The sequence below is a fragment of the Pseudophryne corroboree genome, chromosome 6, assembly GCF_028390025.1.
Source record: "Pseudophryne corroboree isolate aPseCor3 chromosome 6, aPseCor3.hap2, whole genome shotgun sequence".
Lineage (NCBI taxonomy): Eukaryota > Metazoa > Chordata > Amphibia > Anura > Myobatrachidae > Pseudophryne > Pseudophryne corroboree.
In genome coordinates this window covers 49,283,262-49,507,109 of record NC_086449.1, presented here as the reverse complement: position 1 = coordinate 49,507,109, position 223,848 = coordinate 49,283,262, and the positions used below count along the sequence as shown (strand labels likewise).

The 223,848-nt window shown below is 48.8% G+C and overlaps 1 pseudogene; it reads left to right on the top strand.

Moving 5' to 3' along the window:
* Positions 1-42,560: 42,560 nt before the first annotated feature.
* Positions 42,561-158,108, top strand: LOC134934235 (zinc finger protein 271-like; annotated as a pseudogene).
* Positions 158,109-223,848: the final 65,740 nt, after the last annotated feature.

Below are 223,848 nucleotides of genomic sequence, written 5' to 3'. Positions count from 1 at the left end.
CCAGGTTCCAGTTCCTGTCTCCAGCATCCACAAAGAGACCCGCACCTGCTTTCCATCCTACGGTGCAGCCTGACTCTACAGTCCTCCGTGGCTGTCCAGTTTCCAGCTATCTACTATCTGCTTCCAGCAGCCAGCTTTCAACTGATTCCAGCTTCTACAAAACACTGGTGCTGATCCAGCGGATCCTATCTTACCAGCAGTATCCACTACCACCGGTAATCATCTATCAGCTATTCTGTTTCTACGCTCACTAGCATCTCACATCATTCACTCTCTGTTCATCACCTGGCTGGTCCCATCCAGCATCCGCTCCGTGACTTTAGTACCTGGCTGATTCCATTTAGCTTTCACTCTGTGTTTCATCACCTGGCTGATTCCACTCAGCATCCACTCCGTGTCTTACCTCCTGGCTGGTTCCATCCAGCTGATACAGCAGCATACTCAAGTTACAGATTCACCTGTTACAACTACTGGCATGTTCCTCTGCTATCTCCACTACTACAACCAGGCCTGGTAAGGTGATTCAATCAAAGGACTTTTACATCTGTTCTATACCTACCAGTGCTCTGAGATACCTCCTATGGTTATGTGATCCAGGAACTGTGTTATTTGCCACTGTCTTTGATTTACTTTGAATGCTGCTTGTCATTTCACGGAGTCTGTTAAATAAACTTTTATTTTGAATTTTAAACTGGTTGTCATGGTCACACCTTCGGGTAATCAATCTGCACTTACATGTCCAGGGGTCTGATTAAACCTCCCAGGTTTAATTTCATCTCGGCCCCTACAACTGAGGCTTCCTCCCATCAGCCTAAACCCTCAGTTGTGACACAAAAGACTGGAGCACCACCAAAAATACCTGAACCTGCCCTGCCATCATCTGAAGGAAGAGGTGGTAACGAGGTGGAATTCAACCCTCTATATGCTTCAGAGGATGGAGGAGCAGCAAAAGGCCATTCAAGCCTATACATCTGGCCACGATATAGGCAAAGGAGGTGGAATGCACCTGTCTCAAGCGCAGTGGAGAATGATTTCAACGTTGTGCAAGGTTCTGCAACCCTTTGAACTTGCCACACGTGAAGTCAGTTCAGACACTGCCAGCCTGAGTCAGGTCATTCCCCTCATCAGGCTTTTGCAGAAGAAGCTGGAGACATTGAAGGAGGAGCTAAAACCAAGCGATTCCGCTAGGCATGTGGGACTTGTGGATGGAGCCCTTCATTCGCTTAACCAGGATTCACGGGTGGTCAATCTGTTGAAATCAGAGCACTACATTTTGGCCACCGTGCTCGATCCTAGATTTAAAACCTACGTTGGATCTCTCTTTCCGGCAGACACAAGTCTGCAGGGGTTCAAAGACCTGCTGGTGAGAAAATTGTCAAGTCAAGCGGAATGTGACCCGTCAACAGCTCCTCCTTCACATTCTCCCGCAACTGGGGGTGCGAGGAAAAGGCTAAGAATTCCGAGCCCACCCGCTGGCGGTGATGCAGGGCAGTCTGGAGCGAGTGCTGACATCTGGTCCGGACCTGCCAACGATTACTGACATGTCGTCTACTGTCACTGCATATGATTCTCTCACCATTGAAAGAATGGTGGAGGATTTATATGAGTGACCGCATCCAAGTAGGCACGTCAGACAGTCCGTACGTATACTGGCAGGAAAAAGAGGCAATTTGGAGGCCCTTGCAGAAACTGGCTTTATTCTACCAAAGTTGCCCTCCCTCCAGTGTGTACTCCGAAAGAGTGTTTAGTGCAGCCGCGCACCTTGTCAGCAATCGGCGTACGAGGTTACTTCCAGAAAATGTGGAGAAGATGTTCATTAAAATTAATTATAATCAATTCCTCCGTGGAGACATTGACCAGCAGCAATTGCCTCCAGAAAGTACACGGGGACCTGAGATGGTGGATTCCAGTGGGGACGAATTAATAATCTGTGAGGAGGGGGATGTACACAGTGAAAGGGGTGATGAATCGGACGATGATGATGAGGTGGACATCTTGCCTCTGTAGAGCCAGTTTGTGCAAGGAGAGATTGATTGCTTCTTTTTTGGTGGGGGCCCAAACCAACCAGTCATTTCAGTCACAGTCGTGTGGCAGACCCTGTCGCTGAAATGATAGGTTCGTTAAAGTGTGCATGTCCTGTTTATACAACATAAGGGTGGGTGGGAGGGCCCAAGGACAATTCCATCTTGCACCTCTTTTTTCTTTCATTTTTCTTTGCATCATGTGCTGTTTGGGGAGTATTTTTTTGAAGGGCCATCCTGCGTGACACTGCAGTGTCACTCCTAGATGGGCCAGGTGTTTGTGTCACCCACTTGTGTCGCTTAGCTTAGCCATCCAGCGACCTTGGTGCAAATTTTAGGACTAAAAATAATAGTGTGAGGTGTTCAGAATAGACTGAAAATGAGTGGAAATTATGGTTATTGAGGTTAATAAAACTATGGGATCAAAATGACCCCCAAATTCTATGATTTAAGCAGTTTTTTAGGGTTTTTTGAAAAAACACCCGAATCCAAAACACACCCGAATCCAACAAAAAAATTTCGCTGAGGTTTTGCCAAAACGCGTCCGAACCCAAAACACGGCCGCGGAACCGAACCCAAAACTAAAACAGAAAACCCGAAAAATTTCCGGTGCACATCACTAATATATATATTAATAAATATATATATATTCCTCCAAATCAGTCGGCACTCACTTGCAATACACCATCCCCCGGTGCCTGAGTCCTTGTGTACATAAATCTCCAAAATCGGTACAAACGGCACTCACAGGGTTTTAAATGCATAAATATGCTAGTCCATTTATTGTGACGTTTCGGAGCTGTTAGCTCCTTCTTCAAGACAACACCAAGCAAAAATAACATACAAACACTTACCCTCTAAAATACCTGGTGAATCAGCGCCGCACGCCGCGCCTGGCCGCACGTGAGATTCGGATCCTCTCCAGATGACATGCTTCCGGGCGGGTGCTTCCGGTCGTTGTCATAGGGACAGCACGGCTTGCGTTCCAGCCCAGGAGTTGCCATGGATACCCGGTCTCCAGCGTCCGTCAGCGCGATGTACAAGCAGCTGAAAAACATTTAAAACACCACTATTAGCCCATTAGCAACAATATTAAAACAAAAACACCAGCATGGGGAGAACATTAATCATAAATACATATATGTTATTGTAAATATAGTGTCACTCATCGTAGATTAATTAGACACTCCAGGACAAATAATTGCACCTAATGCACCCCTGTTACTGGCTAGAGCCTGATAAGCACCATAACGTAATTCCCTTTGGCATAAAATCTTGTGCACAATGTATAGAATAACGATTGTCTACATTATACTATTCCAATTGATTTTTTCATTGAGGCCAAGCGGAGCCATGGTATTCAACCTGAACATCCACCTGGCCTCACACAATAACAATGCTTTGCTACGATCACCAGGGCCGGCTCCGGGGTTTTGAGCGCCCCGGGCAGGCGATGGGGGCGTGGCTTCATACAGGGGGCGTTGTCACTTAAGCCCCCTGTACAGTAGTAGCGCCGATGAAAGATGTGCGGTGCACGATGACGTCATCGCGTCCCGCACAGCAAAGGTCCTCTCCACGAAGGGGAACTAGACGCTTTGTGTCTAGTTCCCTTCGTGGAGAGGACCTTTGCTGTGCAGTGCGCGATGACGTCATCGCGCACCGCACAGTAAACGTCCTCTCCACGAAGGGAAACTAGACGCTACGCGTCTAGTTACCTTCGCGGCGGGGGACAGCGGCGGCGGGCAGTGGGGGGCGCACGGCACATCAGCAGCGGATCTTGCCGTGGTGCGGCGCCCTCCGGATGGCGCCGGCGCCCTCCGGAAGGCGGCGCCCCGGGCAAAAGTCCTGCTTGCCCGTGGCAAGATCCGCTCCTGACGATCACCCCCCCGCAAAGATTCAGGGACATGATCGATCATGAAGTAACGCAATTCTGATAGTAGGTGACCCTTCTTTTTAAAATGCCTGGCAACCGGTTGGTCAATTGATTTACCTGATAATGATAGATCAATGCTGGAGCGATGGAGAGCCATACGTTCCCTGAAGCTACGGGTAGCTTCAGGGAACGTATGGCATGAGAAAACGTTTGACATTCGCCATGTAATGACGTGCAAGAGCACGCATGTGGTGTATATAGTTGTCTGTCCCTGTGGTTTATACTACGTGGGACAGACTACCCGTAGCTTCAGGGAACGTATGGCTCTCCATCGCTCCAGCATTGATCTATCATTATCAGGTAAATCAATTGACCAACCGGTTGCCAGGCATTTTAAAAAGAAAAATGTATTTATTTACCTGGTGCTCTCCTCAGTGTGGTGTCTTACTCGGCCACGTACCCCGCGTGTGCATGTGGCTGGCTCTGCGTATCATGTGTATAACATAGGGCAGCGTCCCTGTTGTATAATAACACTGCACATTATACATATACAGTATATAGAGGTCAGACCTCCATGGGTCAGAATTTATTTTTTTAATGCCCATTCCACAGACGCTTAATCGAATTGAGAGCTGGGGAAATCTGAGGCCAAGGTAACACTTTGAACTCCTCTCATGTTCCTCAAACCATTCCTGAACATTTTTGCAGTGCGGCAGGGTGCATTATCCTCCGTGAAGATGTCACTGCCATCAGAGAATACCATTACCATGAATGGGTGTACGTGGTCTGCAACAATGTCTAGGTAGTTGGTACGAGTCAAAGTAACATCTGCATGAATGGCAGGACACAAGGTTTGTCCACAGAACATTGCCCAGAGCATCACACTGCCCCTGCCAGCTTTTCTTCTTCTTCCCATAGTGCATTCTGGTGCCATCTCTTCCCCAGGGTAATGAAGCACATGCACACACCCATCCACATGATTTACAAGAAAATGTGATTCATCAGTCCAGGACATCTTCCATTGCTGGTCAGTGGTGGCCAGGGATCAGCATGGGCACTTTGACCGGTGTGCGGCTATGCAGCCCCACAGCCCCATACACATCAAGCTGTGATGCCCTGTGTGTACTTACACTTTTCTATCATAGCCAGTATTACCTTATTTAACATTTTATTCCACAGGACCAGATGGGCTAGTCTTTGCTCTCCTTGCACATCAGTGAGCCTTGGGCACCCATGACCACAGGACTAGATTAAGGGTGGGGCGACAGGGGCTGTCATTCCGGGGGGCCCTCACACATAGAGAGCCGCCACACACTGCCCCCGGACCCCAGCCACTACTACTAAATAAGGACCGGAGTACAGCATCTAGCTGTCTCTGCTCATTTAGCTCTGTTTTTCAGAGACAGTCTTGTCTCCGTCTCTGCACCCACCATGAGCCACCTGCTCCTCTCACATGGCCACTTATCCAAGCTCCTGTGTGACAGTAATCTGCTCTCCACCCTGCTGGGCTCATCATCCATTGTTCTGAGATGCAGCACCCTGGGGATACGTGTTCCCGGTGAGACTTGTGCACACTCCTCCTCTCCTTCAGCTGTGTGTGGGCTTCCGGTAACTACACCGCTCCATCACCAGCAGCAATGTGTCCACCACCCAATCCCCTGTGTGTCTGCATTCACTCCAAATACTTCTTATTTATCTATACCAGCAGCAACCAGTCCTCATTGTTTCCCAAGGCTGTGGTGGTTCTGTAATGCAGGTTATTGAGAACAGTGTAAAGCGCAGGATTATGTCTGGAGACCGGACAGGCATTTGGTCACTGACCCACCATATACACAAATATATAATAAATATGCATACATCACAAGTTTGGTGGAAACAAATAGAGGCTTTCTCTCTCTCTCTCTCTCTCTATATCTATATTAGTATGATCCCTTAGTGCGCTCTTAGTGTACACTACTGAGGTCTTTATGTACTTTGTTGGTTGGTTTCTAAATTAACTAACATAGATACTGTAATATTTCCAAATAAGGGGGCAAGCTTCACCACAGAGCGGATCCTTTGCCGATAGGAATCAAATGTAGATAAAAAAAAAAGATTATATTGGATTCCCATGCATGCAGACCTATAGGACAACTGCTGGAAAACAAAAGGGATTTATTTACCCTAAGCTCATAAGTGGATCCTTCCTTTTGTGCTTCACAGATATTTTGAAAAATTGCGGAAATATCAACCTAATGAGGCAAGATAAATAAACAATATATCTACATTTTGGAGAAGAATATAATTCACTAATAATCATACTATCATGTAGGGTGGCCTATAATAAGGAACCCGATCAAATGCCATCATAGTTTGGGAATCTTCTTCCTCAAGTTTTCCAACCCTGTTTTTAATAAATAAATAAAAATTTTCAGCACAATTTGGTCCAATTAAAACTAATTTCCTTTATGAATTATACAGCAATTCCAAATTAAATAGAGAGCTGTTATTTAGAAAACACCCCTGAAGAAGTCGATATAGATGAAACGCATTGGGTGAAAGCTCTTTAATATCGTTTTATATATATTTCTTACATTTACAATGCTGAAACATACAATTGTATCTTCAATGTAAAATTAAAGTTTCATTATCAATTCATTTTAAATTTAAAGCTTATAATAAAAAGATATATGTGATTTTAATATGGGTGTTTATATGTGTAAGGTCATCCTCTCTTTATAAAATAGCCGTCAAAAATTATCTAACTATATCAGTTTACTAACTATATCAGTTTATAAAATAAGTGCGCTCCACAGAGATATTCATATATATATATATATATATATATATATATATATATAATATAATATTACAGTTGTGCTCATAAGTTTACATACCCTAGTATAATTTGTGATTTTCTGGCCATTTGTCTGAGAATATGAATGATAACTCACAAACTAGTCTTTCACTCATGGTTAGTGGTTGGATGAAGCCATTTATTTTCAAACAACTGTGTTTACTCTTTTTAAATCATAAGGACAACTAGTGATAAGCGGATTCGGGTTTACTCGGTTCTCAAAACGGCATCTTATTGGCTTACGGATGTCACGTGTTTTGGATGGCCAATAAGATGCCGTTTTGAGAACCGAGTAAAACTGAATCCGCTCATCACTAATGACAACAGAAACTACCCAAATGACCCTGATCAAAAGTTTACAGTTCTTAATACCGTGTTTTGCTCCCTTTAACATCAATGACAGCTTGAAGTCTTTTGTGATAGTTGTGGATGAGGCTCTATATTTTCTCAGATGGTAAAGCTGCCCATTCTTCTTGGCAAAAAGCCTCCAGTTCCTGTAAATTCTTGGACTGTCTTGCATTAATTGCACGTTTGAGAACTCCTCAGAGTGGCTCAATGATGTTGAGGTCAGGAGACAGAGAGGGCCACTCCAGAACCTTCACTTTATTCTGCTGTAGCCAATGACAGGTCGACTTGGCCTTGTGTTTTGGATCATTGTCATGTTGAAATGTCCAAGTACATCCCATGCAGCAGCTTCCGGGCTGATGAGTGCAAATTTTCCTCCAGTATTTTCTGATAACATGCTGCATTCATTTTGCCATCAATTTTGACCAAGTTTCCAGTGCCTTTGTAGCTCACACATCCCCAAAACATCAGTGATCCACCTCAGTGTTTCATAGTAGGAATGGTCTTCCTTTCATCACAGGCCTTGTTGACTCAATTTTTTTGTCTCATCACTCCAAATGACTTTATTCCAGAAGTTTTGAGGCTTGTCTCTGTGCTGTTTGGAGTATTGTAAGTGGGATGCTTTGTGGCATTTGTGTAGTAATGGCTTTCTTCTGGCGACTCGACCATGCAGCCCATTTATCTTCAAATGCCTCCTTATTGTGCATCTTGAAACAACCACACCACTTTTTTTTTTTTTCAGAGAGTCCTGTATTTCAGCTGAAGTTATTTATGGATTTTTCTTTGCATCCCAAACAATTTTCCTGGCAGTTGTGGCTGAAATTTTTGTTGATCTACCTGACCGTGATTTGGTTTCCACAGAATCCCTCATTTTCCACTTCTTAATTAGAGTTTGAACATTGCTGATTGGCATTCTCGATTGCTTGGATATCTTTTTATATCCCTTTCTTGTTTTATACAGTTCAATTACCTTTTCCCGCTTCAGTCGATATCATCAGGTTTATTGTCGACGTTTCGATCCTGCAATTAGGATCTTTATCAAGACAAGCTTCCGTGTACAGAAAATTATTTTAAAGCATCACATATTGATTGCTACAAAAATATACAAAATAAAGACCATGGCCCTCATTCCGAGTTGTTCGCTCGCTAGCCGCTTTTCACAGCAGTACACGCGCTAAGCCGCCGCCCTCTGGGAGTGTATCTTAGCATAGCAGAATTGCGAATTAAGTATTCGCAATATTGTGAAAAGATTATTCGTTTCTGAGTAGCTCGAGATTTACTCTTCCAGTGCGATCAGTTCAGTGCTTGTCGTTCCTGGTTTGACGTCACAAACACACCCAGCGTTCGCCCAGACACTCCCCCATTTCTTCAGTCACTCCCGCGTTTTTCCCAGAAACGGACGCATTTTTTCACACACTCCCATAAAACGTCCAGTTTCCGCCCAGAAACACCCACTTCCTATCAATCACACAACGATCACTAGAGCGGAGAAAAAAACCTCGTAATGCCGTGAGTAAAATACCAAACTTCTTAGCAAATTTACTTGGCACAGTCGCAGTGCGAACATTGCGCATGCGCAGTTTACGAAAAAATCGCTGCGATGCGATGAAAAAGAACGAGTGAACAACTCGGAATGAGGGCCCAAATACACAGACAAAAACATAAATGCACAAACAGACTCCCAGGTCCCAAGAACTATTCAACTAGGGTGAATTAACCCCCAGTAAATATAGATTATACGGTTTTAACAGTAACACATCTCAAACCAGGTTCACCGTGAGTTAGGTAAAAACCATATGGATGAAACACAATGGGCTTCTATATAATGATAAGCTACAACCATCCTAAAACACATTACAGTGTAACCACTAAACGCAAACACCATGGTGACAATATGTTAACACAGTCATCCACTTACTCTACCGAATCAATATGTTATATTCAGACAGTATCATGGCTGTGCGGCATAACATCCAAAATTCATATGACAATTCTGTAGTAATAAATCAAGAAATGTGGCTGGTGAGCAAAAAGACATACACCACTCAACCCTCAGGGGTGTACAGAGAGTGTAACTCACACTGTAGTAAATTAACTCTCAGCCATTGAATAAATCAGACAAATGAAGTCATCTCTGTTGATAAAGTAACATAAATAAATGTAACAATCAAACTGAAACAAATGTTAATGGAATGTATCACCAAAGAGCAGCTCAGTACTTACCAACAGGTGTCTAGTCTAACACATGGTACCTCTACAGCCACACAGCAAACAAGCATGTGTGGTGACCTTAAATACCCCCGGACCGGAAGTGGGCTGTGTATATGGAAAAAGAAACCTACTCCATATACACGCATCACATTCAAAAGTACCAAAAGTAACTAAGCCTGTAAACTTGCATAAACAAAAGGATAAACCCCAGGGACGATGTACGTCCCTGATACAGCAGGTCGCGGTGTTCGTGGAGCGCACTGCGTTCCACCTCCTGGAAACCGGAAGTCCAGGGCGCTACGGAGGTCACACGGAGAAGTGCGGCACAAGTAACATAAAGAAGATAAGAAGAGGTGCGCTGGCAGTGTCAACAAAGCAGGGATAGCTAAACCGCAACACCGCTGTAGATAAGTCATAAAAAATATAATAATAATAACAAAAGCCAACTATGAGCGGGGACACAACAATAAAAATAATGCGTTCCAAAACCCAGAAGCCAGAAACGCAATGCGTTCCAAACGCTATAATGTAGGGACCAACGCTCAGGTACCTGGTGGACAAGGATAAAAAGAAGTGATATAACATAATAGTTATACATACAGAATATGGATAAACCACTGCTCCCAGGCTAATTATTAAACAACCTTACCAAATAGATACTGACTGTTAACATTAGGACCATGGAGTGCATATCGGACTATCGGTGACTTAGATCTGAGATAGACAAAGTTTTTTTAGTCAATAATGGGACCTAGGAGTATCTGTATGAAGATAAGAATATAAAAAAATATGAATAAAAAATAACACATAATATATACATAATATACAGTAACAAATAAGACACAGCACAATGTATTGCACCTATACATCTATTAAGGCCTATGCAATACTATACAATAGATTGAACATGCCTCAATTGTAAATAGTTTATCAGATAAAACATAGATGTCAGATTGATAATAGTAGGCTTTAATCAATTGTAGATAAAGATAATAACTCATGCGGTGCCTCCTTAGTAGTCTATATACACGTGGTCCGTACCAATACACTGTAGTTGGACTAGAGGTAGATTAATCATATTACCACCCCCTACGCGCTATAAGGGTTATTCTCTTTGTATAATATATATATATATATATATATATATATATATATATATATATATATTTTTTTTTTAACAGAAAGTAGTCGCGCAATCCAACAACGAAGTCTTTGAAGTATATGTCAGTCCATATGTATTACTGCAGTAATCCTCCTTTAGGAGTAAAACCGTACTCCTCAGCACATGTGGAAAAGAGAATAATGGAGGGCGCAATGGTGAGTATAAAATCACAAGTAATTTACTGGCATCATAATCACTCACATACATTGAAAGTATAAAATAACCAGCGCGATGTCGATCATCAGTGTAGACTCCGGATACCCACACCGATGAACCCCGTCGCTCTCCGGATACCAACAGCCGCTAAATCCTTCTAGCCGCACGGACTCAATTCACGGACCACACGCGCCGACAATTCAAACGCTGGATCCAAGTACCTCGTCCTGCTGGCCATGCCCAGCGCGTTTCGTCACAAGACTTCGTCAGGGGGTGTGGCTAACAACGGTGTCCCATACAATTTATAGCACAGCAGTATAATTGATCTTGAGCAGCACAAATAGTTAAAATACATCTGCACATTGAAAAATTAACATCAAAAAGCTTTTTAAAACACACATGTGATACAAGTTAACAATAAAAATATATATTGTTAAAAATACATAAAAATTACATACAAATAACTGAGATAAGATGATACTAATTAAACATATATACCCATTAAACATTTGGCTGCACCTAACGGATATACCCTACCCCTCTACATGATTTTAATTCAACCTTATATGGAAAACTAAGTATTAGATAATATCTTATGCTCATAATATTAATTACTGTCCGATTAAACATTCATTAGGCTATACTACTAGTAAACCAAAACAATCAGATTAATTGATAAATTAAAGCATCTCCATCCTTATTGCTTTGACACCATTATAAACCCAAACACAAAGGAGCCAATGGCCCGACTACAATGCGTCAGTCAATAATGTCTCCGCAACGAGTTTTTTAATGCAGAAAAGGGCTAATGTCATAATTTTCATTCAGCCCATAAGGGCTAATGGTATTAAGTGTATGTATCCAATACATTTCTCTTTTTCCTAATAATTTAGAGACATCACCTCCCCTATCATCTAATTTTACATGCTCAATTGCCTTAAAAGAAAAATTACTAAGCAGACCCCCATTGCAATTAAAAAAATGTTGAGGTACACTGTGTTATGCACACCAGTGCCTGCAGGAAAGTACTGGTGTCAGAACTGTTATGCACTCCAGTGTCTGCAGGAATGTACTGGTGTTTGAACTGTTATGCAAAACAAATGGACTCACAGACAATCTGGGGAATATGACATAACGTACACAGAAGGTGATAGGGTAACAAAATACACACAAAGTGAACAGAGAAGCCCAGAGGCTAAGGAACTGGGTATCTCCCTTGTATTAGAACTGCTCAGATAGAAAAAGCAAGATGTTGTGTTTTAATACGTAGAGAACCCGAAATGCTGTTGCTAAGGGCAACAGCAAAACCCTAAAGGGTTACCAACGGGTGTGGCAGTAAACTCCTTGGTCAGAGATGGAATGATAGACACAAGGAGAGTCTCCACAATCCTATTTCTCACTTGCAGTGCACAGGTTTTAGCTTACTGCCACTAAACTGACCCCTGACACCTAGCACAGTGAGACAGGATTAGACAGGCAAGTCTTAGAATACAGCCGCAAACTTGCTAAGTTCACAGAGTAGTAACAGAACTCCAGCAAGCTAAACGACTGACTCCAGTCTTACTGCTAGGTCTGGATTGGCAGAGTGTAATACCAAATCCCCAGGCCTATTTGCAGTAAGCAACAAACAAATACAAAGCTACACAGTACTGGCTAACTTTCATGAACTGACTAACCAACAAAGATTCAGCAGCATCTGCTTACTCTGAAAAGAGGCCTTATAAAGCAGGTGCTGTCCACGCCCCACTCAGACCTCACAGACTATGAGCACAAAAACCAGCACCGGATCCCCTGCCGTGCACAGAGCCTATAACCACTGCACAGCAAAAGACCCGAACCGGAGTATCAGCTGCGCTCAGGTTACTCCACTAGCACTTGTCTCCCGGTTGCCATGATGACGTGGCAGCACAGGGCAGGAGACCCTAACACACTGTGATCTTTCAGTTTATTAACAATACTCCTAGTATGCTCGAGTATGCAAATCTTTAATTGCCTTTTAGTTTTCCCTACGTATCTTGCACCGCAAGAGCACTCTAAAAGATAAATTACAGAAGTAGTCTGGCAATTCATGAAACTTTTTATTTCCCAAGATTTTAATTTAGCAGTGTCCCAAATTTTCTTCCTATCTTTATCCATCAATGGACAAACCTTACAATGATTGCATGGGTAACAACCAGTTGTTCTAGTTTTGCTTAACCATGTTTCACCTGGTATGGAACTTAAATTACTTGGAGCTAATGAGTTTTTTAGAGATCTTGCCCTCCTAAAAACTACTTGTGGATCTTTAGGTAACAGATCTTTAAGAATAGGATCAAGTGTTAAAATACCCCAATGTTTTTTCAATTTTTTTTTTATATCATTACTTTTAGTATTGTAAGTCGTAATGAAAGGCATAAACATGGAATCTTGTATATTGCTTTTCTCTTTATACACCAATAATTGTTTCCTGTCATGACCATCAGCTTTTTCTTTACACCTAGTAACCAGTCCAGCTGGATATTGTTTCTCTAAAAACCTTTTTTCATAAAGTGCAGCTTGCTCATTAAATTTATCCTGTTCTACATGTTACGATTCCTGTACTCCAGACTGGAGAAGATCTTATGGCAGGGATCTGAGTACAGGAACAATATACAGGTTGTGGGAGCTGGAGAGCCTAGTAACCCCTGGCGCCCTAACTCCGTTGTCTCGCCCGTGTTATCAGAAATCCCCTGCGAGACTATGGTTGCTTGAGCCCATGGCAGCCGCGTTCGAAGGGCGGATTATGTCTGCCCAACCCCGATGCCCCCGCAGGTCTTAATGGGAGACAAGGGGAAGTCCGAGACAGGGTGATAACAAGGGGCCCTCTGACTAAGCAACCAAGCCAGGGGTTACAAGCTAACTTAACTAAATCAAAAGGTATGTGCGGACTAGCCGCCAGGGAAAAGGACAACCAAAGATCCACTGATCCGACACTCCTATCCGGCACCGCTGGACACCAGAGTGGATCTTGTGGAAGCGGAATCCTCCGCAAAGCTCCAGAACGCAATATAAACAAAATAATAAATTATAGCGGACAAGCCGCAACACACGGCTGCGCCGCGACTCACGAACACCACCAGATGTTAACGGTGCTCGGTCAGACTCCAGGAACAGATGGTAACTTCCGAGTACTGGATCACTGAGAACAGGAACAAACGGATAGACCGGGACTGGGAACTCTCTCTGCAGCAGACACAGGCAAACAGGAAGCTATCACCGGCGTCCGTGAGAAGTCAAAAGGGAGCCTATAACTGTGAGCTCCCCAATCAGGAGCCAGACTGGTAATTACACTAAATGCCGTGCAGCTGCATGCTGCACGGCCAGCACACCCAGATTTGATTACAACAGACCCAGCAACGGGGAACGCGGCCCGAACGTGGCGTCCCCGTTGCTAAGGTCTCGAGCGGCTGCGTGCGCCCGGCGTCAGCGTTGCCAGGGAGCCGGCGGCTGTACGCGCCCGGCGTCCCTGGTTGCTAGGCGCCGGGCCGCACGGCCGCGCGGACCCCGGCGCCTAACACTACACAGTTCCTCTTAAGCCTCAAAAATTGTGAATATGGTATATTCATCACCCACTTTTTGAGGTGACAGCTCTTAAAATGTACATAATTGTTGCTATCAACCTTCTTAACATATATATAGGTATTAATACTTTTCCCAGGGGTCCAATCTGTTGAATCAATAACTAAATCTAAAAACTCAATTCTACTTTTCTGATAATTTGATGTAAAGTTCAAATTATAACGATTATTATTAAGAAAAGCCATAAATCTATTAAAATCACTCTCGGTCCCCTTCCAAATAATCAATATATCATCTATATACCTATAGAAACTATGTATAAAATCTGAAAATGGGTTATTATGAAAAATCACTTCTGATTCCCATTTTCCTAAATAAAGATTGGCGAAGCTCGGGGCATAAGGGGTCCCCATCGCACAGCCGGTTAAAAACCCCTTACGCCCCGACATCGCGCTGGTTATTTTATACTTTGAATGTACGTGAGTGATTATGATGCCAGTAAATTACTTGTGATTTTATACTCACCATTGGATTGCGCGACTACTTTCTGTATAAAAATAAAAAAATTATATATATATATATATATATATATATATATATACATACATACATACATACATACATACATACATACATACATACATACATACATAATAACCCTTATAGCGCGCTTCAAAGAGCGGCACTTCGCGGTGGGAACAGAAACAATGTAGACAAAAGATATAACCCGGAGGGCGCTAAGACATCAAATGACCATTGTCCATATAGTTTTATGGTTTCCGATGTCTAAATGCTTTCAGACATATTTTAATTGGACTTGATTAAAATCCCAGCCTGGAACGAATGATCCTTGTTGACATACATAGCTTTATGTACCTCCTGATCCCCTGAGACGTGTTTGACCAGTGGTTTTAATAGGAACTATAATTCCTCCCTTTGTCAGAATAATTACAACTTTGGGAGCGTGTAGTTCACAAATTTAACTGGGTCAGTGAAGTTTTTACTTCTTGTTCGCCATTATCGGCAATACTTTCCTTACCCTAGGCATTATTATTCGTTGCCCATTGTCATTATAGTTAGGCAGGTGGAATTTATAAGTATCCACCGTATGGTACACTTTTAGATCAAATATACCCCTGAGGAAGTCCTGTTAAAAGGACGAAATGCGTAGGGTTTTAAATAAGGTAATTAGGATATCCAGTATACATTGTAGGGTCCCCACCACTGAGCTCACATCCTGGGGTGGTTGGTGGCACTCATGTTTACACCTGTTTTGATGTAACCTGGTTGTTCCCATAATACACCTTGTATAATGTAAAGACTAATATACATTATATATTTTATGTTGGATGTTACAAATAAACATCGGAATTTTATTAATCAAAGGTTATTTTGGGTGTCTACATTGTTTTTGTTGAGAGGGTATCTTGCAGGTGAAATACCTGGCTGAGTACAATCAAGCATCGGATCTCAAACATTCCAGGCTGGGATTTTAATAAAGTCCAATTCAAATACGTCTGAAAGCATTTAGACATTGGAAACCATGAAACTATAAGGACTTTTATATTGACATTGGGCATTTGATGTTTCAGCACCCTCCGGGTTATATCTTTTATGTGTGTGTGTGTGTGTGTGTGTGTGTGTGTCATCCACTGGTGTTACCCTCTCTTTGGTGTCACCCTCACCCTGTCACCTACTGCTTTCACTCACCCATTGCGGCCACCCTCATCTTGTCTCCCTCTTCCTGTCACCCTCTCCCTAGTGTCACCATTCTTACTGTCACCCTGAGATGCAAATTAGCGTCGGGGGGCCAGGGAGCTAATGGCGGTGATTTTGAATGCCATTGGCGGGGGCAGCGGCCATTAGTGGTGGCGGTAGTGAGCATTGGCTTGTGGGCAGTTGTGGGCATCGGCAGGTCTTGGCGGACATTATGGCTGCAGTGCCTCACCAGCCACTGACCTCACTGCACGCCACTGCTCTCCATGTTATCACTCTCCAAAACTGCCCCTATATATGATAGAGGATGACCATATATAGCATACCCTATATATGAAAGAGGATGATCATATATATCTTACCCTATATATGAAAAAGGATGATCATATATATCTGACCCTATAAATGATAGAGGATGACCATATACTGTATATCAGCCCCTATATATGATAGAGGATGATCATATATATATCTGCCCCTATGATAGAGGATAACCATATACAGTGGGGCAAAAAAAGTATTTTGACAGCCTCCGATTGTGCAAGTTGACCCACTTAAAAAGATGAGAGAGGTCTGTAATTTTCATCATAGGTACACTTCAACTGTGAGAGACAGAATCTGGAAAAAAACACTAGGAAATCACATTGTATGATTTTTAAACAATTTATTTGTATATTCTTGCAGAAAATAAATATTTGGACAATCAAAAAGTTTAACTCAATTATTTGTAATATAACCTCTGTTGGCAATTACAGAGGTCAAACATTTCCTGTAGTTCTTGACCAGGTTTGCACACACTGTAGCAGGTATTATGGCCCACTCTTCCATGCAGATCTTCTCTAGATCTGTCATGTTTTGGGGCTGTCGCCGGGCAACAGAGACTTTCAACTCCCTCCACAGATTTTCTAGGGATCCGGTCTGAAGATCGACAGTGGCTAGGTCGACAATGTTTAGGTCGACCACTATAGGTCGACAGTCACTAGGTCGACATGGATGGAAGGTCGACAGGGTTTCTAGGTCGACAAGTCTAAAGGTCGACATGAGGTTGTTGTTTTTTTCATACTTTAACGATCCATGTGGACTACGATTGGAACGGTAAAGTGTGCTGAGCGAAGCGGCAGCGGAGCGAAGGCACCATGCCCGAAGCATGGCGAGCAAAGCGGTGCGCTAATTTGGGATCCCGGTCACTTTACGGAGAAAACGACACAAAAAAAAAAAACTCATGTCGACCTAGAAACCCTGTCGACCTTCCATCCATGTCGAGCTAGTGACTGTCGACCTATAGTGGTCGACCTAAACATTGTCGACCTTGGCACTGTCGATAAAATGAACCACACCCGATTTTCTATTGGGTTGAGGTCTGGAGACTGGCTAGGCCACTCCAGGATCTTAAAATGCTTCTTACAGAGCCACTCCTTAGTTGCCCCGTCGGTGTGTTTGGGGTCATTGTCATGCTGGAAGACCCATCCACGTTCCATCTTCAATGCTCTTACTGAGGGAAGGAGGCTTTTGCCCAAAATCTCACGATACATGGCCCAAATCCTCTTCTTAATACGGATCAGTCGTCCTGTCCCCTTTTCAGAAAAGCAGCCCCAAAGCATGATGTTTCCACCCCCATGCTTCACAGTGGGTATGGTGTTCTTGGGATGCCATTCATCACAGCGAGTGGAGTTTATACCAAAAAGTTTGATTTTGCTCTCATCTGACCACATTACATTCTCCCAATCCTCCTCTGGATCATCCAGATGGTCACTGGTAATCTTTAGACGGGCCTGGACATGTGCTGGCTTAAGCAGGGGGACCTTTCGGGCGCTGTAGGATTTCAATCCATGACGACGTAGTTTGTTACTAATGGTAACCTTTCTGACTGTGGTCCCAGCTCTCTTTAGGTCATTGACCAGGTCCCCCCGTGTAGTTCTGGGCTGATTCCTCACCATTCTCAAGATCATTGATACCCCACAAGGTGAGATCTTGCATAGAGCCCCAGGTCGAGGGAGATTGTCAGTGATCTTGTATTTCTTCCATTTTTTTTATAATTGCGCCAACAGTTGATCTCTTCTCACCATGCTGCTTGCTTATTGTCAAGTAGCTCATCCCAGCCTTGTGCAGCTCTACAATTTTGTCTCTGGTGTCCTTAGACAGCTCTCTGGTCTTGGTAGCAGTCTGACTGAGGGTGTAGACAGGTGTCTTTTATACAGATAACCAGTTCAAACAGGTGCCATTAATACAGGTAATGAGTGGAGGATAGAAGAGCTTCTTAAAGAAGAAGTAACAGGTCTGTGAGAGCCAGAAATCTTGCTGCTTGGTAGGTGTCCAAATATTTATTTTCCTCAAGAATATACAAGTAAATTGTATAAAAATCATACAATGTGATTTCCTGTTTTTTTTCTTCTTCAGATTCTGTCTCTCACAGTTGAAGTGTACCTATGATGGACATTACAGACCTCTCTCATCTTTTTAAGTGGGTCAACTTGCACAATCAGTGGCTGTCCAAATACTTTTTTTTTCCACTGTGTGTATGTATATGTATATGTACAGTGGGCTATTCCCTCATTATATTGTGATAAATTAAGCAGGTAAAAGGTCTGGAGTAGATTCCAGGTGTGACATTTCCATTTGGAATCTGTTGCTGTTGACTCTAAATATGAGATCCAAAGAGCTGCCACGATCAGTGAAGCAAGCCATCATTAGGCTGAAAAATCAAAACAAACCTATCAGAGAGACAGCAAAAACATTAGGTGTGGCCAAATCAACTGTTTGGAAGATTCTTAAAAAGAAAGAATGCACCGGAGAGCTCAGCAACGCCAAAAGCCCCGAAAGACCATGGAAAACAACTATGGTGGATGACAGAAGAATTATTTCCCTGGTGAAGAAAAACCCCTTCACAACAGTTGCCCAGGTCAAGAACACTCTCCAGGAGGTAGGTGTGTCAAAGTCAACAATCAAGAGAATACTTCACAAGAGTGAATATAGAGGGTTCACCACAAGATGTAAACCATTGGTGAGCAACAAAAACAGGAAGTCCCGATTAGAGTTTGCCAAACAACATCTAAAAAAGCCTTTACAGTTCTGGAACAGAATCCTATGGACAGATGAGACAAATATCAACTTGTACCAGAGTGATGGGAAGAGAAGAGTATGGAGAAGGAAAGGAACTGCTCATGATCCAAAACATACCAACTCATCAGTGAAGCATGGTGTTGGTAGTGTCATGGCGTGGGCATGTATGGCTGCCAATGGAACTGGTTCCCTTGTATTTATTGATAATGTGACTGCTGACAAAAGCAGCAGGATGAATTCTGAAGTGTTTCGGGCAATATTATCTGCTCACATTCAGTCAAATGCTACAGAACTCATTGGACAGTGCTTCACAGTGCAGATGGGCAATGACCCGATGCATACTGCGAAAACAACCAAAGCGTTTTTTTAAGACAAATAAGTGGAATGTTGTGCAATGGCCAAGTCAATCACCTGACCTGTACTGAGCATGCAATTCACTTGAGGAAGACAAAACTGAAGGAAAAATGAACAAGCAGGAACTGAAGACATTTGCAGTAGAGGCCTGGCAGAGTATCACCAGGGATGAAACCCAGCGTCTGGTGATGTCTATGCATTCCACACTTCATGCTGTAATTAACGTCAAAGGATTTGCAACAAAGTATTAAAGTGAAAGTTTGATTTAGGATTGTTTAGTTTGTCCCATTACTATTGGTCCCTTAAAAAGTGGGAGGCACATGTAGAAACTGTTGTAATTCCTACACCGTTCACCTGATTTGGATGTAAATACCCTCAAATTAAAGCGGAAAGTCTGCAGTTAAAGCACATCTTGTTTGTTTTGTTTCAAATCCATTGTGGTGGTTGATAATGTCAAATATTACCTTTAAACATAAAGCTATATACTAATACAGCGGAGCCGCTATGGCCGCTAGACCACGTGCTACGCACTTTGTACGCTATTTGCGTACAGAGTCCTGCACGTGGTACGCACTTGGCGTACACACGCTGCGCTGAGTGTACAAAATACACACAGCAGGCGCACACACAGTCGATAACCTTTAAACCTTGTTAATAAAACACAGTAAGAATATGCTTATACTCTAAACCTCAGTATTGATAATACTGCAATGATGTAACGCTTAAAACCTTTAACAATGTGTATGCTGTTTGAGCGATTAAGACGCTAAGAGAGCCCTTTGCAGGAAAGTGAAAACACAAGATCGGGTTTGGTTAAAACCACAGCAGCTCTAACACCGCCGTGGATTATTCAGAGTAAAAAGGGGAAAACAGTACAAATTATACACTACAAACTAACAGGGAAATCTAAACAGAATAACAGAGAATAATCGCTACAGAGAATATACATACGTGGGGAATCTTTCGCAAGCGCGACCTGGAGTCCAGTCCTCAGCTGTTCAGGTAGAAAGCCTTTAGAGACATGAGGTTGGCCAGGCAACAGTGGTCTTTATATACACAACATACATTCACAATACAATGGTCCCTGTAATCTCATTGTTCATTGGACACAGGAATGTGTCTCTACATTACAGGAAAGGTCATAGGTGGATTTGAACAGGTGGGCTGTGTTTTTCCCCAACTGCTCTGGTGGGAGGTATCCTCAGGATTCCCGCCGCATGTGTAATTTACAGCAATGCAGTTAATGTTCATAATCTACTTCTGTACATAACTATACGCAGGAGCGAGCGATCCTTTCCTTACTAACATCGGAATGTTACCCTTAAAATATCCTATAGCTGGATACTAGACACCACCTTTCAACCTTTATCTGACCCTTCCTATCATGCAAAGAGGAATCTGTCCAGGAACAGTTTAAACTAAACATACTTGCTGACATGGTCAAGGGGAATATTTACTATAAAATGCACTATGTGGGTTAAATATGCTCTGATCGAGTTGCACTCTACACCAGGCTTTTTCAACCAGTGTGCCATGGCACACTAGTGTGCCGCGACCAGTTGCAAGGTGTGCCACGGAGCCAGAGCAGCTTCCTGCACCTTCAGAGTGAACGGTTGGCCCAGGCTCTTCTTAGAGGATCAGTCGTGCTCCGGCCATGACCTATGCCTTGAAAACGGTGTGATATCATAGGTCACAGCCACCGCATCTCACCACCCAGCCAGCCCACCCACCTGCAAACACATCTTCCAGTTCCCGCCTGCGTACACAGCTTTCCTTGCCCACCCACATCCACACCTGCCCGACTGCCCACTGCTCAGTATTCGCAGAACTCCACTATGAACAACCCCAGCCACTGAGGGACAGGGAGGAGGACAGCTGATAATATTTGTTATTTTATTTCTCCTGTGGGGAACAATAGTATTTATGTGGGGAGAATAAGAATTTATAGATTTATGGGGGGGAACAATGTGAATAATTCATGTGGGGAGCAATAGGATTTATGTGGGGAGCAACATGATTTATGTGGGGAGCAATGTGATTGTTTTTTCTGTGTAGGCCAATGTATGTGTGGATTTTTATTTTATTTTTATTTTTTAACTGTGAGGGCCAATGTGTGAGTTTTGTTTTTTTTCTGTGGGGAACCGATGGTGTGCCTTGGCAATTTTAAAATATTGTTCGGTGTGCCGCGAGTAAAAATAGGTTGAAAATCACTGCTCTACACGCTCACAAACTCTACCATAAATGCGCATACCACACGCCAAGGCGCATGGCCGTGGAAGCTCCGTTACGCAAAGTGCGGATATGCGTACGCACGGCAGAGCGAGTGCACACGCAGCGGGCATGTGCATGGGGTTAGTACAAAAGGATATGCATCATGATATTTTTCGACTTTGACATGTGCCCTCATTGCGAGTTGTTCGCTCTGTAAATTTTTTCGCATCGCATCGATTTTCCGCTTAGTGCGCATGCGCAATGTTCGCACTGCGACTGTGCCAAGTAAATTTGCTATGCAGTTAGGAATTTTACTCACGTTTTTTTCTTCGTTCTGGTGATCGTAATGTGATTGACAGGAAGTGGGTGTTTCTGGGCGGAAACAGGCCGTTTTATGGGTGTGTGCGAAAAAACGCTCTGGGCGAACGCTGGGTGTGTTTGTGACGTCAAACCAGGAACGATAAGCACTGAACTGATCGCAGATGCCGAGTAAGTCTGGAGGTATTCAGAAACTGCTAAGAGGTGTGTAATCGCAATTTTGAGAATCTTTTGTTCGCAATTTTAAGAAGCTAAGATTCACTCCCAGTAGGCGGCGGCTTAGCGTGTGCAGTGCTGCTAAAATCGGCTTGCGAGCGAACAACTCGGAATGAGGGCCATGGTGTATCAAGCCCAATATATGAGAAATATGACAATGTCCCAATATTTATGGACCTGACTGTGTGTGTGTATGTGTGTAAGTATGTATGTATATGTAAAAAAAGAAGGTAATCTCTACTGGTATTAGCGCCAAGATATTATATATACAAATATAATCACGTTACGTTCCTTTGTGAGAATGTGCTCTTCTTTCGGATTCTTCTTACTCCCCAACTTCAGTCTAGATGATACAGTCTCAGACGATTATGTGGAAGGAGAACAGATGAAGAAAGCAATTTGTAATATTGTTTCATCTAATATTTCTTTAGATTCAAGTGTTCCCCTTTTATCAAGACCAGATACACAAGGAAAAAGGTAGATCTATGGGTGAGGAGCGTACCCCAACTCACAGTAAAGCCAGAAGCTGGTGCCCATAAGGGGTTTCTTTAATTATCTTGACCTCGTTTTGTGAGCCTTCCACCAAAGACTATTTGGAAATGAGTGTACCTAACTCACTTTTAAAGATAGATACGTAAAACACATAAAGGTATCTTTTCCACAGAAATATCTTATGCTTACCACACTCAAGAGAATAATCACAGAGATACTCCTGGGTTTCTTTTATATCCAACGTCCTCAAGCTCTTATAACTTCCAATATAGATGTAATATCATTAGAAGTATAGATGTATCAGTCTCAGCGGTTATGTAGAAGGGGAATAAATAAAGAGAACAATGTGTAATATTGTTTGACCTATTATTCCCTTATATTCAAACGGTCCCCTTTATATGGCCCAAACGAAAGGGGAAAGAGGTAGATTAATGGGTGAGGAGCGTACCCCAAGTCACAATGAAACCAACAGTAGGTGCCTATAGGGGTTTCTTTAAACTTCTTCACCTCCTATTTTGTGGACCTTCCACCAAAAGATATTAAAACAGTGCGCACCTAATTCATTTTTGAAGCTAGATACGTGTAACACATAAGGGTATCTTTTCCATAACACAATGTCATGCATACCACACTCACAAAAGTAATCGGAAAGATACTCCTATCTGGGTTTCTTTTATATCCAACGTCCTCAAGATATTTGTAACTTTCAATGTAGACGTGATATTATTCAAACTTCCAGGATTGTAAATGTATCAGCCAGTCTTTTTTTATTGTACAAAAACTCCCATAGTTGGGATATTTCACAAAAATACACGCTGATAAAAAAAACATACATAAAAACAGTCTTTTTCATAAAAACCATATATAACAAAAATAAAATACATCCAAGGTAATAAAAAAACAGGAAAAAATACCACCACAACGGAGGAAATCACCGGCAATATAGTTGTTGAACAAATACCTTAGTGTAAATTTCCTGGAGATAAAAAAAAAAAGATTTTACTTACCGGTAAATCTGGTTCTAGTAGTCCGTAGTGGATGCTGGGGACTCCGTAAGGACCATGGGGAATAGAGGGGCTCCGCAGGAGACAGGGCACTCCAAGAAAGAATTAGGACCACTGGTGTGCACTGGCTCCTCCCTCTATGTCCCTCCTCCAGACCTCAGTTAAGGAAACTGTGCCCGGAAGAGCTGACAGTACAAGGAAAGGATTTTGGAATCCAGGGTAAAACTCATACCAGCCACACCAATCACACCGTATAACTCGTGATAAACTTACCCAGTTAACAGTATGAACAACAACAGAGCATCAGACCAACCTGATGCAACCATAACATAACCCTTATGTAAGCAATAACTATATACAAGCATTGCAGAAGAAGTCCGCACTTGGGACGGGCGCCCAGCATCCACTACGGACTACGAGAAATAGATTTACCGCTAAGTAAAATCTTATTTTCTCTAACGTCCTAGTGGATGCTGGGGACTCCGCAAGGACCATGGGGATTATACCAAAGCTCCCAAACAGGCAGGAGAGTGCGGATGACTGCAGCACCGAATGAGCAAACACAAGGTCCTCCTCAGCCAGGGTATCAAACTTGTAGAATTTTGCAAAAGTGTTTGAACCCGACCCAGTAGCTGCTCGGCAAAGCTGTAATGCCGAGACCCCTCGGGCAGCCGCCCAAGAAGAGCCCACCTTCCTTGTGGAATGGGCTTTTACTGATTTTGGAGGCGGCAATCCAGCCGCGAAATGAGCCTGCTGAATCGTGTTACAGATCCAGCGAGCAATAGTTTGCTTTGAAGCAGGAGCACCCAGCTTGTTGGATGCATACAGGATAAACAACTACTCAGTTTTCCTGACTCCAGCCGTTCTGGCTACATAAACCTTCAAAGCCCTGACTACATCTAGTAACTTGGCATCCTCCAAGTCATGAGTAATTCTGCCCTGTCCATATGGAAAACCAGATAGAGGCCTTTATGTGACAAAGCCGCCAATTCTGACACACGCCTAGCTAAAGCCAGCAACATGACCACCTTCCACGTGAGATATTTTAACTCCACGGTTGTAAGTGGCTCAAACCAGTGTGATTTCAGAAAACTCAACACCACGTCAAGATCCCAAGGTGCCACTGGTGGCACAAAAGGGGCTGAATATGCAGCACTCCCTTTACAAACATCTGAACTTCAGTAAGAGAAGCCAGTTCCTTTTGAAAGAAAATGGATAGGGCTGAAATCTGGATCTTAGTGGACCCCAATTTTAAGCCCAAAGTCACTCCCGACTGTAGGAAGTGAAGGAATTCCTCCATAGGGGCATTCCTGGCCTCACACCAAGCAACATATTTTCGCCATATACGGTGATAATGCTTAGCCGTCACGTCCTTCCTAGCCTTTATTAGCGTAGGAATAACCTCATCCGGAATGCCTTTTTCTGCTAGGATCCGGCGTCCAACCGCCATGCCGTCAAACGCAGCCGTGGTAAGTCTTGGAACAGACAGGGCCCCTGTTGCAACAGATCCTGTCTGAGAGGCAGAGGCCCTGGGTCCTCTGTGAGCATTTCTTGCAATTCCGGATACCAAGTCCTCCTTGGCCAAACCGGAACAATGAGTATTGTTCTCACTCCTCTTTTTCTTACGATTCTCAGCACCTTGGGTATGAGAGGAAGAGGAGGAAACACATAAACCGACTGGAACACCCACGGTGTCACTAGTGTGTCCACAGCTATCGCCTGAGGGTCTCTTGACCTGGCGCAATACATTTGTAGCTTTTTGTTGAGGCGGGATGCCATCATGTCCACCTGTGGCAGTTCCCAACGACTTGTAACTGTGTGAAGACTTCTTAATGAAGTCCCCACTCTCCCGGGTAGAGGTTGTGCCTGCTGAGGAAGTCTGCTTCCCAGTTGTCAACTCCCGGAATGAACACTGCTAACAGTGCTTTTACGTGATTCTCTGCCCCGCAAAGAATTCTGGTGACTTCCGCCATCGCCACCCTGCTCCTTGTGCCGCCTTGGCGATTTACATGAGCCACTGCGGTGATATTGTCTGCCTGAATCAGCACCGGTTGGTAGCGAAGCGGAGGCTCCGCTTGACTTAGGGTGTTGTATATGGCCCTTAGTTCCAGGATATTGATGTGCAGACAAGTCTCCTGACTTGACCACAGACCCTGGAAATTTCTTCCCTGTGTGACTGCCCCCCCACCCTCGGAGGCTTGCATCCATGGTCACCAGGACCCAGTCCTGAATGCCGAACCTGCGACCCTCGATAAGGTGAGCACTCTGCAGCCACCACAAAAGAGACACCCTGGCCCTGGGGGATAGGGTGATCAGCCGCTGCATCTGAAGATGCGATCCGGACCACCTGTCCAACAGATCCCACTGAAAGGTCCTCGCATGGAACCTGCCGAAGGGAATGGCTTCGTATGATGCCGCCATCTTTCCCAGGACTCGCGTGCATTGATGCACCGACACCTGTTTTGGTTTTAAGAGGCCTCTGACCAGAGTCACGAGCTCCTGAGTCTTCTCCGCCGGGAGAAAAACCTTCTTCTGGTCTGTGTCCAGAATCATGCCCAAGAAGGGCAGACGCGTCGTAGGAATCAGCTGCGACTTTGGAATATTCAGAATCCAGCCGTGCTGTTGCAACACCTCCCGAGAGTGTGCTACGCTGATCAGCAACTGCTCTCTGGACCTCGCTTTTATGAGGAGATCGTCCAAGTATGGGATAATTGTAACTCCTTGCTTTTGCAGAAGCACCATCCTATCCACAATATTACACATATCCAAAAGGTGTCGCGTTGTCGACGGAGACACCCTCACACACACACACATTTGCTCCATCTCCTTCTTTTACCTCAGACATGTCGACACACACGTACCGACACACCACACACACAGGGGATGCTCTATTTGAAGACAGTTTCCACACAAGGCCCTTTGGAGAGACAGTGAGAGAGTATGCCAGCACACACCCCAGCGCTATATGACTCAGGAATCACACAGTAACGTAGTATTACCCCAGTAGCTGCTGTATATATTGTTTTTACGCTAAATTTATGTGGCCCCCCCCCCCCCTCTCTTTTCACCCTCTTCTATCGTGCTTCTGCAGGGGTGATACTGGGGAGCTTCCTCTCAGCGGAGCTGTGGAGAGAAAATGGCGCTGGTGAGTGCTGAGGAAGAAGCCCCGCCCCCTCAGCGGCGGGCTTCTGTCCCGCGATTTTGTGAAAAATAATGGCGGGGGCTCATGCATATATACAGTGCCCAGCTGTATATATGCTCTATTTTGCCAATAGGTACTCAATTGCTGCACAAACCGCCCCCCCCCCCCCCCTCTGCGCCCTGCACCCTACAGTGACCGGAGTGTGTGGGTTAGTGTGGGAGCAATGGCGCACAGCTGCAGTGCTGTGCGCTACCTCCCCGATTTTGATGTCGTCTTGCTTCACTCGCTGGCTTCTGTCTTCTGGCTCTGCGAGGGGGACGGCGGCGCGGCTCCGGGAACGGACGACCAAGGGTGATTTCCTGTGTTCGATCCCTCTGGAGCTAATGGTGTCCAGTAGCCTAAGAAGCGCAAACTATCCGCAGTTAGTAGGTTTGCTTCTCTCCCCTCAGTCCCACGTAGCAGAGAGTCTGTTGCCAGCAGATCTCTCTGAAAATAAAAAAAATCCTAATAAAATACTTTCTTATTAGCAAGCTCAGGAGAGCTCACTAAAGTGCACCCAGCTCTGACCGGGCACAGATTTTAACTGAGGTCTGGAGGAGGGACATAGAGGGAGGAGCCAGTGCACACCAGTGGTCCTAATTCTTTCTTGGAATGCCCTGTCTCCTGCGAAGCCCGTCTATTCCCCATGGTCCTTACGGAGTCCCCAGCATCCACTAGGACGTTAGAGAAAAGAAGATAAAGTGTCACAGTGTTATATATGGTCTTACATATGGTTTTTATGAAAAAGACTGTTTTTATGTATGTTTTATTTTATCAGCGTGTATCCTTGAAGTTTGAATAATATCACGTTACAAATATCTTGATGACGTTGGATATAAAAGAAAGCCAGATAGGAGTATCCTGGTGTCCTACTTGATGTAGGAGGGGTATATAGGGGAGAGAGCATCAATTAGGTTTAAGTAAATGATTTCTCCAAGTGCCCAACTCTATGCCCAGTGTGTAAGCCATGTCTCCCGGATGGACAAAGAGAAACAGATTTTCTGGAAAGTACATAAGAAAATTCTGATTTTCTTTGTCGTGAACACAAGCACCAAACCTACCCGTGTCTCTTACATAGACATCTATGTGCTCTTATATATACTGGTTGCTCAGGTTACAGATCTTGGAATGCTGCTGTTTCCTCTACACACGCTGCTCAGAATGATTGTAGTGTGTCACATTATCCCCATTTCCATGACTTGTGCAGAGAAAGAGGCAGCATCCTGGTGCATCAGCTGACGGGAGGTATGGCCAGATTTGTAGCATATATCACCTATCTATGCTTTTTACAGGAGGTCAGAATATCATTACATAGATTTTGTATGAAACCCTTTCTCCACACCTCTCCTCCCTTCTCCACTGTCCGCTCACTCCTGTGCATCTCTGACACTGGGGGGAGGGATCAGAGTTCTTACCAAGGGGGGTATCCAATTAGCCTTGATAACACGATCTGAGATCGCAGCTAATGTTATCACACCTATGTCCCAAAAAATCAGGTTATCGCAGCCTGCGCTCTCCTATTTATTACATCTATACTATTCTAAAATGCCAATAATAGGAATAGAATTCTAGCTGGCAATAGCGGAGATTGGAGAAAGTGGGGAATTCTGCCTGTACCCCCAAAAAAGTCAAACTAATATAGGAAAACCTTGTAGAAGTCTATTAGTGGCCATGATAAAAGTTTTTACTGTTATTAAATTGGGTCAAAAAATGCAGAACATTATATAAAAACAGAAGGTGCAGGCGGCACTCGGAGACTTGCGCAATTGTGGTGAAAAACAGCCAGGTGAGTTTATTGAAGTCTACGTTTCGGGGGACTCACCCCCTTCAGGACACGACACACAAGTGTACAACAAAGTGAAACAACTTAAATAGCTTACCCACCAGGACCCCAGCTGCCCCCTCAGTGTCTCAGCGCCGTCCCAGCGCACGAAGCCTGCATTTCCGGTTGCGGCCCTCATCCGGAAGTAGGAAGTGACGTCATCCCGCAGCCGGGACCCGCCTTCGCTGCGGCTGCAGACACAGGGGGACTGGTTACCATGGTAGCAGTGTACACACCACACACTTGGCGCGCATACTGCCCCTTGGACAAAAACATCACATATAAAAAAACATATTTAAAACTTTTGTAAAAAGCTACACAACCATTAATCTTTGTGACAATATAGTGTAAAATCAGCATATAAGACACACATCAGATATCTCTGTGTGTGATAGTTATAAAGTGCAGTCGCTACACCTCAACAAAAAAGAGCACTTTCCGGACGCTGACAACTGAAACCGTCACACACAGCTAACATTGTATGTATCTATCTTTATGTAAATGTATAAATGTACTTATGACCACGTGTCGATTAAATGAAATGAGATTAAATGAAATGTATGTCTACCATGGGCCGCCAGAGTCTGGTTCTCGCAGCCTGTCTCGCCTATAAACTAATTTCATTTCCACAGGTATTATATTGTGTGCCAATTTCATCCCAAGTGTTATACTATAGTTTCTAAAAAAAACAATTCAAGCTCTGGTATTCATTCAAACCCCATAGTTGAATGGTATCTAATTTATGGATTCAGTGGGCCTCGAGTCTTAATCATTTTTCTCTGACGTCCTAGTGGATGCTGGGTACTCCGTAAGGACCATGAGGAATAGACGGGCTCCGCAGGTGACTGGGCACTCTTAAAAGAAAGATTAGGTACTATATCTGGTGTGCACTGGCTCCTCCCTCTATGCCCCTCCTCCAGACCTCAGTTAGAATCTGTGCCCGGCAAGAGCTGGATGCACCTAGTAGGCTCTCCTGAGCTTACTAGAAAAGAAAGTATTTGTTAGTTTTTTTATTTTCAGTGAGATCTGCTGGCAACAGACTCACTGCTACGAGGGACTGAGGGGAGAGAAGCAAACCTACCTGCTTGCAGCTAGCTTGTGCTTCTAAGGCTACTGGACACCATTAGCTCCAGAGGGATCGAACACAGGGCCCGACCTCGATCGTCCGTTCCCGTAGCCGCGCCGCCGTCTCCCTTGCAGAGCCAGAAGACGGAAGAACCAGAAGAAAAACGGCGGCTGAAGACTCCGGTCTTCAATAAGGTAGCGCACAGCACTGCAGCTGTGCGCCATTGCTCCCACAGCACACCACACGCTTCGGTCACTGGTGGGTGCAGGGCGCTGGTGGGGGGATGCCCTGGGCTACAATAAGTATACCTTTTGGCAAATTTGCACATAATACAGTTATAAACTGTATATGTGCCTAATCCCCCGCCATTAACATTATTAAAAAAGCGGGAGAAGTCCGCCGCGGAGGGGGCAGGGCTATCTCCCTCAGCACACCGGCGCCCTTTTCTCTTCACGGCTCCGCTGGAAGGACGCTCCCCAGGCTCTCCCCTGCAGTATACACTACAAGAAGGGTAAAAAAGAGAGGGGGGGGGGGGCACATAAATTTAGGCGCAAAAGGTGATATAAGCAGCTATTGGGGAAAATTCACTCTGTGGTAGTGTAAATCCCTGTGTTATATAGCGCTGTGGTGTGTGCTGGCATACTCTCTCTCTGTCTCCCCAAAGGACTTAGTGGGGTCCTGTCCTCAGTCAGAGCATTCCCTGTGTGTGTGCGGTGTGTCGGTACGGCTGTGTCGACATGTTTGATGAGGCTTACGTGGAGGCGGAACAAGGGTAGAGGGAAAAAGCTGCACCAGACAGCCAGTTCCCAGGAGCAAAAATCCTCCCCTGCTTCCACTAAGTCCACCGCATGACGCTGGGGCTCCACAGGTGGAGCCAGGTGCGCTGGGGGCGCGTCTCCGGAACTTCAGCGACCAGTGGGTTTGCTCACAGGTGGATCTCTGGGTTCTACAAGTGGTATCTCAGGTATACAAGCTGGAGTTCGAGGCGACTCCCCCTCGCCGTTACCTCAAATCTGCCTTGGCGGCAATTCACAAGCTGTACCTTCAGCAGGTGATAATCAAAGTTCCCCTCTTTCAACAGGGATGGGGTTACTATTCCACAATGTTTGTGGTACCGAAACCAGACGGTTCGGTGAGACCCATTCTAAATTTGAAATCCTTGAACACTTATATAAGGAAGTTCAAGTTCAAAATGGAATCGCTCAGGGCGGTTATTGCAAGCCTGGAAGAGGGGGATTTTATGGTGTCGCTGGACATCAAGGATGCTTACCTAAATGCCCTCATTTACCCACCTCACCAGGAGTACCTCAGGTTTGTGGTACAGGACTGTCATTACCAATTCCAGATGTTGCCGTTTGGTCTGTCCACGGCACCGAGGGTGTTTACCAAGGTAATGGCCGAAATTATGATACTCCTTCGAAAGAAGGGAGTTATAATTATCCCGTACTTGGACGATCTCCTTATAAAGGCGAGGTCCAAGGAGCAGTTGTTAGTCAGCGTAGCACTATCTCGGGAAGTGCTACAACAGCACGGCTGGATTCTGAATATCCCAAAGTCGCAGCTGATTCCTACGACGCGTCTGCTGTTCTTGGGCATGATTCTGGATACAGAACAGAGGAAGGTGGTTCTCCCAGAGGAGAAGGCCCAGGAATTATCATCTCTGGTCAGGGACCTCCTGAAACCAAAACAGGTGTTGGTGCATCACTGCACGCGAGTCCTGGGAAAGATGGTAGCTTCTTACAAAGCATTTCCCTAGCAGGTTCCATGCAAGGACCTTTCAGTGGGATCTGTTAGACAGATGGTCCAGATCGCATCTTCAGATGCATCGGTTGATCACCCTGTCCCCGAGGGCCAGGGTGTCTCTGCTGTGGTGGCTGCAGAGTGCTCATCTTCTCGAGGGCTGCATATTTGGCATACAGGACTGGGTCCTGGTGACCACGGATGCAAGCCTCCGAGGTTGGGGGGCAGTCACTCAGGGAAGAAACTTCCAAGGACAGTGGTCGAGTCAGGAGACTTCCCTACACATAAATATTCTGGAACTAATGGCCATTTACAATGCCCTGAGTCAAGCAGAACCCCTGCTTCAAAACCAACCGGTGCTGATTCAGTCGGACAACATCACGGCGGTCGCTCATGTAAACCACCAGGGCGGCACAAGAAGCAGGATGGCAATGGCAGAAGCCACAAGGATTCTTCGATGGGCGGAGAACCACGTGCTAGCACTGTCAGCAGTGTTCATTCCGGGAGTGGACAACTGGGAAGCAGACTTCCTCAGCAGGCACGACCTCCACCCGGGAGAGTGGGGACTTCATCCAGAAGTCTTCAAGCTGATTGTAAATGGTTGGGAAAGGCCACAGGTGGACATGATGGAATCCCGCCGCAACAAAAAGCAAAAAAGATATTGCGCCAGGTCAAGGGACCCTCAGGCGATAGCTGTGGACGCTCTAGTGACACCGTGGGTGTACCAGTCGGTTTATGTGTTCCCTCCTCTTCCTCTCATACCCAAGGTACTGAGGATAATAAGAAAGAGAGGAGTAAGAACTATACTCATCATTCCGGACTGGCCAAGAAGAACTTGGTACCCAAAACTACAAGAAATTATCTCAGAGGACCCATGGCCTCTGCATCTCCGACATGACCTGCTACAGCAGGGGCCCTGTCTGTTCCAATACTTACTGCGGCTGCGTTTGACGGAATGGCGGTTGAACGCCGGATCCTAACGGAAAAGGGCATTCCAGATTAAGTCATTCCTACCCTGATAAAGGCTAGGAAGAATGTGACAGCAAAACATTATCACTGCATATGGCGAAAATATGTTGCTTGGTGTGAGGCCAGGAAGGCCCCAACAGAGGAATTTCAGCTGGGTCGATTTCTGCACTTCCTACAGTCAGGAGTGACTATGGGCCTAAAATTCGGATCCGTTAAATTCCAGATTTTGGCCCTGTCTATTTTCTTTCAAAAAGAACTGGCTTCACTGCCTGAAGTTCAGACGTTTGTTAAGGGAGTGCTGCATATTCAGCCCCCTTTTGTGCCTCCAGTGGCACCTTGGGATCTCAACGTTGTGTTGGATTTCCTAAGATCACATTGGTTTGAGCCACTTAAGACCGTGGAGCTAAAATATCTCACGTGGAAGGTGGTCATGCTGTTGGCCTTAGCTAAGGCCAGGCGTGTGTCAGAATTGGCGGCTTTATCATGTAAAAGCCCATATCTGATTTTCCATATGGATAGGGCAGAATTGAGGACTCGTCCCCAATTTCTTCCTAAGGTGGTATCAGCGTTTCATTTGAACCAACCCATTGTGGTGCCTGCGGCTACTCGGGACTTGGAGGATTCCAAGTTGCTGGACGTAGTCCGGGCCCTGAAAATCTATGTTTGCAGGACGGCTAGAGTCAGAAAAACGGACTCACTATTTATCCTGCAATAAATAGTGGAAAACTGCTCTAATCAAGCTGGTAACAATCCCCAGGTGCTGCGGGAGGGGGTTACTCTAGACAAGAAATACAAAAGGGATTTTTTCCCACGCACTCTGCTGGCTGTTAGTAAGAAGAACTATATACTATGTAATAATAGGAAATTTAGAGCTCTTCGTTACATATGTTTTGCAAAAGATATGATAAGCCTCCAGGCCACTTCACGGCTGCTCTATTACTGGAGGTCCCTAACTAAGCATAGGTCCAGGGCTTGGACCCCACAAAGTCGGCTCAGGCCCGACCACCCCCGAGCATCCCAGCATCCACAGCAGCGCCGGGCAGCCTATACGGAAGGAGAGGGGGATGCTGCAGCGGCGCTTACTACCAATGACATAGCGCTGCTGCGGCTACAGTCCCCATCCCTCCTCCTCCTTCTCACCTCCCCGGCGCTGTAGCTCTCCTCCCTGCACAGCGCGGCTGCGGCACATGGCGCAGACTTAGAGGCGGCATGTAATGAGTCAATTTGACTCATTACATGCCGCTGTTCGTGCGCCCTCAGGGCAACTGCGCTGTGTGCCAAGCCCACTTGGCACAGACGTAGTTACGGCCCTGCCCGTGAGCATGTAGCTGCACGTTGTGCAGCCCAGGCGTTTAAAACAACCCGCTTTATGATTGTGGAAAAGTTGGGCAGCAGAGGGGTTTTTAAAGCCAGTTACATCATTTCTCTATCGTCCTAGTGGATGCTGGGGTTCCTGAAAGGACCATGGGGAATAGCGGCTCCGCAGGAGACAGGGCACAAAAAGTAAAGCTTTTCCGATCAGGTGGTGTGCACTGGCTCCTCCCCCTATGACCCTCCTCCAGACTCCAGTTAGATTTTTGTGCCCGGCCGAGAAGGGTGCAATCTAGGTGGCTCTCCTAAAGAGCTGCTTAGAGAAAGTTTAGCTAGGTTTTTTATGTTACAGTGATTCCTGCTGGCAACAGGATCACTGCAGCGAGGGACTGAGGGGAGAAGGAGTCAACTCACCTGCGTGCAGGATGGATTGGCTTCTTGGCTACTGGACATCAAGCTCCAGAGGGACGATCACAGGTACAGCCTGGATGGTCACCGGAGCCGCGCCGCCGGCCCCCTTGCAGATGCTGAAGACAGAAGAGGTCCAGAATCGGCGGCTGAAGACTCCTGCAGTCTTCTAAAGGTAGCGCACAGCACTGCAGCTGTGCGCCATTTTCCTCTCAGCACACTTCACACGGCAGTCACTGAGGGTGCAGGGCGCTGGGAGGGGGGCGCCCTGGGAGGCAAATGAGTACCTATAAAGGCTAAAAATACCTCACATATAGCCCTAGAGGCTATATGGAGATATTTAACCCCTGCCTGATTTCTCAAAATAGCGGGAGACGAGCCCGCCGGAAAAGGGGCGGGGCCTATCTCCTCAGCACACGGCGCCATTTCCTCTCACAGCTCCGCTGGTCAGGACGGCTCCCAGGTCTCTCCCCTGCACTGCACTACAGAAACAGGGTAAAACAGAGAGGGGGGGCAAATTTATGGCGATATTTTTATATAACAAAGCAGCTATAGGGGAGCACTTATTATAAGGCTATCCCTGATATATATATAGCGCTTTTGGTGTGTGCTGGCAAACTCTCCCTCTGTCTCCCCAAAGGGCTAGTGGGTCCTGTCTTCATTAGGAGCATTCCCTGTGTGTCTGCTGTGTGTCGGTACGTGTGTGTCGACATGTATGAGGACGATATTGGTGTGGAGGCGGAGCAATTGCCAAATATGGGGATGTCACCTCCTAGGGGGTCGACACCAGAATGGATGCCTTTATTTTATGGAACTACGGGATAGTGTCAACACGCTAAAGCAGTCGTTTGACGACATGAGACGGCCGGACAATCAATTAGTGCCTGTCCAGGCGACTCAAACACCGTCAGGGGCTGTGAAACGCCCTTTGCCTCAGTCGGTCGACACAGACCCAGACACAGGCGATGACTCCAGTGGTGACGGTGACGAATCAACCGTATTTTCCAGTAGGGCCACACGTTATATGATTTTGGCAATGAAGGAGGCGTTACATTTAGCTGATACTACAGGTACCACTAAACAGGGTATTATGTGGGGTATGAAAAAACTACCTATAGTTTTTCCTGAATCAGAAGAACTAAATGACGTGTGTAATGAAGCGTGGGTTGCCCCTGATAAAAAGCTGATAATTTCAAAGAAATTATTGGCATTATACCCTTTCCCGCCAGAGGTTAGGGAGCGCTGGGAAACACCTCCTAGGGTGGACAAGGCGCTAACACGCTTATCTAAACAAGTGGCGTTACCCTCTCCTGAGACGGCCGCACTTAAAGATCCATCAGATAGGAGGATGGAAAATATCCAAAAAAGTATATACACACATGCAGGTGTTATACTACGACCAGCTGTAGCAACTGCCTGGATGGGCAGTGCGGGGGTAGTTTGGTCAGAATCCCTGATTGAAAATATTGATACCCTGGACAGGGACAATATTTTACTGTCGTTAGAACAAATAAAGGATGCATTTCTTTATATGCGTGATGCACAGAGGGATATATGCACACTGGCATCACGGGTAAGTGCTATGTCCATTTCGGCCAGAAGAGCTTTATGGACGCGACAGTGGACAGGCGATGCGGATTCAAAACGGCATATGGAAGTTTTGCCGTATAAGGGGGAGGAGTTATTTGGAGTCGGTCTATCAGATTTGGTGGCCACGGCTACAGCCGGGAAATCCACCTTTCTACCTCAAGTCACTCCCCAACAGAAAAAGGCACCGACTTTTCAACCGCAGCCCTTTCGTTCCTTTAAAAATAAGAGAGCAAAGGGCTATTCATATTTGCCACGAGGCAAAGGTCGAGGGAAGAGACAGCAACACGCAGCTCCTTCCCAGGATCAGAAGCCCTCCCCGGCTTCTACAAAAGCCTCAGCATGACGCTGGGGCTTCTCAAGCGGACTCGGGGACGGTGGGCGGTCGTCTCAAAAATTACAGCGCGCAGTGGGCTCACTCGCAAGTAGATCCCTGGATCCTGCAGATAATATCTCAGGGATACAGGTTGGAATTAGAGACAGATCCACCTCGCCGTTTCCTGAGGTCTGCTTTACCAACGTCCCCCTCCGAAAGGGAGACGGTGTTGGAAGCCATTCACAAGCTGTACTCTCAGCAGGTGATAGTCAAGGTACCTCTTCTGCAACAAGGGAAGGGGTATTATTCCACTCTTTTTGTGGTACCGAAGCCGGATGGCTCGGTAAGGCCTATTCTAAATCTGAAGTCCTTGAACCTGTACATAAAGAAGTTCAAGTTCAAAATGGAGTCACTCAGAGCAGTGATAGCGAACCTGGAAGAGGGGGACTTTATGGTATCCTTGGACATCAAGGATGCGTATCTCCACGTTCCAATTTACCCCTCACACCAGGGGTACCTCAGGTTCGTTGTACAAAACTGTCACTATCAGTTTCAGACGCTGCCGTTCGGATTGTCCACGGCACCTCGGATCTTTACAAAGGTAATGGCCGAGATGATGATTCTTCTTCGAAGAAAAGGCGTATTAATTATCCCATACTTGGACGATCTCCTAATAAGGGCGAGGTCCAGAGAACAGCTAGAGATGGGATTAGCACTGTCTCAAGAAGTGCTAAAACAGCACGGGTGGATTCTGAATATTCCAAAATCCCAGTTAATGCCGACAACTCGTCTGCTGTTCCTAGGGATGATTCTGGACACGGTTCAGAAAAAGGTTTTTCTCCCGGAGGAAAAAGCCAAGGAGTTATCCGAGCTTGTCAGGAACCTCCTAAAACCAGGAAAGGTGTCTGTACATCAATGCACAAGAGTCCTGGGAAAAATGGTGGCTTCTTACGAAGCGATTCCATTCGGCAGATTCCACGCAAGAATTTTCCAAAGGGATCTGTTGGACAAATGGTCAGGGTCGCATCTTCAGATGCACCTACGGATAACCCTGTCTCCAAGGACAAGGGTGTCTCTTCTGTGGTGGTTGCAGAGTCCTCATCTATTGGAGGGCCGCAGATTCGGCATACAGGATTGGATCCTGGTGACCACGGACGCCAGCCTGAGAGGCTGGGGAGCAGTCACACAAGGAAGAAACTTCCAGGGAGTATGGACGAGCCTGGAAACGTCTCTTCACATAAACATTCTGGAACTAAGAGCAATATACAATGCTCTAAACCAGGCAGAACCTCTGCTTCAGGGAAAACCGGTATTGATCCAGTCGGACAACATCACGGCAGTCGCCCATGTGAACAGACAGGGCGGCACAAGAAGCAGGAGGGCAATGGCAGAAGCTGCAAGGATTCTTCGCTGGGCAGAGAATCATGTGATAGCACTGTCAGCAGTGTTCATCCCGGGAGTGGACAACTGGGAAGCAGACTTCCTCAGCAGAAACCCGTTGGGAAAGACCAATGGTGGACATGATGGCGTCTCGCCTCAACAAAAAACTGGACAGGTATTGCGCCAGGTCAAGAGATCCGCAGGCAATAGCTGTGGACGCGCTGGTAACGCCTTGAGTGTACCAGTCGGTGTATGTGTTTCCTCCTCTGCCTCTCATACCAAAAGTATTGAGAATTATACGGCAAAGAGGCGTAAGAACGATACTAGTGGTTCCGGATTGGCCAAGGAGGACTTGGTACCCGGAACTTCAAGAGATGATCACGGAAGATCCGTGGCCTCTACCTCTAAGGAGGGACTTGCTTCAGCAGGGTCCCTGTCTGTTTCAAGACTTACCGCGGCTGCGTTTGACGGCATGGCGGTTGAACGCCGGATCCTAAAGGAAAGAGGCATGCCGGAAGAAGTCATTCCTACTTTGATTAAAGCAAGGAAGGAAGTAACCGTGCAACATTATCACCGAATTTGGCGAAAATATGTTGCGTGGTGCGAAGATCGGAGTGCTCCGACGGAGGAATTTCAACTGGGTCGATTCCTACATTTCCTGCAATCAGGATTGTCAATGGGTCTCAAATTGGGATCTATTAAGGTTCAAATTTCGGCCCTGTCGATTTTCTTTCAAAAAGAATTGGCTTCAGTCCCTGAAGTCCAGACCTTTGTTAAGGGAGTGCTGCATATACAGCCTCCTGTGGTGCCTCCAGTGGCACCGTGGGATCTAAATGTGGTTTTGGACTTCCTAAAATCTCATTGGTTTGAACCACTAAAAAAGGTGGATTTGAAATATCTCACATGGAAAGTGACCATGCTTCTAGCCCTGGCTTCTGCCAGGAGAGTGTCAGAATTGGCAGCTTTATCTTACAAAAGCCCATATCTGATTTTCCATTCGGACAGGGCAGAACTGCGGACTCGTCCGCATTTTCTCCCTAAGGTGGTGTCAGCATTTCATCTGAACCAGCCTATTGTAGTGCCTGCGGCTACAAGTGACTTGGAGGACTCCAAGTTACTGGACGTTGTCAGAGCATTAAAAATATATATTGCAAGGACAGCTGGAGTCAGAAAATCTGACTCGTTGTTTATATTGTATGCACCCAACAAGATGGGTGCTCCTGCGTCTAAGCAGACGATTGCTCGTTGGATCTGTAGCACAATCCAACTTGCACATTCTGTGGCAGGCTTGCCACAGCCTAAATCTGTAAAGGCCCACTCCACAAGGAAGGTGGGCTCATCTTGGGCGGCTGCCCGAGGGGTCTCGGCATTACAACTTTGCCGAGCAGCTACGTGGTCAGGGGAGAACACGTTTGTAAAATTTTACAAATTTGATACTCTGGCTAAGGAGGACCTGGAGTTCTCTCATTCGGTGCTGCAGAGTCATCCGCACTCTCCCGCCCGTTTGGGAGCTTTGGTATAATCCCCATGGTCCTTTCAGGAACCCCAGCATCCACTAGGACGATAGAGAAAATAAGATTTTACTTACCGATAAATCTATTTCTCGGAGTCCGTAGTGGATGCTGGGCGCCCATCCCAAGTGCGGATTATCTGCATAAATTGTACATAGTTATTGTTAACTAATTCGGGTTATTGTTGAAGGAAGCCATCTTTCAGAGGCTCCGCTGTTATCATACTGTTAACTGGGTTTAGATCACAAGTTGTACGGTGTGATTGGTGTGGCTGGTATGAGTCTTACCCGGGATTCAAAATCCTCCCTTATTGTGTACGCTCGTCCGGGCACAGTACCTAACTGGAGTCTGGAGGAGGGTCATAGGGGGAGGAGCCAGTGCACACCACCTGATCGGAAAAGCTTTACTTTTTGTGCCCTGTCTCCTGCGGAGCCGCTATTCCCCATGGTCCTTTCAGGAACCCCAGCATCCACTACGGACTCCGAGAAATAGATTTATCGGTAAGTAAAATCTTATTTTTTAAAGACTACATTTTTAATGTTTGCACTCCTGGTATAGCATGGCATGTTCTTACTGCGTTTAAGGGAGGCTAAATTAGGGACAGAGGCTACAATCAGCCACATTTGCTTAATTTGTTTACTTGTTCTCACACTGGCAGTGTTGAATTCATTGACCCACGTCACTTTGTCATCCGTGTGTTTAGTGCCTTCTTTCTGTAGTAGCTCAATTCTGTTTATAGACATCATTTTGGCCCGTGCTTGTTTCAAGATGTTTGGGGGGGTAACCTCTCTGTGAGAATTTCTCAGACATGGCGTTTAACTGAATCTCAAGTTCCTCGGGTTCGCTGGTGATGCTGCGGACCCGAAGAAACTGTGAGTAGGGAAGACCTCTGACCAAAGCTCTGGGGTGAAAGCTGTCATATCGCATCAAAGTGTTGCGGTCAGTGGGTTTGCTGTACAATGAGGTCTGAATATGTCTATTGTGGATTTTGATTTTAATGTCCATGAAGCAAATCTCTGTCATATGTGTAGTCACTGATAACTTGACTGTACTGGGGTACCTGTTGTGATCTTCAATCAGCTTGGCCAATGACAATTCGTCATGGGTCCAAAACAGAAGGAGATCATCTATACAGCGGTAGTAAAGTGAAATGTGCTCTGCAATAGTGGGGTTTTCAAAGAACAATGAACGTTCCACCTCCCATATGTAGGCATTAGCCAGCGACGGGGCCACTGCTGACCCCATCGCACACCCGGTGTTCTGTTTAAAAAACTGCCCATTGAAAAGAAAGTAGTTATGGGTCAAAGTGAATTCAAGCAATGTTACAAATAAATTGACATCGGGCCCCGTGTACAATTGGTTATGAGTGATCAACCGTTTGACTGCTGCTATACCTGCCTGGTGCGGAATGCAGGTATAGAGGCTTGTCACATCTAGTGTGGTGAGTATAGTGCCATCCCGTACCTCCCCAAATGACAACAATTTCCTCAGAAGCACATTTGAATCCTTCAGATGTGTGAACAGGGCTTGTACGCAAGGCTGCAGGTAAGCATCTAAATAGATAGCTATAGGTTCGCACAGCGACCCACTGGCAGAAATGATAGGTTTGCCAGGGGGACGCTGTGCATCCTTGTGTATTTTTGGAATGGCATAAAATATTGGGATAACAGGATGCACACGACAATTTATTGTGGATCTCCTGTGAAATCAAGCCTTCAGACAAGGCATCTGTCAGGATGCTATCTAGTGCGGTTCACTTGCTAATAGACTGTACGTGTCTCTATCTGCTAGAAGGCGGTCACATTCCGAGATATAGTCCTGTGTATCAAGAACCACGATGCCACCCCCTTTGTCCGCTCCCCTGATGATTATATCCTGTCATTCTGTCAGGGAATTAAGGGCAGTCTGTTCATCTCTGGTAAGGTTGTTGAAGACCTGCAGGGGAGGGTTCATTCCGTAAATTCTCCATCATGTGGGTGAATGTCCTGATTGATTAATTTTGTGACACTGGGTCAAACTTGGAAGTTGTTCCTAGTTTACGTATCTGTGGTGGAAGATCCTTCACTGTAGCATGATCCGGTTTTCTCTCAAAGTGTTCCTTTAGTTTCAATGTCCTGTTTAATTTAAAAGTCTCCACTTTGCATTTGAATTTGTCAGGGGCTTTAGTAGGTACATATGCCAGGCCTTTGGACAGGACAGCAATCTCAGCAGGGGATAAACTTGCTGAGGACAAATTGAAGATTAGGTCCGCGTCGACCTGGGGGGTCTTCCTCCCCGCTTGCCGCCTCGACTGGCCGCCCCGTCTGGTGGATTTTTTCGTCTGCCGGACGTGATCGCCCGGGTCTTTACCCCTGAAGGGGTTCCCTGAGAAGAAGCTGTATTGTCTGATATTGACACCTCATCGGTGTCACTGTCCGACGTGCTATACTGCATTCTTTGTGTCCTACGTCTGCGTGGGCCTGTGAATTTTCTTTGTGAAGGAGGTCCCGTGCTGTTAGCCAACCAAGTGTAGACACGGTGTTGTTCGTAATCTGCTTGAATTTTGCGTAACTTGTCTTTCTTATATTTAACCTGCTCAATTCTGTAAGACTCAATTTGATTCTTGAGTTTGTCCAGAAATTTAATAGATTTATCCTCCGTGAGCGAGCTCAGGTGGGCTTCTTCAAATGTCCTCCATTTTTCCCTTGCATCGTTAACTTTGCGAGTGGACGTTATATAAATCAATTTTTTCAGCAAAATTAGTGCTCATTAAATTTGGGGTACATAAAAAAACGGGTATAAGTGTATATTTGGGTAATTTTAGGGGACTAAAAAAAGTGGAAACGGACTGCTTACTCCCACCTGCAAGCCTAGAAACACTTGTCCTACTTATTAAACACCCCAATATACCTGTCTCATACCTTGTACCCCAATTTCCATCACTTTGCATTTTTTGACCCCAAAAATGACGTCATTATTGGCTAATTAAAAATAATTAAAAACTTCAAAGTGCCTCATTAGTCATTCAGGGGGATGTACCAGGGGTTCAGAACCAAATCCCAACATTTTTAGCTTTAAATAGGGATTATGCACTACTTAACAACAGCTCAAAGATGGTGAAGAGAAACCACGATAAACCCTATGGAGACTTATCGCTAATAACTTATCGCCGCTAACAGGATACCAAATGATTGCATTTGTGATAAGTTATCAATATACTGCAGCTAATTGGATACTTCCTAACTGTCATTCTCTGTACTGCACATCTGACTGGAAATGGGAGCCCAAAATTAGGCAACATACATAAAGATACATCATGTTCCTTATACAATATAACACTACAGCTGATTACAATGGTGATCTTCAGGCTATTAAATAACATTTTTGTTTTGTTTATTACAGGTAATTTAAGGAGCTGGAATCCAACTAATAATAGAATACAAGGCTGCAGAGACAATGTGGAAATGAATCTTGTTTCCTGCTTTAGCCAACTAAAGATATAATTTCTTCTTAAGCTTCTGAATGGTTCAAAGAAACTATTTTCATTTTCTGGATAGAAGTTTTTAACTTATACATGATGAGTCTCACAGGAGAGAGACCACATCTGTGCTCTGAGTGTGACAGAAGCTTTACACAAATCATATCTTATCAGACATCAGAGGAGTCACACAGGAGAGAAACCATTTACATGTTCTGATTGCAGCAAGTGTTTTTCCCATAAGTCATCTCTTGTTATTCATCAGAGGAGTCACACAGGAGAAAAACTATTTACATGTTCTGAATGTAGGAAGTGTTTTCCCCAGAAGTCGGAACTTGTTATTCATCAGAGGAGTCACACAGGAGAGAAACTATTTGAATGTTCTGAATGTATGAAGTGTTTTTCCAATAAGTCGTATCTTGTTATACATCAGAGGAGTCACACAGGAGAGAAACCATTTACATGTTCTGAATGCAAGAAGTGTTTTCCCCGGAAGTCAGAGCTTGTTATACATCAGAGGAGTCACACAGGAGAGAAACCATTTGAATGTTCTGAATGTTGGAAGTGTTTTTCCCAGAATTCATTTCTTGTTATACATCAGAGGAGTCACACAGGACAGAAACCATTTACATGTTCTGAATGTAGGAAGTGTTTTTCCCAGAAGTCGCATCTTGTTATACATCAGAGGATTCACACAGGAGAAAAACCATTTACATGTTTTGAATGTAGCAAGTGTTTTTCCCATAAGTCATCTCTTGTTATGCATCAGAGGAGTCACACAGGAGAGAAACCATATACATGTTCTGAATGTAGGAAGTGTTTTTCCAAGAAGTCATTTCTTGCTATACATCAGAGGAGTCACACAGGAGAAAAACCGTTTACATGTTCTGAATGCAGCAAGTGTTTTTCCCATAAGTCAGCGCTTGTTATACATCAGAGGAGTCACACAGGAGAAAAACCATTTACATGTTCTGAATGTAGGAAGTGTTTTTCCCGGAAGTCATATCTTGTTATACATCAGAGGAGTCACACAGGAGAAAAACCATTTACATGTTCTGAATGTAGGAAGTGTTTTTCCCGGAAGTCACATCTTGTTATACATCAGAGGAGTCACACAGGAGAGAAACCATTTACATGTTCTGAATGCAACAAGTGTTTTACTAGAAAGAAAACACTCAGTAATCACATGCGGAGTCACTCTGAGGGCCTGAATGCAGCTTGTGTATCATAAGTAATGTAACTTATCACAACTGTATGAATTAAATGGAGACAATATTTATTTTCTGAATGTGATAAGTGTTTTATATAAATCAGTCTTAATAAAGACAGGAGAGGTCTGACAAGTGGACCTGGAGGTACTTTTTCCCTTGGGACGGTCTCTGTGTTAGGAACTAGAGCTGCAGTATAACAATAGCCAATGACCGTGGGACTGCCATTACTGAGCTCTGTAATATACAGCTGTTCTGCTCATGCAGGTGCTGGGACTAGTAGAGAGTTCCAGCAGCTCCTCTCAGTACTGGGATTCCTTCTCTGACCAGCAGGGCTATGAGTACTGGGTATTTCTACAGGAACAATGTATGCTGCTCTGTTTCACCATATGGGTTATATTTACTAAATATCAGTTTTTCAAAGCCACTGATTCTTACTGTCTATGATCGCTGGATGATAAAGGGCAGTAATAATACATGTAAATTCAGGCTTGTTTTGCTTGTATTTCTATTGCCCTTTAAATCCAGCACACAAATGGAGTGAAAATCTCTGGCTTTAAAAAAACTATGTGTAGTAACTACAGTATACCCGCTACAGGTCTTTCCTCTGGTCTCTTATACCTCCGTATTATTTCTCTAATACCTTTTATATTACTACTATTACTGTTCAGTAAAATGGTGCAAGTAAAACACTGGTCGTCTGTATCTCATAGCAACCAAATGATAACACTTGTTTGTTTGCTGGCACTAGACAGCTAATAGCTGATATCTGGTTGCTATGGGTTACAGCACATGCTTGCTTTCCACATCATGTAAGTAAATAAGTCCCAAGTTGTGCGCATTGGGCCTAATTCAGATCTGATTGCAGCAGCAAAATTGTTAGATAATGGGCAAAACTATGTGCACCGTGGTGGGGGGCAGATATAACGTGCAGAGGGAATTAGATTTGGGTGGTTTATTTGTTTCTGTGCAGGGTATATACTGACTGCTTTATTTTTACACTGCAATTTAGATTTCAGTTTGAATACACCCCACCCAAATCTAACTCCCCCTGCACATGTTACATCTGCCCCCTGCAGTGCACATGGTTGTGTCCATTAGATAACAATGTTGCTGCTGCGATCAGATCTGATTTAGGGCTCCTGTGTACCAGGATAATAGTAAAGTTCCTTCACAATAAATGAAACTAGTATGACAGTAATAATATACACAATACTAACTTTGACATAGGGGGTCATTCAGGCCTGAACGCAGCCGTGCATCTGTACGCAGCGGCTGCATTTGGGTGGTCTGCGCACATGCACTGGCCGCAGTGCACGTGTGACCCAGAGGCAGACCACCATACATACCGGGCAGCCTTGTCCTGTGCTGGGCGGCCCCCAGCATGTGAGGAGATGGACGCAGATCTGGCTGCATATATCTCTGAATCAGGTCCATAGTACTCAGTGATGTAACGCAGACAGATCTGTCCTGTATGTTGACTGAAGGACCATGTACAAATAATGGGCCGGATGTAATGGGCTGCGAGATGGTTTTGACTGGTTTTGCCTTGTAAACATTTGCTGCTTTAAAAAAAACGTTCGAGTTTGGCCGGATCAGAGCTCTGGCCGTCTCCAAGCCATTACATCCACCGACCGCGTATCTGTAATAACCATACATGTTACTAGCAGTTGTCCCCATAACACTCATTGAATAAAATTATTTCATCAGTATTTAATACTTTTGTACATTTCTCATCTACATTTTAGAAGAGAGACCCAGGAGAGATACTTAGGTGATCATGTAACAATGACTATCTGGCACCTCAAAGAATCATTTTATCATTATCTCTTACGTCCTAGAGGATGCTGGGGTCCACATTAGTACCATGGGGAATAGACGGGTCCCTTGGGAGCCATGGGCACTTTAAGAGTGTGGGCTGGCTCCTCCCTCTATGCCCCACCTACCACAGTCAGTTTAGAAAATGTGCCCGTTGGAGCCGGTCACAGCTAGGGGAGCTCCTAGGAGTTTTTTTTTTTAGAATTAGGAACAGGCGACAGCCTCCCTGCTTCGTGGGACTTAAGAAGGGAATAGGAACCAACCCTAGAGGTTAATGTCCCCTATTTCTGCTGACAGGACACTGAGCTCCTGACAGTGATGATCGCTAGCCCCCGAGGCAGCACTGCCGCTACCCCCTAACAGAGCCAGAAGGTCGAGATGGTGAGTATGACGCCGGTGTCCCGATAAGCAGGTCACCGGTGAGAATGGTGGCACAAGGGTGGGAGTACAGCGGTGTAAGTCTGCGCTCCGGAGGGCTCAGAGGTATATGCGTGCGACGCTGTGAGGGGAGCCCTGGGCCAGCGCAATACCCTTTACGCTGGTCCCTATTGCTATCAGGGACTCTGTACTGCTGCTAGCCACCATTACCTCAGGCCAGTATAATCTCCAGAAGTGCAGGAAGACGTGCCATTACAGGGGGCGGAGCTTCTCTTCAGAGCGGATCCAGCACTCACCAGCACCATTTTCTCCCTGCAGATCACAGCTCAAAGACGCTGACAGGGAGCGCTGCCCCTTAACATAACTTCAGCTATCCTGTGCGGTACCAGAGGGTTACAGAGGGGGGAGAGTGTTTATTCACATTTTAGTACTGTATAATCTATTAAGGTTACCCAGTCAGCACCAGGCTTTTATTATATAACTGCCTACTGGGGCACTGTGTGTGCTGGCTCCTTAACTCTGTCTCTCTGAAGGTACTTGGGGGAAACTGTGTCTGACATTTTACTGTGTGTGTGTGTATAGGTTTATATATCTCACATTACCATGTCTAGGGACTCTGTGTCTTGTGCTGCAGAGTGTGTATCTTCTCCAGAGGAGTCTATTCCATGTACTCAGGAATGCAATATACTGTCTCAACCTTCTGAATCCGAACCCCAGTGGGTGGCTTCTATTAAGGGAATGATATCCCAGATTTCATCTAGGATAGCTCATAATGAGACTGAAACACAGGTTTTGAAAAAATCTGTAGAGGTTTTGTTGTATTCTGCTCCCACTACCTCATCCAAATCCCCTGGTATATGCCCCCAAAAAGCGTGCTCTTGCCCAGATATTGCAGGTCGACACGGAAACCGACTCTAATACTGGAGTTGGTGATGAAAATATACTGGGGGGGAGGCATCCCTTGCTAAGGGGCTGCAACTCATAATGGAGGCCATTAGGAACATTTTACACATTACTGACAAGGTACCTGAGCAGGTTGAGGAGGCTTAATTTACAGACAATAAGAAAGCCTCCTTTACCTTCCCTGCATCTAAGGAATTAAATGCATTGTTTGAAAAATCTTGGGAAAACCAAGACACAAAATTCCAGATACCAAAGAGGGTTCTCGTTGCTCCTCCTTTCTCTGAAGAGGACAGGAAAAAGTTGGAAAAACCCTCCTATAGTAGAAGCTTCTGTATCTAGATTGTCTAAAAAGGTGGTTTTACCTGTCCCTGGGTCTACCACTTTGAAAGAGCCGGCAGACCGCAAGATTGAGACTATGCTCAAATCAATATACACAGCTTCAGGCATGGCGTTAAGGCCCACTATTGCCTGTGCATGGATTTCTAAATCCATAGTAAAGTGGTCAGGCACATTATTAGAGGATTTAGATCCTATGGATAGAAGTGACATTAAAATGTTTTAAATCACATACAGGTTTCTGCAGGTTTCCTGGTGGAGGCCATGAAGGACCTGGGTCATCTGAATGCAAGGACATCTTCTATTGCTGTCTTGGCATGCAGGGGACTCTGGCTGCGCCAATGGTCTGCGGATGCGGAATCCAACAAAAGTGTGGAGATCCTACCCTTCGGGGTAAATCCAGAAAACCTACACCAGCAGGTTCCCAGAAACAGAAGCCTGGTTCTGCTTCCTCTAAATCCTCAGCATGATGGTGGAAGAAATTGCAGTCAGGTCTAGGTGTCCTCAGGCCTGGACCCCTGGGTGCAAAATATTGTATCCCAGGGGTACAGACTGGAATTTCAAGAACTCACACCTCACAGATTCTTCAAATCAGGCTTACCAGCTTTGCTGACAGAAAGCGCTATCCTACAGGAAGCCGTTCAAAAATTACAAAGGACAAATGTCATTGTCCCAGTTCCACCTCATCTGGAAAACGGGTTACTATTCAATCCTATTTGTAGTGCCGAAACAGGACGGTTCGGTCAGACCAATATTGAACCTGAAATCTTTAAACCCTTAATGAGGGAATTCAAGTTTAAAATGTAATCTCTGAGAAAGGTGATCTCAGGTCTGGAGGAGGGGTAATTCCTGGTATCCCTAGATATCAAGGATGCATACCTCCATATTCCAATTGGGCCGCCACACCAGCCTTATCTCAAATTTGCACTGTTGGATTGTCACTATCCATTCCAGGCACTGCCATTTGGCCTCTCCATTGCACCGAGGGTATTCACCAAGGTAATGGCAGAAATGATGTTACTCCTCCGCCAGCAGGGAGTGAACATAATTCCATATCTGGACGATCTGCTGATAAAGGCATCTTCCAGGGAGAAGTTGTTGCAGAACATTGCTCTCACAACTCGACTACTCCGGGATCATGGATGGATCCTGAATCTTCCAAAGTCACATTTGGAGCCAACAAGGAGATTGTTTTTCCTAGGGATGATCCTCGACATGGAAGTGCAGAGGGTGTTTCTAACAGTGGATAAAGCATTGGTGATACAATCAATGGTCCGGGACTTCTTGAAGCCTGCCCGGGTAACGGTTCATCAGTAAATTTGCCTTCTGGGTTAGATGGTTGCCTCCTACGAGGCTTTACAGTAAGGTCGATTCATTGCAAGAATCTTCCAGCAGGATCTCCTGGACAGGATCTCACCTGCACATGTATCTGAGGATACATCGTTCGCCGAAAGCCAGGATTTCACTCCTATGGTGGCTACAAATGCCTTGCCTTCTCGAGGGCCGCAGGTTTGGGATTCAGAACTGGATCCTTCTAACCACGGATGCAAGCCTCAGAGGTTGGGGCGCGGTCACCCAAGGGAAAAACTTCCAAGGAAGGTGGTCAAGTCTGGAATCCATACTTCTGATAAACATTCTGGAACTAAGAGCCGTCTACAACGGCCTTCTACTAGCGGCACATCTTCTACAAGATCAGGCCATTCAGGTGCAGTCGGATAATGTAATGACGGTGGCCTACATAAACCAAAAAGGCGGAACGCAGAGCTGCAATGTCAGAGGTAACAAAGATCCTCCTCTGGGCAGAAAGACATGCGATGGAGCTATCAGCGATCTTCATTCTGGGTGTGGACAACTGGGAACCGGACTTCCTCAGCAGACACAATCTCCATCCAGGAGAGTGTGGCCTCCACCCCGAGGTGTTCACAGAGGTGACAAGTCTTTGGGGCGTACCTCAAATCGACATGATGGCCCCCTGCCTCAACAAGAAGCTTTGCAGGTACTGTTCTAGGTCGAGAGACCCACAGGCAGTGGTGGTGGACGCACTGGTGACTCCGTGGATATTCCAGTCGGTGTATATGTCCCCTCCACTTCCGCTCATCCCAGGGATTCTCAAACTTGTAAAAAGAACAAGAGTTCAAGCGATCCTCCTTGCTCCGGATTGGCCAAGGAGAGCTTGGTACGCGGATCTTCTAGAGTTACTGCTGGAAGATCCGAGGCCTCTTACTCTTAGAGAGGACCTTCTGCAACATGGGCCGTTCACTTATCAAGACTTGCCACGGCACGTTTGATGGCATGGAGGTTGAACGCCAGATCTTAGCTCGGAAAGGCATTCCGAACAAGTTTTTTCCTACCCTGATACAGGCTAGGAAAGGAGTAACGTCTTAACATTACCATCGTATTTGGAAAAAGTATGTGTCTTGGTGTGAATCCAAGGAGTTTCCTATGGTGGAGTTTCAACTTAGGAGGTTTCTCCTCTTCCTGCGAGTCGGTGTGGATGTGGGCCTATGTTTGGGCTTCATAAAAGTCCAGATTTCGGCCTTGTCCATTTTCTTCAAGAAACCATTGGCTTCCCTCCTTGAGGTTGAGACTTTTTTGAAAGGGGTCCTGCACATCCAGGCTCCCTTTGTGCCTCCTACGGCACCTTGGGATCTTTCTCGTCAAAGGAAGTCAGACGCTCTTTTTGTCCTTTTATGATCCCAACAAGGTCTGATGTCCTGCTTCTAAGCAGACGATTTCTCGCTGGATCAGGTTTACTATCCAGCATGCTTACTCTACAGCAGGCTTGCCGTGTCCAAAATCTGTTAAGGCCCACTCTACTCGTAAAGTGGGTTCTTCCTGTACGGCTGCCCGGGGTGTCTCGGCTTTACAGCTTTGCCGAGCAGCTACTTGGTCAGGGTCAAACACGTTTGCTACAAGTTCAATACTTTTGCCTCTGAGGACCTTAAGTTTGGTCAACCAGTTTTGCAGGATCCTCCGTGCTCTTCCTCCCATACTGGGAGCTTTGGTACATCCCCATGGTACTAATGTGGACCCCAGCATCCTCTAGGACGTAAGAGAAAATTAGCATTTTAATTACCTACTGGTAAATCCTTTTCTTGTAGTCCGTAGAGGATGCTGGGTGCCCGGCCGGCTCTTCATTCTTCTGCAGTAGTTACTTGGTTCAGCACTGCCTTGTTACTTGGTTAAGTACTGTTGTTCAGCTGTGGCTGAATTATTCAAGCTGGTTAGCTTGTTTTACCTTGTTATGTGTGCGCTGGTGTGAATCTCACCAATATCTGTGTATTTCCTTCTCTCAAAATATGTCCGTCTCCTCGGGCACTAGGAGGAGCATAGAGGGAGGAGCCAGCTCACACTATTAAACTCTTAAAATGCCCATGGCTCCCAGGAGACCCGTCTATACCCCATGGTACTAATGTGGACCCCAGCATCCTCTACGGACTATAAGAAAAGGATTTACAGTAGGTAATTAAAATCCTATTATTACTACTCGGCAAATAAGGTATTTACGTAATTTTATAGCTGTGGATGAAATATAAACACAGGGTCTTCCTGACAATCAATGATTGCTTTGTAGAAGGAATGATACTTCGTATTCCCTGCTCTGCTGCTGTCTTTCCTTGTCTCCTGTCCTCATGAGGAATAACTTGGAGTAAAACAATCCCCCCGCCGCACAGCTTAGCCAGTGTAGGTGGTTATTCAGTAAGGAGTGTAATCACGATCCTCTGTGCAGTTTCCTGATGGGGAACCGGCACATGTGCAGTACCCTTCTGGGCATGTGCAGAACAGGTCCTGCAATCGCATTGCATTAAGTGAATGAACCAGGCAGAGGCTGAAATTACTACTGCTGAAACTGGCATGTGAGGAGCCACCCAGAAAGGGTAAAAGACGCACACTGATTGCACTGATTTGCTCCCACATATTAGCATACACTGCTCTCCCAATCCGAGGAAAATGTTTACTCTGTATTAGATAACACATTTTCTGACGTTTTTGGAAATCAGTGTAATTGATAAACTGTCCATTCTCCCATGCAAATGTCCCTTGGGGCAGATTATACAGCTGTAGGTTTATTTGGACTTTCTCCTTTTATATGTGTTTTGCTGTATGTACTGTATATCCATACTCACCTACTTTTGAAAACTAGAATCAGGGAGATTACAGTAGGACGTGCGGCTCAAATTGCACCGTACCACCGAGGGGGCGTGTCATACTCTGCATAAAAGGGCGTGTCTTTGCTTACGTGCTTGTTGTTGTTGTGAGATATTTCTATATAACATTAGTAGCAATATCTTCTGGGAAGTTTTGCAAGTATTGAAACTAACATTGCTGGCTATAGTACGGGGTTTCTTGTTTGAAATATATATTCACTGTGATATTCTTTTCTTATCACTCAGCACAATACTCATGATAAATACAATATGCAATAAATTCCAAATGCAATTTAACCTTGTGTGAATTCATCCCTAAATTATGATTTTGGTGTATTAAATGTTATTTTATTGTGAACACTGGATTGTCTGCACCTTGTAGGCACTACCTATATTTATTGGATGTGCTGTTTTCCATACCATTACAGCATTAACAGAATCATTACTGACACCAGATAGTCTAATGAACGAAATGTGTTAAACTACTGTTGAATACTGTGACAGGGACAACCTGCTGAAGGCCTAACAGCTATATATATGTACTACGGGATAGTACGTATATTATGCATACACCTAAGAATCACAATATCAAAGGTGATCTACATTCACTAGTATAGTATAAAGCATAAGAGAATCCATTTTGTTTCTAGCTAGATGATACAGCAGATTCATTTGTATTTCATTTGAACTCTATACAAAGTACAATAACAACTTTGTTGGCTAAGTATTGATTCCACATACGCACATCCGAAAAGCTCGTAGTGTCCAGCTTAATTCTTAATATGGACACATAGCTGAAGATCACGAGTATCTTTTAGTTTTCATTGCCAATTGTTCTAATATTGTATAACACTGTATTCCAGATGAATTAACTCATATGGGAGGGTTATAAGAATGGGGCGTAACTGTGTATTATAAAACTCATTGTTTTTACATGTATTTGTTGTTAAAGCATTTTGACCCAGGCTTGAGAGGATGTTCCCTCTCAACCTCTATACGGGCGTGGCCTTTTTAATAAATAATTATTGATTTTGCTAAATCTATTTTCAATTAATTCTTTTACATAAAAACTCAAACAGCAACATGAGGGTTAATTTAATTAACCCTGAAAAAGGTATCCAACAGGTGGGGGCTCCATCAGTGCGAACTCGAATTGGTCCTTTCATCGACTTCTCACAAAGGGTGGAGACGACCAGCCAGACGAGCTGAGGACGGCACCAATCCTAACATCACTACTACGGGCACTGGTGAGTATAAAATATGACATGCTAATATGTTATGCATGGTGCTTTTATACTTACTGGTTACCTGTGTGATGTACTCAGTAATTGCATTACTGATTAGTTGTGCTCAAGTCGGTTGAAGGACCAAGTAGCGAGGAAAAGTAACTCTGGAATGATGATTGACAGATGCTGTTGCATGAAAATAAGAATACTAAAATTAATTCAAAGTTTGTATTTGGGCAGAGAAATAGTGACCTGGGTTTTTCACTCTACGAGTAATTTGAGTAATTGTGTGAATAAATGCTGTGTACCATCTTCACGAGGTCTGAATGAGTTCCAATCTGAATTTGCCGTATTTCGTGCCCTCGTTAACGCTGTGAGCGTCAGATAAGATAGGGGCCAAATTAAGTAAAAGCACATAGACCACCTTCCCCTTTTAGTCAGCTACACATGTGCAAGAAGGGTAAATGAAATAAATAAGGTGATTACTAGAGATGTGCACTTGAAATTTTTCGGGTTTTGGGTTCGGTTCCGCGGCCGTGTTTTGGGTTCGACCGCGTTTTGGCAAAACCTCACCGAATTTTTTTTGTCGGATTCGGGTGTGTTTTGGATTCGGGTGTTTTTTAAAAAAACACTAAAAAACAGCTTAAATCATAGAATTTGGGGGTCATTTTGATCCCAAAGTATTATTGACCTCAAAAACCATAATTTACACTCATTTTCAGTCTATTCTGAATACCTCACACCTCACAATATTATTTTTAGTCCTAAAATTTGCACCTAGGTCGCTGGATGACTAAGCTAAGCGACCCTAGTGGCCGACACAAACACCGGGCCCATCTAGGAGTGGCACTGCAGTGTCACGCAGGATGGCCCTTCCAAAAAACCCTCCCCAAACAGCACATGACGCAAAGAAAAAAAGAGGCGCAATGAGGTAGCTGTGTGAGTAAGATAAGCGACCCTAGTAGCCGACACAAACACCGGGCCCATCTAGGAGTGGCACTGCAGTGTCACGCAGGATGTCCCTTCCAAAAAACCCTCCCCAAACAGCACATGACGCAAAGAAAAAGAGGCGCAATGAGGTAGCTGTGTGAGTAAGATAAGCGACCCTAGTGGCAGACACAAACACCGGGCCCATCTAGGAGTGGCACTGCAGTGTCACGCAGGATGGCCCTTCCAAAAAACCCTCCCCAAACAGCACATGACGCAAAGAAAAAAAGAGGCGCAATGAGGTAGCTGTGTGAGTAAGATAAGGGACCCTAGTGGCCGACACAAACACCGGGCCCATCTAGGAGTGGCACTGCAGTGTCACGCAGGATGGTCCTTCCAAAAAACCCTCCCCAAACAGCATATGACGCAAAGAAAAAAAGAGGCGCAATGAGGTAGCTGTGTGAGTAAGATAAGCGACCCTAGTGGCCGACACAAACACCGGGCCCATCTAGGAGTGGCACTGCAGTGTCACGCAGGATGGCCCTTCCAAAAAACATCCCACAAACAGCACATGACGCAAAGAAAAATTAAAGAAAAAAGAGGTGCAAGATGGAATTGTCCTTGGGCCCTCCCACCCACCCTTATGTTGTATAAACAGGACATGCACACTTTAACCAACCCATCATTTCAGTGACAGGGTCTGCCACACGACTGTGACTGAAATGACGGGTTGGTTTGGACCCCCACCAAAAAAGAAGCAATTAATCTCTCCTTGCACAAACTGGCTCTACAGAGGCAAGATGTCCACCTCATCATCATCCTCCGATATATCACCGTGTACATCCCCCTCCTCACAGATTATCAATTCGTCCCCACTGGAATCCACCATCTCAGCTCCCTGTGTACTTTGTGGAGGCAATTGCTGCTGGTCAATGTCTCCACGGAGGAATTGATTATAATTCATTTTAATGAACATCATCTTCTCCACATTTTCTGGATGTAACCTCGTACGCCGATTGCTGACAAGGTGAGCGGCGGCACTAAACACTCTTTCGGAGTACACACTTGTGGGAGGGCAATTTACGTAGAATAAAGCCAGTTTGTGCAAGGGCCTCCAAATTGCCTCTTTTTCCTGCCAGTATAAGTACGGACTGTGTGACGTGCCTACTTGGATGCGGTCACTCATATAATCCTCCACCATTCTTTCAATGTTGAGAGAATCATATGCAGTGACAGTAGACGACATGTCCGTAATCGTTGTCAGGTCCTTCAGTCCGGACCAGATGTCAGCATCAGCAGTCGCTCCAGACTGCCCTGCATCACCGCCAGCGGGTGGGCTCGGAATTCTGAGCCTTTTCCTCGCACCCCCAGTTGCGGGAGAATGTGAAGGAGGAGATGTTGACAGGTCGCGTTCCGCTTGACTTGACAATTTTCTCACCAGCAGGTCTTTCAACCCCAGCAGATTTGTGTCTGCCGGAAAGAGAGATCCAAGGTAGGCTTTAAATCTAGGATCGAGCACGGTGGCCAAAATGTAGTGCTCTGATTTCAACAGATTGACCACCCGTAAATCCTTGTTAAGCGAATTAAGGGCTCCATCCACAAGTCCCACATGCCTAGCGGAATCGCTCCGTGTTAGCTCCTCCTTCAATGTCTCCAGCTTCTTCTGCAAAAGCCTGATGAGGGGAATGACCTGACTCAGGCTGGCAGTGTCTGAACTGACTTCACGTGTGGCAAGTTCAAAGGGCATCAGAACCTTGCACAACGTTGAAATCATTCTCCACTGCGCTTGAGACAGGTGCATTCCACCTCCTATATCTGCTCAATTGTATAGGCTTGAATGGCCTTTTGCTGCTCCTCCAACCTCTGAAGCATATAGAGGGTTGAATTCCACCTCGTTACCACTTCTTGCTTCAGATGATGGCAGGGCAGGTTCAGGCGTTTTTGGTGTTGCTCCAGTCTTCTGTACGTGGTGCCTGTACGCCGAAAGTGTCCCGCAATTCTTCTGGCCACCGACAGCATCTCTTGCACGCCCCTGTCGTTTTTTAAATAATTCTGCACCACCAAATTCAAGGTATGTGCAAAACATGGGACGTGCTGGAATTTGCCCATATTTAATGCACACACAATATTGCTGGCGTTGTCCGATGCCACAAATCCACAGGAGAGTCCAATTGGGGTAAGCCATTCCGCGATGATCTTCCTCAGTTGCCGTAAGAGGTTTTCAGCTGTGTGCGTATTCTGGAAAGCGGTGATACAAAGCGTAGCCTGCCTAGGAAAGAGTTGGCGTTTGCGAGATGCTGCTACTGGTGCCGCCGCTGCTGTTCTTGCGGCGGGAGTCCATACATCTACCCAGTGGGCTGTCACAGTCATATAGTCCTGACCCTGCCCTGCTCCACTTGTCCACATGTCCGTGGTTAAGTGGACATTGGGTACAGCTGCATTTTTTAGGACACTGGTGACTCTTATTCTGAGGTCTGTGTACATTTTCGGTATCGCCTGTCTAGAGAAATGGAACCTAGATGGTATTTGGTACCGGGGACACAGTACCTCCAACAAGTCTCTAGTTGGCTCTGCAGTAATGATGGATACCGGAACCACGTTTCTCACCACCCAGGATGCCAAGGCCTCAGTTATCCGCTTTGCAGTAGGATGACTGCTGTGATATTTCATCTTCCTCGCAAAGGACTGTTGGACAGTCAATTGCTTGGTGGAAGTAGTAAAAGTGGTCTTACGACTTCCCCTCTGGGATGACCATCGACTCCCAGCAGCAACAACAGCAGTGCCAGCAGCAGTAGGCGTTACACGCAAGGATGCATCGGAGGAATCCCAGGCAGGAGAGGACTCGTCAGAATTGCCAGTGACATGGCCTGCAGGACTATTGGCTTTCCTGGGGAAGGAGGAAATTGACACTGAGGGAGTTGGTGGGGTGGTTTGCGTGAGCTTGGTTACAAGAGGAAGGTATTTACTGGTCAGTGGACTGCTTCCGCTGTCACCCAAAGTTTTTGAACTTGTCACTGACTTATTATGAATGCGCTGCAGGTGACGTATAAGGGAGGATGTTCCGAGGTGGTTAACGTCCTTACCCCTACTTATTACAGCTTGACAAAGGCAACACACGGCTTGACACCTGTTGTCCGCATTTCTGTTGAAATACTTCCACACCGAAGAGCTGATTTTTTTGGTATTTTCACCAGGCATGTCAGTGGCCATATTCCTCCCACGGACAACAGGTGTCTCCCCGGGTGCCTGACTTAAACAAACCACCTCACCATCAGAATCCTCCTGGTCAATTTCCTCCCCAGCGCCAGCAACACCCATATCCTCCTCATCCTGGTGTACTTCAACACTGACATCTTCAATCTGACTATCAGGAACTGGACTGCGGGTGCTCCTTCCAGCACTTGCAGGGGGCGTGCAAATGGTGGAAGGCGCATGCTCTTCACGTCCAGTGTTGGGAAGATCAGGCATCGCAACCGACACAATTGGAGTCGGACTCTCCTTGTGGATTTGGGATTTCGAAGAACGCACAGTTCTTTGCGGTGCTACTGCTTTTGCCAGCTTGAGTCTTTTCATTTTTCTAGCGAGAGGCTGAGTGCTTCCATCCTCATGTGAAGCTGAACCACTAGCCATGAACATAGGCCAGGGCCTCAGCCGTTCCTTGCCACTCCGTGTGGTAAATGGCATATTGGCAAGTTTACGCTTCTCCTCCGACAATTTTATTTTAGGTTTTGGAGTCCTTTTTTTACTGATATTTGGTGTTTTGGATTTGACATGCTCTGTACTATGACATTGGGCATCGGCCTTGGCAGACGACGTTGCTGGCATTTCATCGTCTCGGCCATGACTAGTGGCAGCAGCTTCAGCACGAGGTGGAAGTGGATCTTGATCTTTTTGGAACCTCAACATTTTTGTTCTCCATATTTTAATAGGCACAACTAAAAGGCACCTCAGGTAAACAATGGAGATGGATGGATACTAGTATACTTATGGATGGACTGCCGAGTGCCGACACAGAGGTAGCTACAGCCGTGGACTACCGTACTGTGTCTGCTGCTAATATAGACTGGATGATAATGATATGAAATCAATATATATATGTATGTATATATAATATCACTAGTACTGCAGCCGGACAGGTAGATAATATATTTATTAGGTAATGATGACTGATGACGGACCTGCTGGACACTGTCAGCTCAGCAGCACCGCAGACTGCTACAGTAAGCTACTATACTATAGTAGTATGTACAAAGAAGAAAGAAAAAAAAAACACGGGTAGGTGGTATACAATTATGGATGGACTGCCGAGTGCCGACAGAGGTAGCTACAGCTGTGGACTAACGTACTGTGTCTGCTGCTAATATAGACTGGATGATAATGATATGAAATCAATATATATATGTATGTATATATAATATCACTAGTACTGCAGCCGGACAGGTAGATAATATATTTATTAGGTAATGATGACTGATGACGGACCTGCTGGACACTGTCAGCTCTGCAGCACCGCAGACTGCTACAGTAAGCTACTATACTATAGTAGTATGTACAAAGAAGAAAGAAAAAAAAAAACCACGGGTAGGTGGTATACAATTATGGATGGACTGCCGACACAGAGGTAGCTACAGCCGTGGACTAACGTACTGTGTCTGCTGCTAATATAGACTGGATGATAATGATATGAAATCAATATATATATGTATGTATATATAATATCACTAGTACTGCAGCCGGACAGGTAGATAATATATTTATTAGGTAATGATGACTGATGACGTACCTGCTGGACACTGTCAGCTCAGCAGCACCGCAGACTGCTACAGTAAGCTACTATACTATAGTAGTATGTACAAAGAAGAAAGAAAAAAAAAACCACGGGTAGGTGGTATACAATTATGGATGGACTGCCGAGTGCCGACACAGAGGTAGCTACAGCCGTGGACTAACGTACTGTGTCTGCTGCTAATATAGAGTCTAGACTGGATGATAAATTATTAATAATGAGATGAAATCAATATAATATCACTAGTACTGCAGCCGGACAGGTACTATATATATTTATTATGTAATGACTGATGACGGACCTGCTGGACACTGTCAGGTCAGCAGCACCGCAGACTGCTACAGTAAGCTACTATAGTAGTATGTGTAAAGAAGAATGAAAAAAAAAAAAAAACACGGGTAGGTGGTATACAATATATTATATTATATATATATATATATATATATATATATTAAACTGGTGGTGATTGATTATTAAACTGGTGGTCAGGTCACGTTGCAACTTGCAACTAGTACTCCGAGTCCTAAGCAGACAATCACAAAATATATTATTATACTGGTGGTCAGTGTGGTCACAACAATGGCAGTGTGGCACTGACTCTGGCAGCAAAAGTGTGCACTGTACGTTATATGTACTCCTGAGTCCTGCTCTCAGACTCTAACTGCTCCCCACTGTCAGTGTCTCCCCCACAAGTCAGATAATACAATACACTTACAGTCGTCACACTATCTAATCTATATCACTTCAGCTAGTATAGTAGTATAGTAGTACTCCTCCTAATAATGCTCCCCAAAATTACTACTACTGTGTCTCTCTCGTCTCTACTGTGTATCTCTCTTCTCTAAACGGAGAGGACGCCAGCCACGTCCTCTCCCTATGACTCTCAATGCACGTGTGAAAATGGCGGCGACGCGCGGCTCCTTATATAGAATCCGAGTCTCGCGATAGAATCCGAGCCTCGCGAGAATCCGACAGCGGGATGATGACGTTCGGGCGCGCTCGGGTTAACCGAGCAAGGCGGGAAGATCCGAGTCGCTCGGACCCGTGAAAAAAAACATGAAGTTCGGGCGGGTTCGGATTCAGAGGAACCGAACCCGCTCATCTCTAGTGATTACCCGAGGTTATAGTTGATTATATGTAATTGAGTGTAACTATATTGTAATACTGAGCTAGAAGGAGCTGCTGATTGTTTTAATCATATATGGATTCTGGTAAATAACGGAATCTACGGACTAAAGTCCCAAGTATATTCTGAGTCTGTTTATTAACATTGTTTATTTGTGCACAAAAGAACTGAGCAACTCTAAAGAGGTGTTGTGCTAACCATAACCTAAGTCTGTTTGCTAACATTGTAGTGCACAAAGACACAAGCAACTTGGCATGTAGCTTGGCATTAAATTGACATGGTGCTTTGTGATTGTAGTTTATGATAAGAGGGACTACTGCAGTTTCCCAGTTGACAGACGTGTCGCGTGTGTGAAAGATTGCAGGGATTGCAAATTTTTCAGCGTATGGGAAGGGCAGGGAGGATTAACCCTAAGTGTACATATCATATTATGGAAGAAATATTCCATATATGCATAGAGTTTGTACAGTACTGTGACTAAGAGGTGCATTTCAAGTATGCTATATAATATTGGCCTGATCAACCAATACTAAGCGTATTTTGAAATCTGCAAAACTGTTGAAATCTGCAAGATATTAAAGTCTGCAAACGGGTAAAATTTGCAAACTGATTTTTATTATTTAAATTAGGGGCGTCCAACTTATGAAACTATAAAACTATGGTATTCAACAGGTACCAAAGGAACACGCCCTTGCGCTGGCGAATCTGTGTTTTATGGTGTGTTGTGTGTGGGACATAAAAGTTCAGTGTTTGTTCCGTTCTCAGATCTGTGTCTAATAGAAACCTTCTGTCTGTGATGGTTACAAGTTTTGAAATAAGGTTTATATATATATATGTGGTGAACTGAGGAAACAAGAGTTGATGTCCGTGTTCAAATGGCTTTTGGCAGATCTGTAGTTAAAAATGTGTTCATCTGATGTTTATCTGATGTTAGTATTTAACTATGAAGCAAAGTTTCCCACATGGGTTTAATACGTAAATATTCTTTAATGCAATATATTGTGAGAAGGTCTGCCAGCAAATTAATGGCTGGATGCCATGTGTTGTATTGCAATATAAAGAAGAAAAAAAAAAAAAAAGCCTTCAGTTACCAACGCTGTGTAGCACGGAGAGCTAGGGGGCTGTAACAGCCCAGAAGCGTGCCCCCCTTCCTGCAGCATCCATCATGATGTAGTAATAAAAAGTGTTCAGTGAGCTTTGATTTTTCTTTTCTTTCATCTAATAAGATGGATCACAGAAAGCTGCCAATAATAATTAAAAAAAAAGTGTAGTTATGGGCGCATAACTGTAATCAGGAAAAATCCCAGCAACAGATGTGGGCTAGAGATGTCAGCGCTAACAGCGTTAAAGCTAACAGATCTGCATCTGGCAGACAGTCAAGAAGCACACATGACAGAAAGATACGTGTGGCATCCACTGGCGCTCAAAGTTTAAAGATGAACCCTTAAATATATGGGAATGGGTCAATCCACAAATTTCAATGAACCAAATGATTTGATCTCACAAGATAAAAATATTTATTAAAACAAACTGACATTAAACATGAATAAAGTGCAATCCGTGACTTGGCAGCAGAGGTTTGTTGGAAGTGACCGTGCAATAGATGAATATAAAATCTCTCACCATATAATGGAGCTGCGGTGGGCTAGCTTATGGTAAAGCAATATGGTCCTAGGCTGAAAATAGCCCAGCACCACCGCAGTGAGTTTATTTCAGCATGAAAGTCCTTCAACTGGTATCACTGCTCCTCGTCCAATGAAGTCCTCTGTTCGAATACAACGCGTTTCGGTCACTCTCCTGTGACCTTTTTCAAGTAATGAATGGATTTTTGGGGATTTCATGTGTTTGTCCCTCCATGTGTGGTAACTAGGCAGCTCCTAGTTTTTTATTGCGCAAGAACTGTCTTTTGTATACCCCCTTTTTTTCAGACAGTCAAGAAGACAACGCCCTAAGGCTGCAAACGATACCGATTTCTCTATCTCAGATGTGGGCTATACGGGGGGAGAGTTTTCAAAGCAGCAACTAGAATCATAGGGAAAGATAAAGATATCAGTCTGTAAAGTATATGCTGTAAATCACTACGATTCCAGTATTAACATACTTTTAGGCAATTCTTCAAATTTATTTGGAAGAAACCTAATTTGTAAGGTACAGTGTAAAATATACTGCATCACGGATGAGGTATTTGTACAGCTGCAAAAAGTATAGAGTAGGGACAGATTCAGTTGGATACATAGCATACATATATATATCACTTACCCTGTGTTTTTATGAATGGAGGTAAAGGATATGCTTGCTAAAATCCATGACAAAGTATAGGCATTGATATATTAGATACAGATTGCAAAAGTTCTTGGTGGACTGCACGATATGCAGTAATAAACCAGGTTCCGTAGCCAGAAAGTGTGGGGATATGATTGTATAAAAAAAGGTTATACAGATAATGGGAGTGGTGTTAAGTGAGTTTTCATCCAGACTTGTGTCTGCCGGAAAGAGAGATCCAACGTAGGTTTTAAATCTAGGATCGAGCACGGTGGCCAAAATGTAGTGCTCTGATTTCAACAGATTGACCACACGTGAATCCTGGTTAAGCGAATGAAGGGCTCCATCCACAAGTCCCACATGCCTAGCGGAATCACTGTGTTAGCTCCTCCTTCAATGCCTCCTGCTTCTTCTGCAAAAGCCTGATGAGGGGAATGACCTGACTCAGGCTGGCAGTGTCTGAACTGACTTCACGTGTGGTAAGTTCAAAGGGTTGCAGAACCTTGCACAACGTTGAAATCATTCTCCACTGCGCTTGAGACAGGTGCATTTCACCTCCTTTGCCTATATCGTGGGCAGATGTATAGGCTTGAATGGCCTTTTGCTGCTCCTCCATCCTCTGAAGCATATAGAGGGTTGAATTCCACCTCGTTACCACCTTTTGCTTCAGATGATGGCAGGGCAGGTTCAGGTTTTTTTGGTGGTGCTCCAGTCTTCTGTACGTGGTGCCTGTACGCCAAAACTGGCCCGCAATTCTTCTGGCCACCGACAGCATCTCTTGCACGCCCCTGTCATTTTTTAAATAATTCTACACCACCAAATTCAAGGTATGTGCAAAACATGGGACGTGCTGGAATTTGCCCAAATGTAATGCACGCACAATATTGCTTGCGTTGTCCGATACCACAAATCCCCAGGAGAGTCCAATTGGGGTAAGCCATTCTGTGATGATCTTCCTCAGTTGCCGTAAGAGGTTGTCAGCTGTGTGCGTATTCTGGAAAGCGGTGATACAAAGCGTAGCCTGCCTAGGAACGAGTTGGCAATTGCGAGATGCTGCTACTGGTGCCGCCGCTGCTGTTCTTGCAGCGGGAGGCAATACATCTACCCAGTGGGCTGTCACAGTCATGTAGTCCTGAGTCTGCCCTGCTCCACTTGTCCACATGTCCATGGTTAAGTGGACATTGGGTACAACTGCATTTTTTAGGACACTGGTGAGTCTTTTTCTGACGTCCGTGTACATTCTCGGTATCGCCTGCCTAGAGAAGTGGAACCTAGATGGTATTTGTAAACGGGGGCACACTACCTCAAGAAATTGTCTAGTTCCCTGTGAAATAACATCTGATACTGGACGCACGTCTAACACCAACATAGTTGTCAAGGTCCCAGTTATCCGCTTTGCAACAGGATGACTGCTGTGATATTTCATCTTCCTCGCAAAGGACTGTTGGACAGTCAATTGCTTACTGGAAGTAGTACAAGTGGTCTTCTGACTTCCCCTCTGGGATGACGATCGACTCCCAGCAGCAACAGCAGCAGTAGGCGTTACACTCAAGGATGCATCGGAGGAATCCCAGGCAGGAGAGGACTCGTCAGACTTGCCAGTGACATGGCCTGCAGGACTATTGGCTTTCCTGGGTAAGGAGGAAATTGACACTGAGGGAGTTGGTGGTGTGGTTTGCGCGAGCTTGGTTACAAGAGGAAGGTATTTACTGGTCAGTGGACTGCTTCCGCTGTCGCCCAAAGTCTTTGAACTTGTCACTGACTTATTATGAATGCGCTGCAGGTGACGTATAAGGGAGGATGTTCCGAGGTGGTTAACGTCCTTACCCCTACTTATTACAGCTTGACAAAGGCAACACACGGCTTGACACCAGTTGTCCGCATTTCTGTTGAAATACTTCCACACTGAAGAGCTGATTTTTTTGGTATTTTCACCAGGCATGTCAATGGCCATATTCCTCCCACGGACAACAGGTGTCTCCCTGGGTGCCTGACTTAAACAAACCACCTCACCATCAGAATCCTCCTTGTCAATTTCCTCCCCAGCGCCAGCAACACCCATATCCTCATCCTGGTGTACTTCAACACTGACATCTTCAATTTCACTATCAGGAACTGGACTGCGGGTGCTACTTTCAACACTTGCAGGGGGCGTGCAAATGGTGGAAGGCGCAAGCTCTTCCCGTCCAGTGTTGGGAAGGTCAGGCATCGCAACCGACACAATTGGACTCTCCTTTGGGATTTCGAAGAACGCACAGTTCCTTGCTGTGCTTTTGCCGCAAGTCTTTTCTTTTTTCTAGCGAGAGGACGAGTGCTTCCATCCTCATGTGAAGCTGAACCACTAGCCATGAACATAGGCCAGGGCCTCAGCCGTTCCTTGCCACTCCGTGTCGTAAATGGCATATTGGCACGTTTACGCTTCTCCTCAGACGCTTTTAATTTTTGGGTAATTTTTTTACTGGTCTTTTGTGTTTTGGATTTTACATGCTCTGTACTATGACATTGGGCATCGGCCTTGGCAGACGACGTTGATGGCATTTCATCGTCTCGGCCATGACTAGTGGCAGCAGCTTCAGCACGAGGTGGAAGTGGATCTTGATCTTTCCCTATTTTTTTAACCGCCACATTTTTGTTCTCCATATTTTAATGCGCACAACTAAAAGCCACCACAGGTATACAATGTAGATGGATGGATAGTATAGTATTATATTACTTATGGACGACGAGTGCACTGACGATACTGAGGTAGGTACAGCCGTGGCCTACCGTACTGCTTATATAATATACTGTATATAACGGACCTGGTGGACACTCTCAGCAGACTGCTAAACTAGTATGAAGAAATCAAAACACCACAGGTATACAATGTAGATGGATGGATATACTATAGTATAGTATTATATTACTTATGGACGACGAGTGCACTGACGACACAGAGGTAGGTACAGCCATGGCCTACCGTACTGATTATATAATATACTGTATATAACGGACCTGGTGGTCACTGTCAGCAGACTGCTAAACTAGTATGAAGAAAAAAAAAACACCACAGGTATACAATGTAGATGGATGGATATACTATAGTATTATATTACTTATGGACGACAAGTGCACTGACGACACAGAGGTAGGTACAGCCGTGGCCTACCGTACTGCTTATATATATAATATACTGTATATAACGGACCTGGTGGACACTGTCAGCAGACTGCTAAACTAGTATGAAGAAAAAAAACAACACCACAGGTATACAATGTAGATGGATGGATATACTATAGTATTATATTACTTATGGACGACGAGTGCACTGACGAGACTGAGGTAGGTCCAGCCGTGGCCTACCGTACTGCTTATATATATAATATACTTTTCCCCTTCCTGCAAAGAAGGGGGAACCTCTCGCTCTTTTGTATTTATTGGGCCGAAAGGACTGCATGTGGGTTTTTTTGCCGGTGCAGGCGCAGAGGGCAAAAACGTTGACTTACCTGCAGTAGCCGCCGAGACTAACGCATCCAGACCATTGCCAAATAAGGTCTCACCTTTATATGGGAGAGTCTCCATGTTTCTTTTGGAATCCGCATCCGCGTTCCACTGGCGAATCCACAATGCCTGCCCAGCTGATACCGCCATGGTAGCGGCTTGTGAACTCGAGAGTCCAATATCTTTCATCGCTTCTAGCATGTAGGCGGCAGCATCTTTAATATACCCTAACTTAAGGAGTATCTCATCTTTATCAACCGTGTCAATTTCTGATGACGCGCTGTCTGACCATTTTTCTTTTTTTCCAACATATTTTTATTGAAGCAATATATGTAGTACATACAGAAACATGCATGTTAGAACAGACATACATTAGAAGGGTAAATACGAGATATAACATATCAGATTATCGTTGAGTCTGTGGTCAAAATACAAATGTATCATAAAAATAAAATAAATAAAAAATTAAAAACCCGTGTCCGTGCGCCATTTTCTCCTCCAGCCGTCTCCAGAGCCCAGAATGATAACCAGTTCTAAAGTATAATCGGTGGGTCCCCCCGTAGCCATTCTAGTTAGAAACCAGTCTGTATTGGACTATGACTTATGGAGCTGCATTCTAACCGTTGTTGACAAGTTCGTTATATAGCTCTCCCAAACTTCAAAAAATCTCTGTACCTTAGTATCTTTTTCCAGTAAGATTCCTATCGATTCCATTCTGAAGAGATAAAACAATTTGGCCTTAAATAGTGATAGGGTAGGTGGTTCTCTAGCAATCCATACTTGAAGAATAGCTTTTTTTGGCTGCTATACTGCCAGTAGCAGTTTTCTACTACCCTGAGACGTTGATCCAGTGAGAAAATACCGAAGAGCGCCCATTCTGGATACAATCTCCAATAGTTCACCAGATGAGCCACCAAGTAATTCCTTATATCTATCCAGAACTTTCTAATTATATGGCAGGACCATAGGCAATGATAGAGATCCGCTTGGGGAGCCCCACATTTCCAACATGTATGCATATCAGCAAGTCCTATCAGGTATCGTCTATGGGGCAACAGATATGTTCTGTGTAAAATATTAAGAGACATTTCTTTATAACTAGATGAGGGAAATTATTTACAAGCTATAGCATGAGCCGCAAGTAAGTCAGTTATCTCAATTTCAGGGAGACAATCCTTCCAAGATATAATACCTCCCTGTCCCGTAGAATAGTCCGGGACGTTTCGAAAATGACCATATGCAATCGAAATTGCCTTCTGAACCATAGGGGTTTGTACTAGTATTTTATCGATCGGATTGTCCCAGTCCACAGATGAGAAACACCTGATAGTGGATGAAACATAGTGTTGAGCTAAAAGAAAGCCCACAGGATAGGCCAGCAAAACTGGGTATCTGTTGGTGGCCTCCTGGAATGTGAGCGGCCTCAAGCCTTGCATATCCACCAGATGACCGATCTTGGAAATACCCCCCAACCTCCAGCTATCAAATGGATAGTGTGCCCTAACATAGTATCTGAGGTTGAAAAAAGACAATTGTCCATCGAGTCCAACCTATTTGTAGTCTCCTATGCATGATGATTTGACTAAAATTTCTGACTGATGCTGCTGTCAGCCGTTACATTTTATCCCTATTTATAGTAACTATAATGCATGACTATGCACCATACCCCTGGATATCCTTATCCATTAGGAATTTATCTAACCCATTCTTAAAGGTGTTGACAGATTCCGCCATTACAACTCTCTCGGGCAGGGAATTACAAACATGTATTGTCCTTACCGTGAAAAAGCCTTTACGCCGTATTGTGCGGAATCTCCTCTCCTCTAACCTGAGGGAGTGTCCACGATTCCTCTGTGTTGATCTAACCAAAAACAGGTTCCGCGCAAGCTCTGTGTATTGTCCCATTATATATTTGTAGATGTTGATCATATCCCCTCTTAGTCTCCGTTTTTCCAATGTAAACATGCCTAGTCTTTCAAGCCTTTCCTTGTATTCCATCGTCTCCATGCCCTTAATTAGTTCTGTACCTTTTTAAGCTCCAGGATATGCTTTTTGTAGTACGGTGCACAGAATTGTACACAGTATTCAAGGTGTGGCCTCACTAGTGATTTATATAACGGGAGTATAATACTCTCGTCCCTAGCATCAATACCCCGTTTTATGCATGCTAATATCTTATTAGCCTTCTTTTCTGCAGTCCTACTTTGGGTACTACTGCTTAGCTTGCTATCTATGAGGACACCTAAGTCTTTTTCCAGTACAGAATCCCCTAATTTTACCCCATTTAGTAGGTAGGTGTAATTTTTGTTCTTGTAACCACAGTGCATTACCTTACACTTGTCTGTGTTGAAGCGCATTCTCCATTTGGCTGCCCATGCTTCTAATTTAACTAAGTCATTTTGAAGAGACTCGGCATCCTCCTCTGTATTTATAGCCTTACACAATTTGGTATCATCTGCAAAAATTGACACCATGCTCTCTAGACCTTCTGTTAGGTCGTTAATGAAAATATTGAACAATAGCGGTCCTAATACTGAGCCTTGCGGCACACCACTTAGCACTTCAGTCCAAGTTGAAAAAGATCCATTAACCACAACGCGCTGCCTCCTATTATCTAACCAGTTTTTGACCCAAGTGCATATTGTGCTTCCTAGCCCTGATTCTTGTAGCTTGTAGATAAGTCTTATGTGTGGTACAGTATCGAATGCTTGGCAAAGTCTAAAAAGATTACATCCACGTCTTTACCCTGATCTAGGTTTGCGCTTACTGTTTCATAAAAGCCAAGTAAGTTGGTTTGACAGGATCTGTCCTTCATAAACCCATGTTGATTCCTTTTAATGACCTTATTGGTTTCAAGGAACTTCTGAATACTATCTCTTAGAATACCTTCCAATACTTTCCCCACTATAGATGTAAGACTAACTGGTCTGTAATTACCTGGTTCAGCTTTACTTCCCTTTTTGAATATAGGCACTACTTCCGCTATACGCCAGTCTTTGGGAACCATACCTGATATAACTGAATCCTTAAAGATCAAAGATAGCGGTTTTGCCAGTTCAGAGTGAAGCTCCATTAGAACCCTTGGATGAATACCATCAGGCCCTGGTGATTTATTAATCTTTAAAGGATTTAATCGGTCATAGGTACTTATTTAAGCGAGGAAGTAGTCTATCAGTGTGATATTCTCATTATTGAGATTGTGTGTTAGTCCCTGAATTGGGTCCTCTCGAGTGAATACTGTTGAAAAAAACTAATTTAGTGTGTCCGCTATGTCATTATCATTTTTGCTTAAGACTCCCAACTTGTCTTTTAAAGGGCATATACTCTCCTTCTTTAAGCTCTTGCTATTAATGTATTTAAATAATTTTTTGGGATTCGCTTTGCTTTCCTTTGCTACTAGTTTTTCAGTTTCTACTTTAGCCGCTCTTATTTCTTTTTTGCAAATTTTGTTACATTCCTTATAGTGCTGAAATGACTCTGCTTCCCCGTCAGATTTGTATTTTTTAAATGCTCGCCTTTTCTTGCCCATAAGTTCCTTAATCTTTTTGTTAAGCCACATCGGTTTATGATTTTTATTCCTTTTTTTGCTACTCACAGGAATACATTTGGGTGTATTTTTAGCTAGTAGGAATTTTAGTACCTCCCATTTCTCCGTATTTTTTCCTAAAAACAAACCTTCCCATTCAATATCCCTGAAAAATACCCTCATCTTTTCAAAATTTGCTTTGCTAAAGTTTAAAGTCCTAGTTGAGCCAGTATAGGGCTGTTTGTAGAAACTGATATTGAATGTGACCATATTGTGGTCGCTGTTTCCTATGGGTTCCCTTACTATAATACCTGATACCAAATCCCCATTGTTTGTTAATACCAGGTCTAAGATTGCACTGTACCTAGTTGGTTCTTCAATTAGTTGGACTAAGTAGTTATCATTAAGTGTGTTTAAAAACATATTGCCCCTAGCAGTATCACTCTCTTGGATGTCAGAATTAGCCACGAACAGAAGGTGTAATGATTTGTGGGCATTTAGATTAAGTTTATGTCGCATATCCGTCCACAAAATTCCTTATCTAAGTCAGTGTTCGTGTAATTGTTGTCATTGTGCAACCAGTCATGTAAATATCATAATTGAGCAGCTTGCGAGTACCAAAGAATATTAGGAAAGTTAATTCCCCCGTTCCCCTTAGTTTGCTGTAATTTAATCAATGCTATACGTGGTTTCTTTCCCAACCAAATAAATCGTCTAAAAAGAAAATTAAGACGTTGAACATCTTTTGGCAAAAGCACATGTGGCATGGCTTGAATAAAGTTCATTAGACGGGGGAACGATATCATCCTAATCAAGCTAGCTCTCCCCAGATATGATAAAGGCATAGATTTCCAAGATTCGAGATCTGCTTCAATTTTTTGGATGGAAAAATTTAGGGTATACAGTCGCTCCGGCTTACTTGATATCTGAATCCCCAGATAAGTTAGATGATCTGAGCGCCATTGTAGTGGTAAGCCCCCCATTCCGTCCCTCAAAAATGAACCGCCCCCCAGTCTAAGTGCCACGGATTTCGACGAGTTAACATTAAAACCAGAAACATGTCCGTACGCCTGCAATGTATTGAATATGTGGGTCAAGGAAGTCTCGGGATCTGAAATGTAAAGCAGTAGGTCATCAGCAAATGCTGTAAGCTTGAGTTCCCTGCGACCTATTTGAATTCCATGAAACTGAGTGTCAGATAATAGTAAACGATGGAGGGGATCTATGGCCAGATTGAACAACAGGGGAGACCAGGGGAAACCTTGTCGTGTACCACGATAAATAACAACAGGATCACTAGCATAGCCATTAATTAAGAGGGTAGTGGAAGGGGAGTTATATAAATAACGAATAATATTAATGAAGTCATAGTGGATTAATCTACATTCTAAGACCTTAAACATATGTGGCCAAAGCACTGTGTCGAAGGCCTTAGTAGTGTCCAGACTGCGGAGTATATTCCTGGACTGGGGCGATTGAGCAGAGGCTATAACCGCAGCAACAGCGGGACGAATTCCCTTGACCGAATGCACATTGTGAACAAAGCCAAGCTGGTAATTAGTTAAAGTGTGGGGGAGAATTGTCTGTAGTCGATCTGCCAAGATTTTGGTGAATAGTTTTATATCAGTGTTTAATAACGCAATGGGCCTGTATGAGGTCACCAGTTGCGGATCTTGAGCGGGTTTAGGGATAAAAACAGTGGCCCTCATTCCGAGTTGTTCGCTCTGTAAATTTCTTCGCATCGCAGCGATTTTCCGCTTAGTGCGCATGCGCAATGTTTGCACTGCGCCAAGTAAATTTGCTATGAAGTTAGGTATTTTACTCACAGCTTTTTCTTCGTTCAGGCGATTGTAGTGTGATTGACAGGAAGTGGGTGTTTCTGGGCGGAAACTGGCCGTTTTATGGGTGTGTGCGGAAAAACGCTACCGTTTCTGGGGAAAACGCGGGAGTGGCTGGAGAAACGGAGGAGTGTCTGGGCGAACGCTGGGTGTGTTTGTGACGTCAAACCAGGAACCCACAAGCACTGAACTGATCACAGATGCCGAATAAGTCTGGAGCCACTCTGAAACTGCTAAGAGGTGTGTAATCGCAATTTTGAGAGTCTTTCGTTCGCAATTTTAAGAAGCTCCTAGTAGGCGGCGGCTTAGCGTGTGCAAAGCTGCTAAAAGCAGCTTGCGAGCGAACAACTCGGAATGAGGGCCAGTGTGGGCCATTGTAAAATGGTGAAAGGGGGTACGATTATGTAAAAGGTTGTTAAATAATTCGAGCAGAGTCGGAATCACATGAGGCTGAAAGATTTATAAAACTCATTAGAGAGGCCATCAGGTCCCGGAGAGTTATGCAGTTGGGAGTTTGGATATAGCGGAGACAATAATTCCGATTGTGCACTCGTTATGGGAGTCAATATCATATCAGGAAAAAGCGCTGTATGGGCATTTTCACTGAAGGGGAGATCAAAATATAAGTCGGCGAAATAAGACTCAAAGTGCTTCACAATAGAAGGGGCGTTAGGAAGGAGTTGTCCGGAGTCTCTATGTTTAATAGCAGTTATGAATTTATGAGTCATTTTCTTCCTAGCCATATTTGCTAATAATCAACCAGATTTATTTCCCCATTGATAATACTTATGGGAGGAAAATACCAAGTCAGGCCTCGCTTGCGCTAGCAAATGGTCATTCAATAATTGCTTGGCCTGTAAGTAGAGTTGCAGAGAATCCTCAGTCTGCAGGGTGAGGTGATAATGCAATGCAGCAGTTAACTCCGAATGTAAAGTAGTATAAGTCGCCAGATTTTTCTTTTTCAATCTATGAACGTACTCAATAAGTCTGACCATTTTTCAATAGCGCGACTGACCCACGCGCAGGCAATAGTAGGTCTGAGCAGTGTACCATTGGCAACATGAATGGATTTCAATGTAGTTTCCATCTTACGGTCAGCCGGCTCTTTTAGTGAAGCCGTGCCAGGTGCAAGGAGAATTACCTTCATTGTCAACCTGGGTAGTGCACTGTCTCACACAGGGGGCGATTCCCATTTTTTCCTGTCCTCTGCTGGGAAAGGGTAAGCTATCTGAATCCGCTTAGGAATATGAATTTTTTTCTCAGGAATCACCCACATCCCTGCCAAGAGAGCATTTAGTTCGTGGGAAGGAAGGAACGTGACTTTGGATTTCTTTTTCTTACATAAATAAGCCTTCTCCTGAGGTACAGGCGAGGCTTCTGTAACTTCCAACACGTCCCTTATAGCCACAATCATATAGTGTATATTTTTTGCCAATTTATGATCTATTTGTCTAGAGTCACTATCGTCGACACAAGAATCAGAGTCTGTGTCGGTATCAGTATTCACAAATGGTCTCTTATGTGACCCAGAGGGACCGCCTGCAGAAGGAAGAACGGAGTCCTGAAAAATCACATCTTCCACAGATTTTCTCCAGCATTCAGCCTGAGATTAAGACTTATCTAACCTCCTGTTAATAAGATGCATACTGTCACGTATTTCTTTCACCCATGCGGGCTCTTGGTGTGCCGGCAGCACCACCACATTACAACTCTGTGTCCCTAAAATGCCTTCCTCCGGGGAGGAACTCCATGCCTCAGACATGCCTTACATGTGTACAGCCCACACTCACAGACACACTGGGACTTATAAGGGGACAGACCCACAGCAAAATCTGTCAGAGGGACATAGTATAGGAGCAGCCAGCTCACAACCCCAGTGCCAGTATGTAATGTCTGTGAACACAGAATGCCCACAGACAACAGCGCTTTTACACAGTAATTCACACTAGTAATGCACCACAAAACGCTTTTTGCCCCCCTTATTTGCACCTTGCCAGAAGTAGAGGAAAGGACCAGCGTTGTCTCTGCAGCTGAGGAGAGAGAGAAAATGGCGCTGAGCAGTGTGCTGGCTGCTTGAGGAAGAAGCCCCGCCCCTGCAAATTGCGCATTTTCACTCAGCAAGGTCTGTTGATATTTATACTGGCAGGAGTAGGGCTGTGCCAGCGGCATCTTATGCCCCCTTTGCACCAGTTTAAGGTAATATTTTGCTGCCCAGGGCGCCCCCCCCCCATGCCCTGCAATGCTCTGTGTGTGTGGGTAGCAATGGCACGCTGCGCTCCCGCCAGCAGCGCTGTACCTCAGCCATCACTTTAGTTGCTAGATCTATCTTCTCATACTCACCTGTCTTCTGACTTCTGGCTCTGTGAGGGAGTGACGGCGTGCTGTGGGAGTGAGCATCTGGACACGGCTAGCATTCAGTTCCCTTCAGGAGCTAATGGTGTCCTCTCAGCAAGAAGCAGAGCCATGAAACTTCTGCCCCCTCAGTCCCACGAAGCAGGGAGTCTGTTGCCAGCAGTTCTCCCAAAAAAATAAAAAACCCAACATAAGTCTTTTTCAGAGAAACTCAGTAGAGCTCCTCAGGGTGCATCCAGTCTCCTGGGCATATTTCTAAAACTGAAGTCTGGAGAAGGGGCATAGAGGGAGGAGCCAGTTCACACCCATTGAAAAGTCTTAAGAGTGCCCATGGCTCCTGCTGAACCGTCTATACCCCATGGTCAATAAGTGGACCCCAGCATCCTCTAGGACGTATGAGGAAAGGAGTACCTACAGGGTTTTCTTGGAGTCCAGATCCACAGACCAGGACCGCAGCCATAGAATCCGGTGGGCCAGAATGGACGTAGTAGAAGCCTTGGCCGCCAGAATACCGGCATCATAAGCCGCCTCCTTAACATAATGAGAAGCTGTGACTATATACGACAAGCATTGTCTAGCATGATCAGAAGCATCGGAAGATATTTCAGCTTCCAACTCCTGAGCCCACGCTTCAAAAGCTACTGCAGCCCATGTTGCTGCAATAGTGAGCCGATGCGAAGCACCTGCTAGAGTGTAAATCGCCTTTAAGCAACCCTCTACACGTTTATTCGTTGTTTTTTACAGAGGCTTGACGGTAGTGACAGGTAGAGCAAAGGAGGCCACCATCCGCTCCACATGCGAATCCACCGGCGGGGGTGTCTCCCAATTTTTACTCAGCTCTGGCGCGAGGGGATAGCGAGCCAGCATCTTCTTGTGAGGCGTGAATTTCTTTCCTGGATTTTCCCAAGACTCCTGACGTATGCAAACCGGAGGGGAGTACATATGGGAGACGGGCTGAGGGTGAGGGGTACATGAGAGACAGGCTGTGGGTGAGGGGTACATATGAGAGACGGGCTGCGGGTGAGGGGTACATATGAGAGACGGGCTGCGGGTGAGCGGTACATATGAGAGACGGGCTGCGGGTGAGCGGTACATATGAGAGACGGGCTGCGGGTGAGGGGTACATGAGAGACGGGCTGAGGGTGAGGGGTACATGAGAGACGGGCTGCGGGTGAAGGGTACATATGAGAGACGGGGTGAGGGTGAGGGGTACATATGGGAGTCGGGGTGAGGGGTACATATGAGAGACGGGGTGAGGGGTACATATGAGAGACGGGCTGCGGGTGAGGGGTACATATGGGAGACGGGCTGCGGGTGAGGGGTACATATGAGAGACGGGCTGCGGGTGAGGGGTACATATGAGAGACGGGCTGCGGGTGAGGGGTACATATGAGAGACGGGGTGAGGGTGAGGGGTACATATGAGAGACGGGCTGAGGGTGAGGGGTACATATGGGAGACGGCTGCGGGTGAGGGGTACATATGGGAGACGGGCTGAGGGTGAGGGGTACATATGAGAGACGGGCTGCGGGTGAGGGGTACATATGAGAGACGGGCTGCGGGTGAGGGGTACATATGGGAGACGGGCTGCGGGTGAGGGGTACATATGAGAGACGGGCTGCGGGTGAGGGGTACATACGGGAGACGGGCTGAGGGTGAGGGGTACATATGAGAGACGGGCTGCGGGTGAGGGGTACATATGAGAGACGGGCTGCGGGTGAGAGGTACATATGAGAGACGGGCTGCGGGTGAGGGGTACATATGAGAGACGGGGTGAGGGTGAGGGGTACATATGAGAGACGGGCTGCGGGTGAGGGGTACATATGAGAGACGGGATGCGGGTGAGGGGTACATATGGGAGACGGGCTGCGGGTGAGGAGTACATATGGGAGACGGGCTGCGGGTGAGGAGTACATATGGGAGACGGGCTGCGGGTGAGGGGTACATATGAGAGACGGGTGAGGGGTACATATGAGAGACGGGCTGCGGGTGAGGGGAACATATGAGAGACGGGCTGCGGGTGAGGGGTACATATGAGAGACAGGCTGCGGGTGAGGGGTACATATGAGAGACAGGGTGAGGGGTACATATGAGAGACGGGCTGAGGGTGAGGGGTACATATGGGAGACGGCTGCGGGTGAGGGGTACATATGGGAGACGGGCTGAGGGTGAGGGGTACATATGAGAGACGGGCTGCGGGTGAGAGGTACATATGAGAGACGGGCTGCGAGTGAGGGGTACATATGGGAGACGGGCTGCGGGTGAGGGGTACATATGGGAGACGGGCTAAGGGTGAGGGGTACATATGAGAGACGGGCTGCGGGTGAGGGGTACATACGGGAGACGGGCTGAGGGTGAGGGGTACATATGAGAGACGGGCTGCGGGTGAGGGGTACATATGAGAGACGGGCTGCGGGTGAGAGGTACATATGAGAGACGGGCTGCGGGTGAGGGGTACATATGAGAGACGGGGTGAGGGTGACATATGAGAGACGGGCTGCGGGTGAGGGGTACATATGAGAGACGGGATGCGGGGTACATATGGGAGACGGGCTGCGGGTGAGGAGTACATATGGGAGACGGGCTGCGGGTGAGGAGTACATATGGGAGACGGGCTGCGGGTGAGGGGTACATATGAGAGACGGGCTGCGGGTGAGGGGTACATATGGGAGACGGGCTGCGGGTGAGGGGTACATATGAGAGACGGGCTGCGGGTGAGGGGTACATATGGGAGACGGGCTGCGGGTGAGGGGTACATATGAGAGACGGGCTGCGGGTGAGGGGTACATATGGGAGACGGGCTGCGGGTGAGGAGTACATATGAGAGACGGGCTGCGGGTGAGGGGTACATATGAGAGACGGGGTGAGGGGTACATATGGGAGTCGGGCTGCGGGTGAGGGGTACATATAAGAGACGGGCTGCGGGTGAGGAGTACATATGAGAGACAGGCTGCGGGTGAGGGGTACATGAGAGACGGGGTGAGGGGTACATATGAGAGACGGGCTGCGGGTGAGGGGTACATATGAGAGACGGGCTGCGGGTGAGGGGTACATATGAGAGACGGGCTGCGGGTGAGGGGTACATATGAGAGACGGGCTGCGGGTGAGGGGTACATATGAGAGACGGGGTGAGGGGTACATATGAGAGACGGGCTGCGGGTGAGGGGTACATATGAGAGACGGGGTGCGGGTGAGGGGTACATATGAGAGACGGGGTGCGGGTGAGGGGTACATATGAGAGACGGGGTGAGGGGTACATATGAGAGACGGGGTGAGGGGTACATATGAGAGACGGGCTGCGGGTGAGGGGTACATATGAGAGACGGGCTGCGGGTGAGGGGTACATATGAGAGACGGGGTGAGGGGTACATATGAGAGACGGGCTGCGGGTGAGGGGTACATATGAGAGACTGGGTGCGGGTGAGGGGTACATATGAGAGACGGGGTGCGGGTGAGGGGTACATATGAGAGACGGGGTGAGGGGTACATATGAGAGACGGGGTGAGGGGTACATATGAGAGACGGGCTGCGGGTGAGGGGTACATATGAGAGACGGGGTGAGGGGTACATATGAGAGACGGGCTGCGGGTGAGGGGTACATATGAGAGACGGGGTGAGGGGTACATATGAGAGACGGGGTGAGGGGTACATATGGGAGACGGGCTGCGGGTGAGGGGTACATATGAGAGACGGGGTGAGGGTGAGGGGTACATATGAGAGACGGGCTGCGGGTGAGGGGTACATATGAGAGACGGGCTGCGGGTGAGGGGTACATATGAGAGACGGGGTGAGGGGTACATATGGGAGACAGGCTGCGGGTGAGGGGTACATATGGGAGACAGGCTGCGGGTGAGGGGTACATATGAGACGGGCTGCGGGTGAGAGGTACATATGAGGGCTGCGGGTGAGGGGTACATATGAGAGACGGGGTGAGGGTGAGGGGTACATATGAGAGACGGGTGAGGGGTACATATGAGAGACGGGCTGCGGGTGAGGGGAACATATGAGAGACGGGCTGCGGGTGAGGGGTACATATGAGAGACGGGCTGCGGGTGAGGGGTACATATGAGAGACGGGGTGAGGGTGAGGGGTACATATGAGAGACGGGCTGAGGGTGAGGGGTACATATGGGAGACGGCTGCGGGTGAGGGGTACATATGGGAGACGGGCTGAGGGTGAGGGGTACATATGAGAGACGGGCTGCGGGTGAGGGGTACATATGAGAGACGGGGTGAGGGGTACATATGAGAGACGGGGTGAGGGGTACATATGAGAGACGGGCTGCGGGTGAGGGGTACATATGAGAGACGGGCTGCGGGTGAGGGGTACATATGAGAGACGGGCTGCGGGTGAGGGGTACATATGAGAGACGGGCTGCGGGTGAGGGGTACATATGAGAGACGGGGTGAGGGGTACATATGAGAGACGGGGTGAGGGGTACATATGAGAGACGGGCTGCGGGTGAGGGGTACATATGAGAGACCGGTGCGGGTGAGAGGTACATATGAGAGACGGGGTGAGGGGTACATATGAGAGACGGGCTGCGGGTGAGGGGTACATATGAGAGACGGGCTGCGGGTGAGGGGTACATATGAGAGACGGGGTGCGGGTGAGGGGTACATATGAGAGACGGGGTGAGGGTGAGGGGTACATATGAGAGACGGGGTGAGGGGTACATATGAGAGACGGGGTGAGGGGTACATATGAGAGACGGGCTGCGGGTGAGGGGTACATATGAGAGACGGGGTGAGGGGTACATATGAGAGACGGGGTGAGGGGTACATATGGGAGACGGGCTGCGGGTGAGGGGTACATATGAGAGACGGGGTGAGGGTGAGGGGTACATATGAGAGACGGGCTGCGGGTGAGGGGTACATATGAGAGACGGGCTGCGGGTGAGGGGTACATATGAGAGACGGGCTGCGGGTGAGGGGTACATATGGCAGACGGGCTGCGGGTGAGGGGTACATATGGGAGACGGGCTGCGGGTGAGGGGTACATATGAGAGACGGGCTGCGGGTGAGAGGTACATATGAGAGCTGCGGGTGAGGGGTACATATGAGAGACGGGGTGAGGGGTACATATGAGAGACGGGTGAGGGGTACATATGAGAGACGGGCTGCGGGTGAGGGGAACATATGAGAGACGGGCTGCGGGTGAGGGGTACATATGAGAGACGGGCTGCGGGTGAGGGGTACATATGAGAGACGGGGTGAGGGGTACATATGAGAGACGGGTGAGGATGAGGGGTACATATGAGAGACGGGCTGCGGGTGAGGGGAACATATGAGAGACGGGCTGCGGGTGAGGGGTACATATGAGAGACGGGCTGCGGGTGAGGGGTACATATGGGAGATGGGCTGCGGGTGAGGGGTACATATGAGAGACGGGGTGAGGGGTACATATGAGAGACGGGGTGAGGGGTACATATGAGAGATAGGTTGAGGGGTACATATGGGAGACGGGCTGCGGGTGAGGGGTACATATGAGAGACGGGTTACGGGTGAGGGGTACATATGAGAGACGGGCTGCGGGTGAGGGGTACATATGAGAGACGGGCTGCGGGTGAGGGGTACATATGGGAGACGGGCTGCGGGTGAGGGGTACATATGAGAGACGGGCTGCGGGTGAGGGGTACATATGGGAGACGGGCTGCGGGTGAGGGGTACATATGAGAGACGGGCTTCGGGTGAGGGGTACATATGAGAGACGGGGTGAGGGGTACATATGAGAGACGGGCTGCGGGGTACATATGAGAGACGGGCTGCGGGGTACATATGAGAGACGGGCTGCGGGTGAGGGGTACATATGAGAGATCGGTGCGGGGTACATATGAGAGACGGGGTGAGGGGTACATATGAGAGACGGGCTGCGGGTGAGGGGTACATATGAGAGACGGGCTGCGGGTGAGGGGTACATATGAGAGACGGGGTGCGGGTGAGGGGTACATATGAGAGACAGGGTGAGGGGTACATATGAGACGGGGTGAGGGGTACATATGAGAGACGGGGTGAGGGGTACATATGAGAGACGGGCTGCGGGTGAGGGGTACATATGAGAGACGGGGTGAGGGGTACATATGAGAGACGGGGTGAGGGGTACATATGAGAGACGGGGTGCGGGTGAGGGGTACATATGAGAGACGGGGTGAGGGGTACATATGAGAGACGGGCTGCGGGTGAGGGGTACATATGAGAGACGGGCTGCGGGTGAGGGGTACATATGAGAGACGGGCTGCGGGTGAGGGGTACATATGGGAGACAGGCTGCGGGTGAGGGGTACATATGGGAGACAGGCTGCGGGTGAGGGGTACATATGAGAGACGGGCTGCGGGTGAGAGGTACATATGAGGGCTGCGGGTGAGGGGTACATATGAGAGACGGGGTGAGGGGTACATATGAGAGACGGGTGAGGGTGAGGGGTACATATGAGAGACGGGCTGCGGGTGAGGGGAACATATGAGAGACGGGCTGCGGGTGAGGGGTACATATGAGAGACGGGCTGCGGGTGAGGGGTACATATGAGAGACGGGGTGAGGGGTACATATGAGAGACGGGCTGAGGGTGAGCGGTACATATGGGAGACGAGCTGCGGGTGAGGGGTACATATGGGAGACGGGCTGAGGGTGAGGGGTACATATGAGAGACGGGCTGCGGGTGAGGGGTACATATGAGAGACGGGGTGAGGGGTACATATGAGAGACGGGGTGAGGGGTACATATGAGAGACGGGGTGAGGGGTACATATGAGAGACGGGGTGAGGGGTACATATGAGAGACGGGCTGCGGGTGAGGGGTACATATGAGAGACGGGCTGCGGGTGAGGGGTACATATGAGAGACGGGCTGCGGGTGAGGGGTACATATGAGAGACGGGCTGCGGGTGAGGGGTACATATGAGAGACTGGCTGCGGGTGAGGGGTACATATGAGAGACGGGCTGCGGTGAGGGGTACATATGAGAGACGGGGTGAGGGGTACATATGAGAGACGGGCTGCGGGTGAGGGGTACATATGAGAGACCGGTGCGGGTGAGGGGTACATATGAGAGACGGGGTGAGGGGTACATATGAGAGACGGGCTGCGGGTGAGGGGTACATATGAGAGACGGGGTGAGGGGTACATATGAGAGACGGGGTGAGGGGTACATATGAGAGACGGGGTGCGGGTGAGGGGTACATATGAGAGACGGGGTGAGGGGTACATATGGGAGTCGGGCTGCGGGTGAGGGGTACATATAAGAGACGGGCTGCGGGTGAGGAGTACATATGAGAGACAGGCTGCGGGTGAGGGGTACATATGAGAGACGGGGTGAGGGGTACATATGAGAGACGGGGTGCGGGTGAGGGGTACATATGAGAGACGGGGTGAGGGGTACATATGGGAGTCGGGCTGCGGGTGAGGGGTACATATAAGAGACGGGCTGCGGGTGAGGAGTACATATGAGAGACAGGCTGCGGGTGAGGGGTACATATGAGAGACGGGGTGAGGGTACATATGAGAGACGGGCTGCGGGTGAGGGGTACATATGAGAGACGGGCTGCGGGTGAGGGTACATATGAGAGACGGGCTGCGGGTGAGGGGTACATATGAGAGACGGGCTGCGGGTGAGGGGTACATATGAGAGACGGGGTGAGGGGTACATATGAGAGACGGGCTGCGGGTGAGGGGTACATATGAGAGACGGGGTGCGGGTGAGGGGTACATATGAGAGACGGGGTGCGGGTGAGGGGTACATATGAGAGACGGGGTGAGGGTGAGGGGTACATATGAGAGACGGGGTGAGGGGTACATATGAGAGACGGGCTGCGGGTGAGGGGTACATATGAGAGACGGGCTGCGGGTGAGGGTACATATGAGAGACGGGGTGAGGGGTACATATGAGAGACGGGCTGCGGGTGAGGGGTACATATGAGAGACTGGGTGAGGGGTACATATGAGAGACGGGGTGCGGGTGAGGGGTACATATGAGAGACGGGGTGAGGGTACATATGAGAGACGGGGGTGAGGGGTACATATGAGAGACGGGCTGCGGGTGAGGGGTACATATGAGAGACGGGGTGAGGGGTACATATGAGAGACGGGGTGAGGGGTACATATGAGAGACGGGGTGAGGGGTACATATGAGAGACGGGGTGAGGGGTACATATGGGAGACGGGCTGCGGGTGAGGGGTACATATGAGAGACGGGGTGAGGGTGAGGGGTACATATGAGAGACGGGCTGCGGGTGAGGGGTACATATGAGAGACGGGCTGCGGGTGAGGGGTACATATGAGAGACGGGGGAGGGGTACATATGGGAGACAGGCTGCGGGTGAGGGGTACATATGGGAGACAGGCTGCGGGTGAGGGGTACATATGAGACGGGCTGCGGGTGAGAGGTACATATGAGGGCTGCGGGTGAGGGGTACATATGAGAGACGGGGTGAGGGTGAGGGGTACATATGAGACGGGTGAGGGGTACATATGAGAGACGGGCTGCGGGTGAGGGGAACATATGAGAGACGGGCTGCGGGTGAGGGGTACATATGAGAGACGGGCTGCGGGTGAGGGGTACATATGAGAGACGGGGTGAGGGTGAGGGGTACATATGAGAGACGGGCTGAGGGTGAGGGGTACATATGGGAGACGGCTGCGGGTGAGGGGTACATATGGGAGACGGGCTGAGGGTGAGGGGTACATATGAGAGACGGGCTGCGGTGAGGGGTACATATGAGAGACGGGGTGAGGGGTACATATGAGAGACGGGGTGAGGGGTACATATGAGAGACGGGCTGCGGGTGAGGGGTACATATGAGAGACGGGCTGCGGGTGAGGGGTACATATGAGAGACGGGCTGCGGGTGAGGGGTACATATGAGAGACGGGCTGCGGGTGAGGGGTACATATGAGAGACGGGGTGAGGGGTACATATGAGAGACGGGGTGAGGGGTACATATGAGAGACGGGCTGCGGGTGAGGGGTACATATGAGAGACCGGTGCGGGTGAGAGGTACATATGAGAGACGGGGTGAGGGGTACATATGAGAGACGGGCTGCGGGTGAGGGGTACATATGAGAGACGGGCTGCGGGTGAGGGGTACATATGAGAGACGGGGTGCGGGTGAGGGGTACATATGAGAGACGGGGTGAGGGTGAGGGGTACATATGAGAGACGGGGTGAGGGGTACATATGAGAGACGGGGTGAGGGGTACATATGAGAGACGGGCTGCGGGTGAGGGGTACATATGAGAGACGGGGTGAGGGGTACATATGAGAGACGGGGTGAGGGGTACATATGGGAGACGGGCTGCGGGTGAGGGGGTACATATGAGAGACGGGGTGAGGGTGAGGGGTACATATGAGAGACGGGCTGCGGGTGAGGGGTACATATGAGAGACGGGCTGCGGGTGAGGGGTACATATGAGAGACGGGCTGCGGGTGAGGGGTACATATGGCAGACGGGCTGCGGGTGAGGGGTACATATGGGAGACGGGCTGCGGGTGAGGGGTACATATGAGAGACGGGCTGCGGGTGAGAGGTACATATGAGAGCTGCGGGTGAGGGGTACATATGAGAGACGGGGTGAGGGGTACATATGAGAGACGGGTGAGGGGTACATATGAGAGACGGGCTGCGGGTGAGGGGAACATATGAGAGACGGGCTGCGGGTGAGGGGTACATATGAGAGACGGGCTGCGGGTGAGGGGTACATATGAGAGACGGGGTGAGGGGTACATATGAGAGACGGGTGAGGATGAGGGGTACATATGAGAGACGGGCTGCGGGTGAGGGGAACATATGAGAGACGGGCTGCGGGTGAGGGGTACATATGAGAGACGGGCTGCGGGTGAGGGGTACATATGGGAGATGGGCTGCGGGTGAGGGGTACATATGAGAGACGGGGTGAGGGGTACATATGAGAGACGGGGTGAGGGGTACATATGAGAGATAGGTTGAGGGGTACATATGGGAGACGGGCTGCGGGTGAGGGGTACATATGAGAGACGGGTTACGGGTGAGGGGTACATATGAGAGACGGGCTGCGGGTGAGGGGTACATATGAGAGACGGGCTGCGGGTGAGGGGTACATATGGGAGACGGGCTGCGGGTGAGGGGTACATATGAGAGACGGGCTGCGGGTGAGGGGTACATATGGGAGACGGGCTGCGGGTGAGGGGTACATATGAGAGACGGGCTTCGGGTGAGGGGTACATATGAGAGACGGGGTGAGGGGTACATATGAGAGACGGGCTGCGGGGTACATATGAGAGACGGGCTGCGGGGTACATATGAGAGACGGGCTGCGGGTGAGGGGTACATATGAGAGATCGGTGCGGGGTACATATGAGAGACGGGGTGAGGGGTACATATGAGAGACGGGCTGCGGGTGAGGGGTACATATGAGAGACGGGCTGCGGGTGAGGGGTACATATGAGAGACGGGGTGCGGGTGAGGGGTACATATGAGAGACAGGGTGAGGGGTACATATGAGACGGGGTGAGGGGTACATATGAGAGACGGGGTGAGGGGTACATATGAGAGACGGGCTGCGGGTGAGGGGTACATATGAGAGACGGGGTGAGGGGTACATATGAGAGACGGGGTGAGGGGTACATATGAGAGACGGGGTGCGGGTGAGGGGTACATATGAGAGACGGGGTGAGGGGTACATATGAGAGACGGGCTGCGGGTGAGGGGTACATATGAGAGACGGGCTGCGGGTGAGGGGTACATATGAGAGACGGGCTGCGGGTGAGGGGTACATATGGGAGACAGGCTGCGGGTGAGGGGTACATATGGGAGACAGGCTGCGGGTGAGGGGTACATATGAGAGACGGGCTGCGGGTGAGAGGTACATATGAGGGCTGCGGGTGAGGGGTACATATGAGAGACGGGGTGAGGGGTACATATGAGAGACGGGTGAGGGGTACATATGAGAGACGGGCTGCGGGTGAGGGGAACATATGAGAGACGGGCTGCGGGTGAGGGGTACATATGAGAGACGGGCTGCGGGTGAGGGGTACATATGAGAGACGGGGTGAGGGGTACATATGAGAGACGGGCTGAGGGTGAGCGGTACATATGGGAGACGAGCTGCGGGTGAGGGGTACATATGGGAGACGGGCTGAGGGTGAGGGGTACATATGAGAGACGGGCTGCGGGTGAGGGGTACATATGAGAGACGGGGTGAGGGGTACATATGAGAGACGGGGTGAGGGGTACATATGAGAGACGGGGTGAGGGGTACATATGAGAGACGGGCTGCGGGTGAGGGGTACATATGAGAGACGGGCTGCGGGTGAGGGGTACATATGAGAGACGGGCTGCGGGTGAGGGGTACATATGAGAGACGGGCTGCGGGTGAGGGGTACATATGAGAGACTGGCTGCGGGTGAGGGGTACATATGAGAGACGGGCTGCGGGTGAGGGGTACATATGAGAGACGGGGTGAGGGGTACATATGAGAGACGGGCTGCGGGTGAGGGGTACATATGAGAGACCGGTGCGGGTGAGGGGTACATATGAGAGACGGGGTGAGGGGTACATATGAGAGACGGGCTGCGGGTGAGGGGTACATATGAGAGACGGGCTGCGGGTGAGGGGTACATATGAGAGACGGGGTGCGGGTGACGGGTACATATGAGAGACGAGGTGAGGGGTACATATGAGAGACGGGGTGAGGGGTACATATGAGAGACGGGCTGCGGGTGAGGGGTACATATGAGAGACGGGGTGAGGGGTACATATGAGAGACGGGGTGAGGGGTACATATGGGAGACGGGCTGCGGGTGAGGGGTACATATGAGAGACGGGGTGAGGGTGAGGGGTACATATGAGAGACGGGCTGCGGGTGAGGGGTACATATGAGAGACGGGCTGCGGGTGAGGGGTACATATGAGAGACGGGCTGCGGGTGAGGGGTACATATGGGAGACGGGCTGCGGGTGAGGGGTACATATGGGAGACAGGCTGCGGGTGAGGGGTACATATGAGAGACGGGCTGCGGGTGTGAGAGGTACATATGAGGGCTGCGGGTGAGGGGTACATATGAGAGACGGGGTGAGGGGTACATATGAGAGATGGGTGAGGGGTACATATGAGAGACGGGCTGCGGGTGAGGGGAACATATGAGAGACGGGCTGCGGGTGAGGGGTACATATGAGAGACGGGGTGAGGGTGAGGGGTACATATGAGAGACGGGTGAGGGTGAGGGGTACATATGAGAGACGGGCTGCGGGTGAGGGGAACATATGAGAGACGGGCTGCGGGTGAGGGGTACATATGAGAGACGGGCTGCGGGTGAGGGGTACATATGGGAGATGGGCTGCGGGTGAGGGGTACATATGAGAGACGGGGTGAGGGGTACATATGAGAGACGGGGTGAGGGGTACATATGAGAGATGGGGTGAGGGGTACATATGGGAGACGGGCTGCGGGTGAGGGGTACATATGAGAGACGGGTTACGGGTGAGGGGTACATATGAGAGACGGGCTGCGGGTGAGGGGTACATATGAGAGACGGGCTGCGGGTGAGGGGTACATATGGGAGACGGGCTGCGGGTGAGGGGTACATATGAGAGACGGGCTGCGGGTGAGGGGTACATATGGGAGACGGGCTGCGGGTGAGGGGTACATATGAGAGACGGGGTGAGGGGTACATATGAGAGACGGGGTGAGGGGTACATATGGGAGACGGGCTGCGGGTGAGGGGTACATATGAGAGACGGGGTGAGGGTGAGGGGTACATATGAGAGACGGGCTGCGGGTGAGGGGTACATATGAGAGACGGGCTGCGGGTGAGGGGTACATATGAGAGACGGGCTGCGGGTGAGGGGTACATATGGGAGACGGGCTGCGGGTGAGGGGTACATATGGGAGACAGGCTGCGGGTGAGGGGTACATATGAGAGACGGGCTGCGGGTGAGAGGTACATATGAGGGCTGCGGGTGAGGGGTACATATGAGAGACGGGGTGAGGGTGAGTGGTACATATGAGAGACGGGTGAGGGGTACATATGAGAGACGGGCTGCGGGTGAGGGGAACATATGAGAGACGGGCTGCGGGTGAGGGGTACATATGAGAGACGGGCTGCGGGTGAGGGGTACATATGAGAGACGGGGTGAGGGTGAGGGGTACATATGAGAGACGGGTGAGGGGTACATATGAGAGACGGGCTGCGGGTGAGGGGAACATATGAGAGACGGGCTGCGGGTGAGGGGTACATATGAGAGACGGGCTGCGGGTGAGGGGTACATATGGGAGATGGGCTGCGGGTGAGGGGTACATATGAGAGACGGGGTGAGGGGTACATATGAGAGATGGGGTGAGGGGTACATATGAGAGATGGGGTGAGGGGTACATATGGGAGACGGGCTGCGGGTGAGGGGTACATATGAGAGACGGGTTACGGGTGAGGGGTACATATGAGAGACGGGCTGCGGGTGAGGGGTACATATGAGAGACGGGCTGCGGGTGAGGGGTACATATGGGAGACGGGCTGCGGGTGAGGGGTACATATGAGAGACGGGCTGCGGGTGAGGGGTACATATGGGAGACGGGCTGCGGGTGAGGGGTACATATGAGTGACGGGGTGAGGGGTACATATGAGAGACGGGGGTGAGGGGTACATATGGGAGACGGGCTGCGGGTGAGGGGTACATATGAGAGACGGGGTGAGGGTGAGGGGTACATATGAGAGACGGGCTGCGGGTGAGGGGTACATATGAGAGACGGGCTGCGGGTGAGGGGTACATATGGGAGACGGGCTGCGGGTGAGGGGTACATATGGGAGACAGGCTGCGGGTGAGGGGTACATATGAGAGACGGGCTGCGGGTGAGAGGTACATATGAGGGCTGCGGGTGAGGGGTACATATGAGAGACAGGGTGAGGGGTACATATGAGAGACGGGCTGCGGGTGAGGGGTACATATGAGAGACGGGCTGCGGGTGAGGGGAACATATGAGAGACGGGCTGCGGGTGAGGGGAACATATGAGAGACGGGCTGCGGGTGAGGGGTACATATGAGAGACGGGCTGCGGGTGAGGGGTACATATGAGAGACGGGGTGAGGGGTACATATGGGAGACTGGCTGCGGGTGAGGGGTACATATGGGAGACGGGCTGCGGGTGAGGGGTACATATGAGAGACGGGTGAGGGTGAGGGGTACATATGAGAGACGGGCTGCGGGTGAGGGGTACATATGAGAGACGGGCTGCGGGTGAGGGGTACATATGGGAGATGGGCTGCGGGTGAGGGGTACATATGAGAGACGGGGTGAGGGGTACATATGAGAGACGGGGGTGAGGGGTACATATGAGAGATGGGGTGAGGCGTACATATGGGAGACGGGCTGCGGGTGAGGGGTACATATGAGAGACGGGCTGCGGGTGAGGGGTACATATGAGAGACCGGTGCGGGTGAGAGGTACATATGAGAGACGGGGTGAGGGGTACATATGAGAGACGGGCTGCGGGTGAGGGGTACATATGAGAGACGGGCTGCGGGTGAGGGGTACATATGAGAGACGGGGTGCGGGTGAGGGGTACATATGAGATACGGGGTGAGGGTGAGGGGTACATATGAGAGACGGGGTGAGGGGTACATATGAGAGACGGGGTGAGCGGTACATATGAGAGACGGGCTGCGGGTGAGGGGTACATATGAGAGACGGGGTGAGGGGTACATATGAGAGACGGGGTGAGGGGTACATATGGGAGACGGGCTGCGGGTGAGGGGTACATATGAGAGACGGGCTGCGGGTGAGGGGTACATATGAGAGACGGGCTGCGGGTGAGGGGTACATATGAGAGACGGGCTGCGGGTGAGGGGTACATATGAGAGACGGGCTGCGGGTGAGGGGTACATATGGGAGACGGGCTGCGGGTGAGGGGTACATATGGGAGACGGGCTGCGGGTGAGGGGTACATATGAGAGACGGGCTGCGGGTGAGAGGTACATATGAGGGCTGCGGGTGAGGGGTACATATGAGAGACGGGGTGAGGGTGAGGGGTACATATGAGAGACGGGTGAGGGGTACATATGAGAGACGGGCTGCGGGTGAGGGGAACATATGAGAGACGGGCTGCGGGTGAGGGGTACATATGAGAGACGGGCTGCGGGTGAGGGGTACATATGAGAGACGGGGTGAGGGGTACATATGAGAGACGGGTGAGGATGAGGGGTACATATGAGAGACGGGCTGCGGGTGAGGGGAACATATGAGAGACGGGCTGCGGGTGAGGGGTACATATGAGAGACGGGCTGCGGGTGAGGGGTACATATGGGAGATGGGCTGCGGGTGAGGGGTACATATGAGAGACGGGGTGAGGGGTACATATGAGAGACGGGGTGAGGGGTACATATGAGAGATGGGGTGAGGGGTACATATGGGAGACGGGTTACGGGTGAGGGGTACATATGAGAGACGGGTTACGGGTGAGGGGTACATATGAGAGACGGGCTGCGGGTGAGGGGTACATATGAGAGACGGGCTGCGGGTGAGGGGTACATATGGGAGACGGGCTGCGGGTGAGGGGTACATATGAGAGACGGGCTGCGGGTGAGGGGTACATATGGGAGACGGGCTGCGGGTGAGGGGTACATATGAGAGACGGGCTGCGGGTGAGGGGTACATATGAGAGACGGGGTGAGGGGTACATATGAGAGACGGGCTGCGGGTGAGGGGTACATATGAGAGACGGGCTGCGGGTGAGGGGTACATATGAGAGACCGGTGCGGGGTACATATGAGAGACGGGGTGAGGGGTACATATGAGAGACGGGCTGCGGGTGAGGGGTACATATGAGAGACGGGCTGCGGGTGAGGGGTACATATGAGAGGCGGGTGAGGGGTACATATGAGACGGGGTGAGGGGTACATATGAGAGACGGGGTGAGGGGTACATATGAGAGACGGGCTGCGGGTGAGGGGTACATATGAGAGACGGGGTGAGGGGTACATATGAGAGACGGGGTGAGGGGTACATATGGGAGACGGGCTGCGGGTGAGGGGTACATATGAGAGACGGGGTGAGGGGTACATATGAGAGACGGGCTGCGGGTGAGGGGTACATATGAGAGACGGGCTGCGGGTGAGGGGTACATATGAGAGACGGGCTGCGGGTGAGGGGTACATATTGGAGACAGGCTGCGGGTGACGGGTACATATGGGAGACAGGCTGCGGGTGAGGGGTACATATGAGAGACGGGCTGCGGGTGAGAGGTACATATGAGGGCTGCGGGTGAGGGGTACATATGAGAGACGGGGTGAGGGGTACATATGAGAGACGGGTGAGGGGTACATATGAGAGACGGGCTGCGGGTGAGGGGAACATATGAGAGACGGGCTGCGGGTGAGGGGTACATATGAGAGACGGGCTGCGGGTGAGGGTTACATATGAGAGACGGGGTGAGGGTGAGGGGTACATATGAGAGACGGGCTGAGGGTGAGAGGTACATATGAGAGACGGGGTGAGGGGTACATATGAGAGACGGGCTGCGGGTGAGGGGTACATATGAGAGACGGGCTGCGGGTGAGGGGTACATATGAGAGACGGGGTGCGGGTGAGGGGTACATATGAGAGACGGGGTGAGGGTGAGGGGTACATATGAGAGACGGGGTGAGGGGTACATATGAGAGACGGGTGAGGGGTACATATGAGAGACGGGCTGCGGGTGAGGGGAACATATGAGAGACGGGCTGCGGGTGAGGGGTACATATGAGAGACGGGCTGCGGGTGAGGGTTACATATGAGAGACGGGGTGCGGGTGACGGGTACATATGAGAGACGAGGTGAGGGGTACATATGAGAGACGGGGTGAGGGGTACATATGAGAGACGGGCTGCGGGTGAGGGGTACATATGAGAGACGGGGTGAGGGGTACATATGAGAGACGGGGTGAGGGGTACATATGGGAGACGGGCTGCGGGTGAGGGGTACATATGAGAGACGGGGTGAGGGTGAGGGGTACATATGAGAGACGGGCTGCGGGTGAGGGGTACATATGAGAGACGGGCTGCGGGTGAGGGGTACATATGAGAGACGGGCTGCGGGTGAGGGGTACATATGGGAGACGGGCTGCGGGTGAGGGGTACATATGGGAGACAGGCTGCGGGTGAGGGGTACATATGAGAGACGGGCTGCGGGTGTGAGAGGTACATATGAGGGCTGCGGGTGAGGGGTACATATGAGAGACGGGGTGAGGGTGAGGGGTACATATGAGAGATGGGTGAGGGGTACATATGAGAGACGGGCTGCGGGTGAGGGGAACATATGAGAGACGGGCTGCGGGTGAGGGGTACATATGAGAGACGGGGTGAGGGTGAGGGGTACATATGAGAGACGGGTGAGGGTGAGGGGTACATATGAGAGACGGGTGAGGGTGAGGGGTACATATGAGAGACGGGCTGCGGGTGAGGGGAACATATGAGAGACGGGCTGCGGGTGAGGGGTACATATGAGAGACGGGCTGCGGGTGAGGGGTACATATGGGAGATGGGCTGCGGGTGAGGGGTACATATGAGAGACGGGGTGAGGGGTACATATGAGAGACGGGGTGAGGGGTACATATGAGAGATGGGGTGAGGGGTACATATGGGAGACGGGCTGCGGGTGAGGGGTACATATGAGAGACGGGTTACGGGTGAGGGGTACATATGAGAGACGGGCTGCGGGTGAGGGGTACATATGAGAGACGGGCTGCGGGTGAGGGGTACATATGGGAGACGGGCTGCGGGTGGCTGCGGGTGAGGGGTACATATGAGAGACGGGCTGCGGGTGAGGGGTACATATGGGAGACGGGCTGCGGGTGAGGGGTACATATGAGAGACGGGGTGAGGGGTACATATGAGAGACGGGGTGAGGGGTACATATGGGAGACGGGCTGCGGGTGAGGGGTACATATGAGAGACGGGGTGAGGGTGAGGGGTACATATGAGAGACGGGCTGCGGGTGAGGGGTACATATGAGAGACGGGCTGCGGGTGAGGGGTACATATGAGAGACGGGCTGCGGGTGAGGGGTACATATGGGAGACGGGCTGCGGGTGAGGGGTACATATGGGAGACAGGCTGCGGGTGAGGGGTACATATGAGAGACGGGCTGCGGGTGAGAGGTACATATGAGGGGTGAGGGGTACATATGAGAGACGGGGTGAGGGTGAGTGGTACATATGAGAGACGGGTGAGGGGTACATATGAGAGACGGGCTGCGGGTGAGGGGAACATATGAGAGACGGGCTGCGGGTGAGGGGTACATATGAGAGACGGGCTGCGGGTGAGGGGTACATATGAGAGACGGGGTGAGGGTGAGGGGTACATATGAGAGACGGGTGAGGGTGAGGGGTACATATGAGAGACGGGCTGCGGGTGAGGGGAACATATGAGAGACGGGCTGCGGGTGAGGGGTACATATGAGAGACGGGCTGCGGGTGAGGGGTACATATGAAAGATGGGCTGCGGGTGAGGGGTACATATGAGAGACGGGGTGAGGGGTACATATGAGAGACGGGGTGAGGGGTACATATGAGAGATGGGGTGAGGGGTACATATGGGAGACGGGCTGCGGGTGAGGGGTACATATGAGAGACGGGTTACGGGTGAGGGGTACATATGAGAGACGGGCTGCGGGTGAGGGGTACATATGAGAGACGGGCTGCGGGTGAGGGGTACATATGGGAGACGGGCTGCGGGTGAGGGGTACATATGAGAGACGGGCTGCGGGTGAGGGGTACATATGGGAGACGGGCTGCGGGTGAGGGGTACATATGAGTGACGGGGTGAGGGGTACATATGAGAGACGGGGGAGAGGGGTACATATGGGAGACGGGCTGCGGGTAAGGGGTACATATGAGAGACGGGGTGAGGGTGAGGGGTACATATGAGAGACGGGCTGCGGGTGAGGGGTACATATGAGAGACGGGCTGCGGGTGAGGGGTACATATGGGAGACGGGCTGCGGGTGAGGGGTACATATGGGAGACAGGCTGCGGGTGAGGGGTACATATGAGAGACGGGCTGCGGGTGAGAGGTACATATGAGGGCTGCGGGTGAGGGGTACATATGAGAGACAGGGTGAGGGGTACATATGAGAGACGGGCTGCGGGTGAGGGGTACATATGAGAGACGGGCTGCGGGTGAGGGGAACATATGAGAGACGGGCTGCGGGTGAGGGGAACATATGAGAGACGGGCTGCGGGTGAGGGGTACATATGAGAGACGGGCTGCGGGTGAGGGGTACATATGAGAGACGGGGTGAGGGGTACATATGGGAGACGGGCTGCGGGTGAGGGGTACATATGAGAGACGGGTGAGGGTGAGGGGTACATATGAGAGACGGGCTGCGGGTGAGGGGTACATATGAGAGACGGGCTGCGGGTGAGGGGTACATATGGGAGATGGGCTGCGGGTGAGGGGTACATATGAGAGACGGGGTGAGGGGTACATATGAGAGACGGGGTGAGGGGTACATATGAGAGATGGGGTGAGGGGTACATATGGGAGACGGGCTGCGGGTGAGGGGTACATATGAGAGACGGGCTGCGGGTGAGGGGTACATATGAGAGACCGGTGCGGGTGAGAGGTACATATGAGAGACGGGGTGAGGGGTACATATGAGAGACGGGCTGCGGGTGAGGGGTACATATGAGAGACGGGGTGCGGGTGAGGGGTACATATGAGAGACGGGGTGCGGGTGAGGGGTACATATGAGAGACAGGGTGAGGGGTACATATGAGAGACGGGGTGAGGGGTACATAGGAGAGACGGGGTGAGCGGTACATATGAGAGACGGGCTGCGGGTGAGGGGTACATATGAGAGACGGGGTGAGGGGTACATATGAGAGACGGGGTGAGGGGTACATATGGGAGACGGGCTGCGGGTGAGGGGTACATATGAGAGACGGGCTGCGGGTGAGGGGTACATATGAGAGACGGGCTGCGGGTGAGGGGTACATATGAGAGACGGGCTGCGGGTGAGGGGTACATATGAGAGACGGGCTGCGGGTGAGGGGTACATATGGGAGACGGGCTGCGGGTGAGGGGTACATATGGGAGACGGGCTGCGGGTGAGGGGTACATATGAGAGACGGGCTGCGGGTGAGAGGTACATATGAGGGCTGCGGGTGAGGGGTACATATGAGAGACGGGGTGAGGGGTACATATGAGAGACGGGTGAGGGGTACATATGAGAGACGGGCTGCGGGTGAGGGGAACATATGAGAGACGGGCTGCGGGTGAGGGGTACATATGAGAGACGGGCTGCGGGTGAGGGGTACATATGAGAGACGGGGTGAGGGGTACATATGAGAGATGGGTGAGGATGAGGGGTACATATGAGAGACGGGCTGCGGGTGAGGGGAACATATGAGAGACGGGCTGCGGGTGAGGGGTACATATGAGAGACGGGCTGCGGGTGAGGGGTACATATGGGAGATGGGCTGCGGGTGAGGGGTACATATGAGAGACGGGGTGAGGGGTACATATGAGAGACGGGGTGAGGGGTACATATGAGAGATGGGGTGAGGGGTACATATGGGAGACGGGTTACGGGTGAGGGGTACATATGAGAGACGGGTTACGGGTGAGGGGTACATATGAGAGACGGGCTGCGGGTGAGGGGTACATATGAGAGACGGGCTGCGGGTGAGGGGTACATATGGGAGACGGGCTGCGGGTGAGGGGTACATATGAGAGACGGGCTGCGGGTGAGGGGTACATATGGGAGACGGGCTGCGGGTGAGGGGTACATATAAGAGACGGGCTGCGGGTGAGGGGTACATATGAGAGACGGGGTGAGGGGTACATATGAGAGACGGGCTGCGGGTGAGGGGTACATATGAGAGACCGGTGCGGGGTACATATGAGAGACGGGGTGAGGGGTACATATGAGAGACGGGCTGCGGGTGAGGGGTACATATGAGAGACGGGCTGCGGGTGAGGGGTACATATGAGAGACGGGGTGCGGGTGAGGGGTACATATGAGACGGGGTGAGGGGTACATATGAGAGACGGGGTGAGGGGTACATATGAGAGACGGGCTGCGGGTGAGGGGTACATATGAGAGACGGGGTGAGGGGTACATATGGGAGACGGGCTGCGGGTGAGGGGTACATATGAGAGACGGGGTGAGGGGTACATGAGAGACGGGCTGCGGGTGAGGGGTACATATGAGAGACGGGCTGCGGGTGAGGGGTACATATGAGAGACGGGCTGCGGGTGAGGGGTACATATGGGAGACAGGCTGCGGGTGACGGGTACATATGGGAGACAGGCTGCGGGTGAGGGGTACATATGAGAGACGGGCTGCGGGTGAGAGGTACATATGAGGGCTGCGGGTGAGGGGTACATATGAGAGACGGGGTGAGGGGTACATATGAGAGACGGGTGAGGGGTACATATGAGAGACGGGCTGCGGGTGAGGGGAACATATGAGAGACGGGCTGCGGGTGAGGGGTACATATGAGAGACGGGCTGCGGGTGAGGGTTACATATGAGAGACGGGGTGAGGGTGAGGGGTACATATGAGAGACGGGCTGAGGGTGAGGGGTACATATGGGAGACGGGCTGCGGGTGAGGGGTACATATGGGAGACGGGCTGAGGGTGAGGGGTACATATGAGAGACGGGCTGCGGGTGAGGGGTACATATGAGAGACGGGGTGAGGGATACATATGAGAGACGGGGTGAGGGGTACATATGAGAGACGGGGTGAGGGGTACATATGAGAGACGGGCTGCGGGTGAGGGGTACATATGAGAGACGGGCTGCGGGTGAGGGGTACATATGAGAGACGGGCTGCGGGTGAGGGGTACATATGAGAGACTGGCTGCGGGTGAGGGGTACATATGAGAGACGGGCTGCGGGTGAGGGGTACATATGAGAGACGGGGTGAGGGGTACATATAAGAGACGGGCTGAGGGTGAGGGGTACATATGAGAGACGGGCTGCGGGTGAGGGGTACATATGAGAGACCGGTGCGGGTGAGGGGTACATATGAGAGACGGGGTGAGGGGTACATATGAGAGACGGGCTGCGGGTGAGGGGTACATATGAGAGACGGGCTGCGGGTGAGGGGTACATATGAGAGGCGGGTGAGGGGTACATATGAGAGACGAGGTGAGGGGTACATATGAGAGACGGGGTGAGGGGTACATATGAGAGACGGGGTGAGGGGTACATATGAGAGACGGGCTGCGGGTGAGGGGTACATATGAGAGACGGGGTGAGGGGTACATATGAGAGACGGGGTGAGGGGTACATATGGGAGACGGGCTGCGGGTGAGGGGTACATATGAGAGACGGGGTGAGGGTGAGGGGTACATATGAGAGACGGGCTGCGGGTGAGGGGTACATATGAGAGACGGGCTGCGGGTGAGGGGTACATATGAGAGACGGGCTGCGGGTGAGGGGTACATATGGGAGACGGGCTGCGGGTGAGGGGTACATATGGGAGACAGGCTGCGGGTGAGGGGTACATATGAGAGACGGGCTGCGGGTGTGAGAGGTACATATGAGGGCTGCGGGTGAGGGGTACATATGAGAGACGGGGTGAGGGGTACATATGAGAGACGGGTGAGGGTGAGGGGTACATATGAGAGACGGGCTGCGGGTGAGGGGAACATATGAGAGACGGGCTGCGGGTGAGGGGTACATATGAGAGACGGGGTGAGGGGTACATATGAGAGACGGGTGAGGGGTACATATGAGAGACGGGCTGCGGGTGAGGGGAACATATGAGAGACGGGCTGCGGGTGAGGGGTACATATGAGAGACGGGCTCCGGGTGAGGGGTACATATGGGAGATGGGCTGCGGGTGAGGGGTACATATGAGAGACGGGGTGAGGGGTACATATGAGAGACGGGGTGAGGGGTACATATGAGAGATGGGGTGAGGGGTACATATGGGAGACGGGCTGCGGGTGAGGGGTACATATGAGAGACGGGTTACGGGTGAGGGGTACATATGAGAGACGGGCTGCGGGTGAGGGGTACATATGAGAGACGGGCTGCGGGTGAGGGGTACATATGGGTGACGGGCTGCGGGTGAGGGGTACATATGAGAGACGGGCTGCGGGTGAGGGGTACATATGGGAGACCGGGTGAGGGGTACATATGAGAGACGGGGTGAGGGGTACATATGAGAGACGGGGTGAGGGGTACATATGGGAGACGGGCTGCGGGTGAGGGGTACATATGAGAGACGGGGTGAGGGTGAGGGGTACATATGAGAGACGGGCTGCGGGTGAGGGGTACATATGAGAGACGGGCTGCGGGTGAGGGGTACATATGAGAGACGGGCTGCGGGTGAGGGGTACATATGAGAGACGGGCTGCGGGTGAGGGGTACATATGGGAGACGGGCTGCGGGTGAGGGGTACATATGGGAGACAGGCTGCGGGTGAGGGGTACATATGAGAGACGGGCTGCGGGTGAGAGGTACATATGAGGGCTGCGGGTGAGGGGTACATATGAGAGACGGGGTGAGGGTGAGGGGTACATATGAGAGACGGGTGAGGGTGAGGGGTACATATGAGAGACGGGCTGCGGGTGAGGAGTACATATGAGAGACGGGCTGCGGGTGAGGGGTACATATGAGAGACGGGCTGCGGGTGAGGGGTACATATGAGAGACGGGGTGAGGGGTACATATGAGAGACGGGTGAGGGTGAGGGGTACATATGAGAGACGGGCTGCGGGTGAGGGGAACATATGAGAGACGGGCTGCGGGTGAGGGGTACATATAAGAGACGGGCTGCGGGTGAGGGGTACATATGGGAGATGGGCTGCGGGTAAGGGGTACATATGAGAGACGGGGTGAGGGGTACATATGAGACGGGGTGAGGGGTACATATGAGAGATGGGGTGAGGGGTACATATGGGAGACGGGCTGCGGGTGAGGGGTACATATGAGAGACGGGTTACGGGTGAGGGGTACATATGAGAGACGGGCTGCGGGTGAGGGGTACATATGAGAGACGGGCTGCGGGTGAGGGGTACATATGGGAGACGGGCTGCGGGTGAGGGGTACATATGAGAGACGGGCTGCGGGTGAGGGGTACATATGGGAGACGGGCTGCGGGTGAGGGGTACATATGAGAGACGGGGTGAGGGGTACATATGAGAGACGGGGGTGAGGGGTACATATGGGAGACGGGCTGCGGGTGAGGGGTACATATGAGAGACGGGGTGAGGGTGAGGGGTACATATGAGAGACGGGCTGCGGGTGAGGGGTACATATGAGAGACGGGCTGCGGGTGAGGGGTACATATGGGAGACGGGCTGCGGGTGAGGGGTACATATGGGAGACGGGCTGCGGGTGAGGGGTACATATGAGAGACGGGCTGCGGGTGTGAGAGGTACATATGAGGGCTGCGGGTGAGGGGTACATATGAGAGACGGGGTGAGGGTGAGGGGTACATATGAGAGACGGGTGAGGGTGAGGGGTACATATGAGAGACGGGCTGCGGGTGAGGGGAACATATGAGAGACGGGGTGAGGGTGAGGGGTACATATGAGAGACGGGGTGAGGGTGAGGGGTACATATGAGAGACGGGTGAGGGTGAGGGGTACATAAGAGAGACGGGCTGCGGGTGAGGGGAACATATGAGAGACGGGCTGCGGGTGAGGGGTACATATGAGAGACGGGCTGCGGGTGAGGGGTACATATGAGAGACGGGCTGCGGGTGAGGGGTACATATGAGAGGCGGGTGAGGGGTACATATGAGAGACGAGGTGAGGGGTACATATGAGAGACGGGGTGAGGGGTACATATGAGAGACGGGGTGAGGGGTACATATGAGAGACGGGCTGCGGGTGAGGGGTACATATGAGAGACGGGGTGAGGGGTACATATGAGAGACGGGGTGAGGGGTACATATGGGAGACGGGCTGCGGGTGAGGGGTACATATGAGAGACGGGGTGAGGGTGAGGGGTACATATGAGAGACGGGCTGCGGGTGAGGGGTACATATGAGAGACGGGCTGCGGGTGAGGGGTACATATGAGAGACGGGCTGCGGGTGAGGGGTACATATGGGAGACGGGCTGCGGGTGAGGGGTACATATGGGAGACAGGCTGCGGGTGAGGGGTACATATGAGAGACGGGCTGCGGGTGTGAGAGGTACATATGAGGGCTGCGGGTGAGGGGTACATATGAGAGACGGGGTGAGGGGTACATATGAGAGACGGGTGAGGGTGAGGGGTACATATGAGAGACGGGCTGCGGGTGAGGGGAACATATGAGAGACGGGCTGCGGGTGAGGGGTACATATGAGAGACGGGGTGAGGGGTACATATGAGAGACGGGTGAGGGGTACATATGAGAGACGGGCTGCGGGTGAGGGGAACATATGAGAGACGGGCTGCGGGTGAGGGGTACATATGAGAGACGGGCTCCGGGTGAGGGGTACATATGGGAGATGGGCTGCGGGTGAGGGGTACATATGAGAGACGGGGTGAGGGGTACATATGAGAGACGGGGTGAGGGGTACATATGAGAGATGGGGTGAGGGGTACATATGGGAGACGGGCTGCGGGTGAGGGGTACATATGAGAGACGGGTTACGGGTGAGGGGTACATATGAGAGACGGGCTGCGGGTGAGGGGTACATATGAGAGACGGGCTGCGGGTGAGGGGTACATATGGGTGACGGGCTGCGGGTGAGGGGTACATATGAGAGACGGGCTGCGGGTGAGGGGTACATATGGGAGACCGGGTGAGGGGTACATATGAGAGACGGGGTGAGGGGTACATATGAGAGACGGGGTGAGGGGTACATATGGGAGACGGGCTGCGGGTGAGGGGTACATATGAGAGACGGGGTGAGGGTGAGGGGTACATATGAGAGACGGGCTGCGGGTGAGGGGTACATATGAGAGACGGGGTGAGGGGTACATATGAGACGGGGTGAGGGGTACATATGAGAGATGGGGTGAGGGGTACATATGGGAGACGGGCTGCGGGTGAGGGGTACATATGAGAGACGGGTTACGGGTGAGGGGTACATATGAGAGACGGGCTGCGGGTGAGGGGTACATATGAGAGACGGGCTGCGGGTGAGGGGTACATATGGGAGACGGGCTGCGGGTGAGGGGTACATATGAGAGACGGGCTGCGGGTGAGGGGTACATATGGGAGACGGGCTGCGGGTGAGGGGTACATATGAGAGACGGGGTGAGGGGTACATATGAGAGACGGGGGTGAGGGGTACATATGGGAGACGGGCTGCGGGTGAGGGGTACATATGAGAGACGGGGTGAGGGTGAGGGGTACATATGAGAGACGGGCTGCGGGTGAGGGGTACATATGAGAGACGGGCTGCGGGTGAGGGGTACATATGGGAGACGGGCTGCGGGTGAGGGGTACATATGGGAGACAGGCTGCGGGTGAGGGGTACATATGAGAGACGGGCTGCGGGTGTGAGAGGTACATATGAGGGCTGCGGGTGAGGGGTACATATGAGAGACGGGGTGAGGGTGAGGGGTACATATGAGAGACGGGTGAGGGTGAGGGGTACATATGAGAGACGGGCTGCGGGTGAGGGGAACATATGAGAGACGGGGTGAGGGTGAGGGGTACATATGAGAGACGGGGTGAGGGTGAGGGGTACATATGAGAGACGGGTGAGGGTGAGGGGTACATAAGAGAGACGGGCTGCGGGTGAGGGGAACATATGAGAGACGGGCTGCGGGTGAGGGGTACATATGAGAGACGGGCTGCGGGTGAGGGGTACATATGAGAGACGGGCTGCGGGTGAGGGGTACATATGAGAGGCGGGTGAGGGGTACATATGAGAGACGAGGTGAGGGGTACATATGAGAGACGGGGTGAGGGGTACATATGAGAGACGGGGTGAGGGGTACATATGAGAGACGGGCTGCGGGTGAGGGGTACATATGAGAGACGGGGTGAGGGGTACATATGAGAGACGGGGTGAGGGGTACATATGGGAGACGGGCTGCGGGTGAGGGGTACATATGAGAGACGGGGTGAGGGTGAGGGGTACATATGAGAGACGGGCTGCGGGTGAGGGGTACATATGAGAGACGGGCTGCGGGTGAGGGGTACATATGAGAGACGGGCTGCGGGTGAGGGGTACATATGGGAGACGGGCTGCGGGTGAGGGGTACATATGGGAGACAGGCTGCGGGTGAGGGGTACATATGAGAGACGGGCTGCGGGTGTGAGAGGTACATATGAGGGCTGCGGGTGAGGGGTACATATGAGAGACGGGGTGAGGGGTACATATGAGAGACGGGTGAGGGTGAGGGGTACATATGAGAGACGGGCTGCGGGTGAGGGGAACATATGAGAGACGGGCTGCGGGTGAGGGGTACATATGAGAGACGGGGTGAGGGGTACATATGAGAGACGGGTGAGGGGTACATATGAGAGACGGGCTGCGGGTGAGGGGAACATATGAGAGACGGGCTGCGGGTGAGGGGTACATATGAGAGACGGGCTCCGGGTGAGGGGTACATATGGGAGATGGGCTGCGGGTGAGGGGTACATATGAGAGACGGGGTGAGGGGTACATATGAGAGACGGGGTGAGGGGTACATATGAGAGATGGGGTGAGGGGTACATATGGGAGACGGGCTGCGGGTGAGGGGTACATATGAGAGACGGGTTACGGGTGAGGGGTACATATGAGAGACGGGCTGCGGGTGAGGGGTACATATGAGAGACGGGCTGCGGGTGAGGGGTACATATGGGTGACGGGCTGCGGGTGAGGGGTACATATGAGAGACGGGCTGCGGGTGAGGGGTACATATGGGAGACCGGGTGAGGGGTACATATGAGAGACGGGGTGAGGGGTACATATGAGAGACGGGGTGAGGGGTACATATGGGAGACGGGCTGCGGGTGAGGGGTACATATGAGAGACGGGGTGAGGGTGAGGGGTACATATGAGAGACGGGCTGCGGGTGAGGGGTACATATGAGAGACGGGCTGCGGGTGAGGGGTACATATGAGAGACGGGCTGCGGGTGAGGGGTACATATGAGAGACGGGCTGCGGGTGAGGGGTACATATGGGAGACGGGCTGCGGGTGAGGGGTACATATGGGAGACAGGCTGCGGGTGAGGGGTACATATGAGAGACGGGCTGCGGGTGAGAGGTACATATGAGGGCTGCGGGTGAGGGGTACATATGAGAGACGGGGTGAGGGTGAGGGGTACATATGAGAGACGGGTGAGGGTGAGGGGTACATATGAGAGACGGGCTGCGGGTGAGGAGTACATATGAGAGACGGGCTGCGGGTGAGGGGTACATATGAGAGACGGGCTGCGGGTGAGGGGTACATATGAGAGACGGGGTGAGGGGTACATATGAGAGACGGGTGAGGGTGAGGGGTACATATGAGAGACGGGCTGCGGGTGAGGGGAACATATGAGAGACGGGCTGCGGGTGAGGGGTACATATAAGAGACGGGCTGCGGGTGAGGGGTACATATGGGAGATGGGCTGCGGGTAAGGGGTACATATGAGAGACGGGGTGAGGGGTACATATGAGACGGGGTGAGGGGTACATATGAGAGATGGGGTGAGGGGTACATATGGGAGACGGGCTGCGGGTGAGGGGTACATATGAGAGACGGGTTACGGGTGAGGGGTACATATGAGAGACGGGCTGCGGGTGAGGGGTACATATGAGAGACGGGCTGCGGATGAGGGGTACATATGGGAGACGGGCTGCGGGTGAGGGGTACATATGAGAGACGGGCTGCGGGTGAGGGGTACATATGGGAGACGGGCTGCGGGTGAGGGGTACATATGAGAGACGGGGTGAGGGGTACATATGAGAGACGGGGGTGAGGGGTACATATGGGAGACGGGCTGCGGGTGAGGGGTACATATGAGAGACGGGGTGAGGGTGAGGGGTACATATGAGAGACGGGCTGCGGGTGAGGGGTACATATGAGAGACGGGCTGCGGGTGAGGGGTACATATGGGAGACGGGCTGCGGGTGAGGGGTACATATGGGAGACAGGCTGCGGGTGAGGGGTACATATGAGAGACGGGCTGCGGGTGTGAGAGGTACATATGAGGGCTGCGGGTGAGGGGTACATATGAGAGACGGGGTGAGGGTGAGGGGTACATATGAGAGACGGGTGAGGGTGAGGGGTACATATGAGAGACGGGCTGCGGGTGAGGGGAACATATGAGAGACGGGGTGAGGGTGAGGGGTACATATGAGAGACGGGGTGAGGGTGAGGGGTACATATGAGAGACGGGTGAGGGTGAGGGGTACATAAGAGAGACGGGCTGCGGGTGAGGGGAACATATGAGAGACGGGCTGCGGGTGAGGGGTACATATGAGAGACGGGCTGCGGGTGAGGGGTACATATGGGAGATGGGCTGCGGGTGAGGGGTACATATGAGAGACGGGGTGAGGGGTACATATGAGAGACGGGGTGAGGGGTACATATGAGAGATGGGGTGAGGGGTACATATGGGAGACGGGTTACGGGTGAGGGGTACATATGAGAGACGGGCTGCGGGTGAGGGGTACATATGAGAGACGGGCTGCGGGTGAGGGGTACATATGAGAGACGGGCTGCGGGTGAGGGGTACATATGAGAGACGTGCTGCGTGTGAGGGGTACATATGGGAGACGGGCTGCGGGTGAGGGGTACATATGAGAGACGGGGTGAGGGGTACATATGAGAGACGGGCTGCGGGTGAGGGGTACATATGAGAGACGGGCTGCGGGTGAGGGGTACATATGAGAGACCGGTGCGGGGTACATATGAGAGACGGGGTGAGGGGTACATATGAGAGACGGGCTGCGGGTGAGGGGTACATATGAGAGACGGGCTGCGGGTGAGGGGTACATATGAGAGACGGGGTGCGGGTGAGGGGTACATATGAGACGGGGTGAGGGGTACATATGAGAGACGGGGTGAGGGGTACATATGAGAGACGGGCTGCGGGTGAGGGGTACATATGAGAGACGGGGTGAGGGGTACATATGAGAGACGGGGTGAGGGGTACATATGGGAGACGGGCTGCGGGTGAGGGGTACATATGAGAGACGGGGTGAGGGTGAGGGGTACATATGAGAGACGGGCTGCGGGTGAGGGGTACATATGAGAGACGGGCTGCGGGTGAGGGGTACATATGAGAGACGGGCTGCGGGTGAGGGGTACATATGGGAGACAGGCTGCGGGTGACGGGTACATATGGGAGACAGGCTGCGGGTGAGGGGTACATATGAGAGACGGGCTGCGGGTGAGAGGTACATATGAGGGCTGCGGGTGAGGGGTACATATGAGAGACGGGGTGAGGGGTACATATGAGAGACGGGTGAGGGGTACATATGAGAGACGGGCTGCGGGTGAGGGGAACATATGGGAGACGGGCTGCGGGTGAGGGGTACATATGGGAGACAGGCTGCGGGTGAGGGGTACATATGAGAGACGGGCTGCGGGTGTGAGAGGTACATATGAGGGCTGCGGGTGAGGGGTACATATGAGAGACGGGGTGAGGGTGAGGGGTACATATGAGAGACGGGTGAGGGTGAGGGGTACATATGAGAGACGGGCTGCGGGTGAGGGGAACATATGAGAGACGGGCTGCGGGTGAGGGGTACATATGAGAGACGGGGTGAGGGGTACATATGAGAGACGGGTGAGGGTGAGCGGTACAAATGAGAGACGGGCTGCGGGTGAGGGGAACATATGAGAGACGGGCTGCGGGTGAGGGGTACATATGAGAGACGGGCTGCGGGTGAGGGGTACATATGGGAGATGGGCTGCGGGTGAGGGGTACATATGAGAGACGGGGTGAGGGGTACATATGAGAGACGGGGTGAGGGGTACATATGAGAGATGGGGTGAGGGGTACATATGGGAGACGGGCTGCGGGTGAGGGGTACATATGAGAGACGGGTTACGGGTGAGGGGTACATATGAGAGACGGGCTGCGGGTGAGGGGTACATATGAGAGACGGGCTGCGGGTGAGGGGTACATATGGGTGACGGGCTGCGGGTGAGGGGTACATATGAGAGACGGGCTGCGGGTGAGGGGTACATATGAGAGACGGGCTGCGGGTGAGGGGTACATATGAGAGACGGGCTGCGGGTGAGGGGTACATATGAGAGACGGGCTGCGGGTGAGGGGTACATATGAGAGACGGGCTGCGGGTGAGGGGTACATATGAGAGACGGGCTGCGGGTGAGGGGTACATATGGGAGACGGGCTGCGGGTGAGGGGTACATATGAGAGACGGGCTGCGGGTGAGGGGTACATATGAGAGACGGGCTGCGGGTGAGAGGTACATATGAGGGCTGCGGGTGAGGGGTACATATGAGAGACGGGGTGAGGGTGAGGGGTACATATGAGAGACGGGTGAGGGGTACATATGAGAGACGGGTTGCGGGTGAGGAGTACATATGAGAGACGGGCTGCGGGTGAGGGGTACATATGAGAGACGGGCTGCGGGTGAGGGGTACATATGAGAGACGGGGTGAGGGTGAGGGGTACATATGAGAGACGGGCTGCGGGTGAGGGGTACATATGAGAGACGGGCTGCGGGTGAGGGGAACATATGAGAGACGGGCTGCGGGTGAGGGGTACATATAAGAGACGGGCTGCGGGTGAGGGGTACATATGGGAGATGGGCTGCGGGTGAGGGGTACATATGAGAGACGGGGTGAGGGGTACATATGAGAGATGGGGTGAGGGGTACATATGGGAGACGGGCTGCGGGTGAGGGGTACATATGAGAGACGGGTTACGGGTGAGGGGTACATATGAGAGACGGGCTGCGGGTGAGGGGTACATATGAGAGACGGGCTGCGGGTGAGGGGTACATATGGGAGACGGGCTGCGGGTGAGGGGTACATATGAGAGACGGGCTGCGGGTGAGGGGTACATATGGGAGACGGGCTGCGGGTGAGGGGTACATATGAGAGACGGGGTGAGGGGTACATATGAGAGACGGGGGTGAGGGGTACATATGGGAGACGGGCTGCGGGTGAGGGGTACATATGAGAGACGGGGTGAGGGTGAGGGGTACATATGAGAGACGGGCTGCGGGTGAGGGGTACATATGAGAGACGGGCTGCGGGTGAGGGGTACATATGGGAGACGGGCTGCGGGTGAGGGGTACATATGGGAGACAGGCTGCGGGTGAGGGGTACATATGAGAGACGGGCTGCGGGTGTGAGAGGTACATATGAGGGCTGCGGGTGAGGGGTACATATGAGAGACGGGGTGAGGGTGAGGGGTACATATGAGAGACGGGTGAGGGTGAGGGGTACATATGAGAGACGGGCTGCGGGTGAGGGGAACATATGAGAGACGGGGTGAGGGGTACATATGAGAGACGGGGTGAGGGTGAGGGGTACATATGAGAGACGGGTGAGGGTGAGGGGTACATAAGAGAGACGGGCTGCGGGTGAGGGGAACATATGAGAGACGGGCTGCGGGTGAGGGGTACATATGAGAGACGGGCTGCGGGTGAGGGGTACATATGGGAGATGGGCTGCGGGTGAGGGGTACATATGAGAGACGGGGTGAGGGGTACATATGAGAGACGGGGTGAGGGGTACATATGAGAGATGGGGTGAGGGGTACATATGGGAGACGGGCTGCGGGTGAGGGGTACATATGAGAGACGGGTTACGGGTGAGGGGTACATATGAGAGACGGGCTGCGGGTGAGGGGTACATATGAGAGACGGGCTGCGGGTGAGGGGTACATATGGGTGACGGGCTGCGGGTGAGGGGTACATATGAGAGACGGGCTGCGGGTGAGGGGTACATATGGGAGACGGGCTGCGGGTAAGGGGTACATATGAGAGACGGGGTGAGGGGTACATATGAGAGACGGGGTGAGGGGTACATATGGGAGACGGGCTGCGGGTGAGGGGTACATATGAGAGACGGGGTGAGGGTGAGGGGTACATATGAGAGACGGGCTGCGGGTGAGGGGTACATATGAGAGACGGGCTGCGGGTGAGGGGTACATATGGGAGACGGGCTGCGGGTGAGGGGTACATATGGGAGACAGGCTGCGGGTGAGGGGTACATATGAGAGACGGGCTGCGGGTGAGAGGTACATATGAGGGCTGCGGGTGAGGGGTACATATGAGAGACGGGGTGAGGGTGAGGGGTACATATGAGAGACGGGTGAGGGTGAGGGGTACATATGAGAGACGGGGTGAGGGGTACATATGAGAGACGGGGTGAGGGTGAGGGGTACATATGAGAGACGGGTGAGGGTGAGGGGTACATAAGAGAGACGGGCTGCGGGTGAGGGGAACATATGAGAGACGGGCTGCGGGTGAGGGGTACATATGAGAGACGGGCTGCGGGTGAGGGGTACATATGGGAGATGGGCTGCGGGTGAGGGGTACATATGAGAGACGGGGTGAGGGGTACATATGAGAGACGGGGTGAGGGGTACATATGAGAGATGGGGAGAGGGGTACATATGGGAGACGGGCTGCGGGTGAGGGGTACACATGAGAGACGGGTTACGGGTGAGGGGTACATATGAGAGACGGGCTGCGGGTGAGGGGTACATATGAGAGACGGGCTGCGGGTGAGGGGTACATATGGGTGACGGGCTGCGGGTGAGGGGTACATATGAGAGACGGGCTGCGGGTGAGGGGTACATATGGGAGACGGGCTGCGGGTAAGGGGTACATATGAGAGACGGGGTGAGGGGTACATATGAGAGACGGGGTGAGGGGTACATATGGGAGACGGGCTGCGGGTGAGGGGTACATATGAGAGACGGGGTGAGGGGTACATATGAGAGACGGGCTGCGGGTGAGGGGTACATATGAGAGACGGGCTGCGGGTGAGGGGTACATATGGGAGACGGGCTGCGGGTGAGGGGTACATATGGGAGACAGGCTGCGGGTGAGGGGTACATATGAGAGACGGGCTGCGGGTGAGAGGTACATATGAGGGCTGCGGGTGAGGGGTACATATGAGAGACGGGGTGAGGGGTACATATGAGAGACGGGTGAGGGTGAGGGGTACATATGAGAGACGGGCTGCGGGTGAGGAGTACATATGAGAGACGGGCTGCGGGTGAGGAGTACATATGAGAGACGGGCTGCGGGTGAGGGGTACATATGAGAGACGGGGTGAGGGTGAGGGGTACATATGAGAGACGGGTGAGGGTGAGGGGTACATATGAGAGACGGGCTGCGGGTGAGGGGAACATATGAGAGACGGGCTGCGGGTGAGGGGTACATATGAGAGACGGGCTGCGGGTGAGGGGTACATATGGGAGATGGGCTGCGGGTGAGGGGTACATATGAGAGACGGGGTGAGGGGTACATATGAGACGGGGTGAGGGGTACATATGAGAGATGGGGTGAGGGGTACATATGGGAGACGGGCTGCGGGTGAGGGGTACATATGAGAGACGGGTTACGGGTGAGGGGTACATATGAGAGACGGGCTGCGGGTGAGGGGTACATATGAGAGACGGGCTGCGGGTGAGGGGTACATATGGGAGACGGGCTGCGGGTGAGGGGTACATACGAGAGACGGGCTGCGGGTGAGGGGTACATATGGGAGACGGGCTGCGGGTGAGGGGTACATATGAGAGACGGGGTGAGGGGTACATATGAGAGACGGGGGTGAGGGGTACATATGGGAGACGGGCTGCGGGTGAGGGGTACATATGAGAGACGGGGTGAGGGTGAGGGGTACATATGAGAGACGGGCTGCGGGTGAGGGGTACATATGAGAGACGGGCTGCGGGTGAGGGGTACATATGGGAGACGGGCTGCGGGTGAGGGGTACATATGGGAGACAGGCTGCGGGTGAGGGGTACATATGAGGGCTGCGGGTGAGGGGTACATATGAGAGACGGGGTGAGGGTGAGGGGTACTTATGAGAGACGGGTGAGGGTGAGGGGTACATATGAGAGACGGCTGCGGGTGAGGGGAACATATGAGAGACGGGGTGAGGGGTACATATGAGAGACGGGGTGAGGGTGAGGGGTACATATGAGAGACGGGTGAGGGGTACATAAGAGAGACGGGCTGCGGGTGAGGGGAACATATGAGAGACGGGCTGCGGGTGAGGGGTACATATGAGAGACGGGCTGCGGGTGAGGGGTACATATGGGAGATGGGCTGCGGGTGAGGGGTACATATGAGAGACGGGGTGAGGGGTACATATGAGAGACGGGGTGAGGGGTACATATGAGAGATGGGGTGAGGGGTACATATGGGAGACGGGCTGCGGGTGAGGGGTACATATGAGAGACGGGTTACGGGTGAGGGGTACATATGAGAGACGGGCTGCGGGTGAGGGGTACATATGAGAGACGGGCTGCGGGTGAGGGGTACATATGGGTGACGGGCTGCGGGTGAGGGGTACATATGAGAGACGGGCTGCGGGTGAGGGGTACATATGGGAGACGGGCTGCGGGTGAGGGGTACATATGAGAGACGGGGTGAGGGGTACATATGAGAGACGGGGTGAGGGGTACATATGGGAGACGGGCTGCGGGTGAGGGGTACATATGAGAGACGGGGTGAGGGTGAGGGGTACATATGAGAGACGGGCTGCGGGTGAGGGGTACATATGAGAGACGGGCTGCGGGTGAGGGGTACATATGAGAGACGGGCTGCGGGTGAGGGGTACATATGGGAGACGGGCTGCGGGTGAGGGGTACATATGGGAGACAGGCTGCGGGTGAGGGGTACATATGAGAGACGGGCTGCGGGTGAGAGGTACATATGAGGGCTGCGGGTGAGGGGTACATATGAGAGACGGGGTGAGGGTGAGGGGTACATATGAGAGACGGGTGAGGGTGAGGGGTACATATGAGAGACGGGCTGCGGGTGAGGAGTACATATGAGAGACGGGCTGCGGGTGAGGGGTACATATGAGAGACGGGCTGCGGGTGAGGGGTACATATGAGAGACGGGGTGAGGGTGAGGGGTACATATGAGAGACGGGTGAGGGGTACATATGAGAGACGGGCTGCGGGTGAGGGGAACATATGAGAGACGGGCTGCGGGTGAGGGGTACATATGAGAGACGGGCTGCGGGTGAGGGGTACATATGGGAGATGGGCTGCGGGTGAGGGGTACATATGAGAGACGGGGTGAGGGGTACATATGAGACGGGGTGAGGGGTACATATGAGAGATGGGGTGAGGGGTACATATGGGAGACGGGCTGCGGGTGAGGGGTACATATGAGAGACGGGTTACGGGTGAGGGGTACATATGAGAGACGGGCTGCGGGTGAGGGGTACATATGAGAGACGGGCTGCGGGTGAGGGGTACATATGGGAGACGGGCTGCGGGTGAGGGGTACATATGAGAGACGGGCTGCGGGTGAGGGGTACATATGGGAGACGGGCTGCGGGTGAGGGGTACATATGAGAGACGGGGTGAGGGGTACATATGAGAGACGGGGGTGAGGGGTACATATGGGAGACGGGCTGCGGGTGAGGGGTACATATGAGAGACAGGGTGAGGGTGAGGGGTACATATGAGAGACGGGCTGCGGGTGAGGGGTACATATGAGAGACGGGCTGCGGGTGAGGGGTACATATGGGAGACGGGCTGCGGGTGAGGGGTACATATGGGAGACAGGCTGCGGGTGAGGGGTACATATGAGAGACGGGCTGCGGGTGTGAGAGGTACATATGAGGGCTGCGGGTGAGGGGTACATATGAGAGACGGGGTGAGGGTGAGGGGTACATATGAGAGACGGGTGAGGGGTACATATGAGAGACGGGCTGCGGGTGAGGGGAACATATGAGAGACGGGGTGAGGGTGAGGGGTACATATGAGAGACGGGGTGAGGGGTACATATGAGAGACGGGTGAGGGTGAGGGGTACATAAGAGAGACGGGCTGCGGGTGAGGGGAACATATGAGAGACGGGCTGCGGGTGAGGGGTACATATGAGAGACGGGCTGCGGGTGAGGGGTACATATGGGAGATGGGCTGCGGGTGAGGGGTACATATGAGAGACGGGGTGAGGGGTACATATGAGAGACGGGGTGAGGGGTACATGAGAGATGGGGTGAGGGGTACATATGGGAGACGGGCTGCGGGTGAGGGGTACATATGAGAGACGGGTTACGGGTGAGGGGTACATATGAGAGACGGGCTGCGGGTGAGGGGTACATATGAGAGACGGGCTGCGGGTGAGGGGTACATATGGGTGACGGGCTGCGGGTGAGGGGTACATATGAGAGACGGGCTGCGGGTGAGGGGTACATATGGGAGACGGGCTGCGGGTGAGGGGTACATATGAGAGACGGGGTGAGGGGTACATATGAGAGACGGGGTGAGGGGTACATATGGGAGACGGGCTGCGGGTGAGGGGTACATATGAGAGACGGGGTGAGGGTGAGGGGTACATATGAGAGACGGGCTGCGGGTGAGGGGTACATATGAGAGACGGGCTGCGGGTGAGGGGTACATATGGGAGACGGGCTGCGGGTGAGGGGTACATATGGGAGACAGGCTGCGGGTGAGGGGTACATATGATAGACGGGCTGCGGGTGAGAGGTACATATGATAGACGGGCTGCGGGTGAGAGGTACATATGAGGGCTGTGGGTGAGGGGTACATATGAGAGACGGGGTGAGGGGTACATATGAGAGACGGGTGAGGGGTACATATGAGAGACGGGCTGCGGGTGAGGAGTACATATGAGAGACGGGCTGTGGGTGAGGGGTACATATGAGAGACGGGCTGCGGGTGAGGGGTACATATGAGAGACGGGGTGAGGGTGAGGGGTACATATGACAGACGGGTGAGGGGTACATATGAGAGACGGGCTGCGGGTGAGGGGAACATATGAGAGACGGGCTGCGGGTGAGGGGTACATATGAGAGACGGGCTGCGGGTGAGGGGTACATATGGGAGATGGGCTGCGGGTGAGGGGTACATATGAGAGACGGGGTGAGGGGTACATATGAGAGACGGGGTGAGGGGTACATATGAGAGATGGGGTGAGGGGTACATATGGGAGACGGGCTGCGGGTGAGGGGTACATATGAGAGACGGGTTACGGGTGAGGGGTACATATGAGAGACGGGCTGCGGGTGAGGGGTACATATGAGAGACGGGCTGCGGGTGAGGGGTACATATGGGAGACGGGGTGAGGGGTACATATGAGAGACGGGGTGAGGGGTACATATGAGAGACGGGCTGCGGGTGAGGGGTACATATGAGAGACGGGGTGAGGGGTACATATGAGAGACGGGGTGAGGGGTACATATGGGAGACGGGCTGCGGGTGAGGGGTACATATGAGAGACGGGGTGAGGGTGAGGGGTACATATGAGAGACGGGCTGCGGGTGAGGGGTACATATGAGAGACGGGCTGCGGGTGAGGGGTACATATGAGAGACGGGCTGCGGGTGAGTGGTACATATGGGAGACGGGCTGCGGGTGAGGGGTACATATGGGAGACAGGCTGCGGGTGAGGGGTACATATGAGAGACGGGCTGCGGGTGTGAGAGGTACATATGAGGGCTGCGGGTGAGGGGTACATATGAGAGACGGGGTGAGGGTGAGGGGTACATATGAGAGACGGGTGAGGGGTACATATGAGAGACGGGCTGCGGGTGAGGGGAACATATGAGAGACGGGCTGCGGGTGAGGGGTACATATGAGAGACGGGGTGAGGGTGAGGGGTACATATGAGAGACGGGTGAGGGGTACATATGAGAGACGGGCTGCGGGTGAGGGGAACATATGAGAGACGGGCTGCGGGTGAGGGGTACATATGAGAGACGGGCTGCGGGTGAGGGGTACATATGGGAGATGGGCTGCGGGTGAGGGGTACATATGAGAGACGGGGTGAGGGGTACATATGAGAGACGGGGTGAGGGGTACATATGGGAGACGGGCTGCGGGTGAGGGGTACATATGAGAGACGGGTTACGGGTGAGGGGTACATATGAGAGACGGGCTGCGGGTGAGGGGTACATATGAGAGACGGGCTGCGGGTGAGGGGTACATATGGGTGACGGGCTGCGGGTGAGGGGTACATATGAGAGACGGGCTGCGGGTGAGGGGTACATATGGGAGACGGGCTGCGGGTGAGGGGTACATATGAGAGACGGGGTGAGGGGTACATATGAGAGACGGGGTGAGGGGTACATATGGGAGACGGGCTGCGGGTGAGGGGTACATATGAGAGACGGGGTGAGGGTGAGGGGTACATATGAGAGACGGGCTGCGGGTGAGGGGTACATATGAGAGACGGGCTGCGGGTGAGGGGTACATATGAGAGACGGGCTGCGGGTGAGGGGTACATATGGGAGACGGGCTGCGGGTGAGGGGTACATATGGGAGACAGGCTGCGGGTGAGGGGTACATATGAGAGACGGGCTGCGGGTGAGAGGTACATATGAGGGCTGCGGGTGAGGGGTACATATGAGAGACGGGGTGAGGGTGAGGGGTACATATGAGAGACGGGTGAGGGGTACATATGAGAGACGGGCTGCGGGTGAGGAGTACATATGAGAGACGGGCTGCGGGTGAGGGGTACATATGAGAGACGGGCTGCGGGTGAGGGGTACATATGAGAGACGGGGTGAGGGGTACATATGAGAGACGGGTGAGGGGTACATATGAGAGACGGGCTGCGGGTGAGGGGAACATATGAGAGACGGGCTGCGGGTGAGGGGTACATATGAGAGACGGGCTGCGGGTGAGGGGTACATATGGGAGATGGGCTGCGGGTGAGGGGTACATATGAGAGACGGGGTGAGGGGTACATATGAGAGACGGGGTGAGGGGTACATATGAGAGATGGGGTGAGGGGTACATATGGGAGACGGGCTGCGGGTGAGGGGTACATATGAGAGACGGGTTACGGGTGAGGGGTACATATGAGAGACGGGCTGCGGGTGAGGAGTACATATGAGAGACGGGGTGAGGGTGAGGGGTACATATGAGAGACGGGTGAGGGTGAGGGGTACATATGAGAGACGGGCTGCGGGTGAGGGGAACATATGAGAGACGGGCTGCGGGTGAGGGGTACATATGAGAGACGGGCTGCGGGTGAGGGGTACATATGGGAGATGGGCTGCGGGTGAGGGGTACATATGAGAGACGGGGTGAGGGGTACATATGAGAGACGGGGTGAGGGGTACATATGAGAGATGGGGTGAGGGGTACATATGGGAGACGGGCTGCGGGTGAGGGGTACATATGAGAGACGGGTTACGGGTGAGGGGTACATATGAGAGACGGGCTGCGGGTGAGGGGTACATATGGGAGACGGGCTGCGGGTGAGGGGTACATATGAGAGACGGGCTGCGGGTGAAGAGTACATATGAGAGACGGGCTGCGGGTGAGGGGTACATATGGGAGACGGGCTGCGGGTGAGGGGTACATATGGGAGACGGGCTGCGGGTGAGGGGTACATATGAGAGACGGGCTGCGGGTGATGAGGGGGCGAGTCACGCGGCGCACACAGGGTGTATATAGCACCACATATAGCTGTTTGGGAGATATTGCAATACAACCTGTAACAACATATTTCTAGACAAATTACAAGTACAGACAGTAACACTGACGCACTGCAGGCGGCAGGAGGGGAGTGTGAGGGAATGCGCCAATTCTCCGCAGCAGTTATACAGCATCACGTGGTGACGTCACTAGCAGCCCCGGGGGAGCGATGTCCAGCGTTCTGACTTCTGAGCTACTGAATAGAGAACGACCCACCACGTGATGCCTACTTATCGTTACCGCCTGGTATCCGCCCACCTCCCCTCTGTCCCCGCCCAGGCTCCGCCCCCTTCAAACGTCCCTCACTCCTCCCCATCCCATTTAAGCCAGAACTAAACTCCTCCCCCTTCATAAATTCCCGCCCTCACTCCTCCCCATGCCAGTCTTCCGCCCACTGAGTGACTTTCCCGGCCGGAGCACGGACTCAACACCTGCGGCGACGGGACACGGGAGAGACGGGGACCGGCAGTGAGGTGAGCGCTGTGCCCGGGGTATGAGAGACGCCTGCAGCCGCCATACAAGGTGTGTGGGTGACCTGCTTTCCGCTCAGGTATGGGTGGGGCAGATCCCTGATGTATAATACATAGTGCTCGTTATATGTATATGGCTAGAGTCATACACAGGCATATATATCATGTATATTATATATAGTATGTACAGAGAGGTAGAGCTGTATCCTATCTTGTATAACCATGGGCAGCGTCCACATTAGACATACACACTGTATATATAGAGATAGATGCTATTGGTATATATATCCCAGCGTATCATGTGTATAACCTAGGGCAGCGGCGTATCAAGAGAGGAGGGAACCCGTGTGCAGTCACAGTTTGTGGCCCCTCCTCTCCCGTAACTGGCAGCGCTGTTGGCGATCTGAGCCCTAGAGATACTCTGGCAAAGTGCCAGACTGTATTGCGCAGGCAGAGGCGTAACTAGGGTTATTGGAGCCCAGGGCAAGATCAATACTGGCGCCCCCCCCCAAAAAAAAAAACACAAAAGTAAAGTATGTGCACATGCCACCGGTGTCACTGTATACAAAGATGTCAGGGTGTGTATGTATAGATATAGGTGCAGTGGTTGAACGTCATTTTTGAAGAGGGAACGAAAAAGTGTAGACAGGAATTATGCGCGCGTCAAATGGGCGTGTCCTTCAGTGCAGTAGGACCCCTTATACTATCTAGTACTGGTGCCCCTTTCACATTATAGCACACGGTATGAGCAAAAATCCACATTATAGCACACTGTATGAGCCGAAATTCACATTACCCCACACGGTGTAATGTGTGGGGAGGGACGCAGGGGGGTGTAATGTGTGGGGAGGGAGGCATGGGGGTGTAATGTGTGGGGAGGGAGGCATGGGGGTGTAATGTGTGGGGAGGGAGGCATGGGGGTGTAATGTGTGGGGAGGGAGGCATGGGGGTGTAATGTGTGGGGAGGGAGGCATGGGGGTGTAATGTGTGGGGAGGGAGGCATGGGGGTGTAATGTGTGGGGAGGGAGGCAGGGGGGTGTAATGTGTGGGGAGGGAGGCAGGGGGGTGTAATGTGTGGGGAGGGACGCAGGGGGGTGTAATGTGTGAGGAGGGAGGCGTGTAATGTGTGGGGAGGGAGGCAAGGGGGGTGTAATGTGTGAGGAGGGAGGCGTGTAATGTGTGGGGAGGGAGGCAAGGGGGGTGTAATGTGTGGGGAGGGAGGCAAGGGGGGTGTAATGTGTGGGGAGGGAGGCAAGGGGGGTGTAATGTGTGAGGAGGGAGGCAAGGGGGGTGTAATGTGTGGGGAGGGACGCAGGGGGGGTGTAATGTGTGGGGAGGGACGCAGGGGGGGTGTAATGTGTGGGGAGGGACGCAGGGGGGGTGTAATGTGTGGGGAGGGACGCAAGGGGGTGTAATGTGTGGGGAGGGACGCAGGGGGGTGTAATGTGTGGGGAGGGAGACGGGTTGTAATGTGTGGGGAGGGACGAAGGGGGGTGTAATGTGTGGGGAGGGACGCATGGGGGTGTAATGTGTGGGGAGGGACGCATGGGGGTGTAATGTGTGGGGAGGGACGCATGGGGGTGTAATGTGTGGGGAGGGAGGCAAGGGGCTGTGATGTGTGGGGAGGGACGCAGGGGGGTGTAATGTGTGGGGAGGGAGGCAGGGGGGGTGTAATGTGTGGGGAGGGAGGCAGGGGGGGTGTAATGTGTGGGGAGAGAGGCGGGGGGGTGTAATGTGTGGGGAGGGACGCATGGGGGGTGTAATGTGTGGGGAGAGAGGCGGGGGGGTGTAATGTGTGGGGAGGGACGCATGGGGGTGTAATGTGTGGGGAGGGACGCATGGGGGTGTAATGTGTGGGGAGGGACGCATGGGGGTGTAATGTGTGGGGAGGGAGGCAAGGGGCTGTGATGTGTGGGGAGGGAGGCAGGGGGGTGTAATGTGTGGGGAGGGAGGCAGGGGGGGTGTAATGTGTGGGGAGGGAGGCAGGGGGGGTGTAATGTGTGGGGAGAGAGGCGGGGGGGTGTAATGTGTGGGGAGGGACGCATGGGGGGTGTAATGTGTGGGGAGAGAGGCGGGGGGGTGTAATGTGTGGGGAGGGACGCATGGGGGGTGTAATGTGTGGGGAGGGACGCATGGGGGGTGTAATGTGTGGGGAGGGACGCAGGGGGGGTGTAATGTGTGGGGAGGGACGCAGGGGGGGTGTAATGTGTGGGGAGGGAAGCAGGTGGGGGGTGTAATGTGTGGGGAGGGACGCATGGGGGGTGTAATGTGTGGGGAGGGACGCAGGGGGGGGTGTAATGTGTGGGGAGGGAAGCAGGTGGGGGGTGTAATGTGTGGGGAGGGACGCAGGGGGGGTGTAATGTGTGGGGAGGGACGCAGGGGGGGTGTAATGTGTGGGGAGGACCGAGCTGTTGGGGCAGGGGATACAACAAGCTGGAATAGTCTAATAGACACAAAGCTCTGTTACCATGTGAATGAAGCTCTTTTCCTTTAAGGAGTGCCACTGTGCACATATAGCAAAACACACACAGCAAAACAAATACACACATACACAGCAAAACACACACACTGATATTTACATGTTTGTATGTTTTTTTCACACAACATATTTTGCATGTCTTGCTTTTCCGGCTCAGGCGCGGTAAGTCTCTTCATGGCTGCCGCTGACATTACAGAGCTCCCCCGTGACTCTTCCTCCTCCTTTCTCCCAGCAGGCAGTGCGTGGGCCAGCCAGGCAGCAGAGAAGGTCACCAGGGAAAATGACATCCAGCGGGCAGCGGCACAGAACGAGTTTAAGGGAGATGAAAATGGATTTCATCACCCTTCTCCCTCGCTGGCGCCGGCCCGCATCCAAGCTTCCTTCCGCCACTGACTGACTTGAGTCTCGCCTCCTCCCCGTACCTAGTGGTAGCTGACGGCGGGCTGAGGCGGCAGGCAGCAGAGCGGAACTCCGGCGGCGGTGGGCGCATGGGGCGAGCGGGCCGTGCAGGTGCCCGTGGCGCCCCCCTCTGCTGGGGTTGCCACGGCACCCAGGGCACACGCCCTGCTCGCCCCGTGCTAGTTACGCCTCTGTGCGCAGGTCTCTGAAAAAATTGTGGCGGCCATTGTATTGCATGCTCTGTACACTCACAGTGCTAACAGCGCTGCCGGCTACGGGATTCGGATAGGAGGGGGCGACACACGGACACCAGAATGGTAAGTATAGAAGATGTGTGTAGTGTGGGCACCCTCTGGATCCAGGGGCCTGTGTGCCCCGCACACACTGCACCCATTATAGATACGCCAGTGGCAGCGTCCCTGCTGTATAGTAACACTGCACATTATACAGATACAGTATATAGAGAGAGATATGCTACTGGTATATAGGGGATCGGCATCCCGGTGGTCAGAATGCAGATGCCGCGATTCCGACCACTGAAAATGCAGTAATCCGGCTAACGGGGGCTATATCCACTCGTGGGTGTCCACGACACCCATAGAGCGCCAATAGAACCTGTGGTGAGCGCAGAGGGCTTCGTGGCACTCACTCCCCTGCCGGCATACTGGCAGCTGGGATGCGGGTTGCCAGCATACCATATACAACCTGTATATAGTCCCTGTCGTATCTGTATTCGTTTGGCAGGTCGACCCTAGTTAGGTTGACTGTCACTAGGTCAACCACAATTGATCGACATGGGCATATGGTCGACACATGAAAAGGCCAACATGGCTTTTTTTTCTAAAAATAGTTTTTGATTTCTCATACGTCCTAGAGGATGCTGGGGATGCTTCAAGAACCATGGGGTATAGACTGGATCTGCAGGAGACTCGGGCACTTTAAGACTTTAAAGGGAGTGTGAACTGGCTCCTCCCTCTATGCCCCTCCTCCAGACTCCAGTTAGATTCTGTGCCCAGTGAGACTGGATGCACACTGAGAGGCTCTCCAGAGTTTCTCAGAAAAAATACTTTTTGTTAGGTTTATTATTTTCAAGGAGCACTTCTGGCAACAGGCTCCCTGCATCGTGGGACTGAGGGGAGAGAAGCAGACCTCCTTCTGTGAGTTCAAGGGCTCTGCTTCTTAGGCTACTGCTGGACACCATTAGCTCCAGAGGGTCTGATCGCTAGGTACTCCTAGATGCTCGTTCCCGGAGCCGCGCCGTCACCCCCCTTGGAGCCAGAAGTCAGAAGACGGGTGAGTAAAGAAGATCAGTAGACTTCAGTGACGGCTTGAGGTACCGTGCAGCCTGCCATGCTACCACACACAGCGGCACTTCAGGGTGCAGGGCGCAGGGGGTGCGCCCTGGGCAGCATAAATCCTCTAAAAAAAAAAAAAAAAAGCACTGGCAGAAGTGGCTTACGGTGCCTAGGCACCAAAACTGGACCCCCGCCAGTATAAATATTTAAATAAATAGCGGGACTGAAACGCGCCATTAATGGGCTGTGGCTTAGCCCTCACAGCTCCACTCAGCGCCATTTTCTTCTCGCAAGCAGGCAGAGACGCTGGTCCTGGCCTCCTACACTACTGTACAGTAACAGGGTGCAAAACGGAGGGGGGGGGGGGGGGGGGACGACAGTAATTTGGTGCTGTACTTAATAATAATATTATTCTTATTATTAAAGCGATGGCAGGTCTGAGACATTATTTTGTTTTGTTTCGGTACCGGGATAGGCGCTGGGGTGTGAGCTCGCATAAACTCCCTCTGTGTTTCTCTAACAGGCTTGGCTGTGGGTCTGTCCCCTATAGCCCCAGTGTGGTTGTGGGTGTCGGTACGAGTGTGTCGACATGTCTGAGGCTGAGTGCTCTTCCCAGGAGGAAGCTGGTACGGGGACTGAAGAATGTGGGAGTGACAGTGTCGGCACTGTCGACGGCTGATTGGGTAAATGTGTTAAGTGTTCTGAATTCTAATGTGGCTCGGCTACATAAAAGATAAGATAAATCAGAGTCTCGTGCCCAGACATGGAGACAGTCCATGGAGCTTGCATTGTCACAAGTTCAGATCCCCTCTGGGTCACAGAAACGTGCATTTACCCAGATAGCGGGTACAGGTACCGACACAGACTCTGATTCCAATCCTAAACTGGCTACGAGCATTCAGTACATGATTGTGGCTATCAAAGAGGTGTTGCATATTACGGAAGACCCTACTATTCCTGATACTAGGGTCTGTATGTTTAAAGGAAAGAAACCTGAGGTAACGTTTCTTTCCTCTCATGAACTGAACGCTCTTTTTGAAAAGGCTTGGGAAAACCCTGACAAGAAATTCCAGGTCCCCAAGAGAATTCCGGTGGCATATCCGTTCCCCTCTTGGGACAGGGAAAAGTGGGAGTCAACCCCACGGTGGACAAAGCTCTGTCGCCGCTGTCCAAAAAGGTTGCCCATCCGTCTCCGGACATGGCAGCCCTGAAGGATCCTGCAGATCGTAAGCAGGAAAATAAACTAAAAGCCATTTATGTCACTACGGGTACGCTGCTCAGGCCTGCCGATGCATCGGCATGGGTGAGTAGCGCTATAGAAAAGTGGGCAGATAACTTGTCATCTGAATTATTTACCCTGGACAGGGATAGCATTCTTTTGACGCTGGGTCATATAAGGGATGCTGCAGCCTATCTAAAGGAAGCTGCGAGGGATATTGGCCTTTTGGGATCAAGGGCCAATGCCATGGCAGTCTCGGCTAGAAGGGCATTGTGGATTCATCAATGGAATGCTGATGCTAAGAAGACTAGAGTCTCTACCGTTTAACGGTAGTGTCTTGTTTGGTGACGGCCTTACTGACCTGGTATCTACGGCTACCGCGGGTAAGTCATCACTTTTGCCTTATGTTCCTGCGCAACAAAAGAAAACGCCCCACTATCAGATGCAGTCCTTTCGGTCCAATAAATACAAGAAGGGGCGAGGGTCCTCCTTCCTTGCTACGAGAGGAAGGGGAAAAAGGTCACAGGATGTGGCAAGTTCCCAAGAGCAGAAGTCCTCCCCAGCTTCTACCAAATCCACCGCATGACGTTGGGACTCCTTTGCGGGAGTCCGCACCAGTGGGGGCTCGTCTCCAACTCTTCAGTCAGGTCTGGGTTCACTCAGCCCTGGACCCTTGGATATTAGAAATAGTAGACCAAGGGTACAAATTGGAGTTTCAAGACGTGCCCCCTCACTGATTTTTCAAATCGGCCTTGCCAGCTTCTCTTCCAGAAAGGGAGGTTGTATGCGCGGCAAATACTAAAGCTGTGTCAAAATCAAGTCATTGTCACGGTACCCCTGTCACAACAGGGGGAAGGCTTTTATTAGAGTCTGTTCGTGGTCCCGAAGCCGGATGGCTCAGTCAGACCGATTCTGAACCTAACATCACTCAATTTCTATTTAAAGAAGTTCAAATTCAAGATGGAATCTCTCCGAGCAGTGATCTCCAGTCTGGAGGAAGGTGTTTTCATGGTGTCGGTCGACATAAAGGATGCCTACTTACATGTCCCCATTTATCCTCCACATCAAGCTTACCTGAGGTTTGCGGTTCAGGATTCTCATTACCAATTTCAGACGTTACCGTTTGGTCTGTCCACGGCTCAGAGAATTTTCACCAAGTTTATGGCGGAACTGATGCTTCTCCTGCGCCAGCAGGGTGTCACAATTATCCCGTACTTGGACGATCTCCTCATAAAAGTGAGGTCCAAGGAGCAATTACTGAAAAATGTTGCGCTCTCACTGACTATTCTGCAACAGCATGGTTGGCTCCTAAACTTGCCAAAATCACAACTGGTTCCGACTACACGGCTGTCGTTCTTGGGTATGATTCTGGATACAGAATTACAAAGAGTATTTCTTCCAGAGGAAAAAGCTCTGGAAATACAGAACATGGTGAAACAGATTCTGAAACCGGCAAGAGTGTCGATTTATTCAATGCACTCGGTTGCTAGGTAAGATGGTGGCGGCCTACGAGGCCATGCAGTTTGGCAGGTTCCATGCCAGAGGTCTTTCAGTGGGACCTGTTGGACAAGTGGTCCGGGTCTCACTTGGACTTGAACCGGAAGATAACCCTATCGTCCAGGACCCGAATCTCTCTCCTGTGGTGGCTGCACAGTTCTCACCTCCTAGAGGGACGCAGGTTCGGGATTCAGGATTGGATCCTCGTGACCACGGATGCAAGTCTCCAAGGCTGGGGAGCAGTCACACAGGGAAAAAATTTCCAGGGATAATTGTCAAGCCATGAAGCTTGCCTGCACATAAACATTCTGGAATTAAGGGCCATTCTGCAAGCGGAATATCTTCTTCGCGGTCTGTCCGTCCTGATTCAGTCTGACAACATAACAGCAGTGACGTACGTAAACCGCCGGGGTGGAACAAAGAGCAGAGCGGCAATGGCGGAGGCCACGAAAGTTCTTCGCAGGGCGGAGAAACATGTAAGCGCTCTGTCAGTAGTATTCATTCCGGGAGTAGACGACTGGGAAGCAGACTTCCTCAGCAGACACGGTCTGCATCCAGGAGAGTGGGGTCTTCATCAAGAGGTCTTTGCAGAAGTGACAGGTCGTTGGGGACCAAAGCCCGCCATCAAGGGGGCGGGGCTTCTTCGCTCAGCTCTAATCAGCGCCATTTTCTCCACAGCTTGCTGCAGAGACGCTGCTCCCGGACCCTGCCCTGCTATACACAATTAACAGGGTGCAAAACAAGGGGGGTGGGGGGGGCACAATAAGCTGGTGCTGATCTGATTTATATATAAAAGCGCTTACAGGTCTGAGGTATTGTTAATATTTCAGACTGTGGCGGCGCTGGGTGTGAGCTGGCAAACTCCCTCTCTGTCTCTCCAAAGGACCTCATTGTGGGTCTGTCACCTATAATCCAGTGTGTTTGGGGGTGTCAGTACGTGTGTGTCGACATGTCTACTTGCATGTTCCCATTTGTCCTCCGCATCAAGCTTATCTGAGATTTGCAGTGCAGGATTGTCATTACCAATTTCAGACATTGCCGTTCGGACTCTCCACGGCACCACAGCAAGGAGTCAATATAATTCCTTACCTGGACGATCTCCTGATAAAAGCGAGGTCCAGGGAAAGGTTGGTGCAGAACATTGCACTCTCCCTGACAGTACTTCAACATCACGGTTGGATCATAAATTTTCCAAAGTCACAATTGGAACAGATGACAAGATTGTCCTTTCTGGGGATGATACTAGACACAGAAGTACAGAGGGTATTTCTTCCAGTAGAAAAGGCTCTGGGAATACAGAGAATGGTCAAACAAATTCTGAAACCAACAAGAGTGTCGATTCATCAATGCATTCGGTTGTTGGAAAAGATGGTAGCGGCCTACGAGGCCATACAGTTTGGCCGATTCCATGCCAGAGTATTCCAGTGGGACCTTTTGGACAAGTGGTCCGGATCCCATCTACAAATGCATCAGAGGACAATCCTGTCATCCAAAGCCAGAATTTCGCTCCTGTGGTGGCTACACAATTCTCGCCTCCTAGAGGGACGCATGTTCGGGATTCAAGACTGGATCCTGGTGACACGGATGCAAGTCTCAGAGTCTGGGGAGCAGTCACACAGGGGGAGAGCTTCCAAGGAAGATGGTCAAGTCAAGAAACTTGTCTTCACATAAACGTTCTGAAGTTGATAGCCATTTACAACGGCCTTCTACAAGTGGTGCATCTTCAAGATCAACCCGTACAGATCCAGTCGGACAATGTTACAGCAGTCGCGTACATAAACAGTAAGGGCAGAACAAAAAGCAGAGCGGCAATGGCAGAGGTGTCAAAGATTCTCTTGGCAGAAAAACATGCAATAGCTCTGTCGGCAATTTTCATTCCGGGAGTGGACAACTGGGAAGCAGACTTCCTCAGCAGACACTATCTCCACCCAGGGGAATGGGGCCTCCACCAAGAAGTCTTCACAGAGGTGACAGGTCTTTAGGGAGTTCCTCAAGTAGACATGATGGCATCTCGTCTCAACAAGACGCTTCAGAGATATTATTTCAGGTTGGGAGACCCTCAAGCAATAGCAGTGGACGCACTGGTGACCCAGTGGCTGTTTCGGTCGGTATATGTCTTCCCTCCACTTCCACTCATTCCGAAAGTTCTCAAGCTCATAAGAACTGGCTCATAGAAGGTCCTCTGTCTCTTCCTCTTCGCGACGACCTGCTGCAGCAGGGGCCGTGCGTGTATCAAGACTTACTGCGGCTACGTTTGACGGCATGGCTGTTGAGCGCCGGATCCTAGCGCGAAAGGGTATTCCCAAAGAAGTCATTCCCACTCTTATTCAGGCCAGGAAAGGAGTAACGTCTAAACATTACCACCGTATTTGGAGAAAAACGTGTCTTGGTGTGAAACCAAGAAGGCTCCAACCGAAGAGTTTCAGTTAGGACGTTTTCTCCAGGCAGGTGTAGATGCGGGTCTACGATTGGGTTCAATCAAGGTCCAGATTTCGGCCTTGTCCATTTAATTTCAGAAACAATTGGCCTCCGTTTGTGCCTCCTGTGGCACCATAGGATCTTAACGTGGTGTTGCAGTTCCTTCAATCGGATTGGTTTGAACCTCTCCAGGAAATACAGTTGAAGTTTCTCACTTGGACAGTGGTCATACTGTTGGCCTTGGCATCTGCAAGAAGGGTGTCTGAGATAGGGGCCTTGTCTCATAAGAGCCCTTACTTGGTTTTCCATGAAGATAGGGCTGAGTTAAGAACTTGTCAGCAGTATCTTCCAAAGGTGGTTTCTTCTTTCCATATAAACCAACCTATTGTGGTGGCAGTGGCTGACACCTTCGCTGCTTCAGAGTCTCTGGATGTGCTCAGAGCTTTGAGAATCTGTCGCAAGAATAACTCTGATACGGAAAACAAAGGCTCTGTTTTTCCTGTATGCTCCCAACAAGATTGGGTGTCCTGCTTCTAAGCAGACTATTGCGTGCTGGATCAGAGGTACGATTCAGCGCGCTCATTCTACAGCAGGATTGCCGATACCGAATTCAGTGACTGCCCATTCTAATAGGAAGGTGGGCTCATCCTGGGCGGCTGCCCGGGGGGGTCTCGGCATTGCAGCTTTGCCGAGCAGCTACTTGGTCAGGGGCAAACACGTTTGCTAAGTTTTACAAGTTTGATACCTTGGCTGATGAAGACCTACAGTTTGGTCAATCTGTGCTGCGGGGTCATCCGCACTCTCCCGCCCGTACTGGAGCTTTGGTATAACCCCATGGTACTGAAGTGGACCCCAGCATCCTCTAGGACGTATGAGAAAACAGGATTTTAATACCTACCGGTAAATCCTTTTCTCCTAGTCTGTAGAGGATGCTGGGCACCCAACCCAGTGCGTACTATTACCTGCAGTTGTTAATTTGTTAAAAATGTTTTCAGCACGGTTGCTGTAATGTTCATGCCCGTTGGCACGTGTTTTGTTGAATGCCATGTGTGTGTCATGGTTGAAGTGTGAGCTGGTATGAATCTCACCATTAACTTAAAAGTAAATACTTTTCTCAAAATGTCCGTCTCCCTGGGCACAGTTCCTATACTGAGGTCTGGAGGAGGGGCATAGAGGGAGGAGCCAGTTCACACTCTGAAAAAGTCTTAAAGGGTCCACGGCTCTTGCGGGACCGTCTATACCCCATGGTACTGAAGTGGGCCCCAGCATACTCTACGGACTAGGAGAAAAGGATTTACTGGTAGGTATTTAAATCCTGTTTTAACCCCTTTTTGGATTCAAGGTTCCAGTTTTGTCTATTAATTTCATTTCTGTTTGTGCTAGCAGCTCCTCACTATTGTTCCTTCTCCAATGCTTTAATACCTATTACTTTTGCCAGACCGTCACATTTACTTTTATGAATTTCCTTTAAATGATTAGAGACAAAATGGGAAATCAGACTTTTTTCTATAAACCAGACGTGTTCCGCCCATCTTACTTCTAATGGTCTAGATCAGTGATTTTCAACCATTTTCAACTCGCGGCACCCCGAACAGGATTTTTAAATTGCCAAGGCACACCATCAGTTCCCCACAACCACTACGGGGGAAGGGGGTGGGGGAGGGTCAACACACATTGGCCTAAACAGGAACAAAACACATATTGGCCCCCTCAGCAATTTAAACACATTGGCCCCCACAGTAATTGCAGCACACATTGGCCCCCACAATAGTTGCAGAAAATATTGGCCCCCATGGTAATTACAGCACATAATGGCCCCCACTGTAATTGCAGGACACATTGGCCCCCACGGTAATTGCTGCACAAATTGGCCCGCATGGTAAATGCAGAACATACTGGCCCCTATATTAGTTACACCACACATTGGCCACCACAGTAACAATAAATACAAATTTACAGGAACCTACTGTACTTGAGTAGGTTAGTTCTGTAGCTGTGGAGGAGGCAGGAGCTGTTTACTGTCTCCCTCCTTCAGCGTTGCAGCCAGCGGTGAGGACCGAGGACACAGGAGCAGCATTCGGCCTGCAGGTGACGTGGAGGAGCACTGGGTGCGCAGGTGATGTGGAGGAGCACGCTGAGTCACGCTGCTCCATACAGGTTACGGGCCAGGCTGCGTCTGGGCTACCCGGAAGAGCACAGCGCCGCCCGAGCCCGACATCGGACAATATGATTTCAAGTGAGGCAGCGGCAGGGTTATGCAGCGGGCATCTCTGGCGGCACATCTCAGAACCGCTGGCGCACACTAGTGTGCCGCGGCACAGCGGTTGAAAAACGCTGGTCTAGATGTTCGTCCAATATATTGCAGGCCGCATTTGCACTCCATACAGTTCTTAGTGGGTGGTCTTCAGGTTGCCGAATGTCGGGATCCCGGCGCACAGTATACCGGTACGTCCTTTGCACCCCACACACAGCGTGTATGGAATCGGAGGAGGCTCTGAGCCTCCGCTGGTCCTAGTGTCCCGGTGTGCCCCCAGAGAGCGCACCAGCAGCCATTCAAGTATGGCTTTTTTTAAACTTTAGTAGCTTCTCAGGAGGTTTCATTTTTCTCGAGTAGCTCACACCCCAGTTAAGGTTGGAGACCACTGATTTAGACTATGCTTGGAGCTTGAAAGCCTAAAAAGGCTGGGATCTGTCACTCAGTGTGGAAGACATACATTATCTGGTGTGAATACAGCGGAGTCTCAGCCCCAGATCAGAATGACTTTGATGAGGGGCTTAGTCATCCATTGAGTGTCAAATCACAGCCCATTTTATCCCCTTTCACTGGAAACTGGCCTCCATTTTGGAGTTTCAGACCTTTATCCAGGTGTTTTTTCATAAGAAACCATGTTATGTTACCCTTGAAGACTTAAATGTGTACTCTCCAGTTGATTTAGGGAGTAATTAAGACTGGATCAATGCAACAGCAGCCGTCGCAGTCTGAATTACTTTGCGGAGTTTGCTCGCATAGCGGGCGCACCCCTGGAGCCCAGTGATTGACAGGCAGTCGTGGGAGGGGGCATGCCAACGGCATTAGAACGCTGTTGGTGGGGCGCGGTCTGGACAGCGGAGGCGTTTCCGGGCCGCTTGGGGGGGCGGGCCGCGACAGCTGCGTGATGTCACATGCAGCCGCTGTGACCCAAAACGCGATGGGTAGCTCCCTGTCACTGCCAGGAGCTATGCTGGCAGGGAGCTACTCGTCAGGTACATAAGCATCACCGCTGTGCGATGCTTTTATACCTGTGTTGACCCTGACATGCACGGCAGACTTGCCCTGTGCTGGGCATCCCCCCGCATGTCAGAGGAAATGATCGTAGAAGTGCTAAATTTACTACATCTACGTTCAACTTTGAATTCCCCCCTTAGTTTCTATGTTTCATTTAGATCAGGAACTTATCCTGCTGGCTTCTCAGCATTCCAGTTCTTCTAGTTCTGCGAGCCCATTTCATCTCCTGCATGTGATACACCCCTTAGCAATCTATATTGATCAGACTGCTTAGCAAGGCAGCGAGCTGGTCTTCCCTGCACACGTTTATGACATTTTACAGATTCTCAATACCTTTTGTGTCTTGGGATGCCCGTTTTGGGTGTTGAGTGTTGCTCACGGTAATTCCAAAGCATGCCCACACTTTATAGGCTCGCTGTGGGAAATCCTAGTGTATGCAGTTGCCCCCTGAATGTAGGTAGAGAAATCGGGATTTCTGCTGCGGGGTACACTGGGCTGTACAAGGATGAACACCGGGGTGTAGAGTAGGATCTTGATCCGAGGCACTAACAGGCTCAACTGTTCCCAAGATGCATAGCGCCGCCTCCTCTATAACCCCGCCTCCATGCACAGGGAGCTCAGTTTGTAAGTTGGTGCCATGCAGTAAGCAGGCACTTAACTGGAGGGCTGCCTCAGGCAGTCTATTGATAGCTTTAATTACAGATTTTTTTTCTAACAAGACTTCAAGGGCTGCTGCAGCCCGTTTTACACTGTCCGCACGCACCTGGTGGGGATGCCAGCAGGGGGAGCAGGTCGGACCTGTGGCCCCTCCCTCCAGCCCCAGGGCGCCATTTCTACAAATGTTCCCGCCCTGGAGCTGCATTTCTCCCCCTCACTCCCGGTCAGCAGCCATTACAGATAGATCCTTGATGTTCCTGGGAATGCTAAGGCAAATCCTCCTCTGTGGAACCACCTGATTGCCAGTGCTGTGCTTCCTACAGGACACTTAAGTATTCTACCTGTCACTGGGACAGTGTTAGATTACTGTGCGTTTTTATATCTATCGTTATCACATATAGCCATACTGAGTATTACTTTGTATTGCTAGTACAATGCAGTTTATGGTACATAATTTCTGCATGGGTACGCTTGTGACTATATACGTGTGTGTGCATGTAGCTGCTGCGTGGTTGCCTTATTGCAGGGTATTTCACTCAGTGGGCTATTCCTATATTGCTATACCTGAGGGGCCAAGTGTTTCAGGTTTTTCTTTGTTTAACATAGGATCGTATCACAAGATATATTGACGGTGTATTTCTCATACGTCCTAGAGGATGCTGGGGATGCTTCAAGAACCATGGGGTATAGACTGGATCCGCAGGAGACATGGGCACACTATAAGACTTTGAATGGGTGTGAACTGGTTCCTTTCTATATGCCCCTCCTCCAGACTCCAGTTAGATTCTGTGCCCAGTGAGACTTTATGCACACTGAGGAGCTCTCCAGAGTTTCTCAGAAAAAGACTGTTAGGTTTTTTATTTTCAGAGAGACCTGTTGGCTACAGGCTCCCTGCATCGTGAGACCAAGGGGGGAGAAGCTGACCTACTTCTGAGTTTCAGGGCTCTGCTTCTCCAGCTACTGGACACCATCATTAGCTCCAGGGGGTCCGATCACTACGGTACGCCTTGCTGCTCGGTCCCGGAGCCGCGCCGTCATCCCGCTTGGAGTCAGAAGCCAGGTGAGTATATGAAGATCAGAAGACTTCAGTGACTGCAGAAGACGGCTAGTTGAGGTACCGTGCAGCGACCGCGCTGTGCGCCATGCTTCGACACACTGAAGAGCGCAGGGGGGTCGCCGTGGGCAGCACAACAGCCTCAATTCAGCACTGAGAGTGATATATAAAGTGCCTAGGTACAAATCAAAGACCCCCGCCAGTATAAATATCCAATTTAAGCGGGACTGAAGCGCGCCAGTAAGGGGGCGTGGCTTAGCCATCACAGCTCTGACCAGCGCCATTTTCTCTTCACAGAAGCTGCAGAGACGCTGAGCCTGGCCTCCCACACTACTGTACAAGTAACAGGGTGTAAAACGGGTGGGCACAAGAGATTTGCTAATTATTTAAGTATAAAAGCGCTAGCAGGTCTGGGCAGTATTGTACTCGCTTCAGAACCGGGATAGGCGCTGGGTGTGAGCTTGCAGAACTTCCTCTGTGTTTCTTTAACAGGCTTTGTTGTGGTTCTGTCTCCTATAGCCCCATTGTGGTTGTGGGTGTCGGTACGTGTGTCGATATGCCTGAGGCTGAGTGCTCTTCCCATTAGGAGGCTGGAGTGGGGACAGAAAAGACTGTGAGAGTGACTGTGTCGGCTCCACCGACGCAGGATTGGGTAAATATGTTGAGTTTTCTGAATGCAAATATGGAGCTGTTGACTAAAAGATTGGATAAATCTAAGTCTAAGAACCAGACATGGAGAAAGTCCATGGAGGATGCATTGTCACAAGCTCAGACCCCTCCGGGGTCACACAAGCGTTCATTTACCCAGATAGCAGATATGGATACAGACACGGACTCTGGTTCCAGTGTCGACTATAGTGATGCCAGATTGAATCCTAAACTGGCTAAGAGCATTCAATACATGATTGTGGCAATAAAGGAAGTATTGCATATAACAGAGGACCCTGCTGTTCCTGATACTATGGTCTGTATGTATAAAGGAAAGAAACCTGAGGTAATGTTTCCTCCCTCTCATGAACTGAACGCTCTTTTTGAAAAGGCTTGGGAAAATCCTGACAAGAAGGCACAGGTTCCCAAAAGAATTCCAGTGGCATACCAGTTTCCTTTTGGGGACAGGGACAAATGGGAGTCAACCCCCACGGTAGACAAGGCTTTATCGCGTTTATATAAAAAGGTGGCGCTCCCGTCTCCTGACACGGCAGCCCTAAAGGATCCTGCAGATCGTAAGCAGGAAAATACACTAAAATCCATTCGTCACTACAGGGTCGCTACACAGGCCTGCCGTTGCTTCGGCATGGGTGAGTAGCGCTATAGAAAAGTGGGCATATAACTTGTCATCTGAAATGGATACCCTAGACAGGGATAGCGTGCTTTTGACTCTGGGTCATATCAGGGACGCTGCAGCATATTTAAAAGAAGCTGCAAGGGATATTGGTCTTTTGGGATCAAGGGCCAATGCCATGGCAGTCTCAGCTAGGAGAGCATTTTGGATTCATCAATGGAATGCTGATACAGAATCTAAGAGGGTGATGGAGTCGTTACCGTTTAACAGTAGTGTCTTGTTTGGCGACGGCCTCACTGACCTGGTATCTACGGCTACCGCGGGTAAGTCGTAATTTTTACCTTATGTGCCTGCGACACAGAAGAAAACGCCCCACTATCAGATGCAGTCCTTTCGGCCCAATAAATACAATAAAAAGGACGAGGGTCCTCCTTCCTTGCGGCGAGGGGAATAGGAAGGGGAAAGAGGTCACAGGCTGTGGCAAGTTCCCAAGAACAGAAGTCCTCTCCGGCTTCTACCAAATCCACCGCATGATGCTGGGGCTCCGCTGCAGGAGTCCGCACCGGTGGGGGCACGTCTCAAACTTTTCAGTCAGGTCTGGGTGCACTCGGACCTGGATCCTTGGATATTAGATATAGTAACCCAAGGGTACAAATTAGAGTTTCAAATCGGCCTTGCCAGCTTCTCTTCTAGAAAGGGAGGTAGTATGCGCTGCAATACTGAAGCTGTGTCAAAATCAAGTCATTGTCACGGTACCCCTGTCACAACAGGGGGAAGGCTTTTATTCGAGCCTGTTCGTGGTCCCGAAGCCAGGTGGCTCAGTCAGACCGATTCTGAACCTAACATCACTCAATTTCTATTTAAAGAAGTTCAAATTCAAGATGGAATCTCTCCGGGCAGTGATCTCCAGTCTGGAGGAAGGGGTTTTCATGGTGTCGGTCGACATAAAGGATGTCTACTTGCACGTTCCCATATATCCACATCAGGCATACCTGAGGTTTGCTGTTCAGGATTGTCATTACCAATTTCAGACGTTGCCGTTTGGTCTGTCCACGGCTCTGAGGATTTTCACCAAGGTTATGGCAGAAATGATGCTTCTCCTGCGCAAGCAGGGAATCACAATTATCCCGCAATTGGACAATCTCCTCCATAAAGGTGAGGTCCAAGGAGCAATTGCTGAAAAATGTTGCGCTATCGCTGACGATTCTGCAACAACATGGTTGGCTCCTAAACTTGCCAAAATCACAGTTGGTGTCGTCGACACTGCTGTCGTTCCTGGGTATGATTCTGGATACAGAATTAGTTTTTCTTCCTGTGGAAAAGGCTCTGGAAATAGAGAACATGGTGAAACAGATTCTGAAACCAGCAAAAGTGTCGGTGTTTTTCAAAGCACTCGGTTGCTGGTGAAGATGGTAGCGGCCTACGAGGCCATCCCGTATGGCAGGTTTCATGCCAGGGTGCAGGGTGTTTCAGTGGGACCTGTTGGACAAGTGGTCCGGGTCTCACCAGGACATGCACCGGAAAGTACTATCTTCCAGGACCAGGATCTCCCTTTTGTGGTGGCTGCACAGTTCTCACCTTCTAGAGGGACGCAGGTTCGGGATTCAGGATTGAATCCTGGTGACCACAGATGCAAGCCTCCGAGGCTGGGGAGCAGTCACACAGGGGAGACATTTTCAGGGAAAATGGTCAAGCCAGGAAGCTTGTCTGCACATAAACATTCTGGAATTAAGGGCCATTCACAACGGCGTTCTGCAAGCAGAACATCTTCGCGCTCTGCCCATCTTGATTCAGTCAGACAACATAACAGCAGTGGCGTACATAAACCGCCAGGGCGGAACAAGGAGCAGAGCGGCGAATGCCGAGACCATGAAAGTTCTTAGCTGGGCGGAAAGACATGCAAGCGATCTGTCAGCGGTCTTCATTACGGAAGTGGACAACTGGGAAGCAGACTTCCTCAGCAGACACGATCTCCATCCAGGAGAGTGGGGTCTTCATCAAGAGATATTTGCAGAAGTGACAAGTCGTTGGGGAATCCTCAAATAGACATGATGGCGTCCCGCCTCAACAAAAACTTCAGAGTTATTGTTCCAGGTCGAGAGAACCTCAAGCAATAGCGGTGGACGCCCTAGTGACACCGTTGGTGTTTCCGTTGGTCTATGTGTTACCTCCACTTCCACTCATTCCAAAGGTGATAAAGATTATAAGAAGAACAAGGGTTCAGGCAATACTCATTGTTCCTGATTGGCCAAAAAGGGCCTGGTATCCAGATCTTCAGGAGTTGCTCATAGAAGATCCCTGGCCTCTTCCTCTACGGGAGGACCTGTTACAACAGGGGCCGTGTGTGTATCAAGACTTACCGCGGCTGCGTTTGACGGCATGACGGTTGAACACCAGATCCTAGCTCGGAAGGGTATTCCCAGTGAAGTCATTCCCACACTTCAGGCTAGAAAAGAAGTAATGGCAAAGCATTACCACCGTATTTGGAGGAAATATATCTCTTGGTGTGAATCCAAGAAGGCTCCTATGGAAGAATTTCAACTGGGGCGTTTGCTCCATTTTTTGCGAGCAGGTGTGGATGCGGACCTGAAGTTAGGCTCCATTAAAGTACAAATTTCGGCCTTGTCAATCTTCTTTCAGAAAGAATTGGCCTCCCTTCCAGAAGTTCAGACCTTCATGAAGGGCGGGCTGCACATCCAACCTCCATTTGTGCCTCCTGTGGCACCGTGGGATCTCATTGCAATCTCATTGGTTTGAACCTTTGCGTAAGGTTGAATTAAAATTCCTTACTTGGAAAGTAGTCATGTTGTTGGCTTTGGCGTCCGCAAGGCGGGTGTCTGAGTTGCCGGCTTTGTCTCGCAAAAGCCCCATTCTAATCTTCCATGCTGATAGAGCGGAGTTGAGAACTCGTCAGCATTTTCTGCCAAAGGTGGTTTCATCGTTTCACGTGAACCAGCCTATTGTGGTATCAGTGGATACTGACTCCTTGGCGAAATCGAAGATATATAAAGATTTAAATCCTGGGGAGGGTTAGAAAATTTAGATACTTATTTTAGGAAGTCCCATTACAGATAGCAGAAATGTAGTGCAAATATTAACTACAGATATATAGGAATTATATACTTTTGATACTCCTCACTACCTAGAAACTTTAAAAGCAATACATGAGCCAATTTCGTGACATCTAGTGCATAGCAATTCATTTTTAATCACGACCTACTCCCAATCCACTGCTATTGCAGACATGTCCTTTGACGAGGACAGCGCATATACTGATCCCACAGACACTGACACTGATGTTTCTTAGGGGGAAGGGAAGTCATTGGTGGATGTCCCGGAATTGATTGAGGCAATCGGGCTTATTCTTCAGGTGGCTGAAGATTCTGAGCCTGAGACTGTCTCCAAGAAACGTAAGAAAGTGGTTAAACAAGTTTTACCCCATTCTGAACACCTGGTTGACATACGTCAGGAATCCTGGAAAAATCCGGGGGCAAAATTTACACCGAATAAGAGACTGTTGGCTCGCTATCCTCTCTCTTCGGAGGTATGTAAAAATTGGGAAACCCCTCCGCCTGTAGATTCTCATGTGGCGCGTATGGTTGTTTCCTATGCTCTGCCAGTAACTACCGTCACCTCTCTGAAGGAACAGACGGATCGACGTGTGGAGGGCTGTTTAAAAGCGATTTATACCCTAACAGGGGCTGTGCATAGGCCAACAATTGCAGCGACTTGGGCTGCTGAAGCTGTTGAGGCATGGGCTCAGGAACTTGAGGCGGACTTGCCTTCCAATGCATCTGAGCATGCTCGACAATGTGTCTCGTATATAGCCACGGCTTCTCTGTACCTTAAGGAGGCGGCCTCCGATGCCGGGGTGCTCGCGGCCAATGCTGCTACTATGTCAGTCTTAGCCAGACATATCCTTTGGTTGAGATCCTGGTCGGTGGATATGGATTCCAAGAAAACCCTGGAGGTGCTTCCTTTCAAGGGAGATATTCTCTTTGGAGAAGACCTCAATAAGATTGTGGCTGATCTGGCTACTGCTAAAACAGATTGCCTACCTATTACGGCTCCTTCAACGCAGAAGGCTAAAAGTACTTTCCCTTGGCCCTTTCATCCTCCAGGAAAAGCGAAAGGTCAGGCGTACCCAAAGCAAGCGCATGCTTCCAGACCTGCCAAGCCCAGACCGGAGCGTGCCTGAGCCGCCCGTCAGCCTGCTTTTTTAAAACGGACAAGCATGCCGCATGACGGGGCGGGTCTCCCTCTGGGGGATCCCAAGGTGGGGGGCAGACTTCTAGGTTTTGCCCAGGAATGGTTGAAGACCACTTCAGATTCCTGGGCGAGGGAAGTCGTCGCTCGAGGTTATGCTATACCCTTAAAGACTCATCCCCCGCAGCGGATTTGCCTGACAGATGTGCCTCTGGATCCAGCAAAAGCAAACCTGTTGTACTTGGTGGTACATTCCCTCCTGATCACAGGAGTGGGTGGTACAGGTGCCTCTGGCTCAGAGAGGCAAGGGGTACTATTCACCGCTGTTTCTAGTCCCAAAACCGAACTGGTCCTCTGGGCCCATTCTCAATTTGAAATCCTTGAACAAGCATGTACAGGACTCCAAGTTTCATATGGAAACTCTGCGCTCTACTGTTCTGGCCATAGAGCTTGGGGACTATATGGTCTCTGGACATACAGGATGCCTACCTGCATATTCCTATTGCGGTATCTCATCAACAGTACCTGCGGTTTGCGGTGGGCAACCTTCATTACCAATTTCGGGCATTACCCTTTGGTTTGACAACTGCTCTTCGAGTTTTCACCAAAGTAATGGCGGTCATGACGGATACACTCCGCTGTCAGGGGTCAGGATCCTACTGTACGATATGTTGATCCTGGCAAATTCCCCAGAACTTCTCCTGTGTCATCTCGATCTGATGGTCCAGTGCATGACAGCCCACGGGTGGCTGATCAACTGGAAGAAATCCTTCCTGGTTCCTGCTCGGAGCATGTTACACCTGGGAGTGTTATTGGACACTCTCAACCAATGGTTGTCCCTGTCTCCGGAGTAAGTCCTGAAGCTTCAGGACAGGATTCAATGCTTCCTATCTCGTCCGCAAGTGTCGATACATTCGGCTATGCAAGTTCTAGGTCTCATGGTGTCTGCTTTCGACATTGTGGAGTATGCTCAGCTCCACTCTCGCCCTCTGCAGAAGTTGAGTCTGACCAAGCGGGATGGCCTGCCTCACCGGATAAGATCTCACATGATCTCATTGTCTCCAGAGGTCCGCCCGTCACTGAGCTGTCGGCTGCAGGACCAACAATTGAGCAGGGGCCGTCCATTCTGGATATCCGACTGGGTCCTTCTGACAACGGATGCCAGTCTGAGAGGTTGGGGCGCGGTGTTGGAACAACACTCTCTTCAGGGTAGGTTGTCCAAGGAAGAGTCTCTACTCCCGATAAATATTTTGGAACTGCGGGCAGTGTTCAATGCGTTGACAATGGCCCAGCATCTCATACAGAACAGACCTGTTCAAGTACAATCTGACAACGCCACCACGGTGGGGTACATCAATCATCAAGGCGGCACTCAAAGCTCATATATTTGCACACACCGTATTCCCTGATACACACACAAGGACTCCGGTGTGCACAAAAGAATGGGCGCTGGGGTTTACCAATGGAGGAGATTTTTTCCCATATAATTAGTGGATACTGCTGCTCTTTAGTTAAAGGATAATTACATTCCTTATACAAAACAAAGATATAAAAACATACCCCCCGGGATACAATCTCGGGAGTATACCAAGAGCGCTGCTTCCACCACAATTTCTATACTATTATATTATTTCACAACCGGTTTTATATTCAATCTTTTTTATTTATAAAAATAGTACTCTAAATAAGCACAGATAAAAAGAATTTCATCATACACAATACATGCTGCAGCATAATAATGAATATTACAACTAAAAAACCTAAGAGGCTTATTTGTATCCGGATCTGAGGCTTATATTAAAACCAATTTAGCTGGGTAATGTCCACATTACATCAATATGTCCCAGTAAGGTATAAAAAATCCTCTCATTTCATAATCTCTGTGATCCAAGATTGATTCAATTAATAGTTGTATAAATCTTCAGATTGTCCCAATTTTACTTGGATTCTTAATAATGTGTGCACACATATATATTCTTTACCTTCACAGGTGTTTATCATACGGATATTGATTTCACCTCCAGTGCTGGACTCTTTGCTGTTACGGTTCTCCTTTAGTAATTGCAGACCTCAATCATCATGTACTTCTACTCACAGTGCTCAGGCTCCCTCTGCTGGTATTAGCCCGCATTGCAGTTCACACTGTGTGATAGTATTGCTGACCCCGTGTTACAGCGGTCCGGAGGTGAAAATCTATTACCACGGTCACTCGAATACGCGTTTCTCCGCCTTGATGCTCCCTGAGGAAGCCGCTGAGGGAGCATCAAGGCGGAGAAACGCGTATTCGAGTGACCGTGGTAATAGATTTTCACCTCCGGACCGCTGTAACACGGGGTCAGCAATACTATCACACAGTGTGAACTGCAATGCGGGCTAGCACTCAAAGCTGCATGGCAATGAGGGAATTATCATCAAGGATTATTCAGCGGGCAGAAAGCCATCTGCCGGCCATATCCGCAGTGTTCATTCCGGGCATCCTGAACTGGGAAGCGGACTATCTCGGTCGTCAGGACGTAGACGGAGTGGAGCCTCCATCCGGAGGTGTTTCAACTTCTCGTGGACACGTGGGGCCTTCCAGATGTGGATCTGGTGGCGTCTCGACACAATCACAAGGTTCCGGTCTTTGGAGCAAGGACAAGGGATCCTCAAGCTGCGTTCGTGGGTTCTGGCAATTCCATGGAACTTTCAGCTACCGTACGTGTTCCCTCCAGTGTCACTCCTGCCCAGAGTAATATGGAAGTACAAGCAAGAAGGAGGAAACCTTCTGGTCGCTCCAGCGTGGCCCAGAAGGCACTGGTCCTCCGATCTACTCTGTCTTCTCTTGGGATCGTCTACTTCCACAACGACCTGACCTCCTCGTTCAGGGCCCTTGTGTTTACCAGGATTTAACCCGTCTGGCTTCGACGGCATGGTCCTTGAGGCTTCTGTCCTGAGGGCCAAGGGTTTTTCTGAGGCGGTCGTTCAAACTATGTTGAAGGACCGTAAACCGGCTTCTGCTCGGATCTACCATAGGGTCTGGAATGCTTACTTTACTTGGTGTGCGTCTCACGATCATGACGTTTTCAAGTTTATTACGGCCATACTGTTGGCCTTTCTACTACAGGGCCTGGACTTAGGCCTGTGTCTGGCCTCCCTCAAGGTTCACATCTCTGCCTTGTCGGTTTGGTTTCAGAGAAAAATTGCTACCCTACCTGATGCACATCCATTCACTCAGGGTGTGTTGCGGATTCAGTCTCCTTATGTGCCACTTGTGGCCCCTTGGGACTTGTCGGTGGTTTTGGAGGCCTTTACAAGAGTCTCCATTCGAACCTCTTGCATCTGCTGACCTTAAGTGGCTTTCCCTTAAGGTCCAATTCTTGCTGGCGATAGCTTCAGCTAGAAGGGTCTCGGACTTGGGTGCCTTATTCTGTAAGTCCCCCTATTTGATATTTCTCTGACGTCCTAGTGGATGCTGGGACTCCGTAAGGACCATGGGGAATAGCGGCTCCGCAGGAGACAGGGCACAAAATAAATGCTTAAGGATCATTTGGTGTGCACTGGCTCCTCCCCCTATGACCCTCCTCCAAGCCTCAGTTAGATTTTTGTGCCCGGCCGAGAAGGGTGCAATCTAGGTGGCTCTCCTGAGCTGCTTAGAATAAAAGTTTAGTTAGGTTTTTTTATTTTCAGTGAGTCCTGCTGGCAACAGGCTCACTGCACCGTGGGACTAAGGGGAGAAGAAGCGAACTCACCTGAGTGCAGAGTGGATTGGGCTTCTTAGGCTACTGGACGTTAGCTCCAGAGGGACGATCACAGGTTCAGCCTGGATGGGTCACCGGAGCCGCGCCGCCGTCCCCCTTACAGAGCCAGAAGAGACGAAGAGGTCCGGTGAAAGCGGCGGCAGAAGACATCCTGTCTTCAGACTAAGGTAGCGCACAGCACCGCAGCTGTGCGCCATTGCTCTCAGCACACTTCACACTCCGGTCACTGAGGGTGCAGGGCGCTGGGGGGGGAGCGCCCTGAGACGCAATATAACACAAATACCTTAGCTGGCTAAAGGAATACATCACATATAGCTCCAGGGCTATATGGATGTATTTTTTCCCCTGCCATTTTACACAGAAAAAGCGGGAGATAAGGACGTCGTGAAGGGGCGGGGCCTATCTCCTCAGCACACTGGCGCCATTTTTCCCTCACAGCTCCGCTGGAAGGACGGCTCCCTGACTCTCCCCTGCAGTCCTGCTTCTGATTCAGGGTAAAAAAAGAGAAGGGGGGGCATTTTGGCAGCAGATAATAATAAAACAGCAGCTAGAAGGGATTAACACTTATATAAGGTTATCCCTGTATGTATATATATATAGCGCTGGGTGTGTGCTGGCAGACTCTCCCTCTGTCTCTCCAAAGGGCTAAGTGGGGTCCTGTCCTCTATCAGAGCATTCCCGGTGTGTGTGCTGTGTGTCGGTACGCGTGTGTCGACATGTATGAGGAGGAAAATGAGGTGGAGGCGGAGCAGTTGCCTGTGTTAGTGATGTCACCCCCTAGGGAGTCGACACCTGACTGGATGATTGTGTTTAAGCAATTAAGTGATAATGTCAGCAATTTGCAAAAAACTGTTGACGACATGAGAAAGCCGGCAAATCAATTAGTGCCTGTTCAGGCGTCTCAGACACCGTCAGGGGCCCTAAAACGGCCGCTACCTCAGTGGGTCGACACGGATACAGATACTGAGTCTAGTGTCGACGGTGACGAGACAAACGTAATGTCCAGTAGGGCCACACGTTACATGATCACGGCAATGAAAGAGGCATTGAACCTTTCTGACACTACAAGTACCACAAAGGCGGGTATTATGTGGGGTGTGAAAAAACTGCCAATAGTTTTTCCTGAGTCTGATGAAATAAATGAGGTGTGTGATAAAGCGTGGGTTTCCCCCGATAAAAAACAGCTAATTTCTAATAAATTATTAGCACTATACCCTTTCCCGCCAGAGGTTAGGGCGCGGTGGGAAACACCCCCTAGGGTAGATAAGGCGCTCACACGTTTATCTAAACAAGTAGCGTTACCGTCCCCTGATACGGCCACCCTCAAAGAACCAGCTGATAGGAGGCTGGAAAATATCCTAAAAAGTATATACACACATACTGGTGTTATACTGCGACCAGCAATCGCATCAGCCTGGATGTGCAGTGCTGGAGTCGCATGGGCGGATTCCCTGACTGAGAATATTGATACCCTGGATAGGGACAATATTTTGTTAACTATAGAACATTTAAAGGATGCGTTGCTATATATGCGTGATGCGCAGAGGGATATTTGTACCCTGGCATCAAGAGTAAGCGCAATGTCCATCTCTGCCAGAAGAGCATTATGGACGCGACAGTGGTCAGGGGACGCAGATTCCAAACGGCACATGGAAGTATTGCCGTATAAGGGGGAGGAGTTATTTGGGGCTGGTCTAACAGACCTGGTGGCAACGGCTGGAAAATCCACCTTTTTACCCCAGGTTACTTCACATCAGCAGAAAAAGACACAGTCTTTTCAAACTCAGTCCTTTCGTTCCCATAAGTACAAGCGAGCAAAAGGCCACTCTTTTCTGCCCAAGGGCAGAGGAAGAGGAAAAAGACTGCACCATGCAGCCGCTTCCCAGGAGCAGAAGCCCTCCCCTGCTTCTACCAAGTCTTCAGCATGACGCTGGGGCTTTACAAGCAGACTCAGACACGGTGGGAGCCCGTCTCAAGAATTTCAACGCGCAGTGGGCTCACTCGCAAGTGGATCCCTGGATTCTACAGGTAGTATCACAGGGGTACAAACTGGAATTCGAGGCGTTTCCTCCTCATCGGTTCCTGAAGTCTGCTTTACCAAAGTCTCCCTCCGACAGGGAGGCAGTTCTGGAAGCCATTCACAAGCTGTACTCCCAGCAGGTGATAATCAAGGTACCCCTCTTACAACAGGGGAAGGGGTATTATTCCACACTATTTGTGGTACCGAAGCCGGACGGCTCGGTGAGACCAATCTTAAATCTAAAATCTTTGAACACTTACATAAAAAGGTTCAAATTCAAGATGGAGTCACTCAGAGCAGTGATAGCGAACCTGGAAGAAGGGGACTATATGGTGTCTCTGGACATCAAAGATGCTTGTCTCCACGTCCCAATATACCCTTCTCACCAAGGGTACCTCAGGTTTGTAGTACAAAACTGTCATTATCAGTTTCAGACGCTGCCGTTTGGATTGTCCACGGCGCCTCGGGTCTTTACCAAGGTAATGGCCGAAATGATGATTCTTCTACGAAGAAAAGGCATCTTAATTATCCCTTACTTGGACGATCTCCTGATAAGGGCAAGAACCAAGGAACAGTTAGAAGTCGGAGTGGCACTATCTCAGGTAGTGCTAAGTCAGCACGGATGGATTCTAAATATCCCAAAATCGCAGCCGATTCCAACGACACGTCTACTGTTCTTAGGAATGATTCTGGACACAGTCCAGAAGAAGGTGTTTCTCCCGGAGGAGAAGGCCAGGGAGTTATCCGAGCTAGTCAGGAACCTCCTAAAACCAGGACAGGTCTCAGTGCATCAGTGCACGAGGGTCCTGGGAAAAATGGTGGCTTCTTACGAAGCGATTCCATTCGGAAGATTCCATGCAAGAACGTTTCAGTGGGATCTACTGGACAAATGGTCCGGATCGCATCTTCAGATGCATCAGCGGATAACCCTGTCGCCAAGGACAAGGGTGTCTCTCCTGTGGTGGCTTCAGAGTGCTCATCTACTAGAGGGCCGCAGATTTGGCATTCAGGATTGGATCCTGGTAACCACGGATGCCAGCCTGAGAGGCTGGGGAGCAGTCACACAGGGAAGGAATTTCCAGGGCTTGTGGTCAAGCATGGAGACATCTCTTCATATAAACATTCTGGAACTAAGGGCCATTTACAATGCCTTAATTCAAGCAAAACCTCTGCTTCAGGGTCAGGCGGTGTTGATCCAATCGGACAACATCACGTCAGTCGCCCACGTAAACAGACAGGGCGGCACGAGAAGCAGGAGGGCAATGGCAGAAACTGCAAGGATTCTTCGCTGGGCGGAAAATCATGTGATAGCACTGTCAGCAGTGTTCATTCTGGGAGTGGACAACTGGGAAGCAGACTTCCTCAGCAGACACGACCTTCACCCGGGAGAGTGGGGACTTCACCCAGAAGTCTTCCACCAAATTGTAAACCGTTGGGAAAAACCAAAGGTGGACATGATGGCGTCACGTCTAAACAAAAAACTGGACAGATATTGCGCCAGGTCAAGGGACCCTCAGGCAATAGCAGTGGACGCTCTGGTAACGCCGTGGGTGTACCAGTCAGTGTATGTGTTCCCTCCTCTGCCCCTCATACCAAAAGTATTGAGAATCATAAGAAGGAGAGTAAGAACTATACTCGTGGTTCCGGATTGGCCAAGAAGGTCTTGGTACCCGGAACTTCAAGAGATGCTCACGGACGAACCGTGGCCTCTACCTCTAAGAAAGGACCTGCTACTGCAGGGGCCTTGTCTGTTCCAAGACTTACCGCGGCTGCGTTTGACGGCATGGCGGTTGAACGCCGGATCCTAAAGGACAAGGGCATTCCAGAAGAAGTCATCCCTACTCTGGTCAAAGCCAGAAAGGAAGTAACCGCAAAACATTATCACCGCATTTGGCGTAAATATGTTGCGTGGTGTGAGGCCAAGAAGGCCCCTACAGAGGAATTTCAACTGGGTCGTTTCTTGCATTTCCTGCAAACAGGACTGTCTATGGGCCTAAAATTAGGGTCCATTAAGGTTCAAATTTCGGCCTTGTCGATATTCTTCCAGAAAGAACTGGCTTCAGTACCTGAAGTTCAGACATTTGTGAAAGGGGTGCTGCACATACAGCCTCCTTTTGTGCCTCCAGTGGCACCTTGGGATCTCAATGTTGTGTTGAGTTTTCTAAAATCACATTGGTTGAACCATTGTCTACGGTAGATTTAAAATATCTCACGTGGAAGGTGTCGATGCTGTTGGCCTTGGCTTCAGCCAGGCGTGTGTCAGAATTGGCGGCTTTATCATGTAAAAGCCCTTACCTAATTTTTCATTCTGACAGGGCGGAATTGAGGACTCGTCCTCAATTTCTACCTAAGGTGGTTTCTGCATTTCACATGAACCAACCTATTGTGGTACCTGCGGCTACTAGGGACTTAGAGGACTCTAAGTTGCTGGACGTTGTCAGGGCCTTGAAAATATATGTTTCCAGGACGGCTGGAGTCAGAAAATCTGACTCTCTGTTTATCCTGTATGCACCCAACAAGCTGGGTGCTCCTGCTTCAAAGCAGACGATTGCTCGTTGGATTTGTAGTACAATTCAGCTTGCACATTCCGTGGCAGGATTGCCACAGCCAAAATCAGTAAAAGCCCATTCCACAAGGAAAGTGGGCTCATCTTGGGCGGCTGCCCGAGGGGTCTCGGCTTTACAACTTTGCCGAGCAGCTACTTGGTCAGGGGCAAACACGTTTGCAAAATTCTACAAATTTGATACCCTGGCTGAGGAGGACCTGGAGTTCTCTCACTCGGTGCTGCAGAGTCATCCGCACTCTCCCGCCCGTTTGGGAGCTTTGGTATAATCCCCATGGTCCTTACGGAGTCCCAGCATCCACTAGGACGTCAGAGAAAATAAGATTTTACTTACCGATAAATCTATTTCTCGTAGTCCGTAGTGGATGCTGGGCGCCCATCCCAAGTGCGGATTGTCTGCAATACTTGTATATAGTTATTGTTACAAAAATTCGGGTTATTATTGTTGAGCCATCTATTCAGAGGCTCCTTTGCATTTATCATACTGTTAACTGGGTTCAGATCACGAGTTGTACGGTGTGATTGGTGTGGCTGGTATGAGTCTTACCCGGGATTCAATATCCTTCCTTATTATGTACGCTCGTCCGGGCACAGTATCCTAACTGAGGCTTGGAGGAGGGTCATAGGGGGAGGAGCCAGTGCACACCACCTGATCCTTAAGCTTTTATTTTGTGCCCTGTCTCCTGCGGAGCCGCTATTCCCCATGGTCCTTACGGAGTCCCAGCATCCACTACGGACTACGAGAAATAGATTTATCGGTAAGTAAAATCTTATTTTCACTGTGACCGGGCGGTTCTTTACCTAAGGTGGTGTCTTCCTTCCACCTTAACTAGGAGATTGTGGTTCCGGCCTTTAATTCTCCTGAGTTGTCTACCAAAGAGCGGTCTTTGGATGTGATACAGGCTCTCCGTATCTGTGTGAAGAGAACTTCCTCCATTCGGAAGTCTGATTCTCTTTTCTCTGACGTCCTAGTGGATGCTGGGAACTCCGTAAGGACCATGGGGAATAGCGGCTCCGCAGGAGACTGGGCACAAAGTAAAAGCTTTAGGACTACCTGGTGTGCACTGGCTCCTCCCCCTATGACCCTCCTCCAAGCCTCAGTTAGATTTTTGTGCCCGGCCGAGAAGGGTGCATTCTAGGAGCTCTCCTGAGTTCTTAGGAAAAGTTTAGTTTTAGGTTTTTTATTTTCAGTGAGTCCTGCTGGCAACAGGCTCACTGCATCGAGGGACTAAGGGGAGAAGAAGCGAACTCGCCTGCTTGCAGCCGGATTGGGCTTCTTAGGCTACTGGACACCATTAGCTCCAGAGGGACCGAACACATGCCCAGCCTCGGAGTCCGGTCCCAGAGCCGCGCCGCCGGCCCCCTTACAGAGCCAGAAGCAAGAAGAGGTCCGGAAAATCGGCGGCAGAAGACATCCTGTCTTTTACAAGGTAGCGCACAGCACTGCAGCTGTGCGCCATTGCTCCTCAGCACACTTCACACTTCGGTCACTGAGGGTGCAGGGCGCTAGGGGGGGGCGCCCTGAGCAGCAATAAAAACACCTTGGCTGGCAAAAATACATCACATATAGCCCCCAGGGCTATATGGATGAATTTTAACCCCTGCCAGATTCCACAGAAAAGCGAGAGAAAAGGCCGCCGAGAAGGGGGCGGAGCCTATCTCCTCAGCACACTGGCGCCATTTTCCCTCACAGCTCCGCTGGAAGGACGTCTCCCTGGCTCTCCCCTGCAGTCCTGCACTACAGAAAAGGGTAAAAAAGAGAGGGGGGGCACTAATTAGGCGCAGTATTAACAATACAGCAGCTATAAGGGGAAAAACACTTATATAAGGTTATCCCTGTATATATATAGCGCTCTGGTGTGTGCTGGCAAACTCTCCCTCTGTCTCCCCAAAGGGCTAGTGGGGTCCTGTCCTCTATCAGAGCATTCCCTGTGTGTGTGCTGTGTCGGTACGTTTGTGTCGACATGTATGAGGAGGAAAATGATGTGGAGGCGGAGCAATTGCCTGTAATAGTGATGTCTCCCCCTGGGGGGTCGACACCTGAGTGGATGAACTGTTGGAAGGAATTACGTGACAGTGTCAGCTCTTTACAAAAGACGGTTGATGACATGAGACAGCCGGCTACTCAGCTTGTGCCTGTCCAGACGTCTCATAGGCCGTCAGGTGCTCTAAAGCGACCGTTACTTCAGATGGCAGATACAGACGCCGACACGGATACTGACTCCAGTGTCGACGGTGAAGAGACAAACGTGACTTCCAGTAGGGCCACACGTTATATGATTGCGGCAATGAAAGATGTTTTACACATTTCTGATAATACGAGTACCACCAAAAGGGTATTATGTTCGGTGAGAAAAAACTACCTGTAGTTTTTCCTGAATCTGAGGAATTAAATGAAGTGTGTGATGAAGCGTGGGTTTCCCACGATAAAAAACTGATAATATCTAAAAAGTTATTGGCATTATACCCTTTCCCGCCAGAGGTTAGGGCGCGTTGGGAAACACCCCCTAGGGTGGATAAAGCGCTCACACGCTTATCAAAACAGGTGGCACTACCCTCTCCGGAGACGGCCGCCCTTAAGCATCCTGCTGATAGAAAGCAGGAGAATATCCTAAAATGTATTTACACACATACTGGTGTTATACTGCGACCAGCAATCGCCTCAGCCTGGATGTGCAGTGCTGGGGTGGCTTGGTCGGATTCCCTGACTGAAAATATTGATACCCTGGATAGGGACAGTATATTACTGACTATAGAGCATTTAAAAGATGCATTTCTATATATGCGTGATGCACAGAGGGATATTTGCCGACTGGCATCAAGAGTAAGTGCGCTGTCCATTTCTGCCAGAAGAGGGTTATGGATGCGGCAGTGGTCAGGTGATGCGGATTCCAAACGGCATATGGAAGTATTGCCTTATAAAGTGGAGGAGTTATTTGGGGTCGGTTTATCAGACCTGGTGGCCACGGCAACGGCTGGGAAATCCACATTTTTACCCCAGGTCGCCTCTCAACATAAGAAGACGCCGTATTACCAGGCGCAGTCCTTTCGTCCCCATAAGGGCAAGCGGGCAAAATGATCCTCATTTCTGCCCCGTGGCAGAGGAAGGGGAAAGAGGCTGCAGCAGACAGCCAGTTCCCAGGAACAGAAGCCCTCTCCCGCTTCTGCCAAGTCCTCAGCATGACGCTGGGGCTTTACAAGCGGACTCAGGCACGGTGGGGGCACGTCTCAAGAATTTCAGCGCGCAGTCGGCTCACTCGCAAGTAGACCCCTGGATCCTTCAGGTGGTATCTCAGGGGTACAAATTGGAATTCGAGACATCTCCCCCTCGCCGTTTCCTAAAGTCTGGTTTACCAACGTCTCCCTCCGACAGGGAGGCGGTATTGGAGGCCATTCACAAGCTGTATTCTCAGCAGGTGATAATCAAGGTACCCCTCCTGCAACAGGGCAAGGGGTATTATTCAACGCTGTTTGTGGTACCGAAGCCGGACGGCTCGGTGAGACCTATTTTAAATCTAAAATCTTTGAACACTTACATACGGAGGTTCAAATTCAAGATGGAGTCACTCAGAGCCGTGATCGCGAACCTGGAAGAAGGGGACTATATGGTGTCTCTGGACATCAAGGATGCTTACCTCCATGTCCCAATTTACCCTTCTCATCAAGGGTACCTCAGGTTTGTGGTACAGAACTGTCACTATCAGTTTCAGACGCTGCCGTTTGGATTGTCCACGGCACCCCGGGTCTTTACCAAGGTAATGGCCGAAATGATGATACTTCTTCGAAGAAAAGGCGTGTTAATTATCCCTTACTTGGACGATCTCCTGATAAGGGCAAGATCCAGGGAACAGTTAGTAGTCGGAGTAGCACTATCTCAAGTAGTGCTGCGGCAGCACGGTTGGATTCTAAATATCCCAAAATCGCAGCTGATTCCGACGACACGTCTGCTGTTCCTAGGGATGATTCTGGACACAGTCCAGAAAAAGGTGTTTCTCCCGGAGGAGAAAGCCAGGGAGTTATCCGAGCTAGTCAGAAACCTCCTGAAACCAGGCCGAGTCTCAGGGCATCAATGCACAAGGGTCCGGGGAAAAATGGTGGCTTCCTACGAAGCGATTCCATTCGGCAGATTCCACGCAAGAACATTCCAGTGGGATCTGCTGGACAAATGGTCCGGATCGCATCTTCAGATGCATCAGCGGATAACCCTGTCCCCAAGGACAAGGGTGTCTCTCCTGTGGTGGTTGCAGAGTGCTCATCTTCTAGAGGGCCGCAGATTCGGCATTCAGGACTGGGTCCTGGTGACCACGGATGCCAGCCTGAGAGGCTGGGGAGCAGTCACACAGGGAAGAAATTTCCAGGGCTTGTGGTCAAGCCTGGAGACATCACTTCACATAAATATACTGGAGCTAAGGGCCATTTACAATGCTCTAAGCCTAGCAAGACCTCTGCTTCAAGGTCAGCCGGTGTTGATCCAGTCGGACAACATCACGGCAGTCGCCCACGTAAACAGACAGGGCGGCACAAGAAGCAGGAGTGCAATGGCAGAAGCTGCAAGGATTCTTCGCTGGGCGGAAAATCATGTGATAGCTCTGTCAGCAGTGTTTTCCGGGAGTGGACAACTGGGAAGCAGACTTCCTCAGCAGGCACGATCTCCACCCGGGAGAGTGGGGACTTCATCCAGAAGTCTTCCACATGATTGTGAACCGTTGGGAAAAACCAAAGGTGGACATGATGGCGTCCCGCCTCAACAAAAAACTGGACAGGTATTGCGCCAGGTCAAGGGACCCTCAGTCAATAGCTGTGGACGCTCTGGTAACACCGTGGGTATACCAGTCAGTGTATGTGTTCCCTCCTCTGCCTCTCATACCCAAGGTACTGAGGATTATAAGGCGGAGAGGAGTAAGAACTATACTCGTGGCTCTGGATTGGCCAAGAAGGACTTGGTACCCGGAACTTCAAGAGATGCTCGCAGAGGACCCGTGGCCTCTGCCTCTAAGAAGGGACCTGCTCCAGCAAGGACCCTGTCTGTTTCAAGACTTACCGCGGCTGCGTTTGACGGCATGGCGGTTGAACGCCGGATCCTAAAGGAGAAAGGCATTCCGGAGGAAGTCATTCCTACCCTGATCAAAGCCAGGAAGGAGGTGACCGCACAGCAGTAATCCGCATTTGGCGAAAATATGTTGCGTGGTGCGAGGCCAGGAAGGCCCCAACGGAGGAATTTCAACTGGGTCGATTCCTGCATTTCCTGCAAACAGGGTGTCTATGGGCCTCAAATTGGGGTCCATTAAGGTTCAAATTTCGGCCCTGTCGATTTTCTTCCAGAGAGAACTGGCTTCAGTTCCTGAAGTCCAGACGTTTGTCAAGGGAGTGCTGCATATACAGCCTCCTTTTGTGCCTCCAGTGGCACCTTGGGATCTCAATGTAGTTTTGGGGTTCCTCAAATCACATTGGTTTGAACCGCTTAAATCCGTGGATTTAAAATATCTCACATGGAAAGTGGCCATGCTGTTGGCCCTGGCTTCGGCCAGGCGCGTGTCAGAATTGGCGGCTTTATCTTGCAAAAGCCCATATCTGATTTTCCATTCGGATAGGGCAGAACTGAGGACTCGTCCTCAGTTTCTCCCTAAGGTGGTGTCAGCCTTCATCTGAACCAACCTATTGTGGTGCCTGCGGCTACTAGGGACTTGGAGGACTCCAAGTGCTAGACGTTGTCAGGGCCCTGAAAATATATATTTCCAGGACGGCTGGAGTCAGAAAATCTGACTCGCTGTTTATCCTGTATGCACCCAATAAGCTGGGTGCTCCTGCTTCTAAGCAGACTATTGCTCGTTGGATTTGTAGTACAATTCAGCTTGCACATACTGTGGCAGGCCTGCCACAGCCAAAATCTGTAAATGCCCATTCCACAAGGAAGGTGGGCTCATCTTGGGCGGCTGCCCGAGGGGTCTCGGCTTTACAACTTTGCCGAGCAGCTACTTGGTCAGGGGCAAACACGTTTGCAAAATTCTACAAATTTGATACCCTGGCTGAGGAGGACCTGGAGTTCTCTCATTCGGTGCTGCAGAGTCATCCGCACTCTCCCGCCCATTTGGGAGCTTTGGTATAATCCCCATGGTCCTTACGGAGTTCCCAGCATCCACTAGGACGTCAGAGAAAATAAGAATTTACTTACCGATAATTCTATTTCTCGTAGTCCGTAGTGGATGCTGGGCGCCCATCCCAAGTGCGGATTATCTGCATTACATGTACATAGTTATTGTTAACTAAATCGGGTTATTGTTGTAGTGAGCCATCTTTTCTAGAGGCTCCTCTGTTATCATACTGTTAACTGGGTTCAGATCACAAGTTGTACGGTGTGATTGGTGTGGCTGGTATGAGTCTTACCCGGGATTCAAAATCCTTCCTTATTGTGTACGCTCGTCCGGGCACAGTATCCTAACTGAGGCTTGGGGGAGGAGCCAGTGCACACCAGGTAGTCCTAAAGCTTTTACTTTGTGCCCAGTCTCCTGCGGAGCCGCTATTCCCCATGGTCCTTACGGAGTTCCCAGCATCCACTACGGACTACGCGAAATAGAATTATCGGTAAGTAAATTCTTATTTTTGTATTGTTTGGTTTTCACAAACGTGGCTGGCCTGCTTCCAAGCAGACTCTGGCCAGATGGATTAGAATGGCAATTGCGCATGCTTATGTACAGGTGGGTCATCCAGCTCCTGCTACCATTAAGGCCCATTCTACTCTGTCGGTTGGACCTTCTTGGGCGGTCCACCATGGTGCGACACTTGAACAATTGTGCAAGGCGGCTACGTGGTCTTCCGGGAACACGTTTATAAGGTTCTGCCTTCGATACCGCCGCTTCCCAGGATGCCTCCTTTGGATGACGGGTTCTTGTGCCCACTACAGTGCATTACCTCCCATAAGTAACTGCTTTAGGACATCCCCGATGTTAATCCTTGTAGAGCCCAGTGTACCCCGCAGCAGAAAACGAGACTTATGGTAAGAACTTACCGTTGTTAAATCTCTTTCTGCGAGGTACACTGGGCTCCACAAGGCACCCACCCTGACGCACTTAGTTTCTTTGGGTTGGTATTGTCATAGCCGCTGACATCCTCTCCTGTGGTGAGTGTGTGGTGTAATTGGCTACGAGTGATTGTCGTCTCTGGTACCTGCCACTGCATTGGGCTGGTTAACGAAACTGAGCTCCCTGTGCATGGAGGCGGGGTTATAGAGGAGGCGGCGCTGTGAATCTTGGGAACAGTCAAAAGCTTTGAGCCTGTTGGTGCCACGGATCCAGATCCTATTCTACACCCCGATGTTATTCCTTGTGGAGCGCAGTGTACCTCAGAGAAAGAGACTTAACAACGGTAAGTTCTTACCATAAATCTTGTTTTTTTTGTGTAAGCAGCTGCCACTCTGATTGGATGTAGGGTTTTTCTGTAATGATTTCCAATTGTTTCGCATAGTCCATCTGGGTAAACTGCCTTCCCTCCCTTATGATATACTGTTGTCTTGTTTCGGTTTTTTTTTTAGTTTGAATGTGATGTCTCCATTAGGGCTTTGTTAGTGAAACAACTGGTGTCCTACTTGATGTAGGAGGGGTATATAGGGGAGAGAGCATCAATTAGCTTTAAGTAATTGATTTCTCCAAGTTCCCAACTCTATACCCAGTGTAAGCCATGTCCCCCAGTTGAACAATGAGAGAGATTTTCTGGAAAGTACATAAGAAAATTCGGATTTTCTTTGTCGTGAACACAAGCACCAAACCTACCCGTGTCTCTTACATAGACATCTATGTGCTCTTATATATACTGGTTGCTCAGGTTACAGATCCTGGAATTCTGCTGTTTCCTCTACACACGCTGCTCAGAATGATTGTAGTGTGTCACATTATCCCCATTTCCATGACTTGTGCAGAGAAAGTGGCAGCATCCTGGTGCATCAGCTGACGGGAGGTATGGCCAGATTTGTAGCATATATCACCTATCTATGCTTTTTACAGGAGGTCAGAATATCATTATTTAGATTTTGTATGAAACCCTTTCTCCACACCTCTCCTCCCTTCCCCACTGTCCGCTCACTCCTGTGCATCTCTGACACTGGGGGGAGGGATCAGAGTTCTTACCAAGGGGGGTATCCAATTAGCCTTGATAACATTAGCTGCGCTCTCAAATTGTGTTATCACACCTATCTTCCAAAAAATCAGGTTATCGCAGCCTGCGCGCTCCCATTTCTCTATCGTCCTAGTGGATGCTGGGGTTCCTGAAAGGACCATGGGGAATAGCGGCTCCGCAAGAGACAGGGCACAAAAAGTAAAGCTTTAGGATCAGGTGGTGTGCACTGGCTCCTCCCCCTATGACCCTCCTCCAAGCCTCAGTTAGATTTTTGTGCCCGGCCGAGAAGGGTGCAATCTAGGTGGCTCTCCTAAAGAGCTGCTTAGAAAAGTTTAGCTTAGGTTTTTTATTTTACAGTGAGTCCTGCTGGCAACAGGATCACTGCAACGAGGGACTTAGGGGAGAAGAAGTGAACTCACCTGCGTGCAGGATGGATTGGCTTCTTTGGCTACTGGACATTAGCTCCAGAGGAACGATCACAGGTACAGCCTGGATGGTCACCGGAGCCTCGCCGCCGGCCCCCTTGCAGATGCTGAAACGAGAAGAGGTCCAGAATCGGCGGCAGAAGACTCCTCAGTCTTCTTAAGGTAGCGCACAGCACTGCAGCTGTGCGCCATTTCCTCTCAGCACACTTCACACGGCAGTCACTGAGGGTGCAGGGCGCTGGGAGGGGGGCGCCCTGGGAGGCAAATGAAAACCTTTTTTGGCTAAAAATACCTCACATATAGCCTCCGGGGGCTATATGGAGATATTTAACCCCTGCCAGAATCCATTAAAGAGCGGGAGACGAGCCCGCCGAAAAAGGGGCGGGGCCTATCTCCTCAGCACACAACGCCATTTTCCCTCACAGAAAGGCTGGAGGGAAGGCTCCCAGGCTCTCCCCTGCACTGCACTACAGAAACAGGGTTGAAACAGAGAGGGGGGGCACTAATTTGGCGTTAGAAATATATAAAAGATGCTATAAGGGAAAACACTTATATAAGGTTGTCCCTATATAATTATAGCGTTTTTGGTGTGTGCTGGCAAACTCTCCCTCTGTCTCTCCAAAGGGCTAGTGGGTCCTGTCCTCTATCAGAGCATTCCCTGTGTGTGTGCTGTGTGTCGGTACATGTGTGTCGACATGTATGAGGACGATGTTGGTGAGGAGGCGGAGCAATTGCCTGTAATGGTGATGTCACTCTCTAGGGAGTCGACACCGGAATGGATGGCTTATTTAGGGAATTACGTGATAATGTCAACACGCTGCAAGGTCGGTTGACGACATGAGACGGCCGACAAACAATTAGTACCGGTCCAGACGTCTCAGAAACACCGTCAGGGGTTTTAAAACGCCCGTTTACTTTAGTCGGTCGACACGGACACTGAATCCAGTGTCGACGGTGAATAAACAAACGTATTCCTTATTAGGGCCACACGTTAAGGGCAATGAAGGAGGTGTTACATATTTCTGATACTACAAGTACCACAAAAGAGGGTATTATGTGGGATGTGAAAAAACTACCGTAGTTTTTCCTGAATCAGATAAATTAAATGAAGTGTGTGATGATGCGTGGGTTCCCCCCGATAGAAAATTATGGGCGGTATACCCTTTCCCGCCAGAAGTTAGGGCGCGTTGGGAAACACCCCTTAGGGTGGATAAGGCGCTCACACGCTTATCAAATCAAGTGGCGGTACCTTCTATAGATAGGGCCGTCCTCAAGGAGCCAGCTGACAGGAGGCTGGAAAATATCATAAAAAGTATATACACACATACTGGTGTTATACTGCGACCAGCGATCGCCTCAGCCTGGATGTGCAGAGCTGGGGTGGCTTGGTCGGATTCCCTGACTAAAAATATTGATACCCTTGACAGGGACAGTATTTTATTGACTATAGAGCATTTAAAGGATGCATTTTCTATATATGCGAGATGCACAGAGGGATATTTGCACTCTGGCATCAAGAGTAAGTGCGATGTCCATATCTGCCAGAAGATGTTTATGGACATGACAGTGGTCAGGTGATGCAGATTCCAAACGGCACAAAGGTGTATTGCCGTATAAAGGAAGAGGAGTTATTTGGGGTCGGTCCATCGGACCTGGTGGCCACGGCAACTGCTGGAAAATCCACCGTTTTTACCCTAAGTCACATCTCTGCAGAAAAAGACACCGTCTTTTCAGCCTCAGTCCTTTTCGTCCCTATAAGAGTCATATCTGCCCAGGGATAGAGGAAAGGGAAGAAGACTGCAGCAGGCAGCCCATTCCCAGGAACAGAAGCGTTCCACCGCTTCTGCCAAGCTCTCAGCATGACGCTGGGACCGTACAGGACCCCTGGATCCTACATGTAGTATCCCAGGGGTACAGATTGGAATGTCGAGACGTTTCCCCTTCGCAGGCTCCTGAAGTCTGGTTTACCAAGGTCTCCCTCCGACAAGGAGGCAGTATGGGAAACAATTCACAAGCTGTATTCCCAGCAGGTGATAATCAAATTACCCCTCCTACAACAAGAAAAGGGGTATTATTCCACATTATATTGTGGTACTGAAGCCAGAAGGCTAGGTGAGACCTATTCTAAATCTAAAAAAATTTGAACACTTACAAAGGTTCAAATCAAGATGGAGTCACTCAGAGCAGTGATAACGAACCAGGAAGAAGGGGACTATATAGTGTCCCGAGACATCAGGGATGCTTACCTCCATGTCCCAAATTTGCCCTTCTCACCAAGGGTACCTCAGGTTCGTGGTACAGAACTGTCACTATCAGTTTCAGACGCTGCCGTTTGGATTGTCCACGGCACCCCGGGTCTTTACCAAGGTAATGGCCGAAATGATGATTCTTCTTCGAAGAAAAGGCATCTTAATTATCCCTTACTTGGACGATCTCCTGATAAGGGCAAAGTCCAGGGAACAGTTGGAGGTCGGAGTAGCACTATCTCGGATACTGCTACAACAGCACGGGTGGACTCTAAATATTCCAAAATCGCAGCTGATCCCGACGACAAGTCTGCTGTGCCTAGGGATGATTCTGGACACAGTCCAGAAAAAGGTGTTTCTCCCGGAAGAGAAAGCCAGGGAGTTATCCGAGCTAGTCAGGAACCTCCTAAAATCAGTGCATCATTGCACAAGGGTCCTTGTAAAAATGGTGACTTCCTACGAAGCAATTCCATTCGGCAGATTTCACGCAAGAATTTTTCAGTGGGATCTGCTGGACAAATGGTCCGGATCGCATCTTCAGATGCATCAGCGGATAACCCTATATCCAAGGACAAGGGTGTCTCTCCTGTGGTGGTTACAGAGTGCTCATCTTCTAGAGGGCCGCAGATTCGGCATTCAGGATTGGATGCTGGTGACCACGGAGGCCAGCCCGAGAGGCTGGGGAGCAGTCACACAAGGAAAAAATTTCCAGGGAGTGTGATCAAGTCTGGAGACTTTTCTCCACATAAATATACTGGAGCTAAGGGTAAATTTATAATACTCTAAGCTTAGCAAGACCTCTGCTTCAAGGTCAGCCGGTATTGATCCAGTGGGAAAAACATCACGGCAGTCGCCCACGTAAATAGACAGGGCGGCACAAGAAGCAGGAGGGCAATGGCAAAAACTGCAAGGACTTTTCGCTGGGCGGAAAATCATGTGATAGCACTGTCAGCAGTGTTTCATTCCGGGAATGGAAACTGGGAAGCAGACTTCCTCAGCAGGCATGACTTCCACCCGGCAGAGTGGAAACTTCATCGGGAAGTTTTCCACATGATTGTAAACCGTTGGGAAATACCAAAGGTGGACATGATGGCGTCCCGTCTGAACAAAAAACGGGACAGGTATTGCGCCAGGTTAAGAGACCCTCAGGCAATAGCTGTGGACGTTCTGGTAACACCGTGGATGTACCAGTCGGTGTATGTGTTCCATCCTCTGCTTCTCATACCTAAGGTACTGAGAATTATAAGACGTAGAGGAGTAAGAACTATACTCATGGCTTCGGATTGGCCAAGAAGGACTTGGTACCCGGAACTTCAAGAGATGCTCACAGAGGACTTATGGCCTCTGCCGCTAAGAAGGGACTTGTTTCAGCAAGTACCATGTCTGTTCCAAGACTTACTGCAGCTGCGTTTGACGGCATGGCGGTGGAACGCCGGATCCTAAGGGAAAAAGGCATTCCGGAAGAGGTCATTCCTACCCTGGTCAAAGCCAGAAAGGAGGTGACCGCACAACATTATCACCACATGTGGCAAAAATATGTTGCGTGGTGTGAGGCCAGAAAGGCCCCACGAAGAAATTTCAACTCGGTCGATTCCTGCATTTCCTGCAAACAGGAGTGTCTATGGGCCTCAAATTGGGGTCCATTAAGGTTCAAATTTCGGCCCTGTCGATTTTCTTCCAGAAAGAATTGGCTTCAGTTCCTGAAGTCCAGAAGTTTGTCAAGGGAGTATTGCATATACAACCCCCTTTTGTGCCTCCAGTGGCACTGTGGGATCTCAACGTAGTTCTGGGATTCCTCAAATCACATTGGTTTAAAACCAGTCAAATCTGTGGATTTGAAGCATCTCACATGAAAAGTGACCATGCTCTTGGCCCTGGCCTGGAACAGGCGAGTGTCAAATTGGTGTTTTTTTCTCAAAAAAGCCCATATCTGTTTGTCCATTCGGACAGGGCAGAGCTGCGGACTCGTCCCCAGTTCTCTCCCTAAGGTGGTGTCAGTGTTTCACCTGAACCAGCTTATTGTGGTGCCTTGCACCTACTAGGGACTTGGAGGACTCCAAGTTGCTAGATGTTGTCAGGGCCCTGAAAATATGTTTCCAGGACGGCTGGAGTCAGGAAAACTGACTTGCTGTTATCCTGTATGCACCCAACAAACTGGGTGCTCTTGCTTCTAAGCAGACTTGCTAGTTGGATGTGTAATACAATTCAGCTTGCACATTCCGTGGCAGGCCTGCCACAGCCAAAAATATGTAAATGCCCATTCCACAAGGAAGGTGGGCTCATCTTGGGCGGCTGCCCGAGGGGTCTCGGCTTTACAACTTTGCCGAGCGGCTATTTAGTCAGGGGCAAACACGTTTGTAAAATCCTACAAATTTGATACCCTGGCTAAGGAGGACCTGGAGTTCTCTCATTCGGTGCTGCAGAGTCATCCGCACTCTCCCGCCCGTTTGGGAGCTTTGGTATAATCCCCATGGTCCTTTCAGGAACCCCAGCATCCACTAGGACGATAGAGAAAATAAGAATTTACTTACCGATAATTCTATTTCTCGGAGTCCGTAGTGGATGCTGGGCGCCCATCCCAAGTGCGGATTATCTGCAATACTTGTACATAGTTACAAAAATTGGGTTATTATTGTTGTGAGCCATCTTTTCAGAGGCTCCGCTGTTATCATACTGTTAACTGGGTTCAGATCACAGGTTGTACAGTGTGATTGGTGTGGCTGGTATGAGTCTTACCCGGGATTCAAAATCCTTCCTTATTGTGTACGCTCGTCCGGGCACAGTATCCTAACTGAGGCTTGGAGGAGGGTCATAGGGGGAGGAGCCAGTGCACACCACCTGATCCTAAAGCTTTACTTTTTGTGCCCTGTCTCCTGCGGAGCCGCTATTCCCCATGGTCCTTTCAGGAACCCCAGCATCCACTACGGACTCCGAGAAATAGAATTATCGGTAAGTAAATTCTTATTTTATCACACCTATACTATTCCAAAACGTCAATAACAGGAATCACGTGATAATTCTAGCTGGCATTGGAGAAAGTGAGGAATTCTGCCTGTACCCCAAAAAAATGAAACTAACTTAGGAAAACACTGTAGACGTCTATTAGTGGCCATAATAAAAGTATTTACTGTCATTAAATTAGGTCAAATTTCTGTTATATGCATTTTTTTTTAAAAATGCAGAAAATTATATAAAGCTATTTTTTTCAGCAAAATGCGTGCTCTCATTAAATTTGGGGTACATAAAAATGGGTATAAGTACATATTTGGGTGATTTTAGGGAACTTAAAAAAAAGAGGAAACCTAATAAAAATAATTAAAAACTTCTAAGTGCCTCATTAGTCATTCAGAAGGATGTACCAGGGATTCAGAACCAAATGGCAACATTTTTAATAGGGATTTTTCATTACTTACCACCAGCTCAAAGATGGTGAAGAGAAATGCACGATAACCGCTATGGAGACTTATTAATAATAACTTATCGCCACTAACACGATACCAAATGATTGTATTTGCTATAAGTTATCAATATACTGCAGCTAATTGGATACTGCCTAACTGTCATTTCATTCCAATTTGATAACATCATTTTATTATAATTTTATATGTTTTGTATATATATGTTGTATCTGTGGCAGGAGGAAAGGGGTCTCTGTACTGCAAAGCTGACTGGAAATGGGAGTCCAGCAATTAGGCAACATACATAAAGATACCTCATGTTCCTTATACAATATAACACTACATCTGATTACAATGGTGATCTTCAGAGTATTAAATAAAAGTTTTTCTTTTTCTATTTTTTTACAGGTAACTTAAGGAGCTGGAGTCCCACTAAGAATAGAAGACAGGGCTGTGGAAAGAGACGGGAAAGGCTCCTTGTTCCCTGATCTAGCCAACTAAAGATATAATTTCTTCTTAAGCTTCTGAATGGTTCAAAGAAACGATTTTCATTTTATGGATAGAAGTTTTTATCCATTTAATGATGAGTCTCACAGGAGAGCGACCACATCTGTGTTCTGAGTGTGACAGAAGCTTTACATATAAATCACAGCTTCTCATACATCAGAGGAGTCACACAGGAGAGAAACCACATCTGTGCTCTGTGTGTGACAGAAGCTTTAAAAGTAAATCATATCTTCTCATACATCAGAGGAGTCACACAGGAGAGAAACCACATCTGTGCTCGGAGTGTGACAGAAGCTTTACACATAAATCAAAACTTATCATACATCAGAGGAGTCACACAGGAGAGAAACCATTTGAATGTTCTGAATGCAGCAAGTGTTTTTCCCAGAAGTCACTTCTTCTTATACATCAGAGGAGTCACACAGAAGAGAAACCATTTATTTGTTCTGAATGCAGCAAGTGTTTCTTCCAGAAGTCACATCTTGTTATACATCAGAGGATTCACACAGGAGAGAAACCACATCTGTGCTCTGAGTGTGACAGAAGCTTTACATGTAAATCACATCTTACCAAACATCAGAGGAGTCACACAGGAGAGAAACCACATATGTGCTCTGAGTGTGACAGAAGCTTTACATGTAAATCACATCTTATCAGACATCAGATGAGTCACACAGGAGAGAAACCATTTGAATGTTCTGAATGCAGCAAGTGTTTTCCCCAGAAGGCACCGCTTGTTATACATCAGAGAGTTCACACAGGAGAGAAACCATTTGAATGTTCTGAATGCAGCAAGTGTTTTTCCCTGAAGTCAGAGCTTGTTATACATCAGAGGAGTCACACAGGAGAAAACCCAATTATATGTTCTGAATGCAGCAAATGTTTTACCAGAAAGTCATATCTTGTTATACATCAGATGATTCACACAGGAGAGAAACCATTTAAATGTTCTGAATGTAGCAAGTGTTTTTCCCATAAGTCATTTCTTATTCGACATCAGAGGAGTCATACAGGAGAGAAATAATTTATATGTTCTGAGTGCAGCAAATGTTTTTCCCATAAGTCATATCTTGTTATACATCAGAGGAGTCACACAGGAGAGAAACCATTTACATGTTCTGAATGTAGCAAGTGTTTTACTAGAAAGAAAACACTCAGTAATCACATGCGGAGTCACTCTGAGGGCCTGAATGCAGCTTGTGTATCATAAGTAATGTAACTTATCACAACTGTATGAATTCAATGGAACCAATATCTATTTTCTGAATTTGACAAGTGTTTTATATAAATCAGTCTTGATAAAGACAGGAGAGGTCAGACAAGTGGACCTGGAGGTACTTTTCCCCTTGGGAAGGTCTCTGTGTTAGGAACTAGAGCTGCAGTATAACAATAGCCAATGACCGTGGGACTGCCATTACTGAGCTCTGTAATATACAGCTGTTCTGCTCATGCAGGTGCTGGGACTAGTAGAGAGTTCCAGCAGCTCCTCTCAGTACTGGGATTCCTTCTCTGACCAGCAGGGCTATGAGTGCTGGGTATTTCTACAGGAACAATGTATGCTGCTCTGTTTCACCGTATGGGTTATTGTACGGGGTGTTATTTTTAACCACTTTTAGATGCCATTTTGTCCATGTTTAACTCCATTTTGTATATGTATGACCTCATTGCTTTATATACTGTACATACTTTTTATTAGGATTAGTGCTTTGCAGACATATAGGCACCAGTTAGAAATATAGTGTCACGTTAAGTTACAAGTTTTCTTTCACCTTTGACATAGTGTGAAAGACATAGTGAGTGGGAAGTGTATACAGCTTTTAGGATGGCTGATTATAATAAATATATGTTCCTGTTATCAGTATCTCAGATAGAAACTGTTTAGTAAGATGTTTGGGGTATTGTGTACATAAGTAGGGGAAAGGGTACAGTTGTCTAGAATAACATAAATTATGTTATCCTGAATGACTACTGCACCCAGCGTGTAGGACTCACGAAGACCGAAGGAGGAGGAGCTGAGACATGCGCACAAGCTGAAGAGGTGCAAGGGAGCAAGCCGCAGGACCAGGAGAGGACCAACGCCAGGGAGGAGCTGCCTGTGCCTGTCACCAGAGCAACCAGAGCCGTCCGCGCTGAGTGGAGAAGACGCCGCAGAAGAGGAGGAGTCCAGCCAGCCTCAGGACCGGGGAAGGACATCCAACCTTCAGTGGAGCGGGACCCTGCAGCAAAGGAGGAGACTGACCAGCAACGGGATCACCGGCATCGCGGAGGACACCCGCTTACCGGAGCAAGGACCCACAGAAGACCCTGGCTGGCTTAAAGAAGATGGTGCAGAACAACGGGGAGGATGGCGCACTTCAGGATCCTGCATCAGGAGAGAAGATCCCCCTACATAGCGCAGCAGACCACACTGAAAAGGGTGCATCCCCGGTGCGGTGCTCTGCATCCCAGGTGGTGCCGAAGACGTTGAGTGTCGGAGGTGGCAGAAGCGCGGCAGCTTGGGGTGAGAAACCGCTGCAAACCTTCCGCTGCTAAACTCTGCAAATAGTAAATTAAGGGGGTAGGCTCCCCTCACCACAGTGCCCCACAGGATTAGTTAATTAAGGGCCCCACAGGATTAGTTAATTGAGGGGGTAGGATCCCCTCACTCTATAATGTGAATTTTGGCTCATACCGTGTGCTATAATGTGAATTTCGGCTCATACCGTGTGCTTTAGGGGTATATTCAATTGAAGTCGAAAACTGCCGTCTGTAGAAAAGACAGCTGTTTTTTACTTTTTAAGGTCGAATCGTGATTCGACCTATTCAATATGTTCGCCAATTCGGTGAATTTGACTTGTCAAAAAGCACGTGGATCGGCAGAATAGCTGCCGATCCACGTGCTTACAGCCCCCTTTTCAACCATCTCAGTCAGACATCAAAAGATGTTTGACTGAGATGCGGATCCAGAGGAGGAAAGGGGGGAGAGCTGCAGGGAGACGGGGGACTGCCACGGGCAGCCAGAGGAGATCAGCGCTACAGCCCAGCGCTGCAGCAGGATGTCACACAGCCGTGCCGCTCACAGCAGCGTCCACCCAACTCCAGCAAGCTTGCTGGAGCCGGGTGGACACTGCCGTGAGGTTGGGCGGCTGTGTGACATCCTTCTGCAGCGCTACTGTAGCACTGACATCCTCTGGCTGCCGGCGGCTGTCCCCCGTGGCTCCCCTCTCCTACTCCTGAGTCACTCATCTCAATTCCACTTGAAAAAGTCGAATTGAGATGAGATTTGAATAGGGGTTGTCAGATTCATTCCGACAAATGCATGTCGGAATGGATCTGATTTCATTTGAATATACCCCATAATGTGAATTTTGGCTCATACCGTGTGCTGTAATGTGAAAGGGGCACCAGTACTAGATAGTATAAGGAGACCTACTACATTGAAGGCCACGCCCCTTTTGAGTGGCCACGCCCCTTTTCCGGAGCGCACCTTAGGCGCGCGCATAATTGCAACCTTCACTATTTCATTCCCTCTTCAAAAATTCCTCTTCGACCACTGCACCTACATCTGTACATACACACCCTCATATCTTTATATACAGTGACACCGGTGGTGTGGGCACATACTTTCCTTTTTAGTTTTGTTTTTGGGGAGGGGAGGGGGGGGGGGGGCGCCATTTTTGATCTTGCCCTGGGCTCCAAAACCCTAGCTACGCCTCCGAGCAATATCTTTTGGGAAGTTTTGCAAGTATTGAAACTAACATTGCTGTCTGCAATATGGGGTTTCTTGTTTGAAATATATATTCACTGTGATATTTCTTTTCTTCTCACACAATATTAATGATAAATACAATATGCAATAAATTCCAAATGCAATTCAACCTTGTATGAATTCATCCCTAAATTATGATTTCGGTGTATTAAATGTTATTTTATTGTGAACCCTGGGTTGTCTGCATCTTGTAGGCACTTAGAACAATGAAAAATAACTGCGCTTAGAAACACTTTATGGATTTATATACGTGTGGTCTGTCATGTAGAATAAATAACTTAGATAAAAAGTATCAATATACAAAGTCTCACTAAGACTGTTAACATGTCACATTTATCACAACATACAAGTATTAGTAATTTAGTAGCTATTATACATAAAAGATCTAGTTAATGGTAAATGAGTGATTAAAAGCTTGTAAATCAGCACTAAAAGTTACACTTTGTATAAAGGTGTAATTGAATATTTATAGACACATCATAACAAGGTGTAAAACGTTACTCTCCTATTTGGTATTGATATATAGTTGCACTGGCGTCCCAGTGTATTACTAAAATGAATGTCCCGCAACAGATTCACACTAATTACAGTCTCATGAAGACAGCATTTGCTTGAATATAATTACCCCTTGTTGGTTCCTGACGGTTCCGTTTAGCAATATTACACGTGGTATACTTGATGCTTAATAGCGCTGTACAGAACAGCCCCGCTGGGAGATGAATGTGTCCCCACTCTCCCGTCGATGCTGCCCGCTGTTACACTTTACGGCTTGTTAATTGTGTAATGATATGCGGTCCTCACAGCGGAGGTCAGCCCAGACTCACCCGGCATACAGCAACAAGTCCCTGTGGTGGTTAATGCTGATGCTGTTTGGTGGGATCTTGTGCATTCACCCGTGATGTTACTCGGTGATCCGGACCTTTGTAGCAGAGGACGCAGGGTTCAGCTGAGAATAGCCGGGTGTAATTACAGCGGTGTGCGGGAGCTGTTCGAAGTGGCGGTGAATACCAGTTGGAGAGTAACTTCAAAAAAGTGGGCGTCAATGCGTTTCGTCTCCTAGCAACCGGAGACGGATCTTGAGGAAGTCTCCGGTTGCTAGGAGATGAAACGCGTTGACGCCCACTTTTTTGAAGTTACTCTCCAACTGGTATTCACCGCCACTTCGAACAGCTCCCGCGCACCGCTGTAATTACACCCGGCTATTCTCAGCTGAACCCTGCGTCCTCTGCTACAAAGGTCCGGATCACTGAGTAACATCACGGGTGAATGCACAAGATCCCACCAAACAGCATCAGCATTAACCACCACAGGGACTTGTTGCTGTATGCCGGGTGATTCTGGGCTGACCTCTGCCGTGAGGACCGCATATCATTACACAATTAACAAGCCGTAGAGTGTAACAGCGGGCATGCATTGACGGGAGAGTGGGGACACATTCATCTCCCAGCAGGGCTGTTCTGTACAGCGCTATTAAGCAGCAAGTATACCACGTGTAATATTGCTAAACGGAACCGTCAGGAACCAACACGGGGGTAATTATATTCAAGCAAATGCTGTCTTCATGAGACTGTAATTAGTGTGAATCTGTTGCAGGACATTCATTTTAGTAATACACTGGGACGCCAGTGCAACTATATATAAATACCAAATAGGAGAGTAACGTTTTACACCTTGTTATGATGTGTCTATAAATATTCAATTACACCTTTATACAAAGTGTAACTTTTAGTGCTGATTTACAAGCTTTTAATCACTCATTTACTATTTACTAGATCTTTTATGTATAATAGCTACTAAATTACTAATACTTGTATGTTGTGATAAATGTTACTTTTTATCAAAGATTGTTAATATGTATCAATATACAAAGTCTCACTGAGTTATTTATTCTACATGACAGACCACACATATATAAATCCATAAAGTGTTTCTAAGCGCAGAGTTATTTTTCTTTGTTCTAATTGCTTTTGTTGTGCAGCTTAGCAAGCTGTTTTACTCAGCAGCTTTAAAGAGACGCTGGTTTTAATGAAACATAACTAATCAGCGCCGGTTTGTGAAATTTGAGACTGTTGTCTCGAATTATCCATTTTTTCCTATCTTGTAGACACTACCTATATTTATTGTATGTGTTGTTTTCCATACCATTACAGCATTAACAGACTCATTACTAACACCAGATAGTCTAATTAAAGAAATGTGTTTTAACTACAGAAAGATTACTAACGATTCTTACCTTTAACAGCCGCAGCAGCATACTATGGATGAGTGCACACCAGTACAGATAAGAGGACCCTGCTGTGTGTGATCATGTGCTGCTGTCTCTCTCTCCTGTTAGGGGTTCCCACAAGGGAGGATAATGAGAGTTGTCAGCAGTGACTACTCAGCAGCTACAGCAAATCACTGTTTTTGCAAACAAACTCCTTAGTGTCACTGTCACCCCTGACATAAGCTAAACAATCTGGGAGATTTGACCTACAAAGCAGGGCAGCAGTAGATTTATGACTGAAGCAGGAGCCTGAGGTAGGGGAGTGCAAAATTGAGTGGTGGAATCTTGAGGTTCCCCTTACAGTAAAATTCCCAGTCACAGGTGAGCAGAGTGCGGTCTGTAACAGGTATAGGTAGCCAGGAGCTGACAACGGTCATGTATTGTGAGTTATTTGATCAGATATTAATTCAGGGAATCAGTAGAGACTGACAGTCCCATATTATGTATGTTTCTTATCACACCATTCTCTTCCCAGAGCGGTCATCTGCCCAATTCTCCCCCTACTCAGAAAGCAATGGGTCTGTGGTCACTCAGAATAGATGCTACAACTGAGACGGTATCAGGATGATAGGTCAACAGGCCTCTGTTTGATGGGTTCAAAGGGTCGACATGACAATAGTTACAAATTTGGGGGGGATTCAGTCTTTTTTCAACTTTCGCTTAATGTACAATCCATGTCACAAAGGATTACCTGTAGTAAGCCGGAAGCATGGCGAGTGAAGCGTTTCTACTAATGGTGGTCACATATGGTTAAACAAAGAAAATAAAACGTGTCAAGCATTTCTGTGTCCACCTTTTGTACCTGTCGACCTTATATACTGTCTACCTTTAACCTTTTGACCATGTTGACCTTATACCTATTGGCTGTCCGTTTAATTACTGTAGATCTTTTAATACAGACTGACTGACACGCTGGAGATGGGGTTTTTTTTTGCCACTACTCCCCATTACCTCCCACGAAACGGCCACTTCCTGTCATTCACTTGCGGTGACCGTAATTGCAAATTGCGCGTTTTCACTGCCGCAGTGGCATAGCATACTACAAAGGATCAGGCTCACTATCTATGGGATTTCCACATTTGATTTTACATTTTCAAAATCCTCCTCTCCCAGTCCATTATCCATTGGATTCCCGGCACTGGGATGTGTATATGTAACTGGTGAGGTCCTCTTCAGGAGAGATTTTTGAATAATTATATGCTCTTGGTGATGGGATCAGAAGATCCCTTCTGTATTATTACAATATTTATTCTAAGCCCTATGCCCTTCTCTGGTAAATTTGCTTCCCCTCCCCCTCTCATAGCAGCTGTTCCTGCTCCCGCCTTACCTCGTTTTCTTTTTGCTTTTCCTCTCTCTCCACTTACTCATCATCCCTACTTGTTACTATGGTTTTTACACATTCCCTGGTGTGTCCTGTCATTTCCATGACCTCGCCCTAGGTTTTCTCCTTAGGGATCTTTGTGGCTTTGGTCATTCATCGAGGCATCAAACCCTCGGCAATACCTCTCCCTTGCCATAATTTTACTGTTATGGTTTTTTTTCACCCTTACTCCACTCTCACATTGGCAATCTTCCAGTTGTCCTCCAATTCTACTGCAATTTGGTCATTTTTAGTATCCATGTGCTGCTCACCTTGCCCCTGGTCTCTCAGTGCTCTTCTCAATATGATCCTCCACTAGACTTAGTGGTTAATTTAGGAAACATTGGGATGTAAAAACCAGCACTACTGTTTGTGTTTATGCCCAATATTTAAAAAGGCAATGCTTTTACTAGCTAGAGATGGGTAATAAAAGCATTGCCCTTTTAAATTTTGGGCATAAACATGATCAGAAGTGGTGGTTTTATAACCCAAAGCTTCTTAAATAAACCCCTTAGAGTCTAAAGGCTAAGGGCTAAACTCTCCCAATAAGATAATTATAGCACTGTAATTCTTTGTGACAAAATGCAGATATAATTTTATTACAGGTAACTAATTTTAAACATATTTACCTGTGCCCGCCTTCTAAATCTCTGCAATTCTTTTATTCTACCAGTTTTAAGAAACAAAAGCAGATCTCCATTCTAATCTGAACTTCTTTATCCCTGAATTTGTTATCTCCTATCTGGACCCTGTTATGAAAGACCCCGGCATATGAGTGAGACCCCTAGAGCCTTCTACTGAAATCTTCTGCCAATAACCACAACATATTGTTCCCATGGAGTTTTATACACACCAGTACTTAGGCTGTCACCTGGACTTAAGCTCAGACAGTAGGGGCTCATTCAATACAATTGTGACCGCAAGATATAGCGGGGTAAATACACATACACTGGAAGAGTAGAGGTAGTCTGCAGAACCAGCATGAGCAGGGTTAATTGCAAGTCTGAGCATCAGGATTGGTAAAAAAAAAACACAATTATCCACAACTGTAAAACGTGTAGTAACATATCTCCCAGCATGACCCTCTCCAGACAGAACGCTCTGCTCCTGAACTTCCCTCTTATGTATGATTGCCATCATCTTTGATTAAAACACCTTTCTTGTCCATTAACCTTTTTAATACAGGTGTCCGCAGTCATAAAATAAGAGAAAAGTCCAGAAGCAGAGCGTTTTGTCCCTCCTAGAAGAGTCATGTTGGGAGGTAGGTATGTAGTAATGGCAGCAACTCAGAATCCACACAGTATGTAAATTGAATAGCATTCAGCAATAATATCAGCATAAAGTCCAGCACAGCATACACTTACATAGCAGAGGTCAACATGGTAATCAGCAGAATGGTAATCACTGAGTAAGGATGGACACATATGGCTTTGCAGTTGATAATCAGCATGGATGGAAGTCACTGTGTAGAAATAGTAGTACTTGCAGTTAGTAGATACAAAAATAAAATTCCACAAGAACGTAGTAACTGGAAACAGAAACGGCAGCATATGCAGGTCAGGAGCCCAGGATGATACACATGGAATGAACCAGGCAGCAGCACTGAGGTATAAGCTATCACTGGCATTGGACATGCAGCACTACCTGGATAATAACAAAGGTAAGAATCAATCAGCAGCTGTGGAGAGAACCAGCCTCTCTAATGAGATACTCACATCAACTGCGTGATGGCACGTACAACCAATCTCTGGCTGCCAAGTTAATCTAGCCCCAGAGTGCCCTGCACCACCCGGCATTGGGGTATATTTACTAAGCTCCCGATTTTGACCGAGATGCCGTTTTTTCATCAAAGTGTCATCTCGGTCATTTACTAAACACTAATCACGGCAGTGATGAGGGCATTCGTAATTTTTTGCTAGTTCAGGTAAAAAATTACGAATGAATACACCATCGGTCAAATTACGCCTGTTTAGATACGAATCTCGGTCATTTACTAAGCAAAAAAACACAAAACACTGCCGTGAAAAATTACAATTCGCAAAAAAGTCCTAAAAAAAAACAGACCTGCTTTTTTTATTCGTGATTTGAGATGCATGCAGGGATCCATGAGATCCGTGCATGTATATCAATGGGAAGGGGTGGGAAAGTGCTTTTTGTTGTTAAAAAAAATTGCGTGGGGTCCCCCCTCCTAAGCATAACCAGCCTCGGGCTCTTTGAGCCGATCCTGGTTGCAGACATATGGGGGAAAAAATGACAGGGGTTCCCCCATATTTAAGCAACCAGCATCGGGCTCTGCGCCTGGTCCTGGTCCCAAAAATACGGGGGACAAAAAGAGTAGGGGTCCCCCGTATTTTTAAAACCAGCACCGGGCTCCACTAGCTGGACAGATAATGCCACAGCCGGGGGTCACTTTTATACAGCGCCCTGCGGCCGTGGCATCAAAAATCCAACTAGTCACCCCTGGCCGGGGTACCCTGGGGGAGTGGGGACCCCTTCAATCAAGGGGTCCCCCCCCCCAGCCACCCGAGGGCCAGGGGTGAAGCCTGAGGCTGTCCCCCCCATCCAATGGGCTGCGGATGGGAGGGCTGATAGCCTTTGTTGTAAAAAAAAAGATATTGTTTTTAGTAGCAGTACTACAAGTCCCAGCAAGCCTCCCCCGCATGCTGGTACTTGGAGAACCACAAGTACCAGCATGCGGCGGAAAAACTGGCCCGCTGGTACCTGTAGTACTACCACTAAAAAAATACCCAAAAAAACACAAGACACACACACCGTGAAAGTATAATTTTATTACATACACACATACATACATACTTACCTTATGTTCTCACGCAGGTCGGTCCTCTTGTCCAGTAGAATCCAAGGGGTACCTGTTGAAGAAATTCTACTCACCAGATCCAGTGGTCCAGGCTCCTCGGCAAATCCAGGGATAATCCACGTACTTGAATAAAACAAAAAAACGGTTGCCCGACCACGAACTGAAAGGTGACCCATGTTTGCACATGGGTCACCTTTCCCCGAATGCCAGAAACCCACTTTGCCTTCTGGCTAAGTGGGTTTCTTCAGCCAATCAGGGAGTGCCACGTTGTAGCACTCTCCTGATCAGCTGTGTGCTCCTGTCTTCACTGACAGGCAGCACACGGCAGTGTTACAATGTAGCGCCTATGCGCTACATTGTAACCAATGTTGGGAACTTTCTGCTCAGCGGTGACGTCACTTTAGGTCAACCGCAGGGCAGAAAGTTCCCATCATTGGTTACAATGTAGCGCATAGGCGCTACATTGTAACACTGCCGTGTGCTGCCTGTCAGTGAAGACAGGAGCACACAGCTGATCAGGAGAGTGCTACAACGTGGCACTCCCTGATTGGCTGAAGAAACCCACTTAGCCAGAAGGCAAAGTGGGTTTCTGGCATTCGGGGAAAGGTGACCCATGTGCAAACATGGGTCCCCTTTCAGTTCGTGGTCGTGACAGCGTTTTTTTATTTTATTCAAGTACGTGGATTAACCCTGGATTTGCCGAGAAGCCTGGACCACTGGATCTCGTGAGTATAATTTTTTAAACAGGTACCCCTTGGATTCTACTGGACAAGAGGACCGACCTGCGTGGGAACTTAAGGTAAGTATGTATGTATGTGTGTATGTATTTAATAAAATTATACTTTCACGGTGTGTGTGTCTTGTGTTTTTTTGGGTATTTTTTTAGTAATAGTACTACAGGTACCAGCGGCCCAGTTTTTCCGCCGCATGCTGGTACTTGTGGTTCTCCAAGTACCAGCATGCGGGGGAGGCTTGCTGGGACTTGTAGTACTGCTACTAAAAACAATATCTTTTATTTTACAACAAAGGCTATCAGCCCTCCCATCCGCAGCCCATTGGATGGGGGGGGACAGCCTCGGGCTTCACCCCTGGCCCTTGGGTGGCTGGGGGGGGGGGGGACCCCTTGATTGAGGGGGTCCTCACTCCCCCAGGGTACCCCGGCCAGGGGTGACTAGTTGGATTTTTGATGCCACGGCCGCAGGGCACTATATAAAAGTGACCCCCGGCTGTGGCATTATCTGTCCAGCTAGTGGAGCCCGGTGCTGGTTTTAAAAATACGGGGGACCCCTACTCTTTTTGTCCCCCGTATTTTTGGGACCAGGACCAGGCGCAGAGCCCGATGCTGGTTGCTTAAATATGGGGGAACCCCTGTCATTTTTTTCCACATATTTCTGCAACCAGGATCGGCTCAAAGAGCCCGAGGCTGGTTATGCTTAGGAGGGGGGACCCCACGCATTTTTTTAAAAAAAATTACATTGTTTACTTTAAAAAAAAAACAAAAAACCCAGCACGGATCACACAAATCCGGCCGAGATTGATTGTAAAAAAAAACCGGCAGTGTTTTGCTAATCACTGCCGTTAAATTAGGTAAAAAAACACGAATGACATCGACATCGGAAGCAAAGAAAAACACGAATACGACAGCTTAGTAAATTAGTCGTAATCCATTCAAAAAGTTGCAGTTTTACACTGTCGATGTCATTCGTGATTGAACTTTGACCTTTTTTCGGAAATTACGAATCTTAGTAAATAAACCCCATTGTGTTTGCTCAGCAACCGTTCGGACCAGTGGCCCATGCAGCAGAGTTACGCAGCATCCCAGCTGCTTAGCAACAGCCATAACCCGTTGAAGTGAGTCATGCTGGTGACTCATAACAGACCCTCAAGGTCATTTCAAATAATTCTATCACATTCTTCTAGGTCATACAACTGCCTCAGTTTATACCCCTAATGTGGGCCCAATTACCTTTCTGGCTTCCTTCTTTACCTACCTGACTAAGCTGACAAAGGGAAGACTCATTATTGGAGGATACTGTAATATAGTTCCAGTATGGCTAGATCCCCCAAGATTAAAATAGGTTCCTCCAACATCCCTCATTAAACACAATATTTTTGATGCTTGGAGTGTCCTATAGAGTTCTATAGAACATACTTAAACACTCTTTGCTTCTTCATATTATCCTCCACTCATCAGAGCTGTATTTAGACCTCATGGGGCCCTAGGCAAGATACTGATTTTGGACCCCCCTCCCTCGAACAATTCATAGCACTATACTTTTGTTCCTAGTTGTGATTGGCATTGCAAGAGTAGCTTGGGACGTGTGCAGTCTACTGATAATCGCTCAGTTGCAGGAACATCAGCATTGCATAGCAGTGTGAATGAGGCCCTAGGACAGGCCTGGCCAACCTGTGGCTCTCCAGCTGTTGTAAAACTACAAGTCCCATCATGCTTTTCCACAGTTTTGCTATTAGGGAATGCTAAAACTGTGTCAGGGCATGCTGGGATGTGTAGTTTCACAACATCTGGAGAGCCACAGGTTGGCCAGGCCTGCCCTAGGAAGTAGACTTAAAACCTGTGTCACATTTAAAGTAAACTGACCACCCACATACAGATGTAGCCACCTTTATCTTGACTGGCTGATGCGTTTGTCCCGATTGAGCATACGCAGAGTACTGGGGCGTAGGGAGGCGCGCCTAGTCACAGAGAGGTGTATCTTATCGCACAGAGGCAGACAGAGCGTTGGGCGTTACCTTAACATGTAATACCTGCGATCATCCACCAGATGTCGCTTTTTACAATCACCACTGCGCATGCGTGTGGTCTCCCATAAAATACAATACTGAAATATATAGTAAGGACTACTTTACTAGTGCGTCTCGTTACGCTGCATACAGTATGTACAGTGTCTCATTATGCTGCATTATTTAATACAGTATATACAGTACAGACGCAAATAGTACAGCATATATGGTCCATTTACAGTACTTTAGGAATATGTAAGCGTCCAAGTCCCACAGACAAAGCAACATAAAACCAGTAGTGTACACTGACGCAAATGGACGTGTTAGAAGTTAATTATTGCCTAATGATATTAGGAATATTGTACAGTATGTTAGCATCCTAAGTCCGTAGCCATTATGGCATAATCAAAACCAATGGATTTATTCATCTGTCTGCGGCAAAGTGGTGAAGTCTTCCACTTCCTATACTCAGAGTCCCGTGTTCGATTCCTAAAGTACGAATGCATGTTAGTTTTTTCCAGACACTTTATTATTTTTTTTATTCACATAAACCAGGGCAAAGCTGCAGGAGCGGATGTACTGTTAAGGTTCTATGCACCATACGGTACACATACAATTCTGTAGCAGGGCAGACTCATTTGAAATGGCTACCGCCTGTGACTCCTTGCCCCATGGAGGCCCTCAGCTATGGAGCGAGTGACGGCATAGATTTTGCAGGCAACGGGGAAGTGCTGAAGGAGCGTCAGAATCCCCTAGCTAACACAGGGGCAATAGGGATAAGCGAGGTCTATGCATATTACGGTACACCGGACTTGATCGCATAGCACACTGGCAAAATGGCCGCTGCCCCTGAACCCCCATCACGTGGCAGGCAGTGCTCGGATATGGAGTGAGAGATAGCATAAGTTTTGCAGGCTATGGGGCAATGCTGAAGAAGTGTCACAATCCCCTAGCTAAAATACATAGGGGCGATAGGCATAAGCGAGGTCTATGCACATTACGGTACAACGGACTCGATCGCATAGCACACCGGCAAAATGGCCACCGACCCTGAACCCCCACCACGTGGCAGGCAGCGCTCGGATAGATGTGAGAGATGGCATAAGTTTTGCAGGCTACGGGGCAATGCTGAAGGAGCATCACAATCCCCTTGCTAAAATAACAGTACACAGAGGCAATGAGAATGATCAAATAATAAATGCTGTATAATGTACAGTATACAGACCCAAAACAAGGAGTTTAAGCAACAGTGTGGTCTATTAAAGTTAGGGATGTGGTACAGTACAGTAAGTCTGCGGCCAAGTCCCCTTGCCATTAAGGCTTAATATAAAGCCAATGGCAAGGTATCACTGCTTACTGTACATTTAGACATGAGCTTCTGTACAGTATCTGTCATGAGGTGTTTTTTTCACTGACACTATTATTTTTTTCTATTGTAATATACAGAGCTGGCAAACTAGCCAAACGGGGAATAATCAGCTTCTGCTGAATAAAATGAGATGCTACACGCCTATATTCTGTGTGTGACTGCGGCTCTATAAAATGAAATATGAAAATTTAAATATGAAATGCATTACTAATGTGCGGCATTATGTGTATAAGGTGTACTACAATATTTTCTGGCGTAACATAAAGAAAGGGCACTACTGCATGGTCTAATGCAGTGGTTCTCAAACTCGGTCCTCAGGACCCCACACAGTCTATGTTTTTCAGGTAAACCAGCAAGTGCACAGGTGTATTAATTACTCACTGACACATTTTAAAAGGTCCAAACAGTAGGTGGAGCTAATTATTTCACTTGTGTTTCTGTGAGGAGACCTGCAAAACATGCACTGTGTGGGGTCCTGAGGACCGAGTTTGAGAACCTGTGGTATAATGTAAATATAGATCAATGTGGTGGGGTGTAATGTGAATAAGGGGCAATACTGTTAGGAGTAATGTGGTACTATCATATGATGTAACGAGAATAAGAGACACTATTGCATGATATAATGTGAATAAAGTTGCAGTACTGTGTTGTATCATTTCAGCTGGGGGAATTATTGTGTTACCATGCCCCTTCCCAGCAAAACATGCACTGTTTTGGGCTAGCACTAAATGTGCACATTTTTCCTATTTAAAATATAGGGGTAGGAGTGCCAAAATGCGTGATGGTGCTAGGAAAGGGGTGCAGGGTTAGAAGCGGAACTAGCATCTGTGCAAGGGGGCATCAGCCAAAATGTAGCCTAGGGCATCATGTTGGTCAGGTACGGCTCTGGCAATACTGTATACTGTACTGTTACTGTACTTTGCATTCAATAGAGATACTGTTTCCACACAGGTTTTACATGAATCCTTGGCAATGCTGCAGAAGTGTTTCATTAGGCAATCTAAAATATACCACGACTATGGGTGGGGATACAGTAGGTATGTTCTGTCACCATAAGCTGTCTGCTGTGTAAAGCAGATTTCCATCTGGGATTTGTGTGTTTGTAATAAGTAAAAAACATTTTACTGTACATTTAGTGTATACAGTATTTCTCCCCCATAACGTCACATCATACTATACAGTTACCCCCATGTACTGTACAGTACCATACTGCAAAATGGAATATTTATTGGAAAAGCATCAATATTAATGTAAAAAAAAGTATTTATTACAACATCCGATTCCATGTATTGCACTGATCCAAATGTACAGTACTCTTATTCAGGACTTATAAAACTGAAAATAACTGTTCATACACATCAATAACATTACTACTGTATAATATTCTACATTAGCTTATGCAATAATCAGACAAAGGCAATTTTATAAACATTTTTAATAATGCACCATTTTAAAATTTTAAACAGAAAATACAGTACAGAACTACATATTTGTGGCTTGACCATTTCTTTCGACTATAACAGGTAATACTTTATACAGGTGATTTATATAATTATTACAATGTTCAGGTGTGAGTACTTCTAGCCAAAATTTATTTATCCCATCCAAGAGCTGCTGTTTTGTTGTTGGCTTTGCAACACTCCTAATGTACCTCTTCAATTGAGCCCACACTAATTCAATTGGATTCATGTTGTCACGATCCGGGTATCAGGACGCCATTACCTGCCGTTTAGGTGTCTTCTGAGACTGGCCCAGCGTTCCAAGTCCGGATCTCATCTGTGTCAACACTCTGCACATCCCTCCTGTCATTCTGAGACACTATCACAGCGGCGCCATGTTTGAATCCAACATAGCTTCTCCCGGCCTCCGCCGCCGTTCCTGTGTTATTACTGCAGGTTCTCAGTATAGTGTATCATGCCTGCCGCGGCCTCTGCTGCCCTCCAAGTGTCTCAGCATATAACAGTCATCTGGCCTCTACTGTCCTCCACTGCAGGCGGCGCTGCCATTATCACTATGTTTGCACATTTCATTTCAAACTAGTTTTCCCTCCAGGTTCCAGCATGGGCGCAGCCATGTTGGATTTGATCACATGCTCCAATTCCTCCAATCCATCGTCTCTGGAATCTGCATAATCGCCTAGCCAATGCCTGCATAGCAGCAGGTATAAGTATCCTGTGTCTAGGCCAGATAGATGTCAGTGCTTTGAATGTCATACCTTGTTCCAGTCTCTCCTGTGGTTTGTTTCTCCAGGTTCCAGTTCCTGTCTCCAGCATCCACAAAGAGACCCGCACCTGCTTTCCATCTTGCGGTGCAGCCTGACTCTACAGTCTTCCGTGGCTGTCCAAGTTTCCAGCTATCTACAATCTGTTTCCAGCAGCCAGCTTTCAACAGATTTCAGCTTCTACTAAACACCGGTGCTGATCCAGCGGATCCTATCTTACCAGCAGTATCCACTACCACCGGTAATCATTTATCAGCTATTCAGTTTCTACGCTCCCTAGCATCTCACACTCCCCATTTCCCCTCTCTGACCACCACCTGTTCTCCTTTAACCTATCTCTCTCGACTTCCTCATCTCTTCCTCCTAAGACTACCATCACTAAGCGTAACATTGAAGCTATTGACACCACATTCCTTTCCTCCCTGTTTGATTCACTTCTCTCCTATTCTCTCTCTCTCATGCCCTGAACAAGCCACTTCCACATACAATGCATCCCTTACTTCTGCTCTTAACTCTGTTGCTCCACCAACCACTATTCACCCTCGCAAATTAACACCTCAACCCTGGCACACCAAATGCACCAGATATCTGCAAAATTGCTCACGTATGGCTGAGCGACACTGGAGGAAATCATGCTCTAAGGCAGACTTCCTCCATTTCAAACTTATGCTCTCATCCTTCAGTGCTGCCCTTTCTCTTGCTAAACAGTCATACTTCAAGAACCTCATCTCCTCCCAGTCTTCCAACCCCCGGTGCCTCTTTGCCACTCTCAACTCACTCCTCTGCCCACCTCCACCTCGTCTCCCTTCCTCACTCTCTGCTTTTGACTTTGCCACTTACTTCACATCCAAAATTGACTCCATACGTCAGGACATCACAACACACCATACCATCAGTAACCAGCTTTCTCCCATCCCTTACCAACCCTCCCAATCCCTCGCACCTACTCTGACATCTTTCTTCCATGCATCTGGAGAGGAAGTCATGGTCCTCATTCGTTCCTGTCCCCTCCCCACCTCCCCATTTGACCCTATCCCATCCCGCCTCCTCCGCTACCTCTCTCCTTCTGCTTGTTCCCATCTTTCCCACCTTCTCAATCTATCCCTCTCATCAGGTACTGTCCCCTCTGCCTTCAAGCATGCACTCATCTCTCCTATTCTTAAAAACCTACACTTGATCCAAACACTCTCTCCAACTACCGATCCATCTCTCTCCTCCCTTTTGGCTCCAAACTCCTTGAGCGTATTGTCTACAACCGCCTTACCTCCTTTCTTTCCTCACACTCACTGCTTGACACATTCCAGTCTGTCTTCCGTCTTCTCCACTCCACTGAAACTGCCCTTACAAAAGTATACAATGACCTCCATGCTGCAAAATCTAAGGGACACTACTCTATACTTATTCTACTTGATCTTTCTGCTGCTTTTGACACTGTGGACCATCCTCTCCTACTGCAAATTCTTCACTCCATTGGTCTGCGTGACATTGCCCTCTCTTGGCTGTCCTCCTAGCTTTCTGACCATTCTTTCTCTGTCTCCTCTCATGACTCCACCTCCCCCTCACTTCCACTAACTGTAGGGGTACCCCAAGGTTCTGTCCTTGGTCCTCTTCTCTTCTCTCTCTATACGTCCTCACTAGGTAAGCTCATTAGTTCTTTTGGTTTCCAATATCATCTCTATGCTGATGACACCCAAATCTATCTTTCCTCTCCAGACCTCTCCCCTGCTCTCCTCACTCGTATCTCCAACACTCGCTTACAAAGCCCTCTCCCACTCCTCTCCCATCTACATCTCTGACCTTATCTCCCTTTACACTCCCACCCGTCCTCTTCGCTCTGCTAATGCATGCCGACTCCTGCCTACGGATTACTTCCTCCCACTCCTACCTCCAAGATTTTTCACGTGCTGCACCACTTCTCTGGAATTTCCTACCTCTCCCCCTCAGACTCTACACCTCTCTACAAAACTTCAAACAGGCTCTCAAGACCCACTTCTTCACCAAACCCAGCCAAATCTCATCCTAACCCTCTGTTCTACGTTGTCTATGTACCCCATCTGTGTCACCCCTGTCTGTCTACCCCTCCCCTTTAGAATGTAAGCTCTCATGAGCAGGGCCCTCTTCCCTCATGTTCTTATCCTTTCTTACTTTAATAATCTTCAACTGCACCAAATCCATCAGTCTTCTGCCACTTGATACTTATTCCAGTGTCATCTGCTGATGTAACTATGTTTATTTACCCTGTACTTGTCCTATACTGTCATCAACTGTAAGTTGCTGTTTTCTTGTTTGATTATTTGTTTATGTACTCTGTAATTGGGCGCTGCGGGACCCTTGTGGCGCCATATAAATAAAGGATAATAATAATAATAACTGTAATTCCTGTATGGAGAAAAAACTGTAGTCTACAATTTACACATCTGAAAATTTGTAAGAGTTTTATGATAAAAGTTAATACTGTACATGTTTACTATATAGTACCTGATGTTCAAATTTTAGTACTGTACACTGTACAGTACTGAAAATACCACATCAGTGTTATGGACTGCAATTACTTTCCTGTATAAAACAGATGCAGTAAATAACCCTCCTTGGAAGTGCATGGGCCCTGTGAGACTTACAGTAGTGTACAGCATAAGGGACGACTGACATGATGTACAAGCATTACATACAGTACATGTCAGTACTGTATGTAAATTCTTCAATTATTGCCTAACAACAATGCTGCTTACTGTATATTAAATACTGTAGGCCTAGAAATGTGCATCTCAATACGGTAGTTAAAAAACACAGGGGCCTATGGGGATAAGTGAGTTCTATGCACATTAAAAATGGCTTCTGACCGTGAACCCCCACCACGTGGCAGGCAGCTCTCGGATATGGGGGGTAATTCTGAGTTGATCGCCGCAGCAAGTTTGTTAGCAATTGGGCAAAACCATGTGCACTGCAGGGGGTGCAGATATAAAATGTGCCGAGAGAGTTAGATTTTGGTGGGTTATTTTGTTTCTGTGCAGGGTAAATACTAGCTGCTTTATTTTTACACTGCAATTTAGATTTCAGTTTGAACACACACCACCCAAATTTAACTCTCTCTGCACATGTTATATCTGCTCCCCCCGCAGTGCACATGGTTTTGCCCAACTGCTAACAAACTTGCTGCTGCGATCAACTCAGAATTAGGCCCTTGGAGTGAGAGATGGCATAAGTTTTGCAGGCTATTGGGCAATGCTGAAGGAGCGTCACAATCCCCTAGCTAAAATACACAGGTACATTACAGTAAGGATATTTATGTAAGTATATAAATAATTGTAAACAGTAAATTAAAGAATTACCGATCAAATACTGTATGAAGAAACTGTGTAAATGAGCTGGAACACGTGAGGCTAGCAGAAGTTTTCAACTACCCACTTTGCAAAGCTGTTTCCTCGTAATCAGACTTGCTGTGTGGATCGTCGCCAACCTTTGAGAAATCTGATAATCTGCTCTCTGTTACTACAGTTGAAAACTTCTGCTAGCCTCACGTGTTCCAGCTCATTGACACAGTTTCTTTATACAGTATTTGATCGGCAATTCTTTCATTTACTGTTTACAATTATTTATATATTTACATGAATATCCTTACTGTAATGTCCCTGTGTATTTTGGCTAGGGGATTGTGACGCTCCTTCAGCATTGACCCATGGCCTGCAAAACTTATGCCATCTCTCACTCCATATCTGAGCGCTGCCTGCCACGTGGTGGGGGTTCACGGTCGGCGTCCATTTTGTCAGTTTGCTATGCGATCGAGCTCAGTGTAACGTAATGTGCATAGATCTCACTAATCCCTATCGCCCCTGTGTATGTTAGCTAGGGGATTGTGATGCTCCTTCAGTCTGCAAAACTTCTGAATGTGCCTCCCAAAATGACGCTCAAAGATGGTCTTCGTGCTCTGGTTCTTTGACTGCTACAGTATATTAATGTGCAGTACTGCATGATTGCTATCACTTGTGGTGAAACACCTTTCTTATCAAATACAGTAACTACTGTACAGTATAGTTGTTCGCACAGGTGATGGCAATCATACTGTACATTTAAACTGAAGTCCAGTAACAGAGCATTCTGTTACTCCTAGGCCAATATTTACTAATATTCGTGTTTGAGTCAGTTTGTGTAGTGTTTAAACTCGTTTAGTATCGGATGCATTTTCATGCAACTTTTTGAAACTATATACGCCAAGTTAGGAAGCAGTCGACTTTATGGTTTTCGTGTTTTCCGAAGTCGATGCCAGTTGTTTTTTTGGCACATTTACGGCCGTCATTGTCATTTGCGTACGTGTTTTTGTTGTTTTTTCAGGTTTATTTTCTAAGTTAAACGCGGCAGGGTTTTTTTTTAAACCCCGACCGCATTTTCACTTTTAGTTTTGTTTTTCATCCCCATTCGTGATTGGTTGTGTTTCAGATGTAGGAGTGTCTGTGCACAACCATATAAATACGCCCCAAACCGTCCGCACCTCGTGGGTTTAGTTAGTGGTGAGGAGGGAGGGTGTGCTGTGGAGGTAGGTGAGTTTTTGGTTTGGTGAGGAGTGTTGTTTGCGATTTCTGAGTGTAGTATTGTGTTAGAAAGTAGTCTTGTCATTCTTGTAGTCTTGTATTTTGTGGTTTTGTCTCATTTTTTGTCCAAGTTTTTTTTCTTTACAGTCCCGTGTGTGTGTGTGTGTGTGTGTGTGTGTGTGTGTGTGTGTGTGTGTGTGTTGTGCAGTGGTAGTGGAGGAGTGTGTTGCTTGTTTTCTTTCTGTGTTAAGTGTTTAGACACACAATTATGTGTGACTCAGAGGTGGGTGAGGTGGAGGGTGTGAGTGAGGGGGAGGAGGTCGGTCAGGTGGAGGAGGTGAGTGTGAGTGAGGTTAGTGAGGTGGAGGAGGTGGGTGAGGTTGCTGCAGCAGCCTCAAGTGACAGCGATAGTGACAGTCAGAGAGCTCCGCAGCCACGCACCACTACTAAGACTGGGTGGAATGTACAGTTTAGTTATGCAGAAAATGTGGCATTGGTGCGGGAGCTGATGAAGTATTAGCAGCAGCTATTTGGGCCTGTGTCCGCCAAGGTGCCAACACGGAAGAAGACGGTGTTGTGGGCGAAAGTTGTTGCTGCTGTCAATAGTGAGGGGATGGTTAAGCGGACGGAGGACATGTGCCGCAAAAGGTACTATGACATAAAGCGACGTGTCAAGTCCAAAATGGCCAAGGAGGCGAAGTCGGCTCGAAAAACCGGTGGTGGCCAGCCCTATATTGCAAGATATCTGGACTATGAGGAGCCCATGCGGAGTGTAATACCTCCTGAAGTAGTCTCTGCAACCCATGTCCGGGATTCCGATCGGCCCAGGAAGAATGGTGAGCATGTGTATTTGCCTTAACATTCTATGACATTACTTCTGGCTTAATTTTTTTTTTTAAATGTGTGTCATGTCACGTTGCATATTACTCCCATCTTCAAGTGTGTTTCAGCAAATACATTGTTTTGGTTAATGTTTTCAACAAAAGCCAATGTAACATATTACTTTATTGTATGTCATGTGTTTTTTTTTCACTATATTTTCCATGTGTAGTTTGGACTTGGTGTGTCATTGAATTGTCCAGCAATAATCTTTTCCTTTTGCACATTTAAAAGTTTTAAATTTGGACTATGTTTTATATTTAGGTTATCCATGTGCAATGTTGCAAAAACAGTGGTTGTCATGTTAGAGGCTGGAGTAGTGCAAAGTGGATTTGAATCCACTTACATGTATAATGTCATTAATACTGAATGTAATATTTTTAAAGACAAACCCACTATTTGTTTGTTCAGTTTGAGTATGTATTTGTACCCTGACACAACACTGCAGACTAATAATTTTATGGTGGTTTTTTTTTTTTTGTCTCATATTGTGGTAATGTGTGTTTGGAGTGCCACATCACAGAGCAATTTCTATATTGCATCTGTGAGTTTTTTCCTTTCATTACAAAATGAAGATGTGTGTGTTTTTGGTTGTTAGTGTATGTATTTGTATGTTGCACTTTCCATAGTGCATATGGCTATTGGACAATGTTTTTTGTTTTATGTTGTGGATTTTTTGTTTTTCGGCCCTTATGTTTTGAGTCCTAAAAAATCAAGCATTTTTAAAAGATTTTATAAGCATAATGGGTGGATGTATAAACAATAGCATGAATACATGAGTTATGTTATTTGTTTATTGATTTACAGTGTTAGAAAAAAGCAGTACTGGTCGTCCTACAGTCACTCCCATCACATCTGATGATGATGACGCTGCGGAAGCAGGTAAAGTGTCCATTGTAGTCTAGGTTATGTTTGTAAAGGAATGGCCATAACAAAATGTCACTTTTTAATACTAGGTCCATCAAAAGAAGTCTTGAGCAGCAGAAGGTGGACTTCTGTAACCCACCACAAAAAAAAAACATGTTGAAGCAAAGAAAGCAAGGTCTGATGTCCAGGGCCAACCACAGCAGGCTACCCCGCCACGAAGATTATCGACACTATGTTCGGTCCCCCCACTCCAAATTTTGGACACACCTCCAAGACGCCAACCACACTCCCCTCATCTTGATTGTGAGTAACAAACTGAAATACATTTTAAAAAATTCAGATCGTAATAATCCATTTACTTAAACGCATTAAGTCAAAACTCATCAAATTCAGATATACTTACAGAAGTCAGTAAAACATGAAATGGAATTCTCGCAAAATGGCCTTATCCACATCCTGTAAAGATATGTATGTCCACTTCAGCCATACAGTAGCACATTGTGTGGAAGATGCTGCAACAGAAACTCATGTGTAATTTTAGAAAATAGTAAGGTTGTTTTAGACATTTTCACATGTGTGTTTGACCTAACATTGCCAAATACATATAAAAACATTACTATGGTTTTTTTTTAAACTATAAGGTAACACATTATGGATTACAATATGTTTTTCTGGTGGAGTATGTCTGAACTACCATAAAACTTATGTGTTTGCTTTCACAATGAAGTAACCAGACACATTTGCCACAAACAGGCATATGTATGTATTTAAGTTATGAGTGATGATGTTGCTAGGCAGGATATCTGAAAGCAACAGTCAATGACATGTGTTCCATGTTTAGTGCTTTGTTATAATTTCTCAAACATATGGCTAACTAACGGATCAATTTTTATAATTTCAGCTTCTAGTCCTGGTAACAGCATCCCTACGCAACACCAGCAATACAGTGACATGGATGAGACAATCATGTTAGAAATGCAGCCATTAAGCCAAGGAATCAGCTCCCCAGCACCTGTGAGTACACCACCACAGCAAAGCACACCACCACCACAACACAGCCCAACAACACCAGTAACACAAGGCCCTGATCAAGTGTTTTGGAACATTTGGGCTAGACAGCAGGCCACTAATTAAGATTGCCTGCATAGGCAGACACAAATGTTTGCAAGCCTACCATGTTACCTCAGAAGAATTATCAGAAATATGAGTAGACAAAATGAACAAACCACGAGAATTGGCAATACCATGGAACTCATGCGTGCAGACATTACACATGTCATGGGCAACTTACAGCGCATAATTGAAGAACAGCACAGACTAATGGAAGAACAGCACAGACTAATGGAAGAACAGCACAGACTAATGGAAGAACAGCACAGACAACAGCAAAGCTATATCAACATTTTACAAAACAATCAAAAGATAAATTAATCTTTATTCCGAATTGTAGACAATCAAAATGCTGCTACATGTGAACTCAATGCCACCCTCACTAACCTCAATGAAGCACTCAGATCCCTGCACCAACAGCAAATAAGCAGCAGTTCAGGTACGACTACTCCAAATATAATGCCAGTGTCATCCCCACCAAGACGCTCCACCAGAGCACGCCAACATGACAGTGGTAAAGGCAAAGGCCAGGACAAGCAGCCACCCAAAAAAAGTTAACAAATAAACCACAATTTTTTTTTAAGAGAAGTAAATCAAAATACTTAGTAAATGTATGTTTGTCAGAATAGAAATAACTCTTAGCTCCTTGACAATTTGTACAACATCATTAATTATAACTGGTACAAACAACAACAGGAAATTTGTACGCACATTTATTCTTTACCATCTTTGAATTTTTTTGGAGGAGGGAAATGTTGTTTGAGCTGCACATAGATGTTAGCAGGAAGTAACCAGACCACTTGATTTTTTTCTAATCATTACTCTTTCTAGATTCCAATCATTCTCAGATCCTGCAGACACAATAATTGGCAGCCAGGCAGATTATGTTTAGCAGGAAGTAACCAGACCACTTGATTTTATTCTAATCATTACTCTTTCTAGATTCCAATCATTCTCAGATCCTGCAGACACAATAATTGGCAGACAGGCAGATTATGTTTAGCAGGAAGTAACCAGACCACTTGATTTTTTTTCTAATCATTACTCTTTCTAGATTCCAATCATTCTCAGATCCTGCAGACACAATAATTGGCAGCCAGGCAGATTCATCCATGACCAATGCAATTTACAATGTGAATTAAAACTGATTTACATTTCTTCTGTAGATGACTTTACAAGAAAAACACAATCGAGTTGTGTAAAAGTGTCCTAATATGTTTGTGTAAATTTTAAAAATTTAAGACACAAAATGAATGACATTATTGTTGTGGCATGTTTGTGTTAAAAATGAGTAATCATATTTAAAAACCTGAGGCAGACCCCACAAAATGTAAAATATTTTACATTTTAACACTAATGTGTGTAATAATGGATATATGTTGAAAAATGTGTATTGACTTACAAATCTCCAAGTTTACTCCAGCAAACATAAGGCAATAAATTATTTTGTGTCCCTTTTATAGGCATGATAAGTCAGGTGTGAATGATTTTTAAGTGTCAACACATGTAAACACGGCTGAAAAAAGCAGGTCTATTTTTTTGCTGATTTTTTTTACGAATCGCAAAATAATACGACCGCAATTGATCACTCAGAGACTAACACCCAAATACGAATGAATAGTGAATACCCGTGTTGTATGAAATAACAGCCGCGTTTGACCGATGGTCTATTCATTCGTATTTCGGAACTTTGTCATTCAAACCATTACGAATAGTCCGAACACTGCCGAGATTTGTGCTTAGTGAATTCCTGTGTTGGGACTTAGAAAAAAAAACTAAATTCGGACAAACTCGGATTATTAGTAAATATAGGCCCTGGAGAGGATCATGTTAGGAGGCACAGGGAAAAAAGTATAATACTGTATCTGCACTTTACTGCACTTTATTTGAAAATGTACAGTTGTTTGATATTTTTATCATATTGGCCCTCATTCCCAGTTGTTCGCTCGCAAGCTGCTTTTAACAACTTTGCACAGGCTAAGCCACCGCCTACTGGGAGTGAATCTTAGCATAGTAAAACTGCGAACGAAAGATTCTCAAAATTGCGATTACACACCTCTTAGCAGTTTCTGAGTAGCTCCAGACTTACTCGGCATCTGCGATCAGTTCAGTGCTTGTCGTTCCTGGTTTGACGTCACAAACACACCCAGCGTTCGTCCAGACACTCCCTCCCGTGTTTTTCCCAGAAATGGTAGCGATTTTTCCGCACACACCCATAAAACGGCCTGTTTCCGCCCTGAAACATCCACTTCCTGTCAATCACATTACGATCACCAGAACGAAGAAAAAACCTCGTAAAGCCGTGAGTAAAATTCCTAACTGCATAGCAAATTTACTTGGCGCAGTCGCAGTGTGGACATTGCGCATGCGCACTAAGCGGAAAATCGCTGCGATGCGAGGATATTTACCGAGCGAACAACTCGGAATGACCACCATTGTGCTTTACATGTTTTCTTATTGTGGTTTTTATTTTTTTAGACAAAAGACTAAGAATGCACAGTACCAAATTTTACGGGAGTGCCAAAACCCACCCATCAGTGGCACAGAAACTTGCTGCATTAGCCCCACAAAAGGAGAAGAAAACTGCCAAGGCGGCTCACAAAGAAAATGTGGCGAAAGTACGAAAAAATGCCAAGGCAAAGAATAATAGTTTGGGGCTGATATGTCGTGTGGCAAATTATGTCATTGTTCCATCTCTTGCAGATCACGGTGTTCAGCCAATGAATCTGGAAATACCGGTGCTAAAGGACATGACAAACATGCTGCTTCAGGAAGTTTCCTTTTTGAACCATGTAACCACCCCTGGACAAGAAGACATGGCACATTCACCACAAAGAATGTTGGATTTCACAGATGTGAACACCAAAGTGCAGGACTGCCAGTGTACCTGTGCTGTTTTAGTAAAGGAGCTACTCGGCAAGGTGACCAATATGGAGGCAGAACTTGGTGGACAGGTAAGTCACCTTGGGGGACAGCTCAATCAGCTGCAGACAGATGTGGCTGGCCTTAAAGAAGGCATAAAGGAACAGATGGAAGAAGCCATGAAGAAAGTAATCGAACAAACAAGGGAAGAATGACAAGTTGGAGTTGCCCGCACCATGATTACAACACACCACCAAGCGGTTCAAGTCAGCGGCCTGGATGAAGTTTGTGGCCTGGACGAAGTCAGCGGCCTGGATGAAGTCAGCAGCCTGGATGAACGCAGCGGCCTGGATGAATGCAGCAGCCTGGAGGACCGCAGTGGACTGGAGGACCGCAGTGGACTGGAGGACCGCAGTGGACTGGAGGACCGCAGTGGACTGGAGGACCGCAGTGGACTGGAGGACCGCAGTGGACTGGAGGACCGCAGTGGACTGGAGGACCGCAGTGGACTGGAGGACCGCAGCGGACTGGAGGACCGCAGCGGACTGGAGGACCGCAGCGGACTGGATGACCGCAGAGGACTGGATGACCGCAGAGGACTGGATTCAAGTGTGCTGTTGCCAGGAACACCAATGATGACTAGCACACCTGCTCACAGGCCACTTCTCAATACATTCGGAGGCGCTCTGACCGATATTCCCCTGGCTGTCATCTCCACTGCCCTGGATGACCATCTGTACAGAGCTTCAAATGGACATATTCAAAAATATGCACATTCTCTGTTCCAGTACCATGTGACATACGACAAATACTTGACGTGGGCCAATCGTGTGAACTTTGGTGGTGCCAAGGGGAAAATTCCGCTGCTCAAAAATCTGGTAAATGACATCATGGCTAGGTGTGAACGCCGCGTGAGTATTGGTACTTCAGAAAAGAGGAAGATAAGGGATACCATATACGCTGTGCTGAGAATGAAGAGGAAAATGCCCTGGAAGATCCACTTTTAAGAAACCAGATCATTACCTACCGATCCTCCTAGCTTCATCACATTAGCTTGACACAGCTGGAGCTAAAAAATTGTGGCACTGTACCTGTGTGACCTGTAAATTTTGTGGGGCTGCATGCACTGTGCTGAATCCACTTGGAGCAGCACGGTTACTCAAAGGGGAGTGCATGAACTTGGCTCACCACATTCCTGCTGGGAGTGTCTGGCACTGGTAATGTAAGGGCCTGGTACAAGTTGCCCCTTTTATTCCCCTGGCCCCAATTGATTTTTTGGTGCTGCTGTATCTATCCAGTAGCGGCCTTCCATTGTGCTGTGTCCATCTAGGGCCTTGTGCTGTGTTTCCATCCAGGGGCTGCTGTTGTCCGTTCTCTGTTCTGGTGTCCGTATGCGCCCGTGTTAAAAAATCAAAAGACAAAAACTAAAAATAATACAAAAAAGCAAAAACTAAAAATAATACAAAAAAATATAAAAAAAATTACAAAAAACATTACGCCGCACCCCACCACAAAAAAACTAAAAAAATGTTAAAGTTGATATTGTTACTATTGCTGTTACCTTTTGATTAAAGTACCGTACAGTATGTGTGATGTTCCTACTGATTTTGTCCCACGTCCATGCTGTAAATAAAGTGTTTCAATCCCCAAGCGTCTGAGTCAATTGTGCTGTGTCCATCCAGGGGCTGCTGTTGTCTGTTTCCGTTCTCTGTTCTGCTGTCCGTATGCGCCCGTGTTCCAAAATAAAAAGACAAAAACTAAAAATAATACAAAAAAGCAAACTAAAAATAATAATTAAAAAAATCCATTACCCCGCACCCCCGCCACAAAAAAATAATATTTTTTTTAAAGTTGACATTGTTACTGTATTTGTGATGTTACCTTTTGATTAAAGTACCGTAGCGTCTGAGTCCATTGTGCTGTGTCCATCCAGGGGCTGCTGTTGTCTGGTTCCGTTCTCCGTTCTGCTGTCCGTATGCGCCCGTGTTCCAAAATAAAAATACAAAAACTAAAAATAATAAAAAAAAAAAAAAAAAAACTAAAAAAATACAAAAACCATTACCCCGCACCCCCCACCACAATAAAAAATACAAAAATGTTAAAGTTGATATTGTTACTGTATTTGTGATGTTACCTTTTAATTAAAGTACCCTACAGTATGTGTGATGTTGGCTTTCTTATTACAATATGTGTGATGTTACATGTTCCTACTGATTTTGACCATAAATAAAGTGTTTCTTAAAATAAACATGACGTGGTTTCCAATTTTTGTATTCCCAACTTCCTCATATACTGTACTGTATAAATTAGTACTACTGTATGATGGGAATTCAATTAAGAGTGGTATATGTAAAACAACTTGTTTAGGCATCTTGTTTCACTGGTGTCTATGGCGGCCTGGGGAGCACTGTTACTCAAGAGAAGGGGTTGTATTGTATGCACTGTACAAGCTTGCCGAGGGGCAGAATCCTTGGGCATTTCAGGGCATGGTAGAAGTGTCCCCCATTTTATCCCCCTGTTACTGGGCATGAGTCTATGGCTTTTGATGGCTTCATCCAGGCAGGGTCATACTGTTACTGTACTAGCACTTTGTAGTACATACAACTTTGTATATACAGTACAGTAGGTCACCATTGGTACTGTACATTACCAGTTGATCCTAATCAGTGTCCCAGTGATACAGTACATGCCACCCACTGTATTATACTGTACATGTCACACTTACTGTTTGCTATTGCTTCAATGTACAGTATGCTCAACAGAGCCGGCTCCAGGCCTACCAGCACCCTGAGCGAGAAAATGTAAAAGCGCCCCCCCCCCACCCCCCCCCCCCCCAGCTCCAGGAAAAGTGGGTGTGGCATCCGGAAAAGTGGCCATGGCCTCGTAACTTCATATTATCAGACTATAAATATATTTTCACACCCCCTCTACGCACACAATTAGCAGCCTTACACATAAAAGCCACAGTAGTGTTCCTTACACACAATGTCTCCAGTATAGTGTCAGATACACACAATGTCTCCAGTATAGTGCCAGATACACACAATGTCTCCAGTATAGTGTCAGATACACACAATGTCTCCAGTATAGTGCCAGATACACACAATGTCTCCAGTATAGTGCCAGATACACACAATGTCTCCAGTATAGTGTCAGATACACACAATGTCTCCAGTATAGTGTCAGATACACACAATGTCTCCAGTATAGTGTCAGATACACACAATGTCTCCAGTATAGTGTCAGATACACACAATGTCTCCAGTATAGTGTCAGATACACACAATGTCTCCAGTATAGTGTCAGATAAACATAATGTGCAGTGCCAGGTAGATATGACATGCCCCGCAGCCGTGCCAGCTACACATGACATGCCCCGCAGCCGTGCCAGCTACACATGGCATGCCCCGCAGCCGTGCCAGCTATACATGACATGCCCCGCAGCCGTGCCAGCTACACATGACATACCCCGCAGCCGTGCCAGCTACACATGACGTGCCCCCGAGCAGTGCCAGCTACACATGATAGTGTTCACTTTTTAGGGCAGGGAGGGCACATTTTGAAGTTAGGAGGGCAAAATGATGTACATACTATAATGCTTGGTGCTCCCCTACCTACATGACAAAGCGTGGACAGTGCGCGCCGAAGGCACGCTGCAAAAATTTAGGGGCATTGCTTCGTTGGGAAGGTGCGTGGCCACATAATAGTGGCAATTCGCATTACACCACACAGTAGTGCATCTAATACACATTGCACCAGACAAAGCACTGAGACACTTTGTGCCAGGCAGAGCACTGAGACACATTGTCTAGCGGGAACACTACATGATATGCTCGCCAGCCGTGCCAGCTACACGTGACATGCCCCCCAGCAGTGCCAGCAACACGTGACATGCCCCCCAGCAGTGCCAGATACATAAATGCCCCCCAGCAGTGCCAGATACATAAATGCCCCCCAACAGTGCCAGATACATAAATGCCCCCACAGTGCCAGATACACAAATGCCCCCACAGTGCCAGATATACCCCCACAGTGCCAGATAAATAAATGCCCCCACAGTGCAGATATGCCCCCAGAGTGCCAGATAAATAAATGCCCTCCCAGTGCCCAATACACAAATGCCCCCACAGTGCCAGATATACAAATGCCCCCACAGTGCAGATATCACCCACAGTGCCAGATACATAAATGCCCCCACAGTGCCAGATATGCCCCCACAGTGACAGATCCATAAATCCCCCCACAGTGCAGATGACCCCACAGTGCCAGATATACAAATGCCCCCACAGTGCAGATATGCACCCACAGTGCCAGATACATAAATGCCCCCACAGTGCCAGATATGCCCCCACAGTGACAGATCCATAAATCCCCCCACAGTGCAGATGACCCCACAGTGCCAGATATGCCCCCACAGTGACAGATCCATAAATGCTCCCACAGTGCAGATCACCCCACAGTGACAGATCCATAAATTCCCCCCACAATACCTGCGGCGCGGGAGGGGGAGTGCTGCTGTCAGAGGGCACGGCCCGGGACTGGAGGACTCTTCCAACGGTGCTCTATGCGCTCTTCACGGGAGGGGGAGTGTGGCTGTCTGCAGGCATGGGACTGGACTGGAGGACTCTAGCGGTGGTGTGCTCTATGCGCGCTGCACGGCACCGGTGTCTGACGTCAGACGCCGGCGCTGCACAGCGCGCATACTGCGCACCACAGTTAAAGGCCGGGGAGAGCTGCACAACAGGGTCGGCTCCAGGTACGAAAATGGCGGCGCCAGCGCGCGGCGCCCATAAAGGGTGGCGCCCTGCACGGTCGCTCTATTCGAACTTGCCTGGAGCTGGCCCTGATGCTCAATCTACTGTGAGATAGTGTCCTAGTCCCTTGCATTGTACTGCTGCCATGTCCCTTGATGCATCTTTCTGCATTCCTTGTAAAGCACACATGGGGTAGATGTACAGTATGAAACAATGAGAAGACGGAGAAGTGTGCATACAGTATCAATCAACTGCTACCTGTACATTGATTGATTGGCTGTTTGGAATGAAATTCTGATAATGGATAATTGTCATTTGCTCTCATCCATTACCAGAATTTCATTCCAAACAGCCAGATCTGGCAGATTATCTGCCAGATAATTGTATGGTGTACAGTATGCCTATCTTATACAGTAGAAAAAGATATTATACAATGGAGTACAATATAACAAAAAAATATTTATTAAACAAAAATAAAATTAAATTGACCTTAATAAAAAATTAAAAAAGTGGTCCACTAAAAGGTGGACCACCACCCGCAGGAGCAGAATGGCACGCTGCAACTGTTCTGTGGGAAAAAAGGACAGTATTACAACACAAATACTGAATACTTTACAGTGTAGTAATGGAAATACAGTACTGTACTCTACATTAGACAATCTTGTTATTTACAATGTGTGCATCCTACCCACCCTCCACTATCCTAACCATCTAATCATACTCTGATTCCGGACTCGGCATTCTGAATGTCGGGATCCAGACAGCAGGTGTTTTAAATACAGGTACAGTACAGTACTGTATGTCCCCTACCACTGGACAGTCATTCTATGCCCCCAGTGCCAGATACACATGTCCCTACAGTGCCTGCTATGCCCCCAGTGCAGATACACATGTCCCCACAGTGCCTGCTATGCCCCCAGTGTCAGATACACATGTCCCCACAGTGCCTGCTATGCCCCCAGTGCCAGATATGCCCCCAGTGCCAGATACACATGTCCCCACAGTGCTTGCTATGCCCCCAGTGCCTGCTATGCCCCCTGTGCCAGATACACATGTCCACACAGTGCCTGCTATGCCCCAGTGCCTGCTATGCTCCCAGTGCCAGATATGCCCCCAGTGCCAGATACACATGTCCCCACAGTGCCTGCTATGCCCCTAGTGCCAGATACACATGTCCCCACAGTGCCTGCTATGCCCCCAGTGCCAGATACACATGTCCCCACAGTGCCTGCTATACCCCCAGTGCCAGCTATACCCCCAGTGCCATATACACATGTCCCCACAGTGCATGCTATACCCCCAGTGCCAGTTATACCCCCAGTGCCAGCTATATCCCCAGTGCCAGATATGCCTCCAGTGCAGATACACATGTCCCCACAGTGCCTGCTATGCACCCAGTGCCAGATACACATGTCCCCACAGTGCTTGCTATACCCCAGTGCCAGATACACATGTCCCCACAGTGCCTGCTATACCCCCAGTGCCAGCTATACCCCCAGTGCAGATACACATGTCCCCACAGTGCCTGCTATGCCCCCAGTGCCAGATATGCCCCCAGTGCCTGCTATGCCCCCAGTGCCAGATACACATGTCCCTACAGTGCCTGCTATGCCCCCAGTGCTTGTTATGCCCCCAGTGCCAGATACACATGTCCCCACAGTGCCTGCTATGCCCCCAGTGCCAGATATGCCCCCAGTGCCTGCTATGCCCCCAGTGCCAGATATACATGTCCCTACAGTGTCTGCTATGCCCCCAGTGCTTGTTATGCCCCCAGTGCAGATACACATGTCCCCACAGTGCCTGCTATGCCCCCAGTGCCAGATATGCCCCCAGTGCCTGCTATGCCCCCAGTGCCAGATACACATGTCCCTACAGTGCCTGCTATGCCCCCAGTGCTTGTTATGCCCCCAGTGCCAGATACACATGTCCCCACAGTGCCTGCTATGCCCCCAGTGCCAGATACACATGTCCCCACAGTGCTTGCTATGCCCCCTGTGCCAGATACACATGTCCACACAGTGCCTGCTATGCCCTCAGTGCCAGCTATACCCCCAGTGGCAGATACATATGTCCCCACAGTGCCTGCTATGCTCCCAGTGCCAGATATCCCCCCAGTCTCAGATACACATGTCCCCACAGTGCCTGCTATGCCCCCTGTGCCAGATACACATATCCCCACGGTGCCTGCTATGCCCCCTGTGCCAGATCCACATGTCCCCACAGTGCCTGCTATGCTCCCAGTGCCAGATATGCCCCCAGTGCCAGATACAGATGTCCCCACAGTGCCTGCTATGCTCTCAGTGCCAGATACATATGTCTCCACAGTGCCTGCTATGCTCTCAGTGCCAGATACATATGTCTCCACAGTGCCTGCTATGCTCTCAGTGCCAGATACATATGTCTCCACAGTGCCTGCTATGCCCCCAGTACCAGATACACATGTCCCCACAGTGACTGCTATGCTCCCAGTGCCAGATACACATGTCCCCACAGTGCCTGCTATGCCCCCAGTGCCTGCTATGCCCCCAGTGCCAGATATACCCCCAGTGCCAGATATACCCCCAGTGCCTGATATGCCCCCAGTGCCAGATACACAGCCCCACAGTGCTCACCAGCCCCGCTCACCGCGCTGCTGCTGCTCACTCTCCGGCGGCGGTGTCTCTCTTGAATTAGGCACCGGCCCGTGAGCCAATCAAAGCTCGTGGTCCGGCAGCCAATCAGGAGCCTTAGCTGCCGATCCTCGAGCTCTGAAGCGAGACACCGCCGTCAGAGAGGCATGTGTTTCTCTGGGGGCAGCGGTGGCAAGGAGCCACCGCTGTCCTAGTGTACAACTGGGGCCTACCAGATGTAGACCTGATGGCATCTCGACACAATCACAAAGTTCCGGTCTTCGGATCAAGGACAAGGGATCTTCAAGCAGCATTCATGGACGCACTGGCAATTCCATGGAACTTTCAGCTGCCATACATGTTCCCTCCAATGTCACTCCTGCCCAGGCAGTTCAAGCAAGAAGAAGGAATACTACTTCTCGTTGCTCCAGCGTGGCCCAGATGGCATTGGTTCTCAGACCTGCAGCGTCTGTCATTAGAGCATCCTCTTCTACTTCCTCAATACCCAGACCTCCTTGTTCAGGGCCCTTGTGTCTATCCGGACCTGGCCAGACTGGCTTTGACGGCGTGGCTCTTGAAGCTTCCCTCTAGAGAGTCAAAGGATTTTCCGAGGCAGTTATTCAAACTATGCTAAAGGCCCGCAAACCGGCTTCTGCAAGGATTTATTACTAGGTGCTTCATCGCGCCCTACGGGCGCTCTTCACACCGTCGCAAGGGGCTACGCCCCCTTAACCCTTGCATGCCTTTCTGGGGTTCAATATTAGTATTGTATGGAGTATTACCTGCATTCCTTTGTTAGTGGTTAAATATTGCACAATGAAAGGGCGTGCGATGGTGAAGGAGGCGCAGCCCCTTGCAACGGCATGAACAGCACCTGCAGGGCACAATGTACAGAATGTAGCGGGTGCGGGGGGGACTGTGGATGGGGGAGGGTGTCGGTAGATGCTGCGGGTGGAGGGGGGGGCGGAAGCGGGGGGGGTCAGGATGGGGAAGGGTTGGGAGATGCTGCGGGTGGGGGAGGGGCAGAGGAGTGGGGTTTGCAGATGGGGGAGGAATCCGGAAGCGCTGCAGGTGGGGGAGGGGCAGGGGTGCCAAGGGCGGGAGACGGGCAGGTGCGGGGATGTTGCGGATGGCTGAAGGGTTCCAGAGGTGCTGTGGGATGGGAAGGGGCGGGGGTGGGGTAGGGGGTCCGGAGTTGCCATGAGTAGGGGAGGGGTAGGTACTGGTGGTGCGGCGGATGGGGAAGGGGGTCCGGAGGTGCTGCAGGTGGGGGAGGGGTGGGTGAGGGGGGCACCGCGGATGGAGGAGGGTGTCTGCAGATGCTACGGGTAGAGGGGGGGCAGGTGTGAGGGGAGACATATATGGGGGGTGGATGGTGGAGGGGGTCTGGAGGTGCTGTGGGTGGTGGAGGGGCGGAGGAGTGGAAGCAGCGGGTGGTGTAGGGGGTCTGGAGGCACAGCGTGTGGGGGAGGGGTGGGGTGCCGCATGTGGTAGAGGGGAAGGTGCTGAGGTGTGGTGCATTGAGGAGGGGTCTGGAGGCGCTGCGGGTATTGTACCTGCCAAAAAGGTAGTTGGAGGGTATGCAGTAACAGGGCCAGGACAGGGTGACAGGGTCAGAACAGGGGTGACGGGGCCAGGACAGGGGTGACGGGGCCAGGACAGGGGTGTCGGGGCCAGGACAGGGGCGACGGGGCCAGGACAGGGGCGACGGGGCCAGGACAGAAATGACAGGGACAGGATAGGGGTGACATGGCCAGGGTAGGGGCGGCAGGACCAGGACAGGGGTGACAGGGCCAGTATAGGGTTGACAGGGCAAGCACAGGGGTGACAGGACCTGGATAGGGGTGACAGGGCCAGGATAAGGGTGACAGGCACATGACAGAACACAGGGCACGGGAGAGATTGGTATTAGGGACAGAACAGTGGTGACAGACAGATGTGTCTTACCGAAGTAACTGCTGCTGGCTGCTGCTGTTCCACTCCAACCTGTTGGGATCTGCTGCTGGTGGATACTTGGCATGGCTGACTCTCTCAGGCTGGAGTCCTGCTTCCTCTGCCCGTCCGCATCCCTCCCCCCCCCCTCCTCAGTCACACACCGCAGACCTCGCGCAGCTGCCGGGCACTGTGGTAAGGGGAGACTGGGAGTGACTGGTTAGCCCCCAGGAGACGCTGCGGCTGGAGGGAGGAAGAGATCGGAGCCTGCAAGCAGCGCGGACTTCTGCAGCGCTACCCGCCAGCTAAAGTGTGTGAAGGAGCTGGGCGCACCTCACTGCGGGTGGCAGCGCTGCAGGTAGCGGTGGGGTTGCCGGGGCTGGAGATAACAGAGGCAGTACGGAACCTGCAGGTGGCAGGTGCCCCACAAAACTGCAGGTAAGAAGCGTGGAGTGTGCCAGAAAGTGACGCTCCACCGCACCAGAGAGCCCTTGCTGAGTATGCTGATGTGGGGGGTCAAGCACACTGTGAGCCGGTGCCCGTCTGTCTGTACGGCATACCCCCTCACTCACCCCCATACCTCCCAACTGTCCCGATTTTCGCGGGACAGTCCCATTTTTTAGGGTCTATCCCGCTGTCCCACCCGCGGGCCACAGTGTCCCGCGGTGGTGGTGGTGTTGGGATGGGGGGCAGTTGGGAAGCTCCTGTACTCGCTGTTCTGCTTAGCAAGCAGCGGTGAATAGTGGAGATAGAGGGAGAGGGGGCATTAGGGGGTACGGATTAAGGGGGGGTTCCAGCAGCAGAGCCGGATTAAGGGGGGGCAGGGGGTACGTACCATGGGCCCCACAGTTTTAGGGGGCCCCCCGGGCTGGAGTAGCTCTGTCCCAGCTCTGAAGCTTCCCCGTCCTGCCAGCAGCAGCATTGTGCTACAGTCAGCACGCGCTGCTGCGTGTCGGCAGGTCTGTGGTGGTGCAGGGAGGCAGCAGTCTCCCTGCTTTCTTCTGCCTGTGCGGGTGTGTATGGGGGAGTGACCACCTCCTCTGGATTTAGCCCTAGCTGAGGGGCTAAAATCCAATAAAAAAAATAAAAAATCCCGGATTTTGCATAAAGGGGCGTGGCCACGTGGGCGCGATTAGGCCACGCCCCCAAACCACAGCAGGCACAGCAATGAGATAGGGCCCCTTGTCTTAAGTGCCCTGTGCCCCCTAGACTCATAATCCGCCCCTGGGGGCATGCCAGCAGCTCACAGAGCGCTGTGCATGCCCCCTCACTGACGAAAACGGGGCCCTCCCATGAAGCCACGCCCCCTTTTCGCTCTGTGTGTGTGTGTGTGTGTGTGTGTATGTATCCTTCTGTCTGAAGAAAGCTGGGAGGTATGCACCCCTGCCTGTGCCATGCCCATACCATGTGCTTCTGCTCCTGGTCTCCTATAGATTTGCCCAGATCTGTGACTCATTTGAATAACTCCGCCCACTGTTGTGACTCCGCCCAGCGTTAGCAAATGAAGCACAAAGTCACAGATCTGGGCTATTATATAGGAGATAGGGTCTGGAATTCTTACTGCACTTGGTGTGCTGCTAAGAATTATGATGCTTACAAGTTTAGTACTTCCAGGCTTCTGGCTTTTTTGCAGCAAGGCCTGGGCTTCGGACTTCATCTGGCCTACCTGAATGTTCACATATCTGCCTTGTCGGTGTGGTTTCAGCGGAAAATTGCATCTCTTCTTGACGTTCATACATTCACTCAGGGTGTATTGCGGATTCAACCTCCCTATGTCCTTCCTGTGGCTCCATGGGATTTGTCTGTTGTCCTGAAAGCCCTACAAGAGGCTCCATTTGAAGCTCTTGAGACGGTGGACCTTAAATGGCTCACTGACAAGGTCCTCTTTTTGCTGGTTATTGCCTCTGCTAGAAGGGTGTTGGACTTAGGCACTTTGTCCTGTTGTCCACCCTTTATGATTTTTCACTGTGACCGGGCAGTTCTTAGAACTCGCCCAGGTAATTTGCCTAAGGTGGCATTATCTTTTCACCTTCCCCAAGAGATTGTGGTTCCGGCCTTCATCTCTCCTGGTTTGTCCTCCAAACAGAGATCTTTGGATATGGTACGGGCTCTCCATGTTTATGTGGGGAGGATTGCCTCTATCAGGAGGTCAGATAACCTTTTTGTACTTTTTGGTTTTCACAAACGTGGCTGGCCTGCGAATAAGCAAACCTTGGCCAGATGGATTAGAATGGTGATTGCACAAACCTAAGGGGGTAATTCTGAGTTGATCGCAGCAGGAACTTTGTTAGCAGTTGGGCAAAACCATGTGCAGTGCAGGGGAAACAGATATAACATGTGCAGAGAGAGTTAGATTTGGGTGGGTTATAGTGTTTCTGTGCAGGGTAAATACTGGCTGCTTTATTTTTACACTGTAATTTAGATTGCAGATTGAACACACCACACCCAAATCTAACTCTCTCTGCACGTTATATCTGCTTCGCCTGCAGTGAACATGGTTTTGCCCAACTGCTAACAAAGTTCCTGCTGCGATCAACTCAGAATTACCCCCTATGTGCAGGCTGGGCTCCCAGCTCCTGCTGCTATCAAAGCCCATTCTGCTTGGTCTTTTGGAATATCTTGGGTGGCCCACCATGGCGCGTCCGCAGAACAATTGTGCAAGGCAGCTACGTGGTCCTCTGTGAACACGTTTATCAGGTTCTATGCCTTTGATACTTCTGACTCCCAGGATGCTTCCTTTGGACGCTGGGTTCTTGCGCCCGCTACAGTGCATCCCCTCCCATGAGGAACTGCTTTAGGACATCCCCGCTGTTATTCCCTAGGGAATACCAGTGTACCCCGCTGCAGAAAAGGAGATTTATGGTAGACTTACTATCACTGACCTGATATGGGAGTGTTGTGGACTCGGGGCTTCTTCCGATGACCGGGAAGAGGAACCACTACTGGGTCGCAGTAGAGATGGCCGGATGTAGGTCTACCTCATGCAGGATTAAGACGGCAGGCAGGAAGCACGGAAGAATACTTGAAGGTTTCCTGAAAGACAAGACTTGTAAAGATACTGAATGCTGAGACACAGAGGTACTGGAGGTACTGAGTTGCTGGAGACACAGGTATTGAGGCACGGAGGTGCCGGTGGCACAGAGATGCTGAGTGCTGAGGCACTGAGGTGCTGGAGGCACAGGTATCGAGGCACTGAGGTGCCGGAGGCACAGTGATGCTGAGTGCTGAGGCACTGTGGTGCTGGAGACACTGAGGTGCTGGAGGCACTGAGGTGCTTGAGGTGCAGGTATTGAGACACGGAGGTGCCGGAGGCACAGTGATGCTGAGTGCTGAGGCACTGTGGTGCTGGAGGCACTGAGGTGCTGGAGGTACAGGTATTGAGGCACGGAGGTGCCGGAGGCACAGTGATGCTGAGTGCTGAGGCACTGTGGTGCTGGAGGTACAGGTATTGAGGCACGGAGGTGCGTGGGGGCGCATGAGCGCTTGGAAGCACGGAGGTCCTTGGAGGCACGGAAATGCTCGGAGGCACGGAGATGCTTGGAGGCACGGAAGTGCTTGGAGGCACGGAGATGCTTGGAGGCACAGAGATGCTTGGAGGCACGGAGATGCAGACACGGAGACCGCAGGAACGTGGGAGCTCTGGAAATCACAGCTTCTGAGGCAGAATCGATGATACTCAGGCACCGGATCTCTGCCCGGCGTCTGGCTTTGAATTCCCCGCCCTTGCCTGATTGGTGGAGCAGGCAGGTGACGTCAGTCCTGCTCCGCCTCCCTGACCACACTCACGATGGCGGCGCCCTCGCTCCGGGAAGCCGCTGGAGGAACGCACCGACCCGACGCCGGGACCCGGAGACCGCTGGGGGGAGAGAGGCGCCAGGCAGTCCAAGTCACACGCAGGGACAAGTGCGGCCACCGCTGCCTGCGATGTGTGACAGCACCCCCTCCTCCAGGAGTGGCCCCTGGACACTTTCCGGGCTAAGTTGGATGTCTGGAGTGGAAGATCCGAACCAGTCGGGGAGCCGGTACTTCAGTAGCATTAATCCAACTTCTCTCCTCAGGACCATAACCTTTCCAGTCTACCAAGTACTGTAGGTTTTTATGAAGATAACGAGAGTCAAGAACAGCTTTAATTTCAAACTCCGTTCCAGCTTCAGTTACTACAGACGTTGGCCTAAGGGATGCTGAGTGGAACCGATTCGGAATGAGGGGACGGAGGAGAGAAACATGAAAGGCGTTAGGTATTCGATGGTGGGAAGGCAAACCCAGCTTACAGACCACAGGATTTAAGACTTGTAGCACAGGGTAAGGACCGATGAACCTTGGAGCAAACTTCATGGTGGGCACCTTCAACCGGAGATTACATGTGGACAAGCATACCCTGTCACCAACTTTGTATTGAGGAGCAGCTCACCGCTTCTTATCTGCGAAGAACTTGTACAGGACTGAAACCTTCTTAAGATTAGCCTGAACCTTACTCCAAATTTGTCCGAAGTGTCGTAGAGTGGACGTTACAGCTGGAACCTCTTCTATCGGAAGGCTTGGAAATTCTGGAACACGTGGATGGAACCCGTAGTTGACGAAGAATGGAGATTACCCAGTGGAAGAATGAAACAAATGGTTATGGGCAAACTCTACCCAAGGCAACAACTCCACCCAGTTGTCCTGTGAAGGGGAGAGATACAAACAAAGGAAAGTCTCTAGATCTTGATTGACTCGTTCCGTTTTACCATTCATTTGGGGATGATAAGCGGACGAAAACTTAAGTTTAATCTGTAGAGTCGAACAGAGGGCTTTCCAAAACCTGGCGGTGAACTGTACCCCACGGTCAGAGACTATTTCTTGTGGCAACCCATGCAACCGAAAATGTTCTTGGATGAACAGTAGAGCTAGTTTCGGAGCTGTCGGTAGACCAGTCAAAGGCATGAAGTGTGCCATCTTTGAAAAATGGTCAACGATTACCCAGACGGTGTTGCAACCCTTGGAACAGGGCAAGTCAGTGATGAAGTCCATGGAAATGTGAGTCCAGGGTCTCACAGGAATAGGCAAAGGACGAAGTAACCCTGCAGGAGGCAGACAAGGAGATCTATGTTGTGTACACTGTGGACAAGAATTAACGTAATCTTATACATCCTTCCTCATGGTGTTCCACCAGTACGACCTTTGCAGAAACTTGTACATCTTCTGGGCACCGGGATGACCGGAAAACTTGGAGTTATGGACCCACTGTAGTATTCTTGGCCGGAATCTAGCTGGTACGGACATTCTTCCAGGAGGAGGAGCTGGAGTAGTTAAAGCAGCAGAGACAGAAACTGGAGAGATTCATCCTCGTCTGTGGAAACTTGTGAATGGGACAGCGCATCTGCTTTAATATTGAGAGTCCCGGCCCGGTACTTGATAACAAAAGAAAATCGAGTAAAGAAAAGTGCCCATCTCGCTTGGTGAGGATTCAAGCATTGTGCGGATTTGATGTACAGCAAATTTTTGTGATCCGTGTAAATGGTAAACACATGTTTAGCGCCTTCCAAAAGGTATCTCCACTCTTCCAAGGCGGATTTAATTGCCAAAAGTTCCTGGTCTCCAATAGTGTAATTTTGTTCGGCCGGAGAGAATTTACGAGAGTGGAAGCCACACGGATGTAATTTCTTATCAGAGGAGTACTGAGAGAGAACGGCCCGAATCCCGACTGAAGATGCATCAACCTCTAGGAAGAAAGGTTCATCGAAATTTGGTTGCTGGAGAACTGGAGCGGCCATGAAAGCTAACTTTAAGTGGGAAAATGCTTCAATGGCTACGGGAGGCCACAAACTTGGATTAGAACCCTTCCTTGTCAGGGCAATAATGGGCGCAACAATGGTGGAGAAACCTCTAATGAATTTCCTGTAGTAATTAGCAAAGCCCAGGAACCTTTGTATTGCTTTCAAAGAAAGAGGCTGAGTCCAGTCACGAATGGCAGAAAGCTTTTCCAGATCCATGCGAAGCTCCGTCCCCGAGATGATATAACCGAGGAACGGAATTGATGTTACTTCAAAGGTACATTTGGAAAGCTTAGCATAGAGATGATTCTCTCGTAAACGGTGGAGCACTTCTTTGACTTGAGTCCTATGTTCAACAAGATTCTTGGAAAAGATCAGTAAGTCGTCCAAATATACCACAACACTCTGATATAACATGTCACGAAAGATTTAGTTGATGAATCCCTGGAAAACAGCAGGAGCATTACTGAGACCGAACGGCATCACCATGTATTCGTAATGCCCATCTCGGGTATTGAAGGCAGTCTTCCATTCATCCCCTTCTCGGATGCGTATAAGATTATAAGCTCCCCTCAAGTCGAGTTTGGAGAAAACGCGGGCACCACGAACCCTATCAAATAACTCTGTGATTAGTGGCAAGGGGTATTTATTCTTGATAGTAATATCGTTTAAGCCGCGGTAGTCGATGCATGGTCTCAACCCCCCGTCCTTCTTCTTCACGAAAAAGAAGCCCGCTCCAGCAGGGGAGGAAGAGGGGCGAATAAATCCCTTGAGCAGATTGGACTTAATATATTCCGACATAGCTTGAGTCTCGGGAAGTGACGGGATATGTGCGACCACGAGGTGGCGTCTTCCCTGGGACAAGGTCAATAGGGCAGTCCCAAGGCCTATGAGGTGGTAACAGATCAGCTGCTTGTTCCGAAAATACATCCTTGTACCCTTGATATGCCTCCGGAATATGCTCTACATCCATCTTGGAGGAGACACGGAGCGGACAAACAGGAGTGAGACAATTAGCGTGACAAAAGGAACTCCAGGGCAGAATTTGTGAAGACTTCCAGTCAAAGTGGGGATTATGAATTTTTAACCAAGGCATTCCAAGGACCAGATCATGGTGCATTTCTGGGATCACCAAGAGTTCCAGACCTTCCTGATGTAGAGCCCCGACCTGCAGCTTAACTGGCCCCGTGCGCCACATTATGAGACCCTTGGAAATTCTAGTCCCGTTAATAGCCGTCAACGAAATTGGCCACTCGATAGGCCGTAACTTTAAACTTATGCTTTGGGCACAGGAGGAAGAAACGAAGTTCCCCGCAGCCACGGAATCCAACAGGGCTTCACAAGACTTGGAGGCTGAATCGGTGACTAGAGTTACAGGAAGCAAACAGTCCGAAGTTGGAGAAGCTTTTGTCGTAACCCCCAGCTTGACTCCTCCGGAACAAGCTAGGCCTGCCCGTTTCCTGGACGGGATTTACATAACTTAAGAAAGTGATCTGCGGCTCCACAGTAAAGGCAAAGTTCACCCTCACGACGATGCTGTCGTTCTTCCGGAGATGGTCGGGATCGGTTCATTTGCATGGGCTCGTCCGAGCTAGGCAAAGCCACCGGTCTAGGAGTAGGATTCCGGAACCTGGAACGATCGGAACGGCTACGTTCTCTTCCACGCTCCTGCATCCGAAGATCCACCTTGACGCAAAGGGAAATCAACTCTTCTAATGGATCCGGCAGATCCCTTGTAACCAGCTCATCTTTCAGCCGGTCGGAGAGACCGTTCCAGAAGGCAGCTCTCAGGGCATCATTATTCCAGAGTTTTTCAGAGGAAATGGTCTGGAAATGAACCACGTACTGACTCACGGAACGGGAGCCCTGACGAACACGGAGCAATTCGGAAGAAGCAGTGGTCATCCTGCCGGGTTCGTCAAAGATTCTTCGACAGGACGTGATGAAGTTGGTATAGTTGGAAACCACGGGATCAGATCTTTCCCATAATGGAGACACCCAATCCAAGGCAGACCCTTCCAGCAGAGAAATAATATATGCTACCTTGGACCGGTCTGTAGGAAAGTTGTGTGCAAGTAGCTCGAAATGTACCTCGCATTGGTTTAAGAAACCACAACAATTTTTAGGATTCCCATTATAGCGGGATGGAGTAGGCAGCTGAAGGCGCGGGGTGGTACCGGCCGATGGTTGGACATTGCTGGCAATGGCAACTGGTGCAACTACTGGAACAGGTGCCAGAATTACAGAGGCTAGAGACGCCTGAATCTGATCCAGATGCCCGGACTACTGCTGGAGGTACTGCATCACCTGACCTTGTGCCGCTTCCTGACTTTGTACTCGGGAAGCCAGGTTCTGGATGGCACTTGAGTACGCGTTCCGATTCCCCGGGTCCATGGGGCCTGAGTCACTGACCAGATATGGGAGTGTTGTGGACTCGGGGCTTCTTCCGATTACCGGGAAGAGGAACCGCTACTGGGTCGCAGTAGAGATGGCCGGATGTAGGTCTTCCTCATGCAGGATTAAGACGGCAGGCAGGAAGTATGGAAGAATACTTGAAGGTTTCCTGAAAGACAAGACTTGTAAAGATACTGAATGCTGAGACACAGAGATGCTGAGGCACTGAGGTGCTGGAGGCACAGGTATTGAGGCACGGAGGTGCCGGAGGCACAGTGATGCTGAGTTCTGAGGCACTGAGGTGCTGGAGGCACAGGTATTGAGGCACTGAGGTGCCAGAGGCACAGAGATGCTGAGTGCTGAGGCACTGTGGTGCTGGAGGCACCACGGTGCTGGAGGTACAGGTATTGAGACACGGAGGTGCCGGAGGCACAGTGATGCTGAGTGCTGAGGCACTGTGGTGCTGGAGGCACTGTGGTGCTGGAGGCCCTGAGGTGCTGGAGTTACAGGTATTGAGGCACAGTGATGCTCAGTGCTGAGGCACTGTGGTGCTGGAGGTACAGGTATTGAGGCACGGAGGTGCGTGGGGGCGCGTGAACCCTTGGAAGCACGGAGGTCCTTGGAGGCACGGAGATGCTTGGAGGCATGGAAGAATCGATGATACTCAGGCACCGGATCTCTGCCCGGCATCTGGCTTTGAATTCCCCGCCCTTGCCTGATTGGCGGAGCAGGCAGGTGACGTCAGTCCTGCTCTGCCTCCCTGACCACACTCACAATGGCGGCGCCCTCGCTCCGGGAAGTCACCAGAGGAACGCACCGACCCGACGCCGGGACCCGGAGACCGCCGGGGGGAGAGAGGCGCTGGGCAGTCCAAGTCACACGCAGGGACAAGCGCGGCCGCCGCTGCCTGTGATGTGTGACACTTACCATGTTTAAATCTCTTTCTGCGAGGTACATTGGGTTCCACAGGGCACCCACCCTGACGCACTTAGCTTCTTTGGGTTTGTATGGCATTAGCCGCTGGTCCCTTCTCCTGTGAGAATGTGGTTCTATGTGACTAACATCTGCCGTGCATGCAGGCCAATCTAGCAGGTCACTCGCTTCACCCGCTGGGTGAAATGCCCCCCCCCCCTCCCCCCGCACGCTCAGCACACATCGTGCTGTGCTGAGCGGGGGGAGACGTGTGCTGAGCGGTGATGCCTATTAGGGGCATTGCGCTGATGCCTATTAGGGGCCAGTGAGCAGGGATCAGTTTGCAGCAACAGGGACTATGGGTGTTATTCCGAGTTGATCAGAGCTGTGCTAAATTTAGCACAGCTACGATCATTCATACTGACATGCGGCCCAGTACAGGTCTAGTCCGCCTGGCATGTCAGTGCCGCCCCCCCCTGCAGAAGTGCAAAGGCACAGCGGCGATGCCTTTGACTTCAAGAGTAGCTTCCGACCAGCGCAGCTTTAGCATGCTGGTCGGGAGCTACTTGTCGCTCCCCGCCCCGCAGCGGCTGCATGTGACATCACGCAGCTGTCGCGCACCCCCCCCAATGGTCGGCCCATGCCTGCGTTGGCCGGACCGTGCCCCCTAAACGGCGGTTTAACGCCGCCGTCCAGCCCCCTCCCGCCCAGCGACCGTCTCTGCCTCAGAGTCGATCGCTAGGCAACGACGCAGTTCCTACCCGATTGCTGTGCTGCGTGAAACTTCAGCGAGCTATCGGGTCGGAATGGACATTGACCGTGCCGGACAGCATGGCATGTGTGTGGCTGCAAACCACTACAGAGGACTGATGTTGGAGCATAAAAAGTGCTAAGAGTTTTTCTGTTTGTGTTTTTATTTTTCATTGCACACGCTAAGCCGCTGCCCTCTGGGAGTGTATTGTTATGCACACCAGTGCCAGCAGGAATGTACTGGTGTCTGAACGGAGAGGGATGCAAAACAAATGAACTCACAGACAGACTGGGGAATATGACATTACGTACACAGAAGGTGATGGGGTAACAAAATAAACACAAAGTGAACAGAGAAGCCCAAAGGCTAAGAAACTGGGTGTCTCCCTAGTATTAGGAATGCTCAGATGGAAAGAAGCGAGATGTTGTGATTTAATACGTAGAGAACCCGAAATGCTGTTGCTAAGGGCAACAGCAAAACCCTAAAGGGTTACCGACGGGTGTGGCAGTAAACTCCTTGGTCAGAGATGGTATAATAGACACAAAGAAAGTCTCCACAATCCTAGTCCTCACTTGCAGTGCACTGGTTCAGCTTACTGCCACTAAACTGACACCTGAACACCTAGCACAGTGAGAAAGGATATTGGCAGGCAAGTCTGAGAATACAGCCGCAAACTTGCTAGGTTCACAGAGTAGCAAAAGAACCCCAGCAGGTTAAACAACTGACTCCAGTCTTACTGCTAGGTCTGGATTGGCAGAGTGTAGTACCAAATCCCAAGGCCTATTTGCAGTAAGCAACAAACAAATACAAAGTTACACAGTACTAGCTAACTTTCAGGAACTGACTAACCAACAAAGATTCAGCAGCATCTGCCTAACCTGAGAAGAGATATGTACAGCGCTAATAACAAACTGGATATGGGAAATTAATAATCACAATTTATTGTAAAAAATTGTTGCAACAACTAAATTCATTATAAAAAAGACATTACTTTGTCAGTAAAAGAATCAGAAAAAATCTATAGGGCAGGCACAGCAATTTTTGTTTTGATAATTTACCACACGAGGAAGCCGAATAAGTACACTGGTACGAGTCCTTGGAATAGTAGCCACAGTCCTAGGGTGCAGTTTTCAGTGCTTAGCAGATGAGGTCCAAATGCAAAGGCAGATCTTTATGATGTTTGAGCCGGACTGAGTTGAGTCCTGTTAGATAGCTGGATCTTTCTGCGCCTTATGGACCTCCGCTATTTCTCCCAATTTGCTGGTGGACTTCTAGGCTTCTGATTCTTTTACTGACAAAGTAATGTCTTTTTTATAATGAATTTAGTTGTTGCAACAATTTTTTACAATAAATTGTGATTATTAATTTCCCATATCCAGTTTGTTATTAGCGCTGTACATATCTCTATTTTTACCACTTATTCAGGGACTAACTATCCCTTTAAACAGCAGCTGTAAAGGACAAGCATATCCTCTTAACAGCGCCGGACAAATTACCTTGGTAATTTATTCTTTACATAACCTGAGAAGAGGGTTTATATAGCAGGTGCTGTCCACGCCCCACTCAGACCTCACAGACTGTGAGCACAAAAACCAGCACCGGATCCCCTGGCGTGCACAGAGCCTGTAACCACTGCACAGCAAAAGACCCGAACCGGAGTATCAGCTGCGCTAAGGTTACTCCGCTAGCACTTGTCTCCCGGTTGCCATGACGACGTGGCAGCACAGGGCAGGAGACCCTAACATGTATCTTAGCTTAGCAGAATTGCGAACGAAAGATTCGCAAAAATGCGAATAGAAATTTCTTAGCAGTTTCTGAGTAGCTCCACACTTACTCTGCCACTGCGATCAGTTCAGTCAGTTTCGTTCCTGGTTTGACGTCACAAACACACCCAGCGTTCGCCCAGGCACTCCCCCGTTTCTCCAACCATTCCCGCCTTTTTCCCAGAAACGGCAGCGTTTTTTCACACACCCCCATAAAACGGTCAGTTTCCGTCCATAAACACCCACTTCCTATCAATCAAACTCCAATCACCAGAACGAAGAAAATTCCTCGCAATGCCGTGAGTAAAATAGCTAACTTTTTAGTAAAATAAGTAACCGCATGCGCTCTGCAAACCTTGCGCATGCGCAGTAAGCGGCTAATCGCAATATATAAAAAAATCGGCAACGAGCAAAAAACTCGGAATGACCACCACTAGTGATGTGCACCGGAAATTTTTCGGGTTTTGTGTTTTGGTTTTGGATTCGGTTCCTCGGCCGTGTTTTGGATTCGAACGCGTTTTGTCAAAACCTCCCTGAAATTTTTTTGTTGGATTCAGGTGTGTTTTGGATTCGGGTGTTTTTTTACAAAACCCCCTCAAAAACAGCTTAAATCATAGAATTTGGGGGTCATTTTGATCCCATAGTATTATTAACCTCAATAACCATAATTTCCACTCATTTCCAGTCTATTCTGAACACCTCACAATATTATTGTTAGTCCTAAAATTTGCACCGAGGTTGCTGGATGACTAGGCTAAGCGACCCAAGTGGCCGACACAAACACCTGGCCCATCTAGGAGTGGCACTGCAGTGTCAGACAGGATGGCACTTAAAAAAATAGTCCCCAAACAGCACATGATGCAAAGAAAAAAAGAGGTGCACAAGGTCGCTGGATGGCTAAGCTAAGCGACCCAAGTGGCCAACACAAACACCTGGCCCATCCAGGAGTGGCACTGCAGTGTCAGACAGGATGGCACTTCAAAAAATAGTCCCCAAACAGCACATGATGCAAAGATAAATGAAAGAAAAAAGAGGTGCAAGATGGAATTGGCCTTGGGCCCTCCCATCCACCCTTATGTTGTATAAACAGGACATGCACACTTTAACAAACCCATCATTTCAGCGACAGGGTCTGCCACACGACTGTGACTGAAATGACTGGTTGGTTTGGGCCCCCACCAAAAAAGAAGCAATCAATCTCTCCTTGCACAAACTGGCTCTACAGAGGCAAGATGTCCACCTCCTCCTCATCGTCTGATTCCTCACCCCTTTCACTGTGTACATCCCCCTCCTCACAGATTAATTCTTAATTCGTCCCCACTGGAATCCACCATCTCAGGTCCCTGTGTACTTTCTGGAGGCAATTGCTGCTGGTGAATGTCTCCATGGAGGAATTGATTATAATTAATTTTGATGAACATCATCTTCTCCAGATTTTCTGGAAGTAACCTCGTACGCCGATTGCTGACAAGGTGAGCGGCTGCACTAAACACTCTTTCAGAGTACACACTGGAGGGGGGGAAACTTAGGTAAAATAAAGCCAGTTTGTGCAAGGGCCTCCAAATTGCCTGTTTTTCCTGACAGTATACGTACGGACTGTCTGACGTGCCTACTTGGATGTGGTCACTCATATAATCCTCCACCATTCTTTCAATGGTGACAGAATCATATGCAGTGACAGTAGACGACATGTCAGTAATCATTGGCAGGTCCTTCAGTCCGGACCAGATGTCAGCACTCACTCCAGACTACCCTGCATCACCGCCAGCGGGTGGGCTCGGAATTCTTAGCCTTTTCCTCGCAGCCCTAGTTGCGGGAGAATGTGACGGAGGAGCTGTTGACGGGTCACGTTCCGCTTGACTTGACAATTTTCTCACCATCAGGTCTTTGAACCTCTGCAGACTTGTGTCTACCGGAAAGAGAGATACAACGTAGGTTTTAAATCTAGGATCAAGCACGGTGGCCAAAATGTAGTGCTCTGATTTCAACAGATTGACCACCCGTGAATCCTGGTTAAGCGAATTAAGGGCTCCATCCACAAGTCCCACATGCCTAACGGAATCGCTCTGTTTTAGCTCCTCCTTCAATCTCTCCAGCTTCTTCTGCAAAAGCCTGATGAGGGGAATGACCTGACTCAGGCTGGCAGTGTCTGAACTGACTTCACGTGTGGCAAGTTCAAAGGGTTGCAGAACCTTGCACAACGTTGAAATCATTCTCCACTGCGCTTGAGTCAGGTGCATTCCCCCTCCTTTGCCTGTATCGTAGGTAGCTGTATAAACTTGAATGGCCTTTTGCTGCTCCTCCATCCTCTGAAGCATATAGAGGGTTGAATTCCACCTCGTTACCACCTCTTGCTTCAGATGATGGCGGGGCAGGTTCAGGAGTGTTTGCTAGTGCTCCAGTCTTTGGCATGCGGTGGCTGAATGCCGAAAGTGGCCCGCAATTCTTCGGGCCACCGACAGCATCTCTTGCATGCCCCTGTCGTTTTTTAAATAATTCTGCACCACCAAATTCAATGTATGTACAAAACATGGGACGTGCTGGAATTTGCCCACATGTAATGCACGCACAATATTGGTGGTGTTGTCCGATGTCACAAATCCCCAGGAGAGTCCAATTGGGGTAAGCCATTCTGCGATGATGTTCCTCAGTTTCTGTAAGAGGTTGTCAGCTGTGTGCCTCTTATGGAAAGCGGTTGTCACAACTGAGGGCCTGAGCTGACGGGAGGCAGCCTCAGTTGTAGGGGCTGAGATGTACCGGAACCTGGGAGGTTGTATCAGACCCCTGGACATGTAAGTAACATGAATAATAACTGCCCGAAGGCGTGACCACGACAACTTGGATAAAAGTCAATGATGTTTATTATGACAACTCCGCAACACAGCAGCAGAAAGAAAACGTAAAAGTCAGCAAAGAATAAATACAGTTCCTGAGTACTACAGGATGGCAGGAGCCACAGGGCACTGGTAGTGTGAGATAGTTCTTATGATCTTCTAGATGGAAAGTCCTTACCAGGCCCGACTGTAGCATTGGAGATAACCCAGGATTGTGCCAGCTGGTGTTCCAGGAAAAGCTGGGTTGCTGAAGGTAAAACAGCTGCTGTGGATACTGGCTGGAACCAGACTGTTGTTAGCACGGAGTGGATACTGGCTGGAACCAGTTAAATAATAAATAAACTTGGGAGCGATGAAATATGAACTGAAATGTAGAACTTGAGAGCGGAGAAATAATAATACCGGTGGAGAGTGGTAAAGTGTAGAAAGGACACCGGCCCTTTAAGGGAATCTGTACTCTGCTGGAAGCTGAGCTGGAAGCAGGTAATGTTGTAGCTGGAAACAGATGAATCCACAATGGATTGGAGAGTCAGGCTACACCGCAGGTGGAATGCTGGTGCGGGTCTCTATGGTGGAAGTCTTGAGACAGGAGCTGGAACCTGGAAGACAATCACAGGAGAGAGACAAACAGGAACTAGGTTTGACAACCAAAGCACTGACGTCTTCCTTGCTCAGGCACAGCTTACTTATACCTGCAGCAAGGAAGGGGTTGGCTAGGCAATTATGCAAATCAACAATACAGACAGCAGATTGGTGGAAATGATCAGATGACAGAATCCAAGATGGCTGCGCCCATGCAGACACTTGGAGGGAAGTTTGGTTTGTAATCCATGTGGTCTGGGAAACAGTAATGGCGGCGCCGGAGACAGGAGACGCCAGGCTGATAGATGCACATTTAACCACGCGGGCACAGCGGAGGCCGCGGCTGATGAAAACACCACTCTGACACTCTGCATGTGGAAACTCAGGAACAGCGGGATCCGGTCCTGGAACGCTGAGCCCGCCTTAGGAGGCATCTGAAGGGTAAGTAATGGCGTCCAGATACCCGGATCGTGACAGCACCCCCCCCTTTAGGAGTGGCCCCAGGACACTTCTTAGGCTTTAAAGGAAACTTTGCGTGGAAATTTCGGACCAAGGCAGGAGCATGGACGTCAGAGGCATTGGTCCAAGAGCATTCTTCAGGACCATAGCCCTTCCAGTCAATGAGATACTGAAGTTGACCGTAACGGTGACGTGAGTCCAGGATCTTGGCCACTTCATACTCAACGCCTCGTTGAGTTTGGACTTTCGGAGTTGGTGGAAGTGAGGAATGAAACCGATTCAAGATTAGCGGTTTCAACAGGGAAACATGGAATGTCCTGGGTATTTTTAAGAAGGGAGGTAACTGGAGTCTGTAAGCAACAGGATTGATGACTTGATCAATTTTAAAAGGACCGATGTAGCGAGGTGCAAACTTCATACTGGGAACTCTTAACCTCAAATTCTTCGTGGATAACCATACCCGATCACCCACCTTGAAAGCAGGAACTGCTCGACGCTTCTTATCCGCAAACTTCTTGTACCTGAACGATGCCTTGAGCAGAGCTGATCGTACGCTCTTCCAGATATTGGCAAACTGATGCAAGGTGATATCCACTGCGGGAACAGAAGTTGCTGGAAGCGGTTGGAACTCAGGGACTTTAGGGTGGAATCCAAAGTTGGTGAAGAATGGTGTTGAAGAAGATGAAGAATGATACTGGTTGTTATGACAGAACTCGGCCCAGGGAAGTAATTGAACCCAGTCATCTTGAGAGGAGGACACATAGATGCGGAGGAAGGCCTCCAAGTCCTGATTCACCCTCTCAGTTTGACCATTGGTCTGAGGATGGTAAGCCGTGGAAAACTTTAACTTGACTTGGAGGACTTGACATAAACTTCGCCAGAATTTGGCTGTGAATTGAACTCCTCGATCTGAGATAATTTCTTCTGGAAGACCGTGGAGTCGGAAGATCTCTTGTATGAATACTTGAGCCAACTTGGAAGCTGACGGAAGACCGGTGAGAGGAATGAAGTGTGCCATCTTGGTGAACCGGTCAACTACCACCCAGATGGTATTGAACTTGTTGCACATGGGCAAATCTGTAATAAAATCCATCGACAAATGGGTCCATGGTCGACGGGGAACAGATAGTGGAACCAGTTGCCCCGCAGGCGACTGGCGGGATACTTTATGTTGAGCACACTTTGGGCAAGATGCAATAAACTCCAAAACGTCCTTTTTCAGAGTTGGCCACCAATAGGACCTAGAGATAAACTCCAGGGTTTTTTGGATACCTGTATGTCCGGCAAAACGGGAAGCATGGGCCCAATGCATGAGCTTCTTCCTTAGTGTCGGCTTCACAAAACTTTTTCCTGATGGGGGCGTAGAGTCCATCCCTACCGTGGAGAATGCCAACGGATTTATAATAGGATGCTTGTCTGAAGACTCTGACTCATTTTCTTGCTCCCATGAGCGAGAAAGGGCATCGGCCTTGCGATTCTGAGAGCCCGGACAGAACTGGAGTTTAAAGTCGAACCTGGAAAAGAAAAGTGCCCATCTGGCCTGACGAGGGTTGAGACATTGTGCGCCTTTTAGATATAGAAGGTTCTTGTGGTCTGTAAGGATGGTGATTGAATGAGAAGCTCCCTCCAACAGATATCTCCACTCCTCTAGAGCGAGCTTGATGGCTAGCAACTCCTGGTCGCCAATGGCATAGTGGCGCTCCGCTGGGGAGAACTTCCGTGAGAAGAAACTGCAAGGATGTAAATGACCATCTTTAGCCCTCTGAGATAACACTGCTCCTACTCCAACGGAGGAGGCATCCACCTCTAAGATGAAAGGAGAGTCGATGTCAGGCTGTTTCAGGACAGGTGCAGAGATGAACCTCTGTTTTAAAAGATGAAAAGCTTGCATGGCTTCTTCAGACCACTTGGACGGGTTAGCACCCTTCTTGGTGAAAGCAGTAATAGGCGCCACAATGGTGGAAAAGTCTCGTATAAACTTTCGGTAATAATTGGCGAACCCTAAGAACCTCTGGACCCCTTTGAGGGTTAAGGGTACCGGCCAATTCTGGATTGCTTGTAGTTTCTCAGGATCCATCTCTAGTCCGGAACCGGACACAATGTACCCTAGAAACGGAATGGACTTGACTTCAAAGACGCATTTCTCTAATTTGCAGTAGAGATGATTGACACGGAGACGGGACAGAACCTCCTTTACCCAGAAACGATGTTCCTCTAAATCGTTGGCAAAAATGAGGATATCATCTAGATAGACCACGACATGACGGTATAGAATGTCTCTGAAGATCTCATTGACGAAATGCTGGAAGACAGCTGGGGCATTGCTCAATCCGAAGGGCATGACGAGGTACTCATAATGTCCGTCACGGGTGTTAAATGCGGTCTTCCACTCGTCACCCTCACGGATCCGGATGAGATTGTATGCACCTCTCAGGTCCAGCTTTGTAAAGATGGTAGCTCCGCTAACTCTGTCAAAGAGCTCAGTAATCAGGGGTAAAGGATAGCGGTTCTTGATGGTAATGTCGTTCAAACCTCTGTAGTCGATGCACGGCCGCAGACCACCATCTTTCTTCTTTACAAAAAAGAAGCCTGCGCCGGCTGGAGAAGAAGAAGGACGAATGAACCCCTTTGCTAGGTTCTCTTTAATGTATTCCTCCATAGAATGCGTCTCGGGGAGAGACAACGGATAAGTTCGGCCTCGAGGTGGAACCTTCCCTGGAACGAGATCAATCGGGCAGTCCCATTCTCTATGAGGAGGAAGGATATCAGCAGAAGCTTTACTGAACACATCCGTGAAATCTTGATATGGAGGAGGTAGAACATCAGACGACCTGGGGGAGGAAGAACAGACAGGCAACACTTTAAACAAACATGTCTTAGTACAGGAGGAACCCCATGCCAGGATTTGCGTAGTCGTCCAATCAATTGTAGGATTGTGAAGACGGAGCCATGGAAGGCCCAGGACCACAGGATGTGTGGCTCTTGGAATCACTAAAAGTGAAATAAGTTCGGAATGAAGAACTCCCACTCTCAGACGAACTGGTAGAGTCCTTAGAGAAATAACTGTATCAAAAATTTTACTGCCATCCACAGCAGTTAAGGAAAAGGACGAAGGAAGTCTCTCGGTGGGTAGGGACCACCGTTTAACATAGGCTTCGGTAATAAAGTTCCCAGCTGCTCCGGAATCCAGGAGGGCAATGACGTTCTGATAACGTTGAGCAACTTGAAGCGAGACTGGGAGTTTACAATCTTGAGGAGATGGAGAGGAGATCATTACTCCTAGCCGGCCCTCTCCTTGGCGAGCTAGGATTTGGAGTTTCCCGGACGTTTGGGACAGGCATTAATGGTGTGAGACGGAGCTGCACAATACAGACAGAGAAACTCGGAGAGGCGTCTTCGGCGCTCAGCAGGAGTTAAACGGGAACGGCCAATTTGCATGGGTTCATCTTTAGTTGGTGACAGTTGGCGAGGAGGAGGAGCAGAAGATTTTGGAGCAGATGATCTTCCACGCTCAGTTGCTCTCTCTCTGAAACGTAAGTCAACTTTCGTACAAAGTGAGATTAGCTCATCTAACTTGGAGGGTAAGTCTCTGGTAGCTAACTCATCTTTAATACGCTCGGATAAACCATGCCAGAATGCAGCATACAGGGCCTCGTCGTTCCATGCCAGTTCGGATGCCAGGATCTGGAACTGTATAAGATATTGTCCTACAGTACGTGATCCCTGGCGTAAACGGAGAATCTCAGACGAAGCTGAAGTTACCCGGCCTGGCTCGTCGAAGATGCGCCTGAATGTTGACACGAATGCAGTGTAAGAAGATAGCAGGGTGTCGGACCTCTCCCATAACGGTGATGCCCAATCAAGGGCTGAGCCACTGAGAAGAGAAATAATGTAGGCAATTTTTGTACGGTCACTGGGAAAATTGCCAGGTTGTAGCTCAAACTGAATCTCACACTGGTTGAGAAATCCCCTGCAGAATCTTGGAGATCCGTCAAATTTTGCTGGCGTTGGAAGATGAAGACGTGGAGCAGAAATGGGTAAGGTGGGTGGGGTTATAGCTGGAGTCACTGTGGTTGACGCACCAGACGCGCCTGATCCACGGAGAGTTGTCTGAATCCCATCCAGCCGAGTAGAGAGATCCTGGAGACAGCGGATGATGTGGCCCTGTGCAGCCTCCTGATGTTCTAGTCGGGCTGCCAGTTCTTGCATCGGCCTGGCCGCTTGATCCTGGTCTCCGGCTGGATTCATTAGGTCAGTGCTTACTGTCACAACTGAGGGCCTGAGCTGACGGGAGGCAGCCTCAGTTGTAGGGGCTGAGATGTACCGGAACCTGGGAGGTTGTATCAGACCCCTGGACATGTAAGTAACATGAATAATAACTGCCCGAAGGCGTGACCACGACAACTTGGATAAAAGTCAATGATGTTTATTATGACAACTCCGCAACACAGCAGCAGAAAGAAAACGTAAAAGTCAGCAAAGAATAAATACAGTTCCTGAGTACTACAGGATGGCAGGAGCCACAGGGCACTGGTAGTGTGAGATAGTTCTTATGATCTTCTAGATGGAAAGTCCTTACCAGGCCCGACTGTAGCATTGGAGATAACCCAGGATTGTGCCAGCTGGTGTTCCAGGAAAAGCTGGGTTGCTGAAGGTAAAACAGCTGCTGTGGATACTGGCTGGAACCAGACTGTTGTTAGCACGGAGTGGATACTGGCTGGAACCAGTTAAATAATAAATAAACTTGGGAGCGATGAAATATGAACTGAAATGTAGAACTTGAGAGCGGAGAAATAATAATACCGGTGGAGAGTGGTAAAGTGTAGAAAGGACACCGGCCCTTTAAGGGAATCTGTACTCTGCTGGAAGCTGAGCTGGAAGCAGGTAATGTTGTAGCTGGAAACAGATGAATCCACAATGGATTGGAGAGTCAGGCTACACCGCAGGTGGAATGCTGGTGCGGGTCTCTATGGTGGAAGTCTTGAGACAGGAGCTGGAACCTGGAAGACAATCACAGGAGAGAGACAAACAGGAACTAGGTTTGACAACCAAAGCACTGACGTCTTCCTTGCTCAGGCACAGCTTACTTATACCTGCAGCAAGGAAGGGGTTGGCTAGGCAATTATGCAAATCAACAATACAGACAGCAGATTGGTGGAAATGATCAGATGACAGAATCCAAGATGGCTGCGCCCATGCAGACACTTGGAGGGAAGTTTGGTTTGTAATCCATGTGGTCTGGGAAACAGTAATGGCGGCGCCGGCCACCGGAGACAGGAGACGCCAGGCTGATAGATGCACATTTAACCACGCGGGCACAGCGGAGGCCGCGGCTGATGAAAACACCACTCTGACACTCTGCATGTGGAAACTCAGGAACAGCGGGATCCGGTCCTGGAACGCTGAGCCCGCCTTAGGAGGCATCTGAAGGGTAAGTAATGGCGTCCAGATACCCGGATCGTGACAGCGGTGATACAAAGCGTAGCCTGCCTAGGAATGAGTTAGCGTTTGCGAGATGCTGTTACTGGTGCCGCCGCTGCTGTTCTTGCTGCAGGAGGCAATACATCTACCCAGTGGGCTGTCACAGTCATATAGTCCTGAGTCTTCCCTACTCCACTTGTCCACATGTCCGTGGTTAAGTGGACATTGGGTACAACTGCATTTTTTAGGACACTGGTGACTCTTTTTCTGAGGTCTGCATACATTCTCGGTATCGCCTGCCTAGAGAAGTGGAACCTAGATGGTATTTAATACCGGGGACACACTAACTCAATAAATTCTCGAATTCCCTGTGAATTAACGGTGGATACCGGACACACGTTTAACACCACCCAGGCTGCCAAGGCCTGAGTTATCTGCTTTGCAGCAGGATGATGTGATATTTCAACTTCCTCGCAAAGGACTGTTGGACAGTCAATTGCTTACTGGAAGTAGTACAAGTGGTCTTCTGACTTCCCCTCTGTGATGACGATCGACTCCCAGCAGCAACAACAGCAGCGCTAGCAGCAGTAGGCGTTACACTCAAGGATGCATCAGAGGAATCCCAGGCAGGAGAGGACTCGTCAGACTTGCCAGTGACATGGCCTGCAGGACTATTGGCTTTCCTGTCTAAGGAGGAAATTGACACTGAGGGAGTTGGTGGTGTGGTTTGCAGGAGCTTGGTTACAAGAGGAAGGGATTTAGTTGTCAGTGGACTGCTTCCGCTGTCACCCAAAGTTTTTGAACTTGTCAATGACTTCTGATGAATGCGCTCCAGGTGACGTATAAGGGAGGATGTTGCTAGATGGTTAACGTCCTTACCCCTACTTATTACAGCTTGACAAAGGCAACACATGGCTTGACACCTGTTGTCCGCATCTCTGTTAAAATAATTCCACACCGAAGAGGTGATTTTTTTTGTAATTTGACCATGCATGTCAGTGGCCATATTCCTCCCACGGACAACAGGTGTCTCCCCGGGTGCCTGACTTAAACAAACCACCTCACCATCAGAATCCTCCTTGTCCATTTCCTCCTCAGCGCCAGCAACACCCATATCCTCATCCTGGTGTACTTCAACAGTGACATCTTCAATTTCACTATCAGGAACTGGACTGCGGGTGCTCCTTCCAGCACTTGAAGGGGGCCGCAAATGGTGGAAGGCGCCACCTCTTCCCGTCCAGTGTTGGGAAGGTCAGGCATCGCAACCGACAAAATTGGACTCTCCTTGGGCAGAGGCAGAACTCTGGGAGGCAATGGAGTCATCTGCCGCCGGGCTCCTGCTCTGAAGGGGGCACCTCTCCTCCCATTCTGTGACACCATTAAATTAAGTTGATAGCTGCTACTCCCTTATCAGTAGCCAATTGCCTCACTGGTGCCTGTACCTTACAAATCACACTGTTTTTATTATACAGGTTGAATATCCCTTATCCAAAATGCTTGCGACCAGAGGTATTTTGGATATCAGATTTTTTCCGTATTTTGGAATAATTGCATACCATAATGAGATATCATGGTGATGGGATCTTAATCAAAGCACAGAATACATTTACCGTATATACTCGAGTATAAGTCGACCCGAATATAAGCCGAGGCACCTAATTCTACCACAAAAACCTGGGAAAACTTATTGACTCGAGTATAAGCCTAGGGTGGGAAATGCAGCTCTAGCCGTACACAGCCCTCAGTGCCAGATATGCCCTCATAGTGCCAGATATGCCCCCACAGTGCTGCCAGTTATGCCCCCACAGTGCTGCCAGATATGCCCCCACAGTGCTGCCAGATATGCCCCCACAGTGCTGCCAGATATGCCCCCACAGTGCTGCCAGATATGCCCCCACAGTGCTGCCAGATATGCCCCCACAGTGCTGCCAGATATGCCCCCACAGTGCTGCCAGTTATGCCCCCACAGTGCTGCCAGATATGCCCCCACAGTGCTGCCAGATATGCCCCCACAGTGCTGCCAGATATGCCCCCACAGTGCTGCCAGTTATGCCCCCACAGTGCTGCCAGATATGCCCCCACAGTGCTGCCAGATATGCCCCCACAGTCCTCCAGATATGCCCCCACAGTGCTGCCAGATACGCCCCCTCATGATGCCAGATACGTTCCCTCCCCAAGTGCCAGGTATGCCCCACAGTGTTGTTACTTACCCCTCCGTCGATCCCGCGCTGTCTTCTGGTGGGACACGAAGCGCACAGCGTGCGCCTCTCCTGTGTCCCTCCTGCATCTTCGGCGGCCGCGGCGGGTCTATTAAAGGAAGTGCCGGTTCGTGATCAGAGGTCACGAACGGGTACTTCCTGTAATAGAACCGTCGCTGCTGCCGCCGGAGATGCAGGAGGGACACAGGAGAGCCGTGCGCTGTGCGCTCCGTGTCCCTCCTTCACACTGCTCTGCCTGTCACTGTGCACTGACTCGAGTATAAGCCGAGGTGGCTTTTTCAGCACAAAAAAAAAGTGCTGAAAAAGTCGGCTTATACTCGAGTATATACGGTATGTTTTATATACACCTTATACACACAGCCTGAAGGTAATTTTAGCCAATATTTTTTATAACTTTGTGCATTAAACAAAGTGTGTCTACATTCACGCAATTCATTTATGTTTCATATACACCTTATACACACAGCCTGAAGATAATTTAATACAATATTTTTAATAACTTTGTGTATTAAACAAAGTTTGTGTACATTGAGCCATCAAAAAACAAAGGTTTCACAATCTCAGTCTTACTCAAAAAAGTCCATATTTCGGAATATTTGGATATGGGATACTCAACCTGTACTTTAGATAAACATTTTACAAGTGTCATACCCGGGATTAGAAACCATGAACAATTCACTGGAAGCAGACACCTTACTGATGAAGCTATTTGCTCCTGTATAGGAAATATGAGAATTCTAACTACATGAAGTTACTTCTCTGACAATTACACATAACTTCTCATAGTTAGAATTCTCATTCTTCCTATACAGGAGCAAATATCTCCATTAGTAAAGTGCCTGCTGTCAGTGTAACAGGTCATGGGTTCTAATCCTGGGTATAACTGCTAAGAAATGTGTAATTTAAAATTAAAGACAATGAAATGTGTATATATACAGTACATACGTTTTTGTTTTTTCAGAACACTACACACACACATTTATCTAACTATAGGGGGGCACCAATATTTATCTTGCCTCCGGGCTACTGGGACAAATTTACGCCACTGTCCTTGGGGATTTGTGATTTAGAAGAATGCACAGTACTTTGCTGTCTTTTCATTTTTCTAGCGAGGAGATGAGTGCTTCCATCCTCATGTGAATCTGTACCACTAGCCATGAACAAAGGACAGGGCCTCAGCCGTTATTTGCCACTCCGTGTCGTAAATGGCATATTCGCAAGTTTACACTTCTCATCAGATGCTTTTCATTTTGATTTGTGGGTCATTTTACTGAACTTTTGTTTTTTGAATTTTACATACTCTCTACTATGATATTGGGCATCGGGCTTGGCAGACGACGTTGATGGCATTTCATCGTCTCGGCCATGACTAGTGGCGGCAGCTTCAGCACGAGGTGGAAGTGGATCTTGATCTTTCCCTATTTTACCCTCCACACTTTTGTTCTCCATTTTTTAATGTGTGGAATTATATGCCAGTAATATATATCAACAGCAATGGCCTACTGTACCGTACTGCTATATATTATATACTGGTGGTCAGCAAAATTCTGCACTGTCCTCCTACTATATATACTGCACACAACTAAAATGCACCACAGGTATGGATGGATAGTATACTTGACGACACAGAGGTAGGTAGAGCAGTGGACTACTGTACCGTACTGCTAAATATTATATACTGGTGGTCAGCAAATTTCTGCACTGTCCTACTACTATATATACTGCGCACAACTAAAATGCACCACAGGTATGGATGGATACTATACTTGACGACACAGAGGTAGGTAGAGCAGTGGACTACTGGACCGTACTGCTATATCATACTGGTGGTCACCGGTCAGCAAAATTCTGCACTGTCCTCCTACTATATATACTGCACACAACTAAAATGCTCCACAGGTATGGATGGATAGTATTCTTGATGACACAGAGGTAGGTAGAGCAGTGGACTACTGTACCGTACTGCTATATATTATATACTGGTGGTCAGAAAAATTCTGCACTGTCCTCCTACTATATATACTGTGCACAACTAAATTGCACCACAGGTATGGGTGGATAGCATACTTGACGACACAGAGGTAGGTAGAGCAGTGGACTACTGTACCATACTGCTATATATTATATACTGGTGGTCAATGTGATAATAAAAGATAAGAAACTAGTGCGCAATTAAACCAGAGGTGCAGCCAAAGATTAGCGTAATACAAGGGAGATACCCAGTTCCTTAGCCTCTGGGCTTCTCTGTTCACTTTGTGTGTATTTTGTTACCCTATCACCTTCTGTGTACGTTATGTCATATTCCCCAGTTTGTCTGTGAGTCCATGTGTTTTGCATAACAGTTCAAACACCAGTACATTCCTGCAGACACTGGAGTGCATAACAGTTCTGACACCAGTACTTTCCTGCAGGCACTGGTGTACATAACATAGACACATAAAAAAGAGAAAATAGTGCAATAAAAACCTTTTAATGGACGATTCTAATCAATCGAATGCACTTACAAACTGATGTGATTCAAACAGCATATCTCATAACTTCCCATAAAGCACACAGCTTAGAGGTCACATAGTCGCCGTCAACCAAGGATGGTATACCAAATAATGTTGGAAATCTGAAAAGATGTGACTACCTCCACATATTACGTGTTTTGAGGTTTAGGCACATAAAATAGAAAGAAGAAATAGTGCAATGATCCTTTTTAAAATTATGCAAGATTTAATAACATCAAAGCACTTACAAACAAACGTAATTTATTCAGCATAAAAACATATCCATGCAAACCGGCAAAGATATATATCTTATATTCCGTAATCTATATATTATATACTGGTGGTCAGCAAAATTCTGCACTGTCCTCCTACTACATATACTGCGCACAACTAAAATGCACCACAGGTATAGATGGATAGTATACTTAATGACACAGAGGTAGGTAGAGCAGTGGCCTACTGTACTGTACTGCTATATATTATATACTGGTGGTCAGCAAAATTCTGCACTGTCCTCCTACTGTATATACTGCGCACAACTAAAATGCACCACAGGTATGGATGGATATTATACATGACGACACAGAGGTAAGAGCAGTGTACTACTGTACTGTACTGCTATATATTATATACTGGTGGTCAGAAAAATTCTGCACTGTCCTCCTACAATATATACTGCGCACAACTAAAATGCACCCCAGGTATGGATGGATAGTATAATTGACGACACAGAGGTAGGTAGAGCAGTGGCCTACTGTACCGTACTGCTAAATATTATATACTGGTGGTCAGCAAAATTCTGCCAGTCCTCCTACTGTATATACTGCACACAACTAAAATGCACCACAGGTATGGATGGATAGTATACTTGACGACACAGAGGTAGGTAGAGCAGTGGACTACTGTACCGTACTGCTAAATATTATATACTGGTGGTCAGCAAATTTCTGCACTGTCCTACTACTATATATACTGCGCACAACTAAAATGCACCACAGGTATGGATGGATACTATACTTGACGACACAGAGGTAGGTAGAGCAGTGGACTACTGGACCGTACTGCTATATCATACTGGTGGTCACTGGTCAGCAAAATTCTGCACTGTCCTCCTACTATATATACTGCACACAACTAAAATGCACCACAGGTATGGATGGATAGTATTCTTGACGACACAGAGGTAGGTAGAGCAGTGGACTACTGTACCGTACTGCTAAATATTATATACTGGTGGTCTGCAAATTTCTGCACTGTCCTACTACTATATACTGCGCACAACTAAAATGCACCACATGTATGGATGGATACTATACTTGACGACACAGAGGTAGGTAGAGCAGTGGACTACTGTACCGTACTGCTATATCATACTGGTGGTCACTGGTCAGCAAAATTCTGCACTGTCCTCCTACTATATATACTGCACACAACTAAAATGCTCCACAGGTATGGATGGATAGTATTCTTAACGAAACAGAGGTAGGTAGAGCAGTGGACTACTGTACCGTACTGCTATATATTATATACTGGTGGTCAGAAAAATTCTGCACTGTCCTCCTACTATATATACTGTGCACAACTAAATTGCACCACAGGTATGGATGGATAGCATACTTGACGACACAGAGGTAGGCAGAGCAGTGGACTACTGTACCATACTGCTATATATTATATACTGGTGGTCAATGTGATAATAAAAGATAAGAAACTAGTGCGCAATTAAACCAGAGGTGCAGCCAAAGATTAGCGTAATACAGTGTACATCCAAAAACACTAGAGAATAGACAAAAGAGAAAAATTACGCATATTTATGGCGCTCAAAGGAAAAAATAGTACACCTTAAGGATAGTATATATGTATAGTCCAAAAAATGATAATCACCCCTAAAGATTTCCAAAAGGAGCAGGACTTTGAAGTTTCTACTTCTCCTTTTCTTTATTTTATCGTCCTTGATTGGAACCTAGAATGTAACGTGGTCTCCTCCACACAATATGTGTTTTAGGATAGACACATAAAAAAGAGAAAATAGTGCAATAAAACCCTTTTAATGGACGATTCTAATCAATCGAATGCACTTACAAACTGATGTGATTCAAACAGCATATCTCATAACTTCCCATAAGGCACACAGCTTAGAGGTCACATAGTCGCCGTCAACCAAGGATGGTATACCAAATAATGTTGGAAATCTGAAAAGATGTGACTACCTCCACATATTACGTGTTTTGAGGTTTAGGCACATAAAATAGAAAGAAGAAATAGTGCAATGATCCTTTTTAAAATTATGCAAGATTTAATAACATCAAAGCACTTACAAACAAACGTAATTTATTCAGCATAAAAACATATCCATGCAAACCGGCAAAGATATATATCTTATATTCCGTAATCTATATATTATATACTGGTGGTCAGCAAAATTCTGCACTGTCCTCCTACTACATATACTGCGCACAACTAAAATGCACCACAGGTATAGATGGATAGTATACTTAATGACACAGAGGTAGGTAGAGCAGTGGCCTACTGTACTGTACTGCTATATATTATATACTGGTGGTCAGCAAAATTCTGCACTGTCCTCCTACTGTATATACTGCGCACAACTAAAATGCACCACAGGTATGGATGGATATTATACATGACGACACAGAGGTAAGAGCAGTGTACTACTGTACTGTACTGCTATATATTATATACTGGTGGTCAGAAAAATTCTGCACTGTCCTCCTACAATATATACTGCGCACAACTAAAATGCACCCCAGGTATGGATGGATAGTATAATTGACGACACAGAGGTAGGTAGAGCAGTGGCCTACTGTACCGTACTGCTAAATATTATATACTGGTGGTCAGCAAAATTCTGCCAGTCCTCCTACTGTATATACTGCACACAACTAAAATGCACCACAGGTATGGATGGATAGTATACTTGACGACACAGAGGTAGGTAGAGCAGTGGACTACTGTACCGTACTGCTAAATATTATATACTGGTGGTCAGCAAATTTCTGCACTGTCCTACTACTATATATACTGCGCACAACTAAAATGCACCACAGGTATGGATGGATACTATACTTGACGACACAGAGGTAGGTAGAGCAGTGGACTACTGGACCGTACTGCTATATCATACTGGTGGTCACTGGTCAGCAAAATTCTGCACTGTCCTCCTACTATATATACTGCACACAACTAAAATGCACCACAGGTATGGATGGATAGTATTCTTGACGACACAGAGGTAGGTAGAGCAGTGGACTACTGTACCGTACTGCTAAATATTATATACTGGTGGTCTGCAAATTTCTGCACTGTCCTACTACTATATATACTGCGCACAACTAAAATGCACCACATGTATGGATGGATACTATACTTGACGACACAGAGGTAGGTAGAGCAGTGGACTACTGTACCGTACTGCTATATCATACTGGTGGTCACTGGTCAGCAAAATTCTGCACTGTCCTCCTACTACATATACTGCACACAACTAAAATGCTCCACAGGTATGGATGGATAGTATTCTTAACGAAACAGAGGTAGGTAGAGCAGTGGACTACTGTACCGTACTGCTATATATTATATACTGGTGGTCAGAAAAATTCTGCACTGTCCTCCTACTATATATACTGCACACAACTAAAATGCACCACAGGTATGGATGGATAGTATACTAGACGACACAGAGGTAGGTAGAGCAGCGGACTACTGTACCGTACTGCTATATAATACTGGTGGTCACTGGTCAGCAAAATTCTGCACTGTCCTCCTACTATATACTACAATGCAGCACAGATATGGTGCATTTTTCAAACAGAGAACGTAGATATTTTCAGCACACTGAGCACAGATATTTGCAGCACACTGAGCACAGATATTTGCAGCACACTGAGCACAGATATTTGCAACACACTGAGCACAGATATTTGCAGCACACTGAGCACAGATATTTGCAGCACACTGAGCACAGATATTTGCAGCACACTGAGGCCCTCATTCCGAGTTGATCGCTCGCAAGGCGATTTTAGCAGAGTTACACACGCTAAGCCTACACCTACTGGGAGTGAATCTTAGCTTCTTAAATGTGCGACCGATGTATTCGCAATATTGCGATCACAAACGACTTAGCAGTTTTAGAGTAGCTTCAGACTTACTCTGCCTGTGCGATCAGTTCAGTGCTTTTCGTTCCTGGCTGACGTCACAAACACACCCAGCGTTCGGCCAGGCACTCCCACCGTTTCTCCGGCCACTCCTGCGTTTTTTCCGGAAACGGTAGCGTTTTCAGCCACACGCCCCGAAAACGCAGTGTTTCCGCCCAGTAACACCCATTTCCTGTCAATCACAATGCGAACGTCGGAGCGATGAAAAAGCCGTGAGTAAACTTACTTTCTTCATAGTAAAGTAACTTGGCGCAGTCGCAATGCGAACATCGCGCATGCGCACTAAGCGGATTCTCACTGCGATGCGATGAAAAACACCGAGCGAACAACTCGGAATGAGGGCCTGAGCACAGATATTTGCAGCACACTGAGCACAGATATTTGCAGCACACTGAGCACAGATATTTGCAGCACACTGAGCACAGATATTTGCAGCACACTGAACACAGAAACTGAGAGAACGCTGCCACGTCCTCTCCCTATCAACTCCAATGCATGAGTGAAAATGACAGCGACGCGCGGCTCCTTATATAGAATACAAATCTTGCGAGAATCCGACAGCAGGATTATGACGTTCGGGCGCGCTTGGGTTAACCGAGCAAGGCGGGAAGATCCGAGGCTGCCTCGGAACCGTGTAAAATGGGTGAAGTTTGGGGGGGTTCGGTTTCCGAGGAACCGAACCCCCTCATCACTAGTTGTAACAGGACTCATGTTACTATATATATATATATATATATATATATATATATATATATATATGTGAGTACAAAAAAAAGCTAGCAGCGCCACAGATGTAGTATCTAAGGTATAAACAACAGTATTGGGAAATATGTGTTCTGAAATAATTACCAGAACATAACCTGGTGGACACTCCCTCCAGACTATTAGGGCGTTAGCTTAGGAACCTCAAAAACATATATAGGCACTGGTATATATGCCCAAAAGTTTGAAAATGGTGCAGGGGGATGAGGTATTTGCAAGCGACCAAAGGTGTCGAATTAATAATGTAAAAACCAGGTGCTATAAAAACATAAAATTTAATTTCAGAAAACAAAGCACTAAAAAGGGGTAATATGTAAGATAATAACATTTTTTAGATGCAGCCTATTCAAAAAGTATTGTATAAAAAAGCAAAGGCAAAGCTAAAAAATCAGAAACACATATGCCAAAATTCATAAAAAAGTACATAAAAACATGAAAGATAAGGTATAAAATACACAGGATAAAAGATAAAAAAGGGGGAGAGGTCGCTTAACTTCAGTGGTTGAGGTAAAATCAGAGTAGGGTACATATTACCCCTTTTTAGTGCTTTGTCTTCTGAAATTACATTTTATGTTTTTATAGCACCTGGTTTTTACATTATTAATTCGACACCTTTGGTTGCTTGCAAATACCTCATCCCCCTGCACCATATATATATATATATATATATATATATATATATATATATATCTATCATGGACGTGCGGTGCGCTAAATGGCTCAGGAGGCACTGTCTAGCACCAGAGTCAGATTTATGCGCAATATATGAGACAAATGGTGCATGTGGGCATTATACAAAGATGCAGAGGTATAAACTCCTGGAAATTTGCTGAGTTTTGATCAGAGATGTGCGGAAAAGATTGGCAGGTGAGGCACTGCCTCACCTGCCATAGACTTTTTACTCCAGAGTTTTGCTCATAACAATGATTAGGATAATGCAATGAAGATATTTCTAACATATTCTTTGCATTTTTTATATACTTTATACAGTAAAAACTCTGGCACAAACGTAAGT